Source organism: Anopheles merus, chromosome X (assembly GCF_017562075.2).
Source record: "Anopheles merus strain MAF chromosome X, AmerM5.1, whole genome shotgun sequence".
Taxonomy (NCBI): Eukaryota; Metazoa; Arthropoda; class Insecta; order Diptera; family Culicidae; genus Anopheles; species Anopheles merus.
In genome coordinates, this window is record NC_054081.1 from 763,648 (window position 1) to 968,647 (window position 205,000).

A 205,000-nucleotide genomic window follows, 5' to 3' on the forward strand; every position below is an offset into this window, starting at 1 on the left:
CTTCGCTCCTGGAACGAATCAAAAAGATAAATGATTGCTTAAGTAAGTGATTGAATCATACCACGGCGAGAATATTTGGAGTTATCGATTAGCTGATTATTGTAGTGCACTAGAACACGTTTCCTGCGAAAAACATTCAAAAAAAATATTAAAGATTAAAATGTTTGATCTTTTTCAAAGCATTTAACATACAAATGGTAGGAATTCCTTTACGCAGTGACTGAAAAACTCAATGTAGTGTAAAATGTGTCAGAGCCCTAGTGAATTGCTTAGTATTTCTGAACCAAAGGCATGTAAATGAACTTCAAGTTTATTTTTTATTTTTTTTACTCCAAAATTCTTGAAGTTTTTTTGCATCTATCACACTCAATAATAGTAGATTTGCATAAATTCTTTGTTTTTTGGAATCAAGATCTCTATGAATTTGCTCTTCTCAAGTTCATTTACACATCTCTACCATGAAATCTTAGTATCTGTGAGACTAGGAATGTAACTGTAGCGACAACGCAAACAATTCGCTAGTATCTGCTATGTTCCACAACAGAAGATTATCTAATCATTGCATTCAAGCTGTAATTTTCACACGAACCGGACCACACTCTGGCCCTGGCAAGACCGTTTACTTCGCCGAAAACTCGGCGCAATGAAGTAAGTAGAACGGACGGCCGCCAGTTACATGGAAATGCTGCAGAAGTCGAACTTTCCTCGAAGCAAATGCAAAGACAAAACCAGAATGCTGAACGCTAGCCGAATTTGGCCAACGTCGCGCAGCACAAGTGGGTCCATTAACGAGTTCGACGAATTTACAGCCGCAACCGAAAATCGATCTCGAGCAGCAGCCGTGACGCGGTCCGTTCCTCGCTTCACTGCACCTACCTTGTGCGCCTTAGTTTATTGGTGTTTATTTAACGCAGCACCGGATGGTGGTGCACTTGACTGAGCCGCTCCATTCGCTAAATATCACCCAATAAATACGACTCCCGGGAGTTGGTCCAGTTGGACCACTTCGATTGGTTCCTAAAAAGGGAACATCAGCACACCCGGGGACCTGTTCACTTTTAGCGTGCAGCACTAGTGCGGCTCGTGGAGTGTACACCGTGCAATTCCCATTACCCAAGCAAGCAGGAGGACAAGTTCAATGTCAATACTGCGGATGAGCGCTATAAATTCCCCTGAAATGTTTCGGGTTTTTTGTTGCTGTTGTTCCACTCGGGAACACCGTAGCCAGTAAAATGAAGAAAGAAAAAAAACAGAACACCCCACCCTCGACTCACCCGGCGACGGCTCACGCAAATGTGACAGCTGGCATGAGAACAAGTCGTTAACATTTTCGATACCAGAAGGCTTCGCACACGGTCTTGGGATATTGCCGGCTGTTGTGGCGCAACTACCAACCACGACTACCTTTTTTTTATTTTTTGCTTCACTTTTTCTTTTCCATCTGTGCGCAACCCACCTCCCCATCGCTGTTGCTACCGCGCGGGATCGAAGGTATGCGCGGAGCGCGCCCGAAGGCAACCGCGCAAGAAACATCTCAATCACCGTATCAATTTAACGCTCATTTAACTAGCATTATATCGCACTGCCAGTGTGCGCTGGTGACATGCCGCGGCACGGTAAGAAGCCGCCGGCGAGGCCCCCCGGCCGCGAGCCGGGAAGAACGAATGGTGCAGCGTAGGAAGGAAGCTTATTAAGCGACAGCGATAGCACGTTAACCAGCGCGCCGCGATGGGACGCCACGGCAGGCTGCAGTGGTAGCGGGGACCGATGGCGCCAAGTGTTGTCAAATTCACTGCCACAATTTTCTCTTCTTGCTTCTCCACCGACCCTCCCCAGCGACTCCCTCCCGATAGGCGCGGTGAAAACGAACGTGTTCGAAAATTCGAAAATTGGCCCTGCTCTAACACCACCGCGCCACTGTCAATAAAACGCAATCGATGCAACCACAACGCTTCCGCCCGCCAGCGCGCGTTTGCTCAGCTCGCTCAGCTGGCATCCAATTATTTTTGCCTGTTAAAATTAATTACCAACCGCCCGAACCGCGCCGTGCTGCTGACAGCGGCCCGGGCGGACACCGAACATACTGGCAGCAGCATCTAGGGGAGGGAGAGACGGCTCCCAGCGAGGGGGTATTTGCAGATTTCCAACAAACGCACCTACACATACAACATACACGATGCGCGCGGCCTGGAAAACTCGCGCGACAATGCCGGCGGGAGAGAGCGAAGCCTTGCGGTCACATAACTCATTTGTGAAGAGGTTTTCGGAACCATCGCCATCGGGACGGGGGTGGAGTTAACCCTTAAATTCCCGGACCCTTCCCGCGCTGGCCAAACCCAGTTGAACAAACACATTGGTGAAAAGCGAAAAAAAAGGGCCCGTGGGAGGACGCGGAAAATGCTCCAATAGGTTGCCGAATACCGATATCGACAAGCGTGGGAGAGGGTGGATGGAGTGGTGTCCACACCCCGTGCCCGGCCTGCCGGCGGCTAGTCGACGGCCTCCAGGTCTGGGCGCGAAAAAGCGAATGTACATGTTCGAACTGGTGAGCTATTTTTCCGTTTATTTTATTTGTATGTGTGTGTGTGTGTGTGTGTGTGTGTGTGAATGGTTTGTGGCGCCCGTCGCCTGTGCTGCCAGGCAGGAAGCACTGAAGCATTGAAGTGGTCTAGAGGCTACCAGGGCAGCTAGTGCAAGTGTCATTGTGAGTCGAGCGTTGATGCTTCGAACGTTGGAACATGTGCTTTGATGCAGCCAATGTACACAGCTACGGATGCGGACAAGCGCGGTTCCGCAAGTGAAAGAATGCCAAGGGAGTAATAAAAATGAACTTGCTTTGATCTGCTAAGCGGCCACAAATAATTAAAAAGAATGAGTACAAGGGGAAATCATGTTGAAATGCACTCAAATTCATTGTAATTAAGGCAATAAAAGTGTGACAAATGTGTCAACTTTTTAGGCTTTTGGAGGATTGATCGATCTCCTGAGATGTGCTTCAACAGTTGCAGCCAAGAGCGGATCATACACAGAGCACACCCGCATGGGGACCTTGGAGCAGGGATCTCAGAATTCAATGGGAACTGAGCCTCTCAAGAGTTGACGGATACTACGCCATATAGTCTTGAGTTATTCTATATCAATATTAAAATCATTCCTATTACTTATCGTTATCGTTATGAGATCCAATGACACTGGCCAGTGTGACCCTAGAACCTAAAGTGGGGGCAGAGAATCTAGCTTCTAATGGTGCTCTGGGTCTAAGTACTGGAGATACTACCTGACCAAGAAAGACGAAGGAATAGTATACTTGGGTTTTTTTTTTTGTAGAATAACTTCAAACCCCTGTATTGTTCCTCAGGAAACCATATTTAATTTAACTCATTTGTTCATCGGAAAACTTCTTCATGAATTTCTTAACAGTAAACTTGTGTTCTATACATTAACCGAAGATGCTCACAGAACGCAGTTTGCTCTTTATATCAAGAACTCAACTGGGATCCAAAGCTAAGACTGTTTTCTAGAGTTTGGTTGTCTATGATGACTAACGAAATATCACGACATTCCTGAAAGAACAAGAACAGGGCATTAAAAAGACCTACGAGTACAAAAAAACATAGAATGTTTGCTGAAGACATCATCAGTCTTGTAAATCCTTCACCGTAGCGAACTACTTGAGTTGATTCATCAGGCTATAACGGATATTAAACGTCTTTTAGCTTAAATTACAATTTTAGGAACTATAAAAACATTTCTTAAAACTCTGAACTCTGAAGTTCCAGCTTCAAAAATATTTTAAGCTGATTTGTTGTTGGAAAAATCAACGGCTACTTTGTAGTAAAAGTATAACGTTCATCGCTTGATTTCGCGTTCCACCAGCAAGATTGTAAAACGGTTTTACCAAGTTACCAGACCTCCAAAAACGAAACGCCCGAGCCATTTTCCCCATACCCCTAGCCCCTGGTATTGAAATTAGTTTCGGGCAGCCATTCGTGCGTCCGCGCCGCGCTATCATGATTGCATCCAATCGATCGTAATTATCGCTCGCTCTAAAGCGCTCGCTCGGTGTTACCTTAAATGCACTATGCATGCACACACACACGCGCGCAGCCACACGAGATAAAAAAAGCACTGCTGGCCGCATTATTTGTCCGCGGGCGCGGGAGGGTGTAGGAAAAACTGCATTCGCCCCACAAAAACGCTTTCCGAATGGCTGAAATGGTTGGAATGCAACGTGCCGCGCGGCTGCCAAGCGTGCCAAGCGGGCCCAACCGTTGGGGGGGGGGGTGCGCTCGCAAAACCAATCAAAATCGTATCCCAACACCTTTCGGGCCGGCGATGCGGCGCCCCGAACTGGCTGCGAAAGGGAAGTCGCGGCTCGGAGTGTGGGTGGTTCTGGGGCTCCAACTTGTTTCTTTCTTTCGGGCCCGGCGGGAGGAGGGTGGGCTTGGTGCCGTTCTTTGTGTGTAAGTTTTGGGTGGCGAAGGTCTGCCATTTCGCGGCCGTCGAACCCAGCGCCCGGCCCCGGAAAACGGGTTGCAACCGAGCCCTTGTGTGCCCATGTGTGTGTGTGTGTGTGTGTGTGTGTGTGTGTGTGTGTGTGTGTGCGTGTCTGTGGGTTTGCCAATCGGGCTCTCGCGCTGGAAATCGATTAGCGTACGATGCAAATACGCCCGGTCGATACAATTACGCACCCGAGCAAAACCAAACCTCAAGCCCGAGAGCGCGGCACTGGCAGCGTGTTACGACGCCGATTCGTTTGCAACTGTTTGGCCAACTGCAACTCCAAATTTAGTGAATCAATCATTTACGCATCGTTAGTGTGGGACAATGTTTACCAACTACATGCGCTTCGGTGTTTTTTTTTTGGAAAGGTCCTCTAGATCTGCTGGAGTGTTTACACCAATTTCCACGATAAGGAGAGTCATTCGTAATGATTTAGTGATGAAGCAGGGTCGTCCATAGATTACGCACAACTATGTGATTGTTTGGCAGCTTTTCCGAACAATGCGGAAAACAAAAACCCTTTCCGTAGCTCTGATCTGACAAACAGGGGTTTGACAAAAACGAAGCTACATTTTAGTTAAGTAATACAAATACTTGCGAAATCCTTCGTTAGAGAGGTTAGAGACGTCACACGACGGACAAATTAAGTTGCTTTACACGCAATCACAAAAACAATCAACAATTTAGACACCTTTTCTCTAACAGCAGTGTAACATAATAGGCCCTGATTAAGGCTTTTAGAGGTGATTTCGTACCGCGACCAGAGGTTGTAATTAAGCGTTATGATGACCGAATCTCGTCTCAATCGATTTCACTCTGTTGCATGAGTCGCTCACTGTCTATATTTTTAGTTGACAGCTGATATTGAGCTTTTGATTACGTGAAATAAACGATTTTATGTCAGATGTTGGTCAGAAAGTGTTTAATGTGTAACCACTGGGACCGATGAGAAACCCTTTAAGCCCTTGAATATATACAAAACGACAAAGATCTCATGCCGATTGTCCGTCTCTAACGTCCGCAGTATAAAAGATCTCGTGTACGCCTTCCTTCTTTGTATTTCACCTATAGTGCTCCTCAAACCCTCATTACCCTTGTTGATTAATCTCTATTCATGATGTTTACTATCAGATTAACAGAAAAAGTAAGTCCAACCTCCCATTGTTCCACCAAGTTCCCAGCGGTCTGGACTTCTTCACGACTGCATAAAGTCAAAACACCCCATTAGCACTATCGAGCACTAATCCTTCATCATCCTGACTCCCTAATGCCTAATTCCATTGAATAAAAGTTCCCCACCCGACACCTGTAGCATCTGCAGCCAATGCTCGCCCATACTCGGGCTGCGGGTATGAGTCGCCAATGGATGCGTTTACGTCCACCGGCGGCAAATTCTGCCTCCCACCCAGCGACGAACCATTCCTTCAAAAGGCCCTGGGAAAGGTCAGCTTATTTGCTGGCGCTGTCGCCATTCTTCGGACAGCCCTGACTGCAGTGCCTCTTCAGCGACGGCTTCCTGGTGCCCTGGTATTAAGGCAAGAAAGCGAGAAAAGCGCGTTGAATAGAAAGCGCGAGAACAGCCGTCTTTTCATCCCCAATCGCCAAACCGAAGCTCAAGGCTCAAGGAGAACGGCACCAGCATCACCGTCGCGACGGCGGCAGACGGCAACACTCGGTGCCATTTTGCAGCGTGAAAGCACCCGAAGAGGGCCCCCATTCGTCATTTTAATTAAGAAAAATGTTTTCACTTTCCGTGGGCGGCGCTGCTAGCGCGAAAGGATTTGTGAGGATTTCTTGAAGGGTAGTGAAGGGATGTGCAATAATAATAATAATACTGGCTAGAATGGCGCTGGAGCGGAGATGAAAAGTTTAAATAAAATCCATCGTTAGCTCGCGCTGCTCCCAAACCGTCCCCAACGCTAACCTTTGCAACCTCTCGCCCACCCGGCACGAACGGGCGGCTCTTTCCGTAGATGTAATCTAATATTTGTTTGCCGGAGAAATTGAAACGTTTGCGTTTGCTTGGGCGGGATGGGCGAGCGAGCAAAGCGCGTCAAGAAATTTGACTCAACGTGTAGAAACGTTTCTTTGACTTTTTTTTTGTTTCTTCCACCTTCCGCTGCTTTATTCTTACGTCAAACCTCAATCCACTCCCTTTCATCTGTCTTCGTGCCGACATTTTTTATCTAGATATAACTGTCGCTTAAATTAGCTCGTTTAGCGATCTCCACCGGAGAAGAGAGCGAGCGAAGACATGAGGACGATGCTCCTACGCCCAGTGAAGTGCAGTTAAATGAAGCTAAAAGTCCTCCAACCGCCACCGAGTCCCCGGAAGGGGGTCACAGGTGACACACATCAGCCCACACCGCTTGCCATCCCTGCCAGCTTCCAACTTCACAAAGCTCAATCACTCTACGGACGAATGAAACTTCCGGCACGGTGCACAGGAAGGAAATCTTTGCAGCAAAAAAAACCCCCCCCCCCCCCCGGATGTCACCCGGGAGAAATGTACGGTACCGAGACGGTGGGACGGTAAAAAAAAAGAAAAAAGATTGTCCTTAATCAACAGCGACCAGTTGGTGCTCGGTGCCATTGCCACTCCAGCAATCCGGCCAAAGAAAACCACGCGTAATAAAATAACTCCCACTAGCGGGTGTGCTCGTGCGTGGTGTTTGCGGGGGGGGCTGAAAGGAGAAGGTTGGCATATTTCCCCGAAGCGGAAATAAAATTAAGCGAAGTTTAATTTACTTATACAAATCGCTCGAGCTGCGTCACCGCTTTGTTCGCACGCACCCTGGGTGCACCACCGGGTGCTGGCAGCGGTTCGGTACGAGTTGATTAGCCTGTCAGTGGGACGTGCTCGCTACGGCAAGGTAAAAATGACGGCACAGCGCCCGGCGCATGAATATTTTCTTCCTTCTAGTCGCTTCACCTAGTTTTGCGCGCCGGCATTCGACGGAAGTAACACACAAAAATACACCGAGGCACAGACTCTGCGCTGCGAATGCTCGAGCATGAGCACCTGCCGGAAGTAGCCGAGGGACTGGGCGCAGAGCCTGCCAAAAAAATCAATCGATAGTCCCGTTGCCGGGGCCCGGCGGGAGTTTCAACTCTAGCTATTTTGCCATAGACGCTCGGGTTTTGTACACGGTATTGAAACATTCTCTTAACAATTACGAAGAATTGAGGAAATTTGGGAAAAACATTTTGATATATGACATAGTGACGCATGTCATACCAACAAGTCCAACAAATAGTACTTAGTTTGTCTTAATTAAAAGAACAAGCTTTAGGCAACATTCAAAACGTACTGCAAAGAAATTCCGATTTAAATGTTTAGTCCACAGACTTTCAATAAATGTTACACGACAGAGTATGAGGGTGTATGAACAAAAGATTGTTGTTGTTTTAATGTGTAAAGTGTATTTTGTTTTTAAAGCCTGACAATTAAGGCTTTAGGGCATAGTTTAATTGCACTAGAAATGATAGTTTGACATGAGGTGTAGCAGGACTCTTCATGCAATTAGCAATCGTTTCAAACATAAAACACAACCTTTGAGCGTGACGCAAAACCAGCTTAATCTAGAATTGATTCCCCCACCCCCATTTCGTTGACTCTCATCTCTGTTGAAGGGAAACTTCATTTAATTCGCTCTATCGCTCTAATGCCCTAACAACCCTTGAAAATTGATTGATGATAATGGATGTAATTGAACAAGTTGCAATCGCATTGTGGCCCGTGTTCTATTGTCGTCCGGTGTGGAAGTTTCTTGCTGGGAATGTTATGGCTAATTTGCTAAATGGAGTGCAACTTTTCATCTTCCTTGCGATTGTTGCCACTGAGCTGTACCTTAACAGTTCGTAGTAACAGTTCCTAGCCACTTCATTCGAAAGAAATGAAGCAAATTGAAATGCTGTACGGCAAAGTTCCAAGATCTTGACCGGCAAAGTAATTCTGGCGGCAGATCCGTACCCAGCCGCCCGGGTTCAATCTTCCGCTGACGCAAATGCGTTTATCACTCCATCCAATCGAATTGCGTCGTACGGCGGTTTCACTTCACGTTCCCGAGCAGTCGCTATGACCGGCAGGATGACTGCAGCTGGTAAGATGACAAGCTCCAGTCCAACGTTCACCCCGTAATGGCAAAAGCCGGGGCTTCGTACCCGAATGAGCCGGGGCTTCGTGACAGGAGGGCACCGAATGTCCTTCCTTTCTAGCGCCAGCGCTAAAGAACCGAAACCGAAGTCGGCAACACGCGTATCCAAGTGTGCACGCTGGAATGTTCGGCGCTTTGTTTCCTTCCATTCGCCACCGATGAAGTTGGAATGTCTAGAGGGGCTAGAGGCACTGCTCCATACTGTACGATAAATAACGCGTCCACACGCGTCACCCGTCACCGGACGGTTGGTCCAGGGCGCGGCCACGATCGCACACGAAAGATACGGCAGTGCAACCGGCAGTGTGGCGCCGGCAAGATTAGTTCGAGCCCCCGTACCGCTGCAACCGAAAAGGGTTCGATCATTTCCCGAATCTGAACCGTTCGGCGAGTGTGTTGTGTGTGATTGGTTAGTGGAATGGCGCCTGCAAATGAAGTCGTAACGCAGGCACGCGCGATCATTTAAGACGACGGCCGGAGCACAGCGGGGACACACCATTCTGGACCATCCGCATACCAGCCAGATTGAACGGCACTCCCGTGGGTAGGGACAGGGAATTCTTCAACCCCTCGCTTGGAGATTGGGGAAAGAATGATTCGATTGTAAGGTTGTAAGCCTCCTGACACTTTTACAGTGGGATGGAATGCGTCAACACTAACGCCGTTGCCAGAGCAGTACAGGCGGCCGATTTCGTGCCCTCTTGACAGGCTTACGATGCCTATCTGTCAGTTGGTCAGAGAACCAGTTGCTGGAGGCCGACAGCGGCGAAGCTAATCAGCAATGATGCTAAAAGCTTGCATCTCCTCGCCATGCTCCAAGACGCTTACCATCGCTCCAGTCATGCTTCAGGTGCATAACTCTGCCTTACAATAATTTCAGTTGTCATAACTTGTCTGAAAAGCCCAACACAAACAATGAGTAATGTTGATCCTTTCGACGAGCAGAATATTTCAACGCGACCCAGAGCTCATGCGTATGCATTTGGCAAGAAGCTACGCAATTACACATAAATCTTAACCCGAGCCCCATAAAAAGGGAGCCACGCAAAAAATAGCAGAAGACAAATCGCTTACCCACACACACACACGGTTCACCAGGTGTCTCGAGGACATAAAAAAACAACCGTAACGCTGCCTTTAATGGTGCCCCATTATCTTGTTACACTAACCAGCGCCCGATGGTTATTATCGTCATAAAATTTACATTCTAAATGATCGATTCGCTCACACGGCGAAGGCTCTAATTCCGTCGCTCAAAGTACGTGTTTTGGAGAGCGGGAGTTCGGTGTCTGAGAGGGGGTTTGAGGTGCGCCTGAAGCGGGAGGCGCCTCCAAGCGCCTTTTGCGAACGCCGTTTGGTGACGAGACAGAGAGCAGCGTATAGCCTGAGGAAATCCAACCTACCGGAACCATCGACGGTTTCCGAAACCGTTCCGAAATGTTTTCTGGGAAAGCACACACACACACATACTCAAACGACCATTTGGTTCCAAATCGTGAGGAGAAGGTGGTGGCAATTAGTTCCCGTTTGTGCTGTGACGAAACTGCAATTTGCAGTTTCGGTAGCGGATCGGTGCGTTTCGGTGCGGTTGCAGTTCGTCGCTTACGCACGCTTTACACGTTTCCTTTAAAGTTATGCCTTTATAAGCAGCCGTTAGAGTGTCTGCTGCAGAGCGCGATGTAAACAAGAAAGAAGAACAAGCAACACTAGAGTGGATTGTTTTTTTTTTTACTAACTGCATAAGTAAACCAATTTTTTCAGAGTCTCGTCGCCCACCGTAACAGGCGGTTACAGAAACTTTTGCCGAAAAAAAAGACAAGCACAAGCAACGGCTGCACTTTATCGGGAGACGGCTCCGGTGGGTCAGTCTGAAGTTTGGCGTAACTTTTAGTGCCGCTTCATTACAAGCTTAGCTTGCCGTGGGTAAGCGAGGAACGCCAGCTAACGAGACTCGGCACAGCACAGCAGTACACCTGTCACTGGCATGCACCAGTTCGGCAAGTTTAGCACACATCCTGCTCATTAGTGTTAGGGAAGGTGTTTGGGCGAGCGTCCGTTTGTCCAGTCAGCTGGTGGTAGTTCGCTACCATTTTGCTTGCTGTGACATTCGGCTTACGGGCAACACTGATTTGTATGATTTGAGTTTGAGCAAATTCAATGTTACCTTTCGCGTTTGAGCACACACTGGTACGGCACTGACGGGACTAAACAAATATTTGGAGACGTACATATCTCCAAGTCTTCTGGATCTCAGCAGATGGTGAATTTGGTAGTTTTCACAATCTACCAGCACAATGTGGCTCAGAATTGCACTGCTGATATCGTTGTCTAAAGCTACGTCCGTCACAAAGATGTCGAGGATGTCGCATTGAACTACTACGCTGCTTCCAAGTTTAGGCATATCACTGGTTGAACCACCGGCAAGCTTACTTGCCACTTCATGTTTCAGTTGGCCTCACACATCTTCACAGTCCGATGTTATCGATGTCATCCTTGATGTCATATCATTCAAGGCAATGTTGAAAAGCAAACGGGAGTCACCTAGTCTCATTCCCAAGTGCGATTCGAAAGATTCCGACATCAAGTCCTACAGTCTCACCTTGCTCTGCTCTCATGGTGACCTCTAACAGCATGATACACTTCCCTGGAATATTGTTCCGCTGCTTGATGTCTCATAACTAATTCCGGTCTTTGTTATGCTATACCAACTTGATGTCGATGAACAGGTGGGGCATATGCATCCAGCGCTCTCTGCACTTCTGGAGGATCTGCTTTGATTGGTGGTAAAGGATAGGTTAGGGATAGGGTATAGGACCTACGACGAAATTGGCGGAAAGGCCCATCAAGCCACGTCCACAAACTATAACTATAAAACAACGAAACTTCATGTGAATAAGATTTTGAAAGTCGTGCTTTTGTCTGGAAGCAGTGTCAGTACAAAATGAATGCTTTATGTCTGAAAATCTGCACACTGCGGGCGATGTATTTCTTCAACCCTACTGTTTGCTTGTAAAGTTTGCCGACCCCTGGGGCTTAAAACACTCGCTTCGTAATCTTAAGCCATCTTTCTCGGGTCTTGGCATATTCAGGGTTTGAAAGAGATCTTTTCACTTTTCCCCTCAAAGGGCAATTGGCAGTTGAATGTTTCTCTGATAATTTGCATTTAGGTTGATTTCCTTGGAAACAGTTAAAGCATTGTAGCAAAGGGGTTCAAACATACGTGATAAAGAATGTTTATTCTTGGAAAACTCGCTACAAACTTTTACATCGTTGCAGCGCTACCCAAAAAAGCAGCTCAGTTCTTAAGAAAATTGCGCTAGAAATGCCAGTGTTGGTTATGTCAAACTGTACAGCATTGTTTACATTTGCTGAGTGCCTGAGGCGGCAGCAAGTCTAATTATGATAATTAACTTAACTTTAGCTCGTTATCCCGGCACGCGGAGCGGGCTTTTGATGGCAAAATGTTAGAATTCTGAAATTAAAATATGTTAAGTACATTACTTTAATAATCATGTCGTTTGCAAAAATTTTGTTATGAAATGTTATCAAAAGGTTGACTTTTAGTGGATTTCACGGTTTGGTTTAAAATGTACAGTTTTTTTTACAGAAATGATTGGACCTAGAAGATTTTCATTGTAGTTTGAACTACAACTACAAACGACTCTAAACCTTTGAGCCCATCAATGCACCTTAGATATCAAGATTATTATAGATCGTGCAATATCACAAAGCAATAGAACAAAAATATTGTTTCAAATACACCGACTGTCCAGTAGTCAACTTAAAAGATCTACTACCTACTACCTGTGGCATAGGATAGGTTTACTACCCATGCCAATCACACCACCACCGGTCGTATCCGTAAACAGAGCAGCGAGTCGGTAAAGCTTATTAAATGCTCTTCTTAGAGACTTAGGAATCTTCCTGGTATGTACTGAAACTTGAATGCCTTTCTAATTGAATAATTGTTTTACTTAGTTCCCAACCAGTGCATTCGCAAAGATAAGGTCGTCTGATGCCCGAATCACCCAGATCAATAAATCCTTGCTCTGAGGATGCCCTTATGCTCTCAAAACTACGGTAGGAGTAGATGATGCCATCTCCCTAGGCATCCCTGCACATAGAACGGCACATCAACAACGGCTCTAAGGCACTATCTACCAACGGCTTCAGGATCAATTCTTCAAATTGAATGCAAAGACAGCTTCTGGCTTCTGTCTTGAGGGACATTGAAAAGCGCTCAACCATTTCCAACCGAAGTATGCAGCGTTCATTAAGCTACACACTGCTACTCACAATTAATTTCATTTACATCCACACACATCCCGTGCCGGTAAAGTTGTTGCCGCTTCCGACGCCGCTGCCCACCTCCGAGCCAGGCCCAGGACTGCTCTAACCAAACAAACGCGCCTCTAATTGAGCCGTTGCCTTACAGGCTTGAATTCCCTGGCCGGGCGCTGACATTAGCCCGGCATCCGCCGTGGGTGCTTGCGGGCACATCCAGTTGCGGAGACGCAAAGGCCCTTCGGTTCCTTAAAACCATCTGGCACACACCGTCCTTTCATCTAGCCTAGCCGGGTACGTGATGCACATTGTGCGTGCGTGTGTGTGTGTGTGTGTGTGTGTGTGCTTTTGCGGTGGTCGGTCTCCCCGGGGCCTGGCGGCCGATCGATAGACACCGGCACTCTCAATCTCCGTTAATCAATGTCAATTTATCATCGCGCGATTGATTTAATTAGAAAGTTCAGGGCGCATGGACACCCCACACGAACGGTGAGCGGCTGATGATGCAGGGCGGGGCGACCCGTACGACTCCCACTCCCACTGGGTGGTTAAAAACTTGCATACATGCAATTATTGAATTAGAGTGTGCACGATGTTTCGCCTGCAACTAGCAGCACTGCAGCCGGCGAGATGGAACTGCGCCTGAACTGTGCTCCTTCCTGCCCGCGAACAGAATGTGCACGATGTACGGTGGGTTGGTGGTAACTTGCGACAGTGTGTTAGGCTGCCTCCGTCCGGTCTGTTTGCATTAATTATCAGCACCAATACTGGGACGCTCCCGGGCCAGGTACGAGTGTCTGAGCTCTGCCTCAGTGGAGTTCGAAAGCACCAAAGCCCCGAGTCAAAGTCCAGAGAACTAGGGGGATACAAAAAAAGGACAAAAAGCTCTACACTTAGCCGCTCGGTAAACATCGCTGACCTGAGCGAGTCGAGTACTCTTCTTTCAGCCGCCGTTAGTCCGCACTCCGTACTTATCTCAACCAAAATAATAAAAAAATGCATAGAAAAGTCATACCGTTTTTTTCATCACAGGACAACGACATGGAAATCAAACATACACACACACACACAAACTTCACTCAAGGTCCATTAACATCGGACAAACGGGTCATTTAAATAAATTATGAGCAAAGTTCAGCGTAGCAGATTCTAGCGTGGCGCTTTTCAACTTTAAAATCCTTTCTCTCCATTTTGTTTCCTTACCTCAAGTGCCGGAGACCTGACCGGATGGCTTGGTTTGTACGGCTAGTTTACAGAAGCTTTACACGTTACCGTATGCAAATACGTCTCCTTTATTTTCTTTCTCCTTTTGCCATGAATAACGTTCTACCGAGATTGCAAGACATCATTCCTGACATCAGCAGCCTCTCTGTGTGTGCGTGTGTGTGTTCACACCGGAGCCATTACACCGCGTTGCAGGCGCACGCGGGCAAGCAGGAACATCTCGTCTCTTCTGCAAAGATAATTTCACAATCATCCGCGTAGGATGTTGTTTGTGTAAGCGACGACCGTAGGTACTTAAAATTAGCACGAAACGCTTAATGAGGCGAAAACATATGTTGTTCCAAAAAACGCACGGACTAGGTGTCAGTAGGTGTAGAATGATATTGTTTATCGACTCTTGTCAGTCCATGTACCACTCCAACAGTGTTTAAGCGAATTTTTAGCATTCGTCTCTCACTAAAATTATATGAAGAGTGCCTTTTCTTCGCTCATAGCGATTGTCGGCTTTTTCTCAAATGCAGAATTCCATCATATCAGGAATGGGAAGGATGTAAATACTGCAATGCTGTAAACAAATGGAAATAGAACTCTGAATCCTATGTGTTTTAGGTTCCAGTGTGTTTGACTTCAGAATTATCATACCAGCGCCTAATTCTTGGAATTACACCTTATTCTTATCCAGCTTATGAAGTCTCGAAAGCCTGTATAGGCCGGCATGTCCGCGTAGGACGTTACGCCAAATAGAAGAAGAAGAAGAAGAAGAAGACTTAACAAGCAACTAAGTGATATTTTGCTCTTGGAACAATACTATCATTGCAAGGGAAGGAAAGCAACTATGTCTACCCGAATCTGCAACACTTCCACAGTGCACAATAGCTTTGCCACAGCGATGTCATCACACATGCGATTATTTGTTATGGTGAGGAAACAATACACAACGCAACTTTTCATTTAAATTTGCAATTTATATTTTACGAGAGACTTTGCTAATCCTACTGACCGCTGACCAACTTGATACGCATCGCATTGGGTAGCCGTGGTCTCATGCTGTACTTAACTTCAATGCACTGTGTAATATTACCACGCATACCTGAATTCGACATATAGTAGACTCTAATCCTAAACGCATTCACTACCAGCCAACACTACTTAACCAGCGCTGGCTCGTAAATAGAAACGCTTCATAATTTAGCATATCGGTTGTTTCTGTTTTGTTTGTTTGTTTGTTTTTGATTAACTAGTTTGCGTGCGGTAAAGCGGTAAGCTCGCAGTAGAAAATTATAATTTAAATAAAACATTAGCGGAATATCATATGCGCGCGAAGACGCGGTAACTTAACGTCGATTGTAGATCATGATGATGTTTGTTGGCTTTTAAGGGTAAATCAATTCTTACTAACAGCTCGTGGCGTGGCGATCGTGCTGCGAGCAGCGTGCATACCGAAATGTTGCAACTATTTGGTTTGCTTCGCAACATCTCCGAAACACGGGCGGAACTGGGCGCACGGCACGCGCGGGAATAAGAATAGAGGCAAAAATTCATTCAGCCACTGGATGGCATTGGACGCGCGGAATAAAATCGATCAAACGGACTAGAATATTGGTTCCCATCAAGTAATGATTATTGCAAGAATTCCATAAGCTAAGCGATAATATGTAATGCAATAAACTACTACCCCTAGGTGAGCGTTTGGTTGCTGTCAGCGACACGATTCGAAGGCAGCCACCACGGGCGTGGCCGTGCGCATCGCCCGCTTACTTGTGCAGCACGGATCGGGAAGACTCTTTCCCCAGTGCGGTACGCTTTGGAGGGGGGATGCGGCTCACCCTGGCCGGCAGCGGCTTGGCGTCGGCCCGCTCCTTCAGCCCCTTCGGCAGCGGTATCTTCGATTCGCCCAGTTTGCCTGCCCCGCCCGCGGATAGTCTGCGCTCCGGGCCGGCCGCCGGTGCCGGATCGGTGAGCACCTTCGGCACGTGCACCGAGAGCGTCGGTTCCTCCAGCACGAACGTGCCCTGGCGCACCAGCGTGACGGTGGTTGGTTTGGCAGCCGGTTTGCTAACAGCAACTGCTGCTGGTGCTGCTTCGGCAGGCGCCTTTTTGACGGGTTTCGGCGTCACCCGCGGGCCGTTCACCGAAGCGAACCGTTTCGGCGACGGCCGATGGGTGGGACTGCTCGTGGCGGAGCTGGCCTTGGGTCTTCCGGTGACGATTGGCGCCGCCGGACGGCCCCGTGCCACCTTCGCCACGCTCTCGACGACTGGTTTCGCAATCTTCGCGCGGGCTGGATCCTTCTTGGGGCTTTTTGGCTCCGGATGTTTGTTGTTTTTCCCCTAAAAAAACGAAACATGTCCCTCATTAGTCGAATATCGCAACGATGAAGGAGGTGTATGTCACTATTTTCCCCTCTCTCTCTCGCTTTTACCTTCAAATCTTCCAATCGCGTTTTATTGTTGATCGCGTGCATGGTGAGCTGCTTTTTCGGTGTGCCGTTCGCCATAGCCACCGGTCTACCACCCGCTGCAGCCGTCTGCTCGCTGATCGGTGGCAGACAATCGGCGTTCAGCGTGCTCACCACCGGTTCATGGCGCGGCACGGGCTGCATCGACATCTGGTACAAAATCGACGGTGGCTCCACGCTGTCCAGATTGCCCTCCGCGTCCACCAGCTCCAGCTGCGACTCGTCCTGCAGCATGGGTTCCAGCTTGAGGGCGGAGTCGCAATAAACGCTCGTCACCTTCTCGCCGATCTTGAACTGAATGCCCGCCGCCCCGACCGCAACCAGCTCGTCGTCCGGCACCGGGTTGGCGGCCCGCACATGCCACTCCTCCACCTGGGCCACCAGCTCCTGGGTGAGCCGCTCGACCGACTGGAGCATCCGTTCCGGGTCCTTGTGCTTCGCGCACGTTCCCCCATCACGCTCGTCCAGCCGCATCGACCCGTTCCCTGCCCCCACTACCTCACACCCAATCGGGACTGTGCGGGCGGAAGGTGTGGTCGGTTCCGCCGCCGCTGCCGGCTGCCCTTGGGCCCCGGCCCCGGTGGTCGTGGCCGCGGGAAGGGCCCCCCCGATGCTGCCGGCCGTGCTCGACGGCGACGATGGCCGCCGGCTGGGCCGGATGGTGGTGTCGGTGCTGCCGGACGTATCCGGTTGCGAATGGCCCGCCGGCGACTGTTTCGCCCCAGCGCTGGCTGGCCGGCCCGATGGTGAACGGTTTGCTCTGTTTCCTACGCCTGGCGATACTTCGAAGGCACCGACATCCTTCGACATCGCAGGCGTAGTTTGCACGTTTTTTGGATGCGAAGACGACTGCTTCGGCAGGGTGGCGGCGGGCACGTGCGTACGCTGCAGTCCGTGCGACCCCAGGGGCCACTGGTGCTCGTCGCCGTCCTGTTGGGTCGCCGGTGGTGCCGGCCCGTCGTCCCGCAGCTTCCCACCGTGCGCCGACGGCGGTCGCATGCCCTTCTGGATGCATTCCACCAGCAGCTGGTAGTCTTCCTCCTGCTCCGACTCATCGTCATCGTCGTCGTCGTGATGGTGGTCGTGGTTGGTGCGCCGGTGTCGCGGTGGCGAATCCCAGCCGCCCGCTGACGGTCGATTGCGTACCGCCAGCAGCTCATCGCGAGCTCCACCACCAAACATGTCCGTTTCGGGCTGCCTCGCTGGGCCGGTCTGGTCCCCTGCAGGTAGGAGCGGAGAGTTAGCGAAACGCCACGGAGGAGGACGCTCCTTTCGTTCGTCTACTTACCACGCACTTGCTGACCTTTGCCCGTGATTCCCGCCGCGATCGCTTCGTCCAGCAGATGTTCGTCCGTTTCGGATTCGACCGACGGCGAGCTGACGACGGCAATTTCGCGCTTTTTCGGGAATCCCTCCTTCACCAGCGAATCTATTAACTTGCGATCCATGCTGTTGGAGGAGAGAATAACAGTTGGTATGGATTGGTTACAACAGCCTTCTTCGAAATGATGAAAAATTCTTCTCATTGTATGCTACGATTAGTTTGTCACGATACAAATATTTCCACGAGTGTTTTTGTTCACTTTTGTCCTAGCACTAATGTTGGGTAAATCTGATTCATGAATCTGAGTGAATCTTTGAAATGATTCAGTGAATCTGAATCTATGTTGGAAAGATCGAAAGATGAATAAATCTCGAAAGAATCATGAATCTCAAAAGATCAATATATCTCGAAAGATTCACGAATCTCTTCATAGATGCATAGAGCTTCTTCTTATTCTTCTTTGTGGCTTAACATCCTTGCCATACCAGCTTATACAGGCTTTCGAGACTGCTTGGCAAGTACCACTTAGTCGAGTAGTTTGTTTTGCTACGGGGAGACGGTCCATGGCAGGCTTGAACTCGAAGAGCATGTTGTTTGAGTCGTGCGAGTTAACCACTGTACCAAGGGATTGCGCTAATTCAATATTCTGAAAATCATACATCTCTAAAGCATCACGAATCCTTGGATATTTTTCGCTCTAGAATGATTAATCCTTCGAGGAATCTTTAGATATTCATTAATTATAGGAGATTCATGAATTATAGGAGAAATCATTGAATCATTCATGAATCACCGAAGATTTGATTCGAGATTCGCTTGAATCACTCAACGCTGAAGATTCATATACAGTAGGTGACCGCTAACCCGGCGCTCTAGCACCAATCGAACACGACATCGAACATGAAAAATGTATGGGATTTGACATGTTTGTCTTGTTTGTTTGTTTGTGTCTGACAGTGCATCTCCATATGATTAAATGGGTTTGTTCGAGTCGGATGTCGTGTTCGATTGGTGCCAGAGCGCAGTCTAACTGAGAGGTTTAATCTCGAGTAAACTAAAATTAAAAAAAATGTAAAATTTGTGAAATAAGTGCACATTTGCTATGAATTTCTGTTCTTAAGATTCCGGATGTTTCATTTTTTGACATTTATGTGTTTTTGAGAATCACTCCAGTTTCCGAACTTCCAGTTAAAAAAACTCCAGTAAAACACATCCAGTTAGCGATCACCTACTGTATATGAATCTCAATGAACGATTCATGACTCTCAACTCTACCTTCAATATACAGGAACCTACAGGTTTTTGAGGAATGGTCGATGTTCTTAAGTCGTACGAGTTAACCACTGTACCAAGGGATCGTGCAAATTCAATGTTTTGATAATCATACATCTCTAAGGATTCATTAATCCTTGGAGAATTCTCTCTCGAAATTGATTAATCCTTGGAGGAATCTTTAGAGATTCAATTCAAGATTCGAATCACTAAACGCTGAAGATTCATATGAAAGAATCTCAACGAAATATTCATGAAACTCTATTCTACCTAGCACCTACAGGAATTTGGGAAGGCTTTTGAGGAATGGCTTTGTTATGTGATCTTAGCGCATTAAAATCAATGAAAATAAAAAAGAGTGAATAATTAAGAAATATTGACGGAACATCAAGACAACTGCTGGGTGGCATATCACAAAACCAAATCACAAAGAGGAATCATCGGAGAAGCTCAACAAATCGACAGCGAATTAGACATTAAAAACCAACCTTTCGAGCGACTTTTCGCGCATCGGGGTCGCCATCGTGTCGGACGCCATCGTCAGGTCGGACAGGGCGGACACGGTGGAGAAGTTGCACGGGCTGTCCTCGATGTAGTACGGGTTGAGCTCGTCGTTGGCGGGCGCCGCCAGCAGCGGATGGCTGTGATTGGTGCGCATCATCTTGAACGGGTGCTCCTTCAGCACCGGCCCGCCCGGCGGCAGCAGCGGATGCAGCGGCTGCTTCGGCTTCGGCATGCCGCTCAGGATGCACTCCTCCAGCAGCCGGTCGTTGTTGTCCGAGTCGAGGTTCGAGCTGTCGTCCGAATCGTGCCCGCCGTCCTCGTTGCCGTCGTACGGGCGCTGCATTGTGGCGACCGTCGGGAAGGAACTGTTCTGCTGGTGCTGCTGGTGCTTGGCGGCACTGCGGGCCACCACGCTGCTCATGCCGATGCTGATGCAGGACGCGAGCAGCTCGTCGTCCTCGCCGCCGCCCCCGTCCGAGTCGCCGTCCGAGGCGTGCCCTTCGTCGTGGGTCGGGCCGTTGGCGTTGCCCGCCGTCCCGTTCACCATGCAGCCGAGCAGCACCACATCGGCCGGGTTCGGCAGCACCGGCGGCTGGGAAGGAATTGGCACCACTCCACCACCACCGCCGTCGCCGCCACCTCCTCCCTCCAGCTGCTGCTGCACCTCGTCCCTGTGCCGCTCGTCCTTCTCCTCCAGCAGGCTCAGGTTGCTCAGGCTGGTGGCGCACGAAAACTGGGCCGGCGTGTGCTCGACGTTAAACTTGCTGACCGTGTCGGCGAACGCGCCCACCCCATCACCGCGCACACCGGCACCAACGCCGTCACCGCCTCCACCACCACCACCTCCACCACCGCCACCGCCATCGTCGGGTGGGGAAGTTTTCGGCAGCATCGGGCGCTTCGTCTGCGGGTGCGGCGAGTGCGGTATCGTTTGCGTCGGCGAGTCGGGCAGCTCGGACGGCGACATGACGCCGGACGCCATCCGGCTGAACTCGCTCACGATCGAGCTCTTGTCGTCGGTGCAGGCCGGTTCCGCGCTGGACAGCGAGCCCATCGAGCTGGTGCGCGAAAACATGAGCGGCGTCTCGTCCGCGCCCGTGTTGAGAAAGGATACGGACTTGCCGAGCGTGCCGGGCATGGTGGCGGTCGGGTCCACCAGCACTACCGATGCCGCCGTCGGTGACTTTACCAGCGGTTGCGGTTGCTGCTGTTGCTGCTGTTGTTGCTGCTGCTGCTGCTGCTGCTGCTTCGGCGATTGCGGATGTTCCTGCTTCGCCTCGTCCGCCTTCTCTTGCTGCTGCAGCACGCCGCCGTCGCTCTCCTCCTGCAGGTCGATGATGCTGAGCGACGTCTCGCGACTAAAGTCCGGCGTGCCTTCCTCGCAGTAGTTGAACGGCTTGTCCGGCGTGTTGCAGCCCAGATCGTCGCCGGCGGGCAGCGCCCGCTCGATCGGTATCGGGTTCGACTTGCGCACCGGGCCCCGCCCGTCGCCCTTCGCTGCGTTGCCCTCCACCACCACCACGACTGTCGCGGTCGCCTGCTCCGTCGCGCCCGGCTCCAGCTCCGTCTGCTTCGCCCGCAGATCGCTCATCGACGTCGCGCTGGAGATGATCTGGGGCGTTCCCTCGGTGTAGTAGCACTTGACCGAATCCTCCGGCATCAGCACGTTCACGGACGGGTCGGTCGCGCCGGCCGCCCGATGCCGGAACGCCTCCGCCGCCCCAGCCGCCTCCTTCTCCTGCTCCTCCGCCTCCACCACCTCCTGCACCTCCTCCTCCGAGTCGGACTGGTTTTCGGCGTACCGCAGCGAGTAGTCCGTCAGCTGGTCGATGTCCGTCTCCTGGTAGTCGTACGAGTGCTGGTGCAGCCGCTCCTCCGTCAGCCCGTAGTTGATGGGCGTTTCCGGCTCCGGGTCCGGGTCGGGCGATGACGCCACGTCCCCCACCGCCGCGCCGTGGTGCTCCTCGCCCGGGCCGGCCGGTTCGGCTTGCTTGCGGTAAAACGCGCAGCCCAGCTCCTGCTCCATGGCGCGCTGCTTGCGCACGTTCAGGCCCGGCAGGCCGCCCTTGGCCGGCAGCTGCTCGCCGGCCTTCCCATTCCAGGCCGCCTCCGGGTGTGGTTCGTGCAGGGCACCGGCCGGCACCACCGTCACCACCGCTGGCCTTGGCTGCTGCTGCTGCTGCTGCTGCAGATTCTTCAGCGCCAACCGCGACCCGTTCGAGATGATGCTGTGCTTGCTGTAGATGAGCGAGCGCAGCATCGGGACCGCGCCGTGCTCGCGCAGAAACCGCTGGTCCTGCTCGTTTTCGCTCGACAGGTTGCCGAGCGTGCCGCACGCATTGCTCACCACCGTCAGGCTGGGCGATTTGAGCTGATCGAGCAGCAGCTTCAGCCCGTGCTTGTCGCGCAGCACGCGCCGGTACTGCTCGCACTGCGCCACGTGGCTGGAGACGTTGCGCAGTATGCCGCCCGCGTTCTCCACGATGCTCCACGTCTTGCTCGGCGCCTCGTACGACAGCAGATCGATCAGGAACTCGAGCGCACCGGGCACCTCGCACACCTTCGCCCGGTTCTGGGCGCAGTGGTTCGACAGGTTCCACAGCGCGGACAGGATCGATTTGAGCGTGTTCTCGACGGTGCAGCGCATCGCCGCCTCCATCAGCAGCGTCACCGTTTCGATCTCGACCAGCGTCTGGCGGGTGATGGTGTCCGCCCGCCAGGACAGATTGCGCAGCACGGACGCGGTCACCTGCACCAGCTCGGTGCAGCCGAGCTGCGACACGAGCGCCCGCATGAAGTCGCGGTTCGCGCACAGCAGCGCCTTGTTGTTGCCCTGCCCGAACGTGAGGTTCGTCAGCACCATGCTGGCGTACCGGCGCATCTCCACGCACTTGAGCGCGTCGGGCGCACCGGTCCCGTGCGCCTGGTGGTCCAGCTGGATGAGCGACGCGATCGTTTGCAGCGCCCCGAACTGGCACATCGCGTGCCGGTGCTCCTCGTCGTAGCTGATCTTCGCCAGCGTACCGATCGCCTGTATCGGGTGGCGCTCCGGGTCCGTGCCCGGCGTCGCCGGTGCCTCCCTTGCTTCCGCCACGATCGGTACGCTCTGCTCCTGCTCCTGCTCCTCCTCCTCCTCCTCCTCCACTGCGTCCTCCTGCTTCGTCGGCTGCTCCTTCGCCTCGGCCGGTCGGTCGCGCCCGGTTTGCTCCTTCAGCAGGTCGGTGTAGTCGATCAGCTGGTCGATCAGCCGCAGCACCTTCAGCTCGCGCCGGGCCGACCCTTCGTCCAGGTTGCAGCGCACCACGTTTACCAGCGCGTGGCGCGCGTTCCGGCGCGCCACCTCGTTCGGCTCGTTGTGGATGATGTGCACCAGCAGCGGCACGCAGCCGGACCGGCGCAGGGCCGAACACTTTTCCTCGTTGCGCGACAGCTCGAGAAACTTGCACGACATCTCGAGCACGTTGGTCGAGCCGAGCATCGACAGCAGGGAGTACACGCACTCCATCTTCGGCCCGACCTCGCCCAGCTCCCCCCGGCTCAGGGAGTGCGGCTGTGGCGGTTGCTGCTGCTGCTGCTGCTGCTGCTGCGGCTGTCGCCGGGGTGACATCGCCCCGATCGGCCGCTCCTTCATCGGCCAGGTGCTGCCAACGCGCGCCCCATTCACCCCGGCCGGTTGCTTCTTGCCCGGCAGCATGTGCAGTGTGCCGGCCGTTGCCGTCGGCACATCGTACGACACGTTCATCAGCGGTATGGCGGCCACGTCCGGGGCGCTCGACCGCTGGAACAGCAGCGACTGCTCGCACACCAGCGGCGCCACCGGGCGGCCCAAATGCTGCCCGCCCTCTTCCTCCTCGTCCTGCTCCTCCACCTCCAGCGGGTCCTCGGACTGCAGCTGCTCCTGCTCCACGTCAAGCTCACGCTTCCGGTCGCCGGCCACCTCCTTCCTCACCCCATTCCAGTAGCGATGGTGCGGCTCGACCAGCAGCTCGGCCGGCGGTTTGTTGTCGTAGTCGAGAAAGTGCGGCTTCCGGGACACGGCCAGCTCGTCCAGCTCGAAATCATCGTCCAGCGACGAGTCCGGCTTCCCGAGCGAGCCGAAGCTTTCCTCCGTCGGTTTCGGCATCCCTGCGCGGGTACCAATCGTCGCCCCTTTTTTCTTGCCAATCGTCCAATCCGTCCTCTATTATCGGTGCGCTTCGGGCTTTCGTGCTCTCTCTGTCTCTTTCTTGCTCGGCTCTGGCGGCACTAGGCGGTGCGAGGGTGTGTACACTTTTCCCCCCTCTCAATTCCTTTTATCCGTCGTTGGTGGCTAGAACAACAAAATTGAACGTTGAAGTTGAACCGATATCTCCTTCACCCACCGCCTCTCTGCCTACCACCGTTCCTGCTGGCCATCTTCGGCAACGGCGACGGCTGGCGAATGTTGCTGCTATCCGTTTTTCTGCTCAGCTAGTAGAACCGCAACCCTGCAGCTACATCTCGACGCCCAGCACTTCACGGCGCTGCCGCCATTTGGGCCAATAATATCCTTTTTCTTCTGCCCTTTTTGGCTTCTTTTTCTAACACACAACAAAACACAAAAACACACACTGCACCACGAACCAAGCTTCGGTGCTTTTTTCTCAGCTATTGGGTTTTCCTTGGTTGGCTTTTCTTTTCCTGGTCACTTGCGAGATTTTTCCACAGCGCTCCTTGCAACACGCATCCTGCCCAACCTCGCCTGCCTGCCTACCCGTAGAGACTGCAGTCGTTCTGAACGCCCGAGACTGACAGCTTATTCCGAACGGTTCGAGAAGAACGAACGAACGAAAGTGTCCACGGGGAACGGGGAATGAAAGAACGAGAATGACATGTGCTACGCCGCTTATTGGAATGAAGCAAATGACTGCTCACATGCTCACCCAAAACACTGCGATACAGGTTAGCACATTTTCCTTTTTTTGTTGTTTCCAATAGTATAAACTTCGCATTTAATTAAAAATAGAAAATAGAAAAAATCTCAAATAACACCAAACTGTACCGCAAACGTGTATTGCTCCTGAATTATAAAAATTAATATGTGCTGACAAATCCGAATAGCGATATTAGAGGGTGCGCATTGCTGGACTGAAAATCGTAAAACCAAATTTGCTCTACATGGCTAAAATAACCACAAACTAAAGAAGTCCGTTTCGTTTTCGATTTCGTCACTCGACTACATTTCTCGATCAGCCCAAAATAAAGCCCGCGCGCATCATACGCGCAGAAAAGAGTACGCGAAATTGATTTTGTATACGCTATCACACTCTCTCCAATGGGCTGTAACGAAAGCGTAAAAACATTTGCGACTATACTGTTGGTTTGGGTACTGCACTGCTGTGTGCACGTATACCGCATCGCTACCATCTCGACACATTCAAAGTTGAAGCAATTTTAGAACAACCCGGAATTCGGTATTATAACATTTTAGTACAAACTTTTCTTTGCGTCTTCTGAAGTACAAATTGAACGTATACTTAAAATTGCAATTTTCATTCAAACAGAGAATGTATGTGAAAATAAGAGCAGATTTACCTATAGTTGGGGTCGGTCCCGTGATAGAGTCATTAATTCCAGTCAAGACTTTATTACACGTCCGTCGTGGGTTCACGCCTCATATGAGCCCCCAGAAACAGATAGCCAAACCAAAACCATCGAAAAGAGGAATATCGATTCATTTATAGAGGTAAATGAATAGACAGGTAGCCAACTATTAGCACCAATTTTTTTTGAATGCCCATCATGCACTCAACAAATCATTTTCTTACAGCTTTTCCATTTAATGTTTTAATACAGAATCATCTGATTCTGAATTACCTTAACGATAGGATGATTACATCTCAATCCTCACCTCTTTTTTTGCTCATCGGCTTGCGAGTTCTATTATCATTTTCTCTAAACATATCTGTTGTAGGCTCTCATTATTCATATCATTAAATGCATTATCTTTCCATCTTAACCGTACATATTCCTATGAATCTACCCAAAATCGCAGAGACAAGATACACTACTGACATTTTTCTTGTGGATTGTAGTGACTACATTGTTCTGGCCTGATCATATGAGGCTTGCTCTGAGTTGTGGATTAATATCAGCTATTGACTAATCGCCTACCCAAACGTTAAAGCTCGAACATGTTCTTATCGAGCGGTGGCGATAAGAAGACGCATTGTCGGGAATCATGTTTAATCGTTCGATACTTGAGCAGAGGGAACTTGTTACCGCAGAAAGTAAAAAACGAGACTAACCAACACATTTCACTTCAAACTCGTAAATATTTTTTTATTGCTTTTCTATCATAGTGTAATAATTAACAGTGTCCGTAAGGATAGCTGCCCTGAAGGCCTTTTTGTACGTTAAATATATGTTCCTGATTCACGAAATTTTCCCTCGCTCCTTCCGAAAGTTCTCCGTACCGATGCGTTTATTCTTTACTGAGATAACATATTTGGCACACACACATATGCTAACATACTCTCTATCGATGATGAGTATTATGTGTGCGGTAATAACGACCTAACAGAGAAACAAAACACAAGAACAACAGCAACAAAAAAATCTGATCTCATTTTGGAGGATTTAAAAAATAGTTCAATTTCCTCGCTATCTCGCCGTGCTCTACTAGCCGTCGTCGGACCTTATCTTACTCTAAATTGAAGCTTTTTTGACAAGAAAATTATGTGCGTGTGTGTGTTTGAATGAGAGTAAGTATTTGTGAGTGTGTGTGTGTGTGTGTATATACTGGAGTTTGTTTGGTCTGGATGCTTACTCAATGCATTGGAAAGAACCGGAAGGCAATACGTGAAGCTGTGCGTGTCCGCAATCATTGTTTTCTCTCCTGGTGATATGCTGCTGTGAGGTTTCTTAGATCATGTCTAGCTTTTTCGTTGAAGTTAGTTAGTAGAAGCCCTCGCTTATCAGTGGGCTAGTGGTTACCACACGTTGATTCGTTTGTTCCAACGGATTTTTACTGTTTTCAAAAACCCCGAATCAAAACGAGGACGGCCGAAATATCATAACAGAGGACGTGAACAGTGGCGGTGATGTTGCTATACTTTTTAACAAGTATTCTAATGTTACACAACCCTCTGTTTGGCCAGTAAAGGATTTGCTTTAAAATAATAATAGAAAAGAAACTTGTAAAAAAAAACCTGCAAAAGATACGAAAGGGGCGCAAGATCTGATAAAAAGACGGGTGTGTTATTGCCTATTCAATTCCCCTAATAAAGCGTGGTACAGGGCAGTAAAGCACCGTCACATTCGACCGTCTTTCGTTTATCGATGGCTTTTTTTTTTTGCTCGATAAATCAACCTAGAGTAGATAACATTATTCAGCAATAGAATCTACGCATGGGAGTTATAGCTGAGGCGCAAACACCGCAAAACCAATACCAATCGATCAGGAATCTGGTTAATGAGTATAGAGCATTTCTAGGTGTAGTGGTAGGTACTCTTGAGGAGTGTTTTTTGTGTGCCTTTCCCCAATGGGGAAGAGAGGGATATAAAGAGCCTTAATATTAGTTCCATTACATTTGCTAACTTTACAGCGAAAAGATATATTCTAACGACATTTTCGATTACTTGATGCGTACAAGAACTTGCATCATTAGACGCGACTTTACCGTGCCGGATTGCTGTCAGTAGCTTATAAGAGAGTTATACTTTCGTCTACCTAATCAATATCATTCCGCGCCAAACAGCGATGGCACAATCCCAGTGGAGCTGTGTTGGGTCCAGGGTGCATTTTGTTGCAAAATTTTGGCCCATGCGTGAGTAGTGTTTGACGGTACGTAGTGGAGAGGAGTTGGTTCAGGTACTAAAATCTATGGTTGATTGTGCCGTAGTTCCCCCCTGGGGTAGTCGATATAGAGTAGATTCGATTCCTCCTATGCTGCTTGCACCTGCACCTGCTACTCATATGGGCAGCATATTTGAGAGAGAGACAGAGACAGAGAGACTGAGCGGTCAACTGAGCGGCAAGTGTCACTCGCTGTAGTTCCCCGTCTCCCGTTTGATTGTCCAGTTGTTGATCGTGAGGTTGAGGCTGCCGGTCGAATCCTGCGCCGGCTCGCTTTGGTGACTCGCGTTCGGGCTGGTGCTGTGGCATAAGCTGGCCGCATCGACGGCCCCGGTCGACTGCAGGAACGCGTTCGCTAGGGTTAGCGATTTCGGCGAAAGCAGCGGCAGCGCGGACAGCCCCCTGTTTGCGGCCAGCGACGCGGCCAGCTTCATCGTCTTGTAGTCTTTGCGCAGATGCTGCCGAATCTCCGTGTGGCAGTGCTCGTTGTTCGTCACGATGATGTCGCCGGTGTCCGTGGTCGTGACCCGCGCCTTGCAGTTGTACTTGCGCGACAGGTTGCACTGCCAGTACTTCTTGTCTTTGCGGATGTACTGAATGCCAAACGAGTGGCCGTCGTGCACCAGCAGCGGTTTGCCCCGCTGGCTGAGCATGAACTGCAACTTGCCCTGGTACCACTTTTCGCCCGGTGTCACTGGAGAAGCAGCCATTTTTCGGAAATGATAAGAAGAAATGATAGTGAAAGATCAAGCGAACGAGAAAATCAGTTAGATATTAATTTTTCTAGCTTTTTTTAACCATGTACAGTGATGCTCGTTATGCGAGGTATAGGTTCAGTATCAGTTCCAGGATCAGTATTAGTTTATGATCGGATCCAGGACTAGTATGATTCAACACCAGGTCCGGAACCGCATGCATGCATGATCAGTTTCTAAACCGGTATGGGTTTAAGGATAGGTATTGGTTTTTGTTTTTGGTCTCTTAATGGGTCGTCATTAGTTCTTCATTTAAATTGAATTTTGAAGCCAACAATTTTGGTGCACACCTCAGGGTAAATGGAACCCTTAAAGTTCGATAGCGGTGTATGTATTGTGTGGAGGTTTAATTCAGAACTTGTAAGATCAGTAGTCCCTGGATATATTAGGCACATTCCCCCAGGAAACATCACTGAGAATCATGTACGATAGCCATAGCACACAAGATGTTCAATAATAAGTATAAACGTTCATTACGTTTCATTTTATTATCATCGTTTTGACTGATCTGATCTTCGTGCCGAGGCTGACTCACATGATTTATCGTATGTGGTAAATTGTGGTAAGGTATCTATTTTCTCGAAGGATCATGATTGTTTAATCAAAGCTGCGCCAAAACAGCCGGGCGTGGTGTAGTTTTGTAGTTTACATTAGTATCGTTTGCATTTTCAACACATTTAGCATCTATAACATCCCACTAACCCGCAATGAAATGCTATAAAGTTTAAAAGAAATGAAATTCTGGATTTTGGCTTGTCGCAAAACATTGAAGTAATGACACAAAAAACGCACAGAAACAGCCAATAATTTGGAACGGTTACAATAAACCATGCAAAACAGTGAATAAATCGAGAGAATACAAGAAAAAACAAACATTCCACAACCATGATGTAAAGACGTTTCACTTCCGATTGGATCTACGATCAAGCTCGGTTCTCGCCTCTGCTTCGAGTGCGCTAATCACCTAAAATCCGTAGGAAATAGAGTGCTTGATAATGCCACAGCCTCCACAATAAGCGTTTGCGCACACGATCGAGACAACCCGCTACAGGGATCGTCTTTACCGACTCCATCGACTTTGGTCCCCTTCCGCACTCCGTTGCCGTGCTATCACTATTTTAACCAACCCTCTCTGCCTATCTCCCTGTCCATCTCTCTCTCTCTCTCCCTCTGTCTCCTTTGCTCCACCGTACCTCTCGGACAGCAATCGGTGATAACGGTCGATTCCCAAGTTCCCTTTTATCTGCTGATGGTTGAACGATCGTTTCGCTCAGTGGAAAATAGCTGTGATTCGTAAGGTATTTGCAAACATGTAACATTTAAAAATAATAACAACAGCAACAGAAATAATACTGCGCACGCTATCACCAAATGCCTGCCAGCCGGGCCGAGCTTCCTGCCCTCCTATCGGGTGCTGCCGAGCGGCAGGCTCTCCACTCCAGATCCTGGATAGACTTGCTACCACATTTACTTATTGCACGAATCAGAATTGCGCCCAGAATTGTCACAGACATTGCTCTGTGTGATTTCCCTTCTTCTTCTTCTTCTTCTTTTTGTTCCAGTAATTAACCTCCCCGATTGTGTGCCAGTGTACACAGCGCAGGAATTGGAAGGCCCCAGTCATTGGAGATGGAAGCATTCCCCAAATACCCGAAATTAAAATTGCACCCTCTCCGTCCATTCCCTTCTATCGGAAGTGATTAAGTGTGCGGGGCTAGATTAAGACGTACAGTGCTCTACATTTCGTCAGGGCCTCGGTGATCTTAAACACAAAACAAAACAACAAAAAAAAACGAGTGACCAGTTACTAATAACTTCAGAGATCTCTCTCTGTCCCTCTCTGGGCATGATGATCTTCTTTCGGGGGAGCCTAACGTGTGTGCGGCGCGCGTTGATAAAAACCGAATTACATCCCACGGACGGAAAAGAGCGTTTGGAGAAGACGGGAATGGGTAAAGTTCAACCTCTAACCTTCAAGAGTGGTGGAAGAGGGGGGGGGGTGATCGATTCGGGCCAGATGCGGAGGGGCAAGGAGATGCGGCGCGACACACAAGTGGAGTGGATCAGAGAAGACTTATCGCTATCTCACACACCGAGCCGGGCCGGGCGGTGCGGGGATGTCGTTTCCGGAGCGAGACCGGGAAGATGCCCAAATATCATCCCGAAAAACAACCCCCCCCCCACCTTCCCCCGTTCCTTGGCTTGTGGTGTACGCGGCAGGATGATCCAGCGCGAGCGAAAAGCGAGAAGAAGCTCTGCTGCCCCCTTGAGGTGATGATTATATTCTGCCTATCGAGCCTTGTGTCATGCGCACGAACTCCTTCAAAGTTCCCCCTCAGTCCATCCGTGTGTGTGTGTGAAGGTGAAGACAAAAAAAAGGTTGCGTGTATGTGTACGTTCCAATGAAAACATAAAGGTTATTATCAGTCCTAGCTGATGCTGTGTTTGCGCTCGGTAAGCTGGCTGAGTGCTGGCTGCTGCTCCACTCTGTTGGAGAGAGAGAGAGAGAGCGCGCGCGTGTGTGTAGTTCCAGCCGAGTGTTCATCATCATCCGATAAGACCCTGGCCGGCCCTGCCGGACTGGATCTTGCGCTGCGCCCGTGCGAACTGCGAAGCTGAGTACGTCTGCAAAGGTCTGCACCGCACACCCTGGCCGATCGATGTCGGGGTGTCTCCTCAGGACAGGAAGCGCCATCGCACATGCGCATCTACGCATTCTTCGCGGCTGCACTATCTATCCGCAGGCTTATTATCTATCTGGTGCGCGCCGCCGCTGGCACACAGGCCCGCAGACGTTTGCTAGCGCAAAGGGGCCCTAAGCCATGTAGGGCAAGGAGGAGTGGTCGCGCGGCTTTATCCTTTATCAGCGAGACTTATCGCGCGGCTCGTCGCGCAACAGAGCATTCCCGGGAGCGCATCCTCATGCACAACAAGCGCACCCCGCACTCGTTCGCTTGGATAAGCCACTTCGAATTGGTGCGCTGGTAGGCACTTTACTAGATCCAAGATTGTTTGAATTGAGCATGGGTGTGTGTGTGTGTGTGCGCACATACCCGATATTTCCCGAGACCGTTTATCGGCGGCCACTTGACAAAAACCCAATTCAGCGAGCGGTATCTCCGTGTGGCTGTGGGGCTGAAATAGGGATTAGCGCAATACATTCTATCGTTGCGCACTGCAACAAGCTACTTAGGTGGCCGACTAGAAGGGAAGGGGAGGAGGTACATTGGAGAAGGAGGGGAAGGGACAGCCCCACATTCACACCACACACCGACCCGGGTCTCATTAGCGCGAGCGGAGCCTTGTTGGTGGTGCGAGTTGATAATAAACCACCGTTGATCGAATTGGCCGTCTGTTAAGCGGAAGGGGGAGTGGGGGGGGGGAGGGGGAGTGCAGGATCGGAACTGACCAGCAATCAGTCGATAGACAAACAAACTGTGATCGTTTACCCGCGTTCAGAGGAATAGAACGTCACTGTGTGTTTGCTGCTGTCTGCGTTGCCGCGGAAAGAAAGCGCACGGGCCGAGACTATCCTCTGCCATGTGAGTGGCGGTTCGGATCGTCCTCCCCTTCCCCCTTCCCTCATCCTTCCCTCCTTCCCTGGTTGCTGCTTTTTTGCATTTTATGGAAGAAAATGAGATCACAATGTGAGTGCGGCCTAACCTTTGCCATCGGGAGGAACAATATTTATGATATTGAGCACGAGTATATTGAGCCCGAGAAGCGAGCGGAGCGAGCGCTTGCGCAAAAGCTATCTGCGTGTATTGCGTGGCAAAGGACCAGTGGCGGGCGGGGGGGAGGGGTAGTAGGGGAGGTTGGGTGCTTGCATGCATGCATGCATGCAAAGCGCACACCGTCCGCCGCGGGCTTCAGGATGAGAAATGATTGATATTAGAAATCTGTAAACAGTAAACAGCGAACCTTATCATCCGGGGGCTTATCTCCGGGGCTCCGAGGATAAACCAACACGGCCTGCTCGGCCCTGTGCAGTTAGACACCGTCTACTTTCCTATTCCAACTATTGGAAGTCACACACACACACACACACTCATACGGCATGAGCGATAATGAGCGCAAAATGCTCCTCGTGTTAGGGAAGTGCTTGCATTATGCTAACGACGTTATACCCGCAATTCCCAGCAGTTTCGCTTACCTGGCGCAGATTTGCCGGCCGATCCGACGATGGCCCTGCCCGCGCTTGTCGCTTTTCGCTTGTCCGCGTCGGCGATCGGCGTCGATTGGGCCGAGTCGGTCAGCAGCTTCAGCCCGACACTGTCGTAGTAGCTCCACAGCTTGTCCCGCTCGTCGACCGACGACGATTGGGAGGTGGTGTGGGGCGAGACGGTCGCTTCGCGGGTTGCCAGCGGTAGGTCCGGCTCGCGGAGCGACGGCTGCCCCTCCTGCAGCAGCCCGGGCGACAGCTGCTCCGGTGGCGGGTTCGTCGCTAGTGGCCGCTGCGGTGACATCGGCGTCTGTGCCGCGCCCGCACCGGGCGCGTCCCGCACGTCCCGGCTGGCCGCCATCGTCAGCTCCACCGGGCTGAGCCGCTCGGGCAGCTGCTCGTCGTCCGAGTCGGGCGCGATGCGCTTCCGGTTGTGCGGCGCCATGTACTGCGACCGCACGCTGAGGCGGGGCGGCGTGGCGGCGGCGGCCTGGTCGGACGCGATCGCATCGTAGCCGAGGTAGCTGGCGGCCGACCGGTGGTGGCCGGTCTGCTGCTGCTCCTTGCCCAGGTTGCGCAGCATCGCCACCACCGGGATCAGGTCGAGGTGTTCGGCGGCGGCCACCACGTTCTCCAGATCGCCGTCGAAGATGGTCGCCTCGCCGTAGTAGAGGAACTGCATGATGATGCGCATCACGTGCGGTGAGACATCTTTCAGCACCACTGGAGGAAGAGACAGAACATCAGAGAGAGAGAGAGAGAGAGTGGACATCAGAAGCCGAAGGTTCCAAGTGGTCGCAACTTGCCGGACACGTGGCCGGACGAGCCCTAATCAGCAACACAATGTGGCACCAACATGCACGTATATATATAAATGTATATCGAAACACAATCGGTCTATATTCGCCCAACCCCTCCTCCCCTCAAGCACGCACCCGCGCGTGATATCGAGGAATGATAAATCTGTTTAGCAGTAATCCCGCGGGGACACACTTCATTTCGCTGATATCAGTTTAATATACGTATGATAGCCGGTGGTCCGTTTCAAATGCACGCAGCACTCCACGACGAAGACGGAAGGGGCGGGGGGCGGCCCAGGCAAGCGAATGAAATGATAATGCTACTCTTCAATGCTTTGCCCACCCTTTCGGGGACTCGGGCGCTACCGATGTCCTCAGGATAGTTGTCCTACAGCCCGGTGGGCCTGTCGAACGCTTGATAACTTCTGTTACCCAATTGACGCCGATACACACGGCGTTTGCCTTGCCTCGGGTTCGGTTCGGTCGCCTCAGCCGTTTATCAAAGTGTGAACCTTACCAGCGATATCAGCCGATTTATCTACACACTTCGGAGCCTTTATCTCAAAGGCTAAGGCGATAATTTGTACAATTGAACCATCGCAACAAGTGTACAAAGATACGCACGCCATCACACACACACACACACACACACACACACACAGAGACACGAAATTTAAGAAGGGCTCAGAGAAGTTACCTTTCCCCTCGCTTTTCCCCGGAGCCCTGAGAAAAGAGCTTCTCCCGGCACCCCGTATCAGGCGTTTTCGGGACGGCGGGCCGACGCAGCAACTATATTTATGCGTGTACAACACGATAAGTAACACGACCGGCGCATCAGGCAGAGGAGCGGCGCCGGGGGCGCGCGTATCATTTGCCTCGAAAGAAGACATGATAATCTATCTGTGAATGATTTGTAATGGAAGATGTTTTCCCGTGTATCGGCCGCACACATTGGGCGACACAGATAGGCGCGCCTGGTTCGCCCAATTCACGCCTGTTTTGGTAGGAAGATATAGGAATAGGATAGATAGGACGGTTACCCCGGCAGCCCGGACGGTACGTACCACCGTGCGCTAGGATATGCGTCAGTGTTTGCCGCAAAACGGCTCTTGCTCGCAGTTGTGCATTGATGCTGTGCATTGCGCTCCACAAAGATGAAACTCCACACAGATCAGCCACAACTGTTCAACATATGACGCATGGTGAACGACTATAGCTCGCGCCAACGATGGTAGACGATCGTTTGGTCCTAGGCGTACCGTGGCCAGATATGAGCTTAGCTCTTTGTGACTAATCGGTTTGCACATCGGTAAGATATTTATTGATACGCATGATGCGCTCCTTATATGAGCGATTAATATCAAGGCCAAATAAACAGTTTAAGTTTAATGCAAAATTGCTAAATGAAGCAATGCTCCAAAAATACATATTCTATGGGTACTTCCAAAATTTCCCAATTCTTTTAGAAAGCTTTACAAGTCATTTAGATGCGATAGTTCCAACAGCGCTTCAACATTTAAGTTATGCATTTCTTGGACTGAATTTCCAGCTTCAGAACCAAATTAAACGCATTCGAATGAATTTCATCCACACGTGAGCGTTCAGTAAGCGACACTTTTGAATTTTCCAGCTCTTCGCCGCATAACGAAGTAAGGTTTTACTGTCATTTTTCGTAAGAACCTCCTTTGCAACTGTAAATCTACGCAACTGTGAAAGATTTTACAGCATAGTACTGCAATGTGAATGCTCTGTGCGTGCGTGTGTGACTAACTGTTCGAAGTAGTGGTTCAAACACTTTCGCACAACTGCGAACGTGTGGTATCCGTTTCTGCAAATTGACTATTGGCCCGCACCAATAACTGGCTTCACAACGTAATTAAACTTCACACAATTGAACTTCACAATTGCAACATTTAAAAAAAACTTACCAGTTGTGTTTGTTTCATTTTGTGAGAAAATTTTATGAAAATAAGGGCTCACGCTGGCCAGTAAAAACCGGTGCGCCCGGAACAGCTCGCCCTCGCACACGATCGTACAATCCTCGTACGCGTGGAGGTGCAGAATATCTTTCACCGTACCGTACAGCTCTTCGAAATGTTTCTTCCACAACACTTGCTGCATGTTGAAGGAAGTGGCACTTTTTCCACGAAAAAACAACAAAACTAGCTGCCCGCAACCGAACACCAGGTGCCGGTGATAACCGTCCAATCCGGTTGAAAACTTTTACGAAACTGAACGGTCCGCGTTCAAACGCACAATAACACTTGCTCGTACTAATACGGGCAAGCGAGTGAGAGAGAGGGAGAGAGAGGGGGGGAGGGAGGAATTTAGTACAGACAGCGCAACTGTGTTTGGGCCGGCAAACGGCAGGCGTGTCGCACCCGCTCTGATCTGTCACTTTGACAGCACGGGCTGCTGTTGTTGTGACATATGCATGGGGATACAAGCGTGTACAACATTTATTGGCAATGTAGGAGCGCCATTTTCATCAAATTCGCTCCATATTGTAAGGAAAAATTAAATTTATTCAAATGTAATTAAAGGTAGCACAGTGGTCCAAGCTAGTCAGGACAAAATTTCTGTGTACATAATTTTTAATACCGATTTCGCCCATAGTACCGTCCCCGCAATGTGACTGTAGCGTAAACGCTTAATGGCATCTGTCAACAAACACCATAACAATCCGCATGTCAAAAAAAAAGGCACGATCAGCTTGGCGAGCATATTATGAACAGCTTGACAATTTATCGAAAAAAGTTATGCAGTCAGCATTTCGCACCAATTAAATTAACAACATTGTACGGGTTTAACTGTATAGATAATTTTGTATGCAATCAATATTAAAATGGTGTAGCTGCAAAACATTACATTAAGATGTAGTTCAAATTAGAACTACGGAAACTGCTCAGAACATTTATTTTACTCAAATGATGCTTCATCATAAGCAATACGGCGCAATTTTTGACAAAAAAAAGTTTTACACTGTTTCGTATACTTTTTATTTTGAAATCTAGTTAACACAAAGCTACAATTAACCTCAGTGTGCTTAGTTTTTCGAGAGCAACGATGTAACGCTCACAAACGCAGCTGCATAGTTATGGTTTAGAAGAGTTCTGGATTTTATACCATTATAATTTATTATACAACATCTTAAAAGTTTAAGTGCGTTTCTTATTTTAAAAAAACCCAACGGCCGTTATATATTTTGAATCTGTTTTGAACCATAGTAGCCGGCTTGAAGATGTTAAGGCCCACTACCATCTCTTCTTAACAATACCGAAGCCCAAACCCGAGCCCCTTCTTCTTCTTTGGTCTGGAATACAGTACACTTTTTATCTCATAACAGCTAAACGTAAGCAAACATAACATTCAGCTGTCACAACATCTGTCATGAACGGCTGGTCAAAGGGATTATGAGCCAACCCGATACGCCGTTCGATTTCGCCCCAAAACCGTCAATCAAATATGGCCGCTCGTTTCGCCCCATAGCGGTTTTGATTGATTCTGAAATTACTAGCTAATTGATCTCAATGTTCTAGTCGCATGATTTTGAGCAACCTTACCTGACAATTGCAAAGAACTATTTTAGCTCGTGCTGTGGTTTACGTGCAGTAAATTAAAATCCTACCAAAGCTAGGCCGTTTCAGAGAGTGTCGCCGCCAGCCGTTTCGCGCATCTGTCAAAACGTTGATTCGGCTTGCTCTGGAGCAAAGTTTTACCCCCCACTTCCCAGCTGCCCACAGTCGTTTTACGGCAATACGTCATTCTCAGTCTCATTGCTCGTGGTCGCTTGGTGGTTGGTGTTGGTGTTTAAGTATTTTTTTAAATAAAGCGTGACATAGTTTAGTGCAATATCGATGCGATGAGCTACAAAAGCAAGGGCAAGGATCGGGATTACGAGAGCAGCAGCAGCAAATCGCGCAACAATGCCAGCGGGCTAAGCAAGGGGCGCGACAAAGAGCGTGACAGGAAAAGGTAAGCACGCGGGGGAGGGGGTAACAGCGCACTGCCTGCCCCCCGACCTGCGTTTTACGAGCATGGGTTGGGAATGTGGCACACGATTTTAACCACCCCTCACGCCGTTTGCGCACAGCGAACGGGAAAGCAAGGAGCGCCATGCGGAGAAGAGCGGCTCGTCCGGTGGGAAGGAGCGGCACCGTAGCCGCAGCCGGGAGCGCAGCAGCGATCGGCGGGACGGTGGCGGACGGCGCAGCAGCAAGGACCGGCACGGGGGCGGGCGCAGGCACAGCCGGACGCGGGACGACAGCCGGGAGCGGGACCACCGGAGGCACCGCGACCATCGGGACCGGGAGCGCCGCAGCCGCAGCCGCAGCCGGGACCGCAAGCACCGTAGCGGCGGTGGCGGCAGTGGTGGCGGCGGAGGTGGTAGCAGCCGGGACGATCGGGACCATAGGCACCGGTCGCGCGAGCACGCGGACGATGGGCGCCGGGCGATGGAAAGCAGCGGTGGGGGCGGCGGCGGCGGTGGCCTGATGGACAGCCCGGACCGATACGACTACAAGAGCATCGAGTACACGCAGAACGTCATCTCGAACATGCTGATGACGGCGTCCACCGCGAACGATTTTGCTAAATTACTTAACAGTTATAATCAACAGCAGCAGATACAGGCGCAGCAGCAGCAAATCCAGACGCAGCAGGCCCTGTTCGAGCAGCACAACGAGAACAGCTGCTCGTCGGTCGGTTCGAAAGGTATGTCGGCGCAAATGCTGGGCGACTTCACAGGTAAATGCAAGCTGGGGTGGGTGGGGGTGGTACCATTTTATGTTTAAGTTGGTGAGAATGGTCGAGCGATGCTTTTACAATCAATCTCGATGACAGCAACGGCATGGGAAGTTCGAATGAATCCGTGTGTAGACGTTTCGAGAAGCTCCGCAGTCTCGGGTAACGTCAACATGTTCAAACATGATATGCTGCTGCGGCTGGGATCGATCGTAAAAGTGTCCCGCTGTCTTTGGGGTGAATAGGCAGATTTACTTCTGATTGCAGAGCCAAAGTTTACATAATTGAACAATTTTGTTTCTGTGTAAAGTGACTTTCGTACTAAGTTTTTTTTTGTATATTTTTTGAGAAAATTGTTTTGTTTATAGGCAAATAGTATAACAGTATGGGCACCTGAGGAGTGATTGAATAGAAGGATATGAAAGCATTTGTTTAATGCGACAACGGTTGCCGTATATTAAGGGCCAACAGATGCTAGAATTCCAAGATTGACAAGATAGTGCACACCAAACATATGGCGAGCAGCATATAAATTGTGCACAGCGGCCTGAGAGCTACCGAGAAGCGTGTTAAAAGTGTTCAGATTAGTTTAGTATTAGATGGTTTATATCCCAAAGCAGATTTGTTGAAAGGTACTCTATCCCAGGCATGATAGCAGAAAGTTTCGGCAAACAGTTAGCGGAAACAATAGCAAGTAATTTAAAAAAATCTCCCTTGAATATGTAAAGCAGATACCGTAGCGTTGTGTGGCTCAAAATTAACACTCCATCGCCCCTTCCCCTCGCTTGCTTCCAGGTGACAACGGCAACGGTACGCAGGCGATGTGCAACGGCAACAGCAGCGGTGGCGAGGGCGGCGATTCCGCCCGCCGGCGCAAGAAAAAGTCGCGCTGGGCCGGTAGCGACCATGACAAAACGTTCATCCCCGGCATGCCGACGGTGCTGCCGTCGACGCTGACGCCCGACCAGCAGGAAGCCTACCTAGGTTAGTACCATCTCTGACACAGACCCTGTGCGTGTGTATGTGTTAATCGCGTTTTCTCTTTCTACTTTCAGTGCAACTGCAAATCGAAGAGATCAGCCGCAAGCTGCGCACCGGCGACCTCATGATACCGCAGAATCCGGAGGAAAGGTTAGATTTTGCTCCCGGTGCTTAGTATATTAACCGTGACCGAACCTTATTGCAGCCTCCAGCCATTGGTCTCTTGCCTTGCTCCAACGTGCGTCTCTTCGTGGCGCATCGTCCTGCTGGTGGAGTAGCACGATTTACTCCACCCGCTCTTCCTCCTCTCTTGCTTTCGATAGGTTTTGTAAAGATTGCTCGAAGCGTGAGCGTCGTATCCCTTTTCTTCGCGTTGCTCGAGTGCATTTGCTACCTTCCTTTGTTGCAACCGGGGGACAAAATGCACTTCCCAATGCGTCTGTGCTTCGTTGTTCAAGCTGCCATCAATCCGACAGAATTGTAATTGAATTGAATTTGTATGCTAATCACTCTTCAACGTGCAGCGGAACGACGCTTCACGAAGGGAATTATTTGTCTGAATATTTTCTCGTATGTTGTTGGACCAGCAATGAGAATGGCTGCGGCGCGTACAATTCACGCGTTTGTTTTTTTATTGCATTCGCGATAATAGCACAGGAAACGTTCCAAAACGATGTAGGAACTGTTCCGCTTTTCTTCTGTTATTTTTTTTTTTAATTAATGTGCCCTCTAGCCCACCGGAATATTTCTCTTTTGTATCTCGTGACGTCAGTTCGTCTCCTACGGATCGGTGTTCCACCGACCTCCCCGCGTTTCTGTGGAGTGGGACACGTAAGTGGACAAGTCTTAACGAACCATCCTCCCGTTTAAGCGATCGAGCCTTCACCCGGTCGTTGCAGCTCGAATCTTTCATGCCGCCGCCCAACGTCATCTTCAACCCAACCGGCGCCGATTGTTTTCGTCTTCTGCTCGATTGTCAGAGTGTGTCGGGCGTATTGAAGTGACACATAACCAGTGCTGCAAAATGTCACGAGATGTTCACCAACGAAAATAATGAACATATCTGTTGTAGCTTGTTGCTCATTGCTGATACTCAATGAAAATGCGTCGAGTGCTTGAGTCCAACGCGATACTCTGACATAGAAGCTGAGCTTAATGCCGGCGCAAGCATAATCATGATTTTTTTCTGGCTGTGAACAGTGCTGCCAAATGCCACTGTTTCAGTCACCAACACTCATGACTGAAACGAAGCTCAAATCAGCTCACGTACACAACAGAGATGATCAGTGATGAGACTCAAACAGTTGGAGGATCAATCACATGCTTGGTGACATTTTGTTTAGCACCCAACTCATGGTCACTCACTTGGTCATGACATTTTCTGTCGGTTATAATCACGACATTCTTGGAATATACTTGGCGAGCGGTCCCCAGCAGCAAAATGAGCATTCTTTCTCGCTCTGTCTGCTTTGATTGTCTGTCGGGTTACAGGGAGAAAACATGCTCATTTTGTTTCATGAAACCACTGCAAGCAAGCACCGCATATCTCCCATGACTATCGTGATAATCACCGACAGACCATAACGCGACCAAGTGACTGATCAAAAATTGGTTGCACAAATTGTCGCCAAGCATCTGATAGTCGCACCAACTGTTTTGAGTCTCACCGCTGATCATCACAGTAGTCCGACGCTGACATGACTTTTGTTTCAGCCAGAATTTGTCATGACTATGTCAGTGACATTTTGTAGAACAGATCGCAGTAAAAAAAAAGTCATGGCATAGTCACGAAGTATGTATTGGTCACACCAATCGTTTTGAGTATTACTTCTGGTCATCACTATTGTGTGTACGTGACGCTGAAATATATCTTGTTTCGGTCAGATTTTTTTTATGACATTGAAAGTGACATTTTGCAGCACTGCACATCACGCACACTTCTAAACAAACCCATTGGCCTCTAAATAAACACACAATCATTTATCAGAGATGATTACTTTTCGAAGTTACTGTGCCAAAGCGTTCCAGTAGAAGCGTCCTCCACGCCTTCGAATAATCGAATTTTTGCAACTTTTTTTTCACGAGATCATCATGTCTGTATAATTGTAAACTCTTTTATTTATGTCTATTTTTTCTTCTTCACTGAAGCGCCAAATTCCGGGGCGTTTCCAGCACCCAATCAGTCCCTTCGCATATAAGCGTATCATTATGCTGATCGGTGCCCTCTGCCCGTCGTGGCACGTAGGAAAGTGTGAATTTCGCCATATGGATGCTAATTGATACATTCTCATGATTATATATTATGATATTCTCAGTTTTAGGCCTTCGTCTCACTAATTGATTTGCGTACTGTGCAAGACTGTTGTATGATTGAACCTGAGAAGCGTTTTGGGATGAACATAGTAGCATATGTGTATGCTTTTAACTGAACATATACGGGATAAAAAAAAAGTAAAAGTTCACCGGATGTGGTCATGGACCACGTCTGAGTGGTTTTTGTGTAAAAATGTGTATGTGGCAGCGTTTGTCTCCTGATGAGTCATTTCATCAAGAGAAGCGTTAAGACAAAAAAACCAAACAAACAACCAAAGCGTATCAGCGTATATTAATGTAGATTTTAAAAGGATAATATTAACGTATTCCTTTTTTCTTTCTTTCTCTTTTCTAATGCAAAGAACTTTTCCCGTTTTTTTAAGCCCTGGCAAACATTCTAATCTAATCATTTCCACAGTTCCACTAGCGTATAATTTGATTTTTTAAGGCCCACCCCCCCTCTTAACATAACATAACTTATGTTGCAGGCAGGCAGGCAGGCAGACAGGCATGCAGGCACCACAATACGCTACCTCTGTTTCTCTACCTTCAAATTCCTTCTTGCTCGAGCAACACAGCCGCTGTTTGAAAAGAAAGGCGTTTTGGGCGAAATCTGTAATGTGTGTGTGTGTGCACCTATTGCTCTCTCATTGTGTGCTGTGAAGCAGGATAACCGGGTTGGCGTGTCTAGTGGCACACACCCACCTACACACACACACACACATACGCACACAGATTCAGCTCATGCAGTGTAAGCAACAACAACAACCACAACAGCAACAACAAAAATGGATTTTTTAACCTTTCTCTAGCCGCTACTGTGCATATTAACAAATAATTCGTTTTTTCCAAAGGATTTAAAGCGCCGGTGCATATGTGTGTCTGTGTGCGCCTTTTTCGCGGGTGTATGTGTGTGTGTGCGCGCGCGCGTGTGTGTGTCTTTGCGTGTCTACGCTACTGCAAAACAGAGAGCGAGAGAGTGCCGCGCGCGCGTGTCTATGTACGCACCAACTAATATGAGGATGATAATGATGATATATCCCCCCCTTTTAATATTCTAGCACTGTGTACTTTGTCGCAATATTAATGATCACTTTTCAGTTATCCGTGACGCCGACACGGGCGCGGCCACCACAGCAAATAATATGTGTGGGATCCTTCGCAAAAAAAAAAAACGTGCAACGAGCGCTAACGAGATGATAATAATTCGATTTTCTCTCTCTCCCTCTCTCTCTCTCTTTCTCTTTTCCGTCCGTGTGACGAAAGCGAATCCCCTACTTCTTCTTCTTCTACTTCTTCTGCATCTTCCTCGCGGCGGAGGTGTTGATAGTTGTGTGGCGTGTGCGCCACACCTTCGCCTCCCCGCGCATCCACCCAAATGCGGCGTTAATAAATGTTTGCTGTTCTTTATGCTTTTTTTTCTGTACCACTTTTTTCTGCACCACGTACCCCGCACCGTGGCAAACCACAGGTCCCCGTCGCCCGAACCGATTTACAGCAGCGACGGCAAGCGGCTGAACACGCGCGAGTTCCGCACGCGCAAGAAGCTGGAGGAGCAGCGCCACCAGCTCATCCAGCGCATGCAGTCGCTCAATCCGGACTTTAAGCCGCCGTCGGACTACAAGTAAGTGATTGCGATGCAATGACGGGGGCAGATGATGGAATGAAGGCAACTCATGGATGCTAATTTCGCTTTCACCACAGACCGCCAGTGATTCGCGTCAGCGACAAGGTGCTCATCCCGCAGGAGGAGTACCCGGACATCAACTTCGTCGGGCTGCTGATCGGGCCGCGCGGCAACACGCTGAAGGCGATGGAGAAGGACACGGGCGCCAAGATCATCATCCGCGGCAAGGGCTCGGTGAAGGAGGGTAAGGTGGGGCGCAAGGACGGGCAGCCGCTGCCGGGCGAGGACGAGCCGCTGCACGCGTTCATCACCGCGAGCAATCCGGAGGCGGTGAAGAAGGCGGTCGACCGCATCAAGGACGTGATCCGGCAGGGCATCGAGGTGCCGGAGGGCCACAACGATCTGCGCCGGATGCAGCTGCGCGAGCTGGCCCAGCTGAACGGCACGCTGCGCGAGACGGACGGGCCGCGCTGCAACAACTGCGGCTCGAACGAGCACAAGAGCTGGCTCTGCCCGGACAAGCCGAACATTACGAACAACATCGTCTGCTCGGCGTGCGGCGGCACCGGCCACATTGCGCGCGACTGCCGCAGCAAGCGCCCGGGGCACGGCGGGCCACCGTCGGCGGCCGGCGGCGGTGCGGTCACCAAGATCGACGAGGAGTACATGAGCCTGATGGCGGAGCTGGGCGAGGCGCCGCCGCCCCAGGAGTCCAACCACGGCGGAGGAGGAGGAGGAGGAGGAGGAGGTTACGGCCATGGGGGAGGCGGCGGTGGTGGCGGAGGAGGATCGCGCGGTTCGTACAATATGTTTGAGCCGCGGTCGGCGCCCCGGCCACTCATGGCCACTCCGCACCATCCGCCCTCCCTGATGGGCAACTCGCTGTCCGCGCCGAACGTCGCTGGCGGTGGTGGTGGTGGTACTGGTGGGGGTAGTGGAGGTGGTGGGTCACAGTCCGGTTCGGGCAGTGGAGCGGGTAGCAGTCACCAGCAGTGGCCACCGATGATGCCGATGCCGCCCGCCCCACCGACGCTGCCCAATCCTCCGCCGCCTCCGCCGACCGTGCCGTCGCTGATGCAGTGGACGCCACCGCCTCCGGCCGCCGCGGACACGATGGTGCCGGCCCCGAGCCACCACCACACGTACGGGGCCGGTGTCGCGCCGCCCACCATGGGCGGCTGGGGCAAAGGAGCCGCCGGGGGTGGTTTGATCGCGTCCGGGTGGCCACCCGCCCCGAACGGCGGGTTCGTTCCGCCGCCACCAGGGCCGGCCCCACCGCCGCCACCGATGTCGGGCATGCCGTCACACATCTTGGCGCCGCCTCCACCACCACCACCCTCGTAAAAAAGGCACGATGATTCCAGATGATTGACGTGGCCATGATTTTCTTCTCTTTTTTTTGTTTATTTGCTCCCTCCGAATGCATCAGTATGCTCATTAGCAGTATACTGAACCACGCGAAGCCCCCGCCAAAACCCTTCTCGCATACCGAGAGCGTAAATGGGGGGGACTGTGCGTTCTGTAAATAGACTTGCAAACGTCATCCATTTATCTGAGTCGTGTTTTGCATTACGCTCGCAACCTCCTTCGAGACGTTACAGTCTGTGAGGTCAAAACGTTAATTAATTAGTTTAGAATGTTCTCCCAAAACAAAACGAAAACACAAACCGTGCTACGAAATACTGTTGAGCGTGCGTTCATCTACAACCTTGGACGGTGTCTGGATACAACACAGCCCTGACCAGTACTTTTAACATCCTGTATTGTGCGGAACCATGAGCCAAATGATGCTCCCTGGCCGAGAGGCTCCATTGAGTCTCAGCGCGAGCCCCTGGACGAAATTGTATTCTGTAAAACCGTTAGTAGTAGATGATGGGTTTCGTGTGTAGACGCAACCTGCCCACACCCAGACCCAACCATAAACTCATCCCTACACCCTGCCCACGGAGCGCAGCACGGCGAATAATCACGTGTATAGAAACTTGTATTTGCTAACGAATCATTTTCTTCTTCTTTTTCTTTTTGTGTCACATGTGTCAGCAGCGTATAAGTGTGTAATTTATGGTTTTCTATTCATTTCCCACCCTCACTAAATAGCTCACTAATGCAGGTTTGGTTGTTTGTTCTGCGTGTAGAAAGTGCGGAAATAGTGAAGAAGAAGAAGGGGAGAAGGAGAAGGAAGATAAAGGTAGGAATAGCGACACAACAACAAGGGGGGACACCGGATGATGCTTGATCCGTTTCGTTCCCGTCCTTACGATTAAAGACGGTTTATTTGCGCACGTATGAATTGATGGTAGATTGAATAAACGTAACCTAATTTTACGATTAATAAATACATTTTAGGGCAGCCAGTTTTGCCAGGTACTACACTACTACCGAGGGTGCGGCTTTTTTTCCTTCTGTTTGTGCCTCACCATGATGACCACAACTCTGATGTACATTGTTTGAAGATTCAAATGCCAATCAGTGTATAGAGATTTCAAGCTCCAATTAGAGATCTGCACTAGGGATGTGCTCTTTGGAGCACGACTCCGATCCGACTCCGGCTAAATTCGAACTACTACTTCCGTCCGTAGAGTCGTTTGAAATCGTCTGCGCGTGCACTACGTATACAGGCCTTTGTTTCTAATTCCGGATGACTCCACACGACTCCAAAGTTGTAGTGAGAGCTCGGAATCGGACCTACCCGATTCCGTGTTTGGAATAAATTCCGGAGCCAATTACAAAGCAGATTCCGAAACCGATTCTCGAGCCTATTCCGGATTCCGGAATCAGAATCGGCTCCAGAATCGGAATTGACCCGGGATTTGCAATTTGTTCCGGTAACAGAATCAGAATTGATACCAGAAATGGAATTAACTCCGGAAGTTCGTGAATTGAAATAATAAGATTCAGAAGCGAAATTACTTTGGGAATCTCCAAGAAAATAGATCGTTAACAAGTAAATTTTGATTCTTTGCGGCTATCGATACGAAGCGTTCATCATTGGACCCAGATGCCTATTCCTATGGAGATGCCAATACCTATTCTGTTTTGAAGCCAATTCCGGAATCGATTCCTGAAACTGATTCCGGCCCTTGCTATCCGGGATCGATTCCAGAAAACTTCGGAGCTAGTCGGAATCGATTCCGACGAAAAATTATTTTTTCCCATCACTACTCCAAACGATTCCGGACGACTCCGAACGATTCTGAACGACTCCGGCTAATGCTGGGCGGACCTACCCTCCGGAGTCGGTTCGGAGCTGATTGATAACCCTAACATAAATTATTTATATCTGGATGAAAATGAGCATTAGAAAACCCCCATCTAACCTAGAATATTCCCTTAAAATGTTCCAAGTGCTCAATTTCACGTTTGGCGAAGTTGCCTCACTTCGTCATGCGAAAAGTTCCGCATAAAAAATATTCCCTTGAGATACTTCTCGTGACTTCTTACGTTCAAAACATCCACTCAAAACCAAAAACCCCTCCCTAAACTAACCTCCACTGAGGGGCACATGGAACAAAGATGTCCTGCTACTGCGGACTTTCCGTTGGAATGCATGTGCGCAAGATGCTTGCCTACCCGACAGCTATCGTTGCCCAAACGGCGACTCCCCCTTACGCTTAACAAGTTTTGCTTACCCATTCCCCTTTTGCCAACCAACGAACCTCAAGGACGCCCGGGTTAGTGTAACCGCATGTCTGTTAGTGAATGCAGTATGAAAAACATAAGCAGCGGCACACTTGTCGCTGTAACAACTATCGGCGAAATCGAATTCGAACCTCATTCGTCCTTTATTACCTGTCCACCACTGCACAGTGGATCCAGAGCGGGATGAAATTTCAATGTTGGTAATATTTCTGCTTTGAAGTAGATACTATTACATTAAGAAAGGCAAAATACTACACTTCTTAACCCCGTGAATCGCAAGGAATAAGGAAAGAAAATGAAAGGAACATCTTTGAACGATCAAAAAGTAGTGCATTGATTTACAATGTTAATAGTGTTTTAGAAAGGTCAGGTTGTCGCTGTACAAAGCATAAGCCTAAATAGATCATAAAATCCTTCTTCTATAGACAACAATACGATCTATTAACAACATTTTTTTATCCCGACGTTTGTATGGGCCGCTTCCACTGTGCACTAGTTCTTCGTCAGCGTCTCCCCACGCCTGCTTACGTTCACCTTGAATTCGAACGATGCCGACCGATATTTGGAGCGAACCGGCCCCTCGTATCCGTTCTATAAATTGGCAATCCTTTCTCCCCCCCCCCCCACCTCTCCACCGTTTCACTTGCTTATCAGCCAGCGAACAGATTGGCGCGGGCGGTGTTGAAACGTCACCGGCCGCATTTCTAGCGACCGATCCTTCGCGCGCCCGGCTATGGGATGTTTTTCGCCTAATGAGCCCTCTCTCCAGCAGAGTGGTCGCCCGCCGGTGGCCCTTTGCCAGACGGAAGGGAGTGAACTTTTTTACGAATAACCTTCCCCGCCCGATGCCCGCCCCTCCAAAACGGCGTACCGATGCCGGGTTTGTCACCCTTAATTAACGACTGTGATTAACGCTGCCTCGGTTATCGGCCGTTAGACGTAACCTCTTTCTGCTTCTCTACCCCCATTCCCAGCATCTCTCATTCTTTGCCCCTGTTGTAGCTGTTTGTCTGCACACATCAATTTAATTAATGAGTTTCCCCTATTTCAGTCCGACCAAACCGCTGGTCCACCAAATATGGCGGTCCGCCGCTTAGCAGTGTCGCCGGCCATTTGGAGCGGGTACGAGCGCGCGCGCGCTCTGTTGAAACGTCATTATCCACTCGATATGCTCGATAATGGGCAAAACCCATTGGTGTGGTAGCTAACCTCCAGCAGACACGAGTGTGGCGATTGCGGGATTTGCGGTCCTTTGGTACGTAACGAGTAATCGCGGTGTGTCTGGGAACTCCAAAGTAGTGTTGGCTGAACTCTGCGAATGAATACGACTCCACTGATGTCTCTGGAAGGTAGGTGCAATGCTCTTAGCTCGTAATTGACTTCGGACGGCATCGAACGGCTTGGATGACCCCGTTGACTCCGATGGTTTCGACAATTCCGAAGACTCCGATGCTGTCGACGGTTCTGACTATTCCGATGACACTAATGACTCTGACAGCTTCAATAACCCCAAAAGCTCCGAGAGATCCGAAGACTCCGACAGTTTCGTTGGCTCCGGTAACTCCCAAGGACTCGATGGTGCAAATTCCTCCGATGACTTCGACGACTCTGTAAACACCGACGACTCTGTAAACTCAAACGACTCTGTTGTAGACTCTGATGATTTAGAAAGTTTCGATGGCTCCGCTGCGTCTCCATACGCCTCCGATAGTTCCATTGATTCAGATTACTCCAATGACTTTCAGACTGCTTCAGACAGCTCCGGGTGGAACGATTGGTTTGATTTACCCGAAATTGAAGCTCGAGACCAATTCTTAGCTGTCGATACCGATCCCGAGAGCCTACCACTGCTCCAAAGACATCTCTTTGATACCTGCTACTTGAAGATGCTACTTCAAACTGCTCTTAAAATTTGGCTGAAGGATGTCAGGCACACACTTCACTCGCAAAAGATGTTCCAATTTTTTAAACCTTTTTGGTTGTTAAAACTCAATCGCATCTTTGTTGCGCAAGGGCACAGCAATGACCCTTACCAGCTTCGAGAAGTTGCGAGAAGTAAAAACGCACACACATCTTTGCAACCTTCCCAGCCCGCGAAGCAAATCAGTTTGCTCTGCTGCCCAAATCCCACAACCATCCGGTGGCAATTCAGTCCCCGATAGGTCAGGGTCAGGCCAAACACCGCCACCAAATCAGCCGCGCCGCCGGTGTCACCTCCCGGGCAGCCCGTGCGCCATGACATGTGCTACCGGCCAGTCGCATTGGCAACATTGTTTTCCTCCTTCGCTACCTTCTCTACAAAATGCCTCTCCACCACAATGGGTCGGTGGGCATAGACTCGCCGAATGTGCAAAAAAAAACCCCGCGTCGCCCCACTCCCAACGCCCCTCAACAGGAAGATATTTTGCTGCTGGCGGTGTTTGCCGCCGCCGGCGTGGAATCAGTTACGCAAAAATTCATCGCGCACGAGAGCCGCGAGGGAGGAACCAAAGTCAGCCCCGGCGGAGAACGCGCGGGTGAGACAGAAAGGCGTGCACAGAAGACTAAAAAAAAGCATAGAGCGATAGAAAGACCTGGTGCAACCGACCCCCAATGAACGGCCGAACCGTCGTGGCCAAGCCAAACCCGAAGGACAAGTGATGTGTGGCCATCTTGAATTGCCTTTCCTCCGCCGCGAATGGATTGGCGTTTTGCGCCGTTTGTTTGCTGCGCACGCCCAGCATCCTTTGCATCTTTGTTTTTGTTGGCGTGTCGTGCGTTCCGGTGTTGGCCGGCAGGTCCTTCACTGAGGCTGAGGTCGAAAGGCCCAACGCAGCGGTGTGGAGTTTGGGCGACGTGCGAGCTCTGAAGAACATAATTGACATGTTTTGTTCGGCAAGAAAAATGAAGGGAATGGCCTTGCCGGATGCCTTTGGCGCAGGCCAGCTCAGCCCGTTCCGGCTTCACGCATCGTCGTAGTGCCGAGATGTTGAGGGATTTTGCATGAAGATGTCGCATTGAAGGGGGTCGGGTCGGAAATCCGGGATGCCCAACACGCACGCACGCTGTAAACAGATCGGCCCACTACGCAATTGCCTGAAGCTCGTGCCTAACCGAGGCGAATTGCTCAAAACAGATGATGCTCCTAAATGAGATTTGGTGATTGAAGGTTGCTGAGTTCAAGGCTTGAGGTGGGTTTTGTTTATGATGTTTGCTCTGCCCCAGTAATAAACATCTTCAGGGCGAATGTCGAACGTTCGGAAGCTTCTTGAAGAGCTCCAGCGTAGTTTTTGAAACAACGCGTTTAAAGCCCTACTCTCGTCACAGTCAGCTAGCAACGATGCGAGGGCTTCACGTCCAAAACTCCCAGGTCACAGCACTTCTGTTGCCCCTTTCTGGCCTGTCAGCAATACGTCAGAACGTCTGCCAACTATTTGCGACTCTTTTTTTCTCTCTCTCGTTGTTGCAGGTTGCAAACGAACTCCGCACTAAACAAATTGCTCCCTTCGGTCGGGTTGTGCGGTCGTGGGGAGGGCAACACAGCACCACGGAACCCATTAGCGCCCAGTCCGCGGCATGCTCGCATAATCTCCGCAATCTCACGCGAAACCCCCCCTCTTCCCCCACACTTTTCGCGCCAGTTTTCCGCCATGTTTGCGTGCACAGCAAGGCACGAGTCTCAAGGACTCCAAAGTCATGCCGCGGTGGACATTACACAACCGGCGCGCACACTCGGCAGATTGATTTGATGCCTCTGTCCCGCTGGCTCTACCCGGGTGTCTCTGCTGCCCACCCGGAATACCCCACTTGGGAGATGGGGGTGGGGTGGGGATGAGAACGATCGAGTCCGCTGGTCGCCAAATCGAACCGATCGATTGCCTGCGAAGTGATGCGCGCGCACATGCCATCAGCACACGTGCAGCCCGATGCAATGCAACAATGGCCCGACCGGGCGGGTGAGCCTGACCGATGATGCTGCTGCGGCGCCACAGTGACACCAGTGGCCGCCTCTCTCAGCGACGATTTCGCGATCTCGGTCGCGCAATGTTTCCGCTGGGGTTGCGGGGGTTCGTCGCTTGCGCTTGCGCGAATCGAACGCGAACCAATTCGAAGCAGTGACGTGGTGCGGTCAGCGGCTTCTTGAGCCAGCCTTTATCCACCGCATTGCTACTGCTGTTCTAGTTTTCCGAGCGGTGGCGGGAAAATTGCACCAGCAGGCTGGCCGGTCTAATATCTGCCATTATGGGCGAAAGGAGGTTGCACGAATCGCATCAAGTCCCCTTTCCACCGCGAGCCGCCCTATGAAGATGTAAAAGATAAAGAGAATGTACATCGTATAATCGCAGCCTCTTAGGCAATGGGACAATAGGAAGGGGAGAGACGTAGATATATTAGCGAGGTGTGACGAGGGCTGCGCCATCTCGGCGCTTAGGGATGCGATCGGGAAGATCACGCTGCGTTGGAGTAATTGCGCTCGCGCCGACACTCTCGCGCGTCATCAATTAAGGGTGCGATCAGCAACGACAACACAAAAGTGTCTCAAATGCCAACTCGCAAACCCGGGAGTTTGCCGTTTTTCAGGTCAGCAAAAGCAGCGCCCACAGCGCAAGGCCGATTTTTACTGCGACTAGGTGCCAGGCAAGCCAGGCAATAAAACTCCAAACCTTCACCAATTCACGAGCGCGCGAAAATCGGCAAAACCGCGACACCGAACGGGTGCTTTTGAATCACGTTTGACCAACCGGGTGGGTTATTTTAACGACTGCCACGCACTTGCTGGGCGAATATATTTATCGCCCGAAGGAGAGAGTATTGAAATCAGCGCGCGGTGTACTCCATCGAGAGGTGGGGAGTGCAAGGGTCGCCACCGCCGAACCGGGTGCTAACTTAGAATGGCTTGCTAGTGGCTGGTAAAAGGTACGTTGGCGCGTTGCGAAATAATTGATTGTGCGTGAGAACGCAGCCAATAAATGAAGTATCGGCGGGGAGCTTTTTGGTGTGTGCGCATGTGTGTCTAACAGGATCGCATATTTCCAAGTGTCTATACCCCAGAGCATAGAGCGCTCCTTAATGAGCATCTCGCAGCGGCACTGCGTCCCAGTTTCTGCCCACGTGTGCACGCGTGCGTGTGTGTGTGTGTGTGACCCCATAAGCGTCGTCAGAAATCGAAACACCGTTCGATGATTTGTTTTTCTTCTTTGTGCTGTGCAGCCCTTGGTTCGATAGTTGTTTACTTGGTCGGGGTCCGCCAGCACTAAAAAAAGGCCCCGCTCGCCTTTTTGTCTCCCCCTTTCACCGTCAGCTTTCTGCTCGCGAACACACGATCAAACCACCGGTGCAGCTTGCAAGCTGCAGCTCGGCCACGGTGAAAGTGCACTATCAACTGCCCGCCCAGCATATCTTCCCCCTCCTCGCAAAAGTGGGCAAACTTCCTGCCCGCGAGCGCGCGTGCCCAACGGGCCCAGCGACCTTATTGTTTTTTTTTTTAGTTTTCTGCTAAATCGTTTGCCGTTTTGCCTTTTTTGTTTGTTTGTTTCATGCTTTACTTTGCGAGCAGCGCAACGCATTCGCGCACTTCCAAGAAGGATCCGGCGGGCCCATGCGAGCGGGCCCAAAGGAGGAGCGGCTTTGCACATTAAACATTAGAGGCATGCACGTGTGCGCGTACGCGTTATACAATAGTGCACGCAACGCAGCAAAACCACGCCGAGGGAGTGTGTGCAGCGGGCTCTAATCGTATGTGGCATAATATAAACGATTAACCTTTTGTCATTTGACGAACGGCTTGTTTGTGTTTGCGCAGTGTGATTGATCGGGGGACGGCGCGGTTCAAATTGGCATCTTACGCGCTCACTGTGTGGCTGGCTCGACAGCCGAGCGGGCAAAGCGACTGGATGTGATTTGGGTGTGTAAGGTAAGGTAATTAAACAGACGGCGATGGTTCAAATCCCTGAAACTCTGTGGGATATTGAATTTACAAAATCTTTTTCTTTCTATATATATGTACATGTTGAGTTGAAAGAGCTAATGTGCGTCTTCTTCTTCTTCTTGTTGATGAAATCGATTCAGATGCTCTTCAATATACATAAAATAGAGTGGGTATAATAAAAACAGAAAACAAATAGCTGCTCTACTGCTTTGCAAAAATAAATAAACAATCAATCCGAACAATCATGTCAATGTGTTATTGTGTACGTACGCCCGCGCTATCTCTTTCGCTCTCTCACACCTATTCGTGACAAATCAAGTCCTTACGATTGCGTAACCAAAGGCACCAACACACACCATCGGGACGACTGTGTTGGGGTACGGTGTTGCGCTCGGGGGGGAGCCTTCTCAGCGCCTTATTTTGGAGCGAAAAAGAGATTGGCCTTGCAGTGGGTCTACAGAAAACAAAAACCCACAAAATACAACAGTGTACCGGCGTGTGTTGTACCGGCAAAAGCCAGACGGCCCGCGAGGGATACGCGGAGAGCAGACAGAAGAAGAAAAGAAAAACACCAGAAAAAGAAAGAAAAGGCATAGATACAAATTAGGGTCACAGCAGGATTGTGCGCGTGAACCAGATTGTGCAATATGCGACCGGGGCAGTGACATTTTGCCGTTGCCGCACTTTCCGTTCCCATTTGCCTACTCGGTACTTTCTGCACGCCGCTTTTTGGGGGCAGCGCTGTACGATGCGTTGCGGTTGGGACGCAGGGCGTTGATACAGTTGATAATTTTGAGCCCGTAAAAATGCTGCACTAACGAGACGAGCATTAAAATTCGATAAGACTACCCAACTCACTGCACTCGGTGTTGCGCTAATGGCACAGTGAAGGTTGTTAGCTTCGGTCTGAAAGGTTATCCCTGCTTTGCGAGCGAACATTCACAGCGCTAGAAATTCATGCTGAAGATTTTCATTATTTATTCCCCTCCCCTTCCACATGTGCACACGCGAACAACATGTTTACATCGCTTTTCGTGCACAGTTACCGAACGGAATCGTCATTCGCTTGTCATCATCATCTCGCGCAGCCATTATTTTCTGATCAATCATCGAGGGCGCAAAACAGGCGCAGAGGCGTACGCGTTAGGGCGATCGACGAATACTCGAGGCACGGCTCATGCCCTGTTGTTTACCATGACCCTGCCTGGCGGTTTGGAAGGGACGGGATTAACACAACAAACAATATTGACACGAGTCGGGAGTAGACCTGGGTTTTGTACCCATGTTATGCCACACATTTGTGCAATAATATTTCAGTGGCAGAAATTCGTATAAGCACACACGCTTAGAAATGTTGAATTTCCTTATAGTAGAGATTGTTTCTTCCAAAAAAAGACACCATTGCTTAAAGTTTAAAATACGCTTATGGTGTGTTCTGCATTTAAAAAATCATAAATCAAAAATATACTCATTGGGTCACATTTTGTTCAGTTTTCTTATTACCAAAAGTCATTAAAAGCTTAGAGGCTTGTGACAAAACTACGAGTGTGCTCTTAAAATGATTGCCGCCACTGTATGATCAACAGGTTTAAGACAAAGGCTAAATAGTACATTTGTAAAATAACATTCATCTTCTTTTTATTAACATATTTGTAACAGAGAAAGTCTTTAGAACCTTCATTTACCTGCTAACGGATCCTTACCTATAAAACCATCAAACACGTAACACCCTATAAGCGCATTGTTTAAAGATCCCATAGCGTGAGCACGGGGTTTGAACTCACGACGACTGGAACGGTAGTGCACAGCGGATCCCGCTCGACCATCAAGTACGTTCGGTAAGCGATCGCTCTGTGACGCTTTTATTTGTTGCAACACTGCAATATGTAACAAAAACGGATTGCAACATATTAAGTTGTTCAATTAAAACGGTACCAAGCTGTATAAAAATTCCAACCAAGCCACTGCTTATCTGCAATTCCAGCAGAATTTCGCTCCTGATCGGCAGCATGCATTTTAAAACGCCACGCAATGGTTACACCATCGCCGCTGCAACCTGGGACGCAATGGAAAGGGGCAAAATAAACCCCAATAAACCACCGACGAAAGGAAGCTGTGGTTCTACCCTCCCCTCATCCGCCTGAGAGCTTCGGGTGCTGCAACCGAGGTGTCAACTGCTGCACCCCACGCTAGTGCCCAATTGCATCCACCGGATCGGAACTGCACCAATTCAGCGGCTCCGTGTGCGATGTGATCGTACAAAAAAAAATGCTATAAATAAAAACCTCCTATCCGCTCCCTTCTGCCCCTTTCCTAACCCTCCTGAGATCTGCCTCCTAACCTCATCCTTGTTTATGACGACTGCCAGAGAAGACCACACACAACAGCAGCGGCAGCAGCAACAACGCTTAAAACATTATTCCACCGAAGCTTATTGCGTAGGGGACGAGAAATAATAATGTTACATGACATGGTATGGCCGACAAAATAACAACGACAACAGCAACAAAAAACGCACACAACAAATGCGTGCAAATAAGGCACAGAAAAAAAACATCATACGCAGGCCAGCTACAAAATTGCATCTCGTGCGCGAGTCGGCAACCTACATTTCGTAATTGAAGCAATCGTTTCCAATAAACGAACGATATCCTAAGCGAAGTGACCAGGGGACGATGGGGGGGGGGGGGTACGGCGGTGCTCCGTTTTGCTTTTTTCGGCGTCTCCCCTTTCCGGCCTTCCTGCTCCGTGCGGCTTGGCCAGCCTTTGACACGGCAGCGCGAAGCCCGTGCGCGACGAACCTAGAAGGAAGGATTTCAATGCCCGACCAAGGCGGGAGCGAGCGAGAGCGCGAGTGCGCTGCGCGACGACTGCGGGTGGGGTCGTGCCGGGTACCGAACCACGGTCGGGCACCGAAGGTGGCCGCAAAATCCTGTCGATCAACTTTCTACACGCACGATCGGCTGTGCTGTGCTGGCCCGCTCCTTCTTGCCCCTCGCCGCATCCCCGCGCTCCTCATCCCGGACTGCATAATTGGGGTTGCAGCGGATGCATGCGCTGAAATGTCCGGCGGCTTGGACTGGCTGTGGTGGCAGTGGTGGTACTGGTGATTTCGGTCCGGCGGGTCAAAAAGTCGCGAATTCTTCCACACCGCAGCCCAACCGCGACACCCACAGCACTCCCATCCGGGGTCCCAAGAAAAGGGGAGAAAAGGGGCGTGCGGGCAGTGGCCAAAGGGCAACAAGATTGCGAAGCGAGGCCAAATACGACATGATCTGTCGCACGCAGCGTACACCTTCCCGTCCTCGCTCGAGAAAACGTAACAAGAGAGCGCCCCAAAAAAACTGAAGAAAAAAACAAACTCGACAACGTCAACAAGCCACGCCGTTGTTGTGTGTGACGCTGGGGAGCGAATGCAACAACGCACCGACCCCGTGACCCGCTTTGTTCGCTTCCAAAAACGTGCGCTACCGCCCTCGAAACGCGCTCGGTCTCACCGGAGTCCTGCCGTCGGCCACCAATGAGCGATGACAAACACACACACCCGGCAAACATACAAATAGGGAGCGACCTCCGGCACCCTGGGGGCACGGTGCTGCCCACACCACCGTCCAGTGGAGCGGCGGTTTCGGTGCCGTTCCAAGGGTGTACCAAGGTCACCGATCATAACGCTAAACCGCCCGCAGGCGGATCCTGCCGAGATGGGAATCTTGCCAGCTTAAAATCACAACTGCGAAGAACGAAAAATGGAACAAGGTTTCATTCGGTTGCGGTGCGGCAGGAACGCTACTGGACCGCGTGGAAGCAGTCGAGGACAGTATGAAGGTACAAGGTAAAGGTAAAGGTGTGGTGTACACCCTGTACACGAGCATACCGGGTGTGCGCGCGCAGTGCAATTATAAATACACACACACACACACGCCAGCGAGAATGTCTGAAAAGGGTCCTTTCGTGTTGGGGCTGACCGCGAGCTTCGAAGGTGAAATCAATCTGAGCGTGATCGCGATCTCCCCCAAAGCCAAAGTGCCACCGTCTAATGGTTGTCCGAGCCGGGGCGCTGGGAGGTGAGTGGCCAGACAATTTAGGTTACCGCCGCATGGTTTCGCTGGCTGGCTGGCTGGCACGTATCCTTCGCGGGTGGGCATACGCAGGTGGGTGGATTTATGCCGGCGAGCGCAAGAGAGAGATCGTTAATCGCTTGCGTCTTGCTTTTAGCGTGCTCGCGGTAGAAGTGCGCGAGGTTAGAGGTAGAGCAGCGGGCCTGGACGGGCAATATATCTGTCCAAATTTGCAGTTTCGATCAAGGTTTATCGTTCATCGTTTAGGCTCTGGTAGCGAGCGGGCCAGACCAGACCAGGGTGATAGGAAAATGAGCTCCACATTGATCCACATGGTGGTGCGCAGTGTCGCAATATTTACTCAGGTAGCGGTTAGATGTTGCCCGTTGGTGTTATCTTTATGGTAGGAGCGGCGTCTATCGTGGTTCTGATGTGATGCAATCGTGCCGTAACATGTCACGATATGTATACCAATTTTAAAAGGAGATTATTATCTGTACCGCGCAGCATCCAGACACTCCTTCAGGCAATGTAATATGCTAGTAGGCATATTTTGACTGATCTTTTTTCATTATCTGGAGTGCAGTTGTCTCAAAAAAAAAAAAAAAAAAAAACAAAATTCAACTCCAAGTCAACACCAGATTCCGGTCCAATTGAGATTAATCCAGTTCAGTCCTGACGAACCCGAAAGAGTCCATATGTGTCTGGAGGAATCCGAATGTGGATGTTGAATGAGTCTGGGTGAATCCAGAGAAGGTTGAATGAGTATGTCTATGTCTGAATGAACCTGGACATTTCTGAAGGAGAAAGTCTCGGATATCCCGACAATTCCGGATGAGCCTGGACATCTCTGAAGGAGAAAGTCCCGGATATCCCGACAATTTCGGATGAGCCTGGACATCTCTGAAGTGTAAGTCCCGGATATCCCGGCGATTCCGGATGAGTCTGAATAAGCCTGGACAAGCCTGGACACCTCCATTCAAGATTTGATTACGATTTGGTTACGATTTGACTCCTGACGACTTTCGACGGAATTCAATCTATTAACTCATCATTCATCTTTTGAATGTTCTTACGAGAGGTCTAATGAAAAGTCAATGTCATGATTGGATAGAGTGATTTGATTCTGACAAATGAAAGCTCTGGAGATGGGTAACTTTCAAACAGATACTTAAACCTTAATAAATCTTGAAAGCGCATCAATCAATCTTTATATCGTTGAAGATTCATGTCAAAGCTTCTTTACGACTCATTTGCAATGTAACTCACTAATTTAGAGACAACGAAATCCCAAAATGCTGAGTCACATGTCGGGCGCACAGATATCAAACATTCCCAATTCGTCATCCATGTGCTCATCCATGATCTCAATTACATCAGACATTGCTCAAAACACCATCTCATCAACCCTAAACCGGGCTTAGCTACCAAACGGTGCCCGGGGTGCCACTCGCCAGATCTTCGATTGCGGTGCGATCTCGATATATTGTTTGACCGTCACCTGCTACTAAAAACAACCAAAAACCGAACCCGAATGCATATCAACTACACCATCAACCATTAACGAGAGCTGTCAAACGCGGGCTAGCAGACGGGAGCGCAAGGGGAGGTGAAATGCAGACGAAAAGAGCGTGCAGCAAGTTCGTTCGGCCAAGGCAATGCGTAACATTCCAAGACCATGAGAACCTCAGTGAGCCAAACCGTCCACCAAGGTGATGCTGGTGATGCTTTCCCTCCGTTCAGGCGACGGAGCATTCCTTCGGCGTTTGTGTTTCGTGCGAACAGTGGGAAGTCCCCAAATGTTGCACCCCCCGCGACCGCTCACCTGCTGTTCGAGCGGACGACAGGTTCACTCGGTACAAGAGCACTCTCCTTCAGCACCGGAGCGTCAACGGCATAAACGGCTGTTCGGTTGGGTGCTAATTTTGTTTGGGAAATTAAAAACTCCCCTTAGGTCCGATCGATCGAACCGATCGCGGCACGGCAACCGCCACGCCACAGAAAAGGTCGCCACCTCCGGGCGATCCAATCGGCTCTAATTGCGGATCGATCGCGGGCGAACGAGCGCGCGCGCGCGCACACGCCGGGCGAAAGGCAGGCGAGAATTTTAATGAAATAAATTCATGAATGACTTTGATTCGACCGAAGAAAAACACACCGGCTAGAGCGTCCTAACTGTTCGCCTTGTTTGGGCGTTGAAGTTCCTCCCCTCCCGCTCCCTTCCCTTGTCGGTGTGCGGCTTTTGTACGGGGTTGATCAGCCGCGATAGGTCCAAGACGTTGTTTATGCGATGCAGAATAGGTGCGAGAGCTGTGGCGGTGCGATGGACCGGGTGGACGCCTAATCTTCTCCGCCGCCACCAAACCCACCCTCCCCCCCCCCCCCCCCCCCCCCCGATCCAGGGGTCGGGTCAAAAGAGAGCTCAACAGGTCGTAGACGGGGCAGCAGTGGAGGAGCTAATAAGATCACGAAATAGAACCGAGACCAAAACCGAGCCGGTGACTAACGACCCGAACTCCAATGGTGAATGGGCCAGCCGCTGAAGCCCCGTGGTATCTCTGTCGTCGTCTCGGTTACTCCATCTTTATGCACGCTCTCGCCTTCTTACTCTCTCTCTCTCTCTCTCTCCTTCTCTCTCGCGCGCTCTGCTTCTCCCCGGTCCGGGCTTTCGTCCACTGCTGGACCAATGACCTCTAGCTGTACTTTTGAAGCTTGAACCCTTCGCCCGCGGCACGTCAAGAAGTCACCACCACCGCCACACTGCTGACACGTCTCGCGTCACGCGTTCCGTATTCTAGTTTTCTGCATACACATGAACGGCAGCGAGAGTGCAAGGGGCGCAAAAGCAGCCCGGGCGGCGAGGGGCCCCGAATTACGGTGTATTATGTAATACACGCCCCGCGGGAGCCGTTCCGTCGATGCGTGTGTTCCGTCCAATCCTGGGACGGCCGCCACGGCAGAATTTGAAGCAGCAGCAATCGGAGGGTTTGCTCGCGGCCAACGAATAAATAATGGCAGTAAAACTATTTTGGATGCGATCGCTATCGGTGCACATACACACAGAGCCCACGTTGCAGGCCGAGCCGGGGCCCAAATAAATATTGGTCGCTGACGTCTGTCGCGTCACAAGTTCGTTGAAAAAAAAAAAGAATATACATATAAATAACAAAATACAAAAAAACACACACACAGCGCTGGATTTTGGGGCGTGATGTGAAGGGGAATTTTGCAGTACGACCTTTCGGCCAAACACATTGCTGCCCGACCCACCCCGAAGACCCACCTGGGCCGGGCACCCTCCCGGGTGTTTGCTATCTATAAATGGGCTCGACTTACTTTCTCACCCGGCACAGGCGGCCGTTTGCGGTAGGGCGTTCGGAGCGGCCCGTAATGCAGCTCGGTCGGGCAGAATTTGGCCGGCTCGTTTCGGGATGTAAGGAATGGGGCTCTTGCTGCTGCTGCTGCTGCTGCTGCTGGATGGTATTCGCGTTGGCTATCGGATACATGCTAACCTCGTAACAAATGTTTGAGAAGGACGGATTTGGCACATAGAAGCGCGGTGGCTCGATATTTGCCATTTTGTGAACTGCCCTTTCAATTTCTAACTACACGTGAGGAGTTTATTTTTTGTTCAATATTTGCTTTAAAAAACTGTTGGGGCACCGTCTGCTACTTTGCAGCTTTAGTTATAACTTACAGCGAGTCGAATAGAAGAGTCTTTGCAGTTTTCTGCTATGCGTACGGGATTTTTGGTCTAATGATCTCAATGTAAGGTGAGGGTTCGTCGCTTAGTGTGCCATTATAAGCGATAGTTAATGTGTGAGCAATACGTACTGCTTTCGAATCGTACACAATTGATTTTGAACCTTTAAAATTAAACCCTACCAGTTTGGTTTAGTACGGAATTTTTGGTCTAATGATCTCAATGTAAGTCGAGGGTTCGTCGCTTGGTGTGTTATTATAATTAATTAATAATTTGTGAGCAAATTGCCGTACCTATTGCTTTCAAACCACACACAATTGATTTTGAACGTTAAAAACAAACCCTATCTATTGGTTGAGTTTGTTTCTGAGTTAAGATAAACAGTTTTTTTACATGTTTTATGCTACTACCTGAAGACTCCTAAAACATGAAGGCGTTTATAAATTCCAATGCTTAGGTTCAGAATCGATAAAAATCACATTTTTGATCATTCAGAAGCTTAAAGCATAACTAAAAGTATAAGATTATTTTTAAAAAGGTTACAACAAACGAAAATATGTCAACCAAATCTCTGAATGCGTTGGACAAAAATGTGTCGCAATCACTTGCTGTCGATCTGCAATCGCCATCACATTTTGCGCACTAAAAAGATCAAGTTTACATGCCACCAGCATCGACAATCTTTCTCAGCCGGAAGCTCACACCCGTTGTCTCGTTGTGCGAAAGCTAACTTTCGGAAAGCAAAAGTCTGACCCACCAATGCCCTCTAGAATAGTCCGTGTCAGTGTAGTAAAAGAGACTGTCAATGGTCGCGGCCAATCAACCCGTGCCGTATCTTAAATTTGTGAATCACCATCAGCAAATGAAAAAGACAGACTGAGAGACAGATATAGTGAGTGAGAGAAGCACACTATTTACCTAACTGGCGCAGGACACTTGCCACTTGGCGAAGTAAAGCGAAAGTGAATTTTATCAAACCACCAATCGAGGTACGGCAACGGCAAAAAACACCACAGCCTCCGCTTCCTATCAGCGCCGACCGGCACGCTTCGCGACCTGTAACGAACGAAAACCATTAAAAAAAACAGCCGCAATCGCACCGAGAGCGCGCGCAGTACGGGCGAAAGTGGTTCTGGTTACATCAGTTCCCTTCCCTTACCCTTCCCTCACTGCCACGGCAAGTACCGAGGCCATATCATAACCATAAACTGACCCCGGCTCCGGTCGAGGAAGATGAGTGATTTGTATGCATTTGCGCGTAACAAACTCGCTGCTGTACCCAGGCTCGACCGGGCTAGGAAATGGTGTCCTTTTTTTTGTTTTTAAAGCATCCCATTTTTAGTTTCAAGCGTTCAACAGAAAGCCAAGTTCAAGCCGGTTCGTTGTCGTGTGTCGATCTGAACGAAAAAAAAAAGCTACCGAAACCATCCGGAAGAGAGAAGAGCAGAACGCTTCAAGGTAAAACGTGTTCGAAAGAAGGAAAAAAATACGCTAAACAAACCATCGCGTGCACATAGCACGCCGTCTAGACGCTGTTCCATCCTTTCCGCTTTTTTTGTTAGTGCTAAAAGGAAAACCCAAACATTTCACCCAGCCTACCGGGCGTTATCGGTGTGACAAGGTTCGCTTTCAGGTTCAGAACCGCTGCCACTGCCACGCCACCAGCAAGCAAAGCGCGATCGATAACGAAAGACTGCAAGCAGGCGACGAACCCCACCTTCAGCCTGCGCCGCACCGGGATCCGGGTGTTCCGATTGTGCAGATCTGCCTGCCCGGGAGCTGTGCACCACGTCGGGTGGGGGCAACCTTCTTATATCACCACGGGCAACCTCATTTCTTCTCCCCCTTCACCCCTCTTGCCCTTCCCCTCTTGTGACTCTTTAGCAACAAGCGGCAGTGCATCGTGTAGCGTAAGCGAGCAAAGAGAAAGAATCAAACGGTTCGGAATCGGAACGGAAAGTGCCAGTTTCCTCAAGACTTTACCTACCTCCCTTTTTCCTTCGCCACCTGCCTTCCTTCAGTGAGCTGTGTGCAGCATAAAACGTGCGTGCGTGTGTGTATGTGCAAAAGAGAAAGGGAGAGGCCAGTTTTTCTTTTATCTCTTCGGGTCTCCTCTTTTCGGGTTCGCGTGCGACACGGGACAAAAGACATCCGAATGGACAGGTTTGTGTGTGTGTGTGTGTGTGTGCGTGTGTGTGTGTGTGTGTGTGTGTGTGTGTGTGTGTGTGTGTGTGTGTGTGTGTGTGTGTGTGTGTGTGTGTGAGAGTTTATGTACAGTTTGGGGCTCCTTTAAGCCATGGTTATATCCCCGAGCCGCCCTAAAAAAGCCCCCCCTCCCCATCGCCTCCACTACATCCCCAACCCGGCAGCTACAATTTGCGCACCATCGTGCCCCTTCCATCCAGCGCGTGCGACGCAAGCCACGATCGCGGAGCCACGACCGACGACCGCGGAGCCTTACGTGCCGTGTCGAATTCATGCGGTGCGCTCAGTTCTAGTTGAACCGTTCGCGGCAACGGGTGTGCCTTTTTCGCAGTGCAGACCTTTCCCAGTTAGTGGTGTGTTGTACACGGGGTCAGTTAGTGTTGCACAAAGTGGAGCTCGTACAGCGAGATTTCTCCTCGCCTAGGTTAGTTTGTTCTGTTCTGTTTGAAACAGTTGGTACATTATTTTTCATCTCCTCCGGGTTCATATTTCGCAGTGTGTCTGATATCTTCTTTTTTTTTTTGTTTCTTCATTTCTATCATAAAAAAAAAACACAAACTCCAGGCGAAAACAAAAACACGATAAAAACAGTTCAGATCGCGATCGTGTGGTGCACGTGTGGTGAATTTACCTTCCCAGAAGTGTCCCGCCCGAAGTGTGGTGCGTTTAGACAGATACCAAGCGGTGCGTTTAGAGCGGGAGTGGAGCCTTCCCCGTGAGGGCCCGAAACGTTGCTCACCCCATACCCACTCAACCCAGTCACGTCCGTGCGCAATCAACTCCTGCTGCAGTCCGCAGTTCGCCAGCCAGCATGATCAGGTAAGTCACCCGGCGGGCCTGCCAGCCCCGAGATCCCTTTCACCTTCGCGGGGTAACCTTCGCTGTAGGAAGGAAGGCCAAAGGGGGGAGACGGCATGGGGAACGATAAATATGATGGCAGCGAAATCCAGAACGATTGCCCCCGATTGCTGATTAGCAGCGGAGGATTTCGCGAGCAGATTGCGAGTTTTTCGATCACGACTGCCGTTCCGAGGGGAGGAGGGCCGGGTGTTGGTGTGAGCCAGTGCAAAACCGGAGCGCTGCAACAAAGATCGGGCTTCCCTTCTCCAGCTCTTGGCTGCGATAAAGCAGCAGCAGCAACAACAACTACCAAACGAGTCGGGAAACGCTCGAAAGAACCGCTGTGCACAGTCAAGCGACGAACGCCGCACCGTAACGCCGCAAGTTGGCGCTGGAGGAGCGGCTTTGGGAAGGATGCGGTGAAGGTTTTTCGAAAGTGACAGTGAAGCTACCGACTGCTACATTGGTACACACACACACACACGCAGCCAGTGGTTTGAGCACGCCGAAAGAAGAACTTATTCCCCGCACGAGGTCACCGTCAACCTTCCGCCAGCTGGAGCGGTGGATGCCTCTTGCGCGGGGCCATACAAGTAGGCCATGCTCTCGCGCCCGGGTGATCCGCACACACACAGCCACACACGATCAGTTTGCGCCATTTTCGCGCAGTGTTCACGATCTAGAAAAACAACGGCAGTAAAAAAAAAAGACAACAGTCGCGGCACACAAGAAAGGAGTGAAGGGAACCCGACACAGCACAGCGCGCTGGCGGCGCTTCTGTCTGTTCCTGCTGCAGCCCCGCTCCGCGCCGGAGCTGTTGATGAGTTGTTGATGCGCTGGTAGAAATGGAACGTGTCATCGCATCGCGATCTTTATAGCGCTTTGCGTGCTCGTGAACGTTGCCCACCGGTGCCCTCGCGTGAAGACGCTCGCTCCAAGTGGGTGCTTTAGATGCAGAGCACCGCGATCAGCGGTCGGGTGAAGTGGGCTCTGCTTCTTCCTCTTGTTCGTTTTCCCATCGTCTTGTTTTTTTGCCACGATCTGTCACAGGTGATGGCCTTCCATTCAGCACTACAAATCACCATCTCATCTCAGCGCGCTAGGAATTGTTTCGACGCGGCCTGGCGGGTTGCCAACTAACAGCGAACAGGGTTGCGCAATCGTGTCGGGTCTGCGAGATGACCCTATTGGTGAGGATGATGACGCTGGAAAGGAGACTGGGCTCGATTGTAGGCAAATCGGGCTGTGTTTCTGTTTTTAATTGGGTGAAATGTGGCCCAATAGTTCGATAGTTGCAGCGCACCGAGTGAATGGCACGGACAAGTGTTCCTGATGCGGCACAGTGCACTCCTGGGCGATCTAAAATTCTGAAGGAGGAGATGGTGGAGGACATGATTGCTTTGCAGGCATATATTTCAACCGAATAGGACGTGAGAAATAGGTATCTTGTGCGTTTTGGAATCTCGAACATTCAACTTCAATATGCAGAAGAATAGAATCTTGAGTGTAATATTTGACATCTGATGTCTTCGGCGCAGCAGTTGTTCCCGATGCGTCACGCTGTACTCCCGTGGGCCATTCTGAAGCAGGAGATGGTACATATATACTCTCACGAATGCGTTCCTTTCGACATGCTCCAATCTATATATGTCTAAAGGCGATGTCTCGAACTGTATTGGAGCCTAAACTACATCGTCATCTAGATTTTCCCGGTGGATTTAAACCATCATTTACTGACTTATTTGGAATAGCTCCAAAGATGTGACTCTCTGAATATTTGAATACTTTAACGAATTTTGAATGTAATCTTTGTCATCCAATATCTATAATTTTGAGATATTCTTTACTCTGAACTATACCCCAAGGCCTTGTTGTTTCTCCGAACTATTATTCTTGTTCACCCTAGGCCCTAGCCTACGATACCTAAGATATCGCAGCAGCTCCAATAATTGGAAGTTGATCTTATCATCATCCCACAATACATGAACCAGTTTATTCAAATATGTTCAAAAAAATGTACATAATGGAATATGTCTCTTACAATCGCAGCTTTAATTACATTCTTCGTGAGCACCAAAAACGGTAATCTCGAAGGCATACCGTTCTCCAGCAAGTGCTAACCAATTTCCAATATGTCTCATATGTCATTAAGAAGCTAACCGTGCTGTGCTAAAAGCAAACACACACACACTCGAGATGGCTTAACCACTTTCGTAGGACTAGAAACTTATCAAGCCGTGTCGTGTCGTTGATTCTAAAAGCACCCCGCTATTGATGAATGCTAATCTTCCGGCTGGTGGAAAGAAGGTCATAGCTCTCTGTCCCTAGCGGCGGCTGCTGCTGTGCTGCGTTGCGGTAGATATTCCGAGTCGCTATCGACAAAAAGCGTGCTGCCGCATCTCCTATTTCATCGTCACAGCAGCAGGGAAAGTCAGAAGGCGCGCTAACGGTTGTTAGAGATGGTGATAGCGAGCAAACTGGGGGGGTCGGGGAGGCAGACTACCATTCTTTGACAGGTGGCGGTATATCATCGCGCTCTCTCGCTCGCACGCATTCCCAACCACTCACCGGCGAACCGCGTTTTTCTTCTACTTCGCTTTATTTATTTACGTATTTTCTCCCAGGCTTTCACCCTTTCGCTTCCTCATCCCTCCAGCCGCCTGTACTTCTGCTTCATGCTGTAAAAGCTTGCCTATCCACTTCACGCATGTGTCACCTGAAGCGCGCCGTGTGTGTGTGTGTGTGTGTCGTACGTGTTCGTCGGTATTCACCTCACTTGACACTGGCAACGAGGAAGTGGAAGCAGAAAAGAACAGCCACCCCACGATCGGCATACATAAACACACAGGTGCTTGACACCGGGCGTCACCATCTTCGTGCGCTAGCATTCCACGCCGAAGACGACTTCGGGCTGGAGCGCAACCATTTTCGCCCATTTTCATGTCATTAACCCCGATTTGTGGGGAGGAGGGGGGGGAGGGATTAGTTCTTGTCGTCTGCCTCGGTCTGCGGTTTGTTATCGGGAACCCCAGGAGGTTCTCTCGGTGTGGTTCGATACCGTTCCGCCGTCTTGTAACGATCTTTTGGAGCTCAGATGGGGATTTCGTTTTTTTTTTCTCAAAGCCAGGAGAACACGAATGTTGTTGGAGGAGCTGTTAGGCAAAAAAGTAGGTCTTCCAAGCTTGATGGAGAAAACGACACGGGAGAGGCTAATGGTGCCCTACGATGCTCATGATAGCACCAGTGGGTCGTCAGGCTTTTCGGATTCATAAATAGATACAGCTGGTTTTCGTTTACAGGACGGTAGAATGTAGTTTTGAATGAAGGACTGGTCCATCAAAACCTCATGGCGACACTGGTGGCGAAACTGTTTGCAAAACTGAGTGAAGATGTGCCGTCGCTGCCGTTGAAAAACACAAAAGAATTGATGGGGCTAGATTTTTGTCGGAAGATTTCTAGAGCAAGGCCACAACCGCACAACAGAAGTAGCAGCGAAAGAAACCGCCGTGGAATGTTGTTGCAGCAGCAACAACAAAAAAAATGTAACTACCCACCCGCAACCACTGAAATTCAAAAACTGATGTACCGAAACGACAAGATACACTTGTGCGCACCTCTCCACAATGTACATCAACCCGCTTCAGGTCAGACTGCGCGGCAATTAAGAAGCGGCGGCACGTCTTTCTTTGGCCTGGCGGCAGCGCCAAGGTTGACATGCCGCACGTTTGCCGTTTGCTCCACAAAATTAGCATTTCATGCTGCCCAAGCGCGCGAAAGCATGTCGTAAAACACAACCTGCCCGCCCGCCCACCCGTAATCGGCAAATTTGCCACATTAGTCTGCACTGTCGCTTCCCAGAAGATGGGTAGGCCCCTGCTTTCGGAAGATGGCCGGGAGGTTTTTGTATGCTGGCAGGCGATGTGCCTCCCTCCCCGCGAGGGGGTTTCTTTGCCCTGGGAATGTTACTTTATTTATTGCACCCGGTGTGGTTGGGCAGGGAATGAAAATGGGGGGGTAGCATTAACATTTAGTGCGAGGAGTGAACGGCACCCCGAAATTGAAGAGGCGCAAAGAGATCCACGCTTGGATCGTGGTGGAGGGTTGTTGTTGTTTTTTATTCCATTTACAGCACGATCAACATTGTAGCGCACAAAACAACTACAACAGCAACACCCCGACCAACCACAATTAGGCTGGACAGCGGTACCACTTCGACAGATAGCGCACCGAACTATCTTGCGATTGAGTCCGAAGCCTCCGCTACCCTTTATTGGCCTCCCTCGGACACCAATAAAAAATAAAACAAAAAAACAAATGCCAAACGGTGTGCCAAAATGTGCAGTTCACAAGCACATCCATCGGATCCAACCCGTGGCTCGAGAGCGCACTTGAAAGTTTGCGCACTTTGAAGTGAAACGAATCACGTCTTCAATAGCACGGCTTGTCGTTAGGCCTGGTATCGCAGTGGAGGGCAGATGATGATGCAACCCTGCCGTCTAATACACATGAAACTCACATTAGGGACGGGCGGACGTGTGGCTACGAAAATTACGAATCGAATCAACAATGTGATCAAACCCCCCTTCTCCCTCTTAGTGCCATGCTGCAGTACCTTTTGTATTGCTTGATTATTCATTTTATTGCTGCCCCCCGAAGTGATTGGCTCTCGGATGCTTTCGAGTGTTAATGGGAGCGGGTGGTGCATTAAAACAAAAACAAGCATCTTGTGAAGTTTGTGTGTGTTCCGCGTACGATGTGCACTGGAAACTTTTCGCCATTTTTGGAGGTGAATCTTCGAGACAGAAATGTATCATAATGTAAGTCTGTTTACAGTGTGGATGAAACCTTGGATAGAGCACGAAAGCAGATGTAACGGGCATTTCTTGAGATTTCCAGAAGATATTAGGATCTATTTCAATAGCTAGGAGTTCTGAAGTATTCAAGATCTCAGACATCCGAAAACATTCAATTTCCTGAGTTCATGCAAGTCGTCTTTCGTAGCAAAATCTTAAGAATCATACTTCATATATTTTGGGTTAATTTCTAATGCTGATCTTTTAGTGTGATGATAAATATATGCTTCCGACAATTCTCAATTTCATAATATAGTATGTTGTACATGCATTTAGAAGTATCATTTTTTTACAAACTATCTTTCTCAAATGAATCTTAGATCCAATCTTAAAGATGTCAACTTAATGTAATGACTTCTTTATTGACATTTCAGCACATCTTACATTTCAGAATTACGTTCTAAATATTCATTAAACCTATTCCAGTCTATTTCAATGTATATCTTCTGAGTTCTGAAAAAATTTCTATCACTGGATCCAACTCCAAAGTACTCATCTAAATGCAATGAGTTTATTTTTGAAATCTTAGGACATCCAACACTTCAAAACTGCGATCTAAATGTTCTAAGTTCCTTTGAGACCCCATGCAGCGTAGAATACTCCAAATTCTCAGTTTTCTGAAATAAATTTTCACATCTCGGTTAAATTACAAAGTTGTGAAACTAATCTTATGACTTCATTTTTGACATTCCAGGATGTCTGTGATTACAGAACTACAATTTAAACAATATAAACTCACTTCAGACCCTTCAGTCCCTTCAGTTCTGACGCAAATCTTCAAATCTCGGATCAACTCTAAAGTTTTCAACTGGATGTTATGACTCCATTTTGGCATTCCAGGACGTCTGACGTACCAGAATTTCCATCTAAACACTGGAAGCTCAGCTCAGTCCCCCTCTGGCTAACCCTTCTGGGTGACTCCACCCCGTAAGCAACGCCCAAGATCAATAGCAATGAACAAAATATGTCACGGACGCCACACGGTTGGCGTTGCCTGCCCGGTAGACCAATTCTGGCACGCCGCGGCGTCCCGGCGAACTGGTTTCGAGAGATCAGGGCCCTAGCACCGAACCGGCCCGGGGCTCAACCTGATCGGCCACGGCTGTCCCCAATTTCACGGTCGATGTCGTTGCCCTTTTGCGGATCCCAGCGACTCCCCCGGCGCGCGTCTTGTTTTCGGTCCACCTGAGGGGGGAAGGGGTTAGCAGAACCGCCGTCGGTTTGGCTTTCAAACTGCTCGTCTCCCCCCAGTTCCACGCACCTGCGACCCACTCGCCCGTCCCAGACCGGATTCCCCTTTTTCGGATTTCGACCGGATTTCGTGCGGATCGGGTCGCGCTTTTTCCCTTTCACCCGAAGCGCGCGCTGCTTGGGGCGATTCTTGGGCGGCCGACCTGACAGGGCGCAGCCAAAACGGTTCACCGAAGACACACACACACATACAAACACTAACACCGGTAAAGGGAGGCGAGAGATGCAATGCTTTTACTTTCCTTCCCGGGCTATCAGGTTTTCGGATCGAGTTTCCCTTAAGCGGGGACGCTCCAAACGCTTCTTGCTTCCCCCGCGCATTCCCGCTACCTGTGCCCTCTTCTGCCTGGTGAAATGGAAAACTAAACGCTTCGCTTTGAAAAGCGATATCTGCCAACAGAAAAACAGCTCTCTTCTTCTCCCCGCACGTGTTTCCCTGTTTTGTGGAGTGTGCGAAAGCATTTAAAAAACAAATAGGATAAGTAAACGCTCTTTAAGAGGGGGGGGGGGGAGGATGAACATTGAATTGTTGGAAGTGGGAAGCATACTCACACACACTCCCCACCAGCTCATCCTCCCGTAGCGTTAGTCGCGTGTCACATGCACCAAACCCGCCTCGTTATCTTTCCCAACTTTCCGTTTTGTTCGCGCATTTCCGGACCGCTCGCGCACCAAGATGCAGGCCTCGATGCCGCCCGAATGCAGTGAACCACCGTTTTCGGAGGCCCCCTACTACCCGCGTGCTTTTCCCCATTGCGGTAGAAAGCAGTAGCCGTCCGAAGATAGGGTGAGCTGCCGTACCGCCGCCGAGGGTGAATGCACCGTCGCCGCGACCAGAACGTCCCGCTAGGCGTGCAGCAAAAAGGGGCGTGGGTCAAAAGCCCCCCCCCTCCCCTCCAACCCCTCCAGCTGGTGAAAGGGTTCAGGGATCACGCTGGGTCGAACGATTTCGGTGGGAGGCGGTTTTTTGGTTTTATTTTGCAAAATGCAAATGATTGGCATCGAGCGCAACCCGACACCCGCTTGCGTAATGCGTTTCGGGTTTTTCACGCCAGCCAGCGCCAACCCACCCACGGATCACATTTCACGCCGCAGATGGTGTTCTCCCGGGCTGATGGCGGCTTTATGGCGTATGCTGAACGGAAAAATAACGAGAGACTGGCAGTTTGTGAAGCATATCTTTCCAAACCGTTGGACTTGCACTTTTACTGGTAAACTCTTTTTAAAAACCACCTCATACACTACATGTACATGTAGGTGGTCCACCCCTCATGCAGTGATTGCGGGATCTAGCACGAGCGCTGACGCAATCCGCCAGCACAGTCCGAACGATCTGGGTTAACGCGATGCGAATCGAATCCCTTTCGGATTGCCAATGGGCCCACGCTGCAGCCGGAATGCTTTCGTGGCCTAACAATCATGGGCAGCCGGATCAGCTGTGGTGGTGACACATCGTGTGGTGGTGGCGGGCTTTTGTTACGAGAGCAACCCATCCATCCATCAATGCGCGCACTCGATCGATCCGGGCTGTTGTCACCGCGAACCGCCGTCACCGCCAAGACGTTGCATAGAAAAGAGCACATTGCGACACACACACACACGCCGTTCATTATGTGTGCATGTTCTGTATGTTTCAACCCTCCCCCCCCCCTCGTTCCACCACACAGCCTCTGATCGCTTGCACAATCGAAAAAAAAAATCACGCCAGGGGTTATAATGTATTGATACAGCAACGGCTCACCTTTCACAGCATCGCGTCCTGGTGCGCAAAGAATGCGCCGCGGCAGCTACGTACGCATTTGTTGTACGCAGAAATCTGCCGCAAGAGGCGGCGCAGCACCGGTGCCATGCTGTGGAACGGGAAAAAAAAGAAGAACAAGAAAAATTGAACAAGCACCAGCAGCAGCAAACACCTCTGCGGCAGGACCAAGGCAAGGCTTTAGCGATCCCTTTATGAGTTGCTTTTATGACTTCCCCCTTCTCTCAAACACTCCTCAAAGGCACCCCCCCCCCGCTCTTGTTGGCCGGAAGGTGCCCTACGGTCAGCATCAGATGGTGGTGGGGGGGTTGCTCCAGATACGCAATGCGTCGGTCAGTTCGCGCAACCGCATTTAAACGTGCGTCGAGTTCGAGCATTAACGAAAGTGAAAGTACACTTTACTACATGTGGCTCCACTGTGGGTCGTGTGTGTGTGTTCCTTCCCTATCCAATGCTGCAGATCACTCCGAGAGCCAGCCTTGATTGGGGGGGGGAGCTAGTTGCTTCGCCACCTTTTTGCATGCCCGGCTTCCCTTGACACGTGCGTCTGTCCCGGGCACTGTTGCGCGAACGCAAATACTGGTTCGCGTATTGCGTGTTCGATTCTACAATGATACACACACACTCACACATATACGCCCTTCGTGCGTGATTGTCCTGCAAATGGAAGGGTTTGCCCCAACGGCCCCAAGCCATCTTTGAAATGGAAAGAAACAAAACTAAAATCCGACCTATCCAATTGGGCTGGGCTGGAAAAGTAGGGCAAATGCAAACGCTGCTGCATTGGGAACAATGTCTCATACGTCCTTGAGAGGGTGGGATTAACGTCTTTATGGAGCTCGATTAGGCTTAATGAAGTTGAACACACAGCAGCGAAGCGAGAAGAAAAGGGCTCAAAACTCCACCCCGTTTTCGATTGTCAAAAATTATGAGGCGTATGAAAAAAAAGCCATTCTTCTTCCTCTTCTTGATTTGAACAAAAAGTCCCACAAAAATGTGCGGTCAATTATTGCTGGACTAAAAGCTGGACTAAAAGTTGTTGTCAAAGTCAATCAATAATACAAAGCCCGAGCCACAGTCCAGAATGGGAATCTCGTCCCTAACCGACCTTGTAGGAGCTAGCGCACCAATCGAACGCACCACCGAGCCACTGCCAATAACAGTAGCTTAATTTCGATACGGTTTACAATGAGGTATCGAAATTGGGCGCAGCCAGCTATCGCGTTGATAAGACACTACAATGCTAAAACCGGTTTTATTGTTTGCCTCTCGTCTGCCAACAGGTTACTGGCAATAGCTGCGGCTATTGCGATCGGCGGTATCGATGGTCAGTTTCTGGCCTTCGATCAGCACGCAACCGAGTGCGCGTTGTACGTGAACGGTCCCGGCAAGTCGTCCGCCTTCGACTACAACCTCAACCTGTTCCGTGGAACGATGTAAGTATGGATGAGGCGGGGGTGAATGGACAGAGCAACGATTGAGTGAGGGTTTTTTTTATTATTTGGCCACATTCCAGTGCACCACTGCACGCAGAAGCGACCACCTGTATCACGTACGATGCCATCAACCAGGCGTACCTGGATGCCCGGAAGCGGATCCGCGTATCGCAGCCGAAGGGTGACTGGAAGACGGAGGACATCGCAACGGTCGGCGAGCTGCTGCTGGACATCTCGATCCAGCTAGCAAGAACGTAAGTGTAGCCCCTAGCCAGCTGCTTAGGTGCATCAGTTCCAGTCCACCTTAACCGTTCTCTCGTTGCTCTCTCAGTTACGGCCTGTCGTACGAGGAGATCGAAAAGGGTCTGCCCTCGATCGACACCTCGAAGACGCTGATCCGTGAGGTGTGTCCCGCGTTCCTGTCCGGCGTCGAATGCCGCCCGGGCAAGTACCGCCGGGTGGACGGGCTGTGCAACAACCTGAAGCATCCGACCTGGGGCGCAGCGATGACACCGTTCCAGCGCCTGATCGGTCCACTGTACGCGGACGGCATCAATGCGCCGCGCATCTCGATCACCGGGCACGATCTGCCGCTGTCGCGCGTCGTCTCGCGCACGATCCATCCGGACGAGGGCTACCATGACCATGCCGGCACGGTGTTTGTGATCGCGTGGGGCCAGTTCATGGATCACGACTTTACGCTGACCGCGACCCCGCTCGACCCGATCAACCGCAACGATCCGGAGGAATGCTGCAAGCGCCCACCCCACCTGAAGCACCCGTACTGCAATGAGATCCGCGTGCCGGACGACGACTACTTCTATCGGCTGTTTAACGTCAAGTGTATCGACTTTGTGCGTGGCTTCCCGTCGCCACGTGCCGGCTGTCGGCTCGGTTCCCGCCAACAGTTCAACACGCTCACGTCCGTCATTGACGGCAACACGATCTACGGCGTGAATGAGAAGTTTACGCGCAAACTGCGAACCGGCTACAACGGACTGTTGCGCATGAACCCGGTGTTTGCGGAGTACGGGCTGAAGGATCTGCTGCCACTGAAGCTGGACATTCCGGATGAGGGGTGCACGCGCCCGAACAAGAGCATGTTCTGCTTTGAGGCGGGCGAGATCCGCGTGAACGAGCAGCTCGTGCTGACCTGCATGCACACGCTGTTGGCCCGCGAGCACAACCGCATCGCGACCGAGCTCGGCAAGATCAACCCGCACTGGGACGACGAGACGCTGTTCCAGGAGTCGCGGCGCATCAACATCGCCATCATCCAGCACATCACGTACAACGAGTTCCTGCCGATCCTGCTCGGCAAGGAGGTGATGGAGAAGTTCGGACTGCTCACGCCGAAGGAGGGCTACTGGGATGGGTACGACGAGAACATCAACCCGGCCATTATTGATTCGTTCGCGTCCGCTGCGTTCCGGTTCGGCCACTCGCTGCTGCCGACGGCTGTCGAGCGCTGGTCCAAGGCGCACAAGTTTATCGCCTCCAAGCGTCTATCGGATCTGATTCGCCGACCGTACGACCTGTACCGAGCGGGCGTGTACGACGAGTATCTGATGGGGCTGATGAACCAGGTGGCCCAGGCGATGGACGACTCGATCACGCAGGAGGTGACGAACCATCTGTTCAAGAAGGAGGGCGCCCGGTTCGGCATGGATCTGGTGTCGTTCAACATGCAGCGCGGCCGCGAGTTCGGCGTGCCCGGATACATGGAGTTCCGCAAGTTCTGCGGCCTGCCGACGTCCGACAGCTTCGAGGAGCTGTTCGGCTCGATGCCGAACGAGACTGTGCGTCGCTACGAGAGCATCTTCGAGTGAGTAGACTCTTTTGGTTCTGGTTTCAGGAGTGCTCTGATTGTTTTTCTTTAACACTGACCATCGGATTCGTTGCAGACACCCGGCTGATGTGGATCTGTGGTCGGGCGGTGTCTCCGAGCGCTCGCTGCCAGGATCGATGCTGGGGCCGACCTTCGCCTGCATCATCGCGACCCAGTTCAGCTACGTGCGCCGCGGCGACCGGTTCTGGTACGAGCTGCCCAACCAGCCGTCCTCCTTCACGCCGGAGCAGCTGCAGGAGATCCGGAAGGCGAAGCTGGCCCGACTGATCTGCGACAACACTGACCTGATCGATACCGTGCAAATCTACCCGATGGTGTTGCCGGATCACGAAATGTAAGCAATGATGAGATGGTTGGGGGGATGTACGTACGTTTCTTGCAACGCTTTTCTGTTCTTCTTACTCGACAGCAACCCCCGAGTGCCATGCAAGAGCGGTATCCTTCCATCGATCGATCTGACAAAGTGGGCCGACTACGGTCACGAAACTCACTCGCCGCATCAGTATGTAAGTAGAGACGATGACTTCAACACCTTCAGCTCATGTCAGGTTGATGTCCTTTACTAATCGGGTTGGATTTTTTTTTTTTTGCAGCAATTCCTGAACGAGCTGCCGGAGACGATCGGATTCAAGTAGAGTGTGGCATCCATCACCCACCTGCCACCCGCAAGAAACCGTTGTACGCTGAGATTCTAGATGTATTATTAATCCTCCCGTCTTCCGGAACTGTTCCTTCCCATCGAGCCTGGGCGCGTTGATGGCGTGGGTGTGCGCGATGACCCGGGGATAACCGAAGTGTCGCCCGTACGTGCTGAGGACTCGTATCCCCATTTTAATGGTAGCCATCGTATCCCAGGCTCACCTCTCACCTCCAACCTTTCCATCTCTACTTCATCCCGCTGTCTCATTGTATTATACACATTTCAAGTTTGTTTCGAATCGCCCCCATCCTCCCTCTCACACACCTTCTTCTCCTCGTACATTGTTACACTTTTGCGAGCAGTCTCACGAATGCTCCAGGAACGCATTTAGCCGAGGCGCCGCCTCGACACAGCTAGACAATAGTGGCCATTAGCACAGTGGTTGCCGCTCCACACTCCCTGAGAGCTCCCGGAGCTCCTTGCGCTGCGCGTCGAATATCCGGCGGACTAACCCTCTCCGACGCTCGCTGTCTTTCACCCATTCCTGCCGCTCATACTCACACCACAACGTAGTAGTAGTAGCAGTAGTCGTAGCAGTAATACCATTATCTTCTTCGGAGCAGTCATCCACATCAAGATACAGTAGTAAGAGTAGTCCCACACACGGGAAGAGTGCACGTACAAAATACATCGCCACGGGATGGGGAGCGACGGAGTGTTGTACCTCCCGGACATTAAGAGCGCAGCCTAACGCAACGCGAGAGTCCGGCTCGGAGTTTTCGGGGACGGGGAGGGGGCAAATGAAAAAAAAAACAACCACGCAACCACAACGGCACCTACCGCTCCCTCTCTGCTATGCCACGGACGTTCATTTCACCTTAAGAGAATTTATATATATAAATACGTTTATTCAGTTTCCCCAATGTTTTTTTTTTTATTATTTTATTGTTTAGAACGGCCCTTGTTTTTGTGTAATATTTATGTAAATAATAAATTGTTCGATCAAATGCTGTGGAATGTGTTTTTGTTTTCCTTCTTAAGCTGGATAGAAATATAAGAGATGGAGTTGGGGCGTGTCACATATTATGCAATATTAAGCCGAGATAATCCAGAGAGTTTTTCAGGATGTAGAAGACCACCGAATGGGAGGAATATGGCGGATACAGGAATACGAATAGAGTTATGAGTTGTAGACATGACATGAGAACGATCGGTAAGTTGAATATGGTGAACAATACCATGATTTCATAAACTGCCAGACACGGTATCTGACCGAGAAGATCTAAGAGCCTGAAGAACTACAAAAGATTTTCAATGGCGCTTACAGGATCTGTTCTGGAAACTTCATTCTGGTCTTCAACTCTGCGCTCCTAGCTACCGAGAATATCGTAGGTAGCTATACTAAGATGAGCTTTTGGAGCCAAATCATCCACCAACCATATCTTCAAGGTGGGGCACGATTTTCTATCAGACTGACGATGTGAGAAGTACACCAGGCAGCGAAATGTGGATCAGCAAGTATTGGACTGATTATCATTGCGCCGTAGTTGAAGGTGACACTCCCAGTAGATAATTACACCAAACTGAATTACAAGAATTAAGGCTCGCTGCAACTTATAGAATACAAAGAAGCGATTTTTATTGCACTTTTTCAGGGCGAAAGGTATACATTCAACAGCTCTACAATAAATAACAAATCCATTCACTACAGCCTTTTACACGGCTCCGCGAAGCCAATCACATCATTCGAAATCATTGCGCATGGCCTGGAACGCTAGGAATGGCTCACCGGCCTCGTCCACCTTGAGCAGAAACTCCTTGCCCGCACTGCTCGGCAGAAAGACGATCGTTCCCATGCTCAGCCGAATCTCCCGGCCCTCCCCTACCAACGTTCCGCCGCCCCCAACGGTAAGCAGAATCGAGCCGTTGTCCGGATTAGTGACGCTATACTCGAGCCCGCCAGCCGACGCCGCCGGCAGCCGTATTTCCGCGACGGCAAAGTCCGGCACGGGCGGTACGAAGGTGCGCGTGTGCGGTTGCCGCTCGGGCTGCAGCAGCCTCGGCTGAAACAGCATGCTTTCGCCGGGCAGACAGTCGTACCGCACGAGCCGCAGCAGCGTGTCGACATCCTTGAACTTTGGCGTCAGCCCGGCCCGCACCACGTTGTCCGAGCAGGCCATGCACTCGACGCAGTCGCCGTCGAGGTAGGCGTGCGGCACGTTCGCCGCCAGATAGATCGCCTGGCCGGGCTGCAGGCGCAGGTAGTTGAGGAAGTAGATCGACAGCACGCCCACATCACAGCCGAAGTCGGCGTGCAGGCGCAGAAAGAGGTCGCGCAGCTCGGACGCGCTGTCGGCGGATTGCATCCGGCTGGCCATTGCCGCGATGCACCGTTCGATGGCTTCGGGCGTACTGTGCATTAGCCGTTCGTAACCTTCGCGCACGGCGGACGGGTCACGCGCTTCGAGCTTGGCAAGCACTTCCGCCCCGAGCAGCTGCTGCAGCTCGACCGTTTCCTGCAGCGAGCGGGCAATGTCCTCGTGCGGTCGAAAGCCGCACAGCGCCTGGAAGTCGGTCAGCGCAATCGCCAGCTCCGGCTTGTGGTTCGGGTCCTTGTAGATGTCCGGGAATTGGCGGTGCAGCTTCTCCGCCTCCGTCTGTAACGGGAACAGGACGTCACAATAAAGTGAAGGGCAGCGAAAGAAACAAACCATCTCCCATTACCTTATCGGGATGAACTTGAACGCTCAGCGCCATCCGAATGCTCAGAACCTTCAGCAGAAAGGGTAGCTGCTGGCCGGTGGACGACCCGATCATCCCGGCCGGATCGGCCCGGATCGCTTGGTCCAGCCCTTTGCCGTCGGTTTTCAGCGTGGCCGGTCCACTGACGTGATCGCCCATCCACAGCTCCGCGTACGGGCAGTCGGGTTTCACCTCCAGCCCGTCGCTGTTGGCCTGGGCCAGCTTGGCCACGAACGAGTCGAGCCCCAGCTTGCCCCACTCGTAACACTTTACGTTGCCGACGATCTCCATTGCTACGTGATGAGTTGGGAAACGGTTGAACAGCTGCGGGCAGGTCAAACAGGTCGTCCAGCGGCAGTGACTTTGACGTACTCTGCTGGTGTTTGTGTTTTGCCCCACCGTCAACCGAACCAGCGCGACGAAAACAACGTTTGACCGTTTGACAGGCCGCGGTAGAATGTGTCCCGAAACTAGGCGAACTGTGAAAGTGATGTAAAAATTAAGAAAACTCATTGAAATGTAAACAAATCTGTTTAATTGTGAATAAGCGTAGTATGCATGACCTTAAAGCAAACCAGACATTTATACGAAGTTTTAAAGAATTTGAGTGCCATTCTCTACCGTTTTGTTCACACAGTCGTAGTGATGGACGAGTCAATCCGAACCTGTTCGATCGGAGCTCTCGGAACTCGAGATTTGACTAGCGGTACTTCCAGCAGGTTGAACGAGTTTTTTCAACGATTCAACGATTTCAAGCCGTAAGTACTATTAGTTCTAATAGGTGCATTTGAGCTCGAGATGGAGATCTTTTTCGAGACTTGATGCGTCTACTTTGCTCTAAGAACTTTGTAAACTGGATTCCAATTGTACACCCTTATGCGCTGTCATGAGAACGCTTTGGAATCATATAATAAGAGGTTTGATTTGTTTTCAGCCAGTGTTTTCTCAATTATTTTCTTTTTTGTTCAGATAGTACGAGTTTCACCGTAGCAAGGAATGACAACCCAAGCGCCACAGATTAAGCTTAAACGACTGGAAAATTGAATATCCATAGAAAAAAAATGAAAGCTCCACAGCTTCATTGGTTTGATAAATAGATGGCGTATTACAACTCATCATTATATTGCCATCCTTTTCTTGCAATGTGTTTCGACAAGTTGCATTTTATTATGACCTATATAGCCTTCTAACTTTCTGAGCAAAAATCTATGTAAATGGTCGTGTGGTCAGATACATGGGTATCAACACCAACGACCATTACTCAAATCTCACTTGCTTCAGTGCTGGTGGTTTCCGTTGGAGTTTAGTATTTAAACAATCGTATCGCCGTTCTAGTTCTAGCGATGCATAACTTCAATGCGAAACCATACAACAGTACAGAGGAAATGAGAAAGCTCTCCTCCAAGCGATGAAGCTTAACTGGTTGGGGTATCCCACCAACAGATAGCGCCACCAGCTTTTTTGCTATTTTTAGAATGCATGAGTCGTTTGGCGTCTGCTAAACGAAGTCTTTCTGTATTCCGTTTAGGTAGAGAACTTGAGTCGTTTAGAAGCCGTTTAGTGGTCGTTTAGTGGATTTGTGGCACTTGGGAATGTATGTGACAATGAATAATGGGATATATGACTATGGGATTTGACAGATAACGTCGGACGTGACAGGCCGTCCGATAAAATCGCATGCGAAAAAGCGTTGCCACGGCCCTAAGTCTCGAAAACCTGTATAGACTAGCATGACCCTGTAGGACGTGACGTCAAATAGAAGAAGAATTTGAAATTCGAATTCGACCAAAGTGAACCATGGGAACGCCTTGGCCTGAAATCGACTCCTGCCCGGGAAAAGGTGCAGCGATTCCGAGAAAAAGACCCATCCCTAAAGTGTCAGCAGCAGTTCCGCGAAAACTCCCCAGCGCTCAAACAGGCCCGTATAAGCGGGTACGCCGCAGGCTAAAAAACGGGTTTCACGAGCTTGCCAACGCTCCAAATCAGTGCAATTTTCTCTCACTGGCGAGCGTTTTTGTAAGTCGTTGCGAGGGTTTTTGACGTTTCGAGCGAGGGTTTGATGGCCGCCATAAAGCTCGCACTGGTGAGCGAATGTGTTGGTGTACAAAATTAAATGGCCAACAAATTTACTACGACTGCGACATACTACGACTTTTTCTGAATTCATTTTAATGAATTTTTTAATGAATTCATTTTAATTTGATGCAGTTTAAGGGTAGTCCAAGGCTCCAGTTTAAGGCAATTTGCCCGAATTTCCGATTATTCGTGTTCGAAAATGTCAATTGGGCATGTTCGATGGCAAAACCATTTTCGGAGCCTAAAAGATATCAGACAAAACCTACCTCATGTCATCAAGTTCGTTTAAATTTTCTCAAATATATCATTTTCTGCAAGGGATGAGACGTATGGGATTTGACATGTTCGATTTGTTGGATATCAAATTGAACATGTCAAATCCCATATATTTTTCATGTTCGATGTCGTGTTCGGTTGCTGCTAGATCGCTGCCTGTAACACTCTGAGCGCTGTGTGGATCGTTTTCGATCCGCCCAGCAAGCTAGAGTACTGGAGCAGGTGGAGTAGTACCAATCGCCGATCAGGAACAGATGAGGATGACAGAAGACATTCCTGGGCCGAATAACCTGTAAAATTATTGGCATCCTGACCATGCCAGCCCGACGTAGTTAATTGGGAGCAGTTCTAAAAAGAAGATGAGACGAACATGTGATTAAAATAATCTTCTGCATAAGTTTACACCTGGCAGCACCCAAGCGCCACAGATTAAGCTTAAACGACTGAAAAATTGAATATCCATATAAAAAAAATGAAAGCTCCACAGCTTCATTGGTTTGATCAATAGATGGCGTATTACAACTCATCATTATATTGCTATCCTTTTCTTGCAATGTGTTTCGCTATTATACCTATTATATAGCCTTCTAACTTTCCGAGCAAAAATCTATATAAATGGTCGTGTGGTCAGATACATGGGTATCAACACCAACGACCATTACTCAAATCTCACTTGCTTCAGTACTGGTGGTTTCCATTGGAGTTTAGTATTTAAACAATCGTATCGCCGTTCTAGTTCTAGCGATGCATAACTTCAATGCGAAACCATACAACAGTACAGAGGAAATGAGAAAGCTCTCCTCCAAGCGATGAAGCTCAACTGGTTGGGGTATCCCACCAACAGATAGCGCCACCAGCTTTTTTGCTATTTTTAGAATGCATGAGTCGTTTGGCGTCTGCTAAACGAAGTCTTTCTATATTCCGTTTAGGTAGAGAACTTGAGTCGTTTAGAAGCCGTTTAGTGGTCGTTTAGTGGATTTGTGGCACTTGGGCATATACAACAAAACTTCCATATTGACATATTGGCCATGGTTCTTCTCTGATCGGTAGCTTACCTTCTTTCCGTTGATCTGTATCGCACGTTTCGTTCATGTTTATGCTTAAAATGAAGCATTTTTTAGCAAACTTACCTGTCGCCGGATGTTTTGCCTGATCACATCTCGCTCAGCTGCGAGCGTGCGAGCACTTTGAACGGCGATCCTATGCGTTGTTTAGTGATTTAAGAAAACGAAGAAAAAATAACACATGTACCACTATTCTGTTGATTTTCATTCAAAATAATCAAAAAAATGAGCCCTTTATTTCGCATCATCCACCACGTTTTTTTTACATTTTTCATGCGTCCAAATGAGCACTGTAAGCGAGTACAGGATGGCTAGTGAAAATGAGCGAGATGCAGCTATTTTTGAACGCCAAAAACCCTCGCCTTGCCCAACGGGGAACGAGCACGGGAAGGGCTTACGTCAACGTGTGCTTGTTTACCAAATGCGTCCCGTACGGTCGAGCGGATAGGAGTTTTAGTACGATAGCCGATAAGGGCCGCTACGGTGGTCTCGAAAGCGAAGCTGTACGTGTGTTTTTGTGCGCGCTAGTGTGTGAAAGCTGTGAGTGAGTAGCGTTTTCTTTCGTGGATTCGTACCGTGCACGTTCGTCCGAAAACACACAATTGGATGATGACGTTTCCATGGCTACTACTGCTGGAACGGTGCCCTCCTTCCCCCGGCCGCGAATGCACTTTTTGAGCTAGCAGGAGGGCAGCAATGGGCCACTTGCCGGACAAAACAATGCCGCTGTTGCATTGTTTTCACGGTTAACGAGCAAAAATGGCATGAGCTGTGGGCCGTTTTGGCCCGCCGAACCATGTTAGCGAGACTCTTAATTAGCAAATCACTGCCCCCTGCCGGACAATGCCCGCCACAGGGTGAAGCGGTGTAAAAAGGGACCGGGAAGGGAAGCAAAGGACACGCGAATGCATTGGGCTGGGTCAGGGTGGAAAAGTGTGTGTGTGCGTGTATGTGCGTTTGTGCGCGGGTAGGAAACAGAGAGCGAGAGAGAGAGAGAGAGAGAGATGGGCCGGCGCGAAAGAGACAGTGACAGTGTGTGTGTGCGCTCCCAGTGTAGGACAGAGAGCAGCGGAGAGTGCATCCATCGCAAGCACACACTCACACGCGCCGACACACGTAAGCAATCGGTGAGTGGTACGCTGTTTGCTCACCGTGCTCACGTCTCACCGTTCGTTTGCCATCCAGCTCACGCTCACGCTCACCGCCGTCGTGAGCTGACGACACCGCTTACATGGAGTGTGTGCGTGTGCCCGCTCGTCTGCCTGTGTGCGTGTGTCTGGCGCATCCGTTATACGCCCCCGTGTCTGTGCGTGTGTGTGTGCCTGCGTGCATGACGCGTCAGAAGTGAGCAGGCGAGCGATCACCGGATCGCAACTGTGGCCCGCAAAGCACCAGAGTGAGAGAGAGAGAGAGAGAGAGGGAGAAAGCGATCGAAGGAAAGAGACACAGCAACGGGTGTGTTCTCCCTGTTTGACGATGTGCAGTCTTCTTCGTGTCACCGCTGCTGCTCATCTCGCTCTCTCTTTATCCGGCAGAAACGGGGCGAAAAGCGCACTGCTGGAATTGTCGCGCGCGCTCGGCGTTGTTTTAGTCTCTCCCTCACCGCCGTACCGTGTGTATGTGTGTGCGGACGCGCTCGTGCTCGCGGTTGTGTGTTTTCGGACCCTGTTTATTCGTGCGTGCGTGCCAGTTTGTTGTTTGCGAATCTTTTTGCAAGCGTTCTTTTTTTTTGTTTGGATGGTTTAGTGGCGGCGTTTAGCTAGAAAAGGTTTATTTTCTTTTCATCGTTTTGTTGCGTGGTGTGTTTGTGAACTGACTTTCATTCCAGCCAGCGGTGTGTGTGTGTGTGTGTTGGGCAGCGGGAAGGCAAAGAGAGTGCAACCTCTTCGGGTGCGTGTGTGTGTGTGTCTGTGTGCGTGGTGTAGGAGGGTGAGGCACGGTGAGCAACAGTCGCGACCCGCGTGATCGCAGCGACCTCTCTCTCTCTCTCTCTCTCTCTCTCTCTCTCGCTCTCTTTCTCTGTCTCTCTGTCTCTGCCGGCTCAGGAATGTTGAAGCTTTGACAGTAGCGATTTTCCTCTGCTTCTTCCCCCACTTCCCCCTGTTGCAACCACAGCGTCGCCGTGCATTAACCGTTTTTCTATTGTGCGTTCCGCGGCTGTGTCTATATGTGTGTGTGTGTGTGTGATGCAGAGGGCGAAAAAATGGTGGGCGTTTTGTGGGACTGGAAACGATGCGAAACAAGCGATTAGTTTTTCCAGCCACAGAATAGGGCCAGCTAAGAAAAAGAGAGAGAGAGAGAGAGAGAGAGAGAGAGAGAGAGCGAGCGAGAAATTTAACAAGATGTGACGCTTTTTAGGGAAGCAATTGTCGGTGCGTGTGCGTGTACCTATGTGTGTGTGTGTGGTGAGGTGTGTCATCCGTTCGGTTCTTTCTCTTCCTCTCCTTTCTCCTTGCTCTCTCTCTCTCTTTCTCTGTGTGACTATTTAGCAGAATTTTGCTCCGTCCCTTTCGTCCACGTCCTCTCTCTCTCTCTCTTTCTCGCTCTCTTCTTTTTGGAGCGCAATTGTAAGGCGAAAGTTGCTGTAAAAGTGCGTTTTTTTTGTTTTTGTTTTATTGTTTCAACATTTTCAACCAACCAACAATCAAACACGCTGCACACACAATCAAACGAAAAGTTCACCAGCCCCTACCTTCCCCGCCCTCATCCCGGTCAGCCACACTTCAATCAACTTCTTGTGACCGATGTGAGCCGCTTCGTGCCGTGGGAAAGAGGTCAGATTGTGGAAAGAGAGTGTGTGTGAGAGAGAGAGAGAGCAACAGCAGCATAGAAGTTGAAGTAACCAAAAAAAAAAGATATGAAATGAAGTTTGTGAATTATAAACGACCACTTGGTTACCGCTTTGGCAAGGGTGCTGGAAAGAGAAAAGAGAGAAAGAGAGAGTAGTGAAATGCACATCCATCCACACACTCACACACATACATACACGCGCGCGCGCTGACTCTGGAGCATACTTACGCACTTTGGGATGTACCGTCACACACACACACACATACACACAAAGGGTCGCGCACACGCGGCAGGGGACGGAGCAGTTGATGTCTTGCTGGAGCATCAGCCCGTTGCTACTATTGCTGTGTGCGTCGGCCAGACAAGAGGCGATCCATTGTTTTGTGTCATCCTTGTGACTAAACGCACGCACACACACACATACACACGTGCTGGTAAGCAGTGCAGTAGTTGACGGAATTTCCCAAGCCCGTTTTTTGGGAGTCGAGCAGTTTGCTGTAGGTTCGTTTAGGTCCTTTTTTTCGTTCGCTCATTGTTCCTACCGATGTAAAGGAAGATTTGAGGTGAACAGACACACACACACAGATAGCTAAAATCGTGGGAAAATTGGCTGTTGTTGCTGTATCGCTGCCTTTCAGTGCGAGTGAGAATTGTTTTGCTTGTTTGCTGGTCCACCCCAAAAACTCGTCCCTACAATCAACCCATTACAACCAACGCTGTGGCTGTGTCTGCCGTGTGTGTGTGACAGTGAAACAATTCTTCCCGGTATATAGGTGTGTCTGTGTGTGTTTTTTTTTTGGCTCGAAAGGATACGTTCTTCCATTTTTCGTGAGTCACACCAACGAAACGCGGGAGTTCTAGGCGAATGAATAATTTATGCCCCATCCGGGTGGCCCTTCCTTTGTGTGTGTGTGTGCATTTTTTTTATTTTTCCCCGGGAAAACATAATTTCCTTATTCCCCCCCCCCCCTTTTTCCTTCTACTTTAGGCTGCATTTTTTGTTTTGTCCAGTCGCTCTGAGTTTCCTTCTCCCCGCCCAACACACAGAAAGGGAAAGGAACGTTTGCGCTGCACCCCGGTGGTGGTGTGCATTAGGGCAGGTCGGTTCTGGGTGGTGTTGCATTGTCACAGAATTGTGTGTATGTGTGTGTGTGTGCGTGCGTTTTTTTTTTTGTTGCGATAAGAACGATCGTCTTAAGCCCAAATCATAACCATCGCTGAACAAACAACGCAAATCTCCCTCTAGTAAATACGGCTTGAGCCCAGAAGGTTCGCCGATCCACGCGCCAAGACGACGACGACGACGGGAAGGAGAAGAAAAAAAAGAAGAAAAAGTAGCACCAGCAACGGAGGGGGTGGATGCGGGTGCGGACGCGCAGAGAGCGAAGGCGGCGACGGTGTTGATGTTGATTGCCAAAACGCGCCCGACGTGCTGCGGAGGCGGTGGTGGTGGCAGCGGTGGTAGCAGTAGTGGTGGTGGTGGTAGTGATAGTGATCGACGATCGCACGCCGGAAGCAGCCCGGCAGGAGGACGCGCGCGACCACAGGCGACAGCGACGGACAGTGGTTAAAGGTCCCCTCCCCCCCACCCCGCATCCTCCTCTCCTCACTCTAGCGGCAAACGCTAGCAGCGGACGAGCGACGACGCACGGAAGAAGCAAGTGAGCGAAAGCGGAAGAAGAAGAAGAAGAAGAAAAAAAAGAATAAGAAGTACAGCAGGAAACAGTGTGAAACAGTTGTGTGGATCGAGTCCTCCCCCACCCCCCAACCCCGCCCTGTACGGTTGGGCATCGGTTTTTTCGACCCCCGCCGCGGGACCACAGGACCACAGGCCGCCGACAGGATGTTCAAGTACATACCGATATTCAAGGGATGCAACCGGCAGATCGAGTACGTCGACAACCGGCACTCGTCGCTGCCGAACGTGCCGGAGGAGATCTTCCGCTACTCGAACAGTCTGGAGGAGCTGCTGCTCGACGCGAACCACATTCGCGATCTGCCGAAGGTAGGTCTCTGCTACACCGTAGAGCGATGAGTCACGCTTCGGAACATTCCACGCGGGCTCCAGCTTGCCCCAACCGTATGCTTTTGATTTTCCTTATCGCGCGTATTGGCATGTAGCCATTAAAACGAAACAAAAACATGTGTAACAGCTAATCTCGGGGCGTGCTCTGGTGCTGCTGTCGGGCTGTTGGGTCCTCCTTATCAGATAGATCAGCAACAAACACGGGCATCGCGTCACTGTGTTTTGCTGTTAGATTGGGTTCTGAGGTTATTCAAAATCACGGGAAGAACTCACTGAATCTTCCACGTTTGGTATCGTCTGCTGAGCGTTTCAATGTCAACCATTTCGCCAACCTGTGATACATGCATTCCCCAAGCACAGCACAAACAACCCAACCCAACGGGGGTTTCACCAAGAAGCCACATCTGGTTGCAGTAAAACCGGGCGCCGCACGCCACTTACAGAATCGTCTATTTTTGGGGTTTTGAAATGCGCACTGAACAACACTGAGCTTCCAACAGGAAGGAAGTGGGAATAAATTCTTAACCACGTAGCACAATGCATTTGCCTCGGCTAGCAACAGCAACTTGTGGGCGGGGTATGAGTCGTCATTTCCAAATGTTCTCGGCGTTCTTGTTGAGTTCATTTCATTGCAAAACTAACAAACCAAACAAGTCATTGCACACGCGGATACGATTATAGTACCACGTGTGTTTGCTAGGTTGTAAAACGGGGTGCACTTTACTCTCCAGACTTATGCCGTGGTAAGGTTTTACAATTTAATCGAGTGGACATCATTCCGTAAGAAGAACTGGCCAAATTTCAACCAAAATCATGGAAATATCTGAAGAGTTCCAATCCATTCCAATAAGTTGTAGTATGACATGAGATGGAAATGTTTTAATTAAGCTCCTTTTTGTTGTATTCCATATACATACTAAACCAATGATTCTACACATTGAAATGTTTCATTAAACGATTACATAAGCAATTAAGACGCGCTTGGCGATGTAACGGGGTAATGAGTTGTTGCAAACTATTGATTAAACATCACATCAACAGGTGGTTATCCTGGCTGTCCGATGTTGCCCCTGGCTCACAATCATGCAAACGAACGGAATAATAAAATCCTTTTTTTTTTACGACGTGAACCTAAGCCTGTATGAAGCTATTCTGAACCTGCGAACGAATCAGTGATATTGCTATTGGTTTTAGTAGCATTTGAAAGTGTTTTGCCCGTTAAAACTTTGTTGGAAAATTCTGCCAAAGGTTCTGAAAGTATCTATGGCCTGACAGTGGCTTCCAACATGTGGTCCGTGACGTAAACAGACAAGGTCCGCGAAAGAAAAAAAAGCTTATTACAATGCATATCGTTGATTCTTTCTCACAATCAAGCATAAATTCTCAACAGACATTTCTAGAATAATAGTGAGCATGATTTTGATCAAAAAGTTTCGAACTTAGTCTACTAAACATATGCACTTAATATATGTGGACCGCGGCAGATGTATTTTCAAACACAAGTGGTCCGTGATCCTAAAAAGATTGGAGAGGTTGGCATCCAATGGAACTCATTTGGAAATAACACAGATACAGTTCTGCTTGAAATTGAATTACCTGAATTTCTGAACGTCTCAGAATTTCTGAACATTGAACTACTTAGATGCATAGATTCTGTAGCTTTTGCAAAAAAGAACTATTTTATTTGTGGAAGTTCCTTGATACGCGGGATTTGAAGAATAGTATTTTATTCTCCTCGTCAGACCAATTCCTAATGATTTTTTTTGCTAAGTGAGTCTAAGATCCGAACTATTTGTGTCTAATACACATTCAAGAGCACTTAAAGTTCTTTTGAACCCTTTTTGTTTTACTACCATTAGATCATTACTGCCTCATCTGCGCGCATCTCAACTGCTGTGAAACAGAGAGCTTCTGCTATATCTGCAAGACAATACTCGATTTACACCCACTCAGCGGGAAAAAGCAGCAACATAAAAAAATCTGCCAGTGTACCACCGCAAAATTCCCAAACCGCGCTGTGTTGTGTTCCCCATTTTTATTTCGTGTCTTAATTTGGCCACACTGGAGACGACGGCCGGGAAAGCGTTCCACCAAGCGCTCGCCAAGCTGTATTCGGTGGTAGGGGGAGTTTCTCGTACACTTGGAGTTTTGGGATGTCGTCATACCCTATCCGGAATGTTCCGGTAAAGCGAAAAGAGCCAACTCCCGCTCAGAGCAGAGAGCGAGCAATCGACAGAAGAGAGCGCGAGGAAGAGCTGAATGTCTTACCGATCTCTCGCCATGATCGGTGGAATGGGAAGGTGCTCGCGGCGCTTGATGAAAGCAAGAAGCGATCATCTACCCCGTTTTCCGTTCTTCTCACCCATTTTTCGCCGCACTGCGCGCTTGGAACTAGCCAGCGAAAAGGGTCTACTCGGGGGTTTAGAATGGGGCGGACCAGTTTTCCAGACCGTTGTGGTTGTTGTTGCTTTTGTGTTTCAGTGTGTGTGTGTGACTCGGGCATAGCTATACATGCGAACGCGACGACGAATAACAACACCGTCATTCGCTTGCTTTCCATTCTAACGTTTCATTCAACTGTTGCCACTTATGTGACATCGGCCTTTTGAACCGCGCTACCTTGTCCGTCACATTGTGTATGTGTGTGTGTGTCTGCTTATGTTCTTCAAGTGGAAGACCAGTGGAGCATATCTGGTCTGGGGAGGGTTTTTTGCTGCACACATCGACATTTGTAACTGTACCAGTTACGGCTTGACAAATTCGTCTTTCTTCCATCCGGGATAGCTCTCACCTTTTGCCCAGACAGAGCGAGTCAGTCTCGTCATGCTGTGCCAACAATTGATCTTACTTAGCTTGTGTACGTTGACGCATAAACAATGTAGCGCGGAGTGTGTTCGATTGATTTGAAAAACACATTGCCAACATGTAAACGTTAACCAGAGCCTTGTGATATTAGCATTGATTAGCGTCTTTTTCAAGAACTCAGCATGCTAACAAACAGCAGCTCTAGCAATGTGTTGAGCATTTCAGACGTTTGTCGATTGCTCCAGTCGTCACAACAACGTTGAATACATCTTGTAATGCATCATCCTCGTCATCTCAATTATATCATGTAGATCTGAAAATATGATCTCTTCGCAATGCCAATTCATGAAAGACATCTGTGTTCCATACGGCAATGCACTAGAGTAGGGTCTAATCCCCAGAGATTCGTTTCCAGGTCTAATCCATAAATAATATCAGAGATACTTAAGACTACTTCAAGTCTTGCAGTATGTAACTCAGACTTTTTATCTCTTCAATCTGGTATGTTTGAGTCTTTGGAATCGTTACAATGATTGCAGACATTTCGTGGATGTACTTCAATATCTCTCAACTCATATGACCCGTGCTAGCTCCAAAGATTGCAGTGGTATCATAGACTTCAAGCCGACTGAACAATGCTTTCAGTCAAATTCAAACTTAGATCCAATGTGTCTAAAAGTTGTTTGCACAGCTTACGACTCAGAATTTAAGGACACAGCTTGGAGGAACAGTCCAAATGGTAAAAGGTACTTGGATAAGAAGGAGGGCATTGTGACCTAGACAAAATGTAGAATGCCCGGCCAAGAAAACTTCTTCACGGACATTGCTTGAATCTTCTTAGAAGGATTGTTGTGTAAGGAAATAGTGTGGAATTCAATAATTAGGCATTGTTCCTCAAGTTAAAACGCCATTATCACTGATTGGAGCAAAAGAACAAACCTAAAAGTTAGAACCTTCCATCTGATCTTAGGATCTGATGTTACTGCCCGCACTCTCCGTGATCGGAATCATTTTAGAAATCACACTGATGGGCCAACTGAGATTGACCCATTCCAGAACCTAGCCGAGCGTTGTTCGCATCTGCCCCAAGTGCATACTTGCGTGTGTACTTCTGCTCCTCCGCAACGCTTCCGGACCATCAAAGCCTATGCGATGCGTTCCAAAGAAGCCCTACCTAAGCACAGCAGCGAAAGGGATGGCTACACAAAGGCATACTGTTTTCGAACATTTCCGTGCAGAGCCTGAACTGTGCGCTGATTTATCTGAGCGTGGTAGAAACGTGGAGAGGAAACATGAAAACGACTCCCCCTTCCCCTCCTCCGTGCGGTAGTCTGACAGGCTAATTGACAGCTCGATCGATTCTGGATCGACCTGGAACGATCTTAACTCTTGCTGCTGTGGTGGTGATGGTGCAGCGCTGGACTGGTTTGTGCGGCCTTTTGCACTGCTACTGCTTCCCCCCTGCTTCTGTGCGTGCGCCACAAACCGCGTATGCCTGTGAATCGTTGTCTTTATATCGAGTGGAGCAAAACAGACGCGAACGCGCGGCTCCGGTTACGAGCCCGCTGCCTGCTCGTTTTTTTTTTTGCATATCATTCCAGTCATAAGCATATTCGGCCGTCGTCATCGTCGTCGGTTGGCATTTGTATCTTCCGCGTCGATCGGGTACGCGACGAACAAAGACCGCACGTGCTCGGTCAACTCCGTTAATCTGTATGCAAGGAGGTCTTAAACACTCGCGCAAATGAGGTTCCCGTGTTGGAGAGAGGCTTGACATCGATGGATGGGCGCATGAATTATTCGTCTTCCAGCAGGGTGTCACCAAGGTGCTCTTGAAGATGTGCGAGGTCAATGAGAAACCCTTAGGTATCTTCTTGGACTGTCGTCGCTGTATATTTAGGCTCTACAAACCAACCATGGTTTTGAAAACAAAGATTCAACACACACCCAAAAACAAAGATTTTCATCAAGACAATCTGAACAATATTTATAGCTCATGCCTGCACTCTGTGGCACGTAGTCTTGCTACCCGAACACAAAAAAAAACAGGAGCAAGAGCTGCTTCTACTGCCACCTTGCAGTGAACAAAAACAAACCCTCAGAGGTGTGAAATCGAGCTCGCGCGTGAAATAGTACCTCTTTTTAGCAAATTAACACTAACCTACCACCACGAACCTCACCCTGTCTGATTGAGTGGCCAACGTATCAGCAGGTTAGTGGCTCGTGTCTGCTAGATTACTGGCGCTCTGCAGCGGGAGCAAAAGTGAGGTTAAAGCACGGCCCCTAATTGCATCCACAACAGGTGGATGTTTGCGCCTATCCTTGCCCGCACACAGCAGGAGCAGCGGGAAAAGCCCGCGGCAGCAAGCATTATATGAAAATAAACTTTAACTCCGCTCCTTTCTCCTCCTCATCATCCTCCCACCCACCAGTACGCTCAGCATCAGGAAAACCGGTCACGGGTGAAGCTTTTAGCACACAAGGTCCAAGGTTTTCCACGCGCGATGCTTGTTATTTTATATTATTATTTCCCCTCCTGTGGGCCACGGACGAGTGGTTGGAGGCAGAGAGGACCACTGCCAACCCTCCATCCCCCTCCCCTCCCCCCACCGCCCGCGCACTCCCCCGCACACACGCTTTTGCGATTTGCGAGCACTTTCTCGTCCATTATGCCATAACCTCATCATCAGCGCCGGTTTTGTTGTTTGGGGATGCCCCATCCCTACTCCTCTTCCTCCTCCTCCTCGGCTCATTACTTTACTTCCGGAAACTGGGCCTCTGTGTGTATGTGTGTGTGGGTGGGTGCAGAATAAACTAGTGGCAGGAAAAATGGATATATAATCCACATTTATAATGCCCGCGGGGGAAATGCTCTTCCCTGTATGCAATGGGAAGAAGAGGCAAGAGGGGTGACTGGCAGGGTAGAAGAAAATCTCCCAAACCATCCCACGAAGCTGCTGCTGTACACAGAAATAGAAGGATGTGGCTCCGTTCAGTTGTTTCTGTTTTTTTTCCAGTGCCAGGTGAAAGCGTAGGTTCATTTATGTTGCATTCGAGGAAGCTTACCTTGAAGGCGGGGGACAATGGAGAGGGGACAGGGGACAGATGTTGGGGATCCAATCCAATTCGAAATGTGTCTAGCTTCGCGAAACCCCTCACTCAGCGGCCAGGGAATCCAGGACAAATCACAGCGCAGGATTCGCTTCCACTTCCCGCCCACTCGGCACTTATTGTGGCACTGCAACGGTTTGCGTCGGCCCGGATGCTCTCCTGCCCCATTGCCGGGTTCGCGCGGGCACACGAGCTAATAATAACACTGTACAGCCCTCCCCTCCCAGCGCCTCTCGGCATTCCACGCGCGATAGCATTGTTCAAATTGACAGGTAACCTATTAAAAAGATAATTCTGTCATGCGGATTGCCTACTGTTAGGCGTCTGCCTTACTGCTGACAAATTAATCCGCATGCATCCCCCGGTGTAGTGGGGCATTGTTGTGCCTTCTTCTTTTAGGGTTTTAGGGCAGGTTGTTTTTGCAATGAAATTTCCTGAAATGTGCAGACTGTTTTCCCTGCTGCTGTTGCTCCCTGTTGCACATCAATAACGATGATGACGGTGGCGGTGTGTTGTGTGTCCCGTGCTCGTTAGGCGAAGCTTTACTGGCGCAGAATACGTGGAAAAAAGCAGCATGGCTGCAGCGAAGGTCCTGTCCTACATAATCACGTTGTAACTTTGCTGCCCTAACAAGCAAACCAAGGCTGCCTGGATATCGGTGTACACCCACTCCTGGATGCACATCCTGTGGGCACTCACACTCATCCCCTTTCCCGTGGGGTTGTTTTCCCCCGAACAGCAGGCTCCTGTGCACACAAAAACACACACACACACACACACACACACACACACACACACACACACACACGAGATCGATTGGTTTCCGCCCGCTTGCACCCAGCTCCAAAACTCTTTCTCCCAGCTTTGCAAGGGGTTTCCGACGACCACCACCAGATGGGTTTGGTCGCGTTGGCCCGGAGAGAAAGAACACAACGGGCACACATGCAGCCACATGGTGCAACCTAGAAACCATTAACTCGTACATCGGAGTTTCGTTCCTGAAGGACGAGCGTTGGTTGGTTAAAAACAGAAACAAAAGGGAAGTGATGGGGGTGTGCCAAGGGGGGGGGGGGGAGGGGGGGGGAGATTGGCCACCAATCCTCGCGACAGTTGTATGCATTTATGTGTGAATATGTGCCACTCCGCTACGAGTTCCTGTTGCACTCACTCACTCTCTCTCTCTCTCTCTCTCTGTAACCACGGAAACCGATTTTCCGATTCCGATTTACTCGTCCCCGCCTTTGTGTGGCTAGGAAAAAACAACAATTAATTGAATTGGAAATGTGTTTTTGTGGGGAGGTGAGTGTGGGTGTCTTTTTGCTTTGTTTTTGTTGAGCGAAATAAGCGGAATTGAAGGCTCTCTAATTGTTGCTGGCAGTTGCTTTTAGTTGTTGTTGTTATTGTTGGTTTGCTGCGTGGAAATACACACCCAGTACACACAGACACCAGTTGCGCTATCGCTGCCGATTGGTGATGTGTGCACTGAGGAAGAGTTGTAGTGTGAGTTAAATCCTGAATGTGAATGTATGGATTCCTCTCATCAGAAAGAGCTTGTATGAATCCTAGCACTATTCATTCAATTTGTGTGTTTCATTCTTTTGGGAATTTTATTCCCCTAGATTTGAGGGAACTGAATCCCAAGAAAAGAACTGAGTAACTGAGCTGGATGAGAAATTGCATCCCAATTCTCCTCAGAATTGACCTCTTTTCTGATCCTGAACGTCACAGTTCGATCCTGAACGTCGCAGTTCTCTCATCAGAAAGAGTTTGTATTAATTCTAGCACTATTCATTTGATTTGGATGTTTCATTCTTTTGGGATTGTTATTCGCATTGATTCACATTGAACTGAATTCCAAACGAGTGAATCTCAAGAAAAGAACTTAGTAACTGAGCTGGATCAGAAAAGATTGAATTGAGACAGAGCACGAGTGGGCTGTCTAAACAGAGTCACAGAGAGTGGGTGGGTTGTATCCCAATTCTCCTCACAATTGACTCGATCCTGAAATCGATCCTGAACGTCCCAGTTCGCTCATTATGAAGAACTGAACGTGGAATGTAGTTCGTGTGGTCATCCAACCGGTTGGCAAGTCGCAAATAGCTGCTGTTTTTGCCTCAGTTTATCGATCCTTCATGCGTTCATTCACTTCATGAGTTCATGACGAACTGCGTTCACCCATAGCTCGAAAGAACTGAACGAACGAAGCAGTTCTCGTTCCGTTTTCCCATCTCTTACTGCTGATGCTGGTTAGCAGCGCGCGAAGCACACTTCTTGCGGTGGACCAAAGAAGGGCTGAGAGCCGGGGGAGGGGGGATCGCTCTTTGCCTCAAACATTGCACACGTGCACGTGCATTTAAATGCTCCATTTTATTTGTGGTGTGTGGTGCATGCATGCTTGTGTATCTCCTCGCGCTGTGTGTACCTTTTCTAATGCTGTTGTCGCTCGGTGTGCTGCCACTAAACGGAAAACCTCGGATGCTGTCAATGTGGTTCCAGGCGGTAGGGAGCGTGCGACGGGGGGAATGGCGGGAAATCGCATCGCCACGACATCCGGCCACAGACCGAAGGAATGCTGTTTGCGGTTAATTGCGGACGCGCAGAGCTCAATCGAGCAACGGAGAAGAGAACGCTGCCGTCCGTTAGCGTGTTGTTTGCTGATGAATTTGCACCACCTACCTTCCCATCCATCCCCCCTGGGAGGGGGGTTGTGTTGTATTGTCCCCTCCCCGCGGGAGCCTGCACTTAGCATTAGTTGGCGCTTTTTGTTCTACCTTCGACTTCCTGTTTTTTTATCACAGTACGAGTGTTCGATCGATTATGGAAGTATTTCCCCCGAGCACACAAACGTGAGTTTTCCAATTCAACACGCGGTCGGTGGTGTTTTGTTTCTCGACATTTAATTACGTTCGTGTGCGCCACCCCCCTTTTTCTGCCCTCCCTGGGGCGCCCACCCTCGGTTTGCCGGAAAAAGCTGCAACGACTGGGTGACACGGGAGCGTTCTGATACATCGCGCGACCCAGATCAGGAAATGGTTTGTTGGGAAAAGCGAAATGCAATTAAACATTGGTTGCGATTGTCCCGTTCTTGGTGGTTCGCTCGGTCCCGTGCTCGCGGGATCCTCCTTGTCCTTGTGCGACAGGATGCGAGGGTAGTGCAGGAAATGGTTAGGATACTCTCGAACTGGCGAGCTAAACAATCGTGTTGCGTAAGTCGCGATTGTTTATGGTTTTCTTGGTTATAGCTGCGTCCAGGGTAACAATTTGAGGTTGAACAACAACGAACAATGAATCTCGATTCTTGAGGGTCTAGTTTTATGTCGTTTTTTCAACTCACATCGAAACTACACTACTGTACTATAGAACTATAGAATCTCACATCTAAATTAGGCGTCTGTCCAAATTCTGAAATTAACTAATGAATCATAAAACAATCGTTGAAATGTCTCCAATTTATTGGAGCTAGAAATCCAATTTATTGGAGCTAGAACTATGCAAAGGTGTCAGAATTAAAAGTCTAACATCTTGATACATATCTCCTATAGAAGACATTCAGCAGCCCTTAATGATACGCAGGGTGACAATAAAAGAATCATTTTTTATTTTGTTTAGTTTCCCTTATTCCAATGGTACATCCAGAGACTTGCATATGCAAGAATCATCGTTATCTGTTCCGAGAACTTGCACACTCCAGCGAATAACGTCGCCACATGATGAGCTAGAGATACAATTCGAGTTGCGTCATAAAGATGAACTAGACTCCATGCTATTTCCAACTAAATGCTTTGTTATCAAGCCAAGAATTGTTCTCACTCATCTCCTAAAGATAACTTCAATACGGTCTTCAATATAACTGTTTTGTCTTGAAGGCTTATGAAGAATCTTGCTATTTAGAGCAGATACATAAAGGAAGATCTAATGTAGCTCCCTCTCTGCTTGGCTTGCTCGCAATAAAGCTCGTCGTCTAGAAGATCTCATGTATCTCCCTATCGTCTTAGTATGCTCACAATAGAGCTCGTCGTCTTCAAGATCTAATGTGTTGTTGATAATTGAAAGTTGTTTGAAATTTTAGATTGGAATAATAACCAGGATATTGATGTAACCTTTGTGATGATCAGATCTGAAGGCTTCGGAATAGAATTCCTATATTCGATTTGGAGATTTTATAGATTGATAGGAGTTGAAGCATGAATTGAAGCGACTGAACGTTAACTATGCCTACTCTGAAACACCTGCTCAGCATCTTATCAACGACCAAGAACCGCCCGAGTTTGCAGCTCTCTTGTGAACATATGTCGAGAAATAACGCTCATACGAAGTCTACAACGAACTCCCTCGTTCTCTCCCTCTATCAAGGACAATGTATATCCGGGGGACCTGCTGTACGCGCGTACAGCACCCGGCAACAAGCACATTGGGAAACCAATGCCCGCTCTCCAGCTTGTTTACACTATACGCGGCCGGTGGGGTGCGTCGGTTGTTTATAATACTTTAAATTCCTTCAAGAAATATGACGACCCATTCGGGGTACGCGCACGCATTACACCCCACACATTGTGTTTTTGCTGCGCTCCAGAATGACGGCTGTAAAGCTGGGGCCAAAAAAAAATAAAATAAAATGAAGATCTCTTGCTCTCCAAGCTCCCAGTTGTTGTTGTTCCAGCAGTAGCGACCGGCTCAAATCACTGCCTGCCGCCCGAATGTTATTATAAAGTGTGCGTCAGTCAGGCAGAGCGGCAAAGCACGTTCCGGAATCCCGGTGGCACACACCCGGCAACTTCCCCGGACAGCGGGAATCAATTCATGTTAATTTAATTTTAGACGCGCCCAGACTCTTTTTATATTTGCACAGCTGGCTGCAGGCGCGCGATGTGGCGTATTTTTTTTTTTTTGCAACCTATAGTTGCGTGTTTATTGCAGTGCTCCGTGCTCCGTGCAGCATGTCTACATATCTTGGAATCAATCCATCCGCCACAGAGGGAAGGGATGGTGATTTTTGGTGTTATTTTTATGGCAAAAAGAGCAGGAAGAACGGTGGAATTGAAGAGCCGGAAAGTGTTGTCGGCCGGACGAGTTAATGAGTTACCAAGCGCGCTGGCCCATTTTAATCCAATTTGTGTGGACTGGACGTGCTGAAAACCGAGCATCACCACCGGGGGTGGAGACGTTCCTCTGTGTGACTGTGATTCCATTTTGAACGCAAATTTCGGGCTTTCGGGATGCACTGCGCGAATTGGAGGAGGACGACGACGCCCAGAAAATCCTAGGCAAACTGTCCAATTACTTCCCATTTATCCCCGTCAACTTTGGCTGGCTGGCAGGGGCATAATTTAATTATTTCATTGTACCGTAACACACAGGCCACAGCGCTGCTGTCATTTCCCAATCACTGACCGTACTTTTCTCATTTTTCCGTACCATTCCAGGGCTTTTTTCGCCTCTACCGGCTGCGGAAGCTCGGGCTGAGCGACAATGACATTATCAAAATTCCATCCGACATCCAGAACTTCGTCAATCTGGTCGAGCTGGACGTGTCCCGAAATGGTGAGTGCTCATATCCAACCCCATCCAACATCCCACGCCCACGTGTTGCACTTGAAGCGTGGTCCCAGGCCACGTGGTGTGTTTAGCGCTCCAAGCAAATGCCGCTTTTACAACCCCCGTACAATCGTTTGCAGAAATCGGCGACATACCGGAGGACATCAAGCATCTGCGCAGCCTGCAGATAGCCGATTTCAGCTCGAATCCCATCTCGCGGCTGCCGGCCGGCTTCACCCAGCTGCGGAATTTGACCGTGCTCGGCCTGAACGACATGTCGCTCATCTCGCTACCGCAGGACTTTGGCTGGTAAGTAGTGCGTTGAACTGAGAGTAAAGAACCGGAAAAACGAGGATGGGGTGGGAGGTAAAGCATTCTATAAACCACCGCCAAACCGCTCGCTTTTTTCTGTTTCGGCTCGCTCTCTCTCCTTCTACCATGCGCCGCACAGCACCATAAGTGTTAGTGTAACGGAAGTACCCCACGGAAATGTGGGAATATTGGGAGCAGGAGAATGAAGGAAGAGGAAAGAGGGGCGGTTAGATGAAATAACGGAACCCTAGCGCAATGGTTTGCTTCACATCAAACGCGCCCGTAAGGTCCGTCCCTTGCTTTTTCCAGTGTTTATACGCTCCCAACACCGCTCCCCCACGCCGCCTTACCCTTCCTCGTGTTTGATACTGCCCGGAACGTCTAAACTCAGCGAACCAGAACGCCTTCCCCCTCTTCCGCCGTTTGAATGGGCGAATTCTTTGTGCTTTGAACATCATCTCTCCATCCCAAAACGCTTTTGAAGGCGGGTAGAGCTGAGGGCAGCGGACGGGGAATCGGCGGAACAATGAAAGTACAAAGGGTGTAGTAGCACGACGGTGTGTACCCGGGGGTGGGTCTCATCCACCGACCTGGGAAGCCCGGGAGAGAATGTATGCAATTTTGGGGTTGAAATATGTTCTCCACTATGAGATCTTTTGTGTTGCTATATCGTTGTTTTTGTTCTACAAAACACAAAAAAAGGTTCAATAAGCTTTGGCTGAGTGGTGTCACCTATATCCAGGAGCGCTTGAGATGCAGAGGCCGTACGTTGCATTTTTGAAGCCGGCTTTGGGTATAATTTTAAGATATTCGTTGGCATATACATTGGCTCCTAAAAAGAGTCTCAACTTCCTTCCAACACATTCACAAATATTGTTTTCCATCGTCCGGACTATTCCTTCCCCCCCCCCCCCCTCCATTCAACAGTCTGTCCAAGCTGGTGTCGCTCGAGCTGCGGGAGAACCTGCTGAAGAACCTACCGGAGTCAATTAGCCAGCTGACGAAGCTGGAGCGCCTCGACCTGGGCGACAACGAGATCGACGAGCTGCCGTCGCACGTCGGCTACCTGCCGTCGCTGCAGGAGCTCTGGCTCGACCACAACCAGCTGCTGCGGTTGCCGCCCGAGATCGGGCTGCTCAAGAAGCTCGTCTGCCTGGACGTGTCGGAGAACCGGCTGGAGGAGCTGCCGGAGGAGATCGGCGGCCTGGAGTGTCTCACCGATCTGCACCTCTCCCAGAACCTGCTCGAGACGCTGCCGAACGGCATCTCGAAGCTGACCAACCTGTCGATCCTGAAGCTCGACCAGAACCGGCTGCACACGCTGAACGACAGCATCGGGTGCTGCGTGCACATGCAGGAGCTCATCCTGACGGAGAACTTCCTGAGCGAGCTGCCGGCCACCGTCGGCAACATGCTGGTGCTGAACAACCTGAACGTCGACCGGAACTCGCTGGTCGCGGTGCCGAGTGAGCTCGGCAACTGCCGCCAGCTCGGCGTGCTGAGCCTGCGCGAGAACAAGCTGACCCGGCTGCCGGCCGAGCTGGGCAACTGCGGCGAGCTGCACGTGCTGGACGTGTCGGGCAACCTGCTGCAGCATCTGCCCTACTCGCTCGTCAACCTGCAGCTGAAGGCGGTCTGGCTGTCGGAGAACCAGTCGCAACCGGTGCCAACGTTCCAGCCGGACGTGGACGAGACGACGAACGAGCAGGTGCTGACCTGCTTCCTGCTGCCCCAGCAGCGCTACGTCCCGTCCAACCCGAGCCAGCGCGAGGACACCGACTCGGAGAACTGGGAGGAGCGGGAAGCGTCCCGCACGCACTCGGTCAAGTTTACCGAGGACTTTGGCGCGGACCGGGACACGCCGTTCGTGCGCCAGAACACGCCCCACCCGAAGGAGCTGAAGATGAAGGCCCACAAGCTGTTCGCGAAGGAGCGCAAGTCGGACGACCTGTCCGGCAATCTGGACACGCTGTCGGAGGAGAGCGCCTCCCGGCCGTCGCTGCTGAACCGGTCCGGCTACGGGACGGCGACGATGGAGGACATCCAGGGCCATGCGATACCGCACGACGAGGAGCAGGGCGAGGCAGCAGCTGGATCGGCGGAGGCAGGCGGCGGCATCGAAGGGGCACAGGACGACGAGGACGGGTACGAGAAGCGGGTAGGGTTCGAGGTGAACGAGGACGAGGACGACGACCCGGAACGGCAGCAGTACGGCGAGGACGGCGATGAGCACGGTGGCAAAAAGCCGATATCGAAGCTGCATCGCAGGTACACTGTCTTTGTTTTCTCATTTGGTTTTGCACCGCAACACAGTTACTGATTGTTTCTCTTTAACCCTTCCCCTCCTTCCAGAGATACGCCACACCACTTGAAGAACAAGCGGGTGCATCACACCATCACCGATAAGAACACGAACCTGATGTTTAACTCGCTGAAGCTGAAGGAGATGACCCCGCCGAAGCTGGACGAGCATCCCGCGATGGAGCCGCCGGTGCCACCGTCCGCTACTGCCAGCATCGCCGAAGGTAGGTGGCGCCCAAAGTAGTGCCAAAACTACTACCCACTCCTACTGCTACTACTCCTCCCAGAGCAGCTGAGGCTGCCAGTGGGTACCATGATGTCACTGCGCAGCGGAGTGACCTTTTCCGCTTCCCCCGGCGTTGTTACATCATTTTCCAATGCGCATTACATCATCTTAGCCGCATCTCGGCTGGCATCTGGACTGCTTCCGAGTCCACTTGGCCTTCTCCGGCACATGTCTTCGCTGCACGAGCGGGCCGCACATCGTTGACCACATTCCGATCGTCGTCATCGGCACATTGCTCGGGCGATAAGATAAGCAGCGCTGACTCTCTCGAGCATGTGTGTGGTATGTGGACCCGTTTTCCCCTTGTGGTGCGGCCCGGAAGTGGGCAAGGGCGTATTGTCGGGGGCCAATGTTTGACGAGGCGGCGCGCAGAGTAAACAGATCAGGTGCTAAGGTTGCTGCTGATGGGCCAAAACCGACCGACTAGCAAATGGCAAGATTGTTTGTACAGCCAGGGTGGCGGACGCGCGGCGGGTTCACACCATGTTTTTTTATGCCCTACCTTGACGATGAGTACTTCGGCCTGTGAGCTCCGAAGAGCACCTCTGGTAATTAGCATCTGAAGGGGCACCGAAAAGGGCCCCCTTCGTCGATGTTTAGCTCTGAGCCGGACAGTCGGATGTGGGAGAGAACGTGGGGCGTGTGGTCGCCGTCTCGTGCCTGACAGTCGGAACAATGCGGCCGGCGAAGACGACATTCGCCATTTAGCGAGCTACATGTATAACAATATGCAGTCATCACCACGCAGTCGGTCACGGAGCTGTGTTAACAGCCCGTGTCCATATCGATGTGCTTTTCAATGACGTTAGTTTTGGTCGTCGAGCAACAGAAAAAAAAACAGAGTAACACACCAAGCGGCGAAACCTACCACCATTTAGATAAGGCACCCAGAGCACACCCAGGGCCCCGGTACTTTCGATAAACATGAAATTAAACATACCGAACCCTTCTCTCCACCACACTACCGCACTGTTTCCCCGCTCCGGTCCCATAATCAACGCGTACGTGCAGTCAGTGCGTATTCTGCCATGCTCGTTTGTGTGTTTGTGTGCGTGGGTTTTGGTGGAAAACAAACAATCGCTTATGAGTGTGTGTGTGTGGAAGCACCCTTTTGGGGTGCGGTACTACCCCGCTACTGTTCTTGTAGGGGCGATGACAACAACAACCTGCCTTGTTGTTTGGTTGCGCTGCCCCGAGTGCGAGAGCCATTTTGTGTCAAGGTTTTTAGCGGGTTTCATTTCTGTGTGCCATATGTGTGTGTACGTGTATGGTGTGTTCATTTCTCGTATATCACTGCATGCGTGTGGTGACTGGTGTGGGTCCCAGGGCGGTGTTTGCCTACCTGTGCTCTACACACTGGCACCGTTATCAGCCCTGCGCTGGGCGATAACGGAGCAGAGGTAGCCAACTTATCTGCAGCTTTTCAAAGAAATTAATTTCTTCCCATGAACCGAAAAACTAAAATCGAAACCTATGCAAACAAGTGTATTCTGACATTTATGTTGTTGGCATAGAAACGGTGAGACAACCCTGTAGCAACCTGGAATGAAATTTAAGACTCATACATTAAATCAATAGACACACACACACACACACACACATTTTCAATAATTGTGGGGGGGGGGGCTGCTCCACAATACTAGCTAGTCTTTCTGGATGTAGTTTGACAGTCGATGGCTGAAATCGTGTCAACACTACACCACAAATCCACACGCGAAACCATAGGCTCCGATTGCCAGCCTAGATTATTTCAGCATTCAAAACAAAGCAATCAAACGCCGATGAATGCTGAATATTGGAGCCTTTCACGATACTAGACACCTTTCTTTTATATGGAGTTTGACAGTTGGCGGCTGAAATCATGTCAACATTCCATAACTACACACAAAGCAAGTCTGCGATTTTCAGCCTAGATTATTTCAACCGCAAAGCTAGAATTAGATTCGAGTACCTGCTCGAAAAGATGTCAAAACAAGGTCGTGTTTTCTTTTATCCCAAGATGCATTAGAGAGATCAGAGTGTCATTCAAATTTGGTCATAAAAAATAGGCTATGACATTACCTGGTCTGCATACACTTTGGAAATTTGTATGCAGGGATGTGTCTCCCACAATGTCGCCCAGCAAAAGCGATAAATATCAACCTTCTAAATACATACACCTTAGTATAAACCCACCTGTATATTATACCCACTTTGATAGCTGCTCGGAAACTGCTACATGCATTGTTGGGAACTCACTTTGAAGTAGCATTTTGCTAACTTCTTAATGTATTTCCGACGTAGGCTCCAATTTCACATGTATTTTGCACGTTATTTGATGTTAAATCCATTTCTACAGTGACTGACATTCATATCGGACAACAATTTGTTTGCTAGATTAACGCATTCTACGTGTGCTACTTCTCCTTGGAACAATTGATTGAAATACCCTCTTTACGTGTTCATCGGAATGGTCCAAATTAATTGAATTTCTTAACATTTTTTGTTTTATTTTGGAAACCTCTCAAATTGCCTTAGACATAACTATTTGTTCGTTACGTATATGTCTAAGCAGAAATTATCCATTACAATTAACTTTGAACCGTTTAAGTGGGTCAGGTACGCTCGGGGCCAATTCATTATCTCCAATCGTTTTTAGTTTTGGCATATAAAGTCAGCAAGAACTTATCGCATTTAACACTATTAAAAGATATTCGATGCTTCGGTTGGAGATTATCGATCAAATGGTGTGTTCGCAAATGGTACACGAAGCAACAATTGGTCAACACAAATTAGTCCGATGCCGCTCTGTATCGTCAGCTCCTTCAGACTCTGTATTTTTCATTAACGCTTGCAGTAGGCTACATACTTTACGCAAGTGCACGCGGTCATAGCAATTGTACCACGTAGACGCACTGCGCATGGATGTCATACGTGCGGCGAATTAATTTGAATTTGACCCATATGGTCAGCTGATGGAGGTGGTATCATCGGCACCACTAGTCGCCAACACTTTTAATAAGCCCCCCCCCCCCCCCTCCAAACCCATGAGTATCAACTTACCCAACAGTTGGCAGCTGGAAGGGCGATTTGCCATGCCTGGCGCGCACACACGGTAAGCCCGTCCCTCGGCCGCCCTCTGCCGATTCGGAAGGAAAGTTCGCCTTTTTTCGCTCGCCACGCGGGATCGAGTTCCCGCGGGGAGCGAAAGATAACGCGCGCGTGTGTGTGTGTTGTTTTTTTTATCACATTCTTTGCACCGTACCAGCGCGTTATCAGCGTCCCAGGAGGGTGGGGGGACTCGCGGGACCAGCTCATCGGGTGCAGAAGGAATCCGCGGATGCGCTCGCCGCGACAGGTTGACAAATCACCGGGAACGTTGCTGCCCTGTGGTCGTGTGTACGGACGGAGGAGATATCCTCTGTCGCTTTACCGTGGGACACAGTGTGTGAAGATTTTTGGAGCTTGTGTGTGGCAAAGCGAGCAAAGAAGAAAAGAAACAATAGCATCGGCTGTAGTAGGGCGTGGTGCGTGCTGCCGCAGACGCACCAACAACAATCAACCTTCGACGGCGACGACGACGTCTCTGTGGTGCTTTAAGTGACGCTTGGTAGTGGGGTGGTATCATCAACCCCCTGACCCAACCACCACCACCCTCCTCATCCGTGTGCGATGAGTCACGCCCTGCCGATGCGGGTTCGATCTCTCTTGGCAGCGTTGTTGTGCCAGGCAGCAGCGTAAGGGTCGTAATTACAAATTGGTCCCGCCGGCTCGCCCTAATTGAAGGTGGCCTAACAGTGGCTGGCCTGTACCACACGGTAGCGAGTAACCCTGCCCCACTTGGGGCCGCTAGTGTTGTGCGCACGCTCAAATAAACCACACCACGCCGTCGTTTCAGCCGCGAGATCGCGCAATAGTTCGCCTTCCCCAAAAAGAAGAACCAACAACAAAAAAAAGTGTGAAGCAAGTGTATCTGTGTGTGCGTGTGCTTTGGGCATAATAAACCCCGGGGGGGAAGGATGTTTTCGGTCAAGTTTAAAGTGAAGGACGGTGGGAAGGGCGGCCCGGGCCGGAAGGGACCGGGCCGGCCGCTGTCCCGCCGGTCGTCCGGTGCGTCCTCGTTCCGGTCGAGCGGCACCAGCGGGTCGCTCCCGCCCGCCAGCATCCTGTCGAGCGGGAAGAAGAAGGGCGGCCGGAAGGACGACAAGCGGCGCATCCGCATCATCACCGCCGTCAAGGATGGGCGGACGGGGCCGGCGGGTAAGGGCGGCGGTGGCGGCGGTGGCACTTTCGCGCTGTCGTCGTCATCGTCGCCGATGTTTGGGAAGCGGAAAGTCTACGACGGTAAGCGGAGATAACACTGTGCAAGCGCCCCGTCACAGCACGATAAGGTGACGAAACCAGCCCAACACACTCGCAGCTCCATGGCGAGCCTAGTGCCAAGCGCGAGTGCCGTCTGTATGTGTTTGTGTTGGGCCTGTTTTTGGAACCGATGCTAAAATGAATCATGCTGTGTGTGTGGGCAAGGTTTGGTAAAGTTCTCTTCTACCTTGCTACAAACTTCAACGGACCATGCGTCCAGCTCTTCAGGGTTGAGTTTTGGGAGGAATTTAGTTTTAATTGATTATTCAAAGCAACGATCAGAAGCGTTGAAAGCATATAAGAAATGCTTGATACTATTGGCTTCTTAACATTAGCATGCTTCCCACGTGCTTGTGCGGAGATTTTACGATCTTCGCTACCTCTGGGTACTGGGTAGGTGTTCGCCAATTGGGTGCTGTTTAACTGGTTGTTCGCTGGCCACTGGAATGGATCCCAGTTAACGTAAAACATCCGGGAACGAACGCACAACTATTCCCTTGAAACAAACGTGCATGAAAACAGTACACTCAGTGCACGCAATCGCAAGTATCGTCTGACAGTTGAAATTGTCATCTCAGTTAGCGAACAATGTCCACTAGCTGGGTTGCTTTTCCGTTTGCACGACAAATCCAGTGGTCAGCATGTGGAAAGCATAACTGTTTTAGCTCTTTCCTTTATTCAAACGAAAATGGGCGTTTGTTTACGTTGGGTTGAGCACTCACCCAGATACATTCTGCTCGGTACAGAAGCTTCGGGTACATACGGCACTCCAAATTCATTGATGGTTGAGATTGTCAACAGTTCCTTTCTTAAAAGTCCAACATTCGGTCGTATTTTCAGCTTATGTTATGCTGGATGCCCGATTCAAGTCGAAAATAAAACGCATTTCCTCCCCAGAATTACCTCTGCTCCTCAAAATACACTCTATTAGCAGTCTATTACATTCACAAAAAAAACGAAACGAAAGCCACGTGGGGCCGATTCGGAGGAATTGAGCCCTTCTTAAAACACAGCTTGGCAAACTATCTAAAAATAGGGTCGATTGGCGCATTACGGGCAGCGCAGCTACTCGAAGTGACCGTTCGAGGGAAGAAAAAACGCGTCCGTATCAGTTTGCTGCAGGTGGATGCCTTATTTTTGCGAATGTTGCACTAATTGGATCGATTTGTCGAACTTCGGGAATCTAACTGGAATCACACTTGAACGTTTAGGTCAATTAAAGCTTGAGGAGCGTTTCTTAGTGCACAACAATGTTTCAATCGATCAAATTTTGAACGGACCACCCTTTTAGCGTATCGACCGGCCACAAAAACAAACCCACAAATAGTACGTACCCTGCCGTGTACGTTCCTTTCCAGTTGTGGTCGCTTACAACATACTAATCAATTTGTTTCCACCCTCTCGTAAACTAACACAACGTACAGCTCACAGTAAAATAATAAGGTAAAAGTAACCATTTGCCATCTAGCAACGTTTCCACGGTATTGCAAGCAAAAAATGGGAAGCAAAACATCAGCACTAAATGCCTCTCCCCGCTCCAAAAGCAAATACAAACTAGCAATGCAGGGGTGGGAAATATGGGGTGGTAACAATTTACAAACAGAGTGTCGCAAAGAAAGCATGAGCGGGTCAGCGGTGGCGTGCGCGAGACGGCCGGTGCATCGGAATAATAAACACACGATTCGGCACGGACGCCCCGCCGCAACTACAGCTCAAGGTTGACATCCCGCTGGCCGTCCGGCATCGAGCTGCCGCCTTATTGTAGTTACAATTTCATTGCCCCGGTCCCACAGTAACATTGTAGCAAAACAATTTCCTCAAACATCGGCCCCGGTGAGACAGTCGGGAAGCCGACAACCCAGATCACCCAACTGGCCTGTTTCACACAGCTCAGCGCTGCTACTGGCGTAGGAAAGCATTCGGTTGGGAACTGTTTAATCAGCTGGTTTGCTCTTTTTTTCTGCTGCCGTTTTAGACACGCTCGACACGTACACGGCGCTGAAGGAGGAACGGCTGGAGATACACATCGAGCGTACGTCCGCCGGGCTCGGGCTGAGCATTGCGGGTGGGCGCGGTTCCACCCCGTTCAAGGGCGACGACGAGGGCATCTTTATCTCACGCGTCACCGAGCGGGGCCCGGCGGACCTGGCCGGCTTGAAGGTCGGCGATAAGGTACGGCTGCAGAGGAGTAGAGACCACCGGTACACGAGCAAAGCGAAGCACCTAGCTTGAACCCGATTTTCCTCTCTTCCGAAGGTGCTGAAGGTGAACGGTATCTCCGTGGAGGACGCGGACCATTACGATGCGGTCGAGGTGTTGAAGGCGTGCGGCTCCGTGCTGATACTGTACATTGCCCGCGAGGTGACGCGCCTGATCGGCCATCCGGTGTTCGACGATACGGGCTCGGTCGCGCAGATCAGCGTGTCCGACCAGGACGCGCTGAAGCCGCCGCCCCTGGTGGGCGCACCGCTGGGGCTGCCGACCGTGGACGGTGCGGGCGTACCACCGTACATGGGCGCCCTCTCCCCCAACACGGTCGGTTTGCCGAACGGTGCTGGTGGTGGTGTTGGTGGTGGTGCCCTGGACATGCCGAACGGGAACGAAATCACGCAAAAGATCATCCTGCACACGACGCTGATCCGGGACCAGATCGGGCAGGGGCTAGGTTTCAGCATTGCCGGCGGCAAGGGCCACGCACCGTTCAAGGACGGCTCCGAGGGTATCTACATCTCCCGGCTGACCGAGAACGGGGTGGCGCACAAGGACGGCAAGATAATGGTGGGCGATCGGGTGCTGGCGGTAAGTGCGAAAGTGGCGCATATTTGGCAGGTGCTGGATGTCACTGTTTAATACATTCTTTCCTTTGTTTTGTTTCTATTTAGATTAACGGAGTCGACATCACGAACGCCCATCACGATTACGCGGTGCAGCTGCTGACCGATCATCAACGCTTCGTGCGCCTGGTGGTGCAGCGCGAAGTGAAGGGACCGCTGGAACCGCTGCACAGCCCCCGCAGTCCCGTCGTCGGTCCGAATAGGCCTCCCGGCGCCGCTGCCGGCGCCTACCTGCCCAATCGGCTCGGTAGGTCACACAAAAGACTCACACAAAAACGAAAAACGGGGAAAAAAAAACGCAACGTTTTAACATCGCCCTTCTCCCTTTCTCTACCAGCCACTACCTACACCGGGTACCGGCGCACGGCCGAAGACGGTCAGGAGCAGGTTGCTGCCGCCCAGCAGGCCCACCATCACCAACACCACCAACCGCCCGACAGCGAACCGGCGGCGAAGGTGGTCGAGGAGCAGCAACAGCAGCAAAAGGTAACTGGCGGGGCTAATGCACTTTCACCTAGCTCCTCATTTGCACCGCACACGTCATCCAACGCCCAGCAGCAGCAGCAGCAGCAGCAGCCTCCGCTGCCTGCACCGCGTACAGTATTAATGCAAAGCGTAAATAACAAACACGGCACCGCTAACAACAGTAGCTTGCCGGACGGCGGCACGAAAGGTAACAGCAATGGCGTAATAATGCACACACAGCAGCAGCAGCAGCAGCAGCAGCAGCAGCAGCACCAGGAGCATCCGATGGAAGCGCCCCCGGTGTCGGCCACGAATAATGGGGTGGTAGCGCACACGGCTGCCACTAGCGACGACCCGCAGGTAAGACTCCCCGACGGAGGGCCGTCTCCCAATGATCCCGAAACCGACGCGACCACCTACCTGGAGCACCACCGTCCGGCGGATGGAGCAAAACCGGCCAACCCCCTCTCCCCCTTCATCCTCCGCGTCCTGTCGTCGTCGTCGTCGTCGTCGTCGTCGCCGGCACTTTTCTCTCTCCCCACTGTTTAGTTGCTTCCTATCCACTATCTATCTCCGTATTTCCGTAGTAGTACACGCGTGGTGCAATTGCTGCCCTTCTTCCACCCACCTCTACAAACAACACACCCACACGCACGCACAAACACACACACGCACAACTTTCTTTATAGTGGGCACACAACTCTGTCAGCGCTGTGAAGCGGTCACGGTGCTCATTGCCATCTCCTCCCCAACGGGACAGCTCTAGCACGCGTGTTTTTGCTTTGATACCTCCCTCCTTTATTCAATGCCCACGCGGCACACGCAGCACGAGAAATTTGCGCTTACCTTTATGCTTTCACCGTTTGCCATCACGATTAGCAGCATGTCATCACCATCACCGTCACCGTCATCTTAATCATCATCACCATCACCATCATTTTCATGTTTTCGTATGCTTCAAACCTTACCATCTGTAACCTCCCTTCGCCAATATCCACCAACTACTTACGCTCACACTTTACTCCCCCCCCTCCCCTTCCCCCAGGTTCACCTTATCCTTTTGCTCCTTCTGGACGAGCTCTCTTCCGCGCCTACCCATCGGGCGCATCGCCTTAAACATCACATAACATCAACCCCACACACATACACCCTTCCTTGCCCCTGCCTCCTCCCCCCCCCCCCCTCGCACGACCGATAACAGCCACAGCATGGTCCTAATCCAAGGTTTTCCCCTTTTTTTTTTCTTTTTTTTTTCTCTTTTCCATATCTTCCCCATTCTCGTTGCTGTCTGTGCCTGTGCCTCCCACGCGTCGCTCCTTGTGTGTGTGTGTATGATCCTTTTCAAACGCGCGCGCGCCCAAAAACCAACCCTGTACACATGTATACATGCATACATCACCATTTGCTCATACAATGCTCTAATCCTTCCCTGTTGGGGGTGCGCCTTCCCGTTAATTTCCCGCTCGCGCGTGCGTGCGTATGTATGTGTGTGGACGCATAATGGCTTTCCTGGGGTCGGCTGCTGTTTATACCTCTCCCGTGTCCCGTGTGTTTGGTGGTGTTTGTATGTGTGTGTGTGTGTGTCACTATATGAACCTTTTTTGTATATTCGCGATCAACAACGTTTCCTTTCGTTAACGGTGGCTCTTCATTCCGCCATCTTGCCGACGATCTAATGCATCCTGCTCATCCCCTTTCCAACATTCCCCACCACGAACGAAAACAAAAACAATGAATGTATGAACCACCCACACCAACACACACCCACACACACCCACGCGCATTCATATCACCAGGTTGCAGCGAGGCCCATGACCAGCGCAGACTTTCAGGCCATGATACCGTCTCACTTTATCAGCGGCGGCGGGCGGCAGGTAACGGTGGACAAGTCTGACCACGGCCCGTCGGTAACGGTGACGGTGCAGAAGGCCGTGCCGGACATGCCGATGTTGCCGCCGGCACCGACCGAGCTCGGCACCGTCACGGAAACGATTACCAAGTCAACGTTCACTGAGACGGTAATGACCCGGGTCACTGACAATCGCTTGTTGGAACCACTAATCAGCGAGGTAAACTACATGCTCCAATCCAGCAAAAACAAACACATACACACAACAACAAAACATCCCACAATCAATATCGAGAAGCAGATCAGCATTCCTTTTCAGTCTATGATAAGTTCTAGCCATCCATCAATCATCAATACCGCCCTACTATTATTACTGCACAACGGCTCCACCGTGTCACTCAACTCAACATCTCTTATCGGGCACCTCTTGCCTCTCGAAACCACCCACACCAACCCCGATCATCCATTGCTGTGCCTCATACTGCGCCACTGGCTCTGACGCGCTCTATCACTTACCGATTCTGCAAGGATCTTTGGGAAATAACGCACGGCAGGGTTCTAACGATTGGAAGCTGGCTCAGGGTATCTCTTGTCGTAAGGTTCAAACAAAACAGACCAAACTGGAATCGTTTTGAGCGTCAGTGTATCAACCAAACAATTTCTACCGTTGTTCTAGGGTTGAGTGTGATTTTACGACAAGGAACTACCTCGCATTTTCGATATTGAAAAATAAGCTTTTTAACTGGTCCTTTCGAAATGGTCTAAATTCTTCAGAAATGCTTTTTTTGGGGTAAATGTTCTTAAAAGCTTTGTTTGAAATTCCACTGACATGTTGGTGTCTTCTGCAGGAGTCTATCTGATGATTTGTACATCATAATATGAATCACTTTTGAAAGTAATCTTGAATGCTCACAACTGAACCACAACACAGAAACATCTACCGTCATCTATTAACTGTCGATAAACCCAATAATAATAAATCCCCTCAGTACACCCACATGCTAGTATCGCACAACTCCCCCTGATTGGCGGACCATCCAACAGTCGAGCCTGCGTCAAGCTTGCAGTGTTGACACCTTTCCCCGCGTTCATACCACTTTTTTGTTTTTGTTTGTTGGCAAAAGGGGCAACTAAAAACCGGCAAAGCTCTCTCTAACATCAATGTTGTGGTGTGCGTGCGCCCTCCCCGGGGCCTACTAACACAAACCTCGTGTGTGCGTTCGCGTAACACGCGTGTACTGTAGCGCCGCGAGCTTCCATACCTCACACGAGGGGTTAACGCTGGCCAAAGTTAACGCCCGCTTACTGCTAATGTTGCACCGGCTCAACGTGGGCCCGAAAATGTCGAGACACGGTCGAGAAAAGACCCCTCACCTACTCCCCCCTCCCCTTTCTTACACCGGAATCTCTAACTAAACGTGGCTATTTCCGTTTGTTCTCTTTTCCTTCTTCCTCGCGTGCATGATTTTGCAATCATAAATGCACACCTCTCTCTCTCTCACACACACACACAAACATGTGCGCGCGCTCGGCTACGTATGCACACATCCACCCCCCCGCATATACAGGAGGTTATCCTGCCGAAAGATCAGGGTTCGCTGGGCTTCAGTATTATCGGTGGCACCGACCATTCCTGCACCCCGTTCGGGGCAAACGAGCCGGGAATATTTATATCGCACGTAAGTACAAGTAATAAGCAGATGGAAGGGAGGAACGGCTTTGATTTAATGGTTTTTTTTTTTTTGCAGATCGTTGCCGGCGGAATTGCGGCCCTCTCCGGTAAGCTGCGCATGGGTGACCGCATCCTGAAGGTGAACGGTACCGATGTGACGCAGGCCACCCACCAGGAGGCGGTGATGGAGCTGCTGCGACCGTGCGACGACATCAAGCTTACCGTACAGCACGATCCGCTGCCGGCCGGCTTTCAGGTGCGTATGATGGGCGTTTGCGCGGTGGCGCGTGGCTACTAAAATCGAAGAATCGACGCGAGGGGACACATTGCGCATGATTGCGCGTTGCGACACGCGTGTGAAGGCGACCATTTCAGACCGGCAGTGCACCTTGTACATGCTCGTGTAAACGCGTTTAGTACACTCTATCTATAGTGCCGCTTTCTCTCTTCTCTCTCTCTCTCTCTCTCTTTATCTTTGTTTTTTTCCTTTGGTCCGTCCATTTATGACCCTTCTGCTGAGGTGTCGCTTGTTGCGTACATCCGTGCATAAATTCAAATTCGCAAACAAAACATTGTTCCCCATATCACTACTACTACTATTGCTACTACTATTACTACTACTACTACTGCTACTACACACTTTTCTGCTCTTTTCTGCCATTCCACACATACTCAGCATTTTGAAATAGTTGCATTAAACACTGAGGTACGTACAACAGAATAAGGGGTTCGTCGTTCAGTGTATCATAAATCGTTTTCTTTCTTTCTTTGCGTTACCCTATATTCGTACTTGAGTTTTACAAACCAAAAAAAAGGGTTCTCGTACGCTCCCTCTGTTTTCTTTCTAAGTGTGTGTAGCTTAGGCTGTTGTGGGCAAAGCGTTTGTCCCCCACAAACGGCATAGAAATGAAAACTCCCTCCCTCCCCCCCTTTCCTAAAGCTGGCCGGTAGTGCATGTCTCTCGGTGTTGTTTTAGTAGTAGTGGGAATGCTGTCTGTGTCTCTGTTTATTTTAATTTATTTTATTTTATTTTGTTGAAGAAGGACAGCCGGTCCCTCTCCATCCGTTCTCCACGGTTTGAGCTGATCGGCATCGTCACGCGCTGCGAATCGTACTAATTCACCCATTTCCTCTCGCTCGACCGGCACACAGGAGGTACACATCGTCAAGCAGGACGGCGAACGGCTAGGCATGCATATCAAGGGCGGGCTGAACGGGCAGCGCGGCAACCCGCTGGACAACGCGGACGAGGGCGTGTTCATCTCCAAAATCAACGCGAACGGGGCGGCCAAGCGCGACGGCCGGCTGCGCGTGGGCATGCGCATCCTGGAGGTGAACGGGCTGTCGCTGCTCGGCGCCTCGCACCAGGAGGCGGTCGATGCGCTCCGCGCGTCCGGCAGCAAGCTGCACCTGGTCGTGTGCAAGGGGTACGAGAAGTCGGACCTGCTGCATCTGGCCGGCAGTGCCGGTGGCATGAGCACCGGGCTCAGCAACAATGGTGACAGTGCGCGAATCGGTAGGGTGTCCCCTAATGCTGCTGCTGCATACAAGCCGGGTGTTCTAACGTTGCTTTGTTTGTTTGTTTAGGGTCCCGCGCCTCCGAAACGGGATCGGAGCTTAGCCAGAGCGTGTCCAGCCTCGATCGGGACGATTCGGTAATAATGGCCGAAGCGCACCGGAAGCTGAGCGTGGACAAGATCGACGAGGAGACGCTGCCCCCGAAGCCCGCGGCCCACGATCAGCATCCGATCGACCAGCCCGAACCACCTACCTCCCAAGCCCTTATCAGTGTCAATCCGAACGACCAGCAGGTGGCGCTCGGTCCGAAGGAGAAAAGCACCCCCGAGAAGGTAAGGCGGAACGAGAGCGGTTTGATGGTGCCCAGGCAAACCTTCACGGGGCGGAACTCGAACTAACGTTTCGCCCATTTCACCCTGCACTAGGTACTGGATATCGTTCGTGCCGCCGAATCGCTAGCGCTCGGCAGCCAGCTAGTCGAGAACGGGCCGCCCAAGTCGCCGACCGAGGTGGCGTCCGAACCGCTGCAGAAAACGACCACTATCGTGATGTCCAAGCACACCCTCGATACCCAGGCACCTCAGGTAATTAGCGCCGCTCCCAACGTCTGACGCCCCGTCGTGACCGCCGCGTCAAATCTCTCGCCCTCTCGTGCTCTTGCCATATACGTTTTATTGTTTCTCCACGCGAGCAAATGTTGTTCGTGCTTCTCCCCCACAATCCCCCCCCCCCTCATTCTGCTTCATCCACACTCCCCCCCGGGGCCTATGTGTATGTGTCTGTTATTGACAACAACAAAACAACCCACAACAAATAATTATTGTGTATAAAAAGCAACAAAAAGGGTGTACAGAGTTAACTTACCTGAAGCTCTCTGTGTGTGCTAATCGCGAACGCTATTAATTGGAATGATACGGCACATACACATATACACCACCAAAAACTCAAAAAAACACCGTCCATCACACACATTCACTTATCAGTCACAAACGCCACCAAACGCCCCAACACACTCGTGTGTCACAGTTACACGCACACAGCCACATTTACACAACACAACATCTTTCACCATTATTGTGCGTTATCACATTTTTTACTTCTATCTGTTCGTATCTGCTTACCTGTTTTAGGTTTGATTCTGTTGTATTGGTTGTTTTTTTTTTGTTCCGTCCAACCTGGTTTAATTACTGCTTTGCAAAAGCATTCATTCCGTGTCGCAGGTTCGTACGTCAAGCTGAAGGTGTGCTTCTTTCGTGGTAAATGCGGGTGCTTAAAGCCTGTCGGAAGCACATCAGCAAAGTAGCGCAGTGCGTCCAAATTGTGGACGGTGCAAAGCATCCTACTATTGAATCTATCGGCAGCAGTCCCGCTTGCGCTCTGTCCATCCCGATCAAATGCTGCTTGTCAATTGTCGAGCGTTGATCTTAGTCAGCTCGATTTCTCTCTTACTTCCTCGCGTGTTAGTGGTACGCGAGCCAGCGAGCAAATGCAAAGTTCGACTCTAATGAAACGAGCTCGTTTAGCATATTGTATGTGTAGAATGGGGCAAAAGCCTCAACTGCATATCAACTGACCTCGCTACAGAAACGAACAAGTGAGGCTAGGATAAAGCAGACATTTTTTTTATTGTGTACCTTTGTAAAACATTTCTTGTTCAATAGGCTGTGGTCGCCTGTGTGAGACCGCTTGTTGAATGTGGAGTTTTGTAATTTGTTTATTATTTTTTGGTTTTTGAATATATACCATCAACCTATATACCACCACCGTTCCCTTTATCCCCCTTTTTATTCCAAAACACACTGCCAAACAAATTACTGCCTAAATGCTTCTTACCTGCAAGAAAATGCGCCCTTGCGCCGGAAATTGTCACTACAAGATGGTAATGGAACGATCTAAATAAATTCTTTCTCTTCTCTCTCTCTCTTTTTCTCTCCTCTCTCTATCTCTCTCTTTTCTCTTTTTCCACGCAATTGTTTTCTCTTACTCTGATTGTTTGTTGTTGTTTTTTGTGCCCGGGATGGTTTTACTGTTTTTGTTTGGTTCCGATTTGGGGAATGTTTTTTGTTTTTTTTTTGTTTGGTCAATTGTCGCCTCTCTCCAGTTACGTACATCGACAAACAATCTTCCATAATATTAGTTTTTTATACAACTAACGAAGACTGAGATATCATAATTTAGTGAAGAAAACAAAACAAAAAACAAAACAAATCCAATTGATAAGTGTGTGACATTTGGCGCTCCGAATGCGGACTGGGAAAACGGACCGATGGGATGATGCTGCGGCTGGTGGTTTGAACCCCATTTGCAGCAGTGGGTTGTACAATTTCCGTTGCATTATTCGTCGTGCTCTCACTGTCTTCTTCCCCTTCCCCGTCCCACACCACTTCCAACCGGTTACTGGGAGGTCGGAAAAGCCAAAAACAAAACCAAACAAAAAAAAAAACGGATGCCAAATTTGCCACCGGAAAATAAAGCTTGAATTGAAATGGGTGGTGGAGTATGTGACTAGGGAGGGCATGTGGACAATGGTAGGAGAAAGGTAGGCAACTCGGTAGGCGAACTGCTGCGATTGGTGGATATGTGTTTTTTTGAAGTGTCATTAACAATTGTAACTGTCTCAAGAAAACTGGCTATGTAACAACTCTCACACTCACTATAATACATACATACATGCATACATATATACATATATTGAAAAAAGACGAAGCAGAAGAAGAAGAAGTAGAAATCTGCCATTCGCGGTGGCAGCTCCCAGCCAGCAGCACACTAAGCCGCGCAGGAAAAACAAAGCTGGCAAGGCAGGAGGCGCGTTTGTATTTATACCTTTTGATGTTTCCATATATATACACATTATATATACGACCAGGTCAGGACGAGAAGCGAGCAAAGCGAAAGCGATAGCAAAGGGAAAGGAAGAAGCCCAAGACGAAGAAGAAGAAGAAAACATTAGCTAGACTTTTTGTACCGTTTTTTGAAAACCTACCGGAACACTACCGAAAACAGAACCAATGTTTTTGCTGACCACACCAACACACACACACACACACACCCACAAATACTACTGAACACTTAATCGACACTCAACTGGTGAAATTGTAAACGTACAAAGCTGAACAGACAAATCACCTGAAATCAGCGCACTGCCTGCACTGATGTACTCCTCTGGTCTGTTGTAGGAAACATTGGGCGCCGCTCGTAGCTTTAGGTAGGCGCAAAAGCAATGACGGAGGGGGGGGGGAGGCTGGTCGGTGCGCCCCACACTAGTGTCACTAGGATGCGCCGGGCGCGCCACCGAACTGTTTCCGTCGGTTCCGTCACACTTCGCTCTCGTTCCTACGTTTTCGCTTACGTGTACGAGGATGTCACTTGCCGGCTCCGGCGTCACTCCGCCATTTTGTTCGCGCAGGATTGCATAGCAACCTGTGCTGCGTCTGTGCGGCGGGAGCAGGAACTGCCCCATTCGATTGTTATCAACTGTCTTGTTGCTGTTACGTTGTTTGTTTTGTTGTTCTGTTTAAGTGACCCGTGACCGTCACACGCCAAATATTTGGTGCAAAACTAAAGAGAGAAAGAGAAAGAAAAAAAAAAGGAAAACCTTAGACCACACGCGAACTCAACTGTGTTAGTAGTTAAATGCTTCAGATTGTTTCCGTTATGAATAGGGAAACACACATACACAGACACTCCCGCTGACTAGCAGGTCGGGGAGTAAGCAAAACAAACAAAAACTCATTAGCATTTATATAAATCCACATCCCCCAATTAGCGGGTGGGGATCATTCCTGTGTGGATCAGAAGGCTTTTCTGTGTCCCGTTTAGTGCGCCGATTCTTTAGAGGAGTGTAAAGAGAGGGAGAGTTTCCTTCGAAAATGGTTTTTTGGGCCAAAAACTGTTAGTTGCTCGCGAAGAGAGAGAGAGAGAGAAAGAGAGAAGAGAGAGAGACAGAGAAAGAGAGAGAGACCGAGCACGCCACTAGGTGAAGCTATTCATATACACCAGACAACTAGCCGAGAGCACTTTTCGGACTTTGGTAGATTCGTAGCTAAATCGATTGTAGAAGGGGAAGGAAGGGCGTAAGTGTAGTGGAGAGGAAAGATTAAACTATTATCTCGCTGCAGTCTCTGTTTCCTGTTTTCTGGATGTGGCGAAGGCCCTTCTACTATCCCACCATCATCCTCGCCCTCTCTATACACCACATTACATATATGGATATATGCTGCCAACTGTTCTGCCCAGAAAACCTCCTCCCCTTGAAGGAGACCCCGTCAATATCACTATTGTGTGTATGTGTCTTCGAGAGAGAGAGAGAGAAAGAGAGAGAGAGAGAGAGAGAGAGAGAGAGAGAGAGAAAAGAAGAGAGAGAGAGAGGGGGGGGGGACGTGTGTATCAGTGTATTCGCCCCCTTTATCCTGTGGATGCACACAGAACGACCTAAAAAGAACGATGCCAAGATGTTTCCTACCATGTAGCACTTAGGATGTAAGAGGATCACAGGAATTGTTCCACCCCCTCTCTCTCTCTCTCTCCCTCTGCGTATGTGTGTGTGTGTGCATCTGGGAGTGACGGGTGTAGTGAGGTTGTTAGGCCAATCGTACCGGCAAAATGGGTTTCATGTGCATATTTAAATGTGGTGGTTGCTCTCGGGAATTCGCGTCGGGTCCCGCGAACCTCCTATTAGTGTGTAAGTCATGACCGTTTCGATCAGTGTTTTCGTGGAGAAGCAGTACGGAGAGAACCAAAACACACACACAAACACAACACAAACCTGCCTGCTAAGTAGGTGCGTGTGTGTGACAGGTGGACAGAAGTTTGCCTCCTTAATGCCTGGTGCCAAACCGATCAAGACGTCGTTTAAGAGCTTACGTGCACTATTTCTCGCTCGCTATCTTTGTTTCTTCTGTTTTCTGCTGTGACACAAAGTAACACTCTAAAGCCAGCATCCAGACAAGCATCCAGTCGCATTACTCTTATTGGCATACTTGCTTGGCACTATTATCTTCGATGTGTTCAAACTACATGTGCTGTGTGTATCTATTGTCTAAATCTACGCTAAATGGGTACACTTGGATGGTTCGAAGTTGGATGTGTGTGGGAGAGAGAGATGGTTTGTGTGGAGAAAAGTTGGAACAAACTAGCACAATTATGCCACCTTTACGCACTTTGCCTGTATTGCCAAAAAGTCCAATCATATAGATGTCGCGGGAGTGCTCGAACCAACGGTTGGAAATGGCTGTTAAAGGGATTTCGATTATTTTTCTATCCTGAGCTGTACCTTCCCAAACGAGGTACCTTTTTTCACCTGCCTCCTGTGTCCAACTTTGAAAAGCGCGTAGCCAAGCCAACGGACATCTTCAGTCCACACACAATATTACACCCTAAAATCATCCCCGACAGTTGTTTGGGGCTCCCGCTCTAGAGAAAGGCACTGGGCCCTTGGCAGTGACTTGAATGCGACCGCACGCCCCAAACCCTGGAACAAAGTTAGGATCCGGTGTTAGATAATCTTTTGCCTTTCACTTTATTGTTGAACACTTGTAAATGGCATCGGTGGAAAAATTACATATATATATACAAACACAGACACACACACACCCACAGCATCAATAGCTATAAAGAAGGGAAGCTCGTGTCTGCCCTTTTTCACTGTGGATACCGTTTTTGTGAGGCAGCAAGTTGATTTCTCCTTAGAAAGGCAGAAACGCACAAAATTCAAAATCAAATGTTGGTCACACAACAAAACAAAAAACCAGCGAAAAATGTAACAAAAAATCAATCCCAACTATATATATATATATATATGCACACGACGCCACACCTGACGTTAATGTTTCGGCGATTTAGGAACAGGACCGTTGGGGTTAGGAAATACATAAGTGAAGCAAACGGCGGGAAGGACAAAATAGGACGGGGGGGAGGGAAATGAAGAGATTCTTTACAATAACTGTTGAACTAAAAAAACAAACGAAGACGACCTTGTAGCCCAGCAGCATCAGCAGGCGTAACAAATGGAAAAACAAATACATATTTGACGATCCACGTGGCTGAGGGTTTCTCGTAATTTTTGGAAGAAAAGAAATGACATCATTTTATGTTTGTTTGTTTTTTCTTTCCTTTCTGTTTTTGTATCATTTTTGTTGCTAGTCTTTTCATTTCATTGCGAAAAGAAGCAAGATGCTTTGATTTTTTGCTTGCGTTGTTTTGGGGATTTTAATCTGCCCCTTTCCCTCCACGTTTCCTAAATTTTTGGATGAGTTTTTCTAGCCTAAGCCAAAACCCTCAACGCAAATCGCGAGAGAAGGAGAGAGAAATATGAGGGCCTTCCTGCTGCAAGGGTATACACAGACAATTTGGTAATTATATGCGATCTAAACAATGTTCATCCCTTACACTCCTCCCGTTGCCATTACACCTTATTTTATGACCTTACCAAAGTTGTAGTACCTCCGATGTTTTCTTTCTTATTATACATTTGTTTTTGCTGTTTCTGGGATGTCCCCAGTTTTTATTGCTGAAAAGGGGGTTCGCTGCGAGCACTTTCTTTCTTTCTGGGACGTTTCTTTTTCTGTGATTTGTGTCTGAAAGTGTACGTGTATTGTCGCGTTGCGTATTCTCTTTTCACTTGGCTGTGTGTTGGAATTAAGTTTTGAAACGCCTTCGCACTGCGGAAAGTGCTAACTGTGTGTATGCCACCACCGCCTCTGCTCGATCGTAAATGGCTTCCGGCTGGGTTCAATGTAGGTACAGCGGGTGTTTGTGTATTGGTGATTTTTTGTGTTTGTAAATGTTTTTAGTACTTACCCCTCCAGTCCAAAGTGTGTAACACAGTATTGTGCCGATTGTCAGCTGTCAGTAATATGTACGTTTTATTTTGTGTTCCGTTTCTACTCACTCATTTAGCGATAAGTCATACCGTTTACATAATTTAGTTTGTAATTTAACACCATTAAAAAAACCCATAAAACCACAAAATTGCATTGAAATTCTATGTTCTACAGCACTATTTCGAGCAGCGTCAAACAAAAACTGACGGATATTAATTAGCAAAATATAATCTTCAAAAGATTTCAATGCAACCGTAAACTCCAAACCCTTTCCCTTCGATTGCTTCGTATTTCCTTGTGTAACTAAAAAAATATATGTTGTATTTTACCAATTGGTGCTTATCATCCCTGCCCAGAGCTGATCGTAATGCGTCTCCCCTCCCCAATTCCCTCCCTAAACACATGCTTTCGATTTTCTGCTGGTAAAATCATGCCCTCCGTACCGCTACTCCTTCGTATCCTAATACACCTCAACCGCCCCACTCCCCCTTTACATCCTGTTCTCATATTCTTTCTCTTTCTCTTTTGCATATGCGCGCTCGTTTCGTCTTGAATTTTTCATCTAAAACAAAAATTAAACCAAAAACAAAAATCTTTAACGATCCCTCCTCCCCCATCCTCTCGTGTACGCGCGCATTGCAAACCCTACTCCTCCCCACCCCCCCTCTGTAGGTCGAGCGCCGCTTTGGAAGCGTCCGGTCGTTGTCGCATGCGAACGAACCTCCCATCTCCTCAATTAACTCCTCCACCGCCACGGTAGCGACGAACCCCGCTACCACCGATACTAACTACCACCACCCCTCGAAGGGTGATCAGAAGATTGTGCGACCCCACCGACCACCGCCGCCGCCACCGCCACTGGCAGCAGCATCCACCCACACCGCCACCCCCATCACCAACACCGCCACCATCCAATCACCGTCCGCCGGGGCGTACCTGGACCGTCCGCCAAGCATGAAACCACCGCCTCCACCGCCGAAGGTGGAACCGGGCAGCTCCTCGACCACCACGACCACCACCTCGCACCGCAAGTCGGTCAGCTTCGATCTGCACGAAGATACGCACGGGTTCGATACGGCGCTCCATCATGCGCGGGCCGCCTTCGCGGGTCCCTCGCCGACGCCCGACCTGAAGGGCATTCTGCGCGCGAGCAGCCCCTCCAATCGCAGCAGCAGCTCGACGCCGGAAGGTGTCCAGCAGGTGCAGCCGACGGTGGCAAACTTGGATAGCGATCCGGACACCGATTCCGACACAGACACCGAATCCGATACCGATTCGGACGCGTCGGGTGGTTCGCACGAGCTGCTGCCGGCGGCAGCCGGCGGCCAGCAAGCAAAGGAGCAGCCGCCCGCCAGCAATCCGATCCGCCGGGCGGAGGTGGTGCGCAACCAGGCCGCTCGCAAGCTGCAGGAAGAGTTCGGGCAGGGCGATCTGGTCGAGTACGAGCACGACACGGCGACGAACACGATCCGGGAGGTGTCGGTAGGGCCCGGCCCGGCAGCCCGCGGTCGGCCCGAGCGCGTCGAGATGCTGTCGGCGAAGTTCGAAACGCTGCCGGTCAAGCGGACGGCCCAGTTCGTGCACGAAAACACGCCGAACAATCTGCTGGTGCCGGACGAGGTCCATCGCCAAGTACTGCTGGAGGAGAACGAGGTGCGCAACAAGCTGCTGGCACAGTACGCCCACGAACAGCAGCAGCAGCAGCAGCAACATCACCACCATCACCAGCAGCAGCACATGTACACCATGCACCATCACCACCACACGGGCGAGCTGTTGGGCCGGGTGCCTTCGCCGTACCACCTGTACGATTCCGGATCCGCGTCCGTCTCGCCCCTGCCGTCCCACTACATCCCGGTCAGCAGCGTGTACGATCATCACCAGCATCTGGCCAAGCTGGGCGGCCCACTGTCACCACCGCCGCCGCTACCATCCACAGCGCCACCACCACCACCGTCCGACGTTGGCTACCACCATCTGCCGCAGATCTACCCGCCCGTTCAGATCCTGCCCGTGCACTACACCAAGCTGCCGACCCCGCAGCACACCATCTACACGTACGCGTCCGGCTCGGTGCCGGTCAGCCACGCGCCGATCGTCTCGCTGGCGGCGAGCAGCAGCCAACCGGCCCCGTACTCCTCGCCCTACCACCTACCACCGTACGGCACCGGCGCCGGCCCGACCTACCTTTCCACCGCCCACCCGTCCAGCAGCATCGCCGCCGGCCCCACCCCCCACCACCACCACCACCAGGTGCTGATGTCGGTGAGTGATCCGACGCTACGGCTCGTTAGTGCACCGCGAACGGCGCCGGCCCCCGAGCACACACACCAATCACCGCGCACCACCCTGTTTTAAGCACCGCAGCGGCCGCCTCTCGCACACCCAACAGGCGTGAGCGAAAGGCATACAACAACAAACGCACCACACAAAAGAAAAAAAAAAACAAAAAAAAGATCCAAACCGCACGGCGCACAACATTTTGCACTGAGGGCGTGTGTGTGTGTGTGAACATTTGTGTGTGTGTGTTTCACGACAAACAGCCAATAGAAGCAAGCAAGAGGAAAGAAAATTAATCATTCCATCACACAACCACCCACCCCACTTAGCCAGTAAGGTTCTCATCCTCATCCGGTATCAACCGATAATACACACATACACATCCATACACATCGGGATTGAGAAGCGTGAGTGCGTTGCGGTGTTGCCTACCATTCGGGCGCACGGCGGGATCTAATGATAACAGGTGGCGTGTGATGTGCACGGTGGTGCAGCGACGAACCCGCAAAACGGGCTAAGAAAAGAGAGAGAGGCAAAAAACGTACATCATCCTCATCTGGTTGAGCATCCCCCTCTTGTTTCTAATTATGTATGTTTTCATCTGTAGCTAATGAGTTTAGTAGTAGCGTAGTAAAGCCAAAAAAAAAAGGCTAAGTGTAAGCAAACCGTAACGTAATCATGTAGCGCCCGGCATGCAAAACTTAGTGCTTAGAGTAGCTGTATCGTAACGAACCCCAAACCAAATGGATTTATTACCTAAACAAAAACAAAAAACAATTACTAGCAGTCGTAGCTGTTTGTGTAGCATTTGTGTGCGTGTGTTACCTTTTTTTTACTAACTATATATTTAACAACTGTAGAGTAAATCGTTCGTTTCCCTTTTCTCTCCATTTCGAATAAATGTTCTCTGGCGCCAGTCAAGAGGCAGCGATTGAGTGGCAGAAACGACTTTTTTTTAATATGACTTTTTCCCTCTCGATTCGAATTGTTTTTCTGGCTCTTTCTTAGGTGTTTTAATGTAAAAGCGTTCAGCAATTTGGATTGAAAAGAAAAGAAAAAAAAACTAATGCTCTTTTTAATTCCTTTTACAACAATATGGTTTGGGATTAAATACCGCACTAAAAGCGCCCAGTGGCAACAACGTTCTGGCTTTACTTGTATTGGGGCTTTGCTCTTCGTTTTATTACCGTTTATTATGATTTTCTTTTAATGCTGGCTCTGCTTGCGCCCTTCACTGCATGCGGTTGTGTTTTTACGCTGTTCTGCCTTTTGTATGTGGTGCCATAGTTGATCGCATTACTTGCATTGCGCGTTTCATGTTTCTACGGATGCGCCAAGATAAGCTTCGCTGCAGCCCTCGATCCCCGAGCAGCGTAAACGCGCACCCACCAATCGGCGATTTAAGGGTCGGGCGATCGCTACTACTTGCACCTGGGGATATCGAAGCACGGCTCCGCTCGATCGGAGGCTGCTGTTTACGGGACCATTTGAAGGAACAATTGGTTTTACCACTCAAGCACTCACAAACTCTCACACACAGCTCAAGTGTTTATCCTGTTTGTAATCAGTTCACCCTCCCTCTTCCACCCCGCAGTCGCCGCCTCTAGGTCCGAAGACACCGAAGAGCGTGTCCGACAAGAAGCGATTCTTCGAGAACGCCATGGAAGATCAGCAGAAACCGACGCCCAAATCAGGTAAGGCTGCGCCACCCCGCCGACCGCGTGTTGCTCTCGAGCGCTATTTTAATTTCATTTTCACGTCTTTTGTTTTTAGATAAAGTCTTCTCTTTCCTATCGCAAGACGAGGTAGAAAAGCTGAGACAGGAGGAGGAGCGCAAGATCGCGTCGCTCGGCAAGGACCGGGTGCACCAGCGGTTCGGCGACGAGGAGGACGAGGACGACGACAACCGGTCGGACGGTGGCGACCGGACGCCCGGCGACAAGTCCGACATCAACGACAATAACATGAGGTACGTACCGGAGGGATAGACAGTGGGGCGAGGAACGGGTGGTACTCCTAGCCCCCAGCGCCATCTTTGCGCTGCGCCTCCGCCCGGGTCCGGGATCACTATTACTGTTTGATAGCAACACATACACACTCAGAGAGAGAAAGGTTGCGCCGGGGGAGCCGCCAACCTTCGACCAAAGAGCGGAAGAGTGGAGAGAGTGCCTTCTTTAGTAGTGGCTAGTGTAGTAGTGCCGCGTATGACCTCATCTCACCCACCGGGACACTGAGTTTCTTTTTCACGTTTTGTTTTGTGCACTTAGCGTAAAATAGTTTGGCGAAAGAAACGCAAAAAACACGCCAGGGAGTAGTTATCCTTCTCGGTTTATCTCTCTCTCTCTGTCTTCCGTGACTTTACTTTGCTTTCGTTTAACTACTTACTCACTCTTACTCCTACTACTACTACTGCCACTACTACGCCAATTGGATGCTCGCCATGCGGACGGGAGTGGGAGTGTAGAGAGCTAAATCTATTTACTTACGTTGCTCCTCCTTTTCAACAACTGTCCTGCTCGAAAATAACACTTATTTTACTAATCCCTAAACTGAACTGAAACCACAAACATTTCCCCCTCATTTTTCCACAAACAAAAGCAGTGACATTAGAAACGGCTACGGCGCCCCTCCTCCCTCTAACTTAATTAAGTTGTTTAAGTATTTTTTTTTTCGTAATAGTTTGCTGATTTATCCTAACCTCTTCCCCCTTTTCACCCTTGTGTACTTCCTCCAGGAACCCGTTGGCAGAAATTGACGCTGTATTTAGATCATAGAAAATAAACCAATCACAACACACACATACACACACACACACCAACACATACATATACATAGGTATCCCTCCATCCCCCCTTTTCCCATCCCTTTACCCCGCTATTGACGTATTAACAGCAACAACTGCAACAGCAACAACCGTGCTGCAGCTAAGATCGATTTCCTCACCGCTTCATTTCCACCCTGTTACATTCCTGATGTGCTTTGTATGTGACAAAATCCAGAGACACACGCTTGTAAAGTGTGTCAAGCTAAGCTTCAGATCAGCTGAAAAAAAAAACAAACAAAAACAAAAACCTGCACGCGCCAAACCCATCCGTAGGGGAAGAGAGCAACCAAGTTTAGCATAAGCATATGAATTGTCAAAAATCCCCTTTTTAATGTTTTAAGTAGATTTACTTTCTGTGTTTTTTTCTCTTTTTAATGACCGCACATTTCATTCTTGTTGGCATTTCAACTGTCTGTGTGTGTGCCTGTTGCGTTTTTGTCTATTTCTTAGACTGTTGGTAGGACCTAAGGACCTGTCTCTTAGCATAGTAAGCGTGTGCGTTAGCTCCCGATATGACGAGGTAGTCGAAGAGTGCTTCCGTGCAAGGGTTTTGCGCCGCATAATTCCACGCACTCTCAGAGGTGGCATTACTAGTTTGTAGCATACACATGGCACACTTAAACGGCACTTAAATGGCGCAGCGGAGAGTTTTATTCAATTGTTGAAAGCCAGTAAAGCGCGTATTTAGGTAGAAACGGTTCGAAAAAAAAAGATCAAATTGTTTTTTTTTTTACACAACATTCTATACCGATTGGTTTTGAAAACAGGGTACTCTGCAACATTCGAAAGCATTTGTCATCTTTTAACATCGCCCCGCAGCCGCGCTCGGTGTGGCCGATTTGCACTGAGTGGGTGCTTGTTTCACACTGAACTGCAAGGATGTAGTATACATAATATGTATGTATCATACACACACGAACAAACGCACACACTTATTATTACTGTTCGCTCCCTTCCTCAATCCATCCCACGCCTCCGTTTCCCTCCCTTCCTTGTGTAAAGTATGTGCGGCAGCAAACGGAAACCGAAAAGCGTTTCGGTACAATTAGTGGCCTCGTTTTTAATCTTAATATGTACGCACACACACACACACACAAATACACACGAACAAACACAAACACATCTATAGATATATATATATACATACATGTTCGTATACATTCTCTCTGTCGTATACACATTTTCTTGTTGTCTTTTTATTTTTACCCTTTTGTCTGTAAATACATCTCAAAAGTGATAATAATAAAACTAATTACTGTACTGCTTGGAATGCGCTCTGTTTCTCTTTCATTGTCCTTTTTTGTGTGCCCCTTTCATTGTGTACATCTCTCGGACGTATCTTCTCTGCCTTGTCATCATCTATTAATTTTAGAGGTTAAGTTGGGGAGTGGTGATAATGGCAGCGGTGGGCCCTATTTATCTTCGCTGTAGAGTATTTAGTCGATCTCTCTCTCTTTCTCTATCATATTCTTAATTATTATGATTTACCTTTTTCTTGTGGGTTCGTACGGTTCATTCTACTTCTTTGCGCGCTTCCTTCTGTCTTTATGTTCCTTCACTCTTTAAATATCCTTTCGAGTTTTGTACAATTATGCAGTAGCTTGTTTAGTAAAGGCTCCTCCACCACACTTACCCACCATAGTATGCCAGTTATTGCGCAATCAGCGGAAGCAAATAAAGCAATATAATTTAAATAAAATAGCTCGCAAAGCATTTTCCCGGTGTTTGTGTGGCAAAACTCAATTCCGATCGCCCTTCCCGGTGAGGGGGATGGAGGGAGGGCATATCAGAATTGAGTGCTCTTTGACACCATCACCTCCACCACCCCCTCCTTAGCTAGCATGGGTGTATCGCCGCTGCTCGATCTCTCTGCTACAGTGGCTAGCGCGTGTACGCTTGCTCAAAACATAACTGACCTTTGGATATGAACACCTCAATCTCACCCCTCTTTAACAATGCTACCGCACACAATCGCCGCTGATCCGCGAACCGCGAATCAATCGAAAAAAATATTAAAAAAAACGAAATCTCAATATTATGCTGATGAAAACCCGACCATACTCGAACTCGCGAATACTACATCAACGCCAAACGAAATGCAGGGAGGAGTCGGCGACGGGCCGGACCGAGGAAGACGAGCAGAGCAGAGTGGCCGGCGGGCTGCTGATGGCGGCGTCACCGCTCGCGAAGACGCCGATGAGCCGCATCCCGATACGGACGGTGAACGCGGAGAAGCGGGCACGTGCCAGCAACTGTCTGCCGCCGGAGTACGACGAGTCCAAGCTGAGCCCGTCCGAGATTCGTGCATTAAGGTAAGTGTATTGTCGGACGGTGAGACACGCTCTAGCCTGATGCTAAAATGATAGGGATTAGCTCTAAAATCTTCAAGTCAGGTATGGAATTTGAATTCCGAGGCTTTAGTGTATAGATCCAGTGGAGTTGGTAGTCTCTAGAAAGATTCACATTGCCAAAAAATGTTCGTAATATGTACAGAATTGTTGATATATCCATTCCAGAGAGACTACATCTTAAAGAGATGCCACTGTATATACTCTAGAATACTTGGAAAAATTGCTGGAATACGTTGAAAGCTAATCAAGGCTCATCTGGATTTGGTTGGAAACATTGGATAAGCCGTGGAAGACATATACTGCTGTATTCAATATCTTCCAATAATACGTGACGTAATATCAATACTAGGACAATATGTCCAATCGGAAATAATCAGACTTCAATCACGGGTCAGTGTAGTGATGTGTTCTTTGGAGCGCATCCACGACTCCAATCCGACTTCGGCTATTGTTAGTCAGATTCCAACTCCGGCAAAATCAGAACCACTAGTCCGGAGTCGCCCGGAGTTGTTCGGAGTCGTCCGGAATCTTCGAAAGTTGTTCCGAGTCGTTTGGAGTCTTTGAAGTCGTCCGGAGTCTTGGAGTCGGAATCGCCCGGAGTCATTCGGAGACTTCAGACGACTCCATGGGGATTACGAATGATTCTGAACAATACCAGACAATGCTGGGCGGACCGACCTTTCAGAGTCGGTTTCGAAATTGTCGGAAGTAGACTCCGGATGTTTGCCAACTTTACCCATCACCATGTTAGTGGCATCTCAATCTATGCCAAATTGCTGGCATCTCTTCTGGAAAATCTCTGGTCTAGATGCAGATGACCCGAATGCAACTCTGAGCATTCCACATCACTGTTATTGGTTATGTTATCGGTTATTGTTGCGATAGCTCATAAATTGAAGTACATTGGAAGACATCAGGAGGGCATCATATATTCAACTTAAACAACTCACTTATTGAGTCGAGAAACTTAGCGGAAGTCTCTAAAACACTTTATTAAAATCACTCCCATTGAATTCTTCTCGATTATTCACTTCTCCTTCGCCACACAGAGCCCAGAAGCGTGCCGCATGGCGGCAGGCCCGCCTAAAGTCGCTCGAAAACGATGCGCTGCAGGCCCAGATCATGATCCAGACGATGGCGGCCGGACTCGGGCTGCACGAGGACTCGCTGCTGAACTCGAGCAGCGCCAGCGAAGGCGTCGACGGAAGCTTCTCGCAGAGCGCACTGACGACGAGCAATGTTTCGCCGCTGCCGGCCGCACAACAGTCACCGTTACTAACGCCGCCCGCACCATCGGCGGACAACAACGATGAGAACGAGGTAAGAATGGTTCCTACTGCGACCCCCTTCTCAAAGTACTGAGCCAATATCCCTCCTCAAGTGAATCTCTATCGCTCGGTAACTGTCCGCTAGACATCTTGATTAACTTTAGTGTGTGTATGTGTGTTGTAACCAAAGAAAGAGTATGAACCACTGTTTTTACCTCTCTTAACTGTGCTATTCCCTTACATGTGTTCCCTCACTCGCGATGTTTTAACGTCTAATCCTCGTGTAACAAAAAAATAAAATAAAACAAATCGGACCTAAACTACACACCTCCAAACACACCTCCCCCAAACAACCACCCTTACCGCCCTCCACCAACCCACCAAACACTAAGCAGCCGTCCGCCAACGGCGACGACGATGACGACGACCACCACCACCACCACCACGATGGACGGAGCAGCAGTGCGGACGAAGCAGGCGGTGCGGACGACCGGCTGCAGCGGCGGTTTCCCCGGCTCGCGGTAAAGTCCCGACCGGGCAGCGAGATCGTCGTGCGCGAGACGGAGAAGGTCGTGGAGGAGAAGGTGACGCGCCGGACCGAGGAGGCACCGGGCGGCGGCCTCCGCACGGTTGAGTACATTGAGAAGGTCATCGAAACCGAGGTTAGAGACTCGCCGCCGCTGGCCACATTTAACACACACGCTCTGCACACTCCTCACACACGAGCCACCAACACTCCCACCACCAACCGTCACACACTCAAACGACGCGTAGTACACCCGTAGTATCGCTGCAGTAGGTTTTAGTAGGAATGGTTGGCGCAATATCCGCCAGGATCGCTTCAGTAGTAGACGCCTGTCCCGCTTTAAGCCACCCTGCTTTAGTGCGAGTTTTTTCGTTTGTATTTTGTTCCGTTCAAACACCTGCACACATTGCCACCCCGCGCAAGTAGTACCTGGAAAACGTATCCTTTTGCATTCTGATACTTTTGGCACACTTTCTAAACTCTCTGTTAGTTTAAGTGATACATTTTATGGCTTTTTTTTTTGTTGTACAAAATTATGTCGTCGCCAGCAGTTTAGCAAGTGTGCCAAATGTATCAGAACCGTTGAAAACTCGCTTATAAATGACCGTATACAGTCGTTGCTGCAAAATTTCGGTTCTAAGGCAATTCAACGCACCTATTTTTATCCGTTACTCGACAATATTTTACTATAAAAGAAATAATTATAAACTTACAAGGTATTTAAGGCTCTCAGAAGACAACTTAGACACTAGTTTTAAATAGGCATGCACATCGTAATATTCCAATTAATATTAATTTTGTATTATCGACTTTATAACTTTATTTAACGATTTCTGGAATGCAAATTATTTGAAACAAAGTAAAACATTCCAAAGAGTTTTCCCTAGCATAGAAAATTAGAGACTTGTAGACACAAATCGACGAAAACGAGACAAGCATTGGTGCCTTAGAGGCAAGCATTGTGCGAAGGCTCCCAACATTTGATGACTGAGAGAGCCAACAAATGACGAAAACGAGGCAACGATTTGTTTAATTCTTATTTTCAGCATTTAGCTGCACGCGCACCTGTTGTTTCGACTATTTCCCCCAACGCTCAACGCCCTATTAGAGATATATTCGCACCGCATTCCTTCTCACCTTGTTCCACTTTGTTATCACGCTGTACTTTGTTTTGAGTTTGTTTGCGCAATAAAAACCAAACTCCACTAATACACTCTCCATACTTTCCGTTGGTTTTTGTAGGTGGAGACGATGCGCGAAAAGATTATCATGTTCGAGCTGGAAGACTCGTCGTCCGCGGACAGCGAGCGGGACGGGGGCGGCAAGGTGGAGGCAAAGAACGGCATGCCCACCGACCAGCCGGACGGTACGGACCGGTGGCTGGACGGGAGCGAGCCGGCAGTCCGCCAGCCGGAGCAGCCGGTGCAGCTGCAAACGATCGTCGAGGTGATCAATCCGATGCTGACCGGGGACGGCCAGCCGAACGACATTGCGATCGGCCGGTACAGCGATGTGGCGTACGGCGAGGAAGACTCGCTCGTGGTGGACGGCGTGGAGGACGACGGGTCCGTCACCACCGCCACCGATGCCACCGAGTACGGCGGGCGGTACGCGTACGAGCACGGTGCGTACGAGTCGATCAACGACAAGATGAAGCACGTGCTGCGCGAGCTAAAGCAGAACGAGAAGGTGCGGCAGAACCTCTCCAAAAGCTTGACCGAGGAGGAAATTTTGGCCCTGCAGGCGCAAGAGCTAGCGGAACAGGAGGAAGACGGGCTCGAGGAGGAGGAAGAGGAGGAGGAGGAGGAGGAGGAGGAGGAGGAGGAGGACGTGCGGGAGCAGTACGAGGAGAAGACGGGCGCCATCGGCACGGTGTTTATGGTGCGCGAGCGACTGATCAACGATTTCTACACCCACCAGACCGAGCTGGCCCAGGAGCAGCAGCAGCAGCAGCAGCGAAAGTACCACCAGCAGAAGCTGATGGACGATCCGGCCTCGTACCGGGACTGCGAGGTGATCACGAACCCGAACGCGGACCGGTTTTCGCCCACGTTCGACAACCATTCCGGACCGGCGGGCCAGCTGTACCACCAGACGATCCACTCGGAGAAGCTGCGCGCGGTGTTCGGCAGCGACGATGGCGACGAGGACGACGAGGACGACGAGTGCGAGGAGGCGCGGGCGGAGGATCAGCGGAACGGTAACACGATCGGGGGGATGGTCTTACCGGCCACCGAATCGGCGATCGAGAAGGAGGAGGAGGAGGAGGACGAGGAAGAGGATGACGTCATCATCGCGCCGTCGAGAGCCGTCGCAGCAACGGCAGCGGTAGAGCCGAGCAACGGGACGAGTAGCAACGCCAACAGCGCATCTACCACCACCGCCGTCCCGTCGTCGACCGGCAACAACAAGCGCAAGAAGCGCAAGGGCAAAAAGAAGAAGTAGAACCCGGGAGGGGAGGGCGAGCGAATGATGATCTGTATTCTTCCAGGAGTGTGTGCGCTCCTTCCTTAGCCTAATTGTGTAAAACGATTTTAACGACAACAAACGACGAACCGGTATATTGCGTTAGGCTCCTCCTTTATTTTTTGGGGTAAAACGACAGGAGCAATCAAAAAAGGGGAGAGACTTCAGTTCATTTTAACTACTAATCCCCCTTGTGGACGCTCTAAAGCAGCTCTTTTGGAATACGTCACACAAACAGTCAAATTCACCGCGATGTGTGGTGAAGGGCGGGAAAAGAAACGATAACAATATAAGGGCGCAGCTAAGGCTTAATATAATAAGTGTGTTTGTGTGTGTGTGAGTGCGCTGGATAGGCAGCTTACTTTCTCCCAATATTTTTTACAATTATTATAATTTTTCTTCAATGTCTAATGATGCATTAACTTTTACGAAAGCTAGAGAAACCGAACGGTTTCCTTTTTTTTATTTTCTGTAAGAAAGAATAGTTTAACACAGACGCCCGAGTAGATAGTAGAAAGCAAGGGAAAAACGAGACTTTAATACGTTATGCACTTCACATACACGCTACGGATATATATACTTCTTTTTATTACATCAGTGGCAATAATGATCATCTAACGAAGCGTCATGCCTTCCCGATTTCTTTCTTTTTTCGAGCCCTCCTTCCCAGTAGCCCGTTTATCTCTTAATATTTATCGCGAGACGTGCGAAGGAGCGAGCTTGGTTTTGAAGCACATGATCGCTATTTTATTAATTATGTTTAGTTTGATTTCTCGCTTCTTTCTTTCCCTGCGTTTTCTAACCACGAAAAGAAGTTCCACCCCCAAAAAAAACGCGTTTATAATCACTTCCTTTTTCTTTTGTTTTAATTATTGCTTTACAATTAAGGTTTATTATATTTAGCATTGTAGCAAACGTTCACAGTGAGCGCGCAGAAACGGCATGGGAGCCTGGAAGTAGAGGGGGGGGGGGAGGGGGTTGGGACCATGTTGGTCGTGCATTGATTTTATTAGTGAGTGTGAGTGAGTGCCCTAGGAGGATGAGGCGCGTGCACTTATTTTTCCGTTGCGATTTCCGTTTTTAAACCAATCATCAGCAAGTGAGAGCAGCGCCAAACGACATTCCTGTTTCGGGGAGGGCAGGGCGCAGTTTCTGCTTGGATGCCTGCACGACCAGTCCGCCCCGGCATCCCTCCGGCAAGGCCCTCCTCCAGCCGGGCCCGCGCTCGAGATGCGAAACCCCTTTCTTATGGCAATATGTAAACGAAGCGAAATAAAACAACTATTTAACTCAAACGCGAGCAATGCCTAACGTCCTTCTTCTTCTGCTTTCTTATTCCTTTGCTGAGAAAAATGCTCGTGAAAAAAACGCGAGTCTACTACTTACTACTATTATAAAACGTACGCCACCGGCTCTAGACACAAAGCGATTGGGTAATTAACTCTAGCACTAATACGTTCGACACCAACCCTGTGTGTGAGTGCATGGCGTATCACTAATCCACTAACAGATGAGGTTGCGTGAGCAGAGCATGGAAGAGGGGATAGGGTCGTCCCACTATAAAACACTAATCCAAATGGTAAAGCACACTGCCTTGTTGATCGCTGGCTGTGTGGGTGTGTGATGGAAGATTGATTGGTTGCCCTCTAGTGGGACTCCTGCAGCACCTTCTTCGACGGTTTGTTCAGCACCCGGATGACGCTGGCCCGGTTGTTGACGCTCTTCTTGCCGCCGGACGACTTCTTCGCGTCGAGCCGCTCGCCGTTCTCGTTCGGCATCGTGTTCAGCATCGGGCTGCCGCTCTTGAGGCGCTGGTGCTGGTTGGGGTTAAAGATGAATTTTGCATTTTGATTTATCGCCAAAAAAGAGAGAGAAAACAGAGCGGAGCGTCTTGGCGGAGTTCGCTCCTGCACCAACACACCTTACCTTGCTATTGCTGCAGCCCTTCTCGCGCTGCTCCAGCAGCTTGTCCTTGTAGTCGTGCTCCTTCTTGTCGGCACCGTACGCCATCGCCAGCCCGCCGACGCCGCCCCCCTTGCCGAGGCCGGCCTTGTCCAGCAGGTCCACCTTGTGGTCGACGTGCGAGGCACCCCCGTCCAGATGGTACCCGCCGCCGCCGTCGCCGTGATGGTGGCCGTGGTGGGGATGGGTAACGCCGCCCGTCTCCAGCTCGTACCCGTCGGCGGGCTGGGGCTTTTTCGAGCCGGCCGCGCCGGTGGCGGGCGGCAGCACCTTCGCATGGTAGTCGCCGAGCACGCCCGCCGCTGACGGGATCTGCGAGATGTCCAGGATGAGGTTCTCCTTCTCCGGCTTGGTGATGATGTAGTTGACGCAGATCACCGTCTGGTCGCTCATGTTCTTCGTCTGGCAGACCATCGTGCAGCAGGACTGGATCCAGAAGTAGCCCGCGTTCTTGTTCAGGATGCGGTAGAACGGGGTCAGCACCTGGCCCTTTTGAATTACTGCAGGAACGGACACGGCAAGAAAGCAGAGGACGCACGGTGTAAATGTTTGGCGGAGGGATTTTTGGGAATGCTTTGGGAAAGACTTGGGCGCATGAATCTTTCCCGAGGAGTCATTCAGTGATTCATCTTTCAATGGGGAATGATTCAGTGGCTACAAGCGATTCGTTGAGGTACATTGGCACAGTTGTGAACTCGCATGACTACGAGTTGTTATGCCTGATATGAAGACGACTTTGATTGATGAATCGTAGAAGATTCATAACAAGGGTTTTCATATGATCTGAAAGAGTTGGCATACTTTCTGGACTCTGGGTCACATTAAGTGATAAAATTATGCCTCGTTTGTGATTTGACAGATGTTGACAAAACGTCACAAGGTGTCCAAGAAGAGTGCTAACTTAGCAGAACCGCTAAAAACCCCTGCATGCCTGTAGATCTCACCAATCTTTGACCATTTCCTAACTACAAATGATTCACGATTCAGTTTGAATCCCTTTGAACCTATCGAGATGGAGCGAATCCTTCCAAATTCAGAAATCTCGAAGGATACACGAATCGAATTCAAGAAGATTCATGAATGTTAGTCGTGGATCACGTTTATTGCTTCCCGTTGCAAGATTCATTCTGATTCAATAGTCTGAATCTGATTCACCCAAAACTACTTGAAGAGATATAAAAAGAGAGATAGAGGGAGAGAGAGCTAAGAGGACTACTTACGCTCACTGTGGCTCTTTTTCAGCTTGTGCGCATCCTGACCGTGGCAGAGGCTGTAGATGCTCTTCCCGTTCAGCTCGTCGGCGGTGTAGTCCAGAAAACTGGAAATCCTATCAACGGTGAGATTGGGTTCCAATATTGTTTCAACAAGCTGTTCGCGCCCCGTCCCCCTTTTCCCCCTGGTTGCACCCCTTCCCAGCCCGCGCCACACGTACCTGTTCTCGCAGTGTATGATGGTTAGGTCGAGGCTGGTGCGAAACACGAACATGTCCGACTCGAGCTTGATCTCGTGCAGCGAGGGCGGCGGCAGCGCGATCCCGATGCCCACCATCCCGATCACCGTCTGCTTGTCGGTGTGGCTCTCCTCCTGCCCCGCGCCCTTCTTGCGCAGGTGGCACAGCAGCAGTATCACCCGGTAGCCGGACGACTTGAAGTGGCAGCCGCGCTTGGTCAGCGTCGACTTCATGCGGATGCAGAACGCCCGATCGTCGCCCTCGTACGATTCGCCCGGCAGCAGGCCCTTGCCGCCCGGCGCATCCTTGCCCAGCTTCAGCACCGTCGGCTTCTCGGCCGTCGGCCCATCGTCCCCGTACCCGCCGTAGCTCGCGTACTCCGCCCCCTTCTTGATGCCGAGCTGCTGCTCGACCTCGGCGTGGTCGTTCTTGTGCACGTAGTCGAAGATGCTGCTGCCCGTCATCTCCACCTGCGACAGGCCGAGGTAGATCGAGACCGTCTCGGAGATGTAGAGGAAGCGCCCGTCCACGCCGGTCGAGATGGCGAACCCGTCCAGCGACTGCAGGATGTGCGTGCCGAGGTGCGTCTCGAACATCTCGTTGAAGTACTGCGGCGCGTTGTAGTTCTGGAAGCCGATCGGGTCCTTGCACCAGGACGGCACGCCGTTCTCGCTGAACTCCTTCAGCTTCAGGTAGCTGATCGTGAGCCGTATGATGGACGCCTTGTCCAGCTGGCTGGTGATGGCGGCCGGCAGGGGCAGCATCTTTGCCAGCTCGTAGAACTCGTAGTTCTCCTTGCCGCGGCGGGAGCGGGCCGCATCGCGCGACTTTTCCTTGCGCAGCTCGATCAGGCTGCAGGGAAGAGAGAGAGAGAAGGAGAGAGAGAGAGAGAGAGAGAGAGAGAGAGAGAGAGAAAGAGGGAAGATGACGATGAGATGCTGCTGTGAGTTGCGGGAAAGGCTGCTGCTGCTGCAGGCGCCACTACCTACCCCGGCTCGACCGTTGCGAGGTTGCTCGAGACGCCCGAGTTGTGGCCCTGGATCGAGGAGTACGTGATCGGGCAGAAGTCCTGCCCGGAGACGATCCACGAGTGTGGAAAGCCGGAGTTGCTCATGCTCAGGGCGTTCGACATGATTTGCGATGACCGATGAAAATTGCTATACTCGACTTGCAGGGAGGAGAAAGGGAACATAATGCTGTAACAAGAGGGGGGGGGGGGAAGGATGGAGAAAATAGATATTACTTTCACAGCACCGTTCAAAGCACCATTTGCACCCAGTAAGAGCGTCCAGTTTCGGTTTTAGGCCAAGAACTTCGCAAGGACGTGCACAACTGACTGGCCTCCCGCCAGTTCCAAAAATGTTCGTTAAATAATCGGCCGCGGTTGAAATTGCTTTCTCTAGTTTAACTATTATTTGCCTTACCCTTAGGGCCTCGGGAAGCAATATTTAAATCGTCCCAATTTTACGGACGCACACACCCGCACCACAACCAAACCGAACGCAACTGAGTAAAAGCAAAATTTTCTCCACCGTGGCTAGTTTGCGCTTTTCGATGTTAGCATTTCAAACAAAATACGTTAATGAGCTCCCTCTTGCCCTGCCGAGCAAGAGGGCACGTAAAACGGTGTGCATTTTTGGCCACGCTTTCGTCGCACCTACTTACGAACACGAATCCCGATCAGTAGCGGTTGGCTGACCTGCTGGAAGTTTACAAATTGCGCTGCTATCACCAAAGTTCACCAAAGATTCAAATTTCACGTTTTCAATTGCACATTTTACCGTGGCGCCTGGGCTCACTTGCTCTTGCACCAGCGCACGACGACGGGCTGTGGATGCGGTCGCGCCCCCACTTTAACGAAACGGCGAGCTCGTGAACTAGGCAGCGCTAGCGGTGGGGCTGCGCTCACAAACCACCGTACCGGCTCAGTGAAAAGGGCTATGGAGTGTTTTGATTTGTTGTTGCTTTTTGTGCAATGAGATGCAGTTGACAAAAAAAGGGGGTTCAAACATTTTTTTCGAATGACATAGAACGTGGGACAGCGTAAACTGATTTGCTTTTCATTAACTTCTAGACAGTCGACTGTTAAATTGATTAAGCCCCCTTTGTTGAGCATACATTCATTATACGTGTCGGTTGCATGGAAAGCAAAGACAATCATGTTTATTTTTCATACATCTGCATTTTTGCAATATACGCTGTGTTGTCAAAACGGAAATAACGAAAAATTAAATCAACACATTTGCAGCGTACCATCACCATCGCTACTCATTATCAGCCCTTCCCGTTTTGAAACGAAAACAAACGCATTGAGTGTCTGGATGAGCGGGCTGGCTGGAACTCACTGGCTCGGAATGATAGCAGTTTCGTTAAAAAATTCGAAAGCCACCGCGATGTGAACATTACGCAAGCGATTTGAATTGTTCCGTTAGAATGCAATCAGCGGTGGTTTCGTTGTAGGAGTTTCAGTAGTTTTTGTTTTCGCATAACCAACAAATGGATCTGTATGGTCATTCAAATATTGTTTTACAGACAAACATCTGTCATAAAGAGCTACCATGATTGCGTTTTCGCATTTTTGATATTTTTTTATTGTTCAAATCACTTAATGAGGTTTCATGTCATGTGTAATTACATTCTTCTTCTTCTTCATCTTCTTCTTTTTCTTCTTTTGGCTCAACGACCTTTGTCGGTCAAGGCCTGCCTTTGTATCACTACTTGTGGGGTTGGCTTTCAGTGACTTATTGATCCCCCCATAGCAGGGTAATCAGTCCTAGGTATGGCGGCACGGTCCATTTGGGGCTTGAACCCATGACGGACATGTTGTTACGTCGTACGAGTTGACGACTGTACTACGAGACCGGCTAAACTTTATTCTAGCATTATTTTTTACCAAAAAATCAATTAGTTTCATTATTAAGCAAGCTGTATAAAAAAATACTTTTAAGGCTTAAGGAGTTTGTTAAGCATGACATTCAAGGATGATTCAAAATTCCTCTGTACATTGAGTTACTTTTCCGAACTGTCATATCCATATATATTTTTAGCAGCCGGTCGGTGTATTTTTGACGTTACCCAAGTGCCACAAATCCACTAAACGACCACTAAACGGCTTCTAAACGCCTCAAATTCTCTACCTAAACGGAATATAGAAAGACTTCGTTTAGCAGACGGCAAACGACTCATGCATTCTAAAAATAGCAAAAAAGCTGGTGGCGCCATCTGTTTGTGGGATACCCAACCTGTGGAGCTTCCTCGCTTGGAGGAGAGCTTTCTCATTTCCTCTGTACTGTTGTATGGTTTCGCATTGAAGTTATGCATCGCTAGAACTAGAACGGCGATACGATTGTTTAAATACTAAACTCCAACGGAAACCACCAGTACTGAAGCAAGTGAGATTTGAGTAATGGTCGTTGGTGTTGATACCCACGTATCTGACCACACGACCATTCACATAGATTTTTGCTCTGAAAGTTAGAAGGCTATATAGGTCATTATAAGATGAAACTTGTCGAAACACATTGCAAGAAAAGGATAGCAATATAATGATGAGTTGTAATACGCCATCTATTGATCAAACCAATGAAGCTGTGAAGCTTTCATTTTTTTCCTATGGATATTCAATTTTCCAGTCGTTTAAGCTTAATCTGTGGCGCTTGGGTAGATATATATTTTTTCGTCTTAGGGATATGTTTATAAAAGAAATAAAAGAAGAAAGAAACACGAAGACTTTCTTAAGTGCAAATTGACATTATTTTAATACTTTTTGTTCAATCGGTAACGTAACGTGTAGATTATTTCTTAAAACACATTATTATTTTAAACAGTTTTCTGCTGTATATAACATGAGTAGAGCACCCCCTAGGCAGCCGTCTTTCGTTAAAAACACCTGACAGCGAGCGAAAGTGACAGCAGCTGTCAAAACCAGTTTCAACCGTTTCAACGCACGGCACAGAGCAACCACCAAATGGCAGTCCCATTTCGTTTCATTTCCCTCGTTTTTCATCCCACAAAAGGTAGTGAAATGTATACAGCACGGAAAGAAGGCCGTGCCCTGCGCCAGTGCGCCTCGGGACAAAGGTAAACAAGGGTGCCAGGCACACTAGATTGGCGAACGACAAACGAAACAAACAATAACCGCGTTGTACAGTCCGTTTCAGTGAAGCACAACATTGGCATTACCCACACACATACACACACACACACACCCGAAGAACTGTCATCGTAGGGCAAGACACAGCAAGAAGGAGAAAGACAACCCATCTGGCAGGCCCGTCCGTCGCAAGGAACGAGAAGGCAGCAATCCCGTCCGAGTGCGTGTTTTTTTTTTGCGCACACACATAATAACCACCGAACCACCACCAGCAACACCTCTCCCCCCCCCCCCCTCATCCAACCCATCCCGCTACTGACTTTGATGCAGCACGGGGCACCAGCACAGCGCCCCGAGCACGGTTGCGCCAGTGCGCAGGTACCAGGGCGAGCGTGAAAATCGCCTCAATTCTCAATCGCAGCCGAGCGGCCGAGGAAAAAAGGGCCCAACTTTTTCCAACCACACGCATCGTCGCCGAACAGGACAGGCCGCTGCCAACCCAACCATTCGCAGTGCAGGCAGTGTGGAAAATAGCCAGGGTAATAAGCACGACCGACGAACGTATTTCCCGTTTTCCCCCTCTCCCCCCCCCCCCCCTGTGACGGCGGGGGCCCAAGGGCGGTGTGGTGTGTGGTGGCCGACGGGCGAAACGACGGAACGCGACGGAGCGGATTCCATTCCGGGGTTATTTTTTAATTTTTTTGGCCTGTGACGGGTTCGAACCACGGACAGCAGCAGCAGCAGCAGGTTCCCTTGTACCTGGTGCCGTTGCGCCGAAGAGTTCGGCCATCCTTCCCCACGCAGTGTGTGTGTACGTGTGTGTGACAGAGAGAATTTGCCCGTCGTGACGAGTGTCGTGACACGATCCATCGGGAAATGGTAGTAGGAAGTGGTGGGAGGAGGCACAAAAAAACAATAAAACGGGCTCCTTCGACCGACCAGATCCGGGGGTAGGCGACTTTTATTGTCGGCCACTGTCGTCATACGGCCGCGGAGCCTCTTTGCCCATTTTCGTTGCCGCCTCCTCGCTTTGGAAGGAGCGGGAGCACAGGCAGGGAAGGGTGCGGGGGGGTGGGGAGAGGGGGCAAGTTTTTGGACCGACCACCGAGCACCAAGTCGCGCAGCACATACCGAAACCGCTTCGCGGATGGCGAATCCTGGGGTTGCCCGTTCCGTCCGTTCAAATCTGTACCGTCAGTGTCCGTGTGTCCCTATGTGTGTGTGTGTGTGTGTGCGTGGGGATGGTGGAAAAAGCAGGGCTGGAAATGGCACAGTGGGAACGAGCGAGACGGCGAGCGAGCAAAAGGGTTCCTCGTGCTCCTCGCCGTCCGCCACGATTTGCTCCTGTGCCCGCCCGTGGTGTGGTTGTTTAGCAGTGTGTGACTGTGTGTGTGCGTGCGTGTGTGTGTGCTGCTGCTGCTGCTGCAACCCAAGACAATCCTTTCGGGTTTCGTTACTAAAAGGCAAATCAAGTCAACAAAGGGCCATACGAGAGGGCAGCGCGAAGCACTGTAGCGTGGAACGACACACAGGCGAACCTGTAGTCCGATCCCCGCGAACAGAAAGCAAGGAAGAGAAGCGCAAACCACAGCAGCAAAACTCAGGACGAATTGTTGAACGATTGCAGCAAAAAAAAAAAGAAATAAAAAAAATAGAAATTAGTTAAAAGCCGCAGAAAGGCGCCGCGGGCCCCGAGCGCGAGAAAGAGCCAGAAACGGGCGGATACACAATTTTCCCATACCACGCGCGCGCGCGTGTGTGTGTGTGCATTTTTTTTTGGTGTGTTTTATATTGTTGCTGTTATTAGCAACTCCTAGAAGCAGAATTGAATAATCACATGGTTTTTCTTCCTGGCTCGGCCATCACCAACCCTCCCCATGCGGTCGGTCGGTGGTTGTTGCAATAGGCAAAACCAGAGCGCACACACCACCAGAGAGAGAAAGAGAGAGATATAGAGAGAGAGAGAGAGAGAGAGAGAGAGCGCGTACTGCCGCCCAGCAGTGTGTGGGAAAGCCGGAAAAACCGCGAAATGGACACACGCATACGGGCGCGCCCCGCACACCTCTTTTTTGAGAGGGGGGGGGGGGGGGGGTGGGAGAGTCCAAAACGATCTCCTACCACAACTCCCTACCACCCGGCACCGGTACTACGCCCTGTGGGTGGACGGTTTTCCTCGTTGGCATTTTCCGGGCACCTGAAAAACGCCGATGGCGAGTGCTCTTTGTGTGTGTGTGTGTGTGTGTGTGTTGCCAAGAGAGACAGAACAGGGCGAGCGAGCGAGAGAGCAAATTATGCGAGCGCGAGCACACGCGGGGGGGGGAGGGGGGAGATGAGGAAGACGAAGAAGCAAAAAAGCAGGAAGGACGTGTGTGTGTGTGCAACGCATTGTGTGCGTGTGAGAGAGTGTTTGGCCCCCCCTCCGCAGGTGTCGGGAAAAATGCTATTTATATTGCCCTGAAAAGAAAAACAAAAACTAGATAAGTTAAAACGCTAGCCCCCAAGAAGAGACAAACGTGCCGCGTCGGGCAGCGTGCGGGACGGGACAGGAAGTGGGTAGGAAAGGATGAGGCTAAAACCACACACACACACATGCGAGCAGAGACAAGAAGAAGAAAAAAAACAACAAACCAATAACTGTAACAAGCAACATATTAAGACCCAAACAGGGCCGAGGGAATGAGGGAAGGAAGAAAGATTTTCCCAACTTTTCCTCGTTTGCGGCAAAAAAAAAAACGGCAGAGTACTTCCTTTTGTTCAGGCGAATCTCTGCCCTGCCACTGCCGTGATGGCCTACTTCTTCTTTGGATGCATCTTCCCCCCCCTGCACCACCGTTCCATCATCCGCATTTTCATTCATCATCGCGCGAGAATGATTCAAACCTCCGCCCCCACGTGCACGCTTCTGCAGATTCTTTCTTCCGTGCCTTTGTGGCATTGAGTTGAAAAATTGAATTTTGAAGCACGTGTGTGTGTGTGTGTGTGTGTGTGTGTGTGTGTGTGTGTGTGTGTGTGTGTGTCAGGGATGATGGGAAAAGGGGGTTGAATGTGAAGGATATGAGTTACTGCTTGTTCCGCTCGTCACACCAGAGTCACACCATTTTCGACGGTCAAGGCCTTCCTTTTTCCTTTCTTTTCTTTTTTTGCAGGTGAAAAGTGGCACAACCGTGTGTGTGTGTTTTTCGTTGTTTTTGAAAGCGCTAGCAGAAGATGTGACGATTTTTCTAGCGGTTTTTTTGTGTGTGTTTTTTAAGCCTTTTCCTGTGTTCGTCGCTTGCTACGCGAAACAGACGGGAGAACGGTCGTCGTGCGCACGCCGTGTATGTGTGTGTATGATTAGTGAATCGATTAGAAAGTTCTAGCACTCCTCCCATTCCCCCCCCCCCCCCCCCCCCATTAAGACTGGCAAGAAAGAGAAACAGAGAGAAAGAGAGAGAGAGAACAAGGACTACAAAGGCATTGATTGCTGCGTGATTTCTTGCTATTTTTATACGTATTGTGTGCTTCTGTGTGTAACTGTGTGTCTGTGTGTGTACATATGTGGCCAAGAATAGTGTGTATGTGTGTGATAAGGGTGTGCAGGACATAGCAACAACAACCAAAGAAAAAGGATAAGAAAGGTCCTCGGTTTGACAATTTCCAATATTGCGAGTGGTCGAACGCAGAGAGAGAGAGAGAGAGAGAGCGCATCGCGCAGCCGAAATGTCCTGGGCGTATCCCCCCAGCATTGGCGGCGAACAAAGATGGCGACAGAGCAGTGTGACAGAGATGTTCTTCCCTTTCCAGGTGGGGTGGTAAGGAGGGGGGAGGGGAAGGGGATGGTTGGGACGGACAGTGATTTAGAGGCTTCCAACTCTCCGGAGTGAAAACGCTCGCGAGGCCAACCCAGCGACTGCAATCAAAGTACAAGCGCAAGAAGAAGAAGAAGAAGAGGAAGAAGAAGGAGTTCTCCTTCTCCCCACCACCACTCCCTCTGGGCCAAAAACACGCACGACCATCAACCACTACCAGCAGTCCTGCTCTTCGATCAAATTGGCCCCCGCGGGATGGTGGGGGTGGGGGGCGTTCCTCATCAACGGAAGTGCTCCTGCAACACGTCATCCTGGCAAGGACACACGCGCACACACACATCGTAATGGTGGTCACGCGTGAAAGTCATTTTTCCATGCCGTGTCGTGTCGTGTTGTTGCAAAACTCGCGCATCTTGTTAATTAAAACCAAGCAGAATCAAAAAACGAAATCCGCCTTAATGGCGACGCGTTATCCTTTCCGGCCCAGGGGGTAGCAACCGCCAGCAAACAAAAGAAAGGCAGAGGCACACAAAGAAGAAGAAGAAGAAGAAAAACAACAGCAAGAAGTCGCTAAGGACGTGGTCCTATCACGTCGCGTGACAGGGCTTGCTCGCGCTCTCTCTCTCTCTCTCTCGTGCTTTCGATGGATTAGTGTAATGACAGTGGGGAACTCTGGGAACGACTGCAACTGGGAAGGACATTTCTGGATAACACTGCCCAGCCCTGTCTGCTGGCTCCCTCTGTCACGTTGGCTCGCTAATCGCTTGCAACTTAATTCCTGTTTGCCACACTACCCGACCATCAAAGCTCCATTCCAAAAAATCCATATGGGAAGTGACACAAAAAAGAGGAATAATTTAGACACGCGATTAGGGACTGTCATAATCTCGTGCTATATATCGCCTTCTCTTTCTCTCTCTCTCTCTCTCTCTCTCTCTCTCTCTCTCTCTCTCTCTCTCTCATCTTGGAGAAGCGCGCGCGCACATATACAGATGCGTTGCAGCTCCCCGACACCCCGCCACTCCAAAAGTTTGCCAAAAGGAGCTTGCAGGGGCACTAGGGTGGATCCCCTTTTTCGCCTGCTCGATGTTACTGTCCCCGCTACTGTAACGGAAAGGAGCGTATCGATTTTACCAAGCACACGAGATAACTCCCGCAGGGTGTGCGATAGCGCAAAAGCCCGTCCGTCCGTTTAACCCTATCGCGTGCACTGTGAGGACGTGAAGCGAAGGACACTACTATGCCTTCCCTTGGCGGGCTGTACATATATCCTTATCCAGTAGTTCCAGTGGGCTCCTGCTGTGTGTGTGTATGTGGCCACTCGAGCTCGAGCCGGTGGCCCTGTGGACGCAGCCCGAAGTACAGGAGGACACACACAGCCACACAGGGCGGGCACGCTATTCAACAGCGTCTCCTTTGTGGCAGGAATGCCCGAATGCGGAAGTGCATGCGCCATTCCGCGCTGTGTCCTTACCCTCTTTGAGTCCTTGGGTGTTAATGGCACAGCTGACAATAGACACTGTCCTTCTCTTCATCGCTCTCTCTCTCTCGCTTGTTTTCTATCGCTCTTTCTCTTTGTTACTGGGCCGGGAAGGGAAGAAAAGAAGAGGAAAAAAGCGCTAACCGACTGGTGTAACAATGCAAAGGTGGTCGGCCATGTGCTCCGGTTAATCTTGCCGTGCACAAGATGGTAGGCAACGTGCGATACAACCTTGGCGCAAGTGCTCTAACCTTTGCGGTGTTGCCCCCACCCTGCTTTGGGTGGCAGCTTCTCGCACCGGATGATGTCACTGACTGCCTGCCTGCATTGTGGTGGCGGCGGCGGAAACAAAACCTCATTCAAGAGGGGGGGCTTTTTGTGTGGGTTTTCGCTTTGAATAAGTGCCTCACTCGCTCGCGGGTCACGGAGATTCGTTTTTGGAATTCGTATCTATGGTCGTTTATTAGAAGTAGACGTGGAAAGCTCTAGGGATATTGGATCGAAGCAATGTTCAGAAGATATTGGATTGGTGCAACATCAAGAAGTTATTGGTTTGGAGCAAAGTCCACAAGATATTGAATCGAAGTAAAATCCAGAGATATTGGATTGGATTGAATTCCAGCGATATGGAATTGGCGTAAAATCTAAAGATCTTGGTTTGGAGCAAAGTTCAGATGATTTTGGATCCTATCAAAATCCAGAGATATTGGATTCTTCGTGACTAGGACGTCTAGAGGAAACATACGCTGTATTGTATGTGTTCCAACAATTCATCGTGATCCTGAGCAACTCTTGATTGAACTCCCAACATCCCAATACATCTTGCCTGGAACTCTGCTCTCCTCTGCCCACTGCTCTCATCCAATATCCATGCTTTGCCGTGACGTTTGCCACCGTTTAGTAGTGTGACATTGGCTAACACTTCCCATGCTCCTTCCGCTCCCCGCAGGCAGTGTAACCAGCAAGTGCCCTCACTCATCCCTTCTTCCCTGCCGGCTGCATCATCATCTTCCTCCAAAGCGGCGTGTAGACATCTCGCGTGAAGCAATGTGCACCTTCGGCTAGCTCCTCGGAAACGCCTCGGTCGCAGCAGCAGCAGGTCGTAGGTGGTGTGGTCGCAGGCCCACCCGGCAGTGCTCCTTGTCGTGGTCCGAGTCCTGCGCCGTCTGGCTAGACCCCGACGCAACCTTCCATTCTTCCCGCTGCTACCCCGCACAGCCGCACAGTGACGAGCGCCGCGAAGCACCGCACCCCGGACGCACCCAAGATGGATGATCTGCTACAGGCCGGCCACGTGGTCAAGGAAAGATGGAAGGTGAGGGGTTTTTTTGGGACGCCCGGAGTTCTCCCTGGAACAGCCATTCGCTGAATCTGGCTTGCTATCTTCACTTCCGCAGGTGTTGAAGAAGATTGGCGGCGGCGGGTTCGGCGAAATCTACGAGGGGCAGGATTTGATCACGCGCGAGCAGGTCGCACTGAAGGTCGAGTCGGCCCGGCAACCGAAGCAGGTACTCAAGATGGAGGTGGCCGTCCTGAAGAAGCTGCAAGGTAGGGTTTCAGCCACGAATAGCACTCGAACACAATTGGCAATACTGTCTGGCATACTAACCTTTCGCCTTCACCGCCGCACCCGCACGCAGGCAAGGAGCACATCTGCCGGTTCATCGGCTGCGGGCGCAACGATCGATTCAATTACGTTGTGATGCAGCTGCAGGGGAAGAATTTGGCCGAGCTGCGGCGGTCGCAGGCACGCGGTGCCTTCTCACTCAGCACAACGCTGCGCATCGGCCTCCAAATACTGAAATCGATCGAATCCATCCATTCGGTCGGCTTCCTTCATCGTGATATCAAACCAGTAAGTGCTGCAGGTCGTCTAAATGTAGCCAGCCCGCGGCAAATTGATTGATTTTCCTTTGCTTTTCTTTTTTGTTGATTACCAGAGTAACTTTGCCATAGGAAGACTACCGCTCACTAGTCGTAGAATCTACATGCTGGACTTCGGCTTAGCTAGGCAGTACACTACCGGTACGGGTGAGGTACGATGTCCCCGAGCTGCGGCAGGATTCCGCGGAACCGTAAGGTAGGGACCGTAAACGCCGTTACGCACACACCGAGCAACCCATGTGTTAATAATCTGTTTTCTTCTGATTGCTTTAGGTACGCTTCGTTAAACGCGCACAAAAATCGTGAAATGGGCCGCCAGGACGATCTGTGGTCGTTGTTCTATATGCTTGTTGAGTTTGTTACCGGCCAGCTTCCATGGCGTAAAATTAAGGATAAAGAGCAAGTACGTTCTGCTTCAACCGCATCTGAATCGCATACACCCGATGTAACTAATTTCCATCTTTCTCTCTTTTCTGCTTCAGGTTGGAATGTTGAAAGAAAAATATGATCATCGTTTGCTACTCAAGCACTTGCCTTCGGATTTCAAATACTTCTTAGAGCATATTCAATCCCTTAACTACGCCGACAAGCCGGATTATGCAGTAAGTGCCATCGCGCGTGTTGTTGTTTTTTTTTTCTTTTTTCGCTGCCACGATTTCTTATTCTGCTCTTGCTTTGTCCCGCAATCCAGATGCTGATCTCTCTGTTTGAACGATGCATGAAGCGCCGGGGCGTGAAGGAAACGGACCCGTTCGACTGGGAAAACAACGCCGACTACAACGCCGGCGAAGCCAAAGCTATCAACGCAGCCGTACCAAAGAGTGAACTAATCAAAAAACATAAAGATATCGAAATGACCGAGGTATGTCGGATCGGGTGATGTCGCTGCAGTAGATTGTTATCAGTGCATTAATTATCCCCGTTTTTATTTCAGGAGAAACGCAAACCAATCATGGACTCGGCAAAAGTGCTACACACGGAACCGATCGAATCGATGAAGCCGCAGAACGTGCTGAACGCGGGCGGCGGTGGTGGGGCGGCCGGGGCCGCGGAGACCGCTGCCGCCAAGGCGGCCCTCAACCACGCGGACCAACACGAGCCGAACGAGGCAAAGATACAGCAGGAGACGAAAACGGACGGTCCGGCGATCGAGATGGTGGTCGTGAAGGTAAGCGAGCTCTGGCGTTTTGCCCCCTCCCTGCTACAAATGCTCCGCCGTCACAATTTGGGCCGTTAGGGCCGACCCGTGGGTTAGTTGGGGGAAGGACACAAGACGGTGTGACGACGACTAGCCTAATGGAGTTGCTTGGCCCCTTTCCGGTCAACTTCATTAGACTCGATCCCATTGCTTTTATTGCTTTCGCTTGACGCATCCCAACTACTGGAGTGTTTGTGAACAATTTTTTTGATACAACTATTGTCTTCTTTTCTTTCAATCTCTTCTTTTTTTTCTTCATTTCTCTTTCTTTCTACCTCGTTTCATTTTCGGGTGTTTATTTTATTGCTGTGTCGTGTGTGTGCGCGTGTCTTTCGTTATCCCGATTGCAATTCCGCTCCTGCGAAACTCGGTTCTCCTCCTCCTTCACACCACCCACACACACACACACACACACAAATCGGCTGTACTGCCGCACAGGGTCTAATAAGTTTTCCTATTCACCAGAACGAGATACCGCTGGTGCGGGCGCACACGGAGGTGATGACGAAGCCGGCCAAGCACGGCAGCAACCGGCTGCGAATACTGACCGCGCCGCCGGTCAACATCAAGGATTTCTCCTCCTCGCTCGACAAGCAGCAGTCGCAGTCGCCGTCGCAGCAGCACCAGCAGCACCAGCAGCAGCAGCAGCTGCACCACCAGTCGTCGCACCACATGTCGCAGCAGTCGCACCACCACCATCACCATCACCATCCGCTGCACGCGTCCAACGACGGCAACAACCTGTCGATGGAGCTGAAGTCGAAGCTGCTGAAGACGGAGGCGGACGACCTGTCGTACGCGCCGTCGGACGGCATGATACTGCGCGATCTCACCCAGCAACACTGCCAGTCGGTGGGGCAGCCGAAGCAGCACCACGACGGGCACCAGCAGCAGTCGTCCGGCGGCGGTGGTGGGGGTAGCCTGCAGCGCCAAAGCCTCACGCTCGGTGGCAAAAGCCTGCGCTCGTACGGCAGCACCACCACCAGCAACAAGTACGGCGGCGGGCGGAACGACGACAAGAGCTGCCGGGACTACTCGATCACGCAGCACGCGATCATCGACGACGACAACGCGAGCCAGCACCAGACGCCCAAATACCAGGGGGCGCTCACGCTCGCCTCGCAGTGGAAAAGCCAGTTCGACGACTCGGACGACTCGACCGACGGGCTCTGGAAGGGCGAACAACATTCCGAAAATGCATCGAAGAAAAACTACACTAACCTCAACAAGAGCAGCATGGCCGCCGGCCAGCCGAAGGAGCACCACCAGCCGGTGTCGCCGCCCCAGCCGCCGCCGCTGCCTCCGCCCCCCCAGACGAACGGGCAGCTAAGCGGGGCCGGCCCCGTTCCGACGCGGAACGGGCACGCCGAGCAGCCGCACGGCGGGACGGAGAATGGGACGGCCTCGCTGCCATCGCAGGCGCCGGCGCCGCCGCCGCTCCCACCGCTGCCCCAGTGCGAGGGTGGGGCCGTGCCGCTGCCGGACTACGCCGGCAGTGGCTGCGACAAGCAGCAGCTGGCGGCCGCCCTGGCCGCCGAACCCGACTGTGGGCCGCTGGTGGACGCGGCCAGCTTGCTGCCGTGCGTGGCAGTACCGGCGGAGGACGGCAGCACCAATCAGCAGCGGCCGGGGGTGGAGGAGCGGGACGGGGCCGCCGAATCCACCGATGATGGTGCAGCGGCAAACGAGGAGCAGCAGGAGGAGGAGGAGGAGGTAGAAGAAGAGGAAGAAGCGGAAGAGGAGGAGGAAGAGGAACAGCAGCAGGGCGAAGAGGAAGAAGCGGAGCAAAGGGGGGTTGGAAAGGTGGAGGTCGGCGGCGCCGGAGGGGGACCGATGATCGTCAGCGTCGGCAGCCTGGTCGGAGGCTTCGAGGCGGTGGCGGCGGCAGCGGCTGCCGCCGCCGTTACCGCGACACCCGTTACCGCCGGCGGCAACGCGGAACTATCTAGTAATCTTAAATCTTAACTCTCTCTCTCTCTCTCCGACACACACACACACACACACACGGATACACGGAACTGCAGACAAGAATACAGTGACACACTCAAAGAGAAAAACAAAAACACTCCTTCCTCAGCTAGCGCGTTTTTGTTTTGCCACGACAGCAGCAGCAAAAAGAAGCATCAGCTTGCGGCTATTTACAGATCAAGCAAACTAAGGGTAGATAGAGAAAGCGAGACAGAGGGACAGAGAGACAGAGAGAGAGAAAGAGAGAAGCAAACGTGATGTTAGCAAGATACAATAATAGCAAGTGACAAGGGTAACGGCGTTAACGTAACGCGCGGCCAGTCAAACCGAAAGAGGTGGTAACGCGTAACGCCGTCGATCCGGTGGCGTTACACAAGTGTATGGAGCTTCGAAACCCTTCTAGTCTATACCACACCCTCTCGTTTTGGCTTGGGGGCGCCCCGTTACCAGGTGTCCCTGTATGAGTGCAATATGCTAGCAGGATTACAAACGGAGACACACACACACCGCCATGGGTGCGATACGAGCCGATTACTACTACGTAACTGGCTTACTAGGATGTTATCTATCATCTCTCCCTCCTTCCGACTCCCGCTCCTCGGAATCGGCCTAGTTCCTGCGACGGTGGGCAAACCCCAATGCCCCGAGAGCGTTGCGTGCCATCTTGGAGAGTTTAACGATTTAAGCATAGTGTTCCCTCACTGTGGTACTGTAATCTCACGCGGTCCTTGTTACATGAGGATGTCCGACAACGTCCGGCCTTGTCGGACACACGCCCTAGACCGTCACAGAAGTAGGCTTCGGACGCTAATATCACGTAAACACTACTACAACTAATCAACCAGTCAGTGAAGGTGAACTCATCGATGGAGGGAACCAGAAAACGATCTCACGAGAATTTATTCAACAGGTACAGGTGTGGGGGGGGGGCGGACTGTCGAGAATCTCCACCCGCACCCCATCAACCAAAGGGGGGGGGGGATGGAAGGGAAAAAACAACAAACCCAGGAGGCCGAATCTAACGAGCAATGCTAGCGATGGAAAAATCCGACGGAAGAAGAAAAAGAAACAGAAAACAAGTAGAAACTAAAAAGAGCGCGTTGTTCGTAAAATTAAACACACACACACACACACACACACACACACACACACACACACACACACACACACGAAACTTACCAAAAGCAAGCATTCATGCAAAATCCATGACAAAGCAAACTAATAAGGGGGGAAAACAACACTAAAAACTACCAAAAAAGGCGTACCACAAACACACACACACACATTTACATACACTAAAACCAAAAATGGGGGCAAACAAAATAAAGCAAACAAAAGGAGAAGGAAGAAAACGAAGCAGCAGCAGAAGCGTATGCGATAAACTACACAACAGAGTGAAGCAACAAAAAAAAACTTTCCACGACAAAAGTGGGAAGGGGGATGGCACAGGGAAGAGAAGAAAAAGCAAGAAAAATAAGAGATAGAGTGGGCGGAGTGGGTGAGTAGGTGGGCGGGATGTGGAGGAAAACACACACACACACACACGGAAGTTGGAAAGAAAACACGGAAAATTAACGCTGACAGGATTAAGCGAATAAATCAATGATAACACACACGATACCCACTAATAGCCAAAGGTGGATCACTAGCCGCGTTTGTGTGTATGTGTGTGTTATTGCGAGTTCCTTGCAAAGACAACACAACAAATTGGAAAGAAATTGGCTGCGCCCAAGTCCCGGCGTCTCTGTTCCCATCTTTGGTCATCAGTTCCTGTTACTATCCTAACTCCAATCCAAGCTTCGAATCGAATCGTGCTCTAGTGACAGTGTGCTAGTAATGTGGTGTCTGGAGCGCACCCACGACACAATTCCGACTCCAACTGTTATTAGACCGATTCTGAATTCGACAAAATGGGAACTACTAGTTCCGTCTGGCGTAGGACTCGTCCGGGTCGAAGTCGTTCGGAGTCCTTCGGCGTCGTTCGGAGTCCTTTGGAATCGTCTGGAGTTGTCCGAAGTCGTCAGGAGTCATCTGGAGTCAGCGTCATTCGAAATAGTTTCGGAATTTCATTTCGTTGTGTTTTTTGTCTTCCACTTTGTGCGTGCACTTCGTAGACCATTGAACCATTGAAGGCCGACTCCAGACGACTCTGGACTACTCCGAATGTCTTCGAAAGACTACGACTCCAGATGGCACGAATCTAGACGACTACGGCCGACTCCAGACGACTTCAATCGACTCCGGATGACTCCAGACGATTCCGAACGACTCCGTATGGGTTTGATGACTATCACCATCCAGCAACTATTTAAAAAGATTGACGGTGGCACAATCCAGCACAGATGTCTAGATCGACCTTCTAAAGACCAATTTGTAGTTATTTTAGGAGCTGTGGATCCATCCGCATCTTGTTTACGTTACGCATTACAGTAACAGTTTATCACAAACGATAAATTTTGTGGGAAATGCCAATTGCTTATGTTATATGCCAAGCGTAGCAGAAGTTATGAATGCGAATGCTCCTGAGAAGACGAATTGAGATGATGCGAAAGCTTCAACTTCTACTTTTGAGCTTTGATAGGCCTCGTCGATAGTATTAACTCTTTTGTGTACCAGCCAAATTACATTTTGATTTCAGTCAATGCGCGTTTTCCAGGATGAAACGCGTCTTCTTCATCTTCTATTTTGCGAGAAAGCTAGTATCCTGCTACGTTTGTTCGAACCTATGTTTAAATTACCATACTCAGAGGCTTACCTTCTCTTATTTAGACTTCAACAATCTAGAGTCGTATGTCTTTTAGGATGAAAAGAGCCGGACAACTACAAAGACCGTGAGAAATTATCTGTGTACTTGCTATATCCAGTTAATCCTTGTATTTCACATTTGCACCAAACAATGTTGCAAGTACACAAATGACATTGGTCGTTATACGAGATGTAGATAGATCCTCAAATGCAAGTCTCGCGGAAAAAAATGACAAGTTTATACAGTGCAATCTTTCTCCTATGTTGTCTTTTCTGGATGAATTTAAGAGGCGAAAGAACTCCGTTGGATCCAAAGCCTCTACAAGCTGTTCAAACAAACATTCAGGATTAATTGTTTCTTTGCATATTGAAGTATGTGTCTCTTCAAAATGAAATAGCGCAGTTCAAGGCGCCAGCTTAAGGGAAATAGTTCGATAGCCCGAGAGACTGTTGGTCCCCGGAAGATTCACTCTAAGAGATATTTCCCTGTACGTCTGACCCATAACAACAACCTGTGATATCTTGGTTGGGCCCTTCCGATTCTTGCCAAACGAAGCACGCCGAGCTGTATGTTGGTTTCGGTGCAGCACTTTTGCTTTTATTTTAATAAATTTCAGAGACAGAGACAAAATAACCGCGCAGCATTCCCTAAGGGTTGGTGTATCTCTCTTCCAGTAAATGCGTAAACGTTCGCGTGGTTTGGGCCGAGTATTTGTTGCCGCGAACATCGAGCCCCTTCCGTTCGGCGTTTGATCGGGCCCACTCACCCCCACTGGCCGCGTGAAATGTACGTAACACGTATGTGTGTGTGTGTGTGTGTAAATGCGCAACATCTTCGTCGTCGACGTCGTCTTCTCCTCCCAGGAGAAGGACGCAATATAAATCATTTGTTCATCAGTTTTGTAAATTGTGATTTAGTGGTTTGTTTGTTTGTTTTTCTTTGTAAATTGTATATGTTTAAGTGTTCTGCTTTAACACGGAAATCAACGCACAACACGCTTCCCTCTCCCTCTCCGCACTCTCCTCGTTGTCCTCGATATATTTATATATTCGTACGGGCTAAAGAAATCACTCCGTTCCACGTAACCACCGCCGGCTCCTTTACCCGCTAGCGTACCTTATTGCTTATTGCTACAATTACTGCTACACCCCCGCCGCCGACTACTGCTCCTCCGGGTAGTGGATCTGGCCCAGGTCCCGGCACAGGTTGTTGTTGGCGAAGGACGAGTTGTAGTTGAACGTGCCGTAGCCGGGCGCCGCGTACTGCGTGTAGGCCGCGGTCGGGAAGATCAGCTCCGGGTTGGCCGCCGCGAACTGGTCCGTGTTCTGCAGGAAGGCGGAGTAGTTGGAGGAGCAGGCGGCCAGGTGCGGATTGAGCTGGACGGCCGTGTCGGCCGCGTCCGCCGCACTGTACGCGCCGTCGTACGCGGCCGCCGCAAAGCCCTGGTGCTGGTTCTGCGCGATGTTGTTGTTCATGTCGCTCAGGAACTCGATCGACTGCGTCAGGGCGGACGGTTCGGTGGCGGCATTGTTGGCGCTGCTGCTCGTCCGCTTCACCCCACTGCCCGGTACGAGCTCGCCGGCGAGTATCTTGTCGTAGGTCGTCTTCACGTCGTTGGCCTGGTGTGCTTGTTGCTGCTGCTGCTGCTGCTGCTGCTGATGCTTGCGGGCGCTGCTGTCGTCCTCGATGATGACGCCGGTCGGCATCGGTTCGTCCGTGCGGTGGTACTTGTGCGCCTTGTCACCGCCCGCCAGCAGGAAGAGGGCGTTTTCGCGCGACCGGATCGGGCTGCTGCTCATCGTGCCGGGCCGGGGGCCGGTGCGCATGCTGCTGAAGCCGGCCTGCTGATTGTCCGGATTGTTCCCGTCGTCCTGGGCCATCGCAAGCGAGCTAACGAAGTCCACACCACCGACGAACAGATCGTGGCCCTTGTCCTGTTGCTGCTGCTGCTGTTGCTGCTGCTGTTGCTGCTGATCCTGACCGCCTCCCTTGCCTATGCTGTCGTGCAGCATGCTCTCCGACATGTCTTTGGCCTCCTTGTCGCGCTTGATGCAGCTCAGCATGCTACCCTTCATATCTGTAAACGAGAAACGCGGTGTAAGAGAACGCAAAATGGTGTGTTCGTGGTGAGCAGACGCTTACCGGGATCTTCCTTGATGCGACGCCGTTTCGAGCTCGAACCAGACAGTGACTTCTGCGACAGGCCGAGCAACCCGTTGATGCTGTACGACTGCGACGCAACGTTCTCCACCTGCTGCGGTGACTTCATCGATTCCTGGTCGGCCTGCATCTGCTGATTGAGACACTCCTGCTGCTGTTGCTGCTGCTGACTTTGCTGCTGCTGCTGCTGCTGATTGTTGCGCGACAGAATCCGCGGGCTGTCCATGCTGCTGTTGTCCGAGCGCTGTGAGCTGTACTTTGCCTTTTCCGCCGCCTTGTTGCGTACGATGCTGTGTGTGTGTGGGGGGAGAGGACGTTAGCGATATCCCTGCCGAGCCCGACCTGGGACCGATCTTACCGATTGATCGACGACACGCTGGGCACATTATCGTGTACGCAGATACCGTCCGCCAGCAGCTTGTCGCGGATCTCCCACGCGAACATGGTCGGGTTCTGGAGCTTGTAGGCGGCGATCGCTTCCACCACCGGCGGCGTCGCTACCTTCGGCTTCGACCCACCGATCACGCCCGCCTTAAAGCTGCCCGTTTCGTAGTATCTAATGAACAAAAAAAACACAAGCAAAACTTGTATGATGCAACCGTGCCTCCGGGCACCCACCTCCCCCATCCCTTACCTGGACAGTATCTTCGAGACGCAACCGTGGCTGACGCGCAGCTGGCGCGAGATGTCGCACGGCCGGATGCCGTTGTGCGCCAGCTCGACGATCCGCTGCCGGACCAGGTCGGGCAGTGGGCGCCCATTCACGAACACCCCGCCTAGTTGATTCACCCCGCCATGGCCTACCCGCGTGCCCGGCAAGCAGAGGTGAAAAACGTACGCCCAGCGGACGACGCCAAAATTTAGACACATTATAGGGAGTGTGACGGTGCAGAGGATGGCGGCAACAAATGCGACAAGGGGGAAAAAACGATACAAACAAAAAAAAACAGAAGGGTGGGGAAATGGAGGGGAAGAAAATAAAGTAAAAGAACAGGTTTACGATTAGTAAACGTTGCGCAGTGTGAGTTGTGCTTTGAAATGTATGTCTCTAAAAGTTGCAAGCGAACTGGTACTAACACAACAATACTAGTGCAGTGGGTAAAAGATAAAGTAATGATTTAAAAAATACATATATAAATTTGCAATAAACAAAAAGGTCATCGCTTTCGGACGGAAATGCGCAAAGAAACACATTTAAAGCGCTACAAACTGTACCTAAAAAGAAGAGCCTTGTTTTAAGGGAAGTAAACAAAAAAAAAAGAAGACACAGAAAGCATATGGTTATGGCAAGTGTTAGTGCAACGTGTCCCGGTCGCCTGCCTGCTTGCAGCACGTGGGCTGCAGACGGGCAGTGGGACTGCTGGTTGCAGCAGATCGAGGTGGCAATAGAGCAAAATGTAAGGCTTTGTGTTTCAATCCTTTCAAAAACGTTTGACTTCCCCGAAACGCGGGATGCAACCGCCAACAGCAACGGCGATAGCGATGCATCCCTGTCAAGAGGGTGAGAGAGAGAGATGCGCGTTGGTTAGAGGAAGCTTGCACTAGACGGTATAAAATGTAAGATCGGTTCGACTTTCGATTGCTTTACGAAGGCAGTAGGCAGTAACCTGGAGGGAAGGGATCCGAAAGAGCTTTCGAGAGGGCAAAGGAAGAGACGGTTGATCGCCGGGAATGAGGAAAAAAAGCGGTGAAACAGGAGGGAAAAAAGAACATTGTAAAAAGGGCAAACAGGTGGCATTAATTTGACGGTTAAAGGGCAACACGCACCATCACAGCCACATGCGGGCGACGATCGTAAGGATGTTCGGGAGGGGGGAGAGAAAAGGTAACAGGATTTAAATTATAGTTTTGTGGAGGGAAGGGAAGAGACAACGCGGAGACAAAGGAAGCCAGCGCGTGCCGGATGCGACGGGTTTTTGTTAGGGAAGACGACATCATTTTTCTGTTGTTGTTGCTAAGGGATCACTAATTGTGAAGCGCTCGTTAAGAGAGGAAAAAAAAAACGAGCAAGGAAATGAAGGAAGATACGATATTTTTACTTTACGTTTTCCCATTCCTTCTCTTCTGCCTCCCTCCCAAACATCGCCACATTGGACCTTCTTTCATATTCATAGCACTTTTTTCCCTATCTCCGCTTCTTCTTTGTGTGATCATCATCATCATCATCATCATGCACAACCCCCGACACTGCCCTTCTTAGTGTGTTAATGCCAACGTTCAAGTGTATGTATAATTCGCTTCCGTAGTTCGGTGCTGTTTTCCATTTTTTCCCCCATCCCCCTACCGCGCTATTTCGCTTTTCCTGCTCCCTCTCTGTTGCGTTATCTTCTCTATCTCTTCGTCTTCTGTAACTGTCTTTCTTATGCTCTGGTCGTTATTCTCCGTCTGTACTGCCCCATTATGATCTCCCCCCATAGTCCATCCTTTCTTTTCCCCTTCCCTTTGCGCGCTTCTGGGTGTGTGTTTTACTTCCAGGTGAATTTTTATAAGGGGTTTAGAGTGAGTGAGTGTGTGTGTGTCTGGAAAATTAAGTCAGAATCATCGTGCACCCCCCGTTTTACACCATCCGTTCTCTCTCGCTCTGGCGCACTGTGCGCACACTCACTCGTAAAGCAAAAGACAGACGGGCGGCTACAAAACCATTTCCCGTGAGGCGTTTTCCTCCCGGGCATTAAAGAAGGGAAGAAAAATTGGGGGAAACATTTTTTGTGTAGCACGCCGACACCGGTGTGGACGGGAAGGCGAGTATAATGTATGCAACGCACACACGTGCAAGTGGGTATTGTGTGCAGGGCGTCCCACTCGGGGGAAAAAAAAAAAAGAAACGCTCGACATGAACGTCCCTAAGCCACCTGACACACACCCGAAGGGGGTTTGTGTTGTGTGAGTGTGTGTATTTCGAGGGGACTTTAAAAGCAAAGACAACGTACAAAACATGCCTCGTCTCTCCACAATGGGACAGTTTTAGCTTTTTCTTCTTGTTCTTTTTAGATCTTAGAGCTGGAAAATGTAGCATGCCGAGCTGAGCGAGCTGCGCGAGTTTGAAAGTGGTCTCTTCCTTTCATTTTTCGCTGCTCGTCGAAAACTAATAAAGTTTCATTCCAAAAGTACCTCCCCCCCACCTACAGCAGCATGGCGGAAGAAGCCAAACGCCAAAGAACAAAAGGGAACCGAACGGACCCGGTACCACCAACACATATAGAGGGGGAAAGAGAGAAAAAAATGATCATTCGGGTGCATTACCCTCCGCGCGCTTCGCGGGTACGTACGGCGTGGTACGATCCCCCCCCCCCCTCACCCTCCCCTAAACCGCACCGTTTCAGCTTCCACTCCTTCATCGCCGAGCGTTCACCGAGCGAGCCCCGAGAACGAATGGCCGAGAAAACAGAGGCAACAAACTAAACGGCAAAAATGTGAATAAACTTCCATCTTCTTGCTCGAAAAAGATGGGGGGGGGGGGAGGAGGGTTGCAAACGGTGCTGTATGTTTGTGTGCTGTTGCTGCTGCTTTGCAGCAGTGGGTAAAAGGGGGAGGACGAGATAGCCCCAAGAAGACAATGGCCCTTCTTTCCCGGTTGTTCCAGCTTTCGAAAGGGACCAGGAAACGCCTCCCAAGCATTACCTCCTCCCTCACCAGCATTTGGGGGATCGTCGTATTCGAGCAGTACAGGAGATTTCCATGCAGGAACAAATCCTTTCACAAACAATGGCTTCCCACTAGGCGCATGTGTGTGTGTGTGTTTGTGTGGTTAGAGGGATCAAACCAACACAACTCCCCACTCCATTTATTCCTCTCTTGAAACACAACCCCCAGCCACCTCCCCCGCCAAATGTCGGTTGATAGACCTTGAACTTGTTTGATGACCTGCGGCGCCATGTTTGATCGTGGGGGTTGATGCGAAATCCGTCACCAGCGACGCGAGAGCGTGTGTGCGCGCGCGCGCGCTTATCCACGCCATGCCGGCAGGTGAGAGAGGCGAGGGTGGAAGTGGTAGAGTAGTAGTATTTCCTTTCCATGCTTCCCAATCGCCTCGCGCTCCTCACTGCTGCACACGTTCGCATTTGTTTGAGTGACGGTGTAGAGAGACTGCCAGACTGTTTCATCGGTAATTCAGTGGTAGAATGCTCGCCTTCCTCGCAATCATCTCCCCAACACAAACACACGCTGGCTGGTGTGTGTGTGTGTGTGTGCGAACGGTTGAACACGACGATCGTACCCCGACTGTGGAGGGTTGTGGCTGTGGCGAGGAGGATCTTTCAGCCGTTAAGATAAATGGGGGAGGAAGCGGTAATGAAGACCCGAGACGATACACCGCGTGTCTGCTTCTTTCCCCCCCGGCGGCGTGTCACTCCTTTGGCTTCATTAGGAAAACATAAAGATGTCGTGATGATCGCACACAGGAGGAGTGCAACACCACTTTTTAGCACTGAAACGGGTCGGCTATGGAAGCTCTTAGCTAGGCTTTATACCCGTACAGCCTGGCTTCCCGCTGTACCGCGATAGCGTGGTTCAGAATAATTAATAATCTTTTCTTTTTTTTTTTTTTTGTTACCAAACTAATGGGAAACGCGCACGCATCGCCCGGGGAAATTGAGGAACGGGGTTGATCGAAAAGCTCTTCCTTTGGGCACCTCTTTCTCGCTCTCTTTCGCGCTCTCCAGGGCAATAGTGGGGCAATGAGACGAAATGTAAAAGATCATTTAAATGAAACGTTTAAAATTCACCACCACAGGGAAACCAGGCCGCTCGGTGCGAGCAGTTGTCGCGAGTGTTGTTTTTTCCGGCCGAGCGCAGCACGTCTTCGCCATTTCCCGCAGCTGCTGGATCGAGCGCCCCATCATCATCCTTCGCTGCGCCATCTTAGAATTCGGTTCTTTTTCGCCGCCGCCGCCGCCGCCATCGCACTTAGTAACGTCGTCGCCGCAACCCGTGATTCACTTAACTCTTGGATCAGTTTGTTTTTTTTTTTTGTTATCTGTTATCCGTCGTTCACTAAAACACATCCTTTTGTCAACCGTGGTCTGTAGCAGAACGGCACAGCCAACGTAGCGGAGCGCAAACACACACGCGCACACGGAAGGCGAACCGATCTTTTTCGCCAAGGTTAGGTTTTACTAAGGGCACAGCAGCAGCAGCGTTCAGCGCTGTTCGCACTTGTACGGTTGCCATTTTTTCGTTCTTTCTTCCTTCTGCCTCTCCCTCTCTCTTTCTCTCGTTCGAGCGAAAATCGCACCTCGCACTTGAAGCTCGCTTCTGTGCAATCCGCTCACACACGCACCGCACACGGTAAGGTACACTAGAGTGCCCAGGAGGAGACAGACACCACACACAACTTAAAAAAAATCCCACAGTTCGTAAGCTCCCCCAGTACACGAGATGCGCGCTACGGACGCCGCACGCTACGGGCGTGTGTTCTCTCGTCGAGACGCTCAAGCAAACAAGCGGTGCGTGAACGAAGCGACACTCGAGCTACCCTCGCGAGCGTGTTACGATCGGGATCGTACCTTTCGCACACACACACACACACAAACACGCTCGCTTACAGGTCGGTCGCCCGCAATCCGATGCTTTTTAATGGCGCCCCAGAGAGAGAGAGAGACAGGGACAGAGAAGGTGAGCAAAGGGTAAGAAGAGAACGCGCGGCACAAGGCCCCACCACCACCAGCAGCCCCTGTGGTACACGTTTGTTCGTATAATTTAAACGGCCGCCCGCAAACCGTGCACTGTGTGTATAGGCATGGCGGTATATTGGGGACCCACATTGGTGGTGTTCGTGTTCGTTCCGTTTTTCTTTCTTTCTTTTGTTTCAATTGCAAGCTCCTCTCGCTCGCGCTCGCGCGCTGTTGGCCGGGCTTTCATGGGGCCCAGCAAGCCTTTTTTCCCCCAAAAAGCAAAACGGGAGAGCTATTTCCCTTCATGGATGTGTGTGTGTGCGCGCTTCACGCTTTTGTTGTGCGGGAGAGTGGGCGCCCGGTTTAAGCGCAAATGTAGTGGACAAAAGGTTCAACGGCGGATGCCGGGCTCGAGCTAATTGCGCACCTGTGTGTGCTGCGATGATGGTCGATCCTTGTCGATTCAGCCACTGACACACACACACACACACACACACACACACACACACAAACATACACATACTATGTCTCACATTCCACCACCGCCGGTCAACCCCCAGTGCGTGGTAAGGCTCGTTGATAGGGAAAGCCATCCGGTTGATACGAAGGGTGAATGAATTGCCCCGGTTTAAAGGTACCGTCAATGGACGGCTAGGGGTTCTCCCTCTGGCGTTTCAACGAACACACACACACACACTTGTCAACGCCAGGGTAGGTTGGAAAGGTGCTGGAGAGGAGGTTACAGTTTGAAGGCTAATGTGTGTAAAAGGGCGCAGTTTCAGCAATGGGAACTAAAAGAAAGGTGAGGATAGCTAAGGGACAAACATTAAAGAACCAAAAAAAAAAACACATTTCCGTTAACAACAAAAAAACAGGTAGCAAAAAAAGGCGGTTAAGAGGGGTCTGTATACGTAATATAGGTATATGTATATGTAGTGAAAATGGCGGGACGTGGTTGTCCTGTCCAGCTCCACAGAAACGCGCGCATTCTTACAGGTGTAATACTCCAGTATGTTCTGCTTGCAATTAAACGAATTGTAGTGCATGGTGCTCTAGCAGCTGTTTTATTTTTGTTGGCCGAGAAGGAAAAAGGAAGGCAAAATGGGGCAGAAGAAATGGGAACGAGAGCAAAGTTAGCAAAAGTCAAACAGGCAATTTAAAGATCAGCAGGCCACGAACCCGATCCCTGTCGGAACCGGATCGGGTGCGAGGTGCATGTGTACGTTATCGTGATTTTCTTCGTGACAGGAAGCCATTGGGAAGGACGTAAAGGCGACAGCCAATATCCTCCCAAGTTTTTTTGTTTGTTTGTTTAGCCCACACTCAGCAATTGGATCTTTCTATCGGTTTTTGTTTTGTCGTATTTAAAATCAGTTCGCTAGAAAGGGTTTTGTTTAAAGAGTAGCCAACTTGGTGTGGGCGTACGGATGGCACATACTTACCACCGGTCACTGCGCTGGAGACTGTCCAATTATTTAGCCGCCGGATCGATGCCGTCCTTGGTGTAACGCTTCATGCGAACTCTCGAGGATGGTTTCGTTGGACTGACTCCGCCGGCAAAAGGACATTAGGTTTGGTGCTGATTGAAGCATTTGTAGGTACAGTTTGCGCTTTGCAGGTCTGCTTCGAATGTCCTTTTTTGCGTTTTATAAGAATCGCAATTCGATTAGTTTGTTTTCTTCCTCGCTGCAAGAAGCTGTCAGGCAACGAACGCGTTGCGGCCCTTGTTTGCCTGGCTAAGTAGAAATAGCTAGCCAAAAGAAAGACTGTTATCGTTAAAATCCCTCCCAAATTGTCCCGGAAAATGCTGAAATGCAAAAGACGCTGTATACGCCGGAGGAAAGCATTGGAAAATTTTCAGAAATTGCAAAGTGTGCATCACCCGCGCGAAGAAACAATCCCTGCAGTTGACAGGCGCGTGCGGTCGCCACTCAACCGGAACACGTGCTCCTGGCAGTTTTTTGTACACGTCAATGGTGGATGGCGTTGGATATCTGTTTTCTCGCTGCTTTCTTTCTTTCTTTCTTTGCAAGCACGGTCCGATAAATTTTTGTGTATTTGAGGACTACCAAAAGCAACAAAAAGGCGTCGAAAAACAGAGCGATTGCTTGTGTAACTGCCACCTGGGCGGCCACTTTTTGAATCAGCGGAACGACGGGAGGCACTCGGGACAGCAGAAACCGCGGGACCGCTTCGGCAAACATTTTGTGTTGGCGGCTTCACATTTGCCAAGAGAAAAGTAGCAACATTTGTACTAAGCAACGGAAAAAAACGGAACAGCTCCTACCTGTGCTCTGACGGGGGAACTGGTGTCTCCGGCCTGGACGAAGGATTTTAAACACGACACGACTGATCAGTAGTACACAGGGTAATACACACGGAGGTTTTAGCGAAACAACGCACACACTCGCGCACACGATGCAGGACGTGTTCCTTTTTGCGTGCTGGCTAACACACACACAGGACTCGCTCGCTTCGCAACTTGTGTTTATTACGCTCTCTCGCGCTTGGCCGTTTGTTGCAGTGTGTGCTGCTGTGCACGCAGCGCTCGCCAATGGCTGCTCGGTCTGTCGCTTCGTCGCGCCTCGGGGATGCTGTACGGATGCGCGGAATATCCCTGCCTCGGAACGGGTCGGGACAGTGCTAGCGAGCGAGCGAGCGAGAGATGCTTGCCTGCTTGCTCTTGCCCACTGCCGGTCGGAAGGGAATCACAACGCGCGTTGAGTCACCACCACCGCCAGGGGAATATGTGTAGCAGGTCACAAACGTGAATGAGCGAGAAAGGGACACCGAAAGCCATTCCCTTCTGCAGGCTATCAGCTGTCACTGTTTTAACATCACAACTGACAGCATCGTGAGGCCGTTTTTGTAGGGGGGAAACTGACTGACAGCATTTGCGATTCAGCGTTGCCCGCCGTATGGTTTGGAAATGTTAGTTTTGAAGGCTTTAGAAGACTTTTAAAGCATCAAACGCAAGCTTGCAGAATGGTTATCATAAGAAAAAAAAATCAATCAAATGATAGTCTATGCAACTGACAACTGTAGTCAGAAAAAGAGTTTAAACCGTGGTAGTGATATGAAAAGCTCGTTATGCAGAAAGCACTTTTATGTATTATTTGTATAAGAAGTAAAACAATTTTGCCAAAGACCAAAGCAATTTAATATTTCCAACAATCGTAAAACCGAAACATGTCATCAATGACCATTCACCATTCGAGCAACTCTTTGAGAGAAGGTCCACTCTATATCAAGGTCTGGGGAATCAATTTACATAAAAAGTATTGGCTCATTATTTTCTCAACAAAATCATTTAGGATATAGTGAAACTTCTTCTTCTTCTTCTTCTTTTTCTTTTTCTTCGGCTCAAAGACCATTGTCGGCCAAGGCCTGCCTGTACCACTTGTGGGCTTGGCTTTCAGCGACTTACAGGGTTTTCCATGAGTTCTCATAGTTGTCTCATAGACACTGCCTGGACTCTTTCTTATGGGAAGTTAACTTCATCTGATGGAAATTGGACTACATGGCACACTTTTTGAACAGGCTCCTTGAAAATTCCTATTGGATTAGTCCAGAAAGGGTGCTATAGAGTCCAATTCCCATTACATTAAATTCATTTCAAGTAAGAAGGACGCAACAAAGTGTCCCACAGCTATGAGCACGCCTGTCCAAACCCTGTATGGATTACCCTCAATTAGCAGAATAGTTAGTCCTACGTATGACGGCACACAGTCCATTTGGGGCTTGAACCCATGACGGGCATGTTCGTTGTTAAGTCGTTTTTTAACGCTGTTTTTTCAATTTGTTTTATGGCCAAAGAATGGATGTAACATTTCTCAACTAGTAACACATTAACATGCAAGTGCAGCTCACTAAATTGATAGTTTACCAACCATTTTCACCGAGTTTTGCAATTGTATTCATTATCTGCAAAAAAAAAACATTCCAACAAACGCCATTTGTTCTTTCTTTCCATTTTTCGGCAGCGAAATAAAGCCACACACACACACACACCCAAGACAGGGGCTTCTTTGTTTCTTAGTTTCCTCTTTTTTTTCTTCTTCTTCTTCTAACTAAATTCTTAATATTTGCGATCTTTTGTTTTAGGAACTTTCACATTACATTTGATGCGGGGATTTTCGACTCATTGTCTCGTTCTAAGTTTTACAACTCAAGTGTTTTCTTCTTCTTCTTCTTCTACTTCGTCGTCGTTTTCCTCTTCTCTGTTTTCTTCGCGCTCAGCGATGGAACGGGAAGAAAACGGAAAGAAAGAAAACCCTTCACTCACACAAGAATAATAATAGGTAGAAACAAAAAAATCTAGTACAAAAATGAACGATGCAAGAACGATCACCTATAAATTATATGATTTGTTTGTTTTCTTCTCTTCTTCGTTTACGCAAAAAAAAACACATAAAACAAAAATAACGACTTTTCATTCACTAGCAAATCAAGGCGAGGAGCAAGTTAACACATCAATCGATTACAGTTATTGAAACGCGCGATGCTTCAATGGCGGGTGGTTCCCTCCCCGTGTTTGCCACAGGCCCGTTCTGCTCCGCCCGGTTTTGGTGGGCAACGGGGCAGGACGTGGAGCCCGGGACAGAGGGAATATGGAGCGTTTTGTTAGTTTTCCCATTGGCTTGGCTCACAAAAAAAAAAAAAAATGACGGCACATTAAGTCTAATCCTTGCTAGGTGTGGTGACGAGTTTGATTTTTCGTTTTGTTTTTTTTTAGAAAAGCTTGACAAAACTAACCAAAAAAAGGAAAGAAAATGAAGCTAAAATCCTAACGATATAAGTTAACGAAAAACAAAAAAACGATCTCGACGGCGGTGCGGCAAAAAAGTAAACAAAAGAGCAAAAAAAAGGAACCTAAAGCAACGGAGAGCATTGATCAAAAATAAAGTAAAAATAAAACTGGAAAAGATTTGCAAAAGGGAGCAATCAAATAAAAAAAAGACTAGCCGCCGGCCACGCCGCGAGAGGTGCGAGGTGTTTTTTTTTCTGTTTCTTCAACGAGGATACAGTGATGGAAAGAGAGAGAGGGGAGCATATTGGGGCAAGAAAGGAACAATTTTAGGAGCTTTTGAGGGAAATGGGGGAGGACACTGGAAGCAATATTACCCTCGGTAAGGGTTCACAAACCCTAAAACAGCGCGGAATGAAGGGGAAGGCGGGGTAAGTAAAAGGGGGAGGCTTAAGGGACGCCACGGCGCGCGGCATGCTGCCCCTTAGTGCTGCATGCTGGCCGGGGCCCGCCAGCCGCCCCACGGCTCCTAGAAAGGGCAGTCGTTCTCGCGCGGCTGAAACTCGCGCCGGCTGACGTCCAGGCTCGAGTCCGAGTCCTCGCTGCCGCTGGTGAAGGAGTGGGCGATCTGGGCGGCGGCCAGCTGCGCCTTGGCCGACCGCTTGTTGCTCTCCTCCTTGAAGCAGTGGTTCTTCTGGTGCCGGATCAGCTCGTAGTACCGCTGGAACACCAGGTTGCACTTCTTGCACGTGTAGTTGATGTTGATCGCCTTCTTCTCGTCCGACTCGAACGTCGGGTTCGGCTGGTTTTCGTAGATTTTGCGCTGCTTCTGGCGAGCGTTCTGGGGGGGAACAGGGGAAGGGAAATAAAGAAAGCGTTACACAAGCGTCACCCAAGGGAGGGAAAATGGTGCCCTTCAAACCCTACCTGGAACCAGACGACGATGACGCGGGGCGACAGCATCAGCAGCTTGCTCAAGTACTCCAGGTCGCTGTCCTTCGGGTAGGAGTTGTTCTCAAAGAACTCCTGCAGCACCTTGATCTGGTAGTCGGTGAAGCGCGTCCGGTTGGCCCGCTTGCCGTTCGAGCAGGTGATCGGCTGCGTCTGCGGGGGCAGCGCGTGCAGCCCCATCGAGCCGGGCGGCGAGATGACCGGGCTCTCGATCGGGCTCGGTATCTTCATCTCGTCCCCGACGCCCACGAGCGACGGCGGCGTGGCCATGTGCTTCTTGAGCGAGATCGCGCTCGGCGGCCGCATCGGCATCGGGCTAGAGTTGGACGAGTCGAGCTGCAGGTCGGCCGGCGTCGGGCTGTCGTTGGACGATTCCGACTTGATCTTCTTCTTCTTGCCACCGACGTTGCCTCCACCACCGCCACCGCCGCCTGTGCCGCCGCCGCCACCGCTGCCACCATTTCCAGCCGTCAACGAGCCGCCGTTACCGCCCCCCATCGACAGAGGACTCCCAAGGGGGCCCCCGGCCAGGGCGTCGGCGGCCGCCCGCTGGAAGTAGTCCGACACTACGCCCACCGTGTCGGGGCCGGAAAAGTCCGGCCCACCGACGACACCACCACCGCCACCGCCCACACCACCGCCTCCTACTCCGACGCCGCCACCCACAACACCTGCGCCGAAGCTGTCCGGAAAGAGGCTCTTGTTCAGGTGGAAGGCAGCGGCGGCCCCGACCAAATCCTGCCCCGTCGCCGACTGATGCTTGCTGAGCGACTCGAGCAGCGACTTGGACAGGTTCTGCTTCATCGCCTCGTTCAACGCTTTGCTCATGTCGGTCGAGCCCTGCGAGCAGGAGTTGTCCTGCGACAGCGACCCGCCCACGTCGGACGCCTTGAACGATGCCGTCTCCAGGTCGGTCACCTTCGCCTCGCCCGTCCGCTCGTACTCCTCCACGTTCAGCTTCGTCGACGGTGGGATGCTGAAGTTGTACGGGCTGTCCTTGTTGCGCTGCCGCTCCTTGAACAGCGTGTTGCGGAACCAGTGCTTCACCACCTTCTGCGGCAGGTTCGCCTTCAGCGACATCTCCTGGATGCTCTCCTCGCTCGGCGAGTTGTTGATGTCGAAGTGGGAGCGCAGGATGCGCAGCTGCTCGTCCGTGATGCGGGTGCGGGCCCGCTTCTGCGTGCACGGTTGCTGCTGCTGCTGCTGCTGCTGCTGCTGCTGCCCCAGCGTGGACTGTACCTGGGCGAGCTGCTGCGGCGACTGGGCGGCCAGCTTCGGGTCCAGCCCGTGCGGCAGCAGGTTCAGATCGAGCGGCTTGCCGTTCAAGCTGACCGGCGGCAGTACGACGGAGCCGCCCGACGCTGTCTTGCCAGCCTTGCCGCCTACGGGATCACCGCCACCGCCGGGCGAACCGTCCGGCTTGGTCGGGTCGACTTTCGGTGGCACGCCGCCGAAGCTTAGCTGCGGCGCCAGATTCAGATAGCTCAGCGACATCAGATGGTGGAAGTGCATGAAGTTCAGCACGTTCAGCGCGTTCGGATTGAGCTTGTTGGTTGGATCGGAGGCGGCAAACTGGAGCAGCGATGCGTTCTTGAGGAAGCTCGGATCCATCAGGTTGGCGGCGGCGGCTGCTGCGGCGGCCGTGGCGGCTGGATCCATCGCCGGCACGAGCCCCTTGGCGCCGAGCAGGGCGGCTGCGTCGCCCGGCGCTCCCAGATCGAACCCACCGCCGCCCTGGTTGACCTTGGCCAGCTCGCTCAGTGCCTGGTGGTGGTGCGGGAAGCCTACGCCATCGCCCGGGAAGCCCAGCGGGCCGGCCGGATCGGTCGGCAGGCCGGCGGCTGCCTCGAGCAGCTTCTTGCGGTGCGCCAGACACTCCGGGCTCAGCTCGAGGTGCGTCTCGAGCATCAGCTTACCCGGGAACACCTGGTAGCAGCATTCGCACACGCAGATTTCCGGCTTGTCGGGGCCGCCGACGGGCACCCCGCAGAACAGTGGGCCGAGTGCCTGCTGCTGGTGCAGTTGCTGCTGCTGCTGCTGCTGCTGCTGCTGTTGCTGCTGCTGCTGCTGCTGTATCTGCTCCGAAGGAGACTTGAGCTTGCGCAACGACGAAACTTCGTCCAGCATGTTCGGCGACTGGTCGTGGCTTTCCGGGATGGGATGGATCAGTGGGAACTCGCTCTTCTTCTTGCTGTCGCCGCCCTGGGGCGAAGGTTGCTGCTGCTGCGGCGTCCCTGCCGGCTGGACGGCGAACAGACTACGCTCCTGCATACGACAGGCCCGCGTCTGGTGCAGCACGCTGCGCATGTGGATGTCCAGCGTGCTGCCCTGCGTGTACGCCACGTTGCAGATGTCGCACTTGAACTTCTTGCGCGCCGACTCCTTCTCGTCGCCCACCTCCTTGCGCTTTTCGCCGCCACCGCATCCCTCGGCGAAGGCGGGCATCGTGAAGGGTGTGGCTGCCTTCTCGCCGAACGGCACGGTCGGGGAGGGCGAGTTCTTGCCCCGATCGGGACAGCCCTCACCCCCGCCAATGTCCGCACTGAGCAGCGAGCCGGTAAACATCTGCGCGAAGCCCTTCTCCGCCTTCAGCTTCTTCAGCTTGTTCAGGTGGGAGACGCTGTTGTAGTGCACCAGCAGGATGTTCTTCTGCGTGAAGCTTTCCATGCAGATCGTGCACTTGAACGGCCGGTTCGGGTTGGTGAACTTCTCCGACTTGATGTCGTAGAACAGCGAGCTCATCTGGCCGGAGGAGGAGGAGGAGGAGGACGTCGACAGCTGCTGCTGCTGCTGGTGTTGGGACTGTTGCTGCTGTTGGTGTTGCTGCTGCTGCTGCTGTTGCTGCTGCTGTTGCTGCTGCTGATGATGCTTGGCGAGGGACGACATCAGCGAGGCAGCGAGCGAGTCCGGTGACGCTTTGTCGTCGCGCGGCATATGACAGGCCGTCGCAAGATGGCGCTCCAGTGCCCCAGAATCCGTAAAGCTGAACTGACAGTCGGTGCAGGTGTAACGACCCTCCGACGTGCCGCTTCCGTCCAGGCTCTTGTCGTAGTAGAAGCTGCTGCTCTTCGAGCTCACCGACTTCTCGCTCAGCCGATCCTCGTCCACGCTGTCCCGCGCATCCCGCCCGCCCGACCGATCCGACCGCGGACTCAACCCATTCCGCTGCTGCTGCTGCTGGCTGTTGAGCATCTTGCGCTTGAGATCCTTGAAGAACAGGATGGACGCGTCGGGCGAGGCGATCCCCGGCGGCGACGGTTTGCCCGACTGCAGCGCCTCCTGCGGGTGCTTCTCCGCGATGTGCGCCGTCAGCGAGTGGATGTTCTTGAAGTGGTGGTCGCAGTAGAAGCACTTGGTCGACTCCCGCAGCGAGTGGTAGAACAGGTGCCGGCTCAGCTTCTCGTGCGTCTTGAACGCGAACGGGCACTGCTTGCACCGGTACCGGTACGTGTGGTGCTCCGAGATGAGGAAGTTCAGATGGCTCGCCTTGAAGTGCTGGTTCAGATCGGCCAGGTTGTCGAACGCGTCCTTGCAGTCGTGCAGGAAGCAGGCGAGATCGTCCGAGTCGGCGCTGCGCCGGAAGTGGCTGCTCTCGTTGCAGTGTATCTTCAGGTCGACCATCGTGTCGAACGGCGCCTTGCAGTAGGAGCAGCGGATGCTCGGTGTGCCTCCCCCGGGCGACACCGAGCCCTCCTTGCCGCCCTGCTGCGGCGAATGGGGCGACCCTGGCTTGTCCACTGGGCTGCTGCTGTTGCTGCCGGGCGGCGGCGGCTGCTGTTTGCCGTTGGTCGTTTTCAAAAATTGCGAGGTATCGACCAGCTTCAGCAGCCGGTTCAGCCCGTCCATCTTGATGTTGTGGACGCGCAGCACGTGCGTCTCGACCGTCGCTTGGTCGAGGAACGCCTCCGCACACAGCGGACAGGACAGGGTCGGCGAGTGTTGCTGCTGCTGCTGCTGCTTCTCGAGCGGCGGCGAACGGGCGGCAGTAAAGCCGTCGCCCGCATCCTGCCGGGCCGCGTACTGCTCCAGCATCTCCGCCAGGTTGCCGTGCTTCAGGTCGTTGCAGTTTTCCTTCAGCGCGAACGAGTCGCTCATGAAGGTGACCTTCTCGATGAGCCGCAGATTTTGGGCGCAGCGGGCCTCCGCCAGCGTGCGCAGATAGTCGAACGGTTTGCGCGACAGCGACGGCACGGCCGGGGAGAGCTCGGCCCCGCCAAGCAGCTCGTTGCCGGCGTTGTGGTTCGCCAGCAGGTGCTGCATCACGTTCACCTTCTTCGAGGAGAACTTGTTGCACACGCTGCACACGAGGCAGCGGTCCTTGCAGCCGCCGGCCGACTGGCGGTTGCTGGCGTTCTCGCCGTTCCACATCTTCTTCTCCTGCAGTATGCTGCACAGCCCGTTGTCGCCCGTATCCATTGCATCTTGGGCGTCCAAGCCTGGAACGGTTTGGATGATGGAAGGATAGTATAGATGTTGAGAGCTTTTATTTATTTTGAAGTGAAGTTGACAAGTATATATAAAAATTATTATATTGGTAATATTCGGACATTATTCGGATATATTGGAGGAAAATCAAAGAACTCCAAATTGCTCGGGAAACATGTAACATAATCCTTTCCACGAATTCCAGTATTTTGGGAATCGGAACGTATCAGAACCTTCAATAGAACACAACTGGAGTTTGAGTTAGATTTTGATATTGTGTTGAAGATCTTTATACGTTAGTCGAAATAGTACTTCTTTCGAAATAGTACTTCTTCTCACACAGTACATCTTTCTAACCCTTGATAATCATAGTCATGGTAAGAATTTGGAAAAAGATTTTCCGTCGTATATTTCCAATCTTTTTCCCTTATTTCGTAATCGGAGAAGTATTCGTAAACTACATCCAATCCATCATTCAAAACAGACAGTAATCCGTAGGATCAATATCTGAGCTATACAGCGAACAGTACAGTGAACTGACGGCGTTCGTTATCTCGCAGCTGACTCAAGTATTCTAACGACTTAGATCGTTCAGTATAGAGAGATATATATAAAGATATATAAAGGACAGAAGGTTTGGTGATCTCAGCAACAATGCTCGTAGGAGCAAAAGTACAAAGACAAGATGCAAAAATCAACCCCCAGCAGCCCTGAAATAGGTCTAAAGCACCAATTACAGAGGTTTCCAGTTGTTCTGATATTGTTGGAATACCTTTTGAAGTCTTTGGCCAAAAGTTGTCCTTTGAAATCTGCAGTGTGGAGAACAGATCTGCAACGTGCGAAAGATATCCAGGGAATGAGGTCCCTTTTCCAAGGTTTGGAATGTAAGTTGATTGTACGTATATTGAATTCTGAAGAAAGAATTGTCTATTTCCAAAGTAGAAATGTTCATCTGTGGCTGGAAAATACATCTACAACGTGTATTGTTACAAAGTGTCAACTACAAGAGATCTTGAATTCGGTTCGGAATGTCTACCTGTGTCTTCATCTTCATCTCTTTCCGTCTCCCATTCGCCTCCCAAATTCGAACCGGTGGGAAAGATCTGGAAGCAGTAGCAAAGGGCCATCTGGCACACAATCCGCCCTGTCCCTGTACAGGGCTTCCCAAGCCTTTCGGCGGTGGGATACCAGACCGGATAAACCTGGGAGTGAACTGATTGAATGTCACGCCCTTTTGCGTGTATTTGATTGCTTCCTTTTCCGCACGCACACCACTCCCGCAACGGGACCCGGCGGTACAAGCATTATGCTTCTGTGTCGCCATGGAAATAAATCTTCACTCCAAAACAGGCAACAACAGCACCAACAGCAGCATACAAAAAAGCCCATAAAACCAACGGGGCCTGCGATAAAATTAATAATGGAAAAAAATCTGAAGCGTGAAATCTTTCCCCCCGTTTTGGCCACTTGCTGTCACGTACCCGTCCGTGTCTGTCGTTAGTGGGTCGATGGGGCGGACGGTTTCAAGTTATTAAGCAAGGGCAATAAAATTCATCATTTCGTTCACACCAAACATTAACGTTCGACACACATACACACAGAGGGAGACACATATCGCGACAGTATAGAATTCATGCTGCTTTTTCTCCCGCTGTGTGTGCGGCCGAGGGAGAACGAACCCGTACCGTAAAAGGGATCGCGCAAGTGTGTGGTGCAGCATAACTACCACATTATGCTATCTTGCTTTCTCACTCTCTCTCTCTCTCTCTTTCTTTCTCTTTTTATCCATTATAAAAGGGATCTAAAGATTGATGGTGGATGAGAACGGGCCACTGTCTCGCTTCACTGCACACATTTACGCGTTGCGCTCTTGCTCTCTTTCTCTCTCGCTTCAGCTTTCGCTTGCGCATTCCTTGTGTAAGGGACAAGCTGTGCAAACACGGAACCTGATCGGGGAGGACCCTCATCAGCCCTGCCCGCATCTGTACGTGTGTGTGTGCAATATGCGTAAGCGCGTTGTGCACCCTTCGCTCTGTGCTTTTTTTTTTGCGTGTTCGAGCGAACGTTTGGGCGCTTTTGTTTACTCTCGCACGTCGCTGGGGGCAGCCAGCATGTACTGCGCAGCTATACCACCGAGGGACGACGATCTGCGCCCCTAAGACGGTCGCTGCGCACGTCGTTTCCGGCGTTGCAGCACAACCCCAGCAGGGTTCGGTTCTGATTGCGGCTGGGCTTTTTTTTTGTTGTGTGAGTTGATTGAAGATTTTCGGTTTTTTTGGTTTGTGTCATCAGATGATGATACACCACCACGTAACTGTTACTATACTTGGGCCTGGGTGGGTGGGGAGCGTACGTACACAGGGCGTTAAAGTCGTACCGCATCGCGCGTCACGGGGCCGCGTCCTCCGGCCGGCCGTTCAATTGCATTCAAAAACAAACACGCGTGACACAACGCCGGGGCCAGTGGTCCACACACACACACGCGCGCGATTTCGATTCCTATCACACGATCACGAGTTCTGGAGCACGAAACACACGATTTTAGCGTATCTGTTTTCACGAGCAGCAATTCACTGCCACGCTTCTGCCGTTCTGGCGCGTCTGCGATATCCTGACGGACGGATGGCCAAATGGAAACTGAAGGGACTGGAAGCAGGAAGACACCGGCTCTCTCGCTCTCTCGGGGTCCCTCCAGTTATCCCTTGGCATCGCGGCGCATCAGCAACAGCAACAACAAAAAAGAATTGAACACAAAAAAAAATCTCTCCCCTCAAACTCCCTGCCTATGACGACGCGCGCACTCGCTTGCACGTTGTTTTGTATCAATAAATGTGTGTGCCTTCACCCTGATCACTTCTTCGGACCATGCTGTTTGCGGTGCAACAGAGAGAGAGAGAGAGAGAGAGAGAGAGAGAGAGAGAGAAAGAGAGAGAGAGAGAGAGGGAGCGCACCGAATCCGAGCCTAGCCCATCGCGGGCGAGGCATGAAACGTAAGGCGGACGAAAAAGAAGGAAACACACCTCGACGTAAGGGCAGCAACAGCGGATCGCAGAGCCATGCAAAACCCAAACCCTCGAGCAACGTGCGCAAACAGACACACACAAGCACACACATATCGACGTGCGATAGGGGCAGGGGCTGGCGAGGCCCGGATGGGGTAAAAATTAAAGAAATGCCGAGCAAATAACAAAAGTCGAGCAGAAACCGGCTCAACGCAAGCCAGCGTGCGTGCGGACGTCAGAGTGGCTAATTCGACCGGCTGCGCGGAAAAGGGAGCGAGTGAGCCCGATAAATCGCGCTCTTTTTCTCACTCTCTCTCTCTCTCTCTCTCTCTCTCTTTCTCCCTCTCTCTATATCTCTCGTCTGCTTGTTGTGTATTGTGTGCTGCGATCGAGAATGCTGAACCATCCGAAACCTAGGAAAGAGGATCCCTAGGGTTAAGCTTTTTTTTCTATTCTTTACACACACACACACACACACACACACACACACACACACACATACACTCAATTGAAAAATGTATTTGCTTATTCATGTAGCTCTTCTCCCCCGGCTTTCCTCTGGCCCTGTTTTTCCTTTGTATCGACTCCTCTTTTCATGCCCGTTCGATGTACGTGTTTTATCTACTTCAAGGGGTCTCTTTTTACCTAGCTATGTTTCTTTGTCTTCCTCTTCGTCTTCATGATTCATACACTGCGCAGCTTGCTTTAGCCAGCAACTCTAGCCGGGGCGTGCCAACGTATGGCAAGCGGAAAAGCAAAGGGGGAAATGAAAATATTAATCTTAAAACGACACCATAAAAAGTTTGACGGACTTCTTAAAACGACACTAATCTTAAAACGACACCATAAAAAGTTTGACGGGCTGCAACGGGCTCTGCATTTTTGTTGTTGTGTTTTTCTGTGTGGAGTTTTTGATAATTTATATTGAGCGTGTAAACAAATTGACGTTCTTTTGGGTTTTTTTTCATTCCTTTTCTTTTTTTCACACTTTTTTCTTTAAATATTAGTTTTGGAATTGAAGACCTAAGAAGCAGCAATTTTTTTAATCTTCATTTGATGATTCATTAGTTCAATTAGTTTGCAAAAATTGTCTCATGGATTGCGTTTTTTTTTCTTCGACAAACTAATTCACATACCTATATGAGCATTATATGAGGCAGCATGATGGATGGGTCCACGGCGGTCGTAAACAGCCGTTTGTGTTACAATAAAACCCGTTTCCGGTGCGCAAAGCAAATGTGAAAAGATGGCATTCATAAATTTCTTCAGCGCGAGAGAAACCCGTAGCGAAACGAGGTGACAATAAATTAAGAGTCATGTCCATTTCCGTCCATTGATACACATTCATCCACACACACACGTACACTGTTCCACACAGGGGTGCAAGCGAGATGGCCTGTATGCCCCGGAGAGGTAGGTGGGGCAGAGATCGAGGAAAGCGAGATAGAGAACCGGCAGGTACAATTAAATGAAGCGGGCAGGTCGAGCAGATTTCGAGCAGTCGTTCTCGCGTCGTGCAAACGGATTTGGCTTTCCGTAGCATGATTGATGTCTTTTCGTACCAACAAACAAATTAGCGGCCATTTTTTTTCGCCACACACTTTAATTTCCGTTCAATCTGGATATGCGCAACTGCTGCACGCGAAAACGTTCGATATGTCAGAAATAAGAACAATTTTACTGTACATTGTATTCTAAAAGAATATGGTTTATAAGTAGAAACTCAGTGTCTTTCCTAAAGGTTATTTTGTCCAGTAATTACTGTTAACACTTCCACAAAATGATGGTGTCATGTTTGAGCTCCTTGAGCAGCATTTACACCCGCAACATGTAAATGCATGTCCAACATTTTTATGACCACTCGTTTTCTTGAAGATTGGTATCAGTCTCACTCATTATTCTCTCCATAGCAAGATAATCCTCCGGGTGATTTGGGCTCTACGCATTGGTTCCTACGGCATTCCATGCATGCCAAACATTAGACCATCAAACAGGGCTAAAAACCGGCCTCCGAAGCTACTCTCATTGCGTTCCACTTAGAAATTTCTGGAATCTTGAAGCACCATGATTAATAATGCGCTATCGTACAGCGATCAATACATCATGGTACCCGCAGCCATGACTTTTACATCCGAAACTGACTGACGCTTTTCAGTCATCAGTCTAATTGGTCATTGGTAATTGTGCATCACAATCTAAGTCTTTATCTCCAGTGATGCAGATACAATCAGTAATCTGTTTGATTTAATTTGCTTTCAAGCATTCAAGAATTGTCAAGAATTGTCCAAGAATGGCCATGTAGTGTCTCACAATATATAATTAAATAGCCCTCATTATAATAAGTGGATAAGTACCAGCGCGCGGTCACTCATGACAAACTCTCTCATAAGGACCATTCGAGTCAAGAAATTTGACGCGATTGCGTTGCGTTGAAACATGATTGTTGTTTTAGAAGCCTGGCAGGGAAAATCAATGGATACGGGCAGCCGAAATCATAGAAGAGGTCAACTCGCCAGACCAAATATCGGTGATGACTTGAAAATACGCTCACAAAATTGGAAAATAAGGAGTTACTTAAAAGATGATCGAAAAGATCATATTGTTATATCAATTTCATTGAATTATCTCTTTTTACATCTTGGTTCATCGAATTTGAATTTATAGTGAGTTTTTCGTAGCAAAAAACTTTACTTCAAAACTGCCAAAACATCGTTTACTTTACTGCAGGCAAGCTAGATAGATATGTAAAGACCTTGACATAGGAAAGACCACCTACCTTTGGCCGTCAGCTTGAAGATGTTTCGCAACCCGAGCAGGTTGATGTTCTGCTCCACCTTGCAGCTCTTCTTCAGATGGTGTATCATGTAGTAGATGTGGTCGGTCTTGAAGCAGCACGGCACGCAGGTCAGCATCAGCTGGCTAGCTTTCGGCGAGGACTGCTGCTTTGTTCCATCTGCAAGTAGCCAACAATTCGCATCAACAAGTTCGGTGAGCGGTGGGTTAGTGCACACTTGCCTTCACTCTTTACGGTCGTCGCCAGGCTGGACTTTTCGCTAGAGATGAGCAGCAGATAGTCGAAACAGATCCGCCGGAAGATGTGCTTCTCCGACAGGCTGTGGATGCCGATCTTCTCCAGCGAGGTGGTGTAGAAGTTGCAGCAGTTACACTTGAGCTGTACGTTGTCCGGGCACGACGGTGAAGATGATTCTGAAAAAGCAAAAACAAAAACGAATGGTTGAATATACAAAAAGAGAAAAATCTTCTGCTGCATCAGTCCACACTTACGCTCACCATCGATACCGTTCGCGCCGGTCCCGTAGTCCCGCTCGATCAGCTCGGTTTTTGGCTCGAGCAGCAGCATTAGCGGAGAGCGCGAAATTTCGCTGACGCTTGGCATCTCATCGTACGCAAATTTCGGTTCCTCCGCCAATGGGAAGATCAGCTGCAGCTTCTTGTACAGCTCCTGGCCAACGAACTGGCGCAGCTTGGTGGCCGCCTTGTCCCGCCCCTCCAGCAGATGGATCATCAGCTCGAGCCGGCGCAGATGGTGGTCCGCCTTCAGGTGCCGCTCCATCTCCACCCGGTCGTGGGCCTTCTGCCCGCACAGCAGACACTCCTGGCCAGCGATTAGGATCGTGTCCATCGCACTGCTGCTCCGGTCCTTCAGCACGTGCTTTTTCAGCTCCTCCAGGCTGTTCGTCTCGAAGTCGGCACACACCAGACAGCTGTAGTAGGTGGCGGGGTCGAGCGACAGCCGGACCGGCGGATCGAAGTGCAGCGGGTTCTTGTCCTCGTCCAGCTGGTGCTGGTGGTGATGATGGTGGTGCTGGTGGTAGTCCCGGTCTGTGCCCGGCTCGCTTGCTCCACTGAACGGCGAGGGTTGGTTCAGGAAGAGCGAATCGGGCGTCGCCGTCTCGTGCGGTGCGCCGAACGGAGACGACGGCATCGACAGAGGCTTCAGGCTGCCCGAGCTGGTACCACTGCTACCACCGCCATTGTTGTTGTTGTTGTTGCTGCTGTTGCTGTTGCCAGTATTGCCAGCGGAGGTGGCAGCCGCCACTGCGGCCGCTGCAGCCGCCGCCGCCGTATACTCGTCCACGCGCGCCATCGGCGAGTCCTCCTTTAGCGTGTTCAGATTGATCGCGCTCAGGTAGTCGAGACTGTCTGACTGCTGCTGCTGCTGGGCCTGCTGGTGCTGCTGCTGCAGGCTCTGCAGGCTCTTCAGCTGGTTGAAGCTGGACTGGAACGAGTTCAGATTGCTGATATGTTTTTCGCTCGTCATGTGGATGCGCAGATTGCGTGCGATGTTCGTGTCGTAGTTGCAGATGTCACACTTGAAGAAGGACTTTGGTCGCCCGCCCGTCTCGTACCCGACCGGGCCGCTCTCCTTCGATTGGGCACTGCCTGGGCCGCCACCAACACCTCCACCGCCGCCACCAACACCGCCAACGCCACCACCACCACCACCACCACCGCCACCTCCGCCGAGCTTGCCCGACAGTGAAGAGAGCGGTGAACTGGCCGCCGCTACTGCAGCCGCCGCCATATACTGGTTGCGCGAGCTGTTCACCACCTTCTCGTTCGCCTGCAGCGTCGCGAGGTTCAGGAAGCTCTGGTTGCTCTTGTTCATCATGCCGTTCAGGTCCTGCATGTTGTTCAGATGCTTGTCGCTCTGCATGTGGATCGACAGGTTGCCCTTGGTCGTGGTGGAGTAGTTGCAGATGTCACAGCGGTACGGTTTGTACCCGCAAGTGTACGATTCACCGCGCGCCAGCCGCGGATGGGCCTGCCCGGCCAGACAGTAGCTGCAGGCCGTCTCGCCGTCCGGGTGCTTCTCGCGCATGTGTATCTCGAGCGTTTCCTGGTACTTGTAGTGCCAGTTGCACTGCGGACACTTGAGCGTCTTGCACGAGTTGCGCGTCGAGATGTTCGGGCTGAAGTTGCTGTTCCGGAACGCCGTCGACGGTTCCCTGCAAGCGTGAAAGCGAGTTAGTTGGAGCAGATTCTGCCGTTCTCTGTCCCGCACACTTGTCTACTTACGGTTCCAGCTTCTTCACGCTGATCTGATGTTCGCTCTTCAGCTCCTCCCCGACGTCCATCGCCTCCGGGCGGAAGTTGTTCGCGATCAGCTGCTTGTACAGATCGACCGGGCTGTACTTCTTCAGATGGAAGTCACCACCAGCACCACCAGCACCACCACCACCGGCACCACCTCCAACACCACCGACGCCGCCTCCTGCCCCGAGCTCCACCGGTCCGGGTGCGCCCTTGTTGGAGGCTGCAGCCGCCACCGCAGCCGCCGCCAGCGGATTCAGCTTCATGTCAGCCGCCGAGCTGATCAGCTCGAGGAACTTGTTTTGCTTGCCGTAGAGATTTTCCCCCACGGACGAGAGCATCTTCTGCTGGTTCAGGAAGTCGGTCAGCAGCTTCCCACTGACGGCGGCCGCAGCCGCACTGGCCACGCCGCCCTTCTTCTCGCCTTCGCTGCCGGCAGCAGCGGCCGCGGCAGCGGCAGCAGCCGCCGCAGCCGCCGCAATCGCTGCGCTCTCGTTCATCGCGTTGCTGTACTTTTCCGCCGCCAGCTTCCAGCTCTGCTGCAGCTTGCTGTCCATCTCGTACAGCAGCGCATTGTTGGCGACAAGCTTCGGGAAGCTGCCGCCGGCGTCGAACCCGAGGCCGCCGGACGCGAACACATCCGCCGGCAGACCCATCGCAGACTGCTGCAGGTGGTGCTGCTGTAGCTGGAGTTGCTGCTGCTGGTGTTGTTGTTGCTGCTGCTGCTGCTGTTGCTGTTGTTGTTGGTGTGCTTGGAGCTGCTGTTGATGCGAGAGTAGCCCCAGGATGCCGTTGTTGGCGGTACTGTTCATGAGATTGTTGCTGTTGCCATTGCTGCCGTTGTTGTTAGTGCTGCTACTGTGATTGCCATTGATGTTGCCACCCAGGATGGGGCCGCCACCGACGGCCGTGCCGCTTCCGGGTCCGATGAGTGCGCTGGCTGCACTGTTGCTGATGCTGTTGTTGTTGTTGTTGTTGTTGTTGCCACCGCCGCTACTACTGCTGCTGTTGCTGCTGCTACTGCTGCTGCTGTTGCTGCTGCTGTTGTTGCTACCATTATTACTACTACTATTGGTCTTGTATCTCTCGTCGCCCTCCACGTGCTTCCTACTGTTACTGTTGGCTGAAGATTTCTCTTCGAAAGGAACCAGGAAAAAGAACTGCTTCTCCGCGTTCGTCTGTATGATGGCACTGCTGTAGTTCTTCTCCAGCAGCATCCGCTCGTAGTCGTTCAGTGTGAGACTGTGCTCGATTTTGGCATGCGCTATAAAGGACCGGCAGGTGCCGAAGCTGAGCTTGCAGCTGAAGCACATCAGGATCGCCTTGTGGCTGCTGGTCGAGCCCGCCAGCGGTACCACGCTGGCGGCAGCAGCCGGGCCGGCCGACGGGGACCGTGCGGCCGGCGGCGACCGGGTGATGAGGTTCTGTGCCTGCTCCTGCTCCTGCGCCGCACCGGCACCACCGACCACTGCCGGCGCGTCGTCCTCGTCGGCGGCGGGCGCGAACGTGTCGCCGCCGGCGGTGACGCCGCTCTCCTTGCTGAACGAGACAATTCGGAACGAGTGGGTGCGAGGATTGCCCGAATTGCTGTCGTTCTTGGGAGAGGCGACCGGGTCGATGATGCAGGTGTTGTCGTTGCAGATGATGCGCCCGTGGAAGCGCTCCACCTCCTTCTGATACTCTGGCAGAACGGTCTTCACAGTGTTGTTGCTGTTGTTGCTGCTGCTGCTGTTGCTGCTGCTGCTGCTGCTGCTCGTGACAGTCGATTGAGCAGTTGGCTGGCCCTGCAAAGAACAACACTGTATGAGTTGCCTGCTCAAAGAGACTGGACGCCCCGCTCCCCCCACGCACCCTTACCTTGTCGACAAAAAGTTGTATAATGCCTTTATTGTCTACCGGTTTGGACAACAGTCTGAAGATCGCTTTGCTGAGGGAATCGTTTGGCACCGGCCCGATCGTGTCGTTGCATAGCTTCAGTATCCGCGACTCTCTGTGCTTCAGGTAGAACTGAATTTTGGTGGAGAATTTTGTCTGTTTGCGAGTAGTCATCTTTGTGTAATTTTGTGGCGTATGTGTGTGTGTGTGTTTATTTTTGTGGTGTTTTGTGTCTTGCGTTCGTTCGTTCTGTTTTGTTTGTTTGCGGTTTGTTGCGTGGTTGTATTGTAAAAGATGGAGCCTTTTTCCTTTCTTCTTCCTCCACTTCCTTTGTGTATAAGTTCTACCGGGTTCTTTGCGCGATCCGGTAATTGTTAATTAATAGTATATGTATACATATATATTTAGCTCAATATATATATATATGATTAAGATATAATTATAGTTAAATGTAAGTTATAAATAATGCGAGGTTTATAATTTTGTAAAACTTTTTCTAAAGTTTAAATCTTAAAATGTAATTTTTCGCGTAATTTCATTATAACTAAGTTGTTCGTTTCATTAAATAGGATTATCCTGCGGTTTTGGGGAAGAAAGAGAAAAGAAACAAAGAAAGAAGAGAGAAAAAACGAGACCGGGCGGCATGTGCGTGGCAGGATGGGAAAAATGCGCGCACACACACACACACACACCAGCCGTGCGGGAGTAATGTTTCGGGTTAGCATGGTTTGACACTTGTTCGCAGTTTTTGACCAACGTGTTTGTTCAAGAGAATCCATTCGCGATGCTTTTTGCTTGATGAAATCATGGCTTTGTTTAAGTATTGAGAGATGTATTTTGCGCACACGCGTATTTATATGCACTCGTTTGTGTGGTGATATTATCATCATGGAGAGCATTTATTTGAACGTGGCAGCTGGTGGCACAATAGAATCGCTAGGGAAAATGTTGGTAAATTATCAATGTGTGTCAGAAGCAAGACATGTAACGACGCAGTGCAAAGTTGATACATTGGGCACACAGGTCGATGAAACAAGTATGATTTTTTCATAAAATACAGTTGAAAAACTTGAAATTTAAATAGACAGTTAAATATAATCACAACGCTTGAAAGGAAAATGCATTTAACGGCTGGGAATATTTTGAGGGGGGGAAAAGGTGTGTGTAAATATAAATAACAGGTGCAAAATACATTACAACACTTTAAACAATTTAGACAATGTAGAATATAAATATATAGTAAAAAAAAATAACACCAAAGGTACGTTTTGCGTGTTTTTTCCGGTATTCATTGTGTAGCCGCCTTCACGGTACACATTTTATTTAAATCGCACACAGATCGCAATCAACGCTTGTTTGCAAGAGAATCCATTCGTTTTGTTTGCTTGCTTAGCATACTTTCGTATGTTTTGGTGCATTTTTCGCACTGCTGGAAAGTGGTAAAAGATTGTATATGTGTATGTATATATTTATATATAGTTGGAGGTAAAGCTGTAAGTAAGATTTGATATATGGCGAGCGAAGAAGCGAGTTCATTAGAGTCACAATTATGTAATTCGATTAATGGCAGGCACGGACGGATGGTATGGAACATTATGAACGGACGGGACAGGGGGAGAGGGGAAAACGGGAGTGGAAAAACAATGTAGAGGAAATGGAAAAGGGACAGGAAATGGAAATGGAAGTGGGGAAAAAACAATAATTGCATTTGCACTAGTGATGGGAAAAATTAAGTTTTCGTCGGAATTAATTCCAGCTCGCTCAGAAGTGTTCAGGAAACGATTCCGGATAGTAGGTCCGGAATCAGCTTCTGGAATTGGTTCGGGAATTAGCTCCGGAATTGGAATTGGTTCCGTAATCGGAGTCGGTTTCGGTATCTGCATGAGAATCGGTGTTTGGGTCCTATCCAAAATCCAAACTTATTTGTTAAACGATCCATTCTCAAGGAGATTCCGAGACTGATTTCATTTCTGAAACATCAGATTTCAATTCCACAAATGATTTTGATTCCGGAGTCAATTCCGATTACGATTCCGGAGCAAATTGCGATTCCCGGAGTCGATTCTGATTCCGGAATCGGAGTTGACTCCGGGATTAGCTTCAGAATTGGAATCGTTTCCAGAGTCGGAATTGGCTACGGAATTGATTCCGAACACGGAAACGGGTAGGTCCCAACACTAATTTGCACCCCAACATCATTAACTTCCCCTCCCGACTGGCATTTGCTCGGTAAATTCGTCACAAAACACAAACTCAACGAACACTTCACGTTGGATCGTTGAGGAAAAAAAACCAAAAAAAAAAAACAAGGACACAAAAAGCATAAATAAAAAAAAAAGCGAAATAGTTTAATTCCTTTCGTGCAACAAATTTAATGGCCGCTGCCATAGTCATCTCCCCAATTCTTCTTCCCCCATTTTATCTTTGGGTGATTATGTTAATTTCCCCCTTTTCGTCGCCCTCATTCGTGTGCGTACACCCGCGCGCACCCTCGGCCTGTGTGCCACCAGTCCATCCTCCCCCACTGGATAGCATAAAAACGGCCACTTTCCTACGCAACCCACCACCCCGTACCCGTATGTGTGTGTGTGTGTGTGTGTGTCTATGTTGTCATCACAACATACAGCTCATATTACCCATTAAAAAAAAAAACACACAAGGGGGAAAAAAACTTAAAACGAAGAACCAGCAGCAAAGAAGGAAACATGGTCGAGGCTTGCGCTGTATAAACACACCTTAAAGAGTCGCCCCTATTTAACATTTTTTTCGTCTCTCCTTCTTGCTGCCGTGTGCGTGTGTGTGTATGCTCTGTGCACTGGCGCTTGTGTGTGGTGGTGACGATGACGAACCAGAGCATAAAATTTGATGCTTCTCGCTTCCCGATGAGTGTGTGTCTGTGTCGCGCATATGAAGGAGTTTTTTTTTTTTAATTTTGCTTTTCCCCTTGTTATCGCAAGCGAAGAAAAGCGCAAGAACAATCGGAATCGGCAACAATGGCGGGTGGTAACCCGGGAAGGGCAAATATGTATCACGCGTGTCTGTGTGTACGCTCGTGACGCGTGATAAGGATGATAGAAATGCGTGTTATGTTAATGTTGCACTTTCCCCCGTTTTGAAAAGGCGTTTCTTTTTTTTCGTTTGGTGACATTCCCCACCCCCCCTGGTTTTTTGCATACATTTGCAAAAAAAGAAAATTGCAAAAAGAAGCACCGCCAACCGCCATTTTCTCTCCCTGCTGGGCCCGCTTTGCTGATGGGTTCGGGCGCCTTCGGCCGTATGCGCGAGGGTGCAGGTGGGTGGGGTTTTAGAGAAACGCCACCCACCGCCTCGCCCGTGCACTGCGTGACATACGACGCGTAGTTTTTCTCTTTTTCTTTTTTTTTAATTTGATTGCTGCGATTGAATTGATCGAGGAGGTGGCAGGTTGTGTGTGCAGCGAAAGGGAGGTGGAGAGTTATCTCCCAATTATTTCATCCCCTGCCCAACAGGAGGAAGCTCTTTTTTTCGCTCTATCGACACACACGCACATATACACGGAGGCCAACAGCGATGCGATTTAATAATCGTCACTTTTTGTTGGCATTTAAGTTGTCACACACCGACGCACATACATAGACACACACACACACACGCGCACACACGAACAGGTTCACATGCGCGCACGGACACACGCACACCCTTTTCACCCACCGCGTGATGGAGGAGGGTGGGTGGCTCTTTATTTGCTTCTTTTCTGCCGATTGCACTTCGTGCCATCTTCAATTGTGAACACTTTTTGTTTTAAATAAACGCACATTTAATTAAAGTTAAAATGATTGCTATTCTGCCTTCCTCTGCACACACGCACACACACACACACACACACACACACACCCACATACACAGACGCAGAAATGGGCACAAATCATACGAAAATGAAAATCACTACCACACCCCGTCCCACATTCTCCGCCCTTGCGTTATGCCCACCCACCCACACACACACACCCCTTCCTCCCCTCTCCCTCTCCCACACCCCCCCCCCTCAAGCCCATTTTCACTTCGTTTACGGTGCACACATACGCACCTACACACGCGCACACATATACAATCACTTTACGCTTACCAAACGGTGCGACGAATCTTCCCTTTGACCTGCGGGTGGTGGTGGTGGTGGCGGTGCTGCTGCTGCTGCTGCGAGAAAAAAGTGGAACTCGGGCCCTTTTACGGCCCACCAACCACCGACACATACACGTATACGAGCACAAGCAGACAAAAAATAGGTTGCAAGATGAAATCCAACAAACCCCGTAGCAGCGGCCATTCCCGGGATTGCCCTTCTCCGCGCGGATCTGCCTCCCTGGAGCAGGATCGGGTGGGGGGGGAGGGGGAGGTGGTGGACCGGGAAAGCACCTTGGATTGCTGGACCGACCAAGGGTGTGGAACACCGCCGCGCGGATGCTCAGCTCGGGATGGCCATTTTTTACGGTGGCGAACACGGTTGGCCGCAAGGCAAAAGGCGAGAGCTGGCCGGAAAGGAAAGAATCGGGAATAAAAAGGGAAACTAACGCTGAACGAACGAACGAAGTTGCTGAAGTTGCGACGCGCTGCTGTGCCTGTGTGTTCGCTCGTCTCGCCGTGCACACTCGGCTTCACACAACAGCGCTGCTTGCGAGCTCCGAAAAAAAGGGGATTTTTTTTCTTCTGCTAATACCTGACTGCTCGACCGCTCGACTGCTGGAGTGGCAAAAATTACCAGTCGAGCAGATGTGTGCGAAGCATTTTCGAGCAAATGTCAATTGGGTTGGGTCGTTTTCAAAATTAAAAAAGACGTTTGCTGGTCGATGGAAAAAGTTGCAGGAACGTTTTAATCCATTATTGTAACAATTATTAAAATATTGACCATATCTGTAGACCAATTCAAATGCACCGTAACATAAGAATTAAAAACATAACAATGTGCATCAAAATCAACATTTACATCAGCAACAGCCTTCAATAAAGTCAATTTCTATCAAACGCACCATATGATACCGATTACAATTCTATCAAGAAACCGTAATAGCACTATTAGAGGTTGTTTAGTACATTTTGGGCCCTTAGGGTATACCCCAAGCAAAGATCAGTACCAAAGTTCAAATAGTAAACAGGACATTATTCATTGCATTGAAAAGATCTAGGATTTGACTGAATATGGTGATCTGTTGGAGTAGCTTAATTTGAATGAGTTAAAATGGTGTTCCTTCAGAGACGGATTTTATAAGGATTTTACTCAACATAGACTGTTATCATTGCACACAGATTCTGCCCAATTTTGGATTCAAATCAGTGGCCAATTTTGGCCCGCTAAAGATCGCTGCTTGAATTCACCTTTTGCAGTAGATAAACAGCATCAAAGTTCTTGGAGAGTGCCTAAGCAGTTTCCTTGTGTTACATTGCAGGGATTTTTTCTTTATGTTTTAAAAGAGGCAAAGACCCAACTGATGGTGGCAACAACAGCGTCCCTACCAATAAATAATCCAAACCTACGAAGGCGTGACGTGCAGATAGGTGAACGCACTTTTGAAGTCGTCCCAGAAGTCACCCATCTCGGGTCAAAGGTCTGCAACGACAACAGCATGGTGGCTGAGTTGCGTGCAAGGATGCTGACTGCCAACCGGTCATTCTACAGCCTGAAAAAATAAGTTCACCTCAAAGAACCTGTCGCGACGGACGAAGCTGGGACTATATAGTACCTTAATTGGCGGTTTCGAACATTCCTGAGGCAAGCCTAGACTGAAAAGCTGCGTCATCATTGACATAAAGAACACAATTTGTTTAAGTGCCCAAGTAGCCTTAAGAAACTCTATTTGATTATTAACAGTTTTTTAAAGCTTTTAAAAATCAAATAGAGTTTCTTAAGAGAATATGACATTGGCCAGCGTTACATCATAACGACGTATTCGTTACACTCGTTTTTATCGATTCGGGTAATATAACACACAGTGTTTTTCAAATTTTATCTACACCATTTCCAATTTATTCAATATTCGGAAAATCATTTTTTCATTCTTATGTATGTGATAATGCGTTTTTTTACACCAAACCATTTTATTTATTAACTGTTTGAAAACTATGTGTTTTCTTTTATTCCTCTATTTGAATCTGCGGTGATAATAAAAAATAATTTAAAAATAAAAAATAAAATTTCATATGTTCAAATAATATATGTGAAGAGTTTGATAAAGGGTATGCAATATTGCAAATGAGAAAAAATTTCATAAAAATTTATTTTTCTTGGGAAAAATAACATGCTCTTGATGACGATAATTTTTGAGACATACTGTACATGGTCACGTACATGGCGCCTCCATTTCTTATGTCAAAAAGTTCGTCAAGCTTCGTGTGTGTAGCTTTTGTGTAGATGGCAACAAAACCAAGCGTCTGCGACAATTTCTATCAACTAATGTTTAATTGTGTGTCATCATGATTTTATAACAGGTCAGTGTATCGATATTACCATTATCTTCACACGAGCTACATAAGTTTTATATTCCGCAGCATATTGGATTTGGATAGCGTTTGGACATCAAGTTTTTCGTCCACGGCTGCAGCTGACCTCCATGCTAATATAATGGAAGAAACCCATGGAATGAAAGAAACTTATGTGATAAAGTGACAATATGCAGTGACAAAACGATGAAATGTCGAATAAAAGTATTTGTGGTGAATTTATGCATTTATTCCAAGAAATATTAACACCTTCTGTTGTAACTTAACGAAGATCTAGAAAATGCATATAGAATGAGAAAGAGCAATACAGCCATCTCTGTCGATTTGTTCGTTGAGTTTGATATTTTTCGTTAAAATACCGGCAAAATTTTAATTTTTAACGAAGCATTGACGAAGCCAGGAAAGCGTTACGCAGTGTTGTAAGCCCTAAAATTACTGCTGTATGGAAAGCTAAAAGTAATACTTTTAGGCATACTTTTAACGGTTTCTTAACGGGATTGTGCTACTTGGGTGTGTGCATATTTATTTGTGAACAGTGTATGATCGCAGGTTTCACAGAATTTTACAAATTTACGGTAAACTTCACATAATATCCCTTTCTGAAATAACTAAGGTAACTTGTTCACCAATTAAGAGACGATTGATGCCGTCAGTCTTTGGCAGTTTCATAAGAGCCACCTGTACCGATGTCATCCCAAGCGCCACAGATTAAGCTTAAACGACTGGAAAATTTAATATCCATATAAAAAAATGAAAGCTCCACAGCTTTATTGGTTTGATCAATAGATGGCGTATTACAACTCATCATTATATTGCTATCCTGTTCTTGCAATGTGTTTCGACAAGTTTCATCTTATCATGACCTATATAGCCTTCTAACTTTCTGAGCAAAAACCTATATGAATGGTCGTGTGGTCAGATACGTGGGTATCAACACCAACGACCATAACTCAAATCTCACTTGCTTCAGTGCTGGTGGTTTCCGTTGGAGTTTAGTATTTAAACAATCGTATCGCCGTTCTAGTTCTAGCGATGCATAACTTCAATGCGAAACCATACAACAGTACAGAGGAAATGAGAAAGCTCTCCTCAAGCGAGGAAGCTCCACAGGTTGGGTATCCCACAAACAGATGGCGTCACCAGCTTTTTTGCTATTTTTAGAATGCATGAGTCGTTTGCCGTCTGCTAAACGAAGTCTTTCTATATTCGTTTAGGTAGAGAATTTGAGGCGTTTAGAAGGCGTTTAGTGGACGTTTAGTGGATTTGTGGCACTTGGGATGCTTCAAAAAGCTATAAACTTTCACCAAATTCGGCAATGTTCTTAACAAGCCTCCATACACATTAGCTTTAGAATTCGAGCTGGCTATTTGGGTACACAATTTTACAGATTTGTAAATGTTTAACGCATAAATAATATAATGTCACTGAAATTTAACCATGAATAAAAGGAATTGGATCAAAAAAATCAAACCTATGAGTTGAATGCAGCATCCCTCACAACATGTCAAATTCAATAATTCAAGAAAATGCAAATATTTCCAATGGGGAAAAAACCTGCTCGAATGTCTGTGGAAATATCCCCAGCTACATGGGAACAGAAAATTATCTCGACACAAAAAAACCCTTTTCAAATTTCCTTCTTTGTTTGGACCAGTGAAAAAACTACACCACTCATACAGCCCAAATGTCAAACATCACTGTCCCAAAACTACCCCTATCATGTATAAATCTTGTTCGAAGGGATCATGAGTGTTGTTTGTAATTATTTCTTGCATTTTTTCCATATTTTAGTGACTTTTTTGTAACATTTTTTTTTAGTTTTTTTTTCGAACAATAATTTGAACCCAAAATGCTCAACCGTTGAAATTGTGTCTCCCTTCCCCCCCTCTAGTCCTGTTTGCTCAGGCCAGGAGCAAAAACGTCAAATTCCGTGCAAGCTGTCAAAGCGTCCTTTTTTCCCAAGAAAACCCGTCATCCCCTGTGTGGCTGTGTAAACCTTGCGCAAACGCTCTCATTCGGGCGCACGACGCAAGAAGAAGAAAAAACACGCACACACACACACCGACACACCGACACACACGGGGACGAGCTGTGCACGCACACATCGCACCAGCAAACCCAGGAGGGGGACCGCATTTGACGGTGGATGGTTCGCCAGTTTTTCACGCTCGCAGGCACCCTCCAAACCGCGAGAGTGTGTCAGGCAGGCCACTCTATTTGCAAACATTCGCGCATTGATAAAACAAGTGTGTGTCGTCGTCGTCGTTCGCCGTTTGTCGTCATCGTACGTGAGGATATAGCGCCCGTGTGTGGTGCCGTACGGTGTGTGCTCCCGGGGCTGCTGCTGAACACGGAAAAACGAAAAGCGCTGCAACCAACTCTCGATGGAACATGACTTCAGGTACAGGTGACTCGTTGCGGGGGTGGCTCTGTGTCTGTGTATGTATGTGCGCGTGTGAGTGTGTGCGCGTTTTAAGGGGAGGAGGGGGGGGGGGCTTGCTGGAAAATGGATTTCGCACGCACGCACAGAGTTTTTCTTTTCACACACCCCCCGCCCACCTTCCACATCAACCTCCCCCCCCCACCGAACAGAACCTATCTGCTCTGCTCGGCTCTGCTCCGGGTCCCTGCAACATTGCCAAATGCATTAAAAATTTCCCAACACCCTCCTCCTCCCCCTTCAAACCATTTTCGTGTATGTTTCTGTGTGCGCTACTGTGTGTGTGTGTGGCTGTTCAGGTGCAAAAGGCGATGAAACGACCAGAAGGAGCGAAGGGCTGTTTGTGTATGTGTATGTGTGTCTGTGCGTGTGTGTGTGTGTGTGTGTCGATGAAAATTTGTTGATGGAAAAACGCGTAGTGGAAAAACTGTCGCGAGAACAATTTGAAACATTTCATACCAGCGTAGTGATTGGGTGCGGAAGGGGTGGAGGTAGGGTGGGGGGGGGTTGATTTTCCGTTGTTGTTTTCGCGGTGGCCGATTTGGGCAGGTGAGAGAAGTTTTTCCCGTTTTTTCCCTACCACAACCGGACAACGGCACCCGTGTGTGTATGTGTGTGTGTGTGCGTTTTTGTTTCCTTGCTGTATGCGTGCGTGTGTTTGTGTGTATGTGTGTGTGTGTGCGAGTGTTTCATCCGGAAATGGTACGGCTGGAGGGGCTTTTCTGGATCTTTTTTTCTTCTCTCGCTTTGCTTTTCCCTTTTCTCTCTCTCTTTATTACTCTCCCTCTCTCACTCTCTCTCAGGCAGGTTAATTTAGCTATTTTTTGTGTGTGCTTTGCTCTTCCTCCTCCCCCCACAATGGCACCTACCAGCCACTCGCTTCGTTTCCCGCGGTTGTGTGCAAAGTGCGGAAAAACGCACGAGAAAGAGAGAGAGAGGGAGAGTGAAAAAAACGAAGGAGGTGGGTTTAATAATACAAAAGAAAGAGAGAGAAAAAAAACCCGCGACCCTTTCTTTGCGCCCAACAGCGGGTAGGGAAACACGGGAGCCATTTTCCTTCGTGCTTCATCCTTTGCACGTGTGTGTGTGTGTGTGAAGTTTTTTTTCACTTTTTCTGTTTTTTTCTTCTTCTTCCTTCGGCGCAAATTGGTTGGGGGAAGGAGCAGGGGGAGGGGAGAGATAAGGCTGGTAAGGATTCGCCAGGCGTGCAGCACGCACGCACGCACACATACAAAGCCACAGACACAAACAGTGAGTGATTGCATACTTGCAGGCGCGCGCTGCGAACGTTCGAAACAACACAAAAAAAACACAAAAAATACGCCGAAGTGAAACCAGCCCTCGAGGAAAATACATCATACACCGCCACCGCCACCACCACCCCGTGCCTCTCCAATCATCCTGTTCAAACCATTTTTTGGACCGCCGTGTGTGCGTGTGTGTGTGTAACTATTCCGAAAAAAAACTTTTCAATCAACAAAGTTTTCCTCCTGCTGGTGCTGTGTGTGTGTCCGAATGTGTGTCTGTATGTGTGTGTGTGTGATATTTTTTTCCATTTTCCCTCACTTCGCTTTCCCACTGCCAGTAAAGGAGACACTGTGTGCGTGTGTGTGTGTGTGTATGTATGTGTGTCTCTCAGCTCGCCCCTCTAACATTTTAACCCCCCTCCCCTTCATTCGTGGAAATTGGGTTGCCCAAAGGGAGCAGAAGCAGCAGGGTTTGAATTATTAAAAGCAAAATGATGATGATCACACACACACACACACACACAAACACAAACGTGCGCGCGCGCGCACTTACACACACACGCACGCGTGCACAAACACGTTTCAAAACAGAAAAACAACAAACACACGCAGCGCTAGCGAAATGTGTGTGCGGGAAGGATTATATCATAAGTTTGGGGCACGTTTTCTTTTTGTTTTAATGAAACATTCATCCTTTTTTTAGTGGTGGGACGGGGGGGGGAAGGGTGGCAAGGGTGAGAGAGAGAGAGCACGATAGTGAGAGAGGTAAGGGCCACTGAAACGAGGGATACGCATTGCCAAACGCGTGATGGAGCTCGACGACCAAGGGATGAGAAAGAGGAGGGGGGGGGGGAGGGAAGGCCCTTACCTACACAGTGTTTAGAGTTCGGGAAGGGGTAGAGGAAGGTGGAGGGAAATGAATGATGGAGGTCTATCTTGTTAAGGGGGGGGGGGGGGGGGGTGCGAAGGGAATTCATGCGTACGTGAGTGTTGTTGTGTGTGTGTGTGGTTGCGTGTGAAAGTAGTAAAATAACTGACGAAGAAACCCTCCACGGTAGGAGAGCAGGAAAAGCGAGGAAAAAGGGCAAAACGAACAAGAAGAAGACACGACTAGGAGAAGGGAAGAGAAGAGGATGGGAGGTAGGCAGGGAGTGTTTTTATATTGCATCAGGAGGAGCTATTTTAGTACGTCATAGCTGGAGAAGGTTTTTTTTCCCTTTTCTTATTTGAAACACAGACAACAACAAATAGAAAAGTGTGCCCGAGTGTGTGACAGTTTTGTTAATATTTTCTCTCTCTCTCTCTCTCTCTCTCTCTCTCTCTCTCTTCTTCTCTCTGTTTTCCTGCTCTGTGTGTGTTTCTGGAACTCATGCTCTATTTTTGTTTGCTTCATCTTCTTGTTTCTTCCCCATCGTTTGCGGTCCTTTCCCCACTCTCCCCTTCAACCACCGAAAACTCCCACTATGCGCTCCCATACGCAGACCGCTGAACAGTACACGATGGAGCAATGCAATAACGATCGTCCTTGTGTTATCAGTAGTGGAAACTTTTTTCCCCAGAACTCCAAGAGTAGCGCGAAACAGCAGCAGCAGCAGCAACACACACAGGCAATCAGCAAGCATCTAACGCAAAAGGATGACCCGCACCTGCACAGCCCGCACCACCAGGACCAGTCGTCGCTCGGCGAGATCGAGGTGATTCTGGTGCAGCAGCACAAACAGGACGCCCTATCGGTGATCATCCATCCGCAGGAGAGCATGCAGCAGATCAACATGTGCCTGGGCAGCCAGAACCCGGGCTCGGTCGACTCGATGATGTCGTCCGACTTTCAGACGCTCTCGCCGATGCACGACCGGGACTCGCCGGTCAGCCTCAACACGAACACCTCGTACGCGACGCTCACGCCGCTGCAGCCGCTGCCCCCCATCTCGACCATGTCGGACAAGTTCGCGTACTCGATCGGGGGCAACATCTGCGAGGCATTTCCGGGCATCAACAGCGGCGCGGTCGGCGTCAACATCGAGATCAACTCGTGCTACAACCTGGAGAAGCTGGGCGTCATCCACTCGCCGGTGCATCTGAGCGCGGTGCAGGAGCTGTCGCCGGACGGCGGGGATGTGGTGCACTCGCATCACCATCAACAGCAGCAGCAGCAGCAGCACCAGCAGCACCAGCAGCAACAGCAGCACCAGCAGCAGCACCAGCAGCACCAGCAGCACCATCACCACCATCACCATCATCCGGACGTGCTGCAGGAGAAGGGGCACGGGCTGAAGGAGCACGGGCTGAAGGAGCATCTGGCGGGCGGGCCGGACAAGGACCCGACGCTGCAGGACGCCGACATCAAGGGCGGCGGCGGTGGCGGTGGCGCTGGCAACGGCGATCCGTGCATACTGGTGCGCGGCTCGCCCGGCCTGGACGACCGGTTCCTCGGGTCGGGGAAGGAGCTGGTGGTGCGGCACCATCCGAAGGACGACGGGGAGCAGTTTAGCGGCACAGTGCAATACCTGGAACATCCGAACGGGTCGGACGTGGTGCTACACGGCACCGGCAACGGCTCCGGACCCGGCGGAGGTGATAGTAGCGGCGGCGGGGGAGGCGGCGGCGGCGGCGGCGGCGGTAGTGGCAGCATCCTGACAGGCAAGGAGCACCACCAGTCGGTGTTTCTTAACAAGTCTTTCAGTTCAAAAACCAACATAAGCGACCTTAACCTGTGTAAAGAGATTGTTATCGACGACGTGTACGAGGAGTCGGAGCTGGACCACGTGAAGCTGGAGGAGAAGAAGCTGGAGGAATCGTGCAATCAACCATTGACCAATGGCGGCGGGGCCGCCGCCGGCAAGAGCGGGTCGTGCGTGTCGCTCGGCGACGTCGGCTGCCTGAACGGGGACCTGGAGGAGATCAACACGAAGGAGCTGGCGCACCGGATCAGCTCCGAGCTGAAGCGGTACAGCATCCCGCAGGCGATCTTCGCCCAGCGGGTCCTCTGCCGGTCCCAGGGCACCCTGTCCGATCTGCTGCGGAACCCGAAACCGTGGTCGAAGCTCAAGTCGGGCCGCGAAACGTTCCGCCGGATGTACAAATGGATACAGGAGCCGGAATATCAGCGAATGTCTGCACTCAGGCTCGCAGGTACCGATCCATTCCCTGTCTGTTTGGTGTGTTTGTGTGTGTGTTTGGGTGTGTTTTTGCCGGCACGCTCACTTTTTATTTCTTTTAATTTGCTCTCTTCCTTTTTGTTCTAGCACATCTGCTCTAGTCCAGTACCTATTGTGCGTAGAATTATGTATTTATTTATTTGTTTTTATTATTTACTGTGTAAGCGCACCATCGAGTAAACTGCCCGAAACGTGATAAACCACTTTAATGTTTGTTTTCTTTTGTTTTTTCTTTTTTTTTGTTTTGTTTCCTTCTCGCTGTTTGCCTTTCTACTGTGCCCTCCTTTGCTACTTGAGTTTAGTTCCGCATTCGTGTTTTTTTTTCACTTGCATTGAAGTCGTTTGTTTTCGCACATTTGGTTTGTCAGTTTTTCCTTCTTCTTTTGGTTTTTTTTGTTTTTAAAGTTTCGCCTCACTCCGTTACTCGTTCGTGCTAGTCGTGTTTTTGTGTTGTTGTTTTGTTTTGACTCTCCGTAATCTACCAAACTTACCGGAAAGAGGGATGACAAATGGATGGTTAACCTTGTGTGATTTTTTCTCTCTCTCTTTTCTCCTTTTCAAGCAACTCAATCGGCGAAACCAGGTTATTGCTCTTTTCCATTGTTTCCTTTACTATTTCGATGTACTATCCCTAGCGATGCTGCGTTGAAAAGCAAAAAAAAAAAACGAAAAAAAAAAAACTAGTAAACCTCCAACACTTCCCGCTCCAACATTTCCATACCAACATTCCTTTTTCGTCCTGTATGATATGCTCGAATCTCTAACACGTGTTTTATTAACCAACTTTCTTCACTCATATTTATTTCTCTTCGCTTGCCATGAACAACGTCTACTACTCGTACTACTACTACCACTACTACCACTACCTTGGATAACATCAAACTGGTTGGATTGTGTTTGGTTGTGTATCTCTGTGTGTCTGTGTGTGCGCGTTTGGGGGCGCGTTCGGTGGCCCGTTCTCGCCAACTACTAACACCTACTAACAGTTAACTCTAAGAAGCCCGAAGAGCCCGAAAACCACGTCATGATGGGACACACGAAAAAACCTCGACTAGTCTTTACAGATCTGCAGAGAAGGACCCTTCAGGCAATTTTCAAAGTATGACATTTTTCTATCCGTGTTGTAGCCATTTGCGTGTGTTTGTGTGTGTGTTTATGTGTTTTTCTTTTTTTTTTGTATGATTTATTCCACTTTTTGGTTCGATTCGCTCGTGGATTTTGTTTCGCGTGATGCGTTTTGTTGTGTTTATGTTTGACTTTTTTTGTTGACTTCATATAGATCACTTTATGCACTCCATAGTCGATCATTAGCCCTTCATACCAGTGTATACGTACGTATGAACGGTGCCAATTGCCCAATACTCTCATATCCACTGGTTCAAAAAAAAAGCGGACGACACGAAAAACAAAGGTGATTTATAGTGTTTGCTTTGGTTTACCTCTTTTGTGTGATATTATTTATATTTCGTCACCTTCCATTGGTTTCCATTCAACCATGTGTTTCCATTAATCAAACAATAATATTTTGCCCGGGTGAGCTATAGGCAGAGCGCAGTGCCCCAAGAAACAAAACAAAAACCCCAATGATGCACGATTGTGTGAACCTTTGCAGGAAACTAAGCGGCCTTCAAAGGAGATGCAAGTTACTATCGCTCGTCAGCTGGGACTGGAGCCCACGACGGTCGGGAACTTTTTCATGAACGCACGGCGACGCTCGATGGACAAATGGAAGGACGAGTCGATGAAGGGTCGGAGCAGCAGTAGTGACAATGTTATACTAGAGCACCTGAAGGACGATTCGTCCGACGAGAACCTGGGCTACGATAGTGCGTTCGTGTCCGGCGACGGTCCGCTGGAGCACAACTATCAACAGCACGTTCTCAACTAATGCAAAAAAAAACAAGCAAAGTAAAAAAAAACTTAAATCAATTCCCTTATTTAATTTATAAATTAACTAGAGAAAAAGAAAAAAAACAACAACAAAGGAAACAACACTAAAGCAAAGACAAAGCAAGGTCACGACTAAGATTTAGTAGAAACAAGAAGAAAGAAAAAAACAAACAAAATGAAACAACCCCTCTCTCCTCCCAGGCGTTAAGCAATAGACGCTTGTGTAACCACTAAGCTAATGGTTAAGAGTTGGAACACGGTAGCGATGGTAGTGAAAGAGTTAGAGAGGTAGAGATAGAAAGAGAAAATAAAAAAAAGATAGAAAGAAAGATAGAAGAGCGAGAGAGAGAGAGAGAGAGAGAGAGAGAGAGAGAGAGAGAGAGAGAGAGCGAGAGCAAGAGCGGAAAAGAAATGCTAGATAAAGCAAATCAAACACAAGAAAGATAGCAAACATACAAACAAACAAAATGAACAAAAACAAGCAGCTAACTCAAATAACAATAAAACAGACAAACACACATAGACATACATGAACACATGGAAAACACAAACAAGGGTGAATAAAACTGATAAAAGAGGGGAAAACATAAAAAGGAACACGAAAACCACACACCAAACCGTAACCAAGCACTCAACAACACGCATACCAACAGCAACAACAAACAAACAAACAAACAAAAAGGATACACTTTATGCCAGAAGTAATTGCAAAGAACATTATGTAGAATTATTCAGAGTAATTGGACAAGTAAAAGCAAACTATATTGTACGGGGCAAATTGGCGAAACAAGTAAGTAAAGCGGTAGGCAAAGCGCAATCCTTACGATATCTGCAATCTGGGTCCGAGCGAAGGCTGAGAGCGAACGCGCTAGGAAATCCAGCAATGGGACAGCGGAAGCGAGAAGGTGCAAATATTGCGGTCTTACAAAAAGAGAGAGAAAAAAAGGAAGAAGAAGTATAACAAAACAAACAAAAAATACCATCGTAGGTGTGTGCTATCCCAAAGCAAGCTTGTGAGATAATATCGTATGAATTTTTGCGGTTTTGATTTGCTGAATTAAAGGACGGTAATGAATTGTTTCCCCCATTTTGTTTCGTTTCGATCTACGCCGTATGCAAACAAAAAGCAAGGTAATATATGGCGGGAACGGTAGTTGAAAAATCGTATATGAGCACTTTACGTCAAAACAGTACATTCCTCTAGCTTTACACGACACTCATACGAGAGGGAAGAGAAAAAAAAACTCACACAAACACACACACACACATACTATATTACGTTACGTGATAGATTGGCTTATTTCAAAGGAAAGAAAATACACACACAGCAACACTAAAAAAACACAGCAAACGAACACAACTAATAATTAAATGCCTCCTGTAGTTTGGCTCACTCTCGAAAAGAAAAGCTACCGAAAAACGGAACCTAGCGGAACACAGAGACATAAACAGAGCAAATACAACAAAAACACACTCACACATACACGAACAAATAGAAGAAAAACCTGCAATATGTAACTCAGCAAACAACAAACTAGGAGTAGAGATTAAAAAAAAAAACAAAACAACAAAAAACAAAGCAAACCAGCAGAATGATTCCAAAAATTGTACATGTACTGTAAAATTGAATGCCGTATCATTAAATGATTTCAAACAAATAGAGAAGAAAATGAAAACACCTCCCCTGTATCTAGCCTTTAGCAAATAATTTCGTTGTGTTTTGTTATACTGTTGGCATGCTGAAATTGTACGAATATTAGTGCTATCTTATTGTTTGAATCTGCAATCAACACTGTCCGTTCTTCCTTCGATCTATTTGGAGGTTCATATTTGTCCGGAGTTTTTGGAGTCGCTATGTCCTCGTGAGATTGAGTGATTCTAGACGAGACTGCTGATATTTTTGAGAAAATGTTACACAGTATTACGGTAAGATTGTTGCAGGACATGCAAGAGGATGATTAGTGAATAGTGTGTAAGGAAGGCGGGTCGACTTGTCCCAGAAGATTGAAGGATATCTGAAAACTATCGATAAGTCTACCAATGACTAGGTCTAGCGATGTTTCTTTTTTTTTTTTCAAATTCTACCTTGATTTATGGTTTTGATAGTCGTGCGATGTATTTGTACAAGACTATCAAATGCAAATCTTGTGAGGAATTTAACATACTGGCGGAAAAGAGTTCACATATGGGCCCGTTGTTGAGGATCTGTTTGATACACGAAGATAGCTTAGGTATCTCGAGAAAAAACGCGTTTGCATCCTCCACTCGGATGTCCCAAGGCTCGTGCCCATAGAGGACCATCGGGGGAGTCAGCATGTGATATTCTTGCGATCTCGAAGTTTTGTGGGTCTCATAAGTTATTGGAGATCATTGGATTTCGTTGTTCTAATCATGCAAATATAGCAGAACTTTTCTACCGCCCAATAGAACCTATAGAACTATCCCGGGCAAACATTCCTACAGTTAGCTAATTCCGATTCATTCTGGAGTGCGTCTGACCCATCATCGATGTTGTTTTGTTGATGATGTCGATGTCATCCGTGAAATTGGAGAGACTGGTAGAAGGTCGTGGCACGGATGTCGTTGTCTAGCTTCGCGCTTTGTATGACGTCTTCCAAGGCGATGTTGAAGAGCAGATAGGAGCAGACAGGTCATACCTTCCCTTAGACCTGTGTGAGGTTCGAACGATTTGGATATCATATTGGATACTCTTACGTTGCTCGGCATCACTGCATGGTGGCCTTTAATAATAATTACACTTGTGTGCTATTCTTATCGTTCTAATTTGAATCGTTTATATTGTCACGTTCTTACCAGAGTTAGAATCCATGACTACGATTGACTATTGACAAATAATTTGATCCAATTTTATTCAGCTGGCTTGAAACAGGCGTACTAGTCCACATTTGTACCAGTTCTTCTTGATATCTTGGAACTACTAGGTCTTGAGAATTCGTTTATTGAGCTGAGAAAAACTGAGTAGGAGTTTAAGTTTCAGATACAGGAAGATTGCCATAGTTATCCCTTCCGTTAATATCCCCCAGGGGAGGAGAAATTTACCTTCCGGTAGCTCGTGAAAGCTTTCGTGGACTAAGACCTACCGCTCCTAGTACCAAAGAGGAAAAGTCTAGGAGCACAGGCTTTTTGGTTGTTCAGGTCTTCTTTATAGCACATCGCAGTTGCGGTGTCACAGACCAAAGAGTAACTAACTGTTACTAGCCAACTGGCAAACAAAGTGTTTCAAACAGATATGACATCTAAGTTCTCAGGACATGGAACATGTAAAAAAAAACAACTGCCACATGAGTGTCAGTTTGAAAACAAACGTTCAAACTGGCTTTCAGCTTGGTGTAATTGACTGCACTTTTTCGTGTTCTTTACTTATTATATGGCATAAAATTAATAGATAAAACTATATACACATACTTTCCTAATCATCCTCCCAGCAATCCCTTCGTTTTGAAGTAATGAAACAGCAACAGAAAAGGCGTCCAATAAAAAAGAGGCCCTACACCGAGCCACCCTATACCACTGTCACAGTGCCGCTGCTGACACCGTCTGTCAAAGGGTTTGGTTGGTGTGCTTTTGTGTGTGTGTGTGTGTGTGCGCCTGTGCTTGGGGGTTTGTGCGTTTGCGCAACCCAAAAGTGTGTGCCCGCTCCTCGTGGGTGTGTGTGTGTGTGTGTGTGTGTGTGTGCGCGTGTATTCCGTGTTCCTTGTGACATACGTTCCAGCCGTCGCGCTCGAATGTCACTTTCGCCGCCGCGGTACACGCAGGAGAGCAAAACAAAAGCAGGCGCACACAGGTGAAATAAAGCAAAACCATCCCGGCCACGGTAATAGAAAATAAAAACAGCCCAGCATACAACCCAAAGTACCAGAGACAGAAACCACGGGAGAGGTTGTGAGTGACCCCGGGGTGAACCGTTGTACCGAGTGTGCCGAGCGTGCATAGGGGGTTCGTGCGTGAAAGATTGCGCGAAGCCGTCACAAAAGTGCCCGTGGAAATGTAACTGTATCTGTGTGTGTATGTGTGTGCGTGTGTGATATTTACAATCCCTCTTTCCCCGCATGCATGTCCATTCCATTGCAAGAGGAACAATAGATCGTGTCACGGTTTTGTTTTTTTTTTTTATTGTGTCGTGACTCGCGTCCCATCTGCTGCACACCGTGAAACGTTCGTCGCGCTAGCATATTGTTTTCCCTGTTTCCCGTTCGTGCACGTGCTCGACCTCTGTGTGCGTGTGTGCTTTCTTATTAGCTTTGAAAGTAATTGTTTTGTTAAAAATATAAAAATAAAAATAACAACTCTTTTACGGCGGTCGGGCTTCCTGTGCCGCCAATTGCACCTTCTTCGCTCTCTCTCTCTCTCTCATACCCACACGGTATCCATCCCCTGTTTTTGATTGTGTGCTCTCTCACAAACCCACCCCGATTGTGTGTGTGTGTGTGTGGATGAGAGTGGGGTGGTGTGAAATAAAAACAACAAATATTTAATTCCGCCCGTCCGGTTTCTTCGTTCTCAGCGGAAGCTGCTGACGGCAAACAAAAGAAAAGAGCGCGACTCTGTGTGTGTTTGTGTGTGTGTGTGTGTGTGTGTGTAGTGTGACCTGTGCCTGATAAACGCGGCGTGTCGATCATCGCCCGTCGTGTCACCATTAAACTCGGCGCACAATCACGCTCAAGCTCCTCCAATCCCTGCTCCACAATCAAACAAGAGAAACAAGAGGCATTTGACGCTAATACACACGCACACACATCGTGGCTGTCGCGGCGGGCCCAACTGCAACTGCACCCGGTTGGTGAAGCGGCCCAGGCCCTCAGGGGACCCGGGGAGAAGGGCGGGGAGTTCGAGGATTTCTGGTGCGGCCGTACAGTACGCGGCGAAGGTTAGTAGCATGTTGTTCTTTTTTTTTTTTTTTTTTTTTGTATACTTCTACTTTACCACTTCTGGCTTCCTTCTTCTTCGTCGTACGGAGGAGGCCCTTCGTCCAGCAAACCCTCCCCCCCCCCCCCCTTTCCTCTCGCTCCCACGATCCTGCCAATGAACTCCGGCCGGGGAGGATCTGATTGCAGTGTGTGTGCTTCAATTGTGCTGTGTGCAAGTGCAATTGTTATGAGATTGAGGGGGTGCAGGGAAAGGGTGGAAGAGGTGTCGGAGCTACCACTACCACTTCAAGAATCTAGCTGAGTGCGCGCGCGTCTGTGTGTGTGTGTGCGTGTTTGTGTGTGGGAGTGTGCAAGGAGGATGCATGCTTGCTTGCATCTTCATCTTGCTGCAGACAATAGACGCTGTGATTGAGCTACGAATACACGCACGCACGTGGAAGAAACAGCCATGGTTGTGTGTGTATGTATGTGTGTGTGAAAAGGCAAGCGGCTTGCGGCACTGCACGAGAAAGTGCATATGCAAAAGTGCAAATGCGAATGTACTTCTGTCTCACCACCCCCTACCTCCCCCCCCCTTCTCTCCCTCCTCACTTAGACAACTGCCAACGGAGCGAACGACAAACACACACACACACACAACGGACAAGAGTAATTTAAATATATTCCTCCCCCACCTCCTTCCACCAGCTCTCCTTCACCCTCCCCCTCCACCCTCTCATACATCGTAAAACCGCAAACCCACCCGGGGGCTGTTTTTCTTTACTTGCATCGCGGTATATGGATCGATCACTCCAACAAAGCCTTCCCCTCCCTGCCTACCCCATTCCGCCCCCGCCCCCGCCCCCCATCCCGCGTAAAGTAACACACGCTCCGGGTGTCGTCTTGTAAAGGTACGGCAGGGAGATGCAAAGGAAGATGGAAGGCGGTCGCGCGCACTCTATGTATAGAATAATGCGCATTACGCTTGCGAAGAAGCGTAGAACAACGGCGAGCGAAAACAAAAAGAAAAAAAGAGGAGAATAAAAAAGGTTTCAAAAGTAAGAGACGAACCGGAAAAGAACAAAAAAAAATGGAGCAGAAGGGAAAACATGTGCACAAACAACGAGGGGGAGGGTTTTGGCGGGGAGCGGGGCAGGCTGGTGGGGTGCGTTAAAATCATCCCCCCGCGGACAGCGATGGCAAATCGTGTGTCGCAGGTCGCAACGGTTTTGAACATTTGCAATTTGCCGTTCGTCGCTTGCTGTGCAGTTGCAACAATTTTTGTGTTTTTTTTCTCTCTTTCTCTCTCTCTCTTCTCTATTGCTTCTGTTTTGTTTTTGGTGGGATAATATTAGACGAAACTCTTCTAAGGCGAGACTTTTTCTTCCGAGCCGGCTTTTCTTTCCAAAATAAGGGGGGGCCAGCTAAAACGCTGTTAACCCTTTGCTAGCTTCTTGCAGGCCTGCTTGGAAGATTGGCATTGTGTGTCGATATTTATTGCACATAAAACTAGAGGAGTGGGAGGATAACAGGGAGGGGGGGGGGGGTGGATTTCTTAAGGAGTCCATTTGTTCTCTCGCTCATCCCTTTCGCTGCGCGGTTGCCGCGCCCGGGCCGCACGGCAGAAAGGCATTCGCTCGTGATGCAATTATTAAACAACTTTCGTCATGTGTATGAATTTCTTTTCACACCATACCGCTCTCGCTCGCACTCGCTGTCTCTCTCTTTCTCTCTCGCGGCGAAGGTATGGTAAGGAAAGGACATGGCAAGGTGTGGCGGTGAGCGAGTTGAAGGGTTGAAACGGGCAAGGCAATAAACGATCGCAACGACGACGACGACGACGACGTTGTCCGAGCCCGAAGATAGTTTATGCTAGCCCACACATCCCTTGCGCTCCTCAGAACAGATGCCCAACCCAATGTACGAGCCGCATATATACACACAAACACACACACATACATTTATATTATATTCACGATGCACGCTGGGCAAGCGCATGACCCTGACCGGGGCGCGTGCGGGATCCAGCGGCGGGCAGGGCGCAAGGAGCCATGCGTGGGGCGCGAGCAGGAGTCGTGGGAGGGTGGCCAGGCAGAAGCGGCAGCCAGACGGTGGTAGTACACACGGTGCACACGGGCAAAGACGTCGTCGCTTCATTTCTTCGCTAACTTCGTGCGGAAGAACAACGCGTTGTCGTCTTTTCCTGCTGTGTTTGTTGCCGTTGTTGCTGGTGCTGCTGCTGCCGCCGCCTACTGCTGCTGCTGCTGCCGCTGCTGCCGCTGCCGCTGCTGCTGCTGCTCTGGTGCGCCTGTCGTGTGTGTGTGTTTGTGTGTGTATGTGTGTGTGTGTGTGTGTGCTACAAAAAAAGTCGCGGTTTTTTTTGTTTTGTTGCGCGAACTGGTTCCTCAAACCTTGCCGGGTGTTTTTGTGCGTTGTGTCTGTGAGCGGGCGTGCTGTGCGTGCGTGCGTGTGTGGGTGCGGTGCGTCCGTGTGTCGTTACCAGCGCGCGGGGGGGGAGGAGGGTTTGACCTGACCCTCGGGCCCTAGCTGCACAATTCGGCCTGTGTGTATGTTTTTGCTCTCTTTCTCTCTCTCTATCTCCATCTCTCTCTCTCTCCGTCTGCTCTTGCGAAAGCGTAAGCGGTGCGGTTGCCAGTCGAGGGGAAGAAGGGAGCCGGTGGCTAGTTATAGAAAATCAAAAGAAAAGCCCCGAAAGCATCTGCTGTAAAAAAAACTGCAATAAGAGAATTAAACATATTTTTATTCATTCAAATAGAGCCCTTTTCATGAGCAAAATTTTGAACCAAATTCGCCTAATTTCAAAGTGGGCACAACTGATTGGTGAAACTGTAATTTAACAATCTCCCCCTTCCTTGCCATACACTAAAGGCCCCGTGGCCCTATTCTTGTCTCAAAAAAAGAAAAAAACTGCGGCCGTCCGTTTGCGCGATCGTTGACAAGCGATGAGTACAGTTTACTAGAGCGACAAAATTCGAAAGACCCCCCTCTTTCCCCCCAAACCATTCTTCCCTGCAATTGGTCAATCGATAAAAAAGATAATGAATTGAAAATTTGAATCAAAATTTAATCAAAGTCAAAAAGAAATTTAAAACAAAATTGTCCAAAAACGACAGGCACAGCAGCGCGTCGCACCGCACACGACAAACAAACAGAAGAGAAAAGATAAGAAGAAAAAGAAACCGGAAGTAAAGTAACAGCGCACGCCGCGTGCAAAAAACAAAAAAAGAAGAAGAAAAAGAAGAAGAATAAGAAGAAAAAAGAAAAGTAACCGAAGAAGAAAAGGAAAAAAGAAAAAGAGAAAACAAGGGCGAAAGAAAGCGAAAATGTTCTCGATTGAATCCATTTTAAAGTCTCAAATCTCACAGAGGTAGTGTAGCACGTCCCTGGTTCCGTTCCAGCGCACAACAGGATATGTTTTTTGTGTTTCAAAGCCGTCGAGCAAACTTGATGAGGAAACTGGTGGCCCCGGGGCGGGTCATGATTAGTATTGCCGTTTTGCTAAAGTTTCCAACGACCAAAGAAGCAATCGAACGCTGTCGAGGTGAGGAAACCACATCAACAACAACAACAACAACAACAACCAACAACAAGCAAAACCAATAAAACAACAACAACTACAACAAAATGGGATAATCAAACCGACAATACTAGCAGCAATGAGCAACAGCAAAGCTCAAACAAACAAGCAAAAAACGCAAAATGAAAAAACAAGAAATGGGAACTCTGAACTCTGAAGAAGTTGGGGGGAAAACTGCAGAAGAACAGATGAGCAGAAGAACAATAAGAAGATGAAAAAAGAAGAACAAGAGGCAAATTAGTGCAAAAGAAGAACGATAAGAAAAAGAAGAAAAACGTGTTGTGGAGGGGGGGTGGGGGGGGAGGGCGGAGTCATTTGCATTTGGAAATCTCGGGCGTCCCTGGATCTCTCTTACGCGGGGGACTAGGGATCCCGGCCAGTTGGGCCCATTCCTGGCGAGCCAAGCAAACCGAGCCAGGAGGAAAATTTGCTTGTGTTTTTCAACTTTTTCTTCTTCTTCCTCCCGTGCGAGCACTATGCCCCGTTTGGTCGTTTTCTCCCGGGCAGCAGAATGGGTGGGACAGTGGGTGGGTAGAACAGGACAGGAAGAAACCGTAAGGTAAGAGGGTGGTGGGGTGGGTGGGAGTTGGGTTAAGAAAAGCCCACCCAAGAAAGTCACCCGCATTACACGCGCGCGCGATGCACAAAACGAAGCGGTTAGTTGTTTAATAGCAACGACCAGGGCCGAGGGCGTAGTGGCTGTATATATCCTGCGTGCCGTGGTGAACCTGGCACAAGGGGAAATATATTGAAAATGCAGGGAGAGGGTTTGAGGCGAGGGCAGCTGATTCGAGCGAGGTGGGTTGTGGGTGGCCTAAGAATGCGTTCCGGCATCGGCGCAGTCCCGGCGTGTGTGTGTGCCAGTCGCTGCCTCAGTAGCGTGATGGGAGGGTGGGTGAGTGGGTGGGAAAAACTGTCGATTTTCCCTTACTAGCCTAGTGCTAGCCGTTCCTTGCCTGGGAAGAACTTGTTGGTGCGGGCTGCGGGGCAAGGTTTCATTGCCTCTTTGCCCCTCCAAGCAAGGGGTGGCGGGTGGCGCAGAGGGCTGATGTGTTGGGCGGAACAACTGTGATAGTTGCTGCGAGGCGCGCACTATTATTAAACAACGAACGCGCTATGGCGGGCTCAATTAACCATTTAAACAAATCACGGACGCACCACCGAGATAGGGTTCGAGGGTTGTTTTTTCTTTGAGGAGGGAGGGGGCACTGGTGCGGGAGATAATGTGCTCAAAATGGTAACGGGGGGATTTTTTTGTATCTTTTTTAACGACCAAAACAATATGCAAATGAATTTTACAAACACAATATTTTGTGGAAGTTTTCACGA

The 205,000-nt window shown here is 49.8% G+C and overlaps 12 protein-coding genes across 58 annotated transcripts in view; 6 read left to right on the forward strand and 6 right to left on the reverse strand.

Moving 5' to 3' along the window:
* Positions 1–15,119: 15,119 nt before the first annotated feature.
* Positions 15,120–24,473, reverse strand: LOC121592088 (adenomatous polyposis coli protein 2-like). The gene is made up of 5 exons (XM_041913373.1): positions 24,103–24,473; positions 19,711–24,035; positions 17,915–18,075; positions 16,591–17,846; positions 15,120–16,498 (listed from the first exon to the last, which is right to left on the reverse strand). Exons 2-5 carry the CDS (start codon positions 23,847–23,849, stop codon positions 15,923–15,925), a joined length of 6,132 nt encoding a protein of 2,043 aa, XP_041769307.1. The 5' UTR covers positions 23,850–24,035; positions 24,103–24,473; the 3' UTR covers positions 15,120–15,922.
* Positions 24,474–25,756: 1,283 nt separating this feature from the next.
* On the reverse strand, positions 25,757–35,498 carry LOC121595907 (longitudinals lacking protein, isoforms H/M/V-like). The gene is made up of 3 exons (XM_041920301.1): positions 35,188–35,498; positions 32,451–33,182; positions 25,757–28,236 (listed from the first exon to the last, which is right to left on the reverse strand). The coding sequence occupies exons 1-3, from the start codon at positions 35,378–35,380 to the stop codon at positions 27,728–27,730; spliced, it is 1,434 nt and encodes a 477-aa protein (XP_041776235.1). The 5' UTR covers positions 35,381–35,498; the 3' UTR covers positions 25,757–27,727.
* A 1,224-nt stretch (positions 35,499–36,722) lies between these two features.
* LOC121588894 (splicing factor 1) lies at positions 36,723–45,295 on the forward strand. 2 transcript variants are annotated; one of them, XM_041907332.1, is made up of 6 exons: positions 36,723–37,234; positions 37,353–38,005; positions 38,798–38,986; positions 39,058–39,133; positions 42,768–42,920; positions 43,001–45,295. In XM_041907332.1, exons 1-6 carry the CDS (start codon positions 37,122–37,124, stop codon positions 44,265–44,267), a joined length of 2,451 nt encoding a protein of 816 aa, XP_041763266.1. In that variant the 5' UTR covers positions 36,723–37,121; the 3' UTR covers positions 44,268–45,295. The 2 variants fall into 2 exon arrangements, with proteins under 2 accessions (XP_041763266.1, XP_041763275.1); XM_041907341.1 differs by having other exon boundaries at positions 37,353–37,972.
* Positions 45,296–62,496: 17,201 nt separating this feature from the next.
* On the forward strand, positions 62,497–75,866 carry LOC121595841 (peroxidase). The gene is made up of 8 exons (XM_041920123.1): positions 62,497–62,860; positions 63,001–63,255; positions 72,423–72,575; positions 72,656–72,829; positions 72,907–74,400; positions 74,480–74,758; positions 74,834–74,930; positions 75,018–75,866. Exons 2-8 carry the CDS (start codon positions 63,248–63,250, stop codon positions 75,057–75,059), a joined length of 2,247 nt encoding a protein of 748 aa, XP_041776057.1. The 5' UTR covers positions 62,497–62,860; positions 63,001–63,247; the 3' UTR covers positions 75,060–75,866.
* Positions 75,867–76,684: 818 nt separating this feature from the next.
* On the reverse strand, positions 76,685–78,434 carry LOC121596954 (probable mannose-6-phosphate isomerase). 2 transcript variants are annotated; one of them, XM_041922378.1, is made up of 3 exons: positions 78,370–78,434; positions 77,789–78,285; positions 76,685–77,721 (listed from the first exon to the last, which is right to left on the reverse strand). In XM_041922378.1, exons 2-3 carry the CDS (start codon positions 78,095–78,097, stop codon positions 76,807–76,809), a joined length of 1,224 nt encoding a protein of 407 aa, XP_041778312.1. In that variant the 5' UTR covers positions 78,098–78,285; positions 78,370–78,434; the 3' UTR covers positions 76,685–76,806. The 2 variants fall into 2 exon arrangements, with proteins under 2 accessions (XP_041778312.1, XP_041778301.1); XM_041922367.1 differs by having other exon boundaries at positions 77,789–78,374.
* A 3,205-nt stretch (positions 78,435–81,639) lies between these two features.
* On the forward strand, positions 81,640–132,898 carry LOC121593153 (protein lap4). 14 transcript variants are annotated; one of them, XM_041915304.1, is made up of 25 exons: positions 81,640–81,766; positions 82,969–82,990; positions 85,259–86,017; positions 97,378–97,495; positions 97,630–97,798; positions 98,729–100,069; positions 100,154–100,326; positions 106,705–106,901; positions 106,986–107,528; positions 107,612–107,810; positions 107,901–108,388; positions 109,825–110,097; positions 111,446–111,556; positions 111,626–111,805; positions 112,226–112,255; positions 112,702–113,065; positions 113,137–113,399; positions 113,493–113,651; positions 120,561–122,153; positions 123,763–123,862; positions 123,942–124,137; positions 127,095–127,304; positions 128,393–128,663; positions 129,007–129,273; positions 130,380–132,898. In XM_041915304.1, exons 3-25 carry the CDS (start codon positions 85,856–85,858, stop codon positions 131,580–131,582), a joined length of 8,610 nt encoding a protein of 2,869 aa, XP_041771238.1. In that variant the 5' UTR covers positions 81,640–81,766; positions 82,969–82,990; positions 85,259–85,855; the 3' UTR covers positions 131,583–132,898. The 14 variants fall into 14 exon arrangements, with proteins under 14 accessions (XP_041771238.1, XP_041771247.1, XP_041771211.1 ...); XM_041915313.1 differs by having other exon boundaries at positions 81,640–81,762; XM_041915277.1 differs by lacking the exon at positions 82,969–82,990.
* On the reverse strand, positions 132,467–136,852 carry LOC121593210 (protein trachealess-like). Of its 4 annotated transcripts, none has more exons than XM_041915412.1 (6): positions 136,681–136,852; positions 136,005–136,211; positions 134,998–135,867; positions 134,786–134,892; positions 133,530–134,065; positions 132,467–133,420 (listed from the first exon to the last, which is right to left on the reverse strand). In XM_041915412.1, exons 2-6 carry the CDS (start codon positions 136,205–136,207, stop codon positions 133,250–133,252), a joined length of 1,887 nt encoding a protein of 628 aa, XP_041771346.1. In that variant the 5' UTR covers positions 136,208–136,211; positions 136,681–136,852; the 3' UTR covers positions 132,467–133,249. The 4 variants fall into 4 exon arrangements, with proteins under 4 accessions (XP_041771346.1, XP_041771353.1, XP_041771362.1 ...); XM_041915419.1 differs by having other exon boundaries at positions 136,673–136,852; XM_041915428.1 differs by lacking the exon at positions 136,681–136,852 and adding an exon at positions 136,440–136,620 and having other exon boundaries at positions 134,786–134,883.
* A 2,112-nt stretch (positions 136,853–138,964) lies between these two features.
* Positions 138,965–150,601, forward strand: LOC121593483 (tau-tubulin kinase 1). 4 transcript variants are annotated; one of them, XM_041915968.1, is made up of 11 exons: positions 138,965–139,095; positions 139,166–139,328; positions 145,326–145,691; positions 145,774–145,924; positions 146,017–146,231; positions 146,317–146,456; positions 146,534–146,663; positions 146,743–146,862; positions 146,952–147,122; positions 147,195–147,428; positions 147,897–150,601. In XM_041915968.1, exons 3-11 carry the CDS (start codon positions 145,644–145,646, stop codon positions 149,421–149,423), a joined length of 2,736 nt encoding a protein of 911 aa, XP_041771902.1. In that variant the 5' UTR covers positions 138,965–139,095; positions 139,166–139,328; positions 145,326–145,643; the 3' UTR covers positions 149,424–150,601. The 4 variants fall into 4 exon arrangements, with proteins under 4 accessions (XP_041771902.1, XP_041771810.1, XP_041772074.1 ...); XM_041915876.1 differs by lacking the exons at positions 138,965–139,095; positions 139,166–139,328 and adding an exon at positions 139,400–139,647; XM_041916140.1 differs by lacking the exons at positions 138,965–139,095; positions 139,166–139,328 and adding an exon at positions 139,401–139,647 and having other exon boundaries at positions 147,924–150,601.
* Positions 150,602–152,743: 2,142 nt separating this feature from the next.
* On the reverse strand, positions 152,744–162,479 carry LOC121593656 (paired box protein Pax-2-B). 5 transcript variants are annotated; one of them, XM_041916343.1, is made up of 6 exons: positions 162,232–162,479; positions 160,939–161,003; positions 154,967–155,132; positions 154,691–154,888; positions 154,315–154,622; positions 152,744–154,249 (listed from the first exon to the last, which is right to left on the reverse strand). In XM_041916343.1, the coding sequence occupies exons 2-6, from the start codon at positions 160,988–160,990 to the stop codon at positions 153,333–153,335; spliced, it is 1,641 nt and encodes a 546-aa protein (XP_041772277.1). In that variant the 5' UTR covers positions 160,991–161,003; positions 162,232–162,479; the 3' UTR covers positions 152,744–153,332. The 5 variants fall into 5 exon arrangements, with proteins under 5 accessions (XP_041772277.1, XP_041772357.1, XP_041772521.1 ...); XM_041916423.1 differs by lacking the exon at positions 162,232–162,479 and having other exon boundaries at positions 160,939–161,354; XM_041916587.1 differs by lacking the exons at positions 160,939–161,003; positions 162,232–162,479 and adding an exon at positions 159,060–159,181.
* A 1,492-nt stretch (positions 162,480–163,971) lies between these two features.
* On the reverse strand, positions 163,972–184,660 carry LOC121598487 (zinc finger protein 2). Of its 6 annotated transcripts, none has more exons than XM_041925713.1 (8): positions 184,548–184,660; positions 179,982–180,575; positions 178,110–179,908; positions 176,355–178,039; positions 176,085–176,276; positions 175,846–176,022; positions 165,619–170,078; positions 163,972–165,532 (listed from the first exon to the last, which is right to left on the reverse strand). In XM_041925713.1, the coding sequence occupies exons 2-8, from the start codon at positions 180,171–180,173 to the stop codon at positions 165,221–165,223; spliced, it is 8,817 nt and encodes a 2,938-aa protein (XP_041781647.1). In that variant the 5' UTR covers positions 180,174–180,575; positions 184,548–184,660; the 3' UTR covers positions 163,972–165,220. The 6 variants fall into 6 exon arrangements, with proteins under 6 accessions (XP_041781647.1, XP_041781736.1, XP_041781560.1 ...); XM_041925802.1 differs by having other exon boundaries at positions 179,982–181,425; XM_041925626.1 differs by having other exon boundaries at positions 184,392–184,660.
* A 3,798-nt stretch (positions 184,661–188,458) lies between these two features.
* Positions 188,459–196,863, forward strand: LOC121592645 (mediator of RNA polymerase II transcription subunit 12). Of its 8 annotated transcripts, none has more exons than XM_041914314.1 (5): positions 188,459–188,871; positions 191,695–193,289; positions 193,878–193,898; positions 194,302–194,414; positions 194,928–196,863. In XM_041914314.1, the coding sequence occupies exons 1-5, from the start codon at positions 188,855–188,857 to the stop codon at positions 195,201–195,203; spliced, it is 2,022 nt and encodes a 673-aa protein (XP_041770248.1). In that variant the 5' UTR covers positions 188,459–188,854; the 3' UTR covers positions 195,204–196,863. The 8 variants fall into 8 exon arrangements, with proteins under 8 accessions (XP_041770248.1, XP_041770258.1, XP_041770217.1 ...); XM_041914324.1 differs by having other exon boundaries at positions 191,698–193,289; XM_041914283.1 differs by having other exon boundaries at positions 188,460–188,871; positions 191,639–193,289.
* Positions 196,864–198,780: 1,917 nt separating this feature from the next.
* The window catches only part of LOC121597835 (uncharacterized transmembrane protein DDB_G0289901), a 13,161-nt gene continuing 6,941 nt past the window's right edge, over positions 198,781–205,000 (forward strand). For 4 of the 10 annotated variants that reach the window (XM_041924060.1, XM_041924068.1, XM_041924078.1 and 1 more), the window contains exons 1-2: positions 198,782–199,010; positions 199,731–200,093. The gene's annotated coding sequence lies outside the window, so the exon portion shown is untranslated. The other 6 variants (XM_041924013.1, XM_041924003.1, XM_041924022.1 and 3 more) reach the window with 6 other exon arrangements.

Excerpts from the sequence above, each read along its gene's own strand:
- LOC121595907 (XM_041920301.1), bottom strand. The coding sequence starts at position 35,380 with ATGCAGCAAGTGTTGTGGAAGAAACATTTCGAAGAGCTGTACGGTACG. Across the intron at positions 33,183-35,187 it reads AAATGAAACAAACACAACTG|TGGTGCTGAAAGATGTCTCA; the intron begins GTAAGTTTTTTT and ends CTCTTCCTCCAG. Across the intron at positions 28,237-32,450 it reads GGCCGGCAAATCTGCGCCAG|TGACACCGGGCGAAAAGTGG; the intron begins GTAAGCGAAACT and ends CTGCTTCTCCAG.
- LOC121593656 (XM_041916259.1), bottom strand. The coding sequence starts at position 155,202 with ATGTGTCTAAATTTTGGCGTCGTCCGCTGGGCGTACGTTTTTCACCTC. Across the intron at positions 154,889-154,966 it reads GTCTCGAAGATACTGTCCAG|ATACTACGAAACGGGCAGCT; the intron begins GTAAGGGATGGG and ends TTTGTTCATTAG. Across the intron at positions 154,250-154,314 it reads TCGCATCAAGGAAGATCCCG|ATATGAAGGGTAGCATGCTG; the intron begins GTAAGCGTCTGC and ends TCTCGTTTACAG.
- LOC121595841 (XM_041920123.1), top strand. Across the intron at positions 72,830-72,906 it reads TCGATCCAGCTAGCAAGAAC|TTACGGCCTGTCGTACGAGG; the intron begins GTAAGTGTAGCC and ends TTGCTCTCTCAG. Across the intron at positions 74,401-74,479 it reads CGCTACGAGAGCATCTTCGA|ACACCCGGCTGATGTGGATC; the intron begins GTGAGTAGACTC and ends GATTCGTTGCAG.
- LOC121592645 (XM_041914283.1), top strand. The coding sequence starts at position 191,657 with ATGGAGCAATGCAATAACGATCGTCCTTGTGTTATCAGTAGTGGAAAC. Across the intron at positions 193,290-193,877 it reads GTCTGCACTCAGGCTCGCAG|CAACTCAATCGGCGAAACCA; the intron begins GTACCGATCCAT and ends CTCCTTTTCAAG. Across the intron at positions 193,899-194,301 it reads AACTCAATCGGCGAAACCAG|TTAACTCTAAGAAGCCCGAA; the intron begins GTTATTGCTCTT and ends ACCTACTAACAG.
- LOC121596954 (XM_041922367.1), bottom strand. The coding sequence starts at position 78,319 with ATGAGTTTTCTTAATTTTTACATCACTTTCACAGTTCGCCTAGTTTCG. Across the intron at positions 77,722-77,788 it reads TTCAAGTTCATCCCGATAAG|ACGGAGGCGGAGAAGCTGCA; the intron begins GTAATGGGAGAT and ends TTCCCGTTACAG.
- LOC121593153 (XM_041915304.1), top strand. The coding sequence starts at position 85,856 with ATGTTCAAGTACATACCGATATTCAAGGGATGCAACCGGCAGATCGAG. Across the intron at positions 107,529-107,611 it reads TGGGCGATCGGGTGCTGGCG|ATTAACGGAGTCGACATCAC; the intron begins GTAAGTGCGAAA and ends GTTTCTATTTAG. Across the intron at positions 129,274-130,379 it reads AGAAGGTCATCGAAACCGAG|GTGGAGACGATGCGCGAAAA; the intron begins GTTAGAGACTCG and ends TGGTTTTTGTAG.
- LOC121593210 (XM_041915412.1), bottom strand. The coding sequence starts at position 136,207 with ATGTTCCCTTTCTCCTCCCTGCAAGTCGAGTATAGCAATTTTCATCGG. Across the intron at positions 135,868-136,004 it reads CTCGCAACGGTCGAGCCGGG|CCTGATCGAGCTGCGCAAGG; the intron begins GTAGGTAGTGGC and ends TCTTCCCTGCAG. Across the intron at positions 134,066-134,785 it reads GAAAAAGAGCCACAGTGAGC|TAATTCAAAAGGGCCAGGTG; the intron begins GTAAGTAGTCCT and ends CCGTTCCTGCAG.
- LOC121588894 (XM_041907332.1), top strand. The coding sequence starts at position 37,122 with ATGAGCTACAAAAGCAAGGGCAAGGATCGGGATTACGAGAGCAGCAGC. Across the intron at positions 37,235-37,352 it reads AAAGAGCGTGACAGGAAAAG|CGAACGGGAAAGCAAGGAGC; the intron begins GTAAGCACGCGG and ends GTTTGCGCACAG. Across the intron at positions 42,921-43,000 it reads AAGCCGCCGTCGGACTACAA|ACCGCCAGTGATTCGCGTCA; the intron begins GTAAGTGATTGC and ends CTTTCACCACAG.
- LOC121598487 (XM_041925713.1), bottom strand. The coding sequence starts at position 180,173 with ATGACTACTCGCAAACAGACAAAATTCTCCACCAAAATTCAGTTCTAC. Across the intron at positions 178,040-178,109 it reads AGCGTGAAGAAGCTGGAACC|GGAACCGTCGACGGCGTTCC; the intron begins GTAAGTAGACAA and ends TCACGCTTGCAG. Across the intron at positions 176,277-176,354 it reads GAACGGTATCGATGGTGAGC|AATCATCTTCACCGTCGTGC; the intron begins GTAAGTGTGGAC and ends TTGCTTTTTCAG.
- LOC121592088 (XM_041913373.1), bottom strand. The coding sequence starts at position 23,849 with ATGCCGAAACCGACGGAGGAAAGCTTCGGCTCGCTCGGGAAGCCGGAC. Across the intron at positions 18,076-19,710 it reads CGCGAAAAGTCGCTCGAAAG|CATGGATCGCAAGTTAATAG; the intron begins GTTGGTTTTTAA and ends CTCCTCCAACAG. Across the intron at positions 17,847-17,914 it reads CAAAGGTCAGCAAGTGCGTG|GGGACCAGACCGGCCCAGCG; the intron begins GTAAGTAGACGA and ends TCCTACCTGCAG.
- LOC121593483 (XM_041915968.1), top strand. The coding sequence starts at position 145,644 with ATGGATGATCTGCTACAGGCCGGCCACGTGGTCAAGGAAAGATGGAAG. Across the intron at positions 146,664-146,742 it reads AAATTAAGGATAAAGAGCAA|GTTGGAATGTTGAAAGAAAA; the intron begins GTACGTTCTGCT and ends TTTCTGCTTCAG. Across the intron at positions 147,429-147,896 it reads TCGAGATGGTGGTCGTGAAG|GGTCTAATAAGTTTTCCTAT; the intron begins GTAAGCGAGCTC and ends ACTGCCGCACAG.